This window comes from Pleuronectes platessa, chromosome 13, assembly GCF_947347685.1.
Source record: "Pleuronectes platessa chromosome 13, fPlePla1.1, whole genome shotgun sequence".
Taxonomy (NCBI): Eukaryota; Metazoa; Chordata; class Actinopteri; order Pleuronectiformes; family Pleuronectidae; genus Pleuronectes; species Pleuronectes platessa.
The window spans coordinates 10,561,669-10,850,026 of NC_070638.1; the positions used below are offsets into that span (position 1 = coordinate 10,561,669).

The window sequence follows — 288,358 nt, forward strand, 5'->3', positions numbered from 1 at the left end:
CGACCGAGCTGCACAGCCGACTTGAGCTGATCAATTTCTCTGTAAGATGCAGGGAAAACAGACATCTTCTTACACACACACACACTCGAAGGATGGGAAAAAATGCCTAACCGGCAGTATTGGTGCTGATATGCTGAGGAGCAATTTGTTTGTTTGCATTCTTGAACTCCTGTTGAAGAGTTTTAAGAGTGTGTGTGTGTGTGTGTGTGTGTGTGTTCGAGAGGGAGGATGTGAGCGAGGAAGCGAGCCAGGGAGGGAGGTGGTGCGGACAGGAGAGATAAGTAGTGTTTGGAGCAGCCCGAGTGGAGGAGAGCCCCCCCCGTCCCTCCCATCCATCCCACCCTGGCTCCCCCCCCTGTGGAGGCAATGCCAGTGTCTGTGTGATTGATTCACCCTGCGAGGAGGAGAGAGAGAGGGAGGGAGGCTCCTGGAGCCCTGGGTCATCCTCTCCCTCAGCCGTAGGAGGTGGAGGGAGGAAGAGGAGGAGAAACAGGGCTGGGGGGAGAACTTCTTCAGACACCTCCGTTCGCCTCAACTTCCCACGCACAAAGGGAGAAAAGACGAGAGTTGATTTTTCAACCATGTCTGTCCTCATAGCCACCCAGCTGAAGATAGACACCAGCACGCCTTCCAGAAGGGTAAGGGGGCCCCCTGTTTAGCATGCGTGGCACACTTTGGTGTGGGTGTGTGTGTGTGTGTGTCTGTGTTTATGGGTGAGTCTCCTGCTCCTGACAGAAAAGGCTGCTGGCTGTGTCCGATAGCAGCTGGACAGGCAGGAAGGGAGCGGCGGGTCCCGATGTCCCCTCCGAGGATCTTGATGGACAAACGCTTTTCCGTTTAATTTCCTCTCTCAAGTGCTGACTTCCGATGCATGGATGGTAACATATGCTGCGGAGAATGCTCAGTGGCTCATTGTAATTCTTTGTAGTATGTGCCGTCTAACGACTTGGCCGTTTCGGGGGGGAAAAAGTTGGAAGGGCGTGTGTGTCCTTGCGTGCAGATATGAGAGGATTCTTTTGGAATTCTTGGTTTATTTTGTAGTTGACTCAGATGTAAAGAATCATTATGTGTCTTTGAGGTCAGCTCATTGCTCTGGTTGGACTAAACGCTGACTTTGCGCTGATTGCACGCCCACCATCAAAGGGAGAGAGTCGACTAGCAGAAGTTGAGGATAACTTTTTCTTGTTCACGAGCAATTAAAGTGATGAAAAATATATCCACAGGGTAATTATTGGAGATTTGTGGTTTTATAAAAGAATGACTGAATCCACTTTACAGAAGGAAAACACAAGGTATGCAAACTATTTGACATTTCTGTAGGACTGGGATGGTCGATGCTGCATTTGACTTCACTGTGTATGCAGAGCAGTCAGGAATATCAAATTCCAAAAGGGTGGAATAGTTCATATTCTGTCTACAATAATAAAAGAGCGGGAGAGGCATAGTTGGTTTAGAATACTGTGATAAACTCCCTCATTTCATTTACTGCAACCACTTTTACAGCCCTCATTTCTCCACACACACACTTTCCATTTCCACACATCCGACACTACATTTTTGGGGACATGCTCCCCTGTTCGGTATCTCCCCTCCTTCCTTCCCTCCTTCTCCTCGTCATCTGCTGCAACCGCAATTGTATTGTGCAGCCCACAGTCTTTTCTTCCACATCAGCCTGCATTAAACTCCATTTCCTCAGTGACTTATCCGCTGCCATTTCAATTTCAGCTCACCACATAACTTGCCGTCATCCGTCATGTAGTAGAAGATTCTGCATTTACTCTCTGTAGAAGAAGCTGGCTTCAATCAAGGGGGGCAGTTAAAACACTTGGATTTTACTTTTATTTCAAAGTGAGATACAATAGGGGGATTTTGTTTATACAACAATAATGCACAGAATGGTTCATCTACAGGAGACATGGTGTGTTTATGCGTTTTGCATTAGCATATTATCATTTCAATAGGACCTGAACTGAATGCGTCTGCCTTGGTGATTTGTGCATCGGGCTACAATTGTAATAAAGCTGCACACGGTAATTGAATTCACCTCTGTTACAGGGCTTCAAAAGGAGCCAAGTGTTGTAAGGCAGTGGAGGTGTAAGTCCGTGATAAGGAAGGTATTCCTCTGCAGACTCCTATTGACTCGGGGCCACAGTGAAGAATAATTAAATTTAGATTTTACACTGACTGAAGAACATATTTCCTCTCTCTGCGAGCAGCTAGTGGTTTATCTAGATGTGTTCAGCCTACTACTGTGTTCCCCTGATGGAGAGGAGTCGGGTAACACACACAATCACACAGCCTGTCTGTCTATCTGTCTGTCACATTATGGGGACAAAGATCTAGTCCCTATAATGTCAATCATTAAATATGTTTCAAGGTTATGGTTAGGTAATTAGATTATGGTCAGGTTATGGTTTGGTTTGGTTATGTTTAAGTAAGTAGCAACCATGATTGTAATGTTTGCTGAACTCATGAAGACTCTTTCTCAGTCACTTTTTGGGTTACATGCAAAGAGCCTATTTTTCTTCTATGATTGTTAAGCACATTTCTTCGCACAGTGGGAGATGTCACATTGCCAGACAGTGGGAGTCACGCCGAATGTGAAGTGTGTGTGTATCATTATCGTGCTTTCAGATTTGACCGAGCTACGACAGAGAGGAAGTAAGAGTTTGACACAAAGCGTGGGGAGTCAGACGCTGGTGCTTTGAACCAACGCCTCCATGAGGTGTGTGTCACAGCCGCTGCCGCTGGTGATTGAACTGGTATATGGGACAAATCCAACTAAACCAGCCAACTTCCTGCTGTGCATCGCTTTCCCATCATGCAGTATCCTTGCCTCACAACTCTCCCTCCATGTCCCCAGCTCAACCCCTTCAACCTCTGTCCTCTGGGGAGCAGAACTTCACAGTTTGAAAACCTTCTGATCTACATTGAGTAATTATGTTATTCCTGCTGAAAGACCAGATCTCATAATTGGACAAATTTAATGTAAACAGCAAATTCTAAGGGGATTTACGACGATTTTTATTCAATATGAGAGGAAACTACTTACAGCCCGGCAATGAACCGTCTTGAGCTCTGAGATAAAATACACGTGTCCAGTCGGCAGCAAAGCCGGGCGCGTAATCCGACACAGGCAGCGGGTTGATAAAGAAACTTGTTGCCGTGGTCGGCTTGGCACAGCATCAGGGGAAATCATTAGTGCCGGGCTAATACCAAATAGAAAATGGTGCGGAAATGGGATTATGATGGTCTGTAACTAAACCCTTTCAGTTACATGCATGTAGAGAGGCGCAGTCATCGCCTTGTTCTGCTGACTGATGTTTGGAGGAGATCTCTGTGCTCCCACTACACATTGATTGATCTGTTTGCTCTTCCATCCAATTAATTTGTGTGTCCTTTGGTTGTGGTGTGTGTAGCGTGTTAATGGAAACAAATTGGCCCGTGGTGGAGTTTGACATATTTTCGGCATTTGCACTATACATCTAAGTTCATGAATCATGCACAGGTACGCATGTGGCGTGACACTGATCTGCACCTCAAGCTATTCACCCCACTTAACCCTTTTACATACTTTTAAACAACAATAAAAACCTCAATATGTGTTGTTGCTAAAAAAATATATATTAACATTAAGCTGCCTAATCTTTCTACACAGTGACGGGATCTTATCTGCAGGCATTCTCAGCGCGCCTCACACTCATTTCCGTTTTCAGCATGGCGAAGGAAATGTTTATGTGGTCCCACTGGCCTTTATATAATGAAAACACATCTGTGCATTGTTGGGTTGTAACTCTTCCAGCAACTTGTGTGTGCAAACCTAAAGTAAACTCACCCGAGGGGATCACGTCATTCAGATTAAAATGCATATGTTATTATGGCAGTGTCCAATATTACACCTGAGGTACGTTTTAGCTTGTATTTGCTCCAGCTCTTCCATTAGCCACCCGCAGAGTTATTATGTATGCTCCAAGTACCATCATCAGTATAGCTGCTATTACAGCCTTCAATTTCTTACCACCTATAATGCGGAGCTCGACTGCTGCGGCGTCTGAGAGAGGCGTAGCTCCACTCGCCTGGTGTGTCTGTTAGGAGGCGATATGGGGAGTCGAGCTGAGCCCAGGCTCCCCGGCACGGTCCTGAGGGGAGCGTTAAAGCAGCCAGGCAGTTCACAATGGCTCCCCAACAAGGTGAGGGAGATTGCAAGACATATATCAGGGACACCGGGATGGATGTCAAGAGACTCAGACCTATTTCCCCAAGGGTAGGCAGACCCAGGAAGAGTTACATGAATTACAGAAACAAATGATGACAGGGACCGGAGTGAACCACTGTGGAAGAGGAGGACGCTGGAAGCCCAGATGTTCAGCCCCGAACATCAATCTCTGCTGAGACTCCAATTAAAAAACATGCGAAGGCATCAAACTAAGTTGTGATTCAATTCATTTATGAGTGATATTCGCAGTCAAAGGAAAATTGATTTTAAAATGAAGAGGAAGGGAGGAATGGGGGAATAACTTTAATTAATGGCAGTAATGTCCTATCTCCTTGTTTTTGAATAGAAGGCCAAACCTTTGATATCAATGTTCTGTATTCCAGATACATATCCCATTATAAAGCTTACATTCATAATTCAAGCCGTAAATCAATGAGCCTTTAGGGGTTCTTTCAGATTTGGAGACGACTAACTCTATTTGAATCAAAAAATAAATGAAACTTGCTCTTTGCTCAGAATTGCATTAAGAAATATTTTTCATTTATTTCGTGGTGGTCTTTGTGTTGTGATTACTCGTTGCAGCTCATTGTGAAATGGACTTGATTTCACTAAATGGGCGGTGCAGAGCGGCAGCACTCAGAAAATCTCGGGGCTGATCTGAGCCGAGCTTTGGCGCCGCTGCTTTGAAGTTGTTCCCCTGTGAAGATGACCTATTTCCCAGAAATACTGCTCGGGCCCGCTGGAGTGATAGTTTGAGCTGACACGGTGTGAGGCTGAGGGCTGTTCGCCTGTGGCAGTCGTGACAGGGGGATGGCAGAAATTTGAACACTTTGACTCAAGACCCTTACCCCCACTCTCCACCCCACATAAGCCTATATTCTGCATTTACCAGGGAGCTGCATGGCACTGGCCTTTATGAGCACTTCAACCATGAAATCACTTGCAATGTAGTGCATGAGCTGAATGCCAACTGAAAGTATAAGGTGAGGGATAGTGCCCGAATTTAGGAGAGTAACAGACACAGGGTTGGCTTGAATTATAACTGTTAGATGAGGTTTAAAGAAAAAGTATTTATAAGTCATGGTTTATGCAGGAGAGAGGTTTGCACGAACATTAAAAAAAAGTTTTTTATCCTGCTGCAGGGGCGGATCCAGGGGGGCGGGGGGGGGGGGGGGGGGGGGGCGGTACTTGCCCCAGCCGAAAACTGATGGGCATCGGAGGTGCTGCTGTCCTGTCCAGAAAAAAAAGAAAAAAGCCATTTTCAGACATGAACTCTGGAGACAATTGGGTCGGACTTCATTTGGAGTTTTCCTAGAGAAAGTCTCTCACTGTCATATTCAGCCCCTCTGGCATGAGGTATGAGGAGATTATAAGGAGTTCAGTAGGGTCTGAAAGCAGCTTAACTAAAAATACTAACACATTTGTGACAATTTGTTGAACATTTTTATTTTCTATATTTGGAAGTACACAATGTGCTTGAACAAGGCACAAAGCCACAGAGTCAACAGTAAAAAAGTTATGACTTAATGTGCACCACACTGAATTAGGAGCTGTGCATGTGTGTTGGACATATAATTGGCACCTATGATTAAATTGCATGTGACCCCTTAAAACGTAGATACTTCGTTTTGCTGTAATTGTCTCTGGGTGTTTACGAAATATAGAAAGAATTGAATATGTACTTTTGTGTTTGAGGTCGTTTATTTGGTTTGTGAAAGATTTGTTTTCCTTGATAAACAATAATGTTTGTTGTTTCACACGATCGAGGGTAGATTTCTCTGGAGACCGTGTGGTCAGCCTGCTCTAATGCAGTGCGCCACAGAGAGGCACTCGAGATCCGTCCTGGGACCATGTGCAATGATTTTTGGAGAAAGAATAATGACTCCATTCATGAAATCATAAAAGGGAGTGACTTCGTGTAATTAGAGGTTTTTAAATGAAGGTGAATCGGGGTGAAACGCGTGTGGTTGAGGCGCGTGAATGTGCGTGAGAGCGGCATAAGACAGCGGTGCTCCAGGAGAAGCTGCTCAGTGCTGGTCACTTCTCATGCACAGCGCGTGTGCGGAGAGCAGCGCCGGGATCTCTGCGTCGTTCACACTCCTCGTGCGTGAGGGCTGTGCGCCCCCCCCCCCCAAAAAAAACAGAGCCGAAAGTGTGGCAACATTATCTTTTTGCTCTTTCTTCTGGTTTGCGGACCAGCAGCGGGAGTCCGGCGGGGGATCGAATATCTGGCCGGAAACTCGGCGCATCCGCCCGCTGTTCTCGCTGTGAGGAGGCATCGGGAAACTGAAGAGGGGGAGGCAACGTGTTGTGAATACAGAAGAGAGCAACTATTGACACCTCCAGCACACCAGCCTGCCGCGCGCCTGGATAAAGCGAAAAGGACATCGGATACAGGATTCGGCTTCACATCCAGCAGTGACTCAGCCACAATCCGCAGATGCGTATTTGACAGCTGAGTATCTTCTCCTTATCTTTTTTATTGGGGGCTCCATCCCTGAGGTTGAAATCTGGCTGTCTGCCATCGGGTCTCCTCGAAGCGCACTGTAAACAAATAGAGCTGCCCAAATAATAAAACAAACTAAGAAAGAAAGAAACCACACAGAGATCCGTCTGTGGCTCTGATATGCTCTAAGTGGTTTTTTTTTTCATATTGGACTGGACCTGTATCATGGCTTCGCTGTACCAGAGATTCACCGGAAAGATCAATACCGCCAATTCCTTCCCGCACCCACCTGAGGCCAGCCGGCTCCTCGGCGGACAGGTCGCAGACGAGGAGAACGCGGTGAAGAGCCCGCAGCAGCAGGTCGTCGACGGCAGGGCTCACGTGCCGTACCGCAAGAAATGCGTGCGGGAGGATGAGGCTGTAAGACACTTCTGTTTTATTTGCCAACATAACCCCCCTCCCATCACACACGAGATGTCTTTAAGATCATTCATTTTCAAAGACACAAGCACACACACTCAACAACCGCAAACCTCTGGCCGCATGTAAGGGCCCACACATGGAGATATAGAAGCTCTCTCAGTGGTTTCACTTTTCACAGGCTGTCCAAGAAAGTTTTAACAGCATAGTTAATATCCTGTAGCGGCTTGTTGTTGGAACTGGTGTCGTGTTGCACTGTTTTGCTTTTCCTCTTCGAATACTTGTGGAAAACCCAAATGTCTGTGTCCCTGGAGCTGTCTGTGGTGCTGAAATGTTCTCGGTCGCACACGGGTGGCAGAAACACTGACAGGGCTTCTGCCACATCTCTTCACAAAGGGGTCTTTGGCAGCACTGACGTGGGTTTGATGCCGGTCACCATCTTGGCTGTTACCATGCCGGAGCCAGACGATTTGGTTGAAAAGCCATTAGTGCAGATTAGATGTGTGAACATCTTTAAGAATAAGTTTAAACTGTTTGTCTAGATACTTACTGCTAGTTGTCTGGTGAGTTTTATTATTGAGAATTATTTAATCAGCTGGATGGTTATGTTTGGCTTTGGTCAGTAGTGTATGAGAACTTGTTGTTACTGTTATTCACAAATTTAGTTGCATGTAGTTATATCCTCATACTGTATGAGGCAAATTAGTCTATTTTATTCTCCAGAGATTTCGATTTCATACAAAGGTGCTACATTGGGATAAAAGACAAAAGCCCTGTAGAAAGCATCAAAGTACAGAGCTGAAGGGTTGGTAATCCTGGAGAAGGTAGCAAGAGCAGGCTACCCACTGCCTTCTGCCTTTTCATCAAAGCTACGCACCCAAAACACATGAACGTGCACTGCCTGACAACTGCTAGAAGCAGACTTTGCCGTTTGCTAATCGTTGACTTCTGGCTCCCGTCTCTGCTTCAGACGTGTATGTCTCTATGGCTGAAGATTCAGTTTAATGCGAAATGAGAGCATGGGCAGGGTGTGCAGACGCATGCAGGTCAGTTAGTAACAGACGGTTACGCCTGCCAATTGGTCATGAGTCCTGGTAGGACCACAGACACGACTTACTGATCGGATTTCAACAAAGAGGATCAAGTTTTACCTACCCTACCTTTAAGTATAGTTCCAAATTAAACAGATCAGAGAACTCTCATCCCTGCATTGCTTTTTTGCTCAACATTTTTGGTTTCCGTCCTCATCATCATAATGAAGTTGTTCCTGGTTTCTTTCCTCTGCTGCAGATTTAATCACCTGATCCAAATAGGCCTGTTCTTAGGCCTGTTTTAAACTAGACCAACAGAAAAAAGAGACTTCTACCTGAAAGACTAAGAGACCAGACTACTCCATGTGCGTCTCACTTCCCTTTCACCTTCTCCAACAAATAACCAACAAGTGAAGTCAGTCTCTTTTGGGGTTTTGGGTTTCACTCTTCAAGCTTCAGCCTCCTGCCACCTTGCTGACTCGCTGCTCAGACTTGTTAATACGTGTGTTGCTTGTTGCAGCCGACAACGGTTCAAACCTACAGCAAACACAAACACACTTTACTGGCCTCTCATCTGTAAATGGCTGCCAACACTGGGATGTTCCCCTGAATTATTGATGCCTGTCACAGTGAGCACCCACGGATAAGGTTGGAAACAGGCTGAACGCTGACAGCGCACTAGCTGTCAACAGCAGCAGCACCAGGGTAAACAGAAGCTTCTCCGTAATCTCTGCTCCCCCTTATTTCATTTAAAAGTCTCTGTGTTGGCTATATGACTTACTTACAGTATATGAAGTACTTCTAAGAGGGCAATTCCAATAAGTGACGATTAAACCTTGGGAGTGTGTTTCAGGAGTGGGACCAGGAGCTGTTTTGTTCACCCGGGTTTCCAACATGTGTATTAGGTTTGCACCGTTAACCTTGAAGTCACCTTTAGTCCTGATGTCCCCCTGAGCCGTGCTGAAGCATGAAATTGCCTTTGCCTCAGAAGAAGGGGCGGACCATTTCAAGGAGCTATTTCCAACCGCGCCGCCTCCAGCGAAAGTTTGAATGAGCTGTTGTTGTTTCCATTTACTTTGCAGAGGGAGAGGGTGAGAACTGACTGAAAATGCTATGAATTTATATCCCTTATCCAGATATTTGCTTATGTTTTGCCTGTTTAAAAAAAATAACAACCCTGCAGGTTGGATTGTGCGAGAAAGCATTTTTTGCTCAAAGCTGGTAGAAAAAATGCAGAAATCCGATTTTAGTTTGTTTACCGCGGCGTTCCTCTAAGTGCCTGAGCTGACACAATGCAGCCCCTGCATCTTTGTAGGAGAGATGTGTGTGTCGTAGGATTGATTAATTGTTGCTGTGCTCTGTGTGCGAGCATCTGTGTTCTGGGCGAGAGTTTGAGTCACCTAGGGAGATATCAGCAGTCGTTCTTTCTCCTCGTTCCAAATAGAAACTCCAGTGTCCTAAATGAATTGTTGTTTTTGTGTAAAGGTGAAATATGGTGACATTTTACCTTCAGCCTGGCGCCTGGGGGCCCCTGCATGACCTCCCCTCCATTGACTGTTTCTTTATTCCATTTTGTTTGTGTTTCTCATTGTAATAATGAAAGATAACACAGCTCTGCAGGGATCACAGTCAACCCACTGTGCCATATGTCGAGTGGCAAAATAACATGACAAACATGGCAGCTTCCTCCTGAATTAATGCCAATTTACCACTGGAGGAGTTTGATTCATTACCTCTACTAATTAAGGAGGTTATGCTATCAGCAGCGTTTGTTAATTGGCTCGACTACCAGAAAACTACTGGGCAGATTTCTACTGAGCTTGGTGGAAGAATACGGTATGGATCCGTGAAGCCTCCATTCAATTCTGGTGCAGATCTGGATTAGGTGTTGAATCCACGAATTTTTGGATGTTGATGAAAAAACTTGGCATGTTCATAGGACTGCTATCTGAGTATTTGGTGCATATCAAATGAAAAAATCGGAATCTAGTGGATTTAAACATGGTTTCACAAGGGGTGTGGGCTTTTCACAGCGGCTGTATGGTAACATATGGTTAGAAAGTGTTACCTACCACCAATGTGTCGCTGAGAAATGTAAAATGGCATTAAGGCTTGTTTTAATTTATGAGGACTGTTGGCTCTTGGCAGAGATAATATGCACTATGGTAATATGAATTTAAGAATATTCCAGTGGCGGAGAACAATAAAGAAAGTCATGTTCAACTACAAATAATATTTCTATAGTCTCAAAGTAAAATTCCTCATTATCTTCCAGTGAGTCCTGTGTTGTTTCCGACTGATAAACAGTGAGTGGCTCATTTCACTAATTATAACTCAGGGAAATCACAGATTTCTCCCTCAAGCCATCGAAGGTTTTTAAAATCTTCTACACTGTTATTAAACAAATGTGACGTGTAGCTGTGAATTCATAATAAACGTATAGTCACCAGTGATAAACTCATTCTCCACAAGCCCCCCCTAATCTAAGACATGCTTGCTATGCTATAATACATTCGTAATTTCCCCCCCCCCTCCCAGGCTAAAGATTTGTGATTAAAGTGCGGTGCAAAAGTGTCCTAATTTCACCTGGGATCAGCTGCTCCTGTATAAAAAAAACAACTGCCTGTACAACAAAGCTCTTATAACATAAAGACAGTTTGATATTCTCCCTGAGGAGGCAGGTGGCAAAGTAGGGGTTTTTCAAATAGCGAGGTTACACTGCAGGCTTTGTCTCTTGGGAGGAACGAGAGCTACGAGCTCTGTGATTTCTTTTTTGAGATAAATGCAGTGTTTTTTTAATACTTCAAAGATTGTATTTCAGGGTTTATGTCCAGCCTGTAAAGTGCCATCTATTGATTACCTTAATATTCGTGTTAGATAACCTGCCCATGTCCTTGTCCCGCTTTGGATCACAGGGAATTGGATTTTAAAAGCAGTAATTCATAATCACCTTGGCAGAAGCGTACAATTCAATTCGTATTGTTCATAGTCTTGCCCAGGGCTGGCACACACACACACACACACACACACACACACACACACACACACACACACACACACACACACACACACACACACACACACACACACACTGCCTGTCCTCATATGCACTTAACTGTGCCTTCAACTTAGAGATACTTCAGATATGAGTGAGACAGTTTGGCCTTTCGTCTTACTTTAGCTCTGAGTTTCCTAGCTCAGATGAATCAGGCACACAGAGCTCCGCCATTAAAGAGGAAGAGAGCAGTGAGATGTGAGAGGCTGTCCTCACTCTCTCTGCTGCTGCGCTAACTGAATGCTTCTGGTGACGACTGCTCACTGAGGACTCTGTCACCTGCTGCATCCACCGTCTTACACAACACAGGTGGTGTTACAAAAAGCCAGATGTGTTTTTTCCATGTGTGTGTGTATGTGTGTGTGTGTGTGTGTGTGTGTGTGTGTGACTGCTCAGTTATCTGGCTGTGTTATTATTAGTATTAGAGTTAGCAGTGGAAAGATTACAGGAAACGAGGGGAGATGGAGAAAGATGAAAAATGAACTTGGTTTGTTTGTAATGATAATGCAAAAACTACTGGACAGATTACCTCAAAACTAAGTAGAAGGATACTTAGTACATGAGGGAAGAACCCAGTACATTTCGGTTTAGATCCTGATGAGGGGCTGGATCCACGATTTATTTTTTCAGTTGGTTTAACTTTGCAAGATGGTGTTTTTTCACTATTTTCACTGATTTGTCAAAATTCAGTCACATCTTTGAAGGTTCAGTGTGTAGACATTAGTGACATCTAGATCAGATAATTACTCTTTTAACTCTGAGAGAAGTATTGGACTCTCTAGCTTCTAAAGGCTGCACCTGTTCATCAGCTCATCACTACCTGTCTGTGTGCTGACACTAGATACATTGGTAGATACCATCCTGTTTCTGTGCAGGCCGCGTGTAGCAGCCTGCTTCAGCTCATGACTTCTGAGACTGGAGCAAAACAGTAAAACTGAGGGATGGCGACATGCTCCATTGAGCCACAGGGGACTGCTGAGTCAAGAGATCATTCTCTGTGGTTTCCACCAGGGATTCATTTCCCATAGTCGTCTGATCCTTAAACAAATTGAACCTGGATCACAAAGCTAATCCTAAAATGTAACGAGTTGGCCCGAAATACAAGACACAATCGATCCAGGTGCTTAACACAAGGCAAAGCAACAAAAAAAACCACATAATAAAAGCTATTTAAAGTCATATAAAAGACAACTGGATTACACTGAGCAAAGAATCAGCTCAAAACAAAGTATGATACAATTTGTTAAACAAGAAATGCAGGCAGTTTAACGTTGCTGACCATTCAGACCAGTCTGCAGCAAAAGGCACACAAGGCAAATGTGCTGTCACCAAGTGCCCCCCCCCCCCCCCCCCCCCCCCCCCTCAGGACAGCACAGCATCCTCAGCAGGACCTCTTGCTCAGCGTTGCCATGGTTGCAAAGGTGGAGAGGGTGAGGCTGCAAGCTCTGGAAACACACACACACACACAGACACACACACACACACACACACACACACACACACACACACACACACACACACACACACACACACACACACACTGTTGCTCGTTGGGGGCTCTGACAGCCATCTGGAGATGACGCAGGCCTCACATTGACCACTGTGTGTCCCTCCCCTTGTGTCATGAAACACGTTCCGTCCACCATAACCATTTTGTTTCGTTTTTCAATCTTCAACCTGAAAGCAGTCGTTCCCTCTCTGAACCCTAATGGACACGAGTCTCTCCTCCTGATGCAGCGTCTTGGTCTCTGCTGACTGACGTGTTCACTATCGACAAGTGTTTTTTTTCCAATTTGTTCCTCTGTTCCCGGCGGGCATCTCAACAGGTCATTCACCCACCCGGCATCTCCCTCCTCTGTTCCACGCCATCGATCATCCAGCCTCTCACCACCTCCCCGCCCCCGACAGACCTGTCAACAGCACGTCTGCAGGCCGCCCTGCCTCCGCCGCCTCGCTGTGAGACTGTCCCTCTTCCTCTCGGTGATTTACTGTATTATTACACAAGCTGACAGGGCTATCAGTCAGCGTTTAAATACAGACGGCCCTTATTACTCCGTGATGAGACAAGACCAGGATCCTGACCAACGGTTGATTCTTGGCCTCGGCCGCTTACGGTAGATTCTAGATCACGAGAAGAAATAAACCCATTATCAGCTGTCATTAAAACTTCCTTTTTGGTATTTTTCGATATCGGTTATTTTTTGGGCTGGGCAATTATTATCATTATTATTAAATCAATAGCAATATAACAAAGGTTAAATACATATCGATGTATTGCTTATGCATTTTGCAAGCACAGTGAGAAGGTAAAAAAAAAAAATCTACGACCTTCAGTCTTGAGCAAAAATCTGTCTTTGCACTTAAAAGAAATGATAATGTGACAGAAAAGATAATTGTGGATATCGACTGATATAATGATCTGTATCTTGATATAATTGTTTACCTTACCATCCAGTCCTGCTTTTAGTCAAATTGATCTTTTAATCCTTTTCATTTTTCAGTTTAACAAATTCATCAAAATGAAGTCAATAACATGCAGCATAAAAAGGAAAATCCACTCAGTCATCAGCCTTATTGTTGATCTACTACTAACTTCACTGTCGATATATAAAAGGTTTCTGCTGCTTTTAAGCGTGAGCAGCTAAATATAACTGTCTTTGAACGCGGCTCGTCCCCATTTCCTTTTCTCCTCTTGTTCTCGTCTCGTGTTTTTTCACTCCGGGTATTGTTTTCAGTGTTTTCCTCTTCCGAGGATTAGCTTCTGTAGTCGGGTGGTTAATAATGAGTGCCGCTCCTTTTAAGAGTGGAGGAAAAAGCAAAGAGTTGACTTCACTGTCTTCTCTTTGTCAAAATGGCAGTTTTTATTTATTACACGGTGCCATCCCATTGAAATAACAAACAAACAGGAAGATCTTTTTTTAATAGCTTTTCCATGCACTGTGTCTATTTAGCCACTAGAGACTGATGTCTAACAATCATTGCATCAACTCTGTACACTGTACTGTACAGATGGATATGCAGTTCTGTAGGTGAGGCTTTGGTTCTTGTGAACACAGACTAAGACACAGTATTTTCAATCAAACAATAAATCAAACAATCACTCAAACAAACAAACAAACTAGCAAACAAACAAACTAACACATTTTATTTGTGCAGCCCATATTCACGAATTTTTCTCATGCAACTCACTGAAAACGCTCGAAAAACTCCAAAACTAACTTTTAGAAGGGGAAAAAACATAGAAACCTCAAGAGACTGAGAGATGCCTCTCCCAGGCAGACAGAAGAGCCACAGATGTCATGTGTAGCAGAGCACATGAACAGAATAATGATATTTACAACATACATGAGTAAAGACGGTGTCTAATATATTTGAAGAGGCGTATCGATGCTTAAAGTATTTATTCAAAAGAAATTGTCTGACAGAGATGAAGGGCAATCTAGTTACTGCAATACCTTTATAACATCAGATCATATTATGTTAATATTGCAGTAACTAATAAGGTCAAAAATGCATCAAATATACAGAGAAATCAAGATTCTTTCCTTCACTGCTTCGAGCCAATCAGCTCGCTCGGCTAATGTCTCTTCCAGGTCGAAGAAGAGGATAATGTCACCTCTCATTAGGACTGGAAAGGTTACACGGTCACTAAGCAACCTCAGCTACACCGAGACACCGCTCTGACACAAAGACCTTTCACTGACAGAGACGTCGCTTGATTGTGATTTTGCTCAAGAAGGGTGACAGATCAAATTCTCATTGGAGGATGCATTACAGCTGTTTGCATCTGCAGCCTGTCCCTTATAAGCGTCTGTGGGTTAAGGCGCTGCTGGATCTTTAAGCTCTCATCTATGCAGCAACACCTCATGCTCACAAATGTTAGTTTTTCTTATCAAATAAGATAAGTACTCGAAATAGATCATCAATAATGGAGACAGAGCTTTAAAGGCAGTATTGGATATTTCTCCTACAACGTTTCTGTCTGCTGGAGTTAGAGCAGCCGAGTGAAGATCTGTTTCTCCCGAGTCCTCTCACCGTCGATTCCCGGGCTGAGATCAGGCAGCAGTAATCTGTTGTGTCACGCGGGCAGATTCTCTTATCGACCCCGCCATGATACAGCAGCGACACACGCACGCAGACACACAAGTGCACCATTTAAAAGGGTACACAAACACATGCACACATGCAGAATTAGGCAAAAAAGTTGGCACGGCACAGTCAACAGGGTGATTTTACAGCGGAGCAAATCCTGTAGGAAACAGAAAGTTCACCTTTGTTCAGTTGTTGCGACAGAGTCAGCGCAGAGACAAAGAGTGATGATCCTCCTGATGCTGAAATCAAAAGTCTTGAGGCTGTGACTCAGCTTATCGCTCATATCACATTGTGTTTTTCTAACAGTCCCCAGATGTGGCCCTTTTTTATCAGATGACGAGAACAACTCAGAATATTCGTCACCTCACAGCAAGAAGGTTTTATTGACTGTAGTTGTGAATATAAGAGTGAAGGGTTGTTTGTCTCTATATGTTGACCCTGTGTTATGCTGGCAACTTGAAAGTAAAAAATACATTCCTGGGTCCGTCCATTTATCGTGCGCGATAAGTAGTGTTGGTGCCGCAGCTCTGAGGTCCTGGAGATACATGTGCTCGACCAATCAATCAAGCTCAGTTGTCAATCATGATGATTCACCCTGTTTTTATAGCATCAAATAATTAACCCAAAAATGGCAGAAACCATCTTTGAGAAACAATTATTTAATTTGTATTGTTACTTTTTATTTCGTCCCATTTCCCATTCACGAACCTGGAGGATGTTACAACCTTTACTGAAGCCAGACACCAGGTGGAGATGAAGATACTTTCAGGGAGCAGTCATGTCGGCCGTATACATCTATGACACTCTGACTTTACACTGGATGAAGAGCAGAGGTGGAGCTTAAAGGTTCAGTGTGTACACATGCTGACCCCCCCCAGATGTAAATATAAAGTTTTTAAATATAAAGGACCCTTTCTTGGGTAAAGAAAACAACAATTCGTACAATTTAGATTAAACACAGTAGTGAAAACATCACTAGAACTATTTTATATTCAATTACAGCCAATAGATCCCTTCCACCTGAATCCTGCACACTGGACCTTTAATAACATCTGGGAGGGCCACGTTACATTCGATTGTGGCTGTCATCTGTGCCATTAAGACAATAAAACCAAAGGCAGCCATTGCAAATTGAGTTTGTTGCACCTGCGTTGAAAAAGCCAAAGGGTCTGTGCTGTATCAAAGCTCTGCTGGCGTTGGTTCACTCCCAAAATGATGCCAGGGCTAAGCAGGCCCAGTCCTGCCTCTGGGCTCTGGTGTAGTCTTCAGATGAATAACACATGAGGAAGGTTTTCATGTTGCATCCTCTCCAGAGCTCTTGTGTGCATTCCGGTCTGCACACCTGTGACAGGAGAGAAAAGTTTGGTCCCTGCAGCCATGAAGGTGGGATTGAAGCTTGTTACTTCTCGTATAGGAATAAGCTCAGCATGAGTAATAAGAGTAATAAGCTGTTTCGCTGCATCGTATCTCTGGATTTGTGGTGTGTTGTGTGCGCTAGTGTGTATATCTGCTAACTCACCTCTTGTGTGCAGGTGCATGTGGGTCATTGTCACTGTAGAGGGCTTTTTTCTGTCGGGCACATTCGATTTGTATGTACTCTACCATCTCCAGTCGATATTTCTCTCCTCTTCCTCCGAGTCTGAATGAGACCCAGAGCTCTGGAGATGGGGGAGGACGAAGAGGTATAGTCTGCGTTTCCCTGAGCTGGGAGTCGAGCGCCGACTTTTGAGATGATGTTTAGTGTGGCACTCGCATGGAGCATGGGGGGGGGGGGTAATGATTGTGTGGTGTAGCAGAGTTGGAGAGAACCGGGAGCGCTATTGAGTGATTCGCTATTCTGGAGCTGGCAGCCTGTCGAATCGTACCCCCACCAAAGATAGGAAAGCCAAACAGTGATGATTGATGTTGCTCTGCTCACTGCATTGGCTGATGCATCATGGGAATACAGGGGCTTTACGGCTGGTGGTGAATGGGAAGGCATCTTGCTGTGCTTATAATTATGGTTTATTTGCTGAGACAAACATACAAACGTTGTTAGTTTCAACCTGACGCTTTTCCATCCAGAACTGATTCGGTCCCGGATGTGAAAATGCCGTTATATGTCTCTTCTAAGAATTTTTTAACTAACATGGGGGCTTTCTTCCATGCAGGTCTTACAGGTATCTTTTTTACAGTTAAGCGATTTGTTGTCTAAATGATTGAGAACTGAGCTTTTGTCCACCTGGTGGCAGCAGCAAAGGTTATGAATACAAGTGTTTCTGGCCACCTAACGACTGTGAGTTCATCCATTTAGCTCAATTTTGGTCTCCACCAGATCCTGGGGGTAATTGGCAATCATTCCTATAAGGTCTTGAATCTTGTTTTCTTCGAGATATCATTTTGATAAATGTATTTTTTTTTTGTGTCCATTGCATGAAAGAAATGTCGTCACATTTCCCTGCTGTATTCTTTACCAGTGATCTGTCCAGAAAAGTTTGAGAATTGCATTTTCACAAACAGCCTCTCCAGATGCTCTCTGAAGGCATCTTATGAGTGACATCTTTCACGTTACACAAATTAAATATTTCTACTATATATGACAATACTTAAGTGCTGCTTTAAGTTATAACCCTGACATCTGTAAGTATTTGTTTATCGAGAGTCTCCTGCATTGCTTTTCTGAGCCTTCACCAGTGAAAGAAGCTCAGCACGGTGGTGAATGCAGCAGCTGTCACACCTGACACTTCATTCAGTATTCCTGCAAAGCCTCGAGGGCACAGATACAATGTGCACTTACCGACGCCCTTACAGGTATTAGCTTCACTGGGTCACCGCCTTTGTCCACCCGACCTCCCGAGACTTAAAAGAAAAAATTCCAGCCTGTGTCGGCCAGTAGCTTCGTGAGCAGCACTTTTATCAGCCCAGAAACTCAGTGTTGTGTGGGTAAATTGCTCCGGGGAGAGAAAAAGTAGAGGAGAGACAGGATAAACAACCCTGGTTAAAAAGCACCATAAAGTGGGCCAGCTCTGCGTGTGGTGTGTAATGCTGATCTGTGCTGAACAGCCAGACGCAGCTAATGGCCCAGGTAAGTGGTTCAGTGCTGATTGTTGTGTGAGGGGCCCGATCGCTCCGGCCTCATCCCTCCTCAATCTCCTCCAGGCTTGTTGTGTTTCAGAGATAAGCTGAAGTCAGACCCCGAGTTCTGCATGATTCTCTCTCAAGGTGAACACTGGTGTGATGTAATCATTTACTTGCTTAAGTTTATTTATTTTCAGGTACTTTTCACTTTTACTCTACTGCATAAAAAAGCCAATATCTGTACTTTCTACTCCAAACTCCAAACTCAAGTACTTACTTACTTTTACTCAAATAGAAAAGTTAATCTGGTACTTTAACTTTTGATACTTTATTTATATTTAAAGGCAAGCACTTATTTACTTTTAAACTAACAGAAAAGTTGATGTAGTACCTATACTAAAGTGTACTTTAAGTATACTAAAATGCATACTTTTATTGAATTGAATGTGGTAGTTTTACATTCTTACATTTTTGTCTATTTATTTGTACCTTTACTCTGACCTCCTTCAGTTTATCCACAGTGGATATTCTCGCGTCTCCTTGCTGACCTGTTTTTTTCCTGAGACAAAAACAGACACACACATACACACACACGCACACACACACGCACCACAGACCCACACTTTGTCTTAATGCTTAGAACTTAGTGCTGAGATGCTGACAACGGGATTATTCTTACTGAGAGCTGAGGTGTGTCTCTGTGTATATGACAGGGTCATCATTCTCTCCGTCTCTCTCTCTCTCTCTCTCTGAGTCCACATCACTCCTCGCTCACTCTCCAACACGGACACTCACGAGCAGTTGCTCCGTCCGTCACAATGAGAACACACAAGTTGTCCCGGCTGGAGAGACTGTGGAGGGTGAGTATGTGAGATCTTCTCAGGGGGACACGTGCGGCTCTTCTTTATTAAATGTGCCACATGAAGCATGTTGGCCTCTCTCTCTCTCCTCTGTCTTAATTATGACTTTTAATCAGCAGGTTACTGAGCTCTTGAAAACAAGCTTATTTAGTCTTGAGGAAGTGTCAGCGTCGGTTTTTTATTTATTTAGCTCTCAAACTGTCAGATGAGTGTTTCAGCTGACAGCCACCGTTGTAAATTGTTTTTTAGTTCACTGCAAAACTAACAGTCGTTGTATATATAAAGTTCACATCTTGTAAACTTCATCACCAGGTCTAGGGACACACGCTGAAGGGCAGTTTGGTGTCATCAACGTATATTACACAGCTCTGTGTCACAATTTTATAGAGTGAATAGAGGGATTCAGTATAACCATCTTTTACTCCACCTGCACCTCAACCTACATATGAATAAAATGTCACATGTTTTTGATATGACATGTTTAAATCTAAAAGCAGACAAGCAGGATCCAGCAGAGAAAAACTTGAATGCACTCGACTCGGAGGCATTAACTGTGGTTAAGCAAAGGTTGCAGTTTAATGCACAGAGTGCTTCCTCATCCCTATCATGCATTATCAGCTCTTTTTTTTATATTAAGATACATATTTAATATACGGCCCATTAGACAAAGGTGGAGCTCCACAGTACAAACATTTAGTCTGGACCCAACCGCTGATAGGATTCCATAATTAGTCTCTTCGTAGTTTCTATTAATAAATTAACTTTCCTCACTCATTTTGTTGAGTATTAAAGCATCTGTTTTTTACTCTGTCCTTTGCTGCTTGTTTAAAGACATTTAGTGAATCCTGCTTTACATGAAGTTAACTATAGCTAGTTAGCAGAGGGACGCCTTAACCACACCTCCGAATGCCCTGTCAACCAATCGGCTCTGTTTGCTCCAGACTTCTCAACCCGACCTTTCCCTTCATCCATTCACCCATCTACCTCATCCCTCGCTCTGCTAGTCCATATCTGCATCCGTTCATCCTCCTTCCCTCATCCCTTCATTCTTCTTTTCCTTATCTCATCTCCCCTCTTCCTCCTTCCCTCATTCCCACCTGCATCCCTTTATCTTCCTTTCCTCATCCCTACCCACGTCCATTCAACCTTCTACCCTCATCCCTTCCCCGCCCGCCTCTCATCCTATCCTCATCCCTTCATCCTTCTTTCATCCCTACCCGCATCTCTTTATCCTCTTTCTCTCACCTCACCCTGTAATCCTCATTTCCTCTTCCCTACCTATATCCCTTCATCCTCTCTTTCCTCCCTCCCTCATTCCTTCTTATTCAGTTTGGTTCATACCCTTTGCCCATCTCATTATTAGCTCAGAGGGGATGATGCCTGAGTTGAAACCCCCCACACGGAGTCTTCTTTCGCCGGGTTACCAGTTCATCCTCTGTGACCAGCACACGAGACGCATATGTGACTCAGCATTCATTCATTTTAACTCAACATCCAACATATCAATTTCCATTCAAACCTTTAATCACATATTGTAGGTTTGGCCCTTGGCTGTGACGCTGATCTGTATTCACAATGATGCTGGTTTGGACATTTGTTCCTCTTTCTTGTCGTTTACTGACACCACTATTCCCTCACCACCGCCACTAAAAGCAACTCGATAAAAAATGTCAACTTACTTTAAGCTGTTTCTTACGCAGTGTATTTGTGCATTTGTGGAGCATTGAGCAATCTCATCGAGGACATCGTAATTCGTTTTTCCTCGGTGTGTGTACACACACTCAGGAGCTCAGCAGGGCAAGATGTTTTCACTTGATGCTATCGGCGTCACACGCGGAGCGGGAGGCGATGAAACAGTGTCTGGCTTCGATGGACTCGGGCAACAGCTTAGCGGCTGACACTGATCTCGCTCGGTGTCCTGGGATTTTGTCCTTGTGGCTGCCGTGATGCCTGAAATATGCATTTGCTTTGACGTGACGCAAGTTTGACACGAGCGTCTCAAAACCGGATCCTGGAGAAGCTGTGGCAGAGACCTGACAGTGTACAAGCTGTCACAATGTTTTCATATTTTATGTTTCAATGTTTCACATAGAAGTGTATTTAAAAAAAACAGCGTCTTTAGCAACTTTCAGGTATAAACTCCACTCCGGACATTTTACGTTAATTATCCAGAGGGGCTGTTTGTGAGAACATAAATATTCGAGTCAGTTGCTCTGAGTATTTTGTGGAAATGTTCCTGCCGGCCCTCTGTGAGATGTCCGTAAAATGTCATAGTGACCTGGACTAACAAGATAATTTCAAAACTATCTGGATGGGTAGAATCCTTCAGAGATAAAAGAGAGTGTGTTTATTTTTTAGCCCCTTCAAGCAGAGCTGATGACAGTTGAATGACAGTAACAACAATAGAGAACCTTGTTTATTGCTTATTCTGAGTGGGAAGCTTATTACATTTCTGTCTTTGTCTCTGTACTTACATGTGTTTGCGTGGGAGAGCGATACAGGTTTGTGTGTGTGTGTGTGTGTGTGTGTGTGTGTGTTTGTTTGTGTAAAATGCCTCATTTAAAGCCTGAAGTCATAATAAAGACAGACAGAGATAAATAATTAAATGTAACGTTGATTGGAAATGTTGGTCCTTGGGGAAAAGGCTGCACCCTGATGATGAAACCTTTTCTAAACGTGCAGTGAATGATGCACTTTTCACTCCGATGCTTCTAATTTGCCTTTAATTACTCCCCTCAGTATATCTACTGCATTTTTAAATAGAAAATATGAACTGCAGTGAGTTATGAATGATCCTGGTGAGAGTCAGTGAATGACCCTGTTTTTTAACGTTGTGATGATTAATATCTCCCTGATCTGAATGTGCAGCACGCGTCGCTGTTAATTCCTCATTTATTGCCCTTGCGACCGAGCTTTATTCTCCAACAAATATTACAGAACTACTGTACTTGCCAAACAGCAGTGTTGACTTTTTTCCATTTTATAACCCTCTTGTAATTCCTCGATGAGCACACATAAAGTTCATGAGGCTCGTAAGTCTGCTTTACGGGGACTGGATCAGCAGATGGGTTAATGCCCTGTGAATGCACTGCTGACTCACCCCGCTCAAGTCTCCGTCTACACGCCAGCTGCCCATGTGCCGCACTTAATGAACAACTTCACCGTCTCCTTGTTGACATAAACTTTTGCCGCTGTTATGTTTTTATCGTCTGATTTCGAAAAGCTGCTCTGAATTTCTGTTTGCTCGCTTCTCTTTCAGCTCAGATTCCATAAAGGTGCCCTCTGGGTGTTTTTGGTAAATTACTGCGATCTTCAAAGTTTGCTTTGATGAAATGAACTCGTGAAAAACACTGAGAGTGTTGTGTGGAGTGTTGTTAACTCTCCACACATTGCTTTTATGATTTGCAGATTAGGATGCTGGAGGGCTGTTGTTTTACATCCATTTGCTGAAGTTTGTCTCTGCTAATCTTAAATCTAACACCTACATAAGATCAGGATTATACGACATCAAAATCAGTCATGGTCTGATATACAAACTAGAATTGCATTCACTACGTAGAGTTCATACCTTCACCAAGGCCAAATATTATCCTGATGAAACCACATTAATATTCACCAGATCCATTTTTTTTGGATCTTCACCAAATTTCATGCAATCATAAATATCAGCCTCTTAAATTTGCCAAGGGAATTAACGGGAATTAACGGGAATTAACTGGAAATTGTGGGGGTAATTTATACTAACTGTATTTACATTTTGTTTTGTCATAGGCTGATTTGAGCCCTGAGGAAACTTTGGGCACTTGACTATATGCTTCTGCATCTTTGTGTCTTAGTTCTTAGCATATGTCTTTGCACAGTATTTGCAAATGTACACAGCCTTTCCTTCTACATTGGCTGGGGTGAAATATCTAGTGCACATGGCAATGTTCTGTAGAATAAGATGAGAAAAAAGCTTGTAAAAAAAACACTAAAGCAATGCCAGAGATATAAATAGTTGGCCAATTGGAATCGTCTTTAAAAATATTTTACAATTGATGGATAAATGAATAGAAATAGGCTAGATGAACAGATGAACAATCCTCAATCAGCATGCTTATATATTTTCCCCAGTAATATCATTGAAACTTACCTGACTAGTCCTACACACTACAGCAGGCCTATAGACAATAGCCCTGCTGTAGTGTGCAGGATGCTGGGAATTATCTGTGCATGTGATGGAGAAATGCACAGTGGAGGGTTTAAATTCAACGTGCAGCGTGTGCTGCATTCCATACATCTTTAAAATAGAGTTTTGAATGATGCTTTTAGTGTTCAGCGTTTAATTTGTGTAATTTTTTTATTTTCAAAATTCCCCAAATACCCGAGCTGAATATTCCCATGGAAAGTTTCCGGAAAGATTCAGAAAATTTTCCGGAAATTTTCCGACCCTTTGCAACCCTACTTAGAAATCAAGGAAAACATTTTAAAATGCCCTAATGTTATAAAAACAAACGAAAATCTTTGAGAAAAATATCCTTCCTCTGCCCTGGTACTGATCTGCACCAAAATGTGTTGTTTTCTCTCCTGACACATATCACAAGTTTCATGGTAATCACTGTAATATTTTTGCATAATTATGCTAAATAATGGACAGAATTGCACCTGTGTGGTGTGGAATTGTTTAAATTTATTCATGTCATTCCAGCCATATTTGTAAAACACACAGTAGAACAAAATTGGGTGTCTTAGGCCTTGTCTGCACGCACAATCAAGCCAAAGCAGCAGTTTCAGACACAGTGCAATACTCATTAGATGCAGTCAATTGCCTGACTTAAAATTATGCTTAAATGATTTAAAAAACATAATAATAAGCATAATAAATACAATGGTTTATAAGTATTCAAGATACTTCAGAGTTTGTAATGAATCCAAATATTTTCGTGTGTGGAAAACACGAAAAAAAAATTGTCTTCAGAGCATTATGGATAATGAATACAAGCAAGATCAGATGTGTGAAAGCAGTGATGATGTGTGAGCACTGGCTTCTTTGAGAACATCATCAAAAGTGTGGCTCTAGTAAAAAATCTATATATATTTCAAAAAGAGTATTTCACGAGCTTTCCCCTCTGAGCCCAAAGACAAATAATTGGTTACCGCACGCGTCCCCGTGGTCTCTCGCTCTGAGCTCAGAGGCTCCTTCAGTCCTCGTCTGTCTTCTTTGTTTGATGTTCCTGAGCAGACTCTTATTCCCCGGAGATATCGAAGTCTGCAGTTTGAAAGGAGCCTGCTTTTGTGTCTGGTAAATTAAAATTGGAGCAGATGAGCTTTAAGTGCGCAGGAACCTAATCTTGCAGTAAATGAAAGGTTTGTAGATCTGGTCGGGACTGCTGAGATCTACGAGGCCCAACTGGGATCACAGTGTAAGCTCCCATTATCTGCAGCTGTTATACTGTTTCCCACTTATTTTCTCCAGGGGTATATATATTCCCCCTGCTGCTTTTGTCAGTCACTGACCTGTGTGGGTCTTTTATTTCTGCTTGAGTGCAGTGGCAGTCACTGAAAAGCTGCCGAGGCGCTCGATGGCGTGCCGTGGAGACGAGCTGCATCTCAGTGACATTTTGTTCAGGTGATAGAGACTGGTGCGATCTGATGTTTAGGGATCACAGGAGAAAAATAGATTAGGTGACTTTATATAGATTATGGAAAATAATCAAAAACAGGAATCCCCTCACCTGCCATGTACAGTAACTCCCTGTAGCCTTACAAGAGTTGGATGTTAACTTTAGTTTGATTAATCAGGGAGGTGGTGGGAGGATGAAATTCAAACTAAATAGAATTCAGTATAAATGTCGGTAATGAACTGGGGAAGAGGAACATGTGTAAGCCTGTGGAGGAAAACAAGAGTTGGAGGCGAAAAACAAATAAACAACAAAGGGAAATAAATCTCATTAACACATTTAACAGGGCAATTCATGGCAGGATTCAAGCATTTTCAGTGCCAATAAAAATATCGATTTGGTGCTTGTGAACTTGAAATTTGACTAAACGGATTTACAGTAATGTAATATAAACACCCACATTGACTAATGTGAACCAACTGGTGCTGTTGGTATTACTTAACGAGTAGGTCGACGAGCCTTCCCAGAAAAACAGTTAAGTATTGATGAGGGTCAAGGAGGCAGGCTCAGAGGTCAAGCAGTGATAGAAAGTTAATTACATTTTTTATCGCGTGTGTGTTTGTGTGTTTCTGTACTTGTATCATAGTTGGGACCATATTAGGCACAGACCCTACAGAATGAAGACATTGCTTCAAATGGCTGTTTGAGGGTTAAACCTGGTTTTCGGGTTAGGGTTAGGGTTAGGCATTTAGTTTGGATGGTTAGGGTGAGGGGCTAGGGAATGCATTATACCAACGAGTGTCCTCACTAAGACACTAGTACAAACGTGTGTGTGTGTACGTGTGTCAATCGAGAGAATGGTTGATTAATTGTTTCCCCTGAAAAGTCCTCTCTCGGTAAAAGACCAATAATGAGTCTGATTAAAGTTTGGTGGACTTGTTAATTACCGCTGTGTAACCTCCAGACAGTGAAGAAGTGCCTCCGCCTGCTGCAGTCTGGAAAACGTCTCTGCCGCTCATCAGGCCGATTCTTTTCCTCCGGGCCACATTGATGACCTTTAAGTACAGTAATGATCGGTGAGGAACCGTGGAGTGCGCGGCAGCCTCCATACTTCGACCCTTCGTGGGATTTACGGCTGCAGCTCAGCCCGGGGAGTGGAGCTGCAAACAACAGTATTTACAGTGGGCGAGGAAGGTGTGCTTTCCAAGTGGGGGGTGTGAAGGAGCCGCGGCAGGGCGGAGGGCGAAGGGGACATGACTGATGATGGAGTTGGCCCCCGACTGACAGCTGGTAGCACGGCCGAGTGGAAACAGCTTGTTCCTAAATCAGCAGCTTTTGTTGATTGATGGGATTGTATTGGCATTGGAGAACAGTTTGAATTTACAGCCATTCTTCTCTCCTTTGTTGATTCGAACTAATGACGAGGGTCACCCTGCTTGTGTCAGAGAGCCGGTGACCCTCAAAAGAGAGTCATTACTTCATTGGTCCAAACAGGTCTAGAGTATATTACCTTGATTTCTCCTCTAACGTGTTTGTGTTACACTCCTCGCTCCGACCTCAGCCACAAGTCAACTGCTGCAGCTCGGCTTTTAACAAACTCAGATTCTTGCACCTTTACACCGACTCCCTGTGAGTTTTAGATCTTTTCATCGTCCGGCTCCTTGTTATATTCCTGATTTGTCTATAAATAATCAAGCAGAGTTCAATCTGATCCCCGGGCAGGGGTCTACTGGCTTCGTTAACTGAGATAAACTGGCCATGTGCCTCCCTTTCTGTGTCTCTTAGGCCCAAACCTCTGTTGACCTTTTACGTCACTTGTTGACAGTTGACATTTTTCTCCTAAAATGCAGTGTTTTATTTTTGTATCCTCCTCATTGTTTTACTGTTTTATTAGCTCAGCCAAGGAGGTTATGTTTTGTGGGCAATTTGTTGTGGATTCAAATAAAAATCTAGATCTAGTAAATTTAAATGTAGTTTCATAAAGGGACTTTTATGGGCCTTGTGTGTCATTGTAGTTCTGTTTTACTAATTAATTCTTCATTTAATCGAATTATCTTGACATTTTTACTGTTTAATCAGTTTGTTTTACCATACATACATATACATACGTAGGTGTTGATATTCTTATATGAATGCCCTATTCACCATAGCAGTATTGTGCTGTATGTTTGTCAGAAACCATAAATAGCCTTTCATTAATGCTGTAGAAAGAAAAACTTGGTGGATCAGGGTTTGCTGCCTGGCATTGTTTGTTTTAAGTGGTTGAGGCTGTTTGAGGCTTTCTGCTTTCGGCTGATAATGATCGGTCATCAAACAAACATCTCTCCTGGCCTTTGTCAGGTGTTCTCTTCTTCCTCCCTCTCTCTTTCCTTCGGCTTTCTCCTCTGTCTGAAATGAGTGATGAACATGAGCGCAGGCTGTGAGCATCAACCTCTTATAATTTGCTTCTATAGCCCTGTCAATCTGTAAGTCAATGTCTTTATATTAAAACCTTCTTTATATTTCTGTATATTTATTTATTCCTGACCAACAAACAGAAGTCTGACAACTAGTGATCACTGGGGGGAGCTAGCATTCAGTTCAAGACTTCCACACTGTTTATTGACAGATAAATAAATGGCTAAATAAATAAGTTTGTTGGTCCCCTAGACACACAGAAAACAAGGAAAAAAACTCTTCCAATAACTTCAACATCACTCCACGTTTATTGCTCGGTGCAAAGTACTTGTTCAAGAACTCTGGAAGCCGGGATTTATTTGACAGCTGCCGTCTAGAGATGCTGTCTCAGGCAGCACATAAACCATTGAATGATTAAACGGCATATAAATGAAAATTACTGTCAATTAGCTGATAAAAGTGGGGTTTGAAGGAGAGCCTGTGTTGTAAACACGAAGCCCCTGCTGGCACGCTCTGACACACCGCTTCGTTTTCTTGTGCTTCTCCAATTAAGCCAGATTGTTCTGCGGAAGGTGTCCGTTGCCAGAACCTACGTGTAATGTGTAGCGATAATCAGCCGTTGTGCTCCTCGCTGTGTTTGGGCCTCTCTATGTTTGCTTTCTGTTTGATGCAGTTTTCATCTTGTAAATCCTATCCTGTTGGCTTTCCCCTCTCTTAGGAAACTCATAGTTCTCTGCAGCTCATTGTCAGGAGCTTTCATCCTCAAATCTTTTGTGAGCATCAGTGGAAAGCACACGAGTACGAGTGAAAACAGTTAAAAAGATGAGGAGAGAGAGGCAGTCACACATTCTGTGTGACTGCCTTTCTGACCTGAAGCTGAGTCAAGCATTTAAAAAATCTTCACTTGTGAAAATGCAGATTTCTGACACAGTTACACTCGCTTCATGTCTGAATGAGAGGATGTGAATGTGAGTTTTTTGGGCTGTGAGGTAACAAAGGTTCTTTGTTCCCGTCTTAGTGGAGCTGTCCACAGTCGTGGTGCTGAAATCAGTCCTGGCAGTGAGCTGGACATGCTGCTCCCTCAGGCCACATGTGGAACTGCACCCTGACGGCAAATGCTATGTTTACAATGCTACGTTTGGTTTGACGCGTGACCTTTTACACTTGACAGCCTGAATCGAGCTGCCGACATCGACATTTGATATTTATGAAACTTTGTCCAAGTTCAGTCTGACTGCTTAATATTTATTCTCTACTACTGAGATTTTGCTCATCTGCTGGCCTGTATGCTTCGGTTTTTGTTATTGCAGACTTTTTTCATAATTTGTGAATCACATACATTTAGTAATACAATGATCTGACTTTATTTTTCCTAATTCTGATTTTGATATCTGGACTCTGACTACAGATCCCAGAGACCCCCACTCCCTTTTCCATAAACTCTACATATGTACACCTCACTGCAGTGACAGCTGACTGGTATGAGTTTCATGCAACATACCTTATTGTTGGATCAAGTTTGCAGCGATTTTTTCTTCCAATTCAGTGCTTTATTGTTTTCCACAATTTTGTTGTATTTTTTACAATAAGGTAAAAATAGAGGCATAATTTCTCATCTATTCTGATAACATGAGGACAGAGGTTGTTAATGTTTAAACATTTATACAGGAAGCTGATAGTGGAAACTAAATTTTATTTAAAACATGAGGCAGAAACTTTATTTATCTTAGATCATCCACAGTAATTCCAGATTAATTTAATGAGACAGAACTGGTCCGATAAATGTAGCCAAGGTCACATAAGTCTCTGTAGTTGTGTTTCACAAATATGAATTTCATTGGAAATCGGAACACTTTACTTTATGTAAGATTTAAGAGTTATACAGCCAGAGGATTATTAATCCTCACGCGAGGTTCACAGTATGACCCTTACTTTGAGGATGATGATGATGATGAACCTTTGACGATTTTCACTTTCTCACAGTCATTGTCCAAACAAAAAACTTTAATAAACATTTAAGTGTGAACTCAGGTGATGACAGTTACTGGCAGGGCCTCGTATCCTCATGTTGAAAGTAATGAACAATGATGTAATCGCAGGAAAAGCTAGATTGCACTGTTTAATTTCCTGGAGCAATCAAAACATGTCATGACTCAGTCTACCGTAACCCTACCATACATTAGTATTGCTGGGCACACAATTTCCTTTTACCTTTATAATTTGCTCTATTTATTTCCATAAATTGATATAATTCCACAAACCCCACATTTCTGTCTGTAATAAACAATAATCACCTACTAAAGATGATAATATAGACACTGAAGACATTATTGCAACAAGACCATCCTCCCTTCACCTTTGCATACCAATCATATCCTCCTCTCTGCCTGTGACTCACATCACTGGCTCTCTGTCTTTCTATCTTTACTCGAGATTCTTCTTTTGCTTTCCCTCTAACAGATGATCGGTTCAAAAGGCCAGAAGTTGTGAAGAAACTGTGCACGGCATGTGCGTGTGTTGTGTGTGTGTGTGTGTGTGTGTGTGTGTGTGTGTGTGTGTGTGTGTGTGTGTGTGTGTGTGTGTGTGTGTGTGTGTGTGCGTGCGTGCGTGCGTGCGTGCGTGCGCGCGCGCGCGCGCGTGTGTGTGTGTGTGTGTCTGTGTGTGTGTGTGTGTGTGTGTGTGTGCAGCACAAATAGGCAGACAAGCTGTGCTAACAAGAATGTGGATCGTGAGCGCACAGAGATGTGACACGCGGCAAGAGAGGAGCAGCACAAACAATGTTTTGTTTGGAGCTGGAACTATTTCTGCTCCATGTGGGAGGACGGTAGCGCTGCCTCTCAACAGCCAGGCCAGCAGAAAGCTTTTGTTGTGTTGGCAGACAATGCAGCCATACTGGCAGACGAGTGCAATGAATGTGATTTTTATGGATATAGACACACCATGCAATATTTTTCTTCCCCATACTGCTTACCTGCGGTGCACAGAACATTGTCAGTCGTGATATTTTACATTGATTCCTGTTTCCATTTCCTGTTTAATGGACTTGCCAGTAATGAGCACCCACAGTGATCTGATCTGAGCTGACAGGTCTCCATATTATCAGCTGCTGCTGCTGCTGCTGCTGTGAGTTGAGTGGTGATGTTAACTAAATATGGGTCGAGGTGGAAGGACAAAAGCTTGAGCTGTCGTTATGGGGAAAAGGGGAAACGTGTGGAAATGAAATAATGAAGCCTTGCAGTTTCAGACTGGACTGAAAGACTTAAAGACTAAATGGAGTGGCTGATTTGTGTTGCCCCTGCTAAGGAGGTTATGTTTTCTGTCTGTATGTTAGTGAGCAAGATATCACAAAAACAACTTAACATATGGAGTATGGGTCAGGGAGGAACTACTTCATTTTTTGTGTGGACCAGGATCAGGGTGTGTACCTATAGGACAATTTGCTGAGGCTTGATTGAATATAGGGGGACTGTCGGGCCTTGACAGCGGAATGAGGTCTCCTGCGTGCCATTCTAATTTATTTAGATTATAATTTTTTTTTGGGAGACATAATTTTAAAGCAGCCTGATACACTTGCCTCTGACTTAAATTGTTCCATCTTAAGGATATTTCCATTACTCCAATTCCCAATTTCTCTGAATAATTGTGTCTGGGTCAGAAATGATGTAGGGGCTGATCCGGGGGTGGGGGAAGGGGGCACTGGCCCCAGTCTTAATGTGTTCTGGCTTTGAAGTAACCCTTTCCTGTCAGTCAATTAATAACAATAAATATGACTGAATAAAATGACTCTATCAGGAATTGTACATTGATGTCGTATATATAATTGGCCCCTCTGTGCAAATTGGGATCCCTTAATGGCCCACTATGCAAAACAATCCTAGATCAGCCTCTGGTGTGCATGGAGTCACTGATGCTGAGAAAAATAACTTAATAGCAGCCTGACAGTTATGCTACAGTTTCCTCTGACATTTATTTTTTTCCGCTCAAAAGATATCTCCATTACTCTAAAACACAACTTCTCTGAATAAATGTGCATAAATAATGCAAATTGAGACTAAATCCTGAGAAGGAATCAGTTCAGGTACAGAGTTGAGGAGTGGGAGCTGGGAGGACTGTGTCCGCATGTGAAAGATGATCTGAACTTCCCACATCTCTCCTGCGCGGCAGCTGCTGAACTGAACTCTGCGCTGTCTGGTCTGACTGCGCCCACGGTCTCTTCTTCATTTCTGCAAATAACCGGATACTCTTCAACACTCTGTATCTCTCTCTCTCTCTCTCTCTCTCTCTCTCTTTCCCTCTCTGTGCACCTCTCTCTCTCCCTCTCCCTCTCCCTCTCTCTGTCCCTCTCTGTCTCTCTCTCTCCCTCTCTCTCTCTCTCACTCACTCCCTCTCCCTCTCTCTGTGCACTTCTTTCGCTCTCTATCTCCCTCCGCCTCGCTATTATTGTGCACCTGTCAGCAGCAGCGAACACCCGGTGCATGCTCTATCTCTCTCTCCCTCTCTCCTCTCTTCTTCCTCCTCTCCTCTTCCTCCTCCTCATCATTCACCATCATGACTTCTGCTAAAGACGTAAATGGGCCGGGGAAAACGGCACAGCAGCAGGAGCAGGTAGGAACTCAACGTTACGTTGTCTCTCATAGTAACAGTGACTGTGCCAGGATGCTCGGCTGCTGTACAGCCGGTACCGGGTGGATCATCCAGATGCATAGTGTTTTCCAGAATGTTTCACTTTAGGGGCCACAGGGTGCAGGAGGATGAGCTATACAAATCAACAGGCTGGTAACTAATGAAAAGAAGTCATGTTATATCATGTTCTATTAAGCATGCATGCAATGACGCTACTTGTATTTTTCCTGCAGCCCAAAGCTATACCAATCTTTATTTTTAACTCTGCCAAAGACCCCCAACATAGAAAAATATTCTAGGGATCCTCTCATGTATGTCCCTTGAAATAATTTAACCAAATCACTTTTACTAAATTATATGAAAGAACAAAACAAGACAAGTCTCTTGTAAACTTTCATTTTATGTTGTGTTGTTTGGTTAGAGTATAAATGTCTATGTTACATGTCAACACAGATATTAACATGACTCTTTTCAACGGATGAATCTGGAAACTTTCCAAGGAAACCCATGTGAGAAGCACTGGGCTATAGCAGGAATTATTAGCAATGTAATAAACACTTAAAGCTAATTAAAGCAGCAGTAAACAGAAGCAATCTATCCACAGTTTAACAGAAGCAGAGTCGATAGTCCACCCTGTTGACTGTATAGACTCCCTCTCTCTATAGAGCCTATAGTGGATATACAGACTGGCTCTGAGACACAGAGGAGTCCAGCCCTGAAGCTCCCTGTCGCTCTCATTGGCACAGCTCAGCATACAGACCTTCAGGTCCTGTGTGTGCACAGTGGACGTGTTGTGTGAAGTGAGTGTGTATCTGCTGGTATCAGCTGAGTCCAGGTTGAAAGGGTTTGGAGAATGGAGACTTTCAGCAGCTACGTTAAACCTCGAGGGGAGAACGTGTCAGTCAACACCTGCGCTGCTTACAGGAAGCTCCAACATGTCTCACAGCACTGAGCTGTCAGTTCAACACGGCTTGAGGTCGTAATTCTTTCGTTTATACAGGGGGCTGTTTGGTGACATATAGAAGTGGAGAAGGCGAGAGTTGGTGGTCAGTGTGTGACTGTATATAAAGGTGGACGACCTGATAGCTGCCCCAAAAAAAGTTGTGAATGTGTTACTATTCCCAATATTGGAAATGATCAGGTACTATTTAGCTGCGTGTCCAACATCTCCCACACGTCACAGAGACGGAGCTCAACATGTGATTGGTCCACTTGGTAACATTTCAAATCCATGTCTCCCAGGGCTGAACACCCTCCTTCTGCCTCCAACCAGTTCCCTGGGCATTCACATCATACTCAGCTGCTCATTCTTGGCCAGAACTTATCTCTCATAAACAACCCTGTGTAGGAGCAGTGGCATAAACAGTTGATTTAATGTAATAAACCAAAATACTGGCCTCAACTGTTTTTTTTCTTTCTATTTGAGCATTTAATTGCTTTCTAATGGCTTTTGAATCTTTCTGGCTGGAAATGGTGTTGAGTGCTGCTGATGTGAATGTGTGCACAACAACAAACAACAGGGCATCAACTTCGACGCCTCCGCCTTAATGTTTAATGAGCTCCCACTGTAACCTCAGCCCACAGGTGAAGCCTCTATGCTGTAACAGCTGCTGCGGTGTCCTGTTTTCATCAACAACTCCACTTGACTCTTGGTTGGGAACCAAAGTCAGAAGTTGGCAGAGACGTGGGCTCTAATAAGTTGTACTGTCCCGATAAAAGATATTTTAAATTGTGAAAAGGACTGGGTGGGTCACAGTCAGGGGCATGAGGTACACAAATGCAGTCATAAGGTCAACTGCAAGGAAATAATTGTAATGTAATATATTGTGGTCTACCTTTCAAATAATAAAAAAAGGATCATAGACATAAGCTACCAAACACAAACACATTAACACAGAAACAATAGTACTGCTAATTATCAAGTAGTCTATGTCATGCACTGTAAACTGCAAACACTTCTTATAAAAGCAGCTCCATCCATCCATCCATCCATCCATCCATCCATCCATCCATCCATCCATCATGTATATCCATTAACCTCTGATATGATGCAAGAGTCCAGGCTCAGCCCATTCCATCACAGGGACATACAGACACAAACAACCTGACCTATTTCACCTTTGGTAAATTTAGAGTCAGCTCTTCCTCTAACCCCAGCAATAGAGCTTTAAGAGGCTGTAAAATCACTTTTTGATGAAAGGTTAATGTGTGTGTGTGTGTGTGCGTGCGTGTGTGTGTGCGTCTGTGCGTGTGTAGAGTGGATGTTAATTGCTCTGCACTTTTCTGCCATTGTGCTCAGTATGAGGCCGCAGCGAACACTGTCAGGTGATGTAACGACAGAGAAACCCAGTCCACTCCTGCGTATACGTAACTGGGCTCCATGGCACTGATATCATCATGTGAATTGAAATGTGCTCCAAGGAAATAAACTCCTGTCGAAAGGACATTTAGTTCCATAACAACTGTTGTTTGTTGAGCACTTGGCTCTTGAGCCTTTTCAGAGGCTGTGCTGTACATGTTAGCAGACAAAAAAGGTTCCAGTAGTCGAGGTGAAGGCCGTCTGCTGAACATAATCGATGCACTGGTAGGAAAATGATTAACTTTTAATATTTATCAAAGTTGGAGAGTTTTAGCTGTAAAACCTGAAGAACCTCTTTTGCATTTTTACTGATTCTCATCGGCCCTGTGAAGATCTCTTTCTCAGGTCTTGAAAGCAGCCAGAACCTTTGAATATTTTAAGTGTTAAGTGTTTATTATTTGGGTCCTGTTCATAGATTCATGAAAGCAGGAGTGCAGCGCCGACAGCAGCACAGCGGATCTTTAACCGAGTTCAGATCAAGAAGAAGGGGGGGGGGGGGGGGGGCTGTTGAGCTCTTGGGAGGAAATGGGATGTCAGACTTGAGACAGGGGGGGGGGATCTGCGCTTCGGTGCGACACAACACACATTTGTCATTATGAACATGCACCTTTCGTTTCATCTCTGTCGATGAACAACAAGCTACATTTTTTATTTTTCGCTCCGAGGGATTTTCAGTCTCGAACGACCTCGACTTCCTTTTCGCTCAGTTTGCACAGACAACACAGTTTCCTGCCGGATGAGGAGCGAGGGAAATATATGCGACCCCGTCTCCGACACTGTAGCTTCGGCGATGACCTCGCTCGCTTCTAATATCAGTTTCGGATGCATACGCAGGCCCGTGCTTTCATTCTCTACTGATGCAGAGAGAGAGAGAGAGAGAAATGAAGATATCATAGCAACGGAAAACATTGTGTGGCTGAGAAGCACATCTGAGATTTGAACTCCAGCAGCATCACCACTGCTGCTGCTGCTGCTGGAGGCTTTTAATGCGCTCGGCCGCAGTCATGCAGTTTCAGTATCGAGCTTTAATCTCAACCGAAAGTAAATAAGTGGGTGGAAAATTCCAGCTGTCTTATCTTCTTTTCCATTTGGAACGCGGTTGTCTTCATTAGTGAAGTCGTTACAGGCTCAGGAAATGCATCTCCATAGTCTTTATCTGCTTCGCCGTGTCAAGCAGCCCTCGCACTGTTTACTGATCGCGATGCTTTCACGCACCACACGGTGCTGTGTTGATCTCAGTTTGCTGTTTGTCATCGGAACTTCAACATCGCTGCACCCGCTGCTTTTCTGCTTCTTGTTTGAAATCCAGTTTGTTTTTACTTTATCCCGTTTCCAGCAGCAGGTCGGCTGCAGCGCTGTCGTTAGAAATGAAATCCAGATGGAGGCAAACAAAGGTGACTAATGCAGTAAAGTTAGAAAATGGGATGAGTCCACCTACAGCTGTGATTAAACTCAGTGTAAATGTTTTGGGGGATTTTTTCTTGCAGTGAACTTTCATCATGCTGGATCTGTTTGGTCTGTATGTCATTATTCTGTTAGGATAATAGCTCTCTTATCTTTTCTCTCAGAATGGATTTCATTTTCAGGGCCATTTTGATGGAGACAAAAAGAAAGCAGAGAGTGCTACTTTGAAACTAATTCATTCTTCAGAGATTCAACTTCAGTCCCGTTGTTGTTGCGCTTCGGTTCCTCCGATGATTAAAAGATAGTTTTCATGCCAGTTTTGTCCCAAGGCAGCCGGTGATACATGTCCTCCGAGAAAACGGTCTGTTCCACAGTTCTTTCCCTTTTCCTGTCAATAGTCAGCAGGAGTTAACACCAACTCGTTTCTTCTTCTCCTCATTTTCCATCCCAGCTTCACACGCTCAGTACGATGTCTAATTTTCACCAAGATGAATGAAAAGCCAAACCCAGAGAATATCTGCTCACATTATTTTTCCCCGTCACAAAAACTCACATTTCTCACTTTCATGGATCTCCTCCTGGATCTTCTCGTCTCTAATCTCTGAAGCCTTTGTGCCAATATTTATTCCCCTTTTATTGGGTTTGGCTTCTCTCCCCGTCTGTTGGGTGGATTCTCTCTAACAATTAACTTCACGAAGGGTCACAGAGGAAATCTACACACTTTCAATTATAGCAAAACCGCTTAGCCTCTGTATAGTTACTCTTCAGCAAATACACTTTGTCATGGTTTTCTTCGTTTAACACAGATGGAGAATGTGAAGAATGTGTGTGTGCGTGTGTGTGTGTGTGTGTGTTAAGGGATAATATTTTGAACAGATATAATTCAAGAGAAAGGCTAACATTACAACCCTTCCACATAATATCTTTTGTTAGGAGTTAAAAAATAAAGATTTAGGAACTCATTTTCCAACGTACGTACACCAGTTCTTAGATCACCGCCTTTTAAGGTTTTAAAACTGGAAAAACAATGTGCTGCAGGTTTACGAAATATAAACTAAAATAGCAAATAAAATTTGCAAAGATTTTAAATGTTTTCTTCAGCCTTTTAAAACATTATGCAAGGCTTCAAAACTTCATTTCAATCATGCAAAAACTTTTTTAATTGGATTTTAAGCTTTCAAACGCCTACTCTCAACCACTCACCATATTTTCAGTTTAAGAACATGCCACGATATATATATCCTGATAATAATGACTTTCTCACTGCTGCTTGCTCTGTATGTTTCACTGTACATTGTTATACACACACGCACATACACAGATAGAGACACTACATAGATCCCCGGAGTGCCACCCACTCCGGGTTATCGGGTGCTGCACTTATGCTATTTTTAAATGAGACACAGTGACGGGGTGTAATTTAATGTAAGATTGTCATTATAGAGAATGCTGAAGCTGACTGGAAGAATGTAAGTGTCCGAGCCAAGGAAGAGACGAAAGCACCTCATGAGATGTTGAATAATTTATTCCCAGGTGAAATCGGATAACGGCATAAAAGGCAGAGGTCTAAATCATTTAAAATTATTTTTGGACTCGTTATGAATGAACAACACAATGCACTTGTCTTCTTCTCACTTCCCTCACGGGTATATTAATTGGTGCCAGTAGCATAGCTTCCACAACCACCATTACAACCACTAGAAACAATTTTAAAATAACCACGTCCATCAGTAGGAGAATAAGTATCTGACTTTTAATGGTATTTGTTGCCCCTACATTTTCAGCTTTATTTATACCTATAGAGAAATGGCTAAAATAACTAAAATAGTTTAGGTTATATGTGTCTGATGCTTGGCTGTGGTTTCAGGGTCATATTTCTCACAGCAACATTAGGAATCCATAACTTTCCAGTTCCTGTTTTCCACCATGTATGTTGTGTTTGTGTATGATGGATTATCTCAAAACTAGATGGAAGGTAGTGATACAGGTTAGGAAAGATCCCATTATATTTTGCAGTAGATCTGGATCAGTGGCCGTTTTTCCTTTTTGCGAAACAGGGACATTTTTTGATATTTTTACTTATTTAAATGTCTACATCTTGATGAAAATAGCACATGTATTTAGGGATCTGATTTTAATGAGTGCGTGAAATTTGGTGCAATTGAATTTTAAGGGGGCTGTTGGGCCTTCATTCAAATCTTTTCACTGAATCTTCCTTTAGTTTTTCACAAGTCTGTCTGTCATGTAATATCTGGTAAGGAAGAGGACACAGCTCAGTGCCTTTGTGCTGAACTATCTAAAACCATGTTAAAGCTGCATTAGGAATGTGGCCTAACTGTTTTGTATCGCAGATTCACTCATATTCAGATTCCAGCTTGGCAGGAGGATTTTATGATTCAATTCTTAGAGTTTCGAGTAACATCTTTTCTGTAGCTTTATTTGTTAATTCTCAACTCAGACCCAATGTGAGAAAAAGTGACAACACTCTGTCTCCTCTCTTCTTAGTCACTTTCCTCAGTTTCACCATCACGACAACAGACACACACTCCACAATCCTATTTCCAATGTACTGCTCTACAGCTCTCTCCCTCTGATTTTGAGATTCGGTCTCCTCATCAGAGCTCATCCCACACCAGCCAACTTGCCTGCAGGTTAGAATATCTCATCTGAAGCACATGTTGTGTTTTCTACCTCAGCTGAGAGTCGCCCACACACTCCACATTTTCACCAGTGGACACAAACAGGCTGGATGGAGGGAGACAGGCGGAAGCCCTGTTATCTATGAACCACAAGCTAGTTGGCATGAATTCTTAATCTCACTCATGAATGCCCATGATTTATTGATGCCGTTCCAGAGGAAAAGTTTAACCCCCCCCCCCCCCGTCCCAGGCTGCTGCTTCACTCTCCAGTTTGACTGCTCTCGGACGGCGACTACATTACAGTTGAGTGAAATATCGTATGTCGAGTGTCCGGTGTCATTAGCGCAGATGAAGTTTGCTCTCGGTTCGTGTGTCTTGTTTTTTGCCGCCCTGAGTTAATATCCCTGGACTCCCACGTGGCAGGAGGCAGTGATGACCGTCCCTGCTGCTCTACTGTACTGAAACGTTTCCACTGCAAATCTAACTCAAACAGCACTCGTGGTTCCCTTGGAAACCAGGTGCTCAGAGATCAGCAAAGATCCATTTCACACTTCAGCAGCGAGCGGAGAGACAAAGGGAAAGTGGGAGGAAGAGCAGATTAGAGACAGGCAGTTGGAGGGGGGGGGAGAATTGTGTGTACAGGAAGCTTGATCTTAAAAGATGCTTCATTTCCTAAAACCCCTTTGACGGGAAACAGAATGAAAATTGAATCGAATGGATTGGAAAGAAACACGTTGGACTTCCCCTCATGGGATTTTCGACCTTTGAGTTGGTTTGGATGTGGCGAGGGGGAAAATGGCAGCAATTCTCATTTATGGATGCAGCTTTCTCGCGTGTGGCATGCAGGCCTGCTCTCCACACACAGACAGGCAGAGGGCAGCTTATTACACGACACCCGGCAAAGTCTCTCAACCTGCTTGAAAACGCGGCTTGAGGTCAAGATTTCCTCCCACGCTTCTTTGCCGCGTCGAGAGCTCCTCAGGAGGGTCAACAGCTGCACAGAAACACTCTAAACCTCAAGGAAACCCAACCAGGAGTTAGGTTATGTGCATATATGTCTCTTCTGGGTTTTCATTTGCCGGAAAATAAGCAGGTCCTGATTATTCTCACACACAACGGTTGAGGCGTTTCACATTTCACACAGGGATAAATCAAACAGAACAAAGTCCCTTTAATAACACTGGATTGCATGAGAGAGCAGTTTTGAATGAATTATTTTATCTTAACCAAGACCCTGAATTAGTTAGTAAGCCTCAACATAAACCTTTTTTATTAATTATATAAGAAGAAGATATAACCAGTGGAGTTTCCATCTTACTGCACGTTCATCCCTAAAACCTAAAATGAGTGTTTTATATTCTGCTGTGGCCAAAATCTAAAAAATGTGTGAATAAAGAAAGCTCCCTGATTTGATTTAATGTGTTAAGACTTTAGTCTTTGACAGATGGGGGAAAAAAGGTGGAAGAACCACTGGCATAGGCAGCCAGCGCTGTGACAGGTGGAGCTAAGCTGTGTCTGAGGAGAGTGGTGATCTGGAGCCGTTTCACCCACTGGTACTGGTACAGTGAGGGGTAGGAGAGGATGGTCGGATGTATCTTAATGGTGGACGATGCGGTGGTTTAATTTCAGCATAGATTTGAAAATGAGCGCTGGTGGCAGGAGGCCGTCCGCCTTTGATTAGAGGGTGTTCAGCTTTTCAAATTTATAAAAACGTTATGACGTAGAGACGTCCCAAATGATCAACCCTATGTAAGCAAGACGGTTGGAAACATTGGATGGCGTTATGAGCCAAGTTTAACCAATAAATAATGATTTGTTTTTATGTAATTGCAAATAAATGTGATATAAAAACCACCATTAACATATTCTATCAAAGAACAGTGATACAGCTCAATAACACTCTTAAATGGGTTGAATGTCTTTAAGCTGCAGTAGCTTTTGGTTTGAACTGCGCTCTCATGCTCAGAAGTTCTTCAGGTCTGTTCACCGCAGCTTGGTTTGTCACAGGAAGCACGAGGAACATCGATCACGTCTTTCTCAAGTCGGTGTTTTGTATCCGGACATGTTGGCGGTGAAGGTGAATAGTCGTATCCATTTCAAACTGATGCTGTTCGGTTGAGGACTTTGCAGCAAGAAAAGTCAAACGTCCGACAGTATTTGACCGTCTATTGATTTGAATTGTGGAAAACGCTCCCTGACCTCTGATTGAATAATTGGGTGTCTGTTTACAGAAATGCCAAATGCAGCAGGGGAAGCGTGTTGTGTTGTCAACACAACACAACAATATTTCCTCATCCTGAATTAACCCACGAGATTTTAAAAAAGGAGGCTGTCGGAAATAACTTTTCCCTTCTGCATCCGGAGCTTCCTGTTACAATCCTGGATTTGTCACGGGTGGAGAAGAAAATAAAAGACTAGAACTAAATATTTACTGTCTTGCCTCCCAGGCTGGCATCAAAGTGCGGAGAGACACTTTCCCTCTGTTATGTTGCACGGATCACATTTATAGATCTGTATCTCTTAAGCCAGATACAGGCTGCACTGAGCCGGATGCTGGACAGGGAAGCATTTATCCAGCACTAAATGGTTCACCTTTTCCAGCCCAGATATACAAAGGAAAAAAGAACCAGGCTGTTATCTGCATCCCTGTCACAGCATCTGATTATTTTATTTCTGCCTCGGTCAGAGGTCTGAAGGTATCGCTGATAGCACAGGCATCTCCATCATGTCTTTCCTACTAGAGTCTGATAACAGCCAGTGATGAATATCTTATGAATCCAGAACACGGGTCTGTACACCTTTTTCGTGAGAATCCTTACCTCTGCAGCAATACATCAGCTTATCGATGTGCCTGTTGTTTTTCTGTGTGTACTCACTGCCTGCAGTATTGATCTGCTTTGTTGTGAGACAAGCTGCACAGACACTAAGTGCACAGGTAACAGAAATATGCACACACAGGCTCCCTCAGAACATTTAGATGGAAAGTGACTCATGACGTGGGCATTCAAAGTCTTATGCTCGTGTAAAAAGGCTTCATCCGTGAGGAAGATTTGAGTCGTCCATTTGGCTCTCACATGGACACACACACACACACACACACACACACACACACACACACACACACACACGCCCTCATTAACTTGTGGATGGTTCACTGAGCTGCTGCCTACTGTGTAGTCCAGGTCTAATTGGTAACAAGGATATCAACAGCTGGACTGATACGGGTGGTTGGAGTTGCTCACTCTCCTCACTGACTGTGACCAGAGAGATGAATGTGGATGCAGCTGTGTGTGTGCGTGTGTGTGTGTGTGTGTGTGTGTTTGTGTGTGTTCGTCAGTGCTGTACACACACAGCTTGAGTTGATTAATTAGATAGGAATGACATCGGACACGTAAACACTGAAATTTGCCCTCAACCCCATCAAGCCTCATCCAGAGTTTTCCCATAGTGCAGCGATTCCTGTCCAGTGGTACACAGTGGTACACAGTAGTACACAGTAGTACACAGTAGTACACAGTAGTACACAGTGGTACATAAGGGGGACACAGTGGTACATAGGGGGTAGAGATATATATATATATTTTCTAGGATTAGTTATATAAAGTATTGATAAAAAAAGGAATAAAATTATCAACAATAGTGGCTAAACACTTAGAACCGGTAGCGTGAGGTGGAGTCGTTACTTCCCGATAGGAGCGATCGTTTTCATCTGCGTTTGTTTCTTTGTTTATTTTCCTTGTTAGCAGTTTTAGACAAAAACTACTCGACCAATATCCGTGTCTCTGGTGCCACTCACATGCCAAGTGAAGGCATTTCTGAACAGAGCTGATCTGTCCTCAAGGTGTTTCAACCTCCATCTACGTTTCCTAGTTTACTCTTGCACAACAAAACATCTGAAAAGGGCTTTTAGATAAAAAGACACACAAGTGGTGTTTCCCAGGAGGAGCACCTGATTGCTGCCTCCCATACGCCTGTCTCCTGGGTCCCGTGGGTTTTTTGTTTTGTTGCAGTGTGTGTTTCCGAATAGTGCAGATTAACCATCTACCATCTGCTGGGCTGTGTGTGTGAAGACCTCATTATTCTGCCTGTTGTATCTGCATTGAAGCCGTCCCTCCACTCCGGCTATCAGACGGAGCTGCGGGGACTCTTCGTACTCGAGCAGCGGGGCGCAGCCAGAGGACGCAGCGCCGCTCACACACAAGAGGCTGAGATGTCGACATCTGCCCGACAGAGAACGAGCTGTCCTGCGGCCAATCTCTGCCTCCGACTGCTATAGCACATAATACATATACTGAGGTGTAATGAGAGGAATTGTGAAAAAGGCTGTGCATCCATTTTAAGATCAAGTCTGCAGGAGAAGAAATTATTGAATCTGTTACTGCCTCAGACATGAAACCTTTGGCCTGTGTGTGTTTGTGTGTCTGTGTGTATATGTGTGTGCATCAGGGGTAATGTATGTAATGTGTTTGCTCCTCAGGACCTTGTGGGCAGCGCGCCGCCTCAGAGGAACTGGAAGGGGATCGCCATCGCCCTGCTCGTCATCCTCATCATCTGTTCCCTGATCGTCACCTCCGTCATCCTGCTGACGCCTCGTATGTACAGCACACACACACACACACACACACACACACACACACACACACACACACACACACACACACACACACACACACACACAAACAGACACACGCATGCGAGCAGTCGAGTGTACTTACCAGGTCTGGACTCTGGTGAAAGGTACATTGAGTAATTCAAGGCGGTACATAGGCATCAGATGCAGGCTTGTGACTTGAATGACACCGAGGCCAAACAAACCTTTTATAAAACCACAAATCAGCTCGACCTTAAACTGCAAACATTCCCCCGAACATGCCTGATGTTTTTTATTAAGATCCGTCTCGCAACGTTAAAGAAACACTTGTCCAGATTCATGCCAAGTTCTTTTTCGGGTCCGTGCTTTATTCCTTCTCCAAGTTTTATAGGGATCCATGTTGTAGCTTTTGTGTAATCCTCCTGACAAACAAACCAACAGACGGGTTAAAACATTTATTACCCGTTCGGTAAAAGTAATTAATGTTCAGCATCATATTTAACTAGTTCACTAGCTGTTTTAAACCTGCCTATCTGGAATGGTCTCTTTACTTGGTCGGTAATGCTGTAATGCTTGTGGCAGTTTTTTCTTAAGACCTTAAAAGTGACCAGCAGTAATTGAGCAGCGGTGAGTAAAGACTGACTGCTGCTGACTGAAAATCTGGATCAAGTGTATTCCAATGCGGTTTCATAAGTGGACTCCATGGAGAGTCCTTTTTTTTACAGAGTGAACTAGAGTGAACTCCCTGCTCTGTGTTTTTGATCTCGTCTTTTACTCAGCACTCTGGTTCTGTTTTTCTCGTGGTGATTTCTGATGTTCGGAGCCCAGTTTTTTGTCTCCGCTGTGATTTGGAGTCCTCTCCTTTTAGTTTTCAGACTTGTTTATGTGATTATGCACTGATAGCTGCAGCCATGTGTCAGGTTGGAACAGCATCAGAGATACCATTTGCCTCAGGTGGGAAATTATCCTTTTCTCTCCCCCCCACACTCTGCTGCTTCGTGGCTGACAAGTAAATTTCTGCGATTTTTCATGTCGATAAACACTTCTCGATGTCTGACATGGTATTTACCTGCTCAGATCCCTCCACTCAGTCACAGTGTGAAGCCGCCAGAAAAAAACCTGTCAATGCACTGTTTTGTAGAGTAAGACCCGGGCTGTCAGCCGCCGTGACAACTTGTGTGTAACGGTTGTTTACCGAGCACTGCTGCGGTAGATCACACACTCGCTGCGTCATCTCAATCCTCACGTGCACACACACACACACTCACACGCACACGCACACACACACTAACTCATTTGTGTTCCCCTGTTGTCTACTCCACCCGCGGTTCAGCTGTCAGCTTCAGATCTCATCTTGTCTTTTTGGTGATGGAAGGGGCCGCCTGCTGCTGAAAAACTATAGGGAGGTAGTTGTGATCGGCTGCTCTCAGATCAATAGAGCAGCGCCAGAGGTCTCTTTCTTGTTAGTGCCCTGCTCCAAATTCCTCTACCTATGGGGGGGCACTCTGAGGTATTAGGCTCCAGCCTCCTGAGCAACTTACTGACGAAAGGTCAACAGAAAGGTCAAATGATTTTCTTCACTTTCTTTTTCTCAGAACTTTTCTTCTTGAAGACTGAAGGACAGCTTCTCAAAGTTTTCTGCAAATAGACAGATGTGAGTCTCTGGTCAATCATAACCAGGGTTTTGTGTGTGTGTGTGTGTGTGTGTGTGTTTGTGTTTGTGTGTGTGTGTGTGCACTCGACAGGTGAAGATGACAGCCTTGCCCTTAAAAAGAAAGTGACGATCGAGGATGTCTTTGGTCCGGACCTTCACATCCATGACCCCGACGCCAAGTGGCTCAGCGGTGAGTGAGCAGTTTGCTGTTGTCAGAAACTCAAAATGTACAGTGTGTGTCACTTCCATATTGTGTTGATTCATGAGGTGAAACGAAGGAAACACAACCCCTGCCGTGAACAGGGCACAGACAGAAAAGTGAGATTTCATTAAAATGTTAATGCTGTTGTCAAGAGCGTGGACGGTGATGGCGGCCATCAGCCTTGACCGGTTGGGATGAGCGGAGAAGAATGAAAGTGTAGCTGGATGATAACGTCTGTGCCTCTAAACACATCATGGCAACACTCAACCCTCTCTCAGCAACTGACTCAGGATCTCAAGTGAAGCCAATTGATTCCAGCTTGAAATGTCCACTCTCGGAAAATGAAGAAAAATAGCAGGTCAGGGTGATTGTGTGAAAATTGAGTTGAGATCTGGGAGAAAACTTTCAGATAAAACTCTGACTCGTCACGGCAGAGGAAGGAGCTGTATGGATGTTTAGCTGAAACCCAGTTAAAGGTGGTGCACAGTCCAACAGGGATTACATGGAACCATGTGTGCAAAAACAAAAAAATCAACATCTGAAGTATGCAAAGCAACATCCGGACGACTTGTTAATAATGTGGCTCTTTGGCCCCAGTCAGCAGAGGCTTGTGTTAGATTTGATGAAAACAACATGTTGGCAGTTGACGCATGCGGCTGGTTATTGCACCTTCCTTTTTCTACAGCTAATGATGATGCTACGCCCGGACTGATGATTGAATGTAACCTCTAATCTCCATCTCTCCTCATAGAAAACCTAACAGCTGAAAAAGAAGCATCACAACTCTATAGGGATTAAAAACACAGTTGCTATGCAGCGTGATGTAGAAACACATTGTTGAGTTGTAGCTATTTTAATAAACTTTAGAAAATCCTGCTCATTAGGTTTGTTGAGTATATTCGTCCTGCTGTGTCTCTTGGTGTACAGAGTAAGATGGTCTAAGTTTAACAGATGTGCAGAGAAATGAATTAATGTGGCCTCTAGCTTCGACATGGACCTTAGTGAGGAAGCTCCTTTCAGCTCAGTCAGCGCCCTCTGGTGTTCCACAGGAGAACTACTTCAAAATCTTTTTTTTCAGCTTCTGCATGAGGAACTCTTTCATTAGTTGAATAATGAGATTTTACTTTGAATTGTTACTAGTACAACTACGAGCAATACACATTAAATAGTCAATGTTTATGATGTATTATATTTAGGGGAGGTGTTCTGTTTGCTTTTGAAATACTAAGGTTGCTTTAAATCAGCTGAATCATTGTATCTGGTCGTCACAGGGTCCAGAGCTGAGCAGTGAAGCGTTTGTGTCCATATTTCTCTCAAGTCAATAAACCAACAGTGTGGAAAATGGCGTATAAAACTCTTAACGTCCAGGTTTGACCTTTTCACAGCAGTCATGATTTACCAAGTACTTTTTATGGCTCCTTCTGGAAATGTAAGAAAACCTTGACTAAAGAATTAGTTTTTATGTTTCCAAGGTTAAAAATGAAATTCACTGCTCAGTATGTTTTAGGACCAATTTGTTTTTCTTATTTACAACATTAACAACCTGGAAACGTAGTAGGGAAAAAATTGAATATAGTCAAACAACGAGGAAGGATTGAGACAATGTGACAAATATTAATTGATTTGAATAATTCAGTCCCCTCCACAGGAACAAGATTAGGTGTCAAGATTATTAGTTAAATTAGGTTGATTAAAGTTATTTCTTCACATTTATAGCAACTGATTTTATAGTTTCTTTCATGCTGTAAAACTAAAATATGATGTGGTATCACTTATATCTCGGAGGAGAAAAGTGCCAAGACATCCATAGATATGTGAGTGTGTAGTTATTATGATAATCAATGCATTATAAAAAGATCTGATATATATTTATAAAAGTAGAAGAAGATACTTACTGTTGGTTCAACACAGAGACTCATTCAAATACAAAATGCACTTTCACACCTGCTGTCTTGAATTTATACTGATCCAGGGTTAATCCGTGAGAAGGTCATCGTAAGTATTCATGAGCCAAGGTCCTGAACATCACAATGTCAGACGAGCGTTATGATTGAGTGCAAAGCATACTGAAGTATTATACAATTTGAATAGAGCTGGAATACGATATAATTCATATAATACAATATGCCCTCCACATTTTGAAAACTCATCTCCTGCCTGCGCTGACAGACACATGCCGACCTCACATCCGTCCTTTTTGTTCACGGGACCGACTGCTCCCCTGGTTAGTTACATCACCTGCTTGTTAATGAACGATTAGTGAAACTTCCTGTGAGTCTGCGCCCGTCAGTGACGGCCATGATGAAACCGTCTGACGAAACCCCGGCAATCAATCATGTGACATTGCACCTCGTCAGTTAAGTTAATGCAATCAACTCCCATTTGGTGCTAATGACCTTCTGATAAGGCGCCCGGTGGGACGACTTCACACTTCACTGGTGCTCATCAATATTTCGTGGGCTTCGTTTCCCGGCGCTGTGTAATTGATCCCTGCTGCTCTCTGATCACCGCTCGCCTCGGCAGTCTTTGGACTCACCTCTCACGCGCTTTCCCCTCGGGTCCAAAGACAAAGGAGTCGACCTTCAGACTAATCTGCCACATTCATATTACAAAATATAATATTAACTCTAATAGGGAAAACAAGCCATCAACTGGGAACCTCTGAGGCTGGATCTACTCATGAAGCTAGAATGTCACTCAGTAGAGTTTATACCTCCGCCAAGGCCCGGCAGTGAAACCCTAAGAAACCACATTTAATTCACTACAACTGGATTTCAATATGGATCTGCACCAAATTGCAAACACACATACATATCAGGCCCCTAAACATCTGGATCTGCCCCCTGAAACGGATTCATTCCAAAATGTAATGGGTGCTTCCTTGACCCATGTTAAAAACCTGTACCAAGTTTTGTGTTAATCCGTCCAGGTTTGTTGTGCATAATCCTGCTAAGAAACCCATCAATAAATGCAGATGAAAACATAACCTCCTTGGTGAAGGAAACCAGAATCACTCTCACTTCTCTTTATCCGGCGCCGATCTCCTCATGAAATAGATTCATTGAAACTGTTCTCATGGTGGTACAGTAATTGGAGACTTTAATTTGACCAAAGGTGTGATTGTAAATGTTTGTCTAAGTCGGTGGGTCCTGTCATGGCGATCTGTTCAGGATGGACCCTGCCTCGGACCCAATGTCTGCTAGGATTGGCTGAAGCTCCCCCTTTGACCTTTTTGGGGGAAAAAATTGTGGGTGTTTGTGTTTCGTCACAAGGCAACAAACTTTATTTTTTTCAAAAGCAGAATCGTGTTCCAGAAAGTTTAGTATAAACTCCCTTGAGACAACTTTTTTAATTACTGCAAAAATTTGAATTTCAAAAACAGTCTTTCTGGTGCTAAGGAAACCAGAGAAAGGAAATCAAGTATCTAACACATAAAAGAAATCTCCAGTCTACACTATACCAGCACAGCACAAAGCAGCAGACAAGTGTGGCAGGTCAACACAGAGATGCATTTCAGACAAATTTGAGCTAAGAGGAGAGTGAATATCAACATAGATTCATCAGGTTCCAGAAACTTGGCTCTAAATGAATGATAATATCTCTGTGTGGGTTAGGGTTATATGTCTGGGTTGCTTTTGCAGCTTGTTCCCAAAGTAGACCCCAAAAAAACTGTATTTGCAGCGGAAGAGCAACCTGGCTTATTGAAAATGTTGTCATAGGTGGAGGAGGAGGAGGAGGAGGAGGAGGAGGAGGAGGAGGAGTAGAGACTGTAAAAAGTAATGTGGGAGTAGAAACTCACCGGGATTTTTTCCATCTAAATCTCTGGTGGGGGGGGGGTTTTGTTTACTATTTTCAGACAATGAGCTGCTGTATCGTACGAGGGACGGGAACGTTATCAAGCTCAACGCTGACACAAAGGAGGGAATCGTCGTCGTGCCCAACCAGTTGTTTGTGAGTATCATGTCATCACAGGAAGAAACCAAGTACAAATAAATATAATATTACAAATATAAATACTACACATTTTCAAGATTGATAGACGTAACACGAGAGAGAGGCGTATTCATGACAAGGAGCAACAAAATGAACAAAAGTGAAGAGTCTGCCACCATCACTGATAAAGTCGGGATGAAGAGGAGCAACAAAACATTCCCCTACTTATTTAAATCAAGAATAGTAAATTAAAGGACAATTTGTCATGCTCAGAAATGTTTTCCTGCTTTAACGTCTTTGAAGTTTAATTAATCTTCTAATTATATCAACGTGACATGTGTCACAGCAGACCGGCCTCCAGTCGGGTACTTTTTACTTTTCTACTTTGTGTACATATCAGAGCCTGTACTTATACATATATAATCTTATACCTTCACTCAAAGTCGAATCAGTTCTTATACTTTCACTTGAGTTGTTTCTAGCACAAGTATGTGTACTTCTATTTAAGTAAAGAACATTTAGCCACCTCCGCACCTTGTCCACCAGTGTTATTTCTGCTGCTCGTGTCCTGGGTGTGTTACGACTTTGAGTGTGTGTGTTTGTGTGTTTTATTTGATCTCATTCAGGACAGATCCAAGGCCGACAAGTACCAAGTATCTCCAGACATGCTCCACGTGTTGTTCGCCTTTGACGTGAAACCGGTGAGAAAACTCGGTGTGCTGGCTTGCACCAAATCCTTTTTTTCAGACTCCGTCCTAATTTGAGGCTTTTTGTTTTATTGCCACAGATCTACCAACACTCCTACGTGGCCAAGTACATTATTTACAGCCTGGTGACGCAGTAAGAACCATTTCCTGTGTCTTCATTCATTGTGTGGTTTTGGGCCAGATCTCTGACCCTCAGCCTGACCTCATGTCCACAGTCCACTGACGTCAGCCCCCAGTTTCCTGCTTTCTCTGCTTCACTTTTGGGGGGTGCACTTAAGTTCATTTGCTGTGCTGCGTTCAGCACGGCCTGTTTTTAGCCTTCCATCCATATATGTCTGCTTATTTCCCCCACTGTTCGGTGTTTGTGCCGAGCCAGAGCAAAGTCGGGCTGGGCTAAAAAAGTATGCGTGTGATTGATGAAGCGTTCGGTGAGGGAGCAAGCAGGAAGAAACGTCTTTGCTGTTACTCTGCATTTGTATTCAGTCACACTGTATCCATCGTGCATGCAGGGTACATACTGACTAATGCTGAATTAATTATTATAACGCTGTCGTCTCCACAGGGAAACTTGGCCCCTGAATCCTCCTGAGGTGAATGAGGCCGGCCTGCAGTACGCCGGATGGGGACCCCGGGGCCAGCAGCTGGTAAGGAGGCCACGCCCTTGAGGTTACACTCAGTGAATACTGGATCACTGGTGGAAGCAGCTCTGTGTGGCGGAGGAAGCTCACTGGTGACTTATTGTTTGTCACAGTGCAGCAGACGACTGTTGTGTGCAATGTGTTGATAACTGCATTAAGGGGCTGTGGGGGAACTTTCTTTGCTTCGACCTCTGTTAAGGTCAATGAAGCTAAAACTTTTGGGGATTTCACAACTTCATGACAACACAGGAGCTGGTGAGCGTCTCAGTGGCAGATGGTGTCTTAGTGGCATAAGCTGTGGCCTACGACAGTCTGGGGTTTCTGCAGGGGAGCAAGCACAAGGCCCTTTTCACGTGTGTTTGTGTGTGTGTGTGTGTGTGTGTGTGTGCGCTCTTGTACAGATATCTTTGTGACCAGTTTGAGCCTACAACCTACAAAGTGAGGACATTTTGGGAAAGTGGTCCTCACTTTGTATGGTTAGGGTTAGGGTAAGGAGCCAGGGAACGCATTATGCCAATGAGTGTCCTCACTAAGCTGTACAAAGATGTGTGTGTGTGTGTGTGTGCCTTCAAGCTTTGACCAGTTGGATTGGAGTCACAGATGATACTGATTTGACTGCTGTGGTGGAAAGCCAAATGTCAAGATGATCTCATGTTACTGTGAATGCAGCAGGTCAGCTCCTCTGGTTGGCAGAGGTGTTGGTGGTGATTCTAGTTTACAAATAACAACATGCAATCGTTTTTTTAAGAGTTATGTCCTCAGTAGGTGTTGGTGGGTTTTGGGGCTTTGAGTATTCAGCGAGAGCAGAATTATGAGATGACTGACGCGTGGTTGGTTTTGGTCTTTTCACGGGATCTGCTGACAGGAAGATAATCTTAACAAGCCTCATCCCTTAATGAGCTTAAAGGGGCCATTGATTGAAACCCCCGATAATCTTTTGGTTTATTCTCTCGCATCAATCCAAACTGCTGCTTCTCTATCTACCTCGTTGAATTCATTTCTGGTTTGATTGCAGATCTGTTTGTGTGTTTCATCAGCTATTAATTAAAATCTTTCTCCACCTCCATATTTGCTCTAATCGTATCATTTAGTTCAATTACCGATGCTTTGCTGTGAGAAAATATGAACATTTCAATTGGCTGACGGGAGGAAAGGATACAGATAAATGGGCACATGGTAATACGCTACCACATAGTTGCTTCTGTTGCTGTGGCTCCACTTTTGATCTGGTGGAAAGCAGAAGTTAAAATGAAACCAGCTCTCGTGTTTTGAGTCGACTGACCTGCTGATGTTGGACCCGCCTTTTCCCTCCCCCCACATGATTTGTGAAAACAATAATTTCCCATTGAGATTATCTGAATTAGTATGATTTATCATCAAGCGTTTCATTGGTGTGTAAAAATGAGAGGTGTTTGTGAGTGTGTGTGGCAGTGTGGCCTGTGAGCAGCCAAGCATCAGGTGTATATTCAGAGGAGCAGGGAGATGAAACCTGCTCCGCGCCCCTCATTAAAACACAAGCAATTACTCTACTATGACAGAGCAATCAGTGAGGCTGGGTCAACACACACACACACACACACACACACACACACACACACACACACACACACACACACACACACCTGAGAAGGAGGTGACAGACACACGAAGGAGGAGGGAAGATGAGGAAGGTAATTTTGAAACAAAAATGACACCAAATTAAAGTGTTGTTGAACAAAATAGTTTGGCATTGTTTGGCTTGGCAAATTTAGAAAATATTCAACAACCAAACACGCGTACACAACTACACACACACACACACTTGAGTACAGTTCTGAAACCCTGCTATAGGCGCTCCACAGATATCTACTTTCATCTCACCACACTTTTGAAATAGTTCTTTTTTTTCCCACATTTAGCTCATCCTCTGTTTTCTCTCATCAACATCACTTGAATTCAGTTTAGACTTCAGGAGAGTTTCACCTTCTCTACAGATGATTCCCCTTTTCACGACCCTGCAGGGTCACTCACGACTAACTGATGGTTTCCTGTGCCGGCGGTGAGCGTTTGAGCCTCGAGACTTTCCGTAGCTTTTCATCGTTTGGTGTTGATGTTGTGAAGCTGAATCCAGGTTCTTAAGGTTGAGTTGTGAGGCAACTTTTTTCTGAGGTATGAGTGAACATAATTAAAAAAACTGAGAGATCAGTTTGTTTTATGAATCTCTTTGAAAGCTGCCTGTGAATTTCTTTAAGTCCCACGGTGATTTCGCAGCCTTCGCCAACCACCACCGGCTCCCTCTGCTGCACGCACACTGCCCTGCATTGATCTGCTTTCCTCAGATGTGGATCCCATAATATACAACTTTGATTTTCACCAACAGCAGCCATACATCAGAGCGAAGGGAGCCATGTTGTTCTCTCTCTTTTTTATTCTTTGGTGGCGATTGGAGGTTTTAGTTTTATCTGAAGAGGTTTCAGCCGACAGCTCAGTCACACCAAACACAGCGGGAGCGTCGGATTACCAATCAACACACATCCATCTCCTGTGAGCTGGCACCAGCGCAAAACACTGGAGTGGATTGACAGAGGGTTTTAAGTGTCACATCTGCCAGTGGTTGGTCTTCATTCCTTCAGGCGACGCCATCGTTGGTGCTGACAGCCTTAATCAGCAGTGTGACTCGCCGTTTAACTCAGCCATTGTCCACAACACAAGACGACTTAATGTTTCAACAAATACTGGAGGAAAAAAGTGTGTCTGTGTGTGTGTGTGTGTGCCTGCAGGGCCCCAGTCAGCTCCAGTGCCTTGATTAACAACAGAAATGTTTTCATATGCTTTGGAGAGGAATTCAGTCGGAACCGTAATGAGACAAATACCCGTTAATACAGTGCTCAAGGCTGATGTCGACTGAGACCATTTTAATTTGTAATTGTTATCGGGTTGGTCGCTGTTCTGAAGATTCAGTCGTGTTGCAGGAAAGACGGATCGGGTTCGTGTACAACAGATGAAGAAAAGCAAGATGCAGAAAACAGACGATGCTGTGCTCTGCAGGAAATTAAAGTTTAGGTGCAAATCAATGCGTCAATACACATGAGCATGTTTGGATTATTAAATCCCAGTCAACGCTCTGCACTTGTCCTTGCAGATCTTCATATTTGAAAACAACATCTACTACAAGACGACAATCGAGAGCCGAGCGCTCCGCCTGGTTTCCACCGGTCAAGAGGGACTCGTCTTCAACGGCCTCGCTGACTGGCTGTACGAGGGTAAGACGACAACTTACAGTTACACAACAAACACGACAAAGCCCAGGTTGAGGTTTGGACCAGTCATGTTTTTACACACTGGGGAAACTATTTGGAGTGGAGTAATATCAGCTTGACACAGAAAAGGGTCATCTTCGAGTTATTGCCACAAAGCTGGAATAAAACAGACGATGTAAAACACTGTAGCATTAAAGTTGTAAACACTTTTTAAAAACTACTTTTGGACGTGTCAGTGTTAAAGTGCCTCCTCCCTGAGGCGGGCGGGGGTGTTTCCGTTAACGCTTCCGTTTGAGAGAGCACATCTGGCTGCGTTTCAGTGCCCCGCCCACACCCGACTTCCATAGCTCATCTTCGTGTTCATGCACTTTTAATAATTCATGTCTGCACTGCTGCCTCTCACCATCAGCAGATGTTCAAAATACGCTCATAACTTAACGTGAGACACTTTCCGATGAAGTGATTATGTCCCACTTGCAGATGGCTCTGTTTATGGATGCACCGCCATATTCCAGACCAGAATTTCCACCGTGCATGATTATGATAAAGTTTATAGGTGTCTTGTTTATTAAGTGGAGACTTCTTTATCTGGCGTTGTTGTTTTTTTAGTTCTGGATTCATGCCGAGGGCGGTTGGGGGACAATAAGTGCGGAGTAAGTGAATAACACAATTGTGTAATGCGAGTTATTATGAGAGACATTCTGAGCAGCTTCAGGGTCACTTCTAAGAGCTTTTTCATTAATTCTTTGGATTACTTCTTCGTTGTAGGCACAGGACATGATGACACGAGAAATCCATTTTCAATTTCATTCTCGCTATATTTCAACAGACTGTCTCCCGCACACAAAGCCCATGTAGCTTCATGCTGTATTCACACACGCGGGTTGAGGGAATATAAACTTGAGTGTGAGCGGCGGGCGTCTCCATCACTGGGTTATCGGCTGTTTTAAAGAGGTAGAACAGGTGATTTCAGGGGACGTGTAACACATGCATGCACCGGTTGTTTCTTAAAACTCAATAGAGTGCACACCTCCCCCAATTTCTTCTTTGAGAAATCAATAAATGAATGTGATCCTGCTGACAAATGTACAGCACAGAAAAACACAACCTCAAATGATTTATCTCATCATTTTCTGTCTTCTATTTCTGTTTCTGTCAAATTTCCACTGGAAAAGCATTTGGAGAAATAACGCTTCAAACTAATCACATTTTAATTGCATCACCATCGTCTCATTGGATGATTCATATTTTTCCCGAAATAATTTTGCAAATGCTTTGAAGATGATCAGAGTTGATAATTACTCCTCAGTTGTCAGAATAAACGCATCAACAACTTTGATGTAGAGATTAAAGATGGCAGAGACGTTCAAAAGGTTAGATCCCAGAAGAAGTGAGAGCTCTGACAACAATAGGTGGAGCTCCGTGGTCTCAGACGTGAGGCTGTCTGGAGCTCTGTCGGTTGTCTATGCATGGGGCCCCTCGCCTGCTGAGGCTGTGTGTTCGCCTCTGACAGCACAGGAGACAGCATCTCCCGCACTTTGGATTGTCAGAGAGGATGTGGGAAGACGAGGAACACAAGGAACACGAGGAACACGGAAAAAAAGCACCTCGTCTTGCTGGAGTGCGCTTTAGTTTGGTAGGAACAACAGATTCAGTGTGTATCCTATGGTTACAATGTGCTATTTAAAATAATTAACATCCCAAAAGTCCTATTAAACCCTCTGACCTTATTATGAACAAAATAATTGAAAAGAAGACATACTGAAGGACTTTTGTGTTCTGTGAACAAAGGCCTTGAACATCCTGCAGCAAACTAGTTACAGCTTTTACCTGAAAGCTCCTCGTCTCATCTGCCCACTCTGACACTCTAATAACAAACTCCCCCGTCTGAATTCACCTTGAAGTCAAAAAAGGAAATAATTGAAGCCTTGCATCATCAATGATAACAAAATCGCAACGTCCTTATCAAGGTTGTGCTGATGGTTTCCTCACTGGAAGCTGCAGTGAAGGGGAACTCACAAGTGCTTCTCGATAGAGCTCTTCTGCCCCCTGCTGGAAGAATAACACTCATCAGGAAACCAAAGGAAAAAGAAAACTCACCAGGGAATGTTTTTGCAATGAAAGACGAAACCGTTTTGAGATAATCTAATCTGTTCCTACGTCTCCGTGCCAGCGACAGCAAATGGAACACCATCAAGAACACCTCGAGGGAGTTTCCTCAAAGTTGGTACAAACATTCATTTCAACTCACAGAGGGTCAGAGGGTCTAAAAAAGAAACAGGAAGAAAAGAAAAATCTATTACAATCGAATCAGTTTCATACATTATCTGGTGGTCGTTTTGTATTTCAGAGGAGATCCTGCAGACCCACATCGCCCACTGGTGGTCTCCAGACGGGCTGCGGCTGGCCTACATGACCATCAATGACTCACTGGTGCCGAAGATGGAAGTCCCATTTTTCACAGGAATGCCGTACCCTGCCAACCTGGAGTATCACTACCCAAAGGCAAGTTGAGACCAACCACAGGGAAGTGGTGGGAGATGTACTGAGATATGCAAATTTAAATAAAAGTCGTAATGCCACAAAGGAAACAGATTACTCAGTTACAAGGGAATGTTCAAAAGTAATGGCAGAAGAATCAGGGGTGGATCAAAGAGCAGGGCCTGGGGGGGCCCGGGCCCCAACTGAAATCTGGTATTTCTCTTTAAATGAAATAATTTGCATAGTTTATATTTAGAGTGTTATATTTATATTATATGTATGATAATATTCCAAAAATTACAGATTTTTTCAACAATATTTATATGCTGCTGGATGATTACTTCAGATCCGTACTTACTTACTTGACTCGGGTACTTACATCCCACCACCGCACACACAGGACTTTTCTTGAGCATGTTTTATTCTGAAAGACAGAAAGACGATTCTTCACTGTCTTAAACTATCGAACGTCCTCTTGGCCCCCTGCAGGCCGGGGAAGAAAACCCTGTAGTGCACCTGTCTGTGGTGAGCCTCAACGGACCCCTGCACACGGTGGTGATGAAGAAACCTGACGACCCCCGGATAGGGTGAGGAGCCCAAAACAGCTCCTGAGCATGTTCTCAAGATAGTTGAGCCCGAGGTCATGGAGTCAAGCTATGATTGGTGCATTTTTCCCACTGTCTGATTTTTTCCAGGAGGGAATATTACATCACCATGGTGAAATGGGCCACCAGCACCAAACTGGCCGTCAACTGGCTGAACAGAGCGCAGAACAACTCGATCCTGACGCTGTGCGAGGCCACAACTGGAGTCTGCATCAAGGTGAACATGAGGCACCTTCGCCCAAAGTTTTGATATAAATACGTCAGAAATGACATGAGTAAAAATAAGAAAAAACTACCAGATTTATTGTTTTATTTATGTGATCTATGAGACTCAGAGAAGCTTTGAACTCAATCCTCTCTTCTTTGTTTCAGAAACATGAGGATGAGAGTGAGAGCTGGTTGCACAGACAGGTAGGTGATCCAAACACAAGCTGTCCTGTTGCTGTGCAGCAGTCGCTTTCCTCTGTGTGTCTGAGCCTGAACAAATAAATAACAGAAGATGGAAAAAGCCCCGCAGGCCTGACGTGGACTCACACTTCAGATGCACAGGCAGCTGTTATTGTTCCCTCTCTCCTCACTGCAGAATGAAGCGCCGCTCTTTTCCCACGGCGGACACAAGTTCTTCTTCACCCGAGCGATACCTCAGGGTGGGAGAGGAAAGTTTTTCCACATCTCCATGTCTACTTCATTGGTGGGTAACCGCAAAGTTATCAAGTTAGTTTTATTTGAATAGTACGACGGAGTACTTTGAGCCCTTTAACCGTATTAGGGCCTCAACTTTTAACTTTAATAACTACATTAATGATTTTATTCTCGTCATAATTACTACTTTAATATAATTTTACATATTGAGTCGTAAAATTACGACGTAAAAATCTTTTTTTCATCATTAGAACTTTTTGTAGGAAGCCTTAAAATTACTTTCAGCACACAGCCAAAATTACAACTTTACTATTTTTTTAATATTCATCCTTCATTTTCATAAAATTATAACTTTCTTCTTGTAAAATTGTATGACTATTTTAATATTATGACCATTCTCATCAAAATGTATTTAGTTTTTTTTATATATTTTATATATTGTAATAAATACTGTAGTATTTAGTTTTTATTATTACTGTGATCTTGTAAAATTACAGCTTTTCTGTAATATAACAACTTTATTCTCGTAAAAGTAAAAATAATTTAATTATTATTGTAATGTCCTGTGAGGCCTGGTACAGAGTATTTACTGGTCCCCTGTGTTATTGCTGTGCAGCCGAACACGAGCACAGACATCCTCCAGTCCCTGACCTCTGGAGACTGGGACATCACCAGCATCTTGGCCTACAATCATGAAAGAAACCTCATGTGAGATGTTTTTCATCATTTCTACCACATCTGTAACAGCCAGTGCTGCAGAGTTTATTATCTAAGGATGATGTTTCGGATTCATATTTTTTCCCCCAGATACTTTCTAAGCACGGAGGATGACCCCAAGCGACGGCACCTTTACAGGTAGGATATCACTGGAACTTTAAAGTGCCTCTTTCGTGTTGTGCTGTTTAAAAGTGATGACACTCACTCGTTGTCATCCCACAGCGCCGACACAATCCCCCCCTTCAACCGCTGCTGCCTGTCTTGTGAGTTCAAGTGCGGCTACATGGACGTTTCGTTCAGCCACAACATGCAGTACTTCCTACTCAACTGTAAAGGTGAGCGACCCGGAGTCAAGGCTCCTTTTGTCTTCATGAGAGTGAAAGGATCTAAATGTCCGGTGGAAAGTCAAACTGAATTAGTGCTTCGAGTCCGGCTGAGAGCTAATATGATTCACATCGAACTGGATATTAGCAGATAACCTCAAACCCCGGCTGGATTCGCCACAGGAATACATGTCTGGTCCCGAGCTGCTGGCTGTGGCTTCTCTGATGTTACTGTTAAGAGACGGAGCCCAGTGGTTTGCGTTGTGTTGTTGTTTAGCTGATGTTTTCCTTCTGTCCCTCAGAGACAGCTCTCTTCTATTTTTCTTCCCACACTGGGCCACAACAGTGGAGTTATTGGGGAAGTTGATTTGTTTAGGGGGCTCACTCCGGGGATGAAAAGTGCCGCTGGCTTTCTTCATTAATTGGATCTTTGGAGAGTAACTCCATTGTGAAATGATAAGCTTCTTCCTCATGTGACCGAAGGGGATTATTAACTGTGGCGCTGGCTGAGAGGCCTGTTTCTAAAAATGTGTTTGAGATGAGACACTGGCGACTCTTTTGCAGAGACTAGCTTTAGTTTCAGGCTTCTTACAGGACGTTTTATCAAGTTTATCACGTTAACTTCTTATCAGGACATTCTTAATTATTTCTCCCTGAATTGTTCTTTGCAGGCCCAGATATACCGAGTGTGGCAATCTACAGCACAGAGGACAAACAGAGTGAGTGTCGTCCCTCTGGTCTCGTCCTGGATCCACAGAAAACACATTTTCATTGATTGATTCTAACATGGGAGCTTATTTCCCTCCTTGCTGCAGAGGTGATCGACGTGGAGACAAACGCCAGAGTGAACCACACGTACAGCAACATGCAGATGCCCAAGGTGGAGTACAAGACCCTCACCATAGAAGACTACAGTACGTGTCCACTTTCATGTCGATCGGCCGAAAAAACAAGTTACACCTTCAAGCTTCCCTCTCGAATTGTACGATGTAACATTGAGGCCGTCCTGTGTGTTGCAGCGCTGACGATGCAGATCCTGAAACCAGCTGGATTCGTAGATACCGCCCACTATCCATTACTGTTGCTGGTGTACGTATGAACACACATGACAGAAAGTAAAGGCTGAGATACAAATCAGCTCAAATGATGTCACTTAAACTATTGTATAGTACAGAGGTCTTCAACAGGGGGTCCGCGACCCCTAGGGAATCCGCGGAGGTACTGCAGGGGGGTCGCTAAATGTTTGGTTAATTCGAATTTTTGTAATAATTTTTGTAATATTTGATTTATTTTCTAACCAATTTTTTTCTCAAAATTTAAATGTCTTTGAATACACATTAACATGCATCCAACATATTGAGAGGCTGATTTGACCCTCTGCCTGACAACCTCCATACATCAAAGGTTAGATAAGTTGTGTGCTACCCATCAGGGTCCGACATCTCACTGATGTGGGAGTATGTGTGCCATCCACAGATGGCTTGAGGATTCACTGTCTCTTCTACGTGTATGTTTAAAATAAAAAAATAAATGAATCTGTGAATTACTTTAATAGCTCAGTGTTGTATGCAAGATGTATGTTTATAAATGGCAGTGGCATGGCCAACCTGTACCTAGCACATGTTTAAATTAAAAACATGAATATATGAACCCGTGTTATATTTGAATTAGTATTGAATGGACAATAACAGGGTAGTTTTGTTTATATATGGCACTAGGCCCAGTTTAATATAAAACACAATTTTATACAATATATATAGTAGGGGGTCCCTGCTCCATCTCTCCACCAGTTTGGGGGTCCCCGGCTTGAAAAACGTTGAAGACCTCTGGTATAGTATATACTGTTTTGAGTATTTAAAGTCTGTTTATAAAGATGGACAACATAACAGCTCCCTAAAGTGAAGCCAATGTATCTGGATGGCCACCTGGTGGCTGGCTGCAGTATAGTTCATAAATCCCACCTCCTCAATGTTAGTGGATTGGACTTGGGCCAAAATATAAAGTCAAAGTAGGTGTCAAAGAAATGTTCTCAAAATGGTTTCTGTCATTTGAGGTAGTTTCTTATCACACTGATGTGTGTTCAAAGCTCTCTTTACTGGTGAGTTTGGTTCTGATGTGTAGTTTGGTGCTGGAAAAATGGGCTGAAACATCATGATTGACAGCTGAGACTCACGATTGGCGGAGCGGGTGTCGGGGGGGGTCCTCACTACTGCGATGAGGGGGTGGATGCACAAGATGGTGGCGTTTGTATCCAGGATAATTTGGCTTCATTTCTGGATAGTGGAACGAGCTGGAGATTTTCCTCAAAGTTGAACATCCTGCCAATATTTCCCACAGGGACGGTACGCCCGGGGGACAGATGGTGACGGAGCGGTTCCAGGTGGACTGGGACACGGTTCTGGTCAGCAGCTTCAGCACCATCGTCATCCGCTTTGACGGCCACGGCAGCGGCTTCCAGGGCACCAACCTCCTCCACAAAGTGCGGGGGAGGCTGGGGAAGTTAGAGGAGAGGGACCAGCTGGAGGCCCTCAGGTCGGAACCACCACCAGAACCGTGAGCACGGCTGTGAGCGTGGGTTCGAAGTCTGACTGATTTTCTGTCATTCTCAGGGTCATTTCAGAAGAAGCCTACATCGATAAGAACCGAATTGGAGTTTACGGAAAGGTACGAGCACTTGTTCAAAGAGGATCCTGTCTTTTTGACTTCGGTGACCTGCAAGGCTTCATAGACAGATTTCCACTGTGTAATTCACTTCATGATGTCTGTGTCTTCCTCCAGGCGTATGGAGGATATTTAGCCACGATGCTCTTGAGCTCTGAAGATCCTACCCAACTCAAATGTGGAACTGCAGTCTCGCCCATCACGGATTTTGAGCTTTACGGTATATTCTTCTTCTCTAGACATCTTGAAGAGATATTGGGACAGTGTGTGTGAAGACAACTGATCTTTCTAAACCTGTTTTTCTTTTCTTTCCCAAATCGCAGCATCTGCCTTTTCTGAACGATACCTCGGCTTAAAGACAGATTCCCGGGTGTACACGGTAACGTCCTACCTCCTGTGTCTCTTTATCCAAATCGTGCAACAAGATGTTTTGCTGAATTAGACGGAGGCTGGAGCAGAGGGTCATTATTCTGCTTCCTCTTTTCTTCAGAATGCAAATTTAGCACAAAGGGCGGTTCAGCTTCTGGAAAAACAGTACCTGATAATTCACCCGACTGCCGACGGTAACAGAGACAATCTCTTACACGTTTAAATTTTCTCAGCACTGAGAGTGAAACACTAAGTATGTGACTGTTAATGGTGTCTCACGTGTCCCTCCGATCTTGTCCTCACAGAAAAGGTTCACTTTCAGCACACGGCCAAATTCATCAACCATCTTATCAGCGAGAAAGCCAACTACACTCTACAGGTGAGCAGCCGATTCTGAAGTCACTGTCCAATGATCATTATTCTAGATTCTGTGACAGGGTTTTCTCAGGCTCTAAAGAAATCAGAATTTTAGGCTATACAAATTCTGAAACATGTTAAAATAATTTGTACTAGGTCCTGAATTCGTTTAGATAGGTCCTTTTTATGTTAACCTTCATTTAACGCCACAACTGTCAGGATTTGCAATTAGATGCTTGAGAGAAATCTTTATTTTTAAGAGAAATCTTATGGTCAAAACTACAAACAACAAGGAACTGGCCACTCTCTACAAACCCTTGAGGAGGAAGCTTTAACAGTAGCTGTAATCCCACTAAGACTGAACCAATAAGACGAGGGTTATTCCGTTATAGTCATGACCACACAGTTGCACCAGCTGGTCTTTAATAAACCAATTGATCGTGAAAGAATCCATTTGTGCAGATCTACCCAGACGAAGGACACTTTCTGAACAGCGACGGGACGCAGCAGCACCTGAGCCAGTCTCTGGTCAACTTCTTCGAGGAGTGTTTCCGGGTGCCGGAGGTGCTGAAGGACGACCAGCAGGAGGAGGAGGACGACAGTTAAGCCTGCTCCCCCTGAGCACCCCCCCCCCTGGCCCCTTCACACCGACCCCCACCGTCCGACCCCCACCCGGGCCAGTTGCTCAAGCACAATATGCAACAGATCTCTCTCTCTTGACCCAGTCGACCCACAACCCCCCGTCCAATCTGACTTTAGCTCTGAAACGCAGACACGAGCATGTGCTACCCGGGGGGGTGCTCTCCTTTCCTGAGCTGGAAACCAGTCAGACATTGAAATGAATCTCAGATGTGGAAACAAAGATTTGAATAAAGGGACTAGTGCTCCCTCTAGTGGACAAATAGAGGATCAACATGATGCCCATTTTTTGACATTGACCTGTCTTCAAGTGAGCACTTTGCAGCACAAACTACCCCCCCCCCCCCGAAAATCCATTTATTACCATGAGATTTAACTTTTGAGAGGCTGACACTTTCCCATAACCTTTGCAAACTGACTTCCTGATTGTTGGTATGATAACTGCTACTTGTTTCTCCGAATTCCTGCTCGATGTCTCACAGTAGTACCGTTGATGTCCGGCTGCATCAGGTCCTTCAGTTGCTTCATAAAACGAGGGCACATTTAAACGTCTCCCTCGCCCTGTACATGTGGATCGAACTCTTCTTTTAGTCACTGTGCCTTAATGTGGGTGAAATGTTCATGTTAGGAGCCCACACGATGCTGAGGAGGAGTGATCATGGGCAGGCCTTCGTCCGAGCTGCGCCTCCTGTCGACGACTCGAACACAGATCGTCATGATTTCATTTTCTGGGAATGTAAAACTGGTTGGAAAATGTTAAGTATGAATCATTTTTATCTTAGACCATGGTGAAAAAGGTCAATATGAACTACCGTGTCTGCTTGAAAGACTACTTGAAGAGTTATACCCAAACAAATGTTTAATGTTTCGTTTGCAGATCTTTACCTCCCAAACTTGCATACTAGGAGTCAACTATGCTGAACCTTCATTATTTTGTGATTTTCTTTGCCTTGTGTGTTAAATGGCTTGACTCTCCTCCCACTCCCCTCCCATGTCTCTTCTGTCAGTATTGTCAGTGGTTTCTAGTCAGCTGATGTACAAAGTGTATAAATCTTATATTGTTTAAGTCTTTATGTTGTATGTGCAACTTGTATATAAAGCATTTTGAAATGTTTGCCGACATCACTCTTGTGTTTCAACAGTTTATCTTAAAGTTTTTTTCGAGGAAACAAAAACGCTTGAACCTTTGCCATTGACAAATTTTATTTCCAGTGTCTCAGGACCTCTCGCAGTCAGAGGAACACAGCATCGGTACAAATGGTCCAGCTCAATCCAATGTTTCCTCTCGCTCTCTCTCATAGAGAAGTACCAAACTGCCCGCAACACACTCTCAGGCCACGTGAGCGTCGTCTCTCAATACTGTACTTAATCCTGCCATCTGATGGAAATGTCAAGTAAAGCAGCTAGAACATGGCATTTATATGTACATTTAAGTTACTTATTTTACAAGGAATTATTTAAAATTCAAGTTCTGTTAAAATCAAAAAATGAAAAAACAGGAGGAGAAGGAAAAGAAGAAAAAAAAAAGTACAAAACATGTTAAGACCAGAGTGGAATGCCTAAGGAATGGAAGCTCGGCATATTGGTTCCTAACCTGTAGAATGACAGTCGACAATAAAAATGTCATTCACAGTAACATCTTCGTGTTTCTCAACAAAGACAGTATGGCACCCTTAACATTTCATTGTGAGGCACTTCCTATTGTGAAGATACATGATTTTCTTTTCTGATTCCTTCACCCAGATTCTTTTGCTTCCTCTTTGCGATCTCCTGCCAGTCACCGGCAGATGTGTGAACCACAGACACTAGTACACGGCAGAACATTTGCATCAGAGGGACGTTGTTCACTGCTCTTAAAAACCTCATAACCGGGGGGGAAGGGGGAGGGGGGGGAGAAACATCTGGCTCCATTTGCATAACTCCAGTGTCTCCTCGTGACCTTTGTACCTTTGGAAAAGCCCCTTTGACAGCAGAGAGCTTGTAAGCAGTCCACGCACAGGCTGTACCAAAAACAATTCAAGTACACAGAAAAATAGGGATATGTACACTTTTAGAATGAAACACAAGCATCTAAAGCTTTTAGTCAGTATTACAGCAAGCATGTCTGTACATTCTTCATTTGGTTACTGAGACTCACCGACTTTACACATCATAACTTTCTTTACACAAAAATAGCTCCTCTGCAATACTAAAAATCTTTTTTTTCACTACTTCCTATTCATCCTAGAAGTCAGGTCATCCTTAAAGCCACTTAGCTAAAACCTTTTAAACAATCTTAACTCTCGAGTGTTCACACTTACTCGCACATGCTTCACAGGCTCGTCGTCGAGCAACAGGTCCTCTCGATCTTCAGCATAACAGGGATTTGAATTAGGAGGGAGGGGATCCTCCTGCTGACCCATCCCAGAGTCATTTGTCATTAAAAAATAAAAGAAATGAAAAAGGTAAAAACAATATTTTGTTCCATGCCTTATATACGAGCAAGATCAACGATCCCTGTGTACAGTAATTCTCTTTTCACGAGCACACACATCACTTACAGACACACACTCCTGACAAGTTTTGTACAACATGCTCGTTCACAAACATTGGTCATACAGACATTATATCGACAGACTCCCAGGTAAGTACACATCTCACAGACAAAGAACATACACAGTCACACGTGTCCGTCACATCACAGGTACTGATAGAATCGTGAATGAACCACCTGGGAACTGGCGAGTTTATGCGGGTGAGCGGTGGCCGAGAGGCTCAGGTTTTTACTCTGTGGAACGTCCCCGTTCACCACCTCAGCTGGACGATGTGGGAGTTCAGAAGAGGAAGAGGCTCTGCGGTTTTGGCAGTTTGAGCTGCACAGACCCCCCTGATGTTCAGGGAAGTCGAGGCTGACCTCGGGATTGCTGGTGCGGTGGCGCTCTCTGGCAATCCAGTCGCCGATGGAGAAGTCTTGAGAGGTGCACTTGGGCTTGAGCCGGTCCACGGCTGACAGCTCCGACCGAGAGCCCGAGCAAATGTGCTGCGGCCAGTCACCCAGAACGGACAGCTCTGCAAAGTCCCTCTGACCGCCCATGGTGTGTCTGCGTCGGATGTTCTTCTTCTTACTGCGACCCTCCGGGGACCGGCTCCTCTGACTGCCCACGCCAAACATGTCATCCACAGACGTCCGCAAGCGCACCTTCAGTCGGTCGGTGATCTTCAGCTTCCACGCAGGCTCCGTCTTATCCAGCTCACTACGAGACGAGGAGCTGAGGCTGCCGGTTGAAATGCCTTTAGCTGAACCCAAAACACGGGAGAGTCTGTTGGAATCCTTATCGCTCCGAGCTCCTTCCAGCGACGACTCACTGTCTGTTTTCTGTTTGGCGGCTTTCTTTCTGGAGAGCGTGTCACATTCGATGAGTCTGTGGGAGGCGAGAGGTCGCGGAGCTTCTTGCAGTTCTCTCTGGTCGGACTTCCCAACAGTGAACACAGACAGGTCGCTCTCGCTGTCAGTCTCCATTGGCCTTCCCTCACTGATGAGCTCGCTTCTCTCATCATCTGCATCATCTCCACCCCGGCTCTCGGCCACAGACTGCACTTCAGGACTGAGGGTGCTGATCTCGGCTCCAGTCAGGAACGTCATGGAGGAGGTGGTGGAGTAGTCGGAGGTGATGGAGCAAACCTCCGCCCCCAGCCCGCTGGGGCCCACTTCTTGACCCAGTGCCACCGTCCTGCCGCGTCTCACTCTGGGCACCGAGGCCTGAGAGCTGGTGCTGTTCATCGTACCAAGGTCGGACACGGTGTCATCGTAGTTGGAGGGCGGGTCGGACAGAGAGGACTGGTGAGCCATCGGCATCCGGTAGCTGAGGTTTGGGGAATGAGGGGGGGAGGTGTAGGGGGAGCCAGAGCGAAGCGTGGAGGAAATGTGCTCTGGGTGGAGAGAGAGGGAGGTTTGCGACATCAGGCTGCTGGAGAGAGACTCTTTCCTGCTGCTTTTGTCCAGCTGTTCCTCTGAGCTGTGTCTCTCCTTCTCGCTGGTTTCATCCGTCTCCCCCTCCTCCTCCTTGGTCCGTCTGTCTGGGGACCACAGAGGCTGCTGCTGGCTCTCCTCTGGGAGCTCCTTCTTGATGAACACCCCATCCAGGTCGTCGTCGGAGCTGCTAGGATGAATTTTGTCCTTGGGCTTCTTACGTTTACGGCTGGCGAAGAAGGAGGAGCGAAGCATCTCTTTGCTACACTGATCCTTCCCTGACCCCCACAAACCCTGCTGAGACAGAACCAAAACAGATTTTAAACGCTTGTCAATGCACAGATACAGTCAAGACAAAGACAACAAAATGTGGACTTTATGTGAGAATACACATGAGGACATTACCTTAGCTTTGGAGGAGTCACTACATGCTGAATCTGCATTAAAGAGAAGAGAGTCATTAGTAAAAGTCTGGGACCTCTGTGGCTTGCTCTAAACAGCCAACGACACAACAGAAGAGAAGAGGCAGGTTAAACGTTTGTTCAGAGTGACACTAACAGACACGATGAGGATAATGAGAGCAGCTCCATGAAAGCAGATGAATTTTTGTTTTGGTCAGAGAGAGAAAAGAGACAAGTGTCCACACTAAGCAGAATATGGAAGAGTGGACAAAACAGCAAGAGGCCTGAGATGAAGGATGAGAGGAAAAGGAGGTGAACCCCGGCAGTAGACCAAGACACGAACAGCAGCTCATGCTTATGTATCAATGGGACGACGGCACATCACGGACAAACACGCCAGTCACAGAGCATCACATGTAGCCACCAACCAGCTGTGGGCATTCTTTCCCAACTCAAAGACGTCACAGAGGAGAGGGAGTGAGGACTGACTGAGAGGGGCCTGAGCTGAACAGATCAGTAAGTGTGTCGCGGTCGATACAGCTGGCGCAGGCAAGCTTTAGCATAACAGAGATTGCTCTTACTCTGAGCTAGATTAACTCCTCCTTTAACAGGGAGCCCTACATTTTCAGCAACAAAAAAAAGGCAAAACAAGGAGTTCACAAAACGTTCTTTACTCACTGCTCAAAAGAAGAAAACACGCAAGTAACATGCTAATAAAAAAATAAGAAAATTGTTCCAGGAATTATGAAATCACAGGAACTAAAGTCAGGAACTCAAATTTGTATCAATCTATGGGACTAAAGCAAGTGTAAGCACGAACAAGATTTAGAGTGACAGGTACACAGACTCTAGATGAAATACAAGTTTTCACAGGTGAGAGAGAACTGTATTGTATGCTACTTGTGGGAATACACACAAGTTCGGTTGAAACTATGAGGCCTGGTTGCCTGTGTGGACATTACCCAGGCTCCTCTGGTTTACTCGCAGGTAAAATCCCTGCAGTTCCAAAAATAGTTCCTGAAATAGTTCCTGCCTTGGAAATTATCTACTGTAGGTTTAAAATGTGTACATCGGTGCACAGGCGCGGACTGGAGAGAGACTGTGAATGTCGGTGATGGATGTAGGTGTTTTACATTATGTAACAGTATGAGATGAGGAGGTACCCTATGTGTTTGTGTGTCGATGTCTTAAACGCTGAATAATAGTTGAAATAAGGACATTACAGTGAACAAAAGACACAATAGGAGGACGTTGAAATGAAAAAAAGACAAAACGACCTGTCCCAGTAAATACTAGCACCCCGTTCTCTGCTATGCTGTGTGCATCTGCGTCAGTCACTACAGATTTATCGGCCTGAGACGTGGTTGCATGTGTGGCTTTGCTATTGTGTAAACACACGTGGGGGGCAAACATCCAGCTCAGTCCCACCACTACGACCCCACCCTCAGACATCATGACACAATATGCCACATGGCCGAGAGAGAACCTGAGGTTGACCGTACCATGCTACTTGTCCTTGCGATCAGCTTAAGAAACAACAAGAGACAGCAGAAGGGCTTTCAGAGAGAGAACAGCAGCATCGCTCTGTATCCCCTCAATTTAGGGTATTTGTTTAAATATGAGACGTGCACACCACAGGAAAAATGACAAACATCGACTTCTCTTTCTTTCTTTTTTATCTTTCTTCCTCCTTTCGCCCAAATTTAATAGAGCTGCGGGTTTCTGCAGACTAGGCAGCTACACTGGGCACAACACTCGTCCTTCTTCCTACAGTCCCAGCTGTCCACCACTGACATAACAGAGTCCATCAGTGACATCATCGAGTGATAGACGCCGCCCACTTGGCCTGTGTCAAGATTGGGTAATGTGTGAGTGCTGGACAAGGATAAGGGAGAAAAACAGGACACTACAGACAGAAGGGCAGAGGTCAGAAGGGTTAAAACTTCCATCGTTTCTTTTTGTTTGTTAGGTTTTCTTTGGGAAACATGCCAGGGATTATGTGAGAGACGAGGAGGAGGGGAAGAAAAGAACTGAAAGAAAAGGAGTCGTCGTCTCAACACAGGTAAAGCACAGGGAGAAAAAAATGACTTGTGCAAGAGAAAACATAAAAAAGAGTAAAGCAAAGAAATTGACAAAGTAAAGTTGAAGAATTTTATCTTTTGGGGGGAAAAACGCAAACAACAAAACAAAACAGACTTTTATCTGGAAATAAATGAATTAATAGAAAAGGCTAAGCAAATTGCAAAGTATTTTTCAACAATTTTCCAATAGTCAAAAGTGTACCAATTGAAAAATATTGAAAAAGCTGGTTTTAAAAGAAGCACAAATGAAACTTTGCATTTAAAATTAAGGAAAACAGTCACGATGCTCCTCATTTAAGCATAAATTACACAGCTTACATTCTAACATTCAATCTTATCGGTAAACAAGTCTATACAACACATTTTTCACACTGTAATCTACTTTAAGATTATTAATGATATACAGAATTTTCTATCATGGTAATATATATTTGCTGTGGTGACTGAGGAGTAGTGAGTCCTGAGAAAAAGAGTCCCGGTGGGTTACCTGAGACTTCGCCCGGTGATGCTGTGGTTCGTCCAATGTTGGAGAGCAGGTGGTCGATGTTGGGCACAGGCTGAGACTGCACTGTGCTCTCCTGCTCTGCTGTAGTCTGGAGCCACACATGGAGGGAATTAGCAGATAGAAGAGAAATTACACAATAGCACAATAAATACATGAGGGGAAAGACTGATAATAGCCAAAAGTTGCCTTTTATCTAAGCGATCAAATAAATTTGGTATCTTTGTTATGAGGGAAACATCAGCCAGTTCAGGTTTAGATGCTAAAGCAATGTGCTGTGTTGCTCAAATGCTCTGGACAGTCTGAAGAGATGGTGACAGTTCTCTGTGAGTTCATAAATACGACCGGGTCTCTTGCAGGTTTTACATTTTTTAATATAAGACTATGTCAGACCTATTAAGGATGATATTTTATTTTCCTTATTCATGTCAATTATAACATATGACGGACTACTGAAGTCCCACAACTACTAAGACTAGAGAATAATCCTCAAAATGTTCTTTCCTAATCCTCAAAATGTTCTCTCCATAAACTCAACTGTTGAGTTTATGGAGGTAGATGCTCAACGAGGTGATTTATAGACCATCAGTCATCAGTTCTATGCTGTTGTTTGAAAAGTATGAAAAATAATTTTTAAAGCTTTATAAAAAGCATAATTCAGTTAAGACCAAATAAACTAAAAGCAACTAAGTCAGAGTATTGAAACATATTTAACATCTTTAAAGCCCTAAAATTCAGACCTTTTAAGACCCTGCAGAATCCCTGTATTAGCATAATTTAAGCCATTGTTTCTACAAAAATATTTATTAGTGCAGCTTATAATTATGTTTATATTTCAAACAGGCAATGATAGTTTTGTATGTTAAGCATAATAAAAGATAATGAACTGCCACATACAACAGGGTCCTCGTCACCGTCTTCAGTGAAGAACCAGTCATACTGCTGGATAAGGTTCTCCACTATCTTGCACTGGTCCGGCATGTGATTGACCATGTTGGTCATGTTGTCCTCAGAGGTTCGCACCAGCGTTGGACCAAACACTATGGCCAAATTACGAGGCTCCATCTGAACAGATTAAGTTCAAGTTAATCAGGTGTAATGAAATAATCCTCAAAGGACTCCTGGATTCACACGGAGGGGAAGGTGTTGTGTAATGACATTAACGCTGCCAGCTCCAGTTAACCATCTTACCTTGTTCTTTTCACAGTTGTCAGAAACCTTCTTGAGGTGAGCACAGAGGAATCTCAGAGTTTCCAAATGATGATCGGGTAATTCCTGGATCTGCAAGAGTTGAGAATAACAACCAGTGTTTCAGAGTTAATGCCTAATTGTAAAAACGGGGGATCGGGAATCTCTAGGCACCTGGCGTTTTGTTTCTGGTTCAGAGGGCTACTCTATTCAGACAGCTACGATTCCATGATATAAAACGATTCTTGATGCATCAGAAAATTTTATTTCTATACATGATTTTTTTTTTTTTATCATTGTATGATTTGAGGGCTGCATCTTCACTCATGATCTGTAAAAAAAAAGTATTCTAGACAGTAACTGCTATTACAAGTGTGCTGTAAATTACAAAATAAGGTTTTCAATTCAAAAATCTGTCAGTGTACAACAGTGGTCAGTGATCTCCACATTGATTTGACATTCATTTAGTTTAGACCTGTGTGGTGCATCTTTAGTCTTTACTGTATCAGGATGGCCCCGCCAGCATCGAGGCACATTACTCCGATTACACTATGCTTTTCTGATCACTCACACCTAGAGCTGATCTTTATATGAACTAACAAAAGTTGCATCTAAGAATCTTGAAATTCCCCCACTTCTAATTGTAATACTATTCAAATAAATACCAGATTAGATTTTCACCTACCAGCCTCTTGAGCTCTTTTAACCTCTCCACCGTGTCTTCTGCTCTGTTGGCTTCGATAAAATCACCATATTTCTCTGTCGAACAGAACAGATCATAAGAAGTCAATATCCAGGGGTTTGTTGGAGATTTTGTTGTTATAAACTTCAGAAAGGTTACAATTACATCCTACCATTTGTAAACAGAGGGTCTGGAAGTTTTCGGAAAAAGGACTTCAGCAAACTACTGATGACATTGAGGTCCCGCCATTTCTGTTGAGATACAAAAGAAGGAGATGCTGTTATGTTGAAGCAGTCCTTACAGCACAAATCAATCCCTGCTAAGAGGTCGTTGTCAGTCAAGAAAGTGGAACTCTGTGCTTAACAGCCAGACTGTCGGTCACTCACATCTTCCTGGACGTCGATGTCATTCATGCCTTTGCTGTTGAGCTCCTCCTGCATGCTGGAGATGGCAGCGTTGTTCCCGGGGACTCTGTAGATCCCTGTGTACTCCAGACCTCGCTCCTCCACCACGTTGCAGCACACCTCCACGATCAGAGGAACAAACTGTACACAGCACAGCAGGAGTTACACAACTTGTTCGCACGTATTTGTTGTGAAGAGCGCAAAGAAGTGCAATGTTAAAATTGCAGTGATTTGGACATTTATTTGTAATGTGTGCGTTTGTGTGTGTAGTAGCAGTGTCTGGGACTCGTCAGCTTAAGTGACGTTGTCGATCACCACAACAGCATGCTCACGGCAATGACTACCGGAACTCCAGTTCAGAGGTCTGCATACCGAGTCAATCTTTATGGAACTTTAAATTAACAGGTTCAGTTCAGCAGCAGGTTTCTTGCTGCGGCTGAATTACTGCAGGTCCTTTTTAGAGTTACGGAAAGCTGCAACCGGCAATAACACAGGACAAGCCAATTCAGAACAGGCCCTGCACTGGTAAATAGATTGGGGGACTCACCCTGTTAGTCAGTGCAGCTGGACAGTCATCAAGCCGCACCCCGAATGTGACCCCAGCAGGAGTCTTTTTTTCAAACGGCTTCCTCATCATTCCTGCAATACCGATTTTCCAAGCAGCTCTGTCCCTCGGTGGACTGGAGTCATCTACACATTTATACATCATATCAATTAGCCCGATGAGATTAGAAATTCTCTCTTACTACACCAAAAGGAGCCGTTGTTTACCTTTCAGCGCCCTTCGCTCCTCTCCTGTTTTGGGTGAATGTGGGCTGTGGCTCTTGCCTTCATTTTTCCCTCCCATGAAAGCTGATTTGATGCTGAGGGACTGGCGGGAGCTTTTGGGGGAAGGTTCAGATCTGCTGCTGGGCGCACTGATCAACACAAATGGCAAAGAAAAATATACAGACAAATGTTAACATTCAGGTTGGCATAGAAATATCTATGAGCCAATGGGGGGAAATGTGGAGACCTGATTACCTCATCAAGTTGTATTCTTTGATCTTTCGACTGATCAAGTCCTGGCTTGTGACAGCAGCATTCTGTAATATCATAGAAATACAGTTGTGAAAGTCGGAGAAAAGAGACCACGATGAATTTGGTCGCTTAAATCTTGGGTTAGGGTTAGGGTTTGTCATACCATTTCATTAGTACTATCACAGCAATGCCTGATGTTAAGTCTCATATTCTTCCATATAACGGGCATACAGATATCCTGCCAGGTGCCTTTTATAACCTCTGCCAAGGAGGCTATGTTTTAATCTGCATACATCTGTTAGTCTGTCATAGAGGGATTAAGCAAAAACTACTTAAACCCACTTTAAATGTTGCTGCAGATCTGGATCCGGGGGCAGATCCAGGAATTTCTTTCACAACTCACTTTTATTTCAAATTTTTCGATTTCTCAAAATAATTCATAGATCTTGGGAAACACATATTTTAGGGACTGATATTTGTGAGTGTTGCAATTTGGAGGAGATCCAAATAAGGAGATTGCAGGGCCTTGGTGGAGGTATGCACTCTACTGAGTTCAAGTCTAGTTTAAATAGACTCCAGCTTTATGGATTTAATGCTCTTAAAATCAGCCAACATGGTTTATGTTGGCTGATCAGTCGCATACAGTAAATCAACTACATCTATCTTCATATTTTTTTCAAAACATTTCTGATCCTCCCTGAACATGTGCTGCCAGGCCTCCATCTCGGAAACCAGAATACATTTTTGCCAGATGATGTCAGTTAATGGGGTCTGGCTGAAATGAAGCTTTCCGATTGGCTCTCTTATTAACACACCAATAAGCACCACCTGGTTTTTGTTCTCCTGGAGTAGAACAAGTTCCCAGGTATTTCATAAATAAAGGCTGTAATCCTCTCCACCTCACTCCCACATTCATTGTATTTCATTCCCTTTGTTGTTAACCTGATGGGTGTGCCTGTCGTTTTCTTTCAAATCTAAATTGGAGTCTTGTTTAAAGTTGCTGGTTTTTCCTGTAAAGTGATCTAGGCTCGGCCCTGATGACAGTTTACTTTTTGGAATGATGGAAGAATTTAGGACTGTTGTGCAGCGTGCCCATCTTTTCTTGGCTGAACGGCACTCAAAATTAGGCCAAGTAGAACTCACCTCTTCATCCGGGTTGCTATTTTCCTGAATGACTCTGATCCACGACAGCATAGCGTCCCTCCCTTCAGCCTGGAACAAGTACTCGCAGTCTGAGGTGGTTAGTCGCAGCACGTTCTTACGTCTCGTGTCGCTATAGGAGATGTCAATTAGACAGGCCTTGATGCTGATTCGTAGCGGGTCCTCTTCAGATTGTGTCGACACATGAGAGAGCGCATCTTTCCTGTCTTTGTAGAGGGTCAAGTTGTGACCTTGCAGCACACCATACATCTGCTTCCATGATCTCATTCCTCCGCTGACACGCTACAGAGACAAGAGACGGGGGAATATAAATACTTACACATCAAAAGAGTTGTGATATGCGTGGCTGCTAAATGAAGGTGTGACTGTAAATGCGCACCTTGTTTTTATCAGTACTAAACTGCCTTAAGTTAAGCAACCCTTCTTTGGAGGAATCAGCAAAGATATCTGATGAGGAATCCCTTCGAGATCCTGAATCCCCAGATGATTTATGTCCGTCCAGAGCCTGTAAATATGAATACATCTCATTAGTTGCCAGAAGAAAGTGTTACGGAAAGTGGGGAGGAGAAACAAAGCCGAGTGTCACCTAGTCATGTCATGGTTACATGGGCATCAAGACATCACAGTATCTATTTATATTTGTGTCTCAGAACGCTTCCCAAGGAGTGAAGGTAAATGAGAAAGGTTAAATTAAATTCAGATTGTTTGTAAATTATGAAGGCTTCCATATTTACTGAGGCTGCTGCAGAAATCACATTTCAATGACATTTGCACTCGTGAAGAGATTGTTATTTAGTCAACATAGATACATTTCAATGCCATGTAAAATAGAATCACCATCATTGATTACAAAAAAATTAAACAAAAAAGGCTAAATATACATGAATACAAAACTCAATAACTGAATAAGAAAAGTTGGCATGTTGTTTATAATCTGTTAGTGTCTTACCTTTCTCAAGCCCTTGAAACTGGGCATGTGCTTACTGGAAGATCTCCTTAAGATGTGGAAGAACAAAAGAGACAAGTTATTTCAAGTCAGAGACAAGGCCAGAAAGATTCATAGGCAAATAAAACGAGGGAGGGAGCAGTGATTTAAAAGTGGTATGCACTCACCCTCTACCCTCCTCTTGGTAGTTATCTAGACCCTCATCGTAGGATTTGGACCGCTCCGTTTTACTGGCTGTGTCAGATTCTTCTAAAGCACTTCTCAGGGACTCTGTAAAGCGAGGGGAAAAAAACACATCAATAAAATGTATAACCCAAGTTATGAGGGTAAATGGGGGTCACCATGACATATGGTCTACAGGAAAGTTTTAGAACAATATTTCAAGAACACCATATGATGAGTTAAGATGATTCACCTGCATTTACTGAGCTTGTGAAGGTGGCTAAGCCCCAATAAATACATTTCAAAATTTCATAAGTGATGTAAGCTAGTCAAAAAACATTTTTTTTTTTTTTTTTTTTACAACCTTCTGTGATTTATCCTTTGTTTTCCCTATGCCAAACCTTTACTCACATAGCTTTCACACAGCCAAACCAACACTTATTTTCACCTTGGTCATGTGATAGTTGCCGTCGAATGGTAAGACAAGGCGAGCCTGGACTGGAGGGACCTGTAGTCATGGACTGTGCAACAGATATCACAGCGGAGGGTGGGATCGGAGTGGCCTCTCGATCGACACTGGGGCTGACTGGCTCATCTGATGAAAAGAAAACATTCAGTGTGAGCACAGAGATGATCTCCAGCTTTTGTCAAAGATGTAACTGTAACTAAAGCTGCTTTCCGACATGAAATGAACTCCAGTGATCTCCTGGACATTCTCCAGAGGGGCTATATATGTGAACGCAAATGTCTGAGTGAGAGCCTCTAGATATTCTGAAACCATTCTACAGCCAGTTCCTGGGTATATTAATCCCTGGTAAGGAATCACTACGATGTTTCTAACTAGCGACAGATGGAAAAAATTTTAAAAAAACAAGAAAACTAACATGTCAGAATGAAAAAAGCAGTGCCATATACGTAGAAGACACTGACAGGTCAAGAGGGCTTTTGGTGATTAGAGCCGACGCCTGCATCTATGTTATAAATTAAAACGTGATCTCCGTAGCAGAGTTTATACGTTATAGCCTCTGGATGCTGCGCCGCCCCTCACCTAAACTCTCTACAGATTTCAGCCAAAGTCTGGACCCAAATCTCTAGACTTCATCCAGAGGTCATGTCTCAAAACGGCTTAGATCACATTTGCATAAGGTGCCTTTTGGGTATGCTGTTTTTAGACTTCCTCCTCTATCGACAATGGGAGACTTTTAAAAACTGCATTTCTGTGACTCCCATGGAAAAATACAGCTCAGAATGGGATCAGATCTTCTTCTGACATGATTTATTTTTTTTAGCGAGAAGGAAGTTTTTCACTCTTGAGTACCGCCCACTCCTGGCACTTCCAATTCTGAAAGAACTGAGCGTACAAAGCTGCTCTCTGCAGCCAAGGGGCTTGTGGAGCTAAATTTAAAAGTAACTGTCCTAGATGCAGTCTGTACCCAACTTTGAAACAGGGCAAAGGAAAAGGATGTCACCACATCCCTAAAAGGCCTGATGATACTAAGTTCTGCTTTTCAACTGTTACTAAACATTACTTAGTTTTAATATCTTCTATCGTTATCTATTCTCACCAAAATATAATATGCTCTTTGAATGGAGTCTTTATACATCCCAGGTCAGTATCACACTCAAAGGGATCTGAACTCAAATACATGAAGTGAACTTCTGCATAAATGGAAAAAATAGATAAATAAAATATCTACAATCAGATATGATCATCTGACAGTGTAACATTTAATATTCTCCTCAAGACCTAATATATGGTTTCACAAAACGGAGCTGAAATTAGTTTGAATAGCTATAAAAGTCTGGTCTAACTAACGAAAGGCCAAATTCAAGGTGCAGAGTGAAAAATATAAATCAATGCCATCTAACTAAGATGCAAGATAAACGATGTTTGTAGATTAGCTAAATAAAATTATAATTTGGTTTGTATGACCAAATGACCTCACTCGACTCTCACAGCGGTGGCCTTTCAAACAGGTCATTGATGGAGGTCCAGCAAACTGCTCAATCAGGGCACTGTTCTCCTGAGCCAGGGCACCAGTCCCAGAATGGTGGTGTTGTGTAGCTGCCACTGTCACTGCCTGCTTTGTCTGCACCTGGACTGTCTTCTACATAGCAACATTACACAGACCGCTAACAAACAGTGGAAACACTGTCGGTCACCTCAATGATACTTGAAAAACTGTCCCTTCAATTTGAAACGTGCCATGGTTCAAAATGTAAGACCACAAACTTGATCACAAATTTAGGTGTGTTGGCATCTTGATATGATTTATATTCTCATTGTGGTGTTGTCTTCTAGAAACTATGAGTACTGCAGTTACTACAGCTAAAACGAAAACTCGCAAGTATCTCGGAACTCGTGAGTATCTCAGATGAATTCCGGGGCTAATGAACACTTGGATGACAACATCGGGAGCCTAATGGAGGCAGGTTTTTTTTTTACATTTGAAGAAGGAGTACCCATTTACATCAATTGTATTGGATTTGGCAAACACTAACCAAGAACAACATGATTATCCATTTTTACAGAGCCTTAGCTTTATGACTGACAGACAGATTTAAGAGCTTTAAGAAATCTAAAAGCCCCCTTTGCTTGACAGTCGCGCCTACAGCAATGTTACTTTAGCAATGTTCTCATCAAAGCACACCAGTAAACACACTGAGTAACTATACATTTTAAATATTTTCTCACTGCTGATCTGATTACAACAGATTCTCTAAAACAAGAGTAAATACCCATTAAAAATTCCAACCACAATAAGAAATGTGTTTGTTGACACTTACAAGACCTGATACCGAAACTTTCTGAAACCCTCTCGAAGTCCAAAAGTTAACGCTTACTTTGAAACACATGTTAACACATGTAAATGGTAAAACAGTTGTTGTTGAGAACGGTTTAATCTTACAGGACTGCTGAAGTATAATGCAAAAAGGAAAGAACATACAAGAAAACAAAGTATGGGGAAGAGAAATTAAATTATTCCAAAAGGCTTAAGCCATTCTCTCCATCCCACTTCAGCCAAATATCCTGCAAACCCTCTCTGAATGCAACAAAAACCTGATTAATATCATCTTCCCAGGAAGATTAATTAATTTGTGAACATCTCCACAGCTCCACATACACAGAACAATGATATGCTAAATCAGATTATCAATTCAACGACAAAGGTCTGGAGGCTCCACACTCAGTCTCTCATCGTTGTTTTTTAAACTGATTTCTATTAGCATCAATGGTTAAAGACCTTTAATTGGCTACAGTATCTGCTCTGCCAGCCGTCCTCATGTTACTACTGCCTGTGGTAGTCGCCATGACAACGTGGGCTGTCGAGGCTTACAACTGACAATTCTCTTACCGATGAATGGAATGGAGTCCAGAGACTCATCCAGGTTGCTAGAACAGGAGGTGTTACATTGTTCCCCAAGGCGGCGTATGTGTATTTCTCGACGTGCATCGTTGGGAAGCCAGCATGCCGCCACATCTGCTGTGGGATCTGCTCCATCATCGTTAACAGCCAGAATGTAGGAAGGGTGTCGAAGAGGACTGGGGTTCTTTCCAGGGGTGGGCTTCTCCCTCAGAACCACTTCGGACGCTGTTGGGCTTCGTCCGTTCACCTGACTCTGGGGGTCTAGGTGGGGAGGTTTGAGGATGCTAGGCCTCTGAGGCATCTGTTTTGGGGTAGAAGAAGACCTGTGTCCTACCAATGTTGTGTCTCTGCCTGCCTCAACAGGCTGCATGCTTTCACCCCGTATCCTGCTCGGCCCTTTAGTAGTGCGGCCTGAATGGTTTCCTTTGACTGGGACTCTTTGCTCAGCAAAAGAATGTTCAGCACTTGTGCTCTTTCCAAAATGTGAGGATCTGTCTGAGAGCATGGGTGAGGAGCGGGTCTGAAGAGAGTCTGGTCCTTTAGAGTAGAGAACAGGGTTGGGTGCCCCCCTCATGCCACCACTGTATCCAACAGAAGGCCTGTGGAGCATGGCTTGTCTAGGGATAGACTGCCTACTGGGCCTCGTACCTTGTTCTGCCCTTACATACCCTCCTCTCCTCTCATTGAGTCGAACCAGCTCTGCAGGGTCAACATAGTCTGTGGAGTGTGCCCGAGCTTTGTGCACAAGTCCATCTTGGGATACGCTTCGAGGGGGCCAGTTCCTGGCATGGCCCATCCTTTCTGCACTGCTAACACGGTCCTGCGAGGCACTGCGTGGGGCAATCTGAAAGTGGGGTGGAGGTCCTTGGTATGACCGTTCATGGGAGGTACTCCTACGTCGTATCCCCTTAGGGGCCCAGTCTCCTCTTGGAATGTGATGAGTAGCACCAAAGCTGGTCTGATTGGCAGTTCGCAAACTGTCAAGCCTCTCCTGGATAGTCCGGCTACCATGGGAATGGATTCCTTTGTTGTCAATGTACTCCCTGTATGTCTGGTAAGTGCGCCAATCAATGTTTTGATGGTTGCCTGGGTAGTGAGGTACCTGACCTCCATATGGCACCATTCCTGGACCACTGGGATAGACATCAGCCTTTCGGTGGTGGGGATACTGAGCCAGTGATCCGGGCCTCCCTCTGGCAAAGACAGGATCCATGAAATCCATCCTGTGAGCTGGACCTTTGCGCACCATGTGGGCTGCATCAGGAGGAACCACCACAGTCCTCACACTGTCGTTGCGCATGCAAACTGCCATCTGGCTTTTTGGATAAGATTGGGGAGGAGGAGATGGGGGCACGGTGATCTCCTTGCGGTATCCATGGTCAGGAGGTGCTGTTGGCCCTCTGCAGACCTGCCCCGCTGTGTCTGTCGCCTGGGCCATGCCCGTAGGCTTACAGTCTACTCTTGGGTAGCATACTGGGGGTGGGTCAGGAATGTGACAGGCATTTCCGCTGTAGTTGCTTTGGCCGCGGATGTAGGCATCCTGGGAGTAGGCCTAAAGACAGAGCAACAAAGCAGTGTTAGAACAGATATAGTACAAACTGCATTTGCAAGTGCGTTTAAAATTCAACATTGTGCTACTAGATTTGTACAGAGAAGTCAGGCAAGATATTACAAATGTTACTGGATGCATGTGTGTGGGCAGTGTGTGTTGCAGTATGAGTGTGTGGAGGCGTTAGCGGTTCAGGGGTGTCAGTGGACTTCATCTGCTCCTTTTTTAGTGTTCGTATGGTAATGTTCACGGCTGCATGGCAGATGACAGTACACTATATAACCAAAGCAAAACATATTTTTCACTCAGAGACTTAAGATGGTGCTTCATACAAGATGTTTAGGGTAAAGCAGTTTCTATTATATTGCTATATTGGATCTCCAAAAAATAATCTGTTGCAAGGCAACAATGGTGATTTTCAATATGAAGTAATAAAAACAACTCTACACAATTTAGATGAGGTAATCAACTAGCCAGCAATATACATATTTTAAGAAACGTGATTAAATAAAACTGTAAATGGACAAATGTGGACTGATAATTTAACCACCTCAGGCCTAATGAAGCCTAATGTTGATTAAGTACAAAACTAGTTTCTTCGGACAAATAACAGATGTGTTTGTAAGACACATTACATTAATCTGCTTTAACCAAAACATATTGTGCCTACTATAAAGCATGGGCCGTGTAAAGGTATGAGGACTTTGAACCTACTACAAGCTGGTGTCCAATTATGATCTTACATAAAACTATGTGTACACCAGCAATCAGTACCAGTCGCTGTTCCTCCCTTTGTAAGCATGAGTGTACAGGAGAGTTCAGAGGTCACTGGCCTTTATCACACTAATGAAATATGGCATGGAGGATAAAGGCGGCGAGGTTTCACTGAGATGCCAGCTGGATGCCAGCTCGAGTGCTCAATCAAACAGGTACTGCAGGCACGGCACATCGGCCATTTCTGTGTGCACATTTGATTCAGCAACACAGAGATGACCATTTAACAATCATCCAGGTAAACTACAAAGCAATAATGCAAAACCTGAAGACTACATCCTATAATGACGTTGCTGTCATGCATCACATATGGAAAATGAGATGGCAAGGCATGACGTGTCAACGTGAAGTGGCAGCTCAGTCTGCTGTGTGCTTACCAGATTAGTAGAATCCCAAGAAAAAGGCTACCGATACAGCATGTGAAAACAAGAGCATTAAGAAATCAAGGGAAAGAGGGTGGATGAGAAAAAGATGCCAACAGAGCAAAATGCACTCAATACAAAAGACATGACAGATTTGGAGAGAAGAGAGCGTTTACCAGCCATAGCAATGCCTGTGCTTGACATGCTAAAAATACACTAGAGCTGCAGCAGCAGCGGAGGGATGAAGAAGCAAAGATGTAACAGGGGTTGCCACGTTACGACCTGCCTGTGCCAGTCAGTCCTGGGTGAGGTGGCAGGAGCAGAAGCTCGCCCTTCCTTCTGCTGTTATATCTCCATGGTGCAATCCATCTTCAACCAGAATATTACGCTTACTGAACAAGGTGCCTCCAGTCTATGTCTCTCTCCCTCCCTCTGCTATTGCTCACATGACAGAAGCAGCAGCTGCTGATTATACATTCAGCTGTGATGGTACAGCTCCCCCTCCCACTCCTTCCTCCTCTCTCTTTTTTTTTTCCCGGCAGCATCAACCTGTTCAAAACACAGGGCGGTCAGCTAATTTTATCTACTGGTTTTATTTCATCCTTCATACTGTTCCCTCCTCTTCCCCTGCTCAGTATTTCTCCGCTTTCCTCATGTACAGTTACCTCCCTTTTCTGCTCCTTGAATGCACACGCTCCGTCTCTTTGCTAAGCAACTGCAGCCTGTCTCCAAGCACCCAGTGTTTGCTGCCTCCTACAGTGAAAGTCATCTTGCTTGCGTCTCTGATAATCCCGTTGTTCCTCTAGCCTTCATTTTTCTGCCTGCCTACATTAATAGATATTTTTGTGCAGCCTCTGGCCATTTACTGTATCACAATACTATTGTAAGATAAAAATGGTTTTGCTACGAAGGGGGAAAACTGAGTCACAGAGAAGGTGGAGCTAATGGGGGGGAGAGGTGGAGCGATAGTCAATTGGTTGTGAGAAGATTATCTCATAACAGATGTAGAAGTGGATCTTACATTTTTTTTCTTTTTCTGTTTAATTAAGTTCCTCATTTAAATTGGTGCATGGTAGAAGGATATATCTTGATAGTGTATAACAATCATTGACACCATGTTTTAAATAAAAGACATGCTTGCATATTTTAGATGGATATACTGCTAAAACTAAGACATATGAAATTACAATTCTGCAGGCCATACTGAATGTTTAAATGAAAAACCTATCTAGTTAATTATGAGGAATCAGTGCAGCAATAAAGAGTCCACAAGGGAATGTTTCAGGTGAAGCAAACATCTCGGCTCTTTCATTATACCATTCATAAACAGCCTGTCAGATAACAAGAAGCCCATGGGAGCATCATGACAAAGCACTTACTGTGATTTACTATAGATATGGAAACAGATGAGTGCACCTTCACTTAGTCCTGAATGTGCTGCCAGCTGTCAAAACCTGCCTGCAGCATACATTAATGGTTAATGATGAGCTCTACACTGACGTCCGGTACGAAGACTTATATGAAATAGTTTTTGGGACATGTATTATTCACAATATTTTTTAGAAGAGGTTTTGACAAGAAAAGACTACACTAATATATTAAGCCAATTTAGAATAGGGATACCTGAAGTTTCATTAGTAGGGATAAACCTTGCTATTTTTAACTTAGCATTAAACTTTAATTAAGGTATATAATAAAAGTCTAAATCATAGGAAATGTTTACCGTTACACAACTACACAAAAATATTTACTTACATTTATCTTATTTATTTTTCTGATGAATAATCTACAACCCATATCTTAATTATTTAACCTCATGTATTATATGTGCATATCTTAAGCTATTTAAAAAAAATCTGGGATTTCTATTAAACCATGTACTCAGGTCTTACTCAATAAATGGATTACCCAACTGCTTCCTTGAAAGCAGTCATAGATTAGCCTGGATGCCAGACGAACTTAGCCCCGCCCACAACATTTTTGGTCGGGCAGTTCGGTCTGGAGTCGCTCCATTGGGAAAAAATTATGGGGCGTGTTTAAACTGACCAGGAAGTAAAATTCCTCTTCGCTCAATTGGATAGACCTACAACCAATCAGAGCAACGTAGTATGTGACGTATGCTAAGCAACGCATTGTGAGTTATTTACTAACGCCGGGTTCACACCGGACGCTTCAGCGCAGCGCCAAGCCTTAAATAACAGCTGGCTCCCATCCACTCCCATGTTAAAACTTTGTGCCGGTCACACCGGAGGCTGAAGCACCGCGAGGCAGCCTTGGCGCAGCGCGGTGCTTCATCCTCCGGTGTGACTGGCACAAAGCCGTGCAGCGATCTACTGGATCAACGGGTGATATTATTAGCGCTGCCCGGCGGTTCAGCGTCGCTTCAGTGTCCGTTGTGAACAGCCAAGCGCCGGGGCGATAGGGATTAGCGTGGTGCTTTGGCGTTGCCTCCACGTTCTGTGTTCCTCTTTCAAAATGAATGCGCTGTCGATGTCTTCTAAAACAGACTCAATGGCAGCATCTACACATCTCAGCTCGCCGGCGGCAGGCATGTTTGTTGAAAACGAATTCAACCCAAGGACACTGTGATGACGTGGTTGATTACGTTACCGTTGATCATCTGTCAATCATCGTATAAAGCCCGCCCTGACAATCTGATTGGCCCGGTCGGGCCATAATTTTTTCCCAAAGGAGCGACTCCAGACCGAACTGCCCGACCAAAAATGTTGTGGGCGGGGCTAAATTCGTCTGGCATCCAGGCTAGTCATAGATGCCATAAAGCCATAGAATGTCATTCTTGGGATATTTGCAACGCGATTTGATTGGTTGGTGCCTTTGCCCTGGCTTTAGAAGTCAGACTTGCTGCAACAGGAAATGAAGCATTACTACACAATGTCAAACATTTCCGAAGAAGAAAATAAATCTCTCATCCACTTAATTTCCTGGTTGAGTTTTTCATTGTTTAAACTTTGGGGGTTTTCCCCTTTCCTTTAGTCTGTCATATGAATTTTTGCTCAATCTCTTCATTTCCTGGTTGAGTTTCCCCTTTCTTTTCCCTTTTGGGGATTTTCCCTTTCCTTTAGTGAGTCATATATATTAGAGTCCTCAGCAGTCAGAGTCAATCTCTCCCACAGAAAACAGTGTTCCTGAAATGCCCAAAACATATTGTCTGCATTCCTGGATTTGTTTGTGTGTTAAAGGAGGCTGTTTGTTCAACCAAACTTATTGTGCATACCTGAAAAACACACCCAAAAATCAAACGCATGCAAATGTTAATTAGTTCCTTCTAACCGTTTTGATTGTGGTAATCTGCTGCAGGTAAAAACCACAGAGCCTATCACATGTTCATCAGCACGTAAGGCAGTGATCCATGTTCCCTCAAATGTCGTTAAGGACTTGAAAGCATAGCCAAAATAAAGAGCCAAAAAACTTTCTTATATTCAGCTATAAAATGTAGGTCTATTCCACACAGACTTGACTTAGGGAAAGTTTAATTTTTTTTGCATAATACAATAACTTTGTCCCTTTTGCTCGTCAAAACATATAACCTTTAAGGATGTGGTTGTGTATATTACATTATGATAATATGTCTGTATAATGAAATACAAGAAGCTCTTTCTCTACGACTGCATATAGTCCATTTCAGCAGCAGTGTCAGTATCAGTTCTGGAGGACAGCAACACTTCTCTGGCCTGATTAAGAGGCCTAGATAGTGAGCTCTAATGGGATAGGAAAACTGCCTGCATCATATGACTACTGTCCTAATATGAACACCTTAAAGTAGAGCAGCTCTCTGAGATACCACAATTTGGGGCTTGACAAACAGATCAATTTCAGTTATTTGGACAAAGGACAAACATTCAAAAATGTGGAATAAAAGACTAATTTAATCCCATTTATAAAAATTGAATGGTAAAGAAAAACTTACCAGCTGAAGTATGTCCTCATCTTTTGGCATCACACAAAGTTCAAGAAAGTCACCACTGTTGGGGAATAAAAGAATAAGCTTACCCTCTGGAAAATACATTAACTAACCAAAATTAAAATACAAAAATGTATATTATATCTCACCTGTCTTGGATTAAGGATATAACCTCACAATATGCTCTCCCAATAATGCTTGCCACATTCACCTTCACTAAGCGATCACCTAACAAGCAATGAAAACAAGCGGAATGAAAACAGTGGTAATAAAAGACCATAAAGCAAAAAGAGCTGATTGAAACGTTCAGGATTGTAGAAGGAGATGAGTTATCACACTTATCATTACATGCATGTGTAAAAACACATGTTTTATGTATAGATTTCTATATATAGAGAGATTCTACATAATTAATTGTAAGCTAAATTGTAAACTATAATTAATTAATATAAGTCCCCTGCTATGTTTATCCATTAGAGGATTTACAGGGCCTTTATTTTTTAAATGTCATGACCAAGTAATTGCACTACCAATCAATGTCTAGGACGTCTCGGTGAGTAGAGGAGACTGATTATATCAACCATTGATTATTACCTGTGCAAAGCCCGGCTCCGTGAGCAGGACCACCTTCTTTGACTTGCTTGACGAAGATGGTGTCCATCGGTTCCAGCCTGTTCCGCTGTCTCCCTGCTGATACCAGAGAGAAAGGTAGAAATGAGTGGACACATAACAGCATGTAAAATGTAATGTAGGTCAGCTTTATTGTGCTTTTCTTTTTTTTTAAATATGCTTTTTCATCAGATTTTGCTACTGAGATACAAGCAGTGCTCTACTCTAGGTTCGTTAACAACCTCTCACTTGAAAGACTGAACTTGAAAGAACAACTCCCAGACCTACCACTGAGTAACAGACTGGGCAGTAAACTGCTTCATGACATTTAGGTGACAGAGGAGAATGACTGTGTATGAGAATGAGACGGAAAGTGGGTGGCTTGTCCTAAAATTTGGAGGCATGTGAATCCACATTATGAGAGCACAACAGGCTGTGTTCTGACCAACGTATGCCAACAGTTCAACCGCTTTCAATAGCCGTGATCATTAATTGGTTCAGTGAAAAAACAAATCTCTATGGGGGACTTGCATGGTTTTAGAGAAGTGGATAAAAGCAGCTTAATAGAGGAAAACCTGTTTGCTCATGCTGCTCCAGTCTCCTAGCAGCTGCGAGGCTGCAGAAGAGAAGGAGGAGAGAAAAGAAAGAGGGAGGGTGTGAGAGAAAGAGAGGCTAAGAGAAGGTAAAGTGACAGTGTGCTCAGCTGCACAACTCCTACTCTTTCCTTATAAAGTGAGAAATAGCTCTGGGTGCAGCCAAAGAGCAGCTGAACTTCTTCCCTGTGTAGTTAACATTCTGCCAGTGAGTCAGTGCACGATGGCTTACACACTACAGTGGCCAGAAACATATTGTACAAGTTCCTTTAAAAAATACCAGCCTTGCCACTAAAGAGGTTAAATGTTCTTAACATGTTTCTTATGCCATGCATAACAACATTACAAGATCATTTCTAAAAGTGTTGTGTTATTAATGTGATTGGACAATAGAAACTGGAATGCAGGCCAATTTAATTAATCAAAAATGAAAATAATCTCTCCAACCAATTAACTGATTTAATTTAACTCACAAATACTTTGGCTTCCATTTTTCTCTCTTCCACATTTGAGATTACTCATGCAGATCCCCAAGACAGACTCCCTCTGGTGGTATACAGTGGGGCTACATCTCCATTTAGACAATGGAACGATTTTTAGTTTGAGCCACCATATATGTTGGTATAAGTATGGTAGAGTAATTGTTGGGCAATTATCTCTTTATAGATTTCATCAATAGCAAATAACACATAATTAATTGATTGTTAACACCCATCAATATAGACTATTAACCTAACAGGCAATAACTGTATATCACATACAAAGGTGCTTTGTTTTTACAGTAGTCTAAATATCTATGTGCTCTACATAACTGCTTAAGGCAATACAAATATTTTAACCACATGGGGAAATAGCAGTAAAAGCAACCTGAAGTCAATCATTTGACTAAAAAGACTATTTGAGAAAGAAAAAGCAGAAGTAATTTAATAGAGAATATTTTAGTCAAAACTACACTTTGGTGTAAACAATGAGCACTGAACCACAAAATGAAAGCTGTGATTGAGGTACAAGAAAAGGGAACATTAGATCATAATTGGATCCAAACTTGACCCCAGACTTGTGACAGAGGAGCTTTGTCTCAAGAAGCAGAAAACTGTAATGGAATAAGGGAAATGATTGTGGTGTGGCACTATGGAGGGAGAAGAGCAGCACACCCATTGCTGTGATGCAATGTTCAATACTTTAACTTGTGTTATGGCACATATTGTTTACTTCAAATAAAACCACACCTCACCTGTACGTTTAGCTGTGTCAGTGAGCAATCAACATAGTGACGTCATTGATCTTTCCAGCAATCAATGGTCCAAGATGCAAGTCTAATTTTGTTCCAATGACTAAGACTAAAGGTTGTAAAATACAGATAGAGCTTTCCAAGGTTAAACCGTTGAGTGGATACCTTTTTTTATTATGTATTTTATATTTTAAATCTTCAATTTATGTGTCTAAACTCATTTAGCTCCTACATAGTCACATTCTTTCTTTGATATGGTAGTTTTCAAAATATCTCCATACCTATACTGATACACTAACCAAGAACGTTGGGTAAAGCAATGAAATAACAATGACAGAACATGGAATGTAAAACAATTCTAGTTTGACTCAAAAGAAAACGAGAAAATGCACTCAGCAGAGCATGGACCTTTGTCAAGTAGGTGTATCAAGTCATTTGTCTGCAGTTTGCGTAAGTGCAAAAAACTGTTGGCTGTAAAATAAGGTGTGGTAGGTTCATTGTTGGCATAAAGAGATTGAGCTTTTGACCACTAAGCTTGATACATAATCTAATGATTTGTTCATGCATAACGTGAAACCAAATAGTTTTCTCTTTCTATGAGACAGATCTGAAAATATAACAGGAACCTGTCGAGGTGCAGGAACACCTGGCTTTCATAGCGACCGGAAGACGTCACTCTTGATTAGTTTACTACATGTCATGGACAACCCTTTGGAACCACTTACTTGGCACGGCAACATTCTTTTGCCTCTGTTGAACTGGCATAAGTGGATTTGGACACACCCTAAATGCACCTGCTGATCATTAAAATTAATCTAACACTTGTTTTCATGTTCAATAAAAGTGGATTGTTGAAAATATCGTGGTGTTATTAAACCTTTTACATGTTGTGCAGTATTCCCAGTCTCCTATAGCTGAGGTTTTTTGAATGTGTAAACTCCCTCAGTCTAAATAGATTAGCACTGTTGTGTCTGTGGATTTGCTGCGACTGTTCTGGAAGTGAAGTAATGCCACATTTTACTTGAGGTAATATTTTTTCGAACAAGACATAGACGGTTGTCATTAGCACTTGTGTTTGCAGCCATTGTTCTGTCATCATGAGAGCTAAAGATGGTTGGCAAGCCACTAATACCTGCAAGTAGTAAAAGTAGAGATCTGTGCACAGACACTGCACACATCTATGCAACTCATAGGAACAACACTGATAAAATGTGGTGTCACTCAGCATTAGACAGAAGGGTATTACAATACTCCTTTACGTACCAATATATTGTGCAGAACTGTTCATGCAAATCCCACAATTCTTGAATATTCTCTTTGCCAACTCAGTCCAAAGCTCCACACTAAAAGCTTGAGGTCTGCTACAGTGTTTCTTGCTTGGTGCATAAATCCTGACTGGGAGCTGGCTCCTCTATAATTTAATTTGAAGTCTGAACATTAACAAGGAGCAACGCCTGAGTATGCTTTCCAGAATTTCCCTGTTGGTGCAAACATCGCAAAGGGGTTCATAGAAACTGTTCCAATCCAGAAAAGAGACTTGATAATATCATTTCATTCTGTGGTTAATAACTAATGACAAGAAAAAGTCCTCTGATCTTTGAAGAAGTCTCTATACGGAAAAACAGCTATGTTTAGGCAGTGATTGTTAACTGCCTGTTTGTGTGTGTCTGTGCAGGTCTACATGATTCATTGTGTAAATACATCACATACAGGCCATTCAGGATTTTAATTTGATGAGAGCAACAATTATCATTAGTGCAGGACTGCAAGCTAATTCATGCGCGTGTCGGGGGTATGTGCAGATGACCATGTGACCGTGCATTCTGCTCTCTAATGAATGTCGTCACCACATCATAATAAATGATCAGCTGCACAAAACAATTCATGAACACATATATAAATATACATGTTTATATAACACCAATACTGTGCAATATCATGAAATAAATCTAAAACTTTTAGTTAATGCAATTTTGCTACATCATTTTTGTTGAAAAGGATAGGTTCAGTTATATATTTTTGCCACAAAAAACTAAAACCACAGACTATAGACTCTGTCTCCTATTAAAATAAATTGATGCCAAATAAAAAATGGATATCAATGAAGAGATGGGATTATTATAGGTGGCAAATATTGTTTTAATCTTTATACGGGAAAATGACAAACTCAAAAATGTGGGCCTATGCTTCAAAATGTGTCTTACAGTTAATAGTTATAAAGACTTGAGCTAGGCCGACTGTTGTGTTGTCTTTTGTGGGAACATCAACTGGTGTACGGACTTTTACTCTCTTCTGGTTTTCGTCGGTCCGGCAACTAATGTTTATCAAGTTTGGATCATGCTTTTGTATATTTTCTAGTTAAAGGCAAGGCTATTTTCTAGCCTTGCAAACAAAAACAGTCAAATTATGATGTTTTGGCATGAGACATGTCACTAGACTACAGAGCAGCTCTCTCTGTCAAGTGAAAGGCTGTCTGAGGTTCACTCTTGTTTTACCTTGGTTTCTCACGCTCCGTCTTAACCTACTTTGCCTACTCCAACAAAGGGGCCTTTTTCTTTTGCCAAATAGTTTCCAAACTTTCTTTGGTTGTTCCATCGTCCACCATATCCACTGGCTTGCGGAAGCTACTGAGTTACTGGGGGAAACAAAAGCACAAGCCTCTTTCTGTTTTGGCTGTGCAGTGGTGGACGCACATCCTTTATGCTGTAAATCGAAAAATTTAATCAAGCTATTTTCTGCAAATTGAATGCCCTGTGGCAGATCAGAATTGCCTATTGAAATCAATGTTATCATTATTCATAGGCCATCACAGTGTGCACTCAACATCTACCTAATAATGATAAATCAACTAACTTTACTTCTACCCACAGGATCTTTAAAAGATTTTAAGAAACACAGCTTTGCCTGTGTTTTTATTTAAAAAAAAAATTAAAAGAGCTGATGACAAAAAATGTACTTAAGTCAAAAGGGATACAATACTAACCAATACATTACCATCACTTTGTATTTAAACAAATCAGCATTCATTTGATGTGGTGTCTACCTTATGAAGTGAGAAAAACAGGACAGCCAGCATTGAGGCTAACAAGGGGAACTAGGGTCAGACCCACAAAACCCTAAAACGTTGAGGCCATCTCTTTCTGAAAGCCTTTCTATGATGAGACTGAAAACCAGCATGAGCAACAAAGTGAAACAATATGGAGAGGAGGGTCAGTGCAGGACAGAAACAGGTGGTGCTAACCAAACCTTTCATGCCTCCACAAAGGTCAGTGACACACAGGCGCTACATTGTTTTCATTGCATAAGGAAGCAAAAAGAACCAAAAGAGTGGATGGATTAAGAGTAATTAGAAGTCAGAGGCACTGCTCTGACGGGCAGGCAGAAAGAAGAAAAGCAAAAAATGTCTGCTTACCTTTGGGGCCATAATCTTCTTCCTGTAAAAAAAATAACACAAACACGCATGTGACTTTGCTGCTTGTGGACACAGAATTTAGGCATCAGGCTTTTTGTTGACTCAGTGTTATCTTACGCGGCCAGCAAACAATATTCAGGTGTATGAAACTCAAATGAAATTTACCGGGAAGCAGTGCATGGTCGACTCCGGAGGGTAAACGATGAAGTGCCGCAAGGTGAAGCCGAAGCCTTGGGAAGTGCGACGTAATCGCACAGTTTTAGGTCTCGGCCATGAAAATGGCTCTTCCTCGGTTGGGTTTGGTGCTGCGGGAGAATCTGCCATGTTTCTCCAGTCCTGAGAGTCATTCTGCAACAAAAAAAAAAGAAAGATAGAGAAGGGCTTTTAATTTAAGTGGTCTGTATTTGACTTTGATACACAGCACAACAACGTCAAGCTGGAGCGTGACCTTTGACGATGTCATCAGTGACATCATCTGTGCTGTGCCGTCAGTGTATGAGTGGGATATATGAGTCATACACAAACACTATATATAACAAAGTATAAAAACACTGTATAAATGCGATGTGGAGGAATGGTTTAATTTGACTCAGTGTAAAAGACTGAGTGGTCATTATGGTCAGAAAAGAGCTAAATAAATTGCGCAATAAAAAAAGTCCACTGACCATGAGTTTATCGGATGAATTGATGTCAAGAAAATCGAAAAATTGACACAGAGAGATTTGTCCATTTAAAGATGAAGCATGGAATAAAAAAAATATTGAAATACAGATGATACACCTAAAAAAGTCACTAAAAACTACACCAATTATAAATACCACAAATTCCTTTATTTTATAGGAGTAACTGCAAATGAAAAATGTTAATGACAAATGTTAATTACCTTTAAAAAAATATATATATATTGGCTATCCACTGTTTACATTTGAGTTGTGGTATCTCATTTTCACAGCTGGTGAGTAGAGCATGTCAGGCTACAGGGCTTTGGAAACCCACTCTTGTGTTTACAGTCTATTTATAGCCTCACACCTTTGTGTTGTCATGTGTGCAGCCCCCCCTCCCCCCCTCCGTTTACTCAGATCTCACCGTATAGTATTCCCTGTTCCGGTACAAACTTCAGGAAGAACTCTTTAATACAGTCTTGTATTTCCACACAAAAAAGTGTTTTTCCTTCCCGTGTCTCAAACAACCACCCCCAACCTCCGGCCCCTCCCCCCAAGCATAGACTTTCCCCCCACAATGTGAGGAATTTGATGATCATGCATTTGCGCTATCTCTGCCTGGACACATATATTGAGTAAAATGTCAGAAAATCGGAGTTAATTAACTGCACCATGTCACAACCACTAAAAGACAACGATAACAAGGTTTTTCCAGTCGAGGGAGTGAAGAAACTTCAGCCCGCTCACTCAATCCAGCTGTTGCAGGGAGTTGTGAATGAGCCAAATCATATTTAAAAAAAATATATATCCTGAGCAGCATTTTGGTCAGACTTTAAAACCACCATTCGATTGTTCAGAGCATTTCACAGTATGAACATTCAGCTTTTTAGTCACTTCCTTTTTGAAATACATTGTGTGCCCTGGGGGTATGTACCAAGTTAAAGCATGTTTCACTGGGTGTTTGCTGAATATTCTGCTGCTTTTTAGCAACCTAGTTTCTCCTAACGTTTTTGAGATAAGCAATAACATAAACAACTTGAATCTTAGCATATATTAAGTGAAAACCTAAGCTGAGTAACACATAATGAGTTTTTGTGGGCTTAGTAGAGAATAAGGACCCACAGTCCTACTTTGGCTGGCTGGGAAACTGAGCTGCAGGTGCAGCTGACACGCATGTATTTTGATGAAACTAGTAAAACAGGTTTAAGTGTGTATAACCAAGCTCTGGCTGTTCTCTGATAGCAGCACTTCCATGTTGCGGTCTACATCAGTATGAGCCCTCTGTGCCTTCAAGTCAACATGCAAAATCTTTACCCAGAAAAGCGCTTGTGGTGATATGACAATAGATGAACTGGATGTTTGAAATGCCTGCATTGCTCTCATCATGGCTCCAGGGAAAGCCAATCCCAGTCTGCTGGATCTGATTTAGCAGCCAGTGCACGGAGCAGTTTCCCAGCTTCTGATCTTTCGATCTGGACAACAGACGGGGTGTGGACCTCCTGACACACACATGCCGCGAAGTGTTATCATTGCCACATGCATAGTTAATACTTCTGTGACATACCAGGACAATAAATTCCAGACCCACATTTGCCCTCCTGTTTTTTTTTCTCTGAATAAAATAGCTTCCGAGATCAGACAAAATCGGTTGTGCTCAGGTTGGCTCACGGCCATACCATACATACTGAGCCCAAGTGTTGAAATGTCTCTTAATCATGATGAACAGATGCATCGTAATGTATTTTAGGAACTTCCCACACACATCATCCTGCTTCCATAAATAACCACAAGAGCACCAAATGTGTCTGAATCCACCGCAGAAAATAGTCCCAAAACATTTACAGTTTATTCCCACCAGTTGTTAATATAATCCCGAAGGAAGGGAAATTACATATTCAAGAACCATTTTGTCTTATGTTTTAGTCTTTTCCTGGGATCTATATGGTTTGCCCTTTCAGTAAATTACTAAATAATTATTATTAAATAATAAATGAATGAACAATTACTGGCACTAGTAAAACTCTAACATGGGTGGAGTTCAAATAAATGTGTATTATGCATGAGGATAAAACAAGCATAGAAAGTGGTTTAGTTTTGTTCCTTAACAAATGAAACATTGTTTGTATCGGTGAACATGTGGTCCTTTTCAGAGACATTGTGAGGTAAAGCTTAATTTTTCCATGACCACAGAGATTAGAGGGGAGGTCAAACATTGCCACCCACTAACATCAGACATTTTAGGGGCAGCACTCTACGTGCACAGCTGTTTACACACCACAAAGCCTGGTGTCTGCAGTTTTGCAAAACACCGAAAAAGAAACTGGGATTTCCTACGTGCTCTTTTTTTAACAACTACTATGAAACCACACTGCATGGTCTGTACGTTTAAAAACTCTGGTGACATCACCAAATGACATATTACAAGCACCACATGACATCAGCTCTGAGAACGTCAGACAAGTACACAACCTGAAAATGTGAAGAAACCTAATTCTCTGTGGGCTGCCAAATTCTACACCACATCCCATACAAACCAAGCACTTAACTGTGAAAAGCCTGAGTTAATTATACAGATGGCCACTGGTGAGCGATGGGCGTTTCAGCCTTGTAGTGCATGACAAGGTTAGGATTATCATTATTCTATGTAGACACACTGTGTTTTGTGCAAGCCACACTTCTGAGTAGTAACACACACATGGGACACAATAGTCTTTTGTAGGGCCGGATGCATCGACACATTTCGGTGTGTGGAATTCCTTGCATTGTTTGTGTTCATAACCAATTATGACGGCTCCCACTCATACTGAAGACAAGACTTCATCCTAGAAAATCCAAACCATCAAATGTGTGGGAATACTTTAAACAGAGACCTAATAAAGACACTAGTGTTCATTTCTCCACAGAACTCGTCTTTCTCTCCCTGGGAGTGGGGGCAGGGAGTTTGTAGAAACAGGTGTGTCATGGGTTGCAGCGCTCTATCGTTCTCTCTTTTTAAGGAAAAAAAGGCTAAGACATCAAAATATTAGTTCTGCTATCTCCTCTATGCACCAATGAGTATAGGGGATACAAACATTAAACTAACACTATAATGTTAATATAACCTTAACTTTATGAATTAATTGTAAAACAAAACAAATATTGTTTTGGTATTGAGTTATTGTTATTTGCTCTGACCATCTTCGCTCACTGAGATCATCGACTATCAGCACAACCCTATTCTGAAAATTGGGTGAGGACATTTTCCCCATGTTCAGGATTAGACACAGCTACAAAAGGAAAATGTCTGGAACATTCAGGTGAGGGGTTAGACACATCAACACGCGGCCCACCCCTTTGATGTGAATTTGACATTTTACTAGGGGGCTGGCCGGAAAAGTTCAGGAAAATGTCAGGAGCAACATTTGCAGCCCCTTCGGAAAATTTTAGGAAAATGTCCAAAGTTCAGTGTATACCAGAAAGAGTGGTTAGTCATGGTTAGTATGGAAACACAGCTTTCCAATGCATTTGCAAGTTTTTAACCATTTGTTTATGTGCATACAGACATTAAATAATGCAGATTTCCATTGATGTGTCTATTGAATGATGAAAAGTTTTGCTCACTTTCTGTGCCAGTCCAGTCAATAACTGGAAAATATATGTATATATAAATATGCCTTCTTAAAGCATTAGTGTCAGCTGTTATTCAGCAACATTCAGCAATGAGGCTGGACTGCTGATACATCCAACAACTATAGGATGAAACCACTGATACCTTTGGTTTATTAAGTTATTTCTCTCACAAAGCTTTGCCAAAGATCGTCATACTTTGTCCATATACGGTAAATAAGTTAATAGATTTCCTTGAAATTATAATATTCAAATGTTTAAGGCTAAAAACAATGAGACTGTTGTTTTTGCCTGTACCATTTGTAACATATCAGTTGCCAGTAATGTTTGCAGTTGTTCGGACAAAAGAACAGCTACCCACTCAGTAATGTATCTCATTCAACTTCATTCATCTTCAGTGATTCTGTGTTCAAGCTGATAGGTGCAGCAAAAGACGTACAAAATGTCACAGGCTTCTCCACCTTGGGTGACATGGATCTCTCCACTAAGTACTGCACAGAAACAAGGGCAAACTGAATCACATCTCTCTCCCATCTTGAGTTCTGCCATGACTAACTGCAGACAAGACCATAAGGCAATAGGAAGTAGCATGCTTCTTCTATCCAATTGAAGGTCAATTTTCCCTTCCGATTGCCATCAGTTAGCCATATGATGCCTGCGCGTATGGTTCTGTAAAAGACAGCCAGTCTAAATGAGATAAACGCTGAGCATTAATGAGGATTGTGGGAACATGGGGGGGGATCTGTTTGTCAATAGCCCCCCTACATTGCCATGTATGGGTCCTGCTTCTTCTTCAATAATACAATAACGTTACTCTCATTTCTGTTGTTCTACTGGAGTATAAAAAGATAAATAAAATTTAAATAAGGAGTACTCACAGTTTGATACAATTAAGACCCTAGGTTTTACAAAGATCCTACCACAAACAAAGTCTTAAATCTCTGTGCTCTGAACTAAGTATTTAACCAGAGGATCCTAGTAGAGGAGGGAAACATAAGCCAAGTCCGCTATTGGGATTCAGCTGCATTTTTTGGATACCATGCTCTATTCAGTTGACGAAGCAGACAAACACTGCAGTGTGCAAAACCCAAAGACCAAAATCGTGATGGAGGAAAAATCTATTATTTAAATTGGGTTATCACCAGCACAACATAAACAAGCATGATCTACTGGACCGTCTGAATAATCAGAAGACAGATAAGAACCATATTCAAAGATACAATTTTCTGTGACACAGCAAAAGTTCTGATTATTTTAAGATCTCTTAAGGGTCTCTTAAAGTACTTCACAATGCCTGACTGGGGCAGTAATCCGTCCTCTTTTTATAATCCCTACTGATTGTTTACAGCAACAGGGGCCACACAATCTCTGAATAACAAAAAAGGCACACCCATTTACCATCCCCGTAGTTTGACCAATCTGCATCTACCGAGAGCATTCCAAGTTGTCTTTGTGCACAAGACACGTTGCAAAGAGATTTTGTAACATCTGATAAGGGAAAAATTCTTAAATCATTAAATCTACATTGTCATCCCTTCCAGAGAATCCAAAGAACAGAGACTCCGGGGGGGGGGGGTTTCCGGCTCAAAATTAGCACATGAATTGGTTTGTGTGGTAGCCTTGTGAGGAGAGCTGCCTAAAGAAGGACTTCCACTGACTGCACTTAACCGAGGTTTTCACTCACCCCATACTAACACTTTTATCACAATTCTTTAAACATGTTCCTAACGCATTATATTAAAAGATTTTTCCTTTTTGTGTCATATGATGCAAACTCAAGTCTTTTAGCAACATTTAACAATAAATACTGAGAGCTGTTGAGTTTATTAACAACAATGAAATCCTGCTACACTATAATTTAAACATGTGTAGACAGTGTCTCCATCTGGTTTTAATGGGAAACCATCGTTCTTTTTTCGATATTTAGCCGTGACAGTGAAAAGGGCAGGAATGCAAACATGCTGCCTCTGCAGTACATCTCCTAAATGAGCTCTAGTGTGCATTGTTTGTAGAATTAACTGTTACATATTTAAATAAAATTGTGCTTGTTTTCTTTCTATGAAAAGGTTATGCTTGTTTCATGCGCTGGACCATGACAAAAAAATCACTCAAATTAGATTAATGAGAAATCATATAAAACTGTGCCTGTTATGGGTTAACTGCTCTAATATCTTGTTGATTTCCAAGGGGTCCTTTACTGCCCAGTGCTTTGTCTTATGATCTAAAATGGAATGAACTTCTGTACATGCAGCCTGCGAGAGGTGACAGCTTAAGGAGCTTTACAGTCCTCATTCAAAGAGTATTCACACAGAGGCAGGGAAGCTTGAGTGAGGAATGATTATTACATTGAAGATCACGGAGGAAATGAAAGGAGAAATTACACATTCTATACATGACTGCACCTCAATTTCAAAGAGTACAACAATATGAAGGTTTCCATTCAGGCTACATCCACACTAATATTTTTTAGTTTTAAGATACATCACTATTGCTACATTTACTTCTGCCGTCCGTTGCACTTTGAAAACTCAAGCAGAAACTGATTAGAGATTTACGGAAAGTATGATACAGACTGCTATGTTTACTTCCAGATTGAGTCATATCAGTCATGACTCCACTACGGGAGATGAACTCAACATGGGAAACAATACAGAGTGTTGCAAACCCTTACTTTCAGTAACAGTTCTACCTCATTGTCAGTCCAAAACAGAAACCCTGCTCTTTGTTTTTTCCCATTGCTGTTCCTTTGTAGAATTTCCTGCAACTAAGCAACCAACTGCACAGTAGACGGTCCGCTCCGTGTTTACATCAGCATGTGCATGACCAGTGTACACAAATGGTCATGTGATGTGTGTTTTGAGCTGTGTTAGTTTGGATGGAGACCATTTCTGATACACAGACAAGAGACTGTTTTGGATTAGATTGAAACTGAAACATATTAGTGTGGATGCTACCTCAGGCTCAGAGCAGATGGTGTCCTGTCTGGTATTACAGGGGTCACAGCTTAAAAACTAAAAGACTGATCTTGAATGAACTACTTAAATATCATTGTCTTCTCCCACTTCCACCAGTGATGAGTTTGATTAAAATTTCAAATTTAATTAAATGCTCAGCTGCGATCATCTTTTGATCTGCAATATTCCACCCTAGCCCTTACAAGAAATAGTAACCCTCTCAGGTAAACTTGTGACATAAATCTGATGGTGGTAATTATCAAAACAACCAAAATAATTAAGCACTAAGGCCAAAAACAATTCAACGAGAGCTGTTACAAGCGCAAACAGCTGGGTCAAGGTGTCAAACACATTACTCCCCCGACACCAAACTGTAAAAAGGGAGATACTGAAACCAATTGCCAAAGTCTGGAGTTTTAAGGAGTTGTGTATACCTCACAGAAAGAAGCTCTTGCATGTTGTCTCTCATCTTCTTCAAAAGAATTAACCCAACGTGATGCCATCATTCAACTTCACTTAAAATCCTGTTGTCCGTGGGCGACCACATCGGGAAAAAAATGCAGCTCCAGCAGGATGCGAAAAAGTGTATTAATGTTCCTCCACGTCCAATTTATATCTCCATTTCTGCTGGTCGTCTTACTCCATCTGTTCAAGAGAAGAGGGGGAGACGTAAATACAACATGTTGCTTTGTTTAATTACAGTCCCATTTGTGAATGAACAGCTCCGATCTGACATCTCCAAACTGCTCAAAGGTCAGCCAAAAAGACTCAATACTTCAGTTGTTGAGGCCTCATAATGGTGGACCATCTGTGTTTAATTTTCTACAGCATTATGCAACAAGTCTCAATCTAATGCTATTTTCTACCTGGTGTTGTTGTGCCTCGTCGTGGCCAAACTCACAGGCTGGAAAAAAAACCCAGCTAATTCTGAGTAGTAGTACAAGTTAGTAAACAAAGTTTCTATAAGATCATCATAGTAACCATTTCAGAATTAGAATGTTCTACCTTGTGTCCTTCTGAAATAGCAATGCGTTCCAAATCAATTTAGATTCTCAATAAGAAATAATTTGGTGTTCCCACGAGGGTCTATGGTTTAAAAAAAGAAGGGATCACAATCGTTACCTGTAATCCGTGCGCACCTCACTGTAGATCGCTAATGTGTACACACGGCCGAGTAGGTTTCAGGACACGTTGGTGTGACACGCCGCATCATCACCGCATTATTCACGCAACAACTATTTGGGCTTGTTGTCATCAGCTCGGAGCACAACATCGTGGCGGGTCAACAACACACTGCATAATGAATGACCGGGCAACAAGTGGGGAGGCAGGGCGACATTAATGCCCGTCACATTTGAAATTAGAGTTCCAAGGACCCCGTAGAACCTGTGTGGTTAAGTTGGGGTCACTTAAGTGAGATTCTGGGGTTGTGTTTGAACCACAACGCGCTGGTTGCGTGGGGTCGGAGGGGGTGAATTTAAATGCCCCTTGTTTGAGATCGATGGTTCGAACGGAGGCTGGGACCGAGCGTGTCGAGCTGTTGTTCTCCAGCCGACCGACAAAAGTGCCTTTCCCCGTTGTTATCCCAAATACAAAAGGTGTCAAAATGGCGATGTGGAACACTTCGGCCGTGTGTACTTCGCGAAAGCCGCGTGTGAAGCCCGCAAAGTGGGCAAAGGCTGCGACCGAACTGCGGCAACAGGCTGCTAGCGCCGCGGTTAGCATCCATGCTAGCGGAGTTGAAACAAAGTTACCTGTGTAGTTGAGAAGCGTCACTTCGGGCGAGCGGCGGCGGCGGAGACGTTCGTCCGTAAAAGTTAAAAGTGAGGACGTGAAACGGGAGCTTCGATGGACCGGGCCGGTGTCATGTTTGAAAAGGGTCCGCAGCAGTTCCCGGTGGCGGCTCCACTCACTCACGGTTGGCGCATGGTGCAGTTTGGTAGCCTGGAATTTTTTTTTTTTTGCTTCCAGAGTCCCGACTCTCTCTGGGAGTCCACCTTCGGAAAACAGGCGCCGCGAAAGCCAATCAGAAGCGGCGTTGTATTGGACGGGGCCAATCAGGTGCGTGTTTACAAAAGAAAACCCTCCGCGCTGATAAAAGGTGGCGTTGTTTAAACCGTTCCAGCGGAGTTTAAAAAAAAAAGCAGGGAGTTTTTCAACACTCAGATGAACCAGGTGGGATTTGAAACCGTGGTTCTGCACTGGTTTTACGCACTTTGGTTTTACGCACACACACACATGCACACATACACACAGAGGGCTGAACGGGGCGTCACATGTCCCTGGTTCAAATGGAGGTCGAGTAGAGCTGGCATGTGGATGGCAGCGGAGGAGGAATGTGAGTTCACACATACCACACAGCATCTAATCTCTGCCCTCATCGGGCTGCCATCCTCAGAGGCTCGTCCGAATGAAGACACGTTAAAGCAACTAAAGACTAAAATACATTCATATTCTCAGCCCCCCCCTCTCTCCGCCACATGTCCCCTTTATTCCTCCCCAACATAAGGGGCCACCTGTTCTTGGGATCGGCGGCTTTTTGTTGCAGAGGTCAGTTCAGGGAGGAGACTTTCACAAAGCTTGTCCCGTCCAGCCAGTTCTACTTCCAGGGACTCCACTGGGGCTATAAAACACAAGGTACATTTAACCACTGTACTACCTCAGATACTTGTACATCATTTGTTTGTGTTACTTGGTGCTACTTTACAGCTTAAAATAACATTGTTGTTATGAAAATAACACAAATGACACAAAACACACGATCAGCATGTAAAATAGGATGAAATGTTTCAAATCGAACCACCCAATATTGTTAAAAGTAACTTAAATGAATTAGTATTATTAGTAATATCAGACAGACTTTACTTCTCCAAAACTGGAACATTTCAGCAGCATGGTCTCAAGCACATAACACACTAATCAAGATGTAAATATAGAAGATAAATACTATACAATATTTAAAGAATGAAAACATAAAAACTGTACATAATATATACACACGACAGTGTATGTACATAATATGTATAACAGATTATATGGAATTCACCGTTTATAGGCCACATATTGATTCTTTACTTCTTTACTATACCTTAAGTGAGATTTTGAAGGCAGAATTTCTTTACAATGTAAATGTAGTAAAAGCATACAACTATTTACCTAAGTATCAGATTTGATAAGTCACATTTTGACCCAAATGCTAATCCAACAATCCTTTCAGAGGACTTCATCAAAACATTATTCTGTGAGCTAACTTCTGTCAATAGGTCACAGTCAAGTCACTGTGATCCCAAGCAGATCCCTGAGCCAAGAGAAAAAAAATGCTTTTCTTGCTTTTGTTGAGCAAATGACACACAGTCATGTGTCAGGTGTTTACTAAGAGCTCAAGACAGCAAACTTCCCATTGTTTATTTTACCGTTTCATTTTCAGTCACCTAGATTTCTTTCTTTCAACCAGACCCTGTTAAACTGATGTTTCAGGGTTTGACTTCAAAATCTGAAAGATACGATGACAAACCAGGAAACAAAAAGTTACAGGTCTGAGGGGCAATGAACGTTCTGATTATGATTATGATTCGGAATGTATAAATAAGCCAGTGTTCCGTAACAACATGATCATCAATTTAAAATCCAAACAGCACAATACAATAAAATAAAATACATTACTTTGATAAGACCACCACTTTAATTAAAAAAAATGTGAAAATGATTGTGAGTGGATGGAGGATGCAAGAGAGAAAAAATCAGGCAAGCACTTATAGAACCCCAAATGTTTTTTTTTTTATTTTATGTTAAACCTCAAATACTGAAAAAAAGAGGTGGTTGACAAACGTAATGTACAAGTGAATAACACTGTAAATTCTACCATTGATTTCCTGTAAAAAGACAACTCCCTTTTGTTTTGAAGGAAAGCTACACACAGTTTTACCTCATCACTGACTGACCTAAAAAGCTTTCACATTAATACTCACCAAGATTATCAAACCCTTAAGATTGCATCCAAAAGAAGTAATACTAACATGGCATTTGCATTGAAAACACCGAGCTATACAGTCACAGTGCTGCAGAAATATACATTTCCCATGTGAATCAGGGTTGTAAACAAAAAAGATGTTAACAATAAATCTAGTTGTCTATGTTAAAACTGTTTAACATTAGAGAGAAGGAATGTTGTATTAAAAAAACAACAAACAGGGTTGTTCAAGATCAGATGTCACAATAGCAGCTGCCAGTGCATGGCATCCCAAGAAAAATGTTCCGGCTTGCTGTGAGATGACATCTGTGTAACAGTCGCCTCCTTTACGGTCCCTGCTTCAAATCTTATATTTCGTCTTCCCACTTTCGCTGATCACGCAGATATGCTACAAGTTGAGTGGAAAGAAACATACAAAATGGAGAATAAGATCAAATTCTACAACATTCAATACAAAACACATAATAATTTGGTGCACGGAATGACATTCAGTGTTCTCAGAAACTCATTTTGAGTTCTTCCTCTAAAAAGCTGCTTTCAGACATGCAATTTCCTGACATTTTTTGGAGGGTCTGTATGTGAGAAAACAAATGTCCCAGCCAGTTGCTGCAGATATTTTTCAAGAACCTTTCCCATTAGCCCCCTGGTAAAATGGCCCTGATAACTCCTAAAGAACGAGTGGACGTGTTGAACACGTTTTTAACATGCAACAGACATAAAAAAAAGAAAGAAAGAAGAATCTCCTGCTGCGTTCTTCATATGTGAAAGACAACCCCCCCGAAAATGTCTGGACCCAATTTGCACTGGTTCATATCTGAAAGCAGCTTCACAGAGTCACTGTTGTCTCGAATTAAAAAGGCACCGACTTACATTGAGGTCTCTAAAGTACTCATTGTAGTCTAAGGCATAACCGACCACGAAACGATTGGGAATCTCGAAGCCGACATCTGAAATCATAGACAAAGACTTACATTAATTGCAAGTACTTGCACAGCCGACTGACTCATTGACTGACAAGCTGCAACAATTGCTTTTAAATGTGAAAAAGGAACTGACTCATAAACACATGAAAGGGTTGGTAAAGTACATACAGTCAGGGAGACATGCTGAGTTGAAGGGCATTCTCTTCACAAGCAATCTGGGGGAAATAAAAGCAGACATTATCATATGATAACCTCTCCTACCTGTTGTGCTTTGTGACAACAGGCCGTATTCATTTTAAAGCAGCAGGCACCTAAGACCTGCATGGTTTCTCCTCTCTTTGTCTGTCTAGACCAGAGGGCGGATTCAAGTGATTCACAAAGCAAGAAACTAGGCTGCCTTTTTTTTTCTGATGTCTTCCCGGCCACAGCCTTACCCTGCTACTTTGATCAATTTGGGCCTGAAGCCTTCAACGTGCTCCAGGAGAGTTTTCATTGTCTTTCCGGTGCCTACAATGGCCTGTGGGGGACAGAGAGAGAAACTGGATTGAGAAAGCAGCACATGTTGACAAGAAACGGAATCATCTCACGCTGAACTGCAAAAAAGGAGGAAGTTGATCACACTGTACTTATTATACCACCATTTATGAGAATTCTAAATATAAAAATAAAAAAAGCTTAGCCTCTGACGAAAAAAGGGAATTTAAAACCAACATTTGATGATTGACACAAAGCGCCTCTGACTTCTTGCACTGGTGAGGAGTGAATGTTGTGGTGGAATGAAACCACAGAAGTATGCTTTGTCAGCCTTTGATGTGTGGATGTAGGTCAACTTGCCCTACATGGAGAGTGGATACTCCTTAACATTTTTCAATAGTGAATGGATACAGCGTAAAATTTGGTTTTATTTTAGTTTAGTTTTAGAATTTATTTGACTTATGTAAGAAGCTTACACATTTAAATACAGATATGCTCGAAACAAAATGTGGTCTGATGTGTCCGGACTGTGTTTTGAGTGAGCAGATCTCACATGATTAAATCAATGAAGAGGGATGTAAATTAATAAGCTCCACCAATGACGTTATGTTTAAATAGCTATTTGTCTGTTAGCAGAGTAACTGCTTTTATTGAACCTCGGTGGGAGGGCCAAGGAAGAACGCGCCCTGACTGATTCCACTTCTCCTCAGTGCAACTCTTCCCACGACAGGACTAAATGATAACGCTAACAAGGAAGGTTCATGATACTGTTACAAAAAAAACCAGCGCTACCATTTCCCAAATATAGGTCAGCCAATTAAAAAGTTTCCTCATGTTGAACTCCGATCGAGACGAGGAAGACGAATAAACAACTAACTTTAAATTGCTCCCCTTGACCTGGATAAGCAACCACGCCATGAAATACAATAGGCCCATTTGTTTGAAGAGGATAAATAGAGAAGCAACAAAACATGTTTGACTCACCTCCACAATCAGTACGTTCTTATGAGAGTGTGTTGGGGGGGGGGGGGGGGGGGGGGGGGGGGGGGGGGAGGGGGAGAGGAGAAGAAAGCCGTTATTCTTGGTTAGAAACAAATAACAAAGCGTCAGTATCGTCGGTAGACTTCCAATACACATATTATAGATAACAAGCACAGGTGAATGTAAAAAAAAAAAATCTTTCTTTAAGTAAAGATTGCAAAAGAGTGCAAACTATTTTTTGAAATACAGATCAACATATCCTGCGATAATTTTTGGAAATATGTAAACGGAGGAAGAGGAAACATGTGCTATCCACTGAGCCAGATTTATTACAGCAAGACTTTTATCAGTAATGCTTTTATTACATTATGTAATATCAGTTTTTACCAGGGAAGTGAACAAAGCACATAAAAACATCAGCCTCCTCCAGACGAGGAATCCCGTGTTCCTTCAGTCCTGCGTCGAATGTCACACCGGAATAGCTGAGATTCTGCAAATGTTTGTCTAATCAACGGGAGACAACTGGGCACTATTTATACGAGGAGTGGTAATCTGCGCTCCACTTCGGGGGAGACGGGTGGTGATAAACTCACTTGTATGTAACTGTAGGGAGTTTACTCTACTTTTCAAACAATGGATTCATCCAGGCGTGCGGTCATGCTTTTGTTAATCTCAATTATTCACACAGATTTATTAAGAGGGCAGGAAACACTGTGAAGCTCTGTCTGTCTGTGTTTTTATTTCCTTGACAACCACTCAACTTCAAACTTCCTGGATGTTTTTCCAAGGACCCAAGGAAGTGCCGTTTTTTCGGGGGGGGGGGGGGGGCTTTCGAGAAACTAAACCGACACAGATTCCTCCACCTAATTACCTCATCCAACGAGGATTCGTTTTCACTCCTTTGTTTGTTTATACGAATAGCTCCACTAATTTCCACAAAATAGATGGAAGGATACCGTGTGGGTCAGAGAAGGCCTGATTCAATTTTGGTGCGGATTTGGATCCAGGAATGTACTCTCTCTACTAAGTGGTATTCTAGTTCAAACTGTAAACTTGCTGTTACCATGGTAGAGATACGTTTTTTTAAATTGAGATACAGCCCTGGGACAAAGTTGCTGGTGATGTCAAAGACTGTTCTCGAGCCTGACAGGGGTTGTACTGGTAAATTAAAGTCCTAGAAAGATAAAACCACTGTCTATCGGCTACACAGCAGCGAGGTAAATGCCTAACATGAACTTAATATATTCCATGTCACACAATAAATATAATTCTTCCAGAAAAACACTGCAGCATTAGATTTCTAACAGGCGGCTAAATTTAGTTGTACATCACAGGGAGCTCGGGGATTTCACACGAACACGTCAAATACTGAGTGGAAAATGACTCAAGCTCCCTGCCTCATATCCTATTCATGTTTCAGGCATTTATGCCACGCCTGGCTGTAGGGCGTATTACTGTGTGAATGTGAGTGTGTGTTTGACTAAGCACTTTGTGTGTGCGTGTGTGTGTGTGTGAATCTTCTGCTGATTTATATTACCTAGAAATACACTCACTGACTTATGGCTCCTGTAGTAGTAATTCATTCCAGTGCGCACACATATACACAAACATAAATGCACGTACACACAAATGTGTGGAGAGGGAAAAACTGCACACTTGGCAAACGAGCTGCAAATACACACACTCTCACTGATGCAGTTTTGCATAATATTCTGATGTATTCATTTGATGAAGAGACACGGGACAAATCTCATCTCATGTGAAAACTGCTAGCCCAGTTGTATGTGACAGTCATGCTTAGAAGAGCATGTACTATATGCAAAGGGTGTTGTTGTTTACACAATGTGCAAATAAACAACCTCCTATTGTAACACTTTTTCAAGCCAAGGAGGTTATGTTTTAGTCGTTTATTTATTATATTATTGCTTGGTTCTTTGCTTGGGGTATAATTTTAGGGAGGGGCAGGAAATGACCCAAGGAAGAACCCCATTACATTTTTGGTGCAGATCTGAGGGGCGGAGCCAGGATTTCTTATTTCCAATTTCTTTAACATTGCGACAATGTTTTTCTACAGGAACTTATAAGATCCATCATCATTATCGGGAATAATTCATAGACCTTGATAAATTTATAAAAGCAAGCATGTTAAGGTGAATAATATTTACAGGTGTGTGCAATTTGGTGCATATAAAATACAATTTTACACAGTGTACATGTCAGACAGCTCTATCAGAGGTAATATCCAGCTCATATGCGCAAACATTTCAGTTCAGTGCAGCACTGATTTTGATTTGATGATATCAAGACAAGTAGTGTAGCAGTGAGCCTGTAACAACTACAGTAACTCAGTACATCCTACCATTTACACTGATTTTTACAATTTTCCTCCACTGAGCTAAAGTTATAAAGAAGTTATAAACAATTATATGAGATGTTTGGTATGTGATCACCGCTGGGTTCGTCAGGAACTGTCTTTGCGCTCCTCGGAGGAAGCACAGAACCATGTCATCAGTGTTAAGAGGGGGGCTGGCAGATCAGAGGGAAGGCTGCCCTCTTGAGGTCGCCATCTATCTGTACCCTCCATCTCTGAGCCATTTATGTGTGTGTGTTTGTTTTAATGATAAGAAGCTCATGTTGATTTTTTATTGGACTAAGTGTTGTTTATTTAAGGAGCGGGTTCCAGTGATGCAGATAAGAAGATTATTACCTTTCCAGCTAAAAAAGACAAGTCTTCTGCTCCAACTATGTGAAGATCCTCTGTCGACTGGTCGTTCTGTGAAAACAAGGATCCAAGAGAAACATGTTCATTTTCTCCTTAATGTCTAAATGTGTTTGACACAGTTGCAGTAGTTCAAATCACAGAAAGATGTAGACACATTCCAGATTTAAGTCTTTCCAACTTAAAAACATAATCTCGTATGATACAGGCACATGATAATCAGATACTATTGATAGGGTGAACATTTCAATGTCTGTGGTACTTTTCTCCTTCGCTGTGGCTGCGTTGGCCACATCATGACTGCCAATGTGGGGCAAAGTAACACAAAGAAAGCACTATCATTATGTTGTATAAAATATACGCCGCACATCTTCTGACCAAGTCATGGGACTTATAAGCCCTTTTCAGACGTGAACTTTTTGAGAATGTCTGGAGCTACTGACGCAGACGTTAAAGTTCTCACATAAAGCCACTCCAGAGAATTCCAGGAGATTGTGCAGAGTTGAGTGCATGTATGAAAGCAGCTAGAGGGACTGAGTGCTCACCAGGTAGCTCTTGAGTCGGATGAAGTGGACCCTCATTGGGATTGATCGATTGGAGTTGCGGCTGAGGGCCGTGATCCTGTCCACCAGGTCAGCACAGAACTGGTAGCCTCCTTTGAGCACACACAGCACCACGGTGTCATGGTCTCCCAGGTCGTCCATGATGTTTCGAGCGAGGCGTTCTGTCCTGTGAACAAGGAGAAAGAAGAAATGTCATTTAACTGTGCTCGGTGCGTCCAGGACAATCAATGTTGTCACTCCTGTGTGTTGTTGTCTGATTATATTATATATTACACATTGCATCTCAAAAATACTCACATACACACATTTCATTGAGGTTTGGTGAACAATGCTGGTTTACATTATTTTTATTTTCATTTTTACTTTACTAAAAATAGCTGAGGAATTACTTATTACCACTGTTGCATGGAAAAATTCCACTTGCAATAGATTCATATTATTGGAATATTCTGTGTTGTTTTAAATAGTAACTTAAGCCTAGGGAATGATTCTGAGTAGACCTGCAAAATAAGTCAAATCAGCAACTTTTCTGACTGAATCATTATGTGTGCAGTAATGCAATGGATTGCACATATATTATTATTCTCCATAATTCTTCTTCTTATTTTTATTAGTATTATTCTTAGTTCTTCTTCCTCCAAAATTTCAACGGTTCTATTTTGTAAGACTTTTGCCAAACGGTTCTCTCGTAAATTCCGAATAACTGTGGGATTTTTTTTAATGGGAGTCAGAAGGAACGAGTGACAGTAGTCATAGATCAAAAGGAATATTTGATGAGACAGTTCCAGAGATGAAAGAATTCACCTTTTTCACGCGGGCCAGTAGACCCGCTCAGTATCTCTTTCTCTATTCTCTCTCTCTCTCAAACTGAAACAGTCTCTGGACCCGGCAGGGAGCACGCTGCATACATTCAATATTTCTAGGGAGGAATTTTCTCGTTATTACTGTTATTTCATCAATAGCGATATAACAAAGGTTAAATTTATATTGATACAATTCTTGTATATTGTGTAAGCAGAGTGAGGAGGTATTACACAATACATTTTTTAAATGTTTTGCTGTTTATCAAGTTTTTAATCATTATTTTCTCACAAAGTAGAGTTTAAAATCCCAATCTTCTGTGATGTGACATTTATCATGACACTTATCAATATGAACTGATAAGAAAATTGTAGTTTTTGGCCGTATTACCCAGCCTTCTAATGGATTTCAGGAACTCAGCTCAGTCTATTGGATGTGATTTTACAAACATCTGTCAGATCCTGACAGGTCACTATAGTATGAATATTAACAGTATTGTATATTCCAGTGTTGACACCAAGCCCTGTACTGCACTTGATTAAATTTCAATATTGTCTTTCACCGAGTAATTTGATAGAGATCATGATTGAATCTGATTTACACGATAATTTCTATAAATGTTCTACTATCATAATTACATTCATTACATGGGACAGTGTGTCAGAGCACTCATAATGTTTTATAATCATCTGTGTGTGAGAGCTGTTGTCTGTAGTGTGGGGTTGATGAAGTTTTGCAGTGATGGTTTTCTTTAATAGTTTTACAGAGGAAAACCACAGTTATGAGGGTTTAAACCACACCATCAAGTCTGGAACACTTTACATCCCATAAATCTGCTCACAACCTCTCAGATCCAAAAGCAGAAACATCTGGAAAGCAGAGGCAGGGTTTGGTTTGGTTAGTAAAGATTCTTTTTCAGTGTAGCGTGGCTTGTACCTGTCCATAATGACGCCATGTGGAATGATGACACAGTCTAAATCTCCGGAGTAGTGAGCCGGGTAGCTGAAGAGGTCTAAACTGTAGCCTGGCCAGTCATCGCTGATCTGAGAGGAGAACAGATGCAGACATCACATTAAACTCAGTTCTATCATTGCGCAAAAGTGGCTAAACAGCAGGTTTACTGGCTGCACCGCAGGCACGAGACTCCAAATCCAGAGCATCCACACGCTGCGTAAAGTTGTGCAGCCCAAAAGAAAAACCCTTGCGCCTCCCTACCAACAAGTAAACTTCTGTCTGCGCAGTTGGACACATGTGCACCAAATTGTCTCCGCCTAATGAATTGAATTACCACGATCCCGCCGCTTCCACCCTCGGATTGGACAGGGAGGTCTGCCATGTTGTTTTCCGCCGACACAACAAAAAGGCTCTTGTCACGGGAAAAGCGGTGGAAGGAGAAGAAAGAGCTGCCACAGTTTGGTGAAAGAGGAGGAGCATCGTGTTCTCATGAAGAACACGCTTGTGGCGTTCAGTTCAACTTCTGCGTCCACTGGGGGCGCTCTAACACAGCACTACACCATCCCTTTGCGCATAGATTTATTTTAAACCAACTACAAATGTGCCATACACAATAAAGGCCCAACATTCCTCTTATGAAACCACATTTAAATTCACCGGATCCAGGTTATTATTTGGATCTACACCAACAAGCATACTGTGTCAGGGTGAAAATTAAAATGAATTACACTGCATACAGTACAAACGACACAAAAGTTGTGTACTAACAGGAGAAAACTTCCTTCAAAGTCGTACACAACACAATATGGATGATGGTTACACAGTTGTAGCGATGGTGGATACTTGTGTATTCAAAACAAATGAGCTGTTAAAAGACCTACCTCGTACATAACTAACCGTCAAGTAGATAAACTACAGGTCTATTAGAAGAATGTAGATAAACCATTAATATTAGAAGAAGAGAATTTCCTTTTCAAAAAGAGAAACTGCATCTGTTTAATCCTAATATAGCTTCAAAACCCAAAGCAAAAATTAAATCATTTCAACAGGCATCAGTTAACATTCAATTATCTGAAATAGTTTTAATAAAACATGCACTTGTCAAAGTGTGGGTGTGCTATGTCTTGAAAAACAGCTTCTGATTCCTATCACTTGTCTGTGCACATGTACCAACTTTCTGGAGGCCAAGTATTTTACAGACATCATTCAGTCATCCGGTTCAGCTATGTTTTTGAAAGACAGGAGCTTATAAGATCCATCATCATTATCGTGAACTCAAACTCAAAAGCACAGCAGGAAACAGTGAAGTAAAGCAGACGATGGTGACGTCACACCGGGGGATCTAAACAAATGTTTTTAGAGTTTCTATTATGCTATGATTGAAAAATCAGAACACAACCGCACTACTTTCCCTTATGTGCAAATTAATGTTTGCTTTTCTACAATCGCAAAATTCCCTGTAGGCAACCATTTCCTCTTTAATTTAAATGCCACCTTTGTCATGTGGTTGATCTGAAGGCTTTTAACAAATATGTTAACATCGCCATCTAGTGGAGAGAAGCAAACACTTCTGGCCCTCCTTGTGCACAGATTTTGTTCTTGTGAAATCATTTAGCTCACTTTGATGTTTTCTGTTTTTTTGACTCCCTTGTCAAACGTTGTGCTGCTTTTCAAAACCTCAGAGACTTGCGGGCCTTTCATTCACGAGATGCCACACCCAGTCTCACTTGCACGTTAAAATCTGTGTTTGTGTGACAGTGTGTGAACAAGTGAATTCTGGATGAGCCACCCAGGGCCTGGTGTGGTCAGTCCGTTCGTCTGGCAGCAGCAGCAGCAGGGTCCGGGCTGTCGTGTCACTGCACATTAGAGCAGTCTGCCGGGCTCTGTTGAGAGGGGGAGACAAGGTGTCGGGGCCTCCCACCCGTGCTCCTCCACGGCAGCTGTAATTACAAACAGTGGTACAATGACAGCTGGGGAGGCAGATGTCAACAGCAACATTAGATTTCAATAAGCCTGCTCAGTGCCATCACCTCAGAGGAACGAGGAGGTGTTATGACCACACTCTGTGATTTTTTTTGTCTTTCTCGTTGAAAGCAGCTATCACAGCCATCATTCCCCCGTACAACTTATTTCAAAAGCTGTTTTTTTTTTTGTATGCTAGTGCAGCAGGCTCGATGATCACCGAGCAGTGCTGCATAGGCCAGGAGACGCTTTCAGATGAAGTCCTGTCAGATTGTTTTTGATGCCGTCTCTGCTGGCGAGGGCCGACTGGCTCTTTTCGCTGCCCTCAGGGTGCAGGGGGAAGCAGTCTGGCGTTGGCATTTCACACTCGCTCAACAGTCAAGGCCTGTGACCGTCCACAGACTTTACCGCCAACTGCCGCCTTACACCCTCGTCCCTGTTGTTTGGCCAATTATGAATATTCCGTTGCCGTGAAAGTAATTCTGTCAGACATGCAACTGTCTGGCCAGATAATGTCAGCGGTGTTGTTTGCGGTGTTTGAAGGGAGAGACGCACAAGGACACTCGTCTCCTTCTCTATCAGATTGGGATCTTTGGAAGGAAAAATGCTAACAAAATATGGGCAAGTCCAAATAAATACAAATAAAATTGTTATATCTTTCTTTCTTTTCTCCTCTTTGTAATAAGAATTATTCCTCTGTGTCGAATGGACCTCCACTGTTGATCAAAAACTAAAAACACACCACTGAGCCACACTGACACACTGGGTGACATGTTCCTTCATTACCAAGAATATGCACCATCTTGCTGCCACCAGTACTCACAGGTGAATGATGCGGTTCCAGTCGGGAAAGAACCCATTACATTTTGGTACAGCCGGGATTTAGTTTTATTTTACATTTTCTTTCACATTCAGAGATAACGTAACCAACATTTTCAACAATTTCCTTTATGAGGAAAACAAATCAGGAATATTTACGCCTCTAATATCTATGAATGTGTTTAGATTGGTGTAGTTTTATTTAATTTAAGCTGTTGGGCCTTGGATGACTTTGCTGACTATCATTCTAGTTGAAATTATTAAGTGTGGGTATTTTGTAAAACTGGTCATGTGTTGCAGAATTTTTTACTTAATAAAAGTATTCAGAATATGTAAAGAAACAGCCTCCATTGCAGACAGAGGTGATTTAGGTAGATAATGTAGATTAATTTGGTTGAAAAATGTAATACTAAAGAAACAATAAATCATAAATTTATAAATCTGTTTTTGTCTTTATTTTTCTTTAAGTGACGGCGATGTTGTTGAAAAGCCATGTCCTTAATGTTTCCTAAACCTGATTTTAACAATGGGTACATCAGGGGCGGATCCATATTTGGGGCCAGGGGGCAATGGCCCCAACTGTCATTAGACTTAGAAAAGCTAGACACTTACTAATAATACTGACAAGCTTTTTAAAGTACAGGATGTGCTTGGACAAGGAACGATTTTCAAAATCTATTTAACGATGTGTGGCGTTGCTCAAAGCTACAGACCTAACAGTAAACAAGTAATGACTTAAATGTGCACCTTATTAAATCACGAGTTGTGCATGGATGTTTGACATATAATTGGCCCCTCTACTGTGGCCCTTTTATGGCCCAAGAGCTTGAAAAATCCTAGATCCACCACTGGTGTGCATGGACGTGTCCTTGTCTGAGTACATATACACTACTTTGCTGGACAAGAGCCAGTATGTGAGGGACGAACATGTTAAAGAGGGGATGTCTGTTGGCAGCCACTGACCTTGGTTGACCTTTAGTTATCACTACAGTGACCGTGATCGCCGTCACGCCACCGGTTGAGTTTACGTAACGCTGAGTCTTTGCTCTCTCGTAAACCCCGACAATAAAGAACTGCTGATGTGCGGTCTCGCTGTATGACATATCGTTTTTAATGTGTTGAAAACCCTTTCCAACAAAGCAAGTCAAGCACAATGGTGCACATAAACACATGTTGAAAGTTCATGAGCTAATTCACGAGAGTAGGAAAGCAAAAAGTAATAGCCAACATTAAGCATAACAATAAAAAAAAAAAACAGAATACAAAAACAAGTAGGCCACACAACATAAAAAAGTGTCTATAAACAATGTTAGACTGCTCAGAAAACACATCGTCCCACATAATGACTCGCCCCTTCTTTAGTGCTAAATGGTTAACATTTACAATCTCCATAAATGTCTGACACTGAAAAAAAATCAGCCTGATAGTAATGAGACAAGCAACGTGTCTACATTGGTTTTGGCGTCAGACCTCGGGTGACTAAAGCAGTACCGGCAGAGTAATATACTGATTCATGTGTAAGTTAGCGCTAGGAAGAGGACACAATTCAACAAAGAAAAGGGTGAAACACAACATTATCTTTTCATCTGCATGTCCTCAGCGGAACAGGTGTGTCCAGATGTTGTCTTGCACGGCGGTGATCAGCGGCTGCATCGCTCTGAGCATCTCCGGACCTGCGCTGCAGATTCAGGAGCGAGGATCCACCGAGCAAAGCGTGCAAAACTCTCTCAACATAATGACTTCCTGGGCTGAACCACAAACTCAGTTACAGACGTCCGTGACAGACTGTCTTCAGTGCAGAAGGTGATACTTCTCTCAGCGGGACGCCATTGTTCACTTGATCGTAGCACCAAAGGGTTAAATTGAAGAAGATGGCGATTTGAATGAAAAGATGAAGAGATGAAGAGATGCCGGTGTGTACATGTGAGGAAATTATATATTCACACTGACTTTACGTTGACAAACTTCTCTTGACGGTTTCGTTTTGGTTACGTCAGCAGTTTGGCATCGTCAGAGACTTCTCTACTGCAGCGGTGACGGTGGAAAACAATGATGGATTCAAGTGAAAAATAAAAAGTCCTGCTTTTCTCATTGCGATCGCCACTCTACCAAGATGCTGCAGAGCCAAAACCAACAGCGTGTAAAGTAATTCGTTTTAAGCTGATATATCCTCCGTCTTAATGAATGATGTCAAGCTTGTCCGATTGATGACAAGTATTTCTTTATTGTTTTACAGATAACATACTTCACAGGGTTACCTTAGAGGTAAGATGTCTGCTTTGACTCGTCGGAGACAGAGGGGAAGATGAACATACTTTTTTTTAATCAAGCACACATTGTAAACAACTGAGCAATATTTAAGTCTAAATGGCGTACCATAGAATAGGTGAGAGACAACAAAATGTAAGTAAGAAGATGTGCCTCTTGCTTGCAAAGACAAAAGTTTCATTTTTACAAAACAAATAATGGTCACTGACAATTTTTTCTCCTTTTTTTTTTTTTTTTTTTTTTTAAGTGGCTGAGAGGTAGAATGAAGTATTTTCAGTTAAAATCAATGATTCGATTTTCATTACTTAATCATATCATTTCATCATAATGAAAACATTACGAGTGAAGACGTAACCCCAGCCCTCTGAATATAATGTGAAATCTGTACAAATGTCTCCGTTGTCTGCGGCATTGTTTTCGTTTTTATTGTGAAACTTTTTTTGTTTGTATCCCAAATGTCCAACGTTCTAAGCAGAGGAAATATTATTTGTTTTGTTTCAGGTTTTCACAGCAACTCTCCAAACATTGAGATGTGAATTCCTTTGTTTAACACTGTGAATAGCAAGGTCAGTCCATGTTTGTTGTTTTTTTTCTCGTGGATGAGCTGTGGAGATGGATATATTCAGTTGGAAGTATCCGAATGAACGCTCCCGGGTCCTTCTGTGGGCGATGTCACTGACGAAGGAGTCGGAGCATCTTGCCAGCCGCCGTTTGTCTGTGGAAATAAGACGGGAAATAGATCATTCAATAGAAATACAGTGCTCATATCTTCAATGATAACACACAGCAAATTATATGAAAAGAACGAATAATCAATTCAAGTGTTGCTTGTACAACCAAAGTCTAATATAACATTTTCCCCCCAAAAACACAAAAATATAGAGTCCCTATAGTCCTTCATCATGATGAACGTGGTCGTCTTCCTCCCACTATCCAGAAATGAAGCTGAAATGCTGTGAATAGGAACGCCACCATCTTGTGCATTTAGAGCCAGTCCGTGCAGTAGCGATCGGGGGATGGATACAGGGTCCAAACCCTTTTCTTCAGTCTCAGCTGTCAATCATTCTGAGGATTCTGCCCATTTTTATAATATCAAATAAAAACCTAACGTACTGGAGAAAATAGTATTCTACTTGGACGTACATCAGTGTGAGAAGGGCTATGTAAAATGACAGAATCCATCTTTGAGAAAAATGGATTCGACGTGCACTTTGACGTTTTTTAGTTTGGCCCATCTCCCACACAGTAGCACGGAGGAGGTTATGACATACACTGCAGCCAGTATGTGCATCTAGAGTCTGTGCATGAACGCAGACATACATACACATATAAAATGTATATATACTGTACATTTTTATAAATCAAGATAACGTGAGTCCTAATTAGAAATGGATGCAGTGATGTCCAACAGCTAATCTAAAAGTCAACTGTAAAAACTGGCAACTCTTTTCTCTGAGACTCTTCATAAAAAAAAAAAAAAAAATAGTGCTTGCTTCATTTCTCCCTCCAAACAGCCGAAATAATAATAATGTGAGATAAAAAGGAGAGATGAGGCACAGACTACAGGGACCTTTCATATATCTCAGAATATACCCCTGAGATGCTTGACAAAAGAATAAATTATCACAATAAAAAGTAGCTCTTTAAAATGGAAGCTCTCTCAAATCATGATAAAAGCTCGACTAAAGACCATTACGGACATTAATTGCAATTTCCACGCTATTAGTGAGAGCTGGGAATGTGCTCTGGCAGCCCCTTATTTCCAAACCCTGTTATTTTGCGTAAAGACTGTCTGTCATCTTATTCTTATTCAAACATTCTCTCGTCTCAGGGAGAGGCAACACCCACCAGCAATTTGAGGGGTGTAATTGCTGTTCGGTGATCAAGAACGAGAGGTGAGCGACGAGAGTTCCGTCAGTAGTTCTTAGAAGGAAACAAATATCATCTGCGCTCAATGAATGCAACACTAAATGCAGCTCCTTGCAATTTGTGCTTTAAGTGTGCTATTATTATAAAAGCACTAAAAGAACCTCACATCATCATACTACAATATCCTCTATACTATATATTTCTATTGTGTATATCAAATTGAATCTGAAATGAAATGAAATCTATTTCACAATAAGCTGTCAAACTCAGTAGGAGAACTATAAGTTTAAGTATATTTAGCACACATCACAGACTGATATTTTAATTTCTGATATTTTTAACTGGACTGTGAGTTTCTGGTTGTACATTATTGCTTGTTGTGGCCGTAGCTATTTTCAGTTTAATTATAAAACTCAGACAATTTATTAAGATTTATGTTTAAACTGATTTGTGGGAAATTCATTAGCCTCATTACCATTTGCTTGATCCTCAAGGAGTCATAAAAAACCACGAGAATGAAAACAGCTTTATATCGAGTTTGTTTGAAAAAAATTATATTTGCCCAGCTTCACAGGTTGGAGCTCTGCGGTCTAATGTAAGAATATGGAAATAACACCTAGTGTGTAATTTTGAATGTGTACGTGTTTGTTAGTAAGCAGGATGACGCAAAAACAACTGAACCTATTTCAATATAATTTTGTGGGAGGGTGAGGCCTGACACAAAGAAGAAGGACGGCAGATCCGGGAATAATAATTAAAATGTGGTTTCATAAAGAGAGTGTTGGGCCTTTGCGGAGGCATCTGCTCTACCGAGTGACATTCTAGCTCTGGTTGTGTTCAAATTTTGTGAGAAGATACCGTAATTGAAAATATTTTGAAAAAGAGGCACAACAGGAAGAGAAAGAAAGGGGTTAAAAGTCTGTATGATGAACTCTGGAGCAATAGTTTTGCCAAACGACCACAGGGTGTATTTTTTGTCTGGAAATCAAATCCTTTGTTCTGTGACTCCAATGTAAAATAAATACATGAAGGGAAACTGGTGCTCGAAATTCGTAATTGATTCATAATGTTGTTAATTCAATACATAAACACCTATGCTGCTCTTGTTTGCTCACTGGTCATTTTCTATCTGTTTCCCCAATGTCCAACCCAGCGACACAAAGCCTCCCACAGCTATCTCCAGTGGAGCCTGTTGCATGTTTTTAACTGGCTTGGTGCGTCCGTTCTTATTTTAGCACAGGGGGTGTTGCAGGCTTGGCTGTCAGTGTCGCTGTTCCTGTGGAGGAATGATCTGACCAATGTGCATGGACTGTTAGCCCAGAGCCGCGCTCTTTCTGTCCCTGTGACTGTCGTATTGATTCTGTGAAGCCCGGCGCGGCCTGTCGCTGTGGATCTGCATGCGAGCACACCGCCTCCAGTGTCGCTGTCCCGCCCTGCCCAGCCCGGCCTTTGACAAGCTAAAGAGTTATTTTAAGTATTAGACACTGGGAACTTTTTCTTTCTTGTGAAGCCATTTTTTTGTTTTTTTGTCAGAGGGGTTTGAGAGGTATGACCCCGTCCTATGGTGCCAATGTGAGAGCAGCATCGGAGGGGGGGAGGATGACACCTGTGTCCTTGTTCCTGTCGACTGCAGGTGCCTCGCAAACACTAATGTCCTCCTAACAGACTCGGAGCGAGTCCAGCTCCTCAGCCTGGTAGCTGCCTCGTTGCTTGCCCCCTAGGGCAACGCCGGGGCACACGGAGGGGGAGACAACTGGACAACAGCCCACACCCGACAAACTCTGCTAAGTGGCATCCCAGGGTACACACACAGAGTGACACAATATTATACACATCCGGCAACCGGGGAATCATCGCAAAGAAGAAGAAGGAGAAGACAGAATGAGATTGTTTACAGGTCTTACGTTGATGCCCTGTGGACTGTACATCTGGCTGGCTGCGAGGCTGTCACTGTATCCGCCGGTCTGGCTGATAACATGGCGAAGGGTATCCACCTGGAACAGCGGGGACACACAGACAAAAGGCCCGGTCAGACAAAAAGCTCTGGATAACAAAGACAGCCATGCACAAAGGAAAGGTCAGTCTGATAGTGAAAGGGTACCATAAACAAGAAAAGGTTACACACGGTGAATCAGAAGGGTTTGGCTGCTACTACAAGCACGATAACAGACATCACAAAAGGACACAAATACGAGAAAGATGACAAGAACTAACAACTGGGAATATGCACTGGAGCAAACGCTTTACATAGAAACACATATGTTACATACAAATGTTACCAAACATGGCTGCCAATCAAATTTCTAGGACTGATCAATCAATCTATCTATCTATCTATCTATCTATCTATCTATAGATCAATCTACTCATCTAAATATCTATCCATCTATCCATCTGTCTATCTGTCTATCTATCTGTCTATCTATCTATCTGTCTATCTATCTATCTATCAAACAATATGAATAATTTCATAATAAAAGTCCTTTAATTGGAATGCACAGCCACACGGATGTTCACTGTGAAGGAAGCTGGAGGAGCAGGATGAAATCAAACTGCACTGCTGTACATTACCACCAATCAGACGACTCTACTCGCGAGGCTAATTTAGTCAAAGATGTACTTTCTCTTTTCTTTTTCCCCTTCTCTTAATTGTCCTCCTCTGGGAGTGCGGCCATGATTGGAAAAATAATCCTTTTAAACTAACATGAGATTCAATAATTTGAAGTCAACCCCGAAGACCTCTTTACCCCCTGTAGTCTTCCTCATTGTTTTTCTTGCATATTCATGAGCGACCTAAAGCATTGCGAGAGCTGATCTGAATAGAAAAGGGGGGATGGCGGGATAAAAGAAAGGATGCCGGCAGCACTAAAACTAAATGAAAACATAACTTCGGGTGGTGATTCCTTCATCTACGACGAGAGTTATAACGCTCAGGAACGCTGGATTTGGTCATCGCTGTCCACTGGGGCAAGGTCAGGGAGCGACAGTGCACCAGTGGCTATGTGAACTCTTGTCAGGAGCATTGATGAGTGTTGCACCGTTTCCAAAACTGTCTGCAGTCGTCTGTGGGTTGACAATGGCGTTCGACATTAATGCAAAGCTCCGGGCTATGAGTAACCTCTGTCTGACTGCGTAGGGCAAGTTAGTGCGTGCGTCCACACTTACAGACCGGTCAGCGGTGGAAGGAAATAAGAAGTGAGCTTTCAGTCACTGGGCTCATAGAGGCGCCTACCTGGGATTGTATGTTGGCCCCAACCTGCCCCCCTTGGTACGAGTCCCCATTGAGGGACTGCACACTCATGAACAAGTCTCCGGAGTTTGACATGTTAAAAGAGCCAGCAGAACCTGAGAATAGACAGAGGCAGAGGAGGACGAGAAAGAGGGCAGAGGAGAGGAGAGGAAGGAGAGGAGAGAAGCAGGGAAGAAAAATAGAGGGACAGAAAATAGAGGGAAGGAAAAGGAGTTAAAATGATCATGCATCAGCAAAAAGTGCATTAAGTGGGTTAGTTTGGGAGGGCGGCAGGCATCATGGAACAGGTTTGTCCCTGCAAAACCTGCTTGCTACAAATGCAGCGGGTGCACATTCAAATATCACTGACCCATAACTCAAAAGAAAAAAAACAGCCAACAAGAACCACGAGACAGAAAATCATCATAAAACTGTTTAGGTCCGGTTCAAACAAGGCTTATTGATTACATGGTTGTTAAATGTCCATGCTGCGAGTGTTTCATTAAGGAAGTAATAATTGATCTGCAGGAAGACCCAAAGAATAGTCGTCGTCCTTTAATGGACCCCAGCTCCCCAGATGTAAAGAGACCATCGCGTAACTTGATTTCAACACCCGGTCCTAATCCAATACAGTTGCGAAAGTCGCTATATGACAAAAGACTGCGCTTGCCCTCCGAGCAGCTTAATGGCATGCACGAGGTCAACCGGACAAGAGGCAGGAAAAATTAGCGTCCGCAAGAACGAGAGGTCAATAACAGAGGGAGGGAGACAAGGGAAGAAAGAGAGAGAGATAGATACAGGCAGACAGCAAAGGCGGAGAAAACATGGAATAAGAAGAAGCGAGAGAGCCGTATCATATTACTGGGTTAGTAAAGGAGGAGAGGGGCCCTCTGTTAGTCTGACAGCACCAGAGACTGAATTCTTGAGATGTGTGCCTCAAAATATAAGAAGATTGTCCTTTGATTCTAAAAATAAATCTTCACTGACTGAGTGATGTAGCAGATTGTTTGACGCTCACCTGCTGAGTTGGGAGTTGATGGCGAGTTTGCCTGGCTGCCCTGGGCAGACACACTGGTGGCGCTGACCGCGGTCCTGGCTGCGTACATGTTGGCCTCTTCCTGGAATTTGCCGATGTTTTTCTTGTATCGGATTCTCTTGTTCCCGAACCAGTTCGACACCTGTAGAGATATCAGGGACAAGATGCAGCAGCTGAGTGAGAATAAAGTTACGCTTTTATCTGTGCAATGGAAACCAACAAAAGACAGGCCGAGGGCAGGTATTTGAGTTTTCTTAGGGTAATAAACACAAAACAGCCAGCATCCGGAAAACTTTGGCTTTTTTAAAATGCATTAGAGGACCTGTTGCATAATTCCCCTGTCGTATGTTGTATGTTGTTTATATGTGGACGATACCAACAGATATCTAAAAGATATTTCAAGTTGAACTAGGCTTTTCTTTTACCCTTTCAAATGAAATGATGAATGTAGGACTTTTCCCCCCGATACATATTGTGACAGAAAGTGTTTATCTCTAAATGGTCATCAGTCTATCTGGAGGTCACTCTCAGGAGCCTTTTGTCTGTTTTTATCAGATTATCTGGTTTTCTGATCATACACGCAAAAAAAAAGGTTTGGTATCAAGCTAGTTGTTTATATAATGTATAATTGTTCATTACTAATTACACTTATTGTCAGCTGACTCCCACAAGATACTGTAGAGCACAGTGGCCAGATCACCACAACCACAGCATTACTTAGCTATTATATTTATGAAGATGGATTAACAAGCTCATTGCATGTTCTTTTAATACACAATATCAAGCGCTAGAGAAAAGAACAAAGATTTGTAAAAGTCCAACTCCCAAGACAGTTTCAGACACAAATACACAGAGAGATACTGACACTATACAAACCTGCTCATACACAGGGTAGACACTTTAACAAAGAAACCGTTTAACTTCAGTGACTCGGCTTCTGTCAGGCTTTTAATTAATTTAATATTTTACGAGGAAGTAATGCAGAAAAGATCCAAACCCTCTTCCTGGAAATACAGTGTGATTGTATTTTTACAGCATGTTAGTTACAGCCCCATTCCAGTGTAAAACCACAGCCAAAGTTAGAAAGCTTTCGATTGATGTTAAACGATTAAGTCAATTCAACCACTATTTATCATTCGGTATTTCTCCACTTGGTTGTAGGGTGTAAGGCTGGTGATATATATTTTCTACCTGAACTGGATATCATCTCATTATGTTCATAAGAGAAACAAATGCGTGTCTCGGGAGGAAATATAACCAAAAACCCATATTAAATCAAATGTAAGATCCTGCTGGCCTCGGTTCAGTGAGATAGCTTCCTATTCATTTTAATTATATGATTCAGTTAAATGCGGTTACCTGTGACACTGTGATGCTGCATTTCTTTGCCAGTTCCTCTTTGGCCTCCTCGCTGGGGTAGGGGTTACTGAGATGGGAGTAGAAGTACTCATTCAGGACCTCTGTGGCCTGTTTGTTGAAGTTCCTCCTCTTTCGTCTGGAAAAGGAACAAATGGATATCATTGAATTAGACTTCAAAATCAAATAGATATAACTAAACTGCATTTCAAACAAGATGGCTTCACAGTGCTAAATCTGAAATAAGAACAAAAACTCAAAGGCAGGGACACATCTGTACCTGGTCGTCCAATATAAGGAACAATTGAAAACTAACAGAACAAAGCAGAATGCATTAAAGCAGAGAACACACAGACCTGGCATCGAGGAAGCGTGAGCGCAGGATCATGACAGCCTCGCAGGTGCTCTGCTTCAGCTGCATCTGGATGGAGCTGAACTTGCGGTGGATGATGCTGACCATGCGCTCGATCTCTTTGGGCGAGATGGGTCGTGTTCGAGACTGCTCCCTCAGCAGGTTCATCACATGGGTGGTGAACTCATTGCACGCCTGGATGCACAGACAGACAGGATTCATAAAAAGAATAACTATCACCACCGACGCTCAGCGGCTTCAGACAGGACAAAAGGGTGAAATTGGATTTCTGGAGAGGCTGCAACTTTGCCGCTATATTGGGCCCTGGTAGGAGCTGACAGTACAGCGTCGGTGTCAGGGGTAATAAGAGCAGCCGGGATTAAAGCAGCACACGCCACACGCTGCTTCACGTCAGACAAACGTGGCGGCGCAGTGGTACAGCGGCGGCGGCAGGGACTCGCAGCACTGTGAATATTAAAAAGGCTTCTCTTCAATGGGAGAGAAAATGTGACAAGTGAAGAGGAAATTTAAAATGACAGCAGGCTTTCAGTCTCGTTCACATTCAAGAGGTTTAAACTGTCTCGCCCTCTGTTCACTCCATCTTTCAGTCTACCTAGTCCCCCCCCCCCCATCTGAATCAGTCACTGGATATGACTGCATTCAGAGTCAAGGTGTCTGTTGCTTGTCAACACCGGGGTTACGTCAGTCAGAGTGATGCACCGCGCCGCCGTTCTGCCCGCGCACACACGCCAGACACCACTCACTCACACGTTGCGCGAGGTGTACGTAGCGCGGTGACACACAAACGCTCAGGTGTATATTGACTGTGACAGTTAGCGATGACTCGCCTTCCTCGGAGAAGATGACAAAACCCGCCGCGCTTTGACTTCCGAGGGAATGACAAGGAGCTACAGTCTTTGGAAGAGAGCTGGCGTGTGACTGATACAACGGCTGCTCGGCTGCTGAAGATAACATCTCTGGAAGCTCGGCTTGTCATGAGTTGGCCTGTGAGAGCTGATTGCGAGAGCATTATACTTATATCTCATCCATCCTTTATGCCAGCGTGCTCCTATTAATGGGCACGAAACGCAGATTATCTCAGGATGAATTGACCAAAAGATGGAAAGAGAAGAGGTGCTGAACAAGAGGCCAAAAACACAACATTCACTCTCACACTTTCTTCAATTCACTTCAGTTTAACTCTTCTATTCTGGCAATGAACCCGACCCACTGGCGCTTTCAGACAGAATTAAATCTTGTGTTTAAAGGACAGTGAGGATAATCAGTGCTTTCATCTGCTTTGACCCCGTAAACAAACCGACAGAAACAAACTAGGTACAATTTTCTCGATTGGGCACCTGACCAGACTCAGCGAGAGGCCGAGGAGCAGTGAGAACACTGATAAGAATATTCTGTAGGTCAATACAGATTGACCCCCCCACTGTTCAGAACCCAATGTGAAGAAGTTTACATATAGGTGTAAGATTTACTCTGTGTACACTTCAATCCAGAGATGCAGTTCAATCAGAGCAGTTGTCTTGTCAACTGCTAAATGTTTAAAGTATCTATAAGCATTGTGCCACAAGAAACACATGTCACGATGGCAATGCAGAAACACCATCATTCGTCTGTGGAGGAACCGGCACACAGACACAAAAAACCAAAGCTACTTTTTATTGACTGATGTTCATGCTGCACTTCAATCTAACACGTAAATATATAATACTTTAGTTTAAAACTTTTTTTGGAACACCTGGAATTTTTGTAGTTTATGTGGTTTCCATCTGGCACAAGACCTTTGTTGCACAATTTAGATTGTACCTGTTAGCTTTGAAATAAAGAGCTTTTCACCTTGGTGACCAAAATGTGCGGCAGGCTGAAATTTTACCATAAAATAAATATATTTATGATATGAATGTATACAAAAAATATATACATATTATTTATTTATCTAGGTGGAGCTGAAAAGATGTTGTTCGAAAGCAAATCTTCATGGACCCACCTGTTCGTACTTCTCCAGCTCTGTGTGGTAAATTTGTCGGATCTGCGACAGCTTGGCCCGATAGTCGGAGTGTTCTGCTGAGTTGTCGGCGCCGACGCCCCCAGCGGCCGCGGCGGCTGCTGCTGCGGCTGCCGCCCCGCCCCCTTTCTCCGGGCCGGCCACGCCCTCCGCCAGCAGCATGTTGTCCAGTCGCATCAGCTGTGGATCTGGAGGCTCCTCCTCCTGGGCGCCTCGGATACTGAGCACTGTGGAGGACAAGAAGGGGATGACGTCAACACCACGCCACCGAAAAGTCTAATTTGTGTTTTTTTGAAGATTTACATTTAAGGTGAACCAAGTGACTGAATAACAAGGCAGATGAATTTTTACGGGGACTGAAACGCAGGAGTGTTCTTTTCCTCTGGTCCAGCCGACCAAAGTGAACTCCCTGAAATATGGACGTCGTTTTATAGTTCAAGTCTGTGCAATAAAAACCTGCAGCCTCACACAGGCTGGCAGCTAAGGAAGGTCGTAAAACTATCATTCCATCGATTCTGACTATCATTTCATGTAAAAAATTAACACAGCCTTCCACCACAGTTCATCTTTCATTGCCCTCCTTATGCTCAGACTATGTTCAGTTTCTGGCTTTATTTTATATTGGCCTGATGGCTTTATTATCTCGTCAGATGTTGCCTACAAAGCAAAAAAACAAACTAATGACACAAGTGTGACACAGAGTATTAATGTCTCAAATAAATCAGTTCCGAAAATTAGCTGGAGCTAAATCAAGTCACACAAAGATGACGATGCAGAAATTAGAAATATAAACGTACTTAGATAGAAATAGCAAAGAATAGAAAAGGTTAAACTTTCATAATTTACTACCACGTGATTTGAACTCGTGATAATTCAGTAATTCAGCACATTCTGACAGAAATAAAACACAGAATTGACATAAAGGAGGTCATGTTTTCATCCCTCTCTGATGGTTGGTGGTTGTTTACACCAAAAATATTCGACAAATTTCCACAAACATTGTTGGAAGGATGGTTCGAGGAAGAATTTGGTGCAGATCCAAATAAAAATCTGGATCTAATTAATTCAAAAGTGTTTTTTATAAGGGGACTGCTGGGACTTGGCGGGGCGGGGGTGTGCGCTCTGAGTGCCATTCTAGTTGACAAATTAATTACACACAATATAAAACACATAGATAATTCTGAGGTGTGAAGCAGGAAACGGACATAATTTAAGGCCCTAGATTAAATGATATCACTATTTATCTTTTAAATATCAGAGTTATCATTAATGCCTGCAGTGACAACCCTCACATTGTAACCGCCACAATTGACTGTTTCACAACTGATACTTGGGTCTGTTTGTACATTAGTTTGGGGATTTGAACCTTCAGACACCTATGGGTCATCGCTTCTCAGCAGCTTGACCGCAGTGAAGACAGGTCTGCTGAGAAGGACACGCAAAAACAACACACACGTACAAATCAGACTCATTCTTGCACACAAGATATTTTGAGAGCCATAGACACAGACTCCACTCACGCAAAAATAAAAAGCCTTTATACTGCTGACTCCATAACACTATTTTGACTCCATGCTGGAGATTAACACACAGGTGTTTGAGCATGTTGTTATGTTTGGGCCCGGATGGACTGCCCTGCCTCTCTCTGCCACTAGAAGGCTCCCTCGGTAAAGCAGCAGAGTGGCCTGCTTTTCTCGGAGGTGCTGAAAACAGCCGACCAGGTGCAACCCTCCATTCCATCCACTGTCTTCAAGGACAAAGACAAAGCCGCCACCACATTTTTCATACGACAAATTTAATCCACGCGTCTATCAAAACCTTTCAGGAGGACGACCCAGCGCGACTGTCTCCTCCATGACGACTGTAGACAGTGACGCTAAATGACAGGTTGTGTGACAGAGCAGTAAGAGCCATATTGCAGCCCCGCGCACTGTCTCCAGTCACAGCGACGGCTCCTTTGTAATGAGGATGTAAGGTTGAGTCGCCCTGTGACCTTTCTGGTGAGCGGGGGGTCCAGATGGATTCCTGGGGAAGCTTGGGAAGCTCGTCGTCTATCCTCTTGTTTTCAACCCCCCTGCCGCCCTTCCCTTCTTGCCTTCCCTTTCTTCTTCTCCTCCAGCAATAACATCATCCATTCCCATCAGCTCCAACACGTGAGCAAGCTCAGCTCAAGAGGCAAATGTCAATGGCTATCAGACGGCTGGAAAAGGTCAAGAGTTCAGGTGGGGAGCAGATGCATGTGTGTCTGTGTGTGTGTGTGTGTGTGTGTGTGTGTGTGTGTGTGTGTGTGGGCGGCGGTGCACATGTGCAGGTAGATGAATCTGTGGATATTTTTCATGTGAATCACACCGGCGGGAAATTACAACACTCGCCAATTTGATTCTGACAAAATAGTGGCACATCCCAACCAGAGGGGGAATCTAATGAGCCTGAGAGTGATTTATTCATTCGCTCCAAGTCCCCGAGTGCACAACTAAAAGCATGAAATGGATTAAATAAATACAATTAATAAGGAAAATCAAACAATTCACTGTGCTGTGGCATAATTGCCCTAACCACAGCCATCAGCTTTATTTATTTCTGTTCAGTAATAGCAATGAAATCGATTAGACCTCAATGCCAGTCAGGCTGCTTGTTGTGAACTCTGCAGCCCTGGACCATGCATTAACATAATCACCTGACAGAGGGAATTGCCCTCCATTACAATACATCACATGCTCCCAACACTTGAACACCGAGATCCTCTTATACACACGTTGAAGTCTATCGTAGCAACAAAGGTATGGAGCCTGTACCCGCTCTTCCATTCTCTCATTCCACGGACGGCCTCAGATTAGTATCTATAAAAAGAAGATGGCCATCATCTCATCTTGATCATTACCGACAGACTTAATTGAACAATGAGAGGACACAATTCCTCCTCTCCGTCGCCTCCTCCCTTCCTCCCTCCCTCCCACCCTCCTCTCCTCTTCTTTCCTTCCCTTTGTGCACACTCTTGTATAATTCCCTCCCTGAGATGTGGGCCACTAAACCCAAAAAGGCAAGGCATAAAAAATGAATACGTATCATAAACAATTCTCGAGCCGCTTCCTGAATAATAAATGGGACTCTAAGAATAAGCCTTTGTTTTGGTTATTGACAAAATTAATTTCTGCTGCTTTACTTCCTTAAGAGCTGGCTCATGCCCATCGCCAAACTGCCTGCTGTTTGCAGACAACTGCAGTGTAAATAAACATGACGATTAAGCCACCCACTCATACGGGCAGGATAAAGGTGCACACATGCAAACACACACACACACACACACACACACACACACACACACACACACACACACACACACACACACACACACACACACACACACACACACACACACAGGCTAAATACACAGCCGTGCACATTGGCAGTCTACCCTGAGCGCCCAGCCTGGCGCCCTGCGAGTGCTTTTAAATGAAAACATGTTTAATTAATGATGTTGAAGTATTCTGTCACAATTAGGGAGATTTACGGTCAAACAAGGCAGCAGTGATGTCCCTGACAGCCATGATGAAAGTTTACCCTGCTTGCCTCTGACTGGCAGCAAGCAGCCAGCTATGGACTGGATCCATTTCCCATCAATACAGTAATGCAATACACTCCGCAGCACTGTGGCGTATATATGTGTGTGTGTGTGTGTGTGTCTGTGTGGGTGTGTGTACGTGTGCGTCTTAGCTCCTTTCCACATCACATGACCCCAGAGAGAGGCAGGCAGTGGCTGCTCCGTCTATCGATCGTGTGGGCACACGTCATCTAGGGTTTCAGCAGTTAATAAATCAGGCCTGCTCGTGACACAACATTGTGTGTGTGGGTGCTTGTGTGTGTGTGTGTGTGTGTGTGTGTGTGTGTGTGTGTGTGTGGCCCTGTCACAGACCAGTCAGCAGGAGTGAAAGCGACAGCCACATGATAATGTAACATCACCACCATTCATCCCTGCCACACAGCATTCTGAGACAAAACAACAACAACCAGGAACCTGGCAAAAAAGAAGCAGCGTGATTTACAGCAGACATGACAAGTATCACTAATACACCCCCCCCCCCCCCCCCCCCCTTGCTGCTCCTTCAAGGAGTTCAGCGTCTCGTCTGGGTTTGATACGAGTCCAATAAAGCCGTCTCCATAGGACCCGGCTCTGTTCCATATTTCACACTGACCCACACTGCAGGGGTAAACTACACTGCTATAAGCAATGCTATTATCATTACTGGGAACACGGAAGGAAGCATTGCATTATACGCAATTCAGTCAGTATGTGGTCATTTGTACCCAACTGTGTCGGGGCTTTAATAAAGAAAGCACCATCATACTAAGATCGCTAATTCGAGTCTTGTCCATGAAAACAAATGCAAAAGTCTCCATTTTGTATTATTTAAAATAGTCTTGAAATAGTCTTTACTGTCTCTGTACATAATTGTACCTCAAATTGAAATCCTTGAACTCTACGAGGCCAAAAACCCTAATGAGAGTCTATTAAAGTGTGAGAGCACTACATTACCCACAATGCAACTTGACCAACGACACAGGCAGAGGTCCGGTGAGGTCTCTTCTTTCTTACTCTAGAACCTGGAGATTTGTCTTCATACAAAACTGAGAGTTTCCGAAACTCAGAGACTCTCTGATCAATGAAAAAAAACAAGGCTTCAGTTAATCATTATTTCCGTTCCATTGACTAATCAGCTCATGGCCGTGGCCCAACAGTCCCGCTATGAAACCACAGATTTGTATTTGGATCTGCACCAAATTACACACACTCATAAATATCAGTCCCCTTAACATCTCAGATTTTCATCATCACGTGACATGAATTACAAAATTGGTGAAAATAACAAAAGCTGCAATTAAAAATAAAGAAAGTAATAACAAATTCCATGATCTGGCCCCTGATTCATATTCAGTCCAAGAATTCATGGATTCTTCCCTGACTCATGCAACATTGTTACACCAAGTTGTGTGGAAATACATCCAGTAGTTTTTGTGTAGTCCTGCGAGACAACAGACTAACAAACTTAGACGATCATTGTCAGGGTCCAACAGTCCCCGTGAATTCAATCAGGCTGCACCGAGTCACACACACACACACCTACGTACATACCAATCCTCTAAATATTCATGATTCTTTCATCAAGACCCATGAATTATTCCCTGGGAAATTGTTGAAAGTGTCTGCCCCCTAATCCAGATCCGCACAGAAACATAATGAGGTCTCCACTGACTAATACTGCCTCCTTCCTCCAACTGTCCTGGTAATCCATCCCGTCGGACAAACAAACAAACACAGACGACAACACAACCTCCTATGTTGAGGAAACCAGTCAGATCTCCATGTTTTCTGTGTTCGCAGCCATGATTAGTATTTTAGGTTCAGGCCTAAATTACCAATGAAGCGATCCTCATTATGCAGCACTGTGCCATACTTAATGCTGACCCACACAGTAGGGATAAACTACACTGCTAAACAACACTATTATCATTACTGAGAACTCCAAATGGGCATTATGCTGCGTTATATCCAATTTACAGTATATACCGCCATTTCTACTGAATTGAATCCGGGCTTTATTAAAGAAAGCACAATAATTATGAGATTGCTAATCATAGCTCACGATGAAATCTATGCCGCGGAAACAATTATTATTCTTTCAACATGGCGATGTTTAAATTGTCCAGAAAGCGCTCTGCGCCGCGAGGCCGAGGCGTAGATTTGTGGTCTCGTCGTGAACTCATGGGAAACTTTCTCAGGCCCAAAATGTTCTCTCCATCACCAGATAATGGGAAGCTGTACAGCCTCAGTACACAAGGGCATAGTCATAAAGTAGCTCTAAAACAGCTTTATGTTTTATCAGCCATCTCAAGTATCATGTGCAGAAAAGGGGGCAAGAGCTGGAGTGTTGTATCTGACACTGGGCGGGGGGGGGGGAGTGGGGTGGGGTATGCCAAGGACAAGGAAAAACACCAAAGAAACACTGGAGGGACAGGCAGAGACGAGGAGATGTGGATCGCACCGCCGAGGAGGGAAGAGAGTGATGGAGGGAGAATGAAAGGCGAAAAATAGAAATGGAATAGGAAAGCGAGGTGTCAATTAAAAAAATGAACCCAAGTGCATTTGGGAGGTGACAGCTGGTGGGAGACGAGCTGACAGGCGTCACATTAGGCGGATTTGGTGGCCGCTCCCCTCATCCCCTCCTCTTTTTTTTTTCCTCTTCTCCCTCTGTCTCTCTCTCTCTCCCTCTCTGGCTTTCTCCACCGGCGATCGGTAGTTTCTCATGCGGCAGCGGCGGCGGCAGAAAGCGAGGCAGGAACTCAGCTTGGTGTTTTCCAGTACAAGTTCCCCCTGCAGCTACTCCTAATAACGGTAATTATCGTCATCATCGGAGGCTTAAGCAGGCCAGTTTGAGGCCTGAGGGGCTGGCCTGATAATGAGGCAGCGAGCGCCGGAGGAGAAGACCATTCAGAGCACCGCCCCGCCACCAAGGCAGAGCACTCCCATTTAAAAACCCTTCATTAAAATAATTCATTATTCAAAATAGACAATACAGTGGCCCCCGCGGCTGTCAGTCTTTCTCAAGGTGTCTTAAAATATATATATATCCTCTTGACTGAATCAAACTCGTGCTCAGTCCGTGCTGCTCTAACAGCTCCAGGCTGCAGCGGCTGAGTAGCTGAGGAGAAGTCACAAGCTTGTGGAGCAGAGAGCTGCACAGTCAGCCTGTCTGCAAGGAGACAAAGACGTCTCTATTGGGAGAACACTAGGTAAACAAATCCCGGATCACAACAACTTATAGATGGAGTTTGAGCAAAATACATGAAGGAAACTGTGTCTCTGTGTCTTTTCTTTTGCCTGACAACGTCCCTTCAGTTCAGGTTCAACTGTGAGGAAGCCTCGGACATCGCTTTACTATAACTGTTACTTGATGTGATGAAAAAATGAACACAGGCCATAAATAACAATGTCATAAACTGTCACATAAACTGAAATGTAAATACAACTCATAACTCCACTACCTACAGGGACATGTTTGAACAGGCACCAGGTGCTTTATTGTTCTAAAGTGATATTTAGCATTTTAACCTTTCTTTAGTAGTGTGCAGGTGATCAGAGAGCTGCCTGGGATTTGAACCGGGGACATGCATTCACATGGTCAGCGTCTTCAGCTGCTTGTATTCCTCAACACGACATCGGTGGAAGAGGGGCAGCATCCGACAATGTCAGCAACTGTCTGACCCACTTCCTCACCCACTTTATGCAGCAATTAGTGATGGCACAGCTCGTCTTACAAGTGAGTGCATCGCTCCACCACGACACCAGAGCACTCTTATGAAACCATATTTAAACTCCGCACATCCTGATTTCATCTTATCTGCACCAACTTGCACTAACTCAACGATACCAACCTCCTCAATATGTCAGAATCTTTTATCAAGATCCGTGAATTCTTTTCTGAGAAAACAATTCACATGTGGATGCCTTCCCAACCGATCTGGCAATGTTAAAGACTGAAAAATCAATCGGATCCACACCATAATGTATTGGTTAAAGGGCATGCTATAGAATTTAGTTACAGGATATAATATATATTATTGATGACAATTTTCAGACTGACTTCCTTATTGTGTCAAAATTGTCTTCCACTTTCCCACAAGTAAATCCCAGCCTCTAATGAAATAACAGTGTGGTGGCAGCCGTAGATGAGGAGATGCCGTGTAAGGCCCCCGGAGTCAGGGAGGAGATGGTGCGTGACAGTTAGCGTCCTGCCCCAAACTGTTAACCTACAAGCGCTCCCCACGCACCAGGACAACACACCAAACAAGAGGTCCAGCAACACAATCCTCCTCCCGTCCCCGCGGTGTGCATTCCCGTGCATGGCACATTTCATAAGGCGCCGCTCTTTGACTGGTGATGAGTTTATGCGAAGGTAATTAACAGTAATTAATCCTTAATTACAGCAATTAGCAGAGTCGCAGTAAATTAAGCCACATCTGGAGGCAGGGAGCACGGCTCGACAAGTAGGGGTGGGCTCTTTGACGGGGGGGGGGACGGGACGCAGAGGACGTGTAATTGTTTAGGTCTACCTGGGTTGTCCACGGGGTCTGTTGGGAACTGTGCAATCTCAGAGGTCGGTGATGGGGCAGGGTCTGACAAACGCACACACCGGAGAGAGAGAGAGAGGACGTTTGCATCGAAACAGAACTGTCTCCTCTCTGGGAGAAAGAGTCCCTTAAGCTACCGCACAAGGACACCCACCATATGGCCTCTCTTAGACAATAGCGCTCGTGGTTCTGCTTCGCTGTGCTCGGCTTTCACTTGACAACATGTGAACATGCATTTTACGCAGCGCTGCTATGAGGAGAGCCCGGCGTGTGTAGGTTGCCTCTCTGGAAGAATAAACCTCCCACCCACATCATCCAGAGAACAGAAACACACACACGATTATTATCCTGCACAGACTCACATGGTTGGGTCTGCACTATCGCCCTCTACCTTTCAAAAAAGATCCTGAGTGCTTACTTAGATGATCCTGTGATGCATTTCATCTCCACCGGGACCGATATCAGCCTTGATGACAATCCTCCTCTTCATAAAGCACAAGTGGTCACTTTGAATGGCATGATAATAATGTTAGCCATATGCCTGTGCCTCCTCAGTAAAAAGATATGATCCCATTGTCTTGTCTATGTTTAGACACGATGCAAACTGAGCATCTCAGGTCAGGGGAAAGGTTGCATCGGAAAGTACAAACGAGGAATCAACAGGCGACGTGAGCCCTGAGAAACGCTGATCCTGGAACAGCTTTATGGGTTAAATCGTCATCAGCTTTTAGATCTTCTCTGCCGTCTACGTTTTTGTGCAGCAGAAGCCCTGAAGCTCTGCACAAGCTCAGATCACACTCTCATAAGACTACAGAGGACACTACTGTTGTCCCATGACAAACCATGGCTAAACTATAAAGACCATCTAGAACATTGTCAGTGCGGCGGGTCCCGAGAATGACATTACAGGCCAATATGACGGCTGCAAATGCTGACAACTTGAATTATTGATTTGTCCAGGACGGCGTCTCTCAGATATGCCCATTATCCATCAAGCGACAGATTATTTCCTCAATTGAATAATTGTTATGTCGACCTGTGTCTGTTTGCTTGTGAGTTAACAGGATGACACAGAGACTAGCAGACAGATTCCCCTGAAAATCTGGATCTTGTTTATTTAAATGCTTTTTCCAGCTGGTGTAGGGTAACAAATAGAGGTAGAAACCTGCAACTACCACCAATGTGAAGCTGAGGAGCGTAATGTGGCCTTAGCTCTACGGCTTGTTTTAATTTAAGTTGACTGTCGGGCCTTGACAGAGAGATATGCAGTCTACAATCCTCTGGGAAATTGTAACCAGCGAATATTCGTCACTTACCCCTTGACAAATCACCAAAACAATGGATTCATCATTTATTCAAATATATGCAGATTCATTTCTATTCCAAAAACTCAATGATGAATTGATTCCAGTTTTATGTCCCGGAAAGTGAGAAAATGGAAACAAAAAGCCACCACTATTTCTCAAAGCTCAGAACATGTGTAAATTGAATGTTTAGTCCAGACAGCAGCCAAAAGCCCAACGATATTAAGTTTATAATTAAACATGAATATACATTTATAGATTAATACAAAGTAGCAAAAAGCTAATACCACATTTGTGTTTTTATTTGATTAAAAACCAAAACTACAAAACTCCACACCCAGTTCTTAACAAGTGATTCTCTATAGTCATTAAAACACAGCTCCAGCACAAAGTTGCATTTTAGAATCTGGATCGGCTTCAAGGTGCAATTAACATTTCAACACAGGAAAGAAATATACATTCGTCTCCTGCTGCATTTCTCAGGGAGCTTCCCATCAAGGCAGCATAAGTCAAAGCGACTTTGTTTTGCTGCGTGTGCACTTTGTTTGTGCCCTGTCATAACTATGGAAATCCCTGGGAGGTTTACTGTTTGGCCAGGCACGGTGTTCAAAAGACTAGTGATGCTCGGCCTGCCCCCGGCTGTCAGGAGAGAAAAACAATGTGAGGGATCACTGTCCATTAGAGAGTCAGAGAGCAGCTGCGTCTCAAACAGAGATATTTCTCTTCATATCTTTGTTAACATCCAATAACAACCTGCTTGTAGCTTCACATATGGGACGTAGCAATGCCAGAAACAAACAACATAAAAACAATCAAGCTGTTTTTAATGCATGACATCAGAAGTGTTCTAATGCAGAAATAATGCAAATATAAATTTGACTAATGTTGGTGTTGAAAAGCTGCAGCTTCTTGCTCAGAGAGGGCACCAGCAAAAGCATGTGAGTTCGTGGTGATGCTGTAAGTGTGTGTGTGTGTGTGTGTGTGTGTGTGTGTGTGTGTGTGTGTGTGTGTGTGTGTGTGTGTGTGTCTGTGTGTCGGAGGGGGTCAACTTAGGACAAAGGTTTAGAGCTGTAACAATGATTATTACGATGCAATGCCTGAAGGCAGAAAAGCGAGAGAGTAAGATGGAGAGAGAGAGAGAGAGAGAGAGTGAGAGAGAGAGAGAGAGAGAGAGAGAGAGAGAGAAAGCAAAGTGAATGTGTGTATCTGTGTGTGTGTGTGTGTGTGTGTGTGTATCTGTGTGAGTGTGTGTGTGTGTGTGTTTGTGTGTGTGTGTGTGTGTGTGTGTGTTTACAGCAGAGGTAGTGGTCCAGGCAGTCTAAGTGGCCTGGCAGCCAGGACTACCACACCACCAGCGTATAAGTCCTGGTCATTAATCACAAGCCTGTGGGACTGTCCCACTGTAGCAGAATAGTGGGTCAATGGGAGCTCCAGCTGTCAATCAGCACTGAAACGTGGAGTGGGACTGCGAGCGGGGGAGTGTGTGTTTGATGAGAATGTGTCATTTTGCCTCCAGCTACAAAAAGCGAATAGCACTGAGGAATTAATGCATTAATGCAAACAGCGGCGTGTGAGTGCTAGACGTCGTTTACATGAAAAGCAAATCGAGTCGCCCGTCGGGAATGAGAGCAACGTATTCTTCCCCAAAAATCCGAGGCTTGATTTAAAAACATAAAGACAACACTGCTCCCTGTGAAAGGAGCAACGAGATGTAAAATGCAGACAGCCCTGTGGCGTCAGCAGCACGCACCATTCAAATGAGAGACACGTGTATGACATGGGTCTACTGCTGGATGCATGCTGACCCAGTTCTTTCCGTGCTGTTGTGGCAGGTTCTGGTATCGACGTCACTGTTCACAAACGCCTTGGACTGCTGGTCACCGTTCTACTGACTTACCTTCACATGTTTGAGCCAAGCAGATCAGAAACTACAGTGGGTTTAATCTGGGTCACTGTGTCAGTGGGAAATCTCCTCTGCCAAAGCAAACTACACAAACTACAGCAAATCTTGGGTCGGGATCAGCTGAAAACACATTACATGACCACTACTACCATGAGCCTGCATGTGCTGGTTTGAACAGTCAGCAGCGTTTCCTAACTTCTCAGTTTTTGTATGCATCTCTAAACTCTGGAGTAATGTGGACGCCAGGAGTATCTGCAGCAGTGTTATTGCGATTTCCATTGAATATATATATATATTTGTTGTGTTGTATTTTCACAATTACCCATATTTTCCAAACCGTTGCACATTGATGTGAATACAGACTTTAGAGTAGCTCTCAATGAGCTCATACCTCCACCAAGGACAAACCATTCTACACACCTATAATAGAAATACAAAGGAAACAGGAGGTTGTCCGATAATCTCCTCCTTGCACCTATAGAGCAAGAGATGATCAGGAGCGGTGGTTGAATGGGTTGTCCACTAACAAGAAGGTTGGTGGTTCAATCCCTGACTCCTCCAATCTGCATACCTACAGTAAGTGTCCTCGGGCAAGATAGTAAACCTGGAATGGCCCCTGACGGCTGTACACTGTGGGAATGCTGTGTGATAGAAAACAGCTTGGTAGCACTGTATGACTAGAAAAACTTTAACTTGAATACTTGTCTGTGGCCCACATAAAAAAGCCTGGCCCATGTCCCACCCTGTCAGCATCTTTGGAGCAAATTGGTTCTGTGCCTTCATTTTTTTGGTTGTAATCCTGCTGACAAATGAACAAGCTCAAAACAAACAGACAAAGTCTGGTGAAAACATGGCCTCCTTGGCAGAGGTAAAGATTTGGAACATTTTCATTTAATTCGAGCTGAAACTCTGAATGATGCCTTCAGTATCTCTGTGCTATGGCACAGAGATACTGAAGAGAAGGAGAAGGACTGTTTACTGTCGGAGCCACAGTCAGCGGCTCAGCATCCAACAGTCAGACAGCTGTAACCATGGAAACAGCATCAAACTTTATCCCTGTTACCCGCTCAGTTCATTCAAGACAGCTCATCCTGCTTCGAACAAAACTAAAGACTGGATTGTTATCATCAAAAATATTAAATGTCCCTCTTTCCTATGTGTGTTTTATTTTTTTAGATTTTTAAATGGGAGCCTACAGAGACAAGAAATGCTACTGTTCATTTTAAAAACAGTGTATTTGATGCAACATGTTTTCTTTTTCATCTACATGTTGTTAGATCCAGATCTTTTAACATCTATGTAAAAAAAGAAAAAAAAATATTCCTTTTTTTTTTCCAGTTCTCCGCTGTGCCTCATTACAAAAAGATCACCTATAAATAGTTGTCAAGCCCTAACTCAACCGTTCCGCTAACTGAGATGACAATAGAGTTAATCCTTTCATATATTTACACATCGCAACACACTATTGTTTTTTATCTGTTCGTCTCTTTCTGGTTTTTCAGTATTGTCACACAAACACTAAATGAATTTAACTTGATAATACAGTACATTGCAGTTCTCCACTTGTCTGCCTCCAGCTGCAGTCTCCTGCCTCCGGGCCCCCTGGGTAAGACGGCACTCATATTCTGGCGGTCAGCCTCCACACACCTGCATCCCCAGCTGGACCTCTAATCCAACCCCCCCTCGTCCTCTTCCTCCCCCCCGCTGCCTCCCCCCTGCTTTACAATGCTCTCCTCCCAGCTGCCCCGCTCTATTTATAGGCCCCGTTTCATTTCCACACCTGCAGGGAGGCAGAGTTGTCACAGTGGACCCACCGAGCCTCTCTGGAATACTGCACGGGAATGAAAATGCACCTTGCTGATGCAGGAACTTATTCTTGTCACTCAATCCCCGCGGACCCGCATGATACTGTTTTGTTCTGAATGTGCGGTGTGGTGCAAAGATAACGCAGGGAGAAAGGAGTGTAGGTTTCCTGTATGACAATGTGAGCTGTACTGACATGGATGACACTTTGTGATTAACCATGAACACTCACACCAGCTGGATATGACGCATTTCCTCACAACAGACCACGCGGACATTGTTCCTCTATAAATGTCATTAACTGGAGCTGGAGAGGTAACGCTAAGTAAGTGCAACAACACATAAAAGTTCCTATTTTTCCTCCTACATTCTCCCTTTTTTCCTGTCATGCTTTTCTCTCTGGATTTAGTGGGCTGAGGATCCAGTCAGCGGATTACATTATCAGTCTGACCTAGTTGCCAGCTATCTCCTGAGACCTGAGGAGCCAGGCTTTCTGCACAGCCTTCCGCTGCTACAACACGCACACTGTGTAACTTTAATTTATCAGGGGGAAGAGGAGGGAGAAATGTGACAGGTTGACAGTTCTCTTTGCCTGCCACTCCGAGCACTCCCTCTCCCCGCAGTGTGCCGGTTAAGGGTCCTCACTATAGAACAGTGCATTACCGAGAGTGACTTTTATTCAGCGCGCTGGAAACTCATCAGCGGAGGTTGCAACCATCTTATTAACGTGAGCGTTTAAGGCAGCGGATTGCAGAGAACTGTGTGATTCAGGATGTGGGAGAGGATGTCTTCCCTCCTCCTCTGATTTATATGCTACATAAAGCGTTGTCATACACAGTCGTCTCCAGTGATGGAAGAAGTATTCATATATTTTTTATAAGTGGCAATACCACAATTGCAAGCAGGCATTCAGAATTGAACTTGAGTAAGAGTACATAAATGTTAGCAACTCACTCTTAGGTTGCTTGGAATATCATAAGGCTCTTACTTGAAATTAAATTATTGCATATTTATAATCGATACATTACAATGTAAATGTTTTTTGCAGATATTTTGATAGCCTTTTTAATCTAAAACATAATTCTAGTGGAAACATCATAAGTAATGGCATAAAAAGTATAATATTTCTGTTTAAAATATGAAGTAGAATAAAAAGGAGGTAAAACGGTTCGTACATTTCCACCACTGGCAATCTCACATTGAAAAAGGCTTCAAAAGCCGATGTCATATTTATCCTAGATATACAACAGCGGGAGTTTTTTCATAATTCCCTTAGAATGCCACGTCTAACCTGCGCAACTAGTGTTCAATTAGTTCATAAAATCAATCATGAAGCAATTAGCAAGGCAAAAGCATAATGTAGGCCTTCAAGAGGAACAATTGGGAGCTGCTATTGGGAAAAAAAATCACAAAGGACTTAAAATCACAAAGCAGTTTTCAGGGGCAGAATTCAAATGAAAGGCAGAACAGTGGCAATAGACTCAGAGAACAAAGGAGCGAACTAATCAGCCCACTGATAAAAAAAAATTATTAAATGGAGTTCACAACAGAGACGGAGCACTGACGCCCAGAAAAGAAAACGTGAAAAAGTGTCGCACTTATTCGGTACAAGTGGAAAAAAAAAAAAAAAAATGGACGGGAAAATGGTGATCAGCCAAACTGAGCTAAACGACACCTGTTGACACCCACAACCTCAACTACACCTTCAATCTGATGTTTTAGGTTCGATTCCAACATTTCACACAACACTCGTCCACGTGAACGCGAGATGCAGGTGAAGCACTGAAGTCTTTCTGGGTCAAAAAAGAAAAAGCCAATGTGGGTTTTTTTTCTGTGAAAATTTCGGGAGGTGGTGGTGGGTGATGGTGGGATGGGGGGGAGGGGGGGGGGTAGAGATGTGCCGCTGCCAGATTAGGCCCCAGCCTGTGCCAAGGTTATAAACAGGCTGTTATCAGGCTTCCAAACAGAATAATCCTCCCTGTATCAGTGCCCAAACATATGGGGCCACACAAAGCAGCAGCAGCCCCTGACAGACACCCCCTTTTAATTACACAGAGGAGGGGGGCAGGACCTTTCTCCCTGCGCCGGTTCCCCCCTTTCCCTGCCGTGGCTTCGCCGCGTCTGCCTCCGTCAAGGAAACACGTTTATTTCCTGAGAAGGAAGCTCATCTGTCACGACACATAAAGCTTAGAGACGAAACCTCATAGCGACCTTGTACCGCATTAATATTTCAGATGGTGTAGATCAGAGCTGGGACGACAGGTTAATTCATCTATCGGCTGATTGACAGGAAATATCTGAAGCACAAATGGTCAAATTTATGTAATTCCAGCTCCTCAAACATGGAGATCTGTTTTTTTGGGGGGGAATAAATATAACATTTCAAGATAAAAGTTTTGGCTTAAGGAAATTGTGATTCAGTAAAATATTTACTGACATTTGGTGTTTTCCTTTTCCCTTTTATGGCCTCGATCAACAAATCTAAATGTTCGAGCAAAATCATTTATAGTGTACAATGACATGCTATTAACATTTCACTGCATACAGAAAGTGTTTTTACATCCTAACTCTGCTCGTGTTTAAAATTCTCAACATTCAAACAAACACTACATTAATCAGCAATAAAATAATTGATCCACTGCGGCTCTAACTTTAATCCTGGGATGTCATAATGTAAAACACATTAAACTGACAGTATTGAGGTGAACTTCATTGAAAATTATGATGCACACTTTTAACCATTTTACACATTTTACTGCCCAAACTGAAAATAATTAAAACGTTAATCAAAAATTTTAAATTATTACTATTTCCAGAAATTAAATCTGCAATACAAAGTTTTTCATTTGACATTCTTTTTTCTCTTTTTTATCGAAAAAAATAAAAAGTGTCACTTTGGTCCAATCAGGTCTCAACTGCTGGGGGACTCTCCTCCCATCTGAAAGAACTAAATTCCTCAATCTTTTATATACTGCCTACAGATTTTAAAGTCTTGTCCAATAAAGTTTAAATGTCACAGAGGTGTAATAACAGGGATCATATAAACGCCGGGCTTGGAAAAGCTATGCAAAAACGACGCCGTCCCTTTCCGCTCGTGCCATAAAGTTTTATTTGGCTGAATCGGCCAATAAAAGTGGGCTTTGAAGGTTGTCAATGGGGAGTAATTGGTCCATTTTACTGAAGCGATCATATTTCTCCGAAGCGCCTTTTTTTCCCCTACGCCGAGAACGAGCCCTGACAGCAGCACGAGGAGAATCCTCTTGTTAGAGATGTGACTTCCACACCAACCTTCAGCTGAGACACAAGGGCAAGTGAAGACTGAAAGAAGAGAGAAAAAACACATCTGGAAAAAGCAAATACAGAGCGGGTAAACAACGCGACAAGATGAATATGCAGCTGTGGTCTCATGTGCCGCAAACCCCTCTTTGAGGCTTCACATGAGCGATGGAGATACACAATAACAGGCCGCGCTGTTGGCAGCAGCCGAGCCCATTTCACAGACCCTCAGACAGCGGAAAGAGTGTGGAGCTTAATGACGTCCAATCTTCTCTGTCACGCCGGGCTGGAGGCTCACCGGGGCAAAAATCGACCGACAGCTCAAAGTGCTGTTAACCGGTTTTGAGGACTTCTCTCTGATGCACAAAGCGCACCTTTGTTTCAGGTGGCAAAAAAAGCATGTCATCACTGTCTTTCCCCACAATTAAAGTTTAGACATTCATGCAGCCACGTAGAGAAGCAAACACACGTTCCCCAAATATTCCTGTGGCGTGAAGATTGAAACAATGGCCTTTTCAAAATAAGATGGCTCGTCTGAAGTCACTTTCGCCCTTTTGATAAAAGCTCGCAGTTGTAATTCGCTGCTGAAAGACGAACATGCAAGGATTTGCAAACAGAGACCAAACACAACGGTAACCTCGAGGAAAAGATGAAAGGAGGTATCTTCATTTCACTATAGACGTTTGCTTTGAGAACTGAAGGCCGTTTTGTCGACACGCTTTTCAAACTGTGCTTCTGAAGAGAGTTTCTCTTTTGATTAAGATTTGAGTTATGAACTATAAAGATATGTGCTGCGCTGTAGCTGGTAACACAAGCAATTTATGACGACTACTGTGATCTTCCCTAATTGATCAAAGTCAGACATCGCCTTGATGAAACAAAGCAGCAGTCACTTTCAATCGCGTTAAGATCAGAACGGTTTTAAGTAATTATTTCTTAAAAGGAGAAAAACACTTTTGTGCCCAGTAACTGGATTGCTTGTAGCGAGAACATCTAGATTCACCTGATCCTGATGTTTATTTGGAACTGCACCAAATTTCCAACACTCTTTGTTATCAGTTCCCAAAACATCTCAGATTTTTCAAGAATCCCGAATTATTCTCGAAAAAAATCAATTAAATGTTGAAAACATCCAATCTCACTATGGTAAAGAAAATGAAAAACAATTCCTGCAACTGCCCCCTGACGTGGATCAGCACCAAATCCAATGGGTTCTTTCCTGAGCGGAAGTTTTGTAGAAATCAATCAAACATGACCTTTTTGGCAGAGGTAATAATCAGATGTTCAAAGCAAAGACGATGAATGAGTTTTGTTTTTGTCACCAGGTCTTGTTCTTTGACTTGATTTCACAGTTGGAGCAGTATTTAGTGAGGAGATATCAGAGTGCAGCTGTACACCACAGTGCCAGCGTCCATCCATCCCAATAAGAAGGGCCCAGGAATAATCCAACTCTCTCGCCTCTTTGGAGCAAAGGAACTCCGAGGAACAACAGACAGACAAACACAATGAGCGTCTCCATATCTATATCCCAGAGTCGGGGTAAACGGACGGCGCGCTGCGGCACGACGCGGCACGACGGCCCCTAATGATCTCCCCTCTGTTTCAGTGGACTGAGAAAAGCCATTACCTCCTGCCACATTACCCTGCCATCCCTCACATGGTGGATGGCCCCCTCTCTCCCATGAGCACCTTGCTCCAGTCATGGCTGCAAGTGCTCACCTCTTTACCGCCTCCTCCTCAACCCTGTCCACCCTCCTCCCTCGGAAACCCACAGCTCTATACATCACATTTAACACTTTGACACTAACAGTCTATAATGTTTCTATTCTACAAAATCACTCTGCCAAGTCTGGGATCGCAGAGGAGAGTCTGAGGAAAATAAATACCACTCTCAGCCACTGGCAGTAAATTCTAAAAGGTAAAAAAGAAAAGTACCAAAAAGCAGCCTCTTATATGGTCCGCCTCTTCGCCCGGCATCTGAGAGCTCCTCTGGCCGCAGCCGATGCGGGGGGGATAATTTCAATCGATACACATTACGGCTCCCACTGACAGCACCGGCTCACACTGTACACCGAGGATTGTCCGAGCCGCACACACGACCATATTTCCGCCGACGCTCCTCGTGAGCACTCTACAGTCGTATGAAAGAAACATTTCACTGCGTTAAATTATTAAAATCAAAAAGTGGCATGAATAAATAAGAGCAGCCTGAATAAGTGATGTGACAAGACAGACTTGAGTCCTGACCTTTGAAAGTGTCTCAATGTGTCAGCGGACGAAAAGGGAGGGACGCACTTTGAAGAAGGGAAGGAGGTGTGAAATCCTAGAAAAAGAGGAGGAGGAGAATCCCCCCCCCCCCCCCCAAAAAAAACAACCTTAAATGAAAGATGTCAGGGCAGATTAGTGGACTCAAAAACAAAGAGGGAACAATAACCACGGAGAGCGCCCTCATTGCATTACAATTTGTTTCTTTTTGTCTCTCTCTTTAATATACGTGTTTACTTGGGCAAAATCCAATCATTTCATTCCCTCGCAGTGTTTTCTCGTGTATATAAACAAACATTTGCTCGACCTCGCTGGAGTATTAGCTTTAATGTATCGTCAGCAAGCCTGGCTTTGAGAGGGCATTAATTTCAATTCGCCGATTTAAACACTCCAGTTTGTCGCAATCCTTCATCGCAGTACGCCACCAAGTCAACACACACAATGGGCCTATTTTTCAATCTAATGGCGGAGCTTACTTGCCATTAGTGGAGGGGGAGAAAAAGAGCTGCTTTTGCCTCAGAACAAGCCACTCAAAATGTAACCCTGCATTTCAAAATGAATTTGAATAATTAATTGCAAGTTAAAACAGACGTGAACCCCAGGAAAGAAACTGGGGCTGGGGACGGGGAGATGGGAATTTTCTTCTTTTTTTTTTTTTTGCCCCAGGCCAGAAGATCTCTCATCTTAGAAAGCTGGAAAATCTAGTCTTTGAGGATGGAGTGTGTAATCTCCAGTGAATCTAATGAAACAAAGTAAAAGATAACGCCACATTTCATCACATCCGAGACGGAGCACTTCCTCCTGGCTCGCCCTTGAGGTGGCAGGAATCCATAATCTGAAGAAATCAGTCTTTTTATGTAGTTGAGGTATCACGAGCCCCTGTTTGACCCGACTCTCAAGACAACTGATTTATGAGCGGATCTGAGACTTGAAGCCAAAAAGTCTTCACCTCTCCCTCAAATGATTTATTTTTAAAAACAGGGCTTTCTGGGAAAAATAAAAATATTACTGTCAGGAAGCAATTTAAATGGAATATGGCTGTTCTTTTAATAGATAGTATAAAAATAGTGACACAACAAACCGCATATACATAGTATGTTAACCACTGATGTATATTTGATCACAGAATAGACATTTTGGTCGTCAAATTTTACTGCAATACTGCAAGTTTACGGCCCGGCTTTCTCATATAAGTCAATATGAGACATTTAGAGAAGCTACCTCTCCTCCCGACTTGTCCTTGGACCCATTCCTTTGCAGTGAGCTTGTCTTTATTATTTAATTAAGCCACTACGGCCGTTACATTAATAATTGAGTGTGAGAGGAGACCCGGGGCAGCCGCGGGCTCTGGTGCATTGGGCTTCCTGGTGAGGAGTGTATTAAAAATATGTGTGTTTATGTCTCCAGGGCGTCTGTCCTGGCTGCATAAAATTGAATTGGTTATATCTAATATATCATCCCCTAAGGGTGGCTGGGTGGGTGGGGAGGAGCAGGGGAGGGGGGGGGGGCTGAGATGGTTGCATCCTGCCAGCAGGGAATGAGTCCAGTCTTAGAGATTCAGAGGGAGACGCATGAGGCTGTGACGTTAATGTCCCTCAGAATCAAATCGATGGCTGTCCGAATCCTCAATGTGCATGGCCTTAAGCTACGAGCACAAGACAAGCCCAGAACCAGATTAAACCCACTCGTTACTGCAGTCTTTGTTCACTTCTGGTGTCTGCTGATGCATTCAGTGCATCAGTGAGGAAGGGTGGAGGATTTCTTATGAAAACGGATTACAACCAGATACCAAACACAGGGAGGAAAAAAGCTTATGGCATTCATATAGATACTAAGAGGATGAATGTTGGTGACAATGTGAGTGTCTGAATGTAGAAGCAGCAAAAAACATCACTCATGATCCCTCCTTTCACAGACCGAGGGGCTGACTGCAAAATACACTCTCCCTCTCTCTGTCTTTCTCCACCTCTCCTCTTATCTGCTTCTCCCACCATCCCCCACTCCACCTCCACATCCGAGCCGTGGCTTTATCCACCCCTGCACCTTTAAGGCCTCCAGACTCCAGAGGAATGAGCGTTTTAACACCACCATTAAGGTCAGGGCCTAAATTATTGATCTGCCACCTCTATCAGCATAACGGTCACGTAGCCAGTATCACAATCTAACCCTGCCGCCCTCGGCCAGCTCGCTGCAGCTCCCTCAATTAGAGAGAGATTCTCATTACAAAGAGAGACAGCGAGAGCGGGAGCGGGAGAGAGAGCAAGGTGGAGGGAAAGAGAGAGAGAGAGAGAGAGAGAGAGAGAGAGAGAGAGGTCCGTTTCAGATGGGAAAATAGGGGGACAGCAGGCATTCTTTGCACCCTCCCTCCCCCCTCCCGTCCACCTCCTCCTCCCCCATTGAAGTCTCCCCTCATCTCTCCAGACAAGACCCAAAGATGACAGGTCTTATCCTCACCAAAATGCGGGTGATAAGGCAGCTGTAAGAGAATAATAAAAGAATAATGCATGGAGGATGAAAGAGGGAGGCAGACAGGGAGCGAGGCGGGGAGAGAGGGGCAGGCCAGGGAGGGGGCAGCAACATAAATAAAGATGCGGCACAGTTGGGCTGGATCTCCTAATGAATTCGGAAGGTCCTGGATCAATAACATCAGCACACTGACGACACATCACAAATGCCAAAGGAGCCCTCCGCCTTGAGCCCGAGCAACCCGGAGGGAAAAAAACAGATTCCTGCTCGACGAAAAATGACCGAAAAATAAATGGATGCTTTTAAAAAAAATCGCCTTTGCGGGTGATGGGGAAAACGACGAGGAGTGTGCTTGTGTGTGATGCTGCAGCGAGGAGCATCAGGAAGCAGGAAGCGGCCTTTATCCTTGGTAATAGGGATGATTTCCACCTAGGAGATGCCGTGATAGTGGCCGTGCTATCAGTGCCATTAGCGATGCTGATGACAGATGGCTTCTTTGTCTCTATTCAGATTTATTTTCACAGCTGTCAGAGAGAAAAAAAACACACTGAGTACATCATTACCCCGTGCAAACAGCCTGAAACGATACAACCCCTGACATGATGGTCAAACTGTTTACTGTGCTGAAGATCCACGGGTGAGAAAACTGGAGCCTGCGTTTTTTGGCGAGGAGACTCCGAGAGGTGGATCAAAACAGACGCTGACTTGGGTCTCTGCAAAACGTGCCCTCTCTCCCCACTCGCTCATACACAATCATGGCCTAATGGCATTCCATTAGCATAATTGCCAACATAACTAGTGTTCCGTGTCTGAGAGCCATTCCCTAACTACACGTAAAAAAACAGAGGCGATGAGAGGAGATGAAATTGAGCCAAACTGGGACCATCCCCAAAAACATATTGTGGGTGTTCGAGCTGGATCCCCCCCCCCCCCCCCCCCCCCCCTCCTCCTCCTCCTCCTCCTTGCATGCTTTTCAAAGCTACAGCGCTTTGTGGAGACCCCCTGGGAAGGCTCTGGCATCTCAAGGAATGTGATGCCAGAGTGTGTGGGTCGTCGTGTGTGTGTGTTTGTGTCTGTGTGTGTGTGTGCGCTCGTGTGAGGGGGCATGTTTGTATGCAGCACAGATAGCGGATGGAAGAGCAGAGCTTCCTTCACATGTTGGTCGCCGCCTCGCCGCTCAAAGACTGGGCCTCGACGCACGCTTCACACCAAACACAACCTGCCAGGCAAAATGAAATTCCCATTATTTTTAATTAATCCCTAATTAAAATATATTACTGCGCAGATTCCACAAATCTCTCTTAATATGCAAATGTGGCCAATTCAAGGATATTTACATATCATTAATTAAGGCAGCCACATTCTCTTACTCTAATGAGCTGTGGCCCGGGTCTGCCAGGGAAAACTAAACGCCGGGCTCAGGAGTGAGTAAGCACAGCCACGGGGGGGGGGGGGGGATGCCGGCTCTCTGTTGAGTCAGGACTGTCAAGCGTTGACGTCGGGGTGAAGCAGACAAAAACAGCTCCGCTGGGATCACAGCGAAGATCCACCCTGAAACACTTAAACCTTTAAAAAAAAAACAGTCACCAGATCTGGCATTTTTTTGCTTATTATGGTGTGTTGTTCTAATTCCTGAGGATGTGACCTCATGCAGAAGTGTTTCCTGCAGAGCTCTGGAGGAGTCAGATACGTTATCACTGTCACTGTTACTATCACTCTGTATGGATGCATGCAGGGAATGCAACAAGTTCATGGCCCCCCTCTCCGCAGCCTGTCACCAGGGTTTGTGGGGACAGACAGAGCACAAACAAAGTTAGACCAGGTGAGCTGAGGTTAAGTCCTTTCATTTCCCCATGAGCACATTCAAATTTGAAAAGTCATATAATTCACATAATGTTTTACTAATAAGACAAAAAGCTGAATGTTTTCTATGACCGCATCACACCATCAAATTGAAATATTCAACTTTTCCTCTTATTTTTCCTTTTCCTTTCTCCAAACACTTCCCCTGACACATTTACTCTCTTTGGAAAGTTTAGGCTCTCCGCTGAAATTTAAAATGAAGTTCTCTGGGTTTGAACAATGTCTGCCTTTTTTTTCTTGCTCAAGCTGTTTAGACAAGGAAGTAACTCACAACTCATTAAAATATGCGGCACACGCGAAATGTGTTACAGGGATAAACTCAGCTCCCCAAAAGGGAAGCCAGAGCGACCTGGTGGCTGGCTGCGGTATCGCTCATAAATCCTGCCTCCTCCATGTTACTGGATGGAACATGAGCCAACATAAAGACTTACATGTCGTAAACATTTTCCTCAAAGATGGTTTCTATCTTTTAAAGTAGTTCTTATCACACTGACGCTATAAAACCGGGTAAAATGTTGTGATTTACAGCTGAAACTGGCTCGCAATTGGTCCACGGCCCCTGATTGCTACAGCGCTGAGTCTGGCTCCAAAAGTGCAAGATGGTGGCGTTCGCATCCATTATATTTTGGCTTCATTTCTGATGGAGGAAGACGTGTCGTCCATCTTTATGTACAGTCTATAATATAACCTTAAGTTGCATTTTCAGCGTGCCCTGTACGAGTTATTAACTGCAATCCCCCCCCTCCTTAATCATTAAAGTGGACACATGAAGTGCATCCAATTTTTGGCATGGATGTAACATGGATACTATTCATGAATATCTTGTTGTAATAGGTTATTTGAAGGAGAGTGGAGAAATGAGGTGGGGTGAGATGTACCTTGCCCACCTCCTTGTTCTCCCCTTTTCCAGCTGCTCTAATTTGACACCTTGAGCATTGGAGTGGGGGGTGGGTGGGGGTGGGGGTGGGAGTGGGGGGGGGGGGGGGGGGTAGGGTTAACTAGGTGGGGGACTGCAAAGACACAGTGGAATTCATTAAGAATAGCAGCCCCTCTCTCCCTTCAACCTCCCTCCAACGCTAATGACATCAGAGGTTAGCAGAGAGCAGACTTTAGCTGAGAGATGGGAGGAGAGGAGCGGTAGGGAGAAACCAAGAGAGAGGGGAGATGCATGAAATTATAAATATTTAAAAATAACTACATTTTCAGTGGAAGTTAGGAGAGAATGACGAGGTGCAGGTTAATACGGGAGCCGCTCTGACTGAACAAACTCGCCGAGGCCTTGTTTGCCCCGGCTCAGTCCGAGTGTATTTCTACATCCTTTTACCATTCACACAAAATGAAAATGGTTTTCGAAAACTGCCATTTTGCCTTTGACAGTCTTAATGCACTATGATGACATGCCAACAACCAGCTGCATACCTTCAAAGAACCCATTTGTGGCACACTTTGTAGGTTGGATGGACTGCAATCAGACCTTTTTCAACGTTGTGATTACCACGTACCGGCACAGTAATCTGTGGCTGAGGAATTGGCCGCCTAATGGCAGTTTCACATCAGCGATCTATAGGGACCCTGCAGACAAGTAAAGTGGTAGTTGCAAGATATTGAAATGGCCAGTGCCGCGTGGGATGAAAGGTCTTTAAAAAAAAAAAAAGTATTAAGAACTTTTTTTCTCCAGCAGCAGCAGCAGCAGCAGCAGCAGCCCTGTGTGTACGCTGAGCAGCTTTATCTTTGCAGTCACTTAAAGCATCAAACACTTCGCTTTCCTTCACAGCCACTTGGAAGATGCCACTTGATTTTAAAGCTAGAGGGAAAAACGATGGAGGGACGAGGGGAAGAAATGTTTTTCCAGCTGAGCTGAAATCCTCGCTGAAGCTGTGTCCCGAGACCTTTCAAATGCTCGTTTCCATTCATCTGCCGCTGACACTTTTCATGACGTACTCTCTCTGGCAAACTGTCTGACTCATAAATCCAATCCAAGCCTATTATTGAAGAACCTTTAAAGCTATCCTTCATTAATGTTAATGAGTTTTTTTAGTGGAGGCCAGTGGTGGTTAGGACTACATGGCTGCTTTCCCAAGCTTGTTTAACAGGCCACAGACAGAGATGGATGCTCCTCGCAGTCCGATAGGCTCCCGGAGCCATCTATCACCCGCAGGACCCACCCACAGAGCTCGGGCTCCATAACAAAGGCCAGCGAGGAAAGCTCCTGATTGACAGCTTTATGTGTGTGGTGGCTAGTCCGACAGCGGAGAGGAGACTCGGTATCTGTTTGTGTCCTCCGTGCTGGCCTGCTCTCTGAAAATGAGTTGTGAAGAACAGAACAAAATAATGAGAGAGCGGGGGAATCAATCAATATGCCGACACACAAGATAAATGAGAGAATCAAACACACACAAAAAAACGACTCTAATGCTGCTGAGTAGGTACAAAACTAATCAGGCAAATGAAGCTGCCCGGGCAACGTAAACCGTGCTGAGCGGTGTTAAGCATAAACAGTTATTATCATAAAGATTATTACCCTTACACCTCCAGACTTACTAATTAGTGCAATAAACAGCCATATTCCAAAATGTATGGCGGGAGCACGCAATAAAACGCGCTGCAACATGTAAATACAGATACCGCTCTGCGCAGAGGCGCTAATAAAGGGATAACACACTGCTCTGCAGGCACTACATTCCAAAACATTAAAAAACATTAAAATCTATAATGATATAAAACACGTGCAAGCATAAACTGCTTTGCTGCTGCCACGGCTGTAATCATTTTACGAGAGGCCACAGTTCCTCTCAGGGCCCGTATATATTCCTGAAATGCAGACAAAAAGGAAGGAAGGGGGGGGGGGGGGGGGCTGTGTTTCAGAAGAGACACACTAAATTTGGACAGTAAGTAGTATCACCCCGTCGGCGCGGTACACCGCACATTCGCAACGCCCCATTTAACCGCACACGGCGCTTCCCTCTACTGCCTTCATTTGCATACTTCAGCGAGGCCCTGACAGATGAAGACGGATGGGGCAAAATCAGCCTCACTGAAACAACTGTTTTATCAAGGTTAAACTATCCAAGAAGCTCTTAACCCCCGCGCCTTTATCACACTACAGCTCTCCCAATATCAATCTATCAATATGATCTTATCGGGAGGGACAGTGGGGGGGGGGGGGGGGTGAAGACGCTCTTCATAAACTCAAGTAATAGGAACATAAAGGAATTTTATGTGTTTAGGGGAGGAGACTGCTAAACATGGTGCTGAAGGACATGCCTAATAAAAACTGGCTACAAGGTGGTGCCAGCATGCCAAATAAAATATAATAGAAGAAGAGTCGCTCGCCTCGAGGCACGAGGGGCACACGGAGGATCGACGATTCAAATGTTGTGAGCGACTGGTGAGAGCGTGAATAAACACTAACACCTCAGTTTAACCAACATGGTGAACTTGAACATGGTCCTGACACAAACTAAGGAGGCATGTGAAGTATCTCGTTATCAGGTCACGTGGAGCTTGAGGCTCCTAAATTCTTATAGATAGATAATAAAGTTTTGATACGGGAAGATATAAATGTGTGTGTGTGGTTTTACATCTCTTACACTTCTCTCTGGAGCTATAGCAAAAACAGTGCGTAAGAGCAGAGCCAATCAGAAGAGAGGGGGCTCTGAGTCTCTCTTCTGATTGGGTGTCTTACTGACTGACATACGGCAAAGCCAACCACAGGTGACAGATTGTAGCCCACTACTCTCGCTCTGTAAAACTCACCTGTAAATGGAATCCTGACGTCTTGTTTATAGACACACTCTCTATAGACGCTCCGTGTCCATTTCTCTGTGGATTCAGCTTGTTGATACTTTCACATTATTCATAAAATATAACCTAAAACTTTCAAATTCAATTCTTGTCTTACTCCGGAAAAATGCTCTTGTCTCCTTATGGCAAATACGGTAAAATGCAGCAGTTTAAAAGATGATCAAGAGTGCAGAGTGCAGACAGCCACATAGTGTAGCACATGTGTGTAATCCCAGTATGTGCTTGTGTGTTGTTGCTCTATGCATACATGTGTGTGTGTGTGTGTGTGTGTGTGTGTGTGTGAGTGTGTGTGTGTGTCTGTGTGTGTGTGTGTGTGTGTGTGTGTGTGTGTGCGTGTGTGTGTGTGTGTGTCGATCATTTACAGGTGTCCAAAATCCCTCAAACAGATTTTAATAATAAATTGGACAATTTCACTTTCATACCTCTCACTTGTTTCTGTTAGTTACGGTCTATTAACACACATACACACGATACACACACACATACACTTAAGATGTATTTCGTCATCATACTCTGCAATGCAGCTTATTGAGAACAAGATAAAAACAACATTTTTAAAATGTAAAAGTCACTTGATTCTCATTCAGTATCTATAAGAACTCATAAATGTTATTATTTTTACAGGTAAAACAGTAACTTTTAAGTGTTAATATCATTAACTCCAGACTTAAACCCTTTTTGGAGCTGAAAAATGTGTAAAGAATATTATTATAATTGCCATATAAGCACAATATTAAAATCACAAGAGCTGGCGTTTTTTGGTGCAGGTAAAACATCCGATTATAAATGAGGCGTCAGAAATGACCCAGCCTACAAATCATAGTATCTAGACATACAGGGAATCTACTTGTTTGGTAAAGACCTCAGCTAAAATCTCCTCAGCATCATTTTTTATATTTCTTTCTGTGAACATTAAATGTCAAAATTACCATACCCTCTGAAACACCTAAACTCGTAAATGCAATATCTATCAGTGTGGGTTTTCTTTTTGGAAAGGTATAATCGCCGTGGTTTTTATGTGTTGTAACATTAACACTAAACATGCATCTGCCCAACACTTCCGAAACTTGATATGACACACTCACACAAAACAACAAACTGCTCACCCCACACATAAACCCTCATGTACGCACAAATCATTAGAGCAAACTACCTCCTAAACTTTTGGTCTTTGAAGGGTAAAAGCTCCGTTAGAAGAAGTAGCTGGGTAATAAATGAACAGAAGTATATAATTTGCTGATAATGCTCGAGTAGAAAAAAAAGAGAAAATGACAGCAATTAACATAATTTCAGCAGGAGTTAACTGTCCAGAACTAACACCGCCAAAGGCAAGCTGGCAGACAGACGGCACGGTGGAGACCCACAGCTTTCCCTCTTTGAGTTGGAATATGGATATCTACAGTACAGCGAAGCAGCAAGGAGGCAGCGCTGTCTTATCAATCCTCATCGCTGCTACTCAGGATAACATTGTTTACACTTAGTTGAGGGTAGACATTTTAAGGTTTCGGCTTTTTTTCCGAAATGAATAATTAATACATTGGGTACACTCTTCATAACAACAAGTTAAACCAGCTGCTTGAGAAAATCTTCATTGTCTCCGATGCAATTTCGGATTAATGAGATTTCTTCACTTTCCTCAATTTAATCTGCATTTGGAATAACTGAAAGGATCTCTTCCTAGTGGCAGTTTTGACTTATTAATCATTATACTCACTATAAATTTTGTTGAAATTTGAAACCAGATCCAACTTGTATTTCTCTCTCTACATGCATGTGCCACTTATATAATTTTTTTAATATAATTTACTTAATTCACTGTTTTCTTAATCTAAGCTTTTACTGTTGATTCCATTTTTTTTTACATTATACTCTCAATGTGTGTCTTTACCAATTCGTCATCGACAGGCTTCACACACGATTTCATTGTAATTATCCAATGACAACAAAGATTTCTTGAATCTCTTGAATATTTCCCCCACATGCAGCTTTCTTCCCCTTTTTTGTGCCTGAAAGAGCTGACACTATTCCAGCAGCGGATTGTGAGTGCCCTTATCTGCCTCACTGAGACGGCCTTTCCCCTGCCAGGCGGCCGGGCCGAGGGCTGACCTCTGCTAACACTCATGCTCTCGCCCACTGTGCTAAATGCTACCTGTGGTGTCACATCTGCCCCGGGAAGTGATCCAGAACTGCAGCACCCCGTGTCTCTTTTAGGTCCCACGGAATTAGCAGCAACGATCCCAGGAGACTGCCTGCCTGCCTGCTTCCCTGCCTATTTCTGCCCTCCCAACACACATACTCACTCACACACACGACACACACAAACACACACACACACTCACACAGCAGATACCACACACCGCACTGAAGATTGCCAGCATGAGGCTGTTTGATTTTGCAGCCACAGAAAACAACTCTTTGTGTGGCTAAATTTATCATCGCTCCTCGCGACAGTATTTGTGTCTTTCTCTACAGTTCAATATCTCTTCTCTCTTTTTCTCTCCCAGTGTGTGTGTGTGTGTGTGTGTAGTGTGTGTGTGTGTGTGTGTGTGTGTGTGTCGGCATTGTTCTTTGTCTGTGCCTCTTCCTTCCTTCCAGTGAAGGTGCCGAGGTTACCAAGGCTCATCTGTGGCCCCTTTGTCTCTCACAGAAACGGCAAGGTTTATTAACATAAATTAGAATAGCTCACCAAGAGAATACCTTGTCGCTACGCGTTACCCACAGCAACCTCTCCTCCACTCTAAATCCACCTGATCGTGTGTGTGTGTGTGTGTGTGTGAAATAAAGAAAAGAGATAGAGTAAAAGGGTGAGAGAGAGTGAGTGAGTGTGTGAGTGAGTGAGGGGGAGACAGAGGGAGAGAGAGAGAGAGAGCACTCCCTTGCATCTAAATGTGAAACTACTCTGAGACGGGGGAGACACATCCACACCCATCTCTCCCCTGTCCTGATTAAAATAAATGGTGCTATCTGCACTGCATGACTCACTACACCATGGCATTACTATCAGTAATTGAAACATCCAATCACTACCGAGCCATCAGCCTCGCTGCTCTTCCCCATCTGACTTTGTGGCACCTGATTGAACATCCCACTGTATGGGAAGTAATACAGGATGTGGCTCCGAGTTTGTACGGAGGAGATGAGAAGATGAAGAACTACTGCGTCAACCAGGCTGCAATTTCGTGACAATGTCTGAACATGTACAGTATATACAGTGTGTGTTCCTGTGTCTGTGCGTGTGTGTGTCGGCGGATGTGTGTGTGTGTGTGTGTGTGTGTGTGTGTGTGTGTGTGTGTGTGTGTGTGTGTGTGTGTGTGTGTTCCACCACCATCTCCAGGGAGAAAGAGGCAGCCTCATTGATTGGTGTTGATTCCATCTGGGCAGCGAGCAGCGACTGACAGTGGATCTAAGCTGCTGCGAAAGGCAACCATTAATCTTGGTCCTGTTTAAGCAGCATGTATTAATTTATGTCATTTTTACTAAGTCAGCCAGGGAAGAGCGCTTGCCATTTTATGTTTGACTGTTCATCGAAGTCAGAGGTTGAAGTGGTGGTGGTGGTGTGTGTGTGTGTGTGTGTGTGTGTGTGGTGGTGTGTGTGTGTGTGTGTGTGTGTGTGTGTGGTGGTGGGGGGGGTCCTTTTGTACAACCCCAGCACGCTGCCAACACGCCACTTACATCATAGTGGCGGGGTGCCAGAGAAACGAGATCCCACACCTCGAATTAAAGGCGATCAGCTGTCAGGGCAACCATCGCCATCATGGACCAAAACAAAGTCTGAATGTATATGTCTCTGACATAATAAAGGAAGGAGGGGAGATTTAACACCATGAAAAACTAGAATGGCATCAATATACCTCCGCCAAGGCCAAACACTTCCACATTTAAATTCACTAAATCCAGATTTTTATTTGGATCTGCGTCAAATTAACCACATCCATAAATATCAGTTCACTAAACATGTCCGATTTGTTTTCATCAAGATCCTTGAATTATTCTCGGAGGAATAAACAGAAATATTTGAAAAACATTCTGTCTCAGAATTTCCTAAAGCTGCCCCCTGATCCGGATCCACACCAAAATGAGATGTGTTCATGGAAATCCCCCCAAAATTGCATAATCCTGCTAATTTACAAACAAACACAAAGGCAGACGGACACATAACCTGCTTGGGTGGGGGGGGGGGGGGGGGTGATGATGATACACTAGAACTAAACAGCAGTAATATTCCGACGTATATACAGTCGGAGCCCCGTGAACGATTCAGTAATAAGATCTGCAGGTGTTTCAATCCAACAATATGAGGATATACGCGTCCGCCGCTCCACACTGCGTGAGGCAATTCCACAAGACTGTGGAGAATCCAATCAAATCCAAACTGCACCAATAAGAAAAACAATGGCCGGGGCAATTGCAACAGCAATAATGTCACCGGAGCTGTTTTGTAGACAGTAAAAGCTGCTCCAGAGACAAACATCTGATAAAAAAGAAACTCCACTCTGCCATAGAGCAAATTTCCTCTCTAAAGCAATTTTATATTTGATAAGTGGGAAGGCATTCTTAGCGTAATGGATCTGAATATGATCTCTGTCAGAAAACTAAGAACACAGCCTCGTATAAAAGCCCCGTGTGCAGAATGGCCAGAGCTGCTGCATCAGATAACTAAATTGAGACGTGCAGGAGAGAAACTATAGATAGAGACACAATGCATTCATGTTTCATTTGAATAGGTGAACTGATAGATCGCTGATTCTCCATCCTTTTTTTTTTTTTTTTATCTGTTGTTTTCGTGCAGCTTCCATGAAGGTGTTACCTTTCACCTTCACGGAAATGTGAAAATGTGTTTATGTGCATTTCATTTCATTAAAGGCAGTAAACAGACACACCTAGCGACCTATCTGTGTTCTCAAAAACACACACACACACACACACTGGCACGCACACACACACACACTCCCTCGCCATACGTCGACACACAGATTATGACCATTCCACAGCCAGATATGTTATCACGGCTAATTACTACTCCCACCTCAGATATACAGGGCTGTAATTAGCCTCTTAAAACATGATTAACATGTCTCAATTAAGCCAGTCAACATTTGCATAATATATTAGCTGTCCTAATTGCAAGTGAGTTTATATCAGAGGACAGGGAACAGCAAAAAAATACTCGCTGTTGCTTCTGAAGTACGCTGATAATGCAACAAATATAAATATGAGTCGAGAGGAAACGTCAGTGGATAAAAAGGGAACCTGGTATATTTATGTAAGATGTAACTCACTTGACAAGCAAAGATCAGAACATGCCCGACCAGACTAAAATATATATCATGTTTATTATTTTTATTATTCACTTAGATGAACATTTCTGGTCAGTGGGGGAACGGCCTCCCATAAACTCGGAAATCAAAGCCTGGCGGCGTCTTCTCGGGAAAAACTTCTGCGCTCATTTCAAAGTTATTTATCTGAAGTTATTTATGAGGGAACAGACAGAGTCCTGTTCAGCCTTATTTCCGTGGAAACTAAAACATGGGGGGGGATAAACTGCTGCTTCGGCACTTCCAAGCCGGGGACAGATATACAGTCTCCCAGCTAGCGCGGGGAAAACCAAGGACATAGCCATTAGTTTCAGGACAGCGCCACATTGGAGACTAATGCCTCCATCTGTCACCGGAGATGAGAGGAGGGTAACAAAGAGAGGCAACACTAACCCCTGAACTCATCATGGACAGCCATGTCAATTAAATACTGAAAAACAGCAGCACTGGGAGCCATTGGGACCAGTCTATCCACTGCTTCATGGGAACTCGACCAGTACCTACATCAACGTTTAATGGTAATGGTACGGGAAATAAAACACACCCTTACATTTACTTCGAGCGCACTCACTAGACGTGGAATTATTATTTGATCATTCTGATAGTATATTAATGTTTTCAGACATTTTTATATAAAAATGCTAATATTTCTTCTCTGCTTCTCATAGTCTTCGTTGCTTTTCTATGTTTCGTATGATTGAAAATTAAATATATATTTGGCTTTGGAGCGTTCGTGGGAGACAAAAAAAGGCATTTGAAGAAACACATTTTTTCTCATACTATACTATACAATTAAGTTAGTTAATTGTATAGTATTAGTTGCGTAGTACTGCTTTGTGCCAATGTACACTATACTTCACGAGTCCTGACAGGAACCTTGAAAGTGACCAGAACAATGTGAACATGTAAAATATGTGTACATGTCTAATTAGCAGCAGGCGGGAGGTGTTTGCTGTGTGTGTGTGTGTGTGTGTGTGTGTGTGTGTGTGTGTGTGTGTGTGTGTGTGTGTGTGTGTGTTTGTGTTTGTGTGTGTGTGCGTGTGCGTGGCCGTGTGTGCGTGTGTGTGTGTGCGAGGTTGGTGCAGATAGGAGGACCAACTGATTCAGCAGGTCTCCGGCTTTGATGAAGTTCAATACATTATCCGTCTGATCACATTAGTCATGCAGGAGCTCTCCATCTGACCCGAGCCTGTATGGGGGTAATGTGAGGCTGTTGACACAGAGTGGCCTGATGAAAAAACAGTCCCAGGCCCCGCCGAGAGAGAGAGAGAGAGAGAGAGAGAGAGAGAGAGAGAGAGAGAGAGAGAGAGAGAGAGAGAGAGAGAGAGAGGAGGCCTGAAATTTGACACCCAGAAACACTGACTTGGTGTCTGGCTTCTCTTACTTAGTCAACCGGTACGTGCCAGCTTCCCTCGCCGTAATGGTTCCACACAAACAAAGACAGCGTCCAGCTCTCTTCACAGGATGTGAAGCCCCGCACAGGAAAACAAATTCTAAGTGCTCTCAGGAACTGTAGAAACAATGATGACAGTTTTTTTTTTAGTAGCGAGGGGGGGCCTGTAGACAGAGAGACACTGGCGGCCAAAAGGAACGTCTGCAAGTGGTAACACAAGCCTGTCCCTGGTTTTCCGTAAGCCGGCGTGCGAACCTGAGCTTGTTTAAGCTTGCTAAATACTCTCCCGCCATGACATGAGCCCGACCCCCGGCACAGATAGGGAGTGGGGTGGGGTGGGGTCATCAGTTAAGGCCTGCTCTCTCCGCTATTGGCATGCGCTCCTGCCTTGTTTGTCGGCTGCTTATCAAATGGACACCTCGGCGTCCCATATTGCCGCTGTCAACACTCACACGCCAGCGACCTACCGCGAGGGGGAGGCACATGCACAACACACATGAACAGCCACGTGCAACAAATGATATACAATGTAAAGGTATGTTTCCTCTGCTCAGTGAGAGGTGGAGGAGAGTCTGAACCGCCGTGCTGATCTCCCCCTGCTCCTCGCTCTTCCTCTCAAAGACACTCTGCAACAATGTCGGAAAAACAGGGAGAAGCTGACTCTTTGTAAAGAATATAAAAAAAGACCTGACAAATTACAGGCTGTACTCCACTCGCATACACTGCACTCAGCACATTTGGCTGTAAATGCCATGGTGAAGGTTTGAGTCATTTTCTCTGTCACTGCAGTGAAAGGATTTTCAGTTTCGTCTGCACAAACCTCCGATGGGCGAGGATGAGCCGCGGCTCAGCTCTTCAGACACAGACAGGGAGGACACAGCCATTAAGTCCTCTCTCGCAAATTGTGTTATTCTTAACTTTTAAAAGCTTCTCTTGTCTTCATAGCCTTCCAGCTATGCTTTTCACTTAAAAAAAACACTGATTTGATTCATTACAAAGAGAAACTGTGTTGAAATATGTTGGTTTCCCAACTTGGTCCTGAGCAGAGAGGAGGAGAGTTTGCAGGCTGAGGGGAGGCTCTCTCTCGCCAGACGCACTCTGAAACCCTGGTTGCCAAGAGCGGTGGGAAGAGAGGAGAGGCAGGGGGAAAAGCCAGGAAAAGGTCCAAGTCACTTTGTTCTTCCTTTTGGAAACGAACTCCAGCTGAACCCAGGGAGACGTCAGACAGTTTACAAAGAGCCAGGCATTACTCTCCCACTTTTCACTTTCCAAGCCTTGCAATTTAGAAACAGGGCCCCAACCTACTATACAGCTTCCTCCTCTCAGAAAAAAACTCTTTAACCTTTATGAATCCGGTGAAAATCCCAAAGTATCTGTTTACTCCTGCTCTCCCTTTTTTCTCGTCTTTTTTTATTCAGGAAAATCCTGTGCCAATATCTGACTCACGAGAGCGAAATGTCAAAGAAAAACATTTCACGTTGCATTAAGGAAAATGGTGTTGCCTCGATACAAGCCCTGTGTTTATTTCCAACTGTCTGCACGGCTGCAACACGAGCAGACAAAGTGACAAGGCTCTCTCGCTAATCTCAGCCCCCTGCTTCAAAGTTGTGTTCACAGATAAGGTTATATTGGATGTTTTGTTTTATTTCCTCCCTTCAAAAAGCGGCGCCCTGCCACATCCCTCAGAGAACATCCGCGGGCTTTCATCATGTGAGCCGCTGTTCTTTTAATCTGCTGTTAAGTGAGTAATAATTCACACATTCCTTTTCACGACTTTGACCCTCGTTGCAAACATAAACAGAAAATCCCTCTGACCTGCCTCTGCATGTAAAACAGCTCACTTAGCAAACACCATCCAACTCGGCCAAGGAAAACAGACTGAGAGGAGTGTGTTGGGGGTGTGTGGGGGGGTGGGGGGTTGGACAGCCCCAGCCCTGCGAAAGGCCCAAATGTCGGCAGGAAAACACTCCTGTCCAATGACAGCAGCTCGTCTGGGGTCCGAGCTGCTCACATGCAAGCTGTGTGACTTGTTTTCAGGAAAAACATGTCGTAAATCAAATGGGAAAAAAATAAAATTTATATTTCCAGTGGCTCGGGAAAGGAAGGTCTAGATGGCCATGACCTGCTTTGGCTTTGTACATTTTTTTTTTTTTCCATAAATCCCATCAATCATTAAATGAAGCTTTTATATTTTCTCATCAGGATCAGTACTAAGTGTAAAAAGAAAAACCAGCGAATACTGAGAAATGATAAAAACACCACGTACCTGTTTTCTCCTTGATTTCACACAAGACGTTGAAGAGGGCAGGTTTCATTCTGTGGCAGTTCAGTGCATGTTTCCTACGGAGAGGACAGGAGACCACTTTCCACATCAATACTCACACAAGTGGCAACGGCAATAATAAACAAAAGGGGCATCGGGAAATCACACAAATCACAAAAATAAATTAATTTCCCAGATTTCCCCATGCTGTCGGAGGCAGGTTATCTCTCCAAGAGCCAAGACACAGAAAATGGATCTTAATGTCCAGCTTGAATCTTTTAATTCTGTGATTCTGCCTCATTAATACACAATGTGAGACTTCAAACCAAGATTTGTCTGACAACAAAATCCCCCCACGTGCCTCTAATGAACTTTGCATCATATTCTGGGTTATTATTAATAGTGCAGAGGGATACAACTATACGGAAGAGGATCTGCAACATGTTCCTATGGTATAAGATTACAATATAAGCTCCTCTGTGAGAGGGGGGGAAACCGAGGTGCCAACTGCCCCAAAGAAAACCTCTACATGGATCTGCTTCAATTTTCAATCAGCCTGCAATAATTATTAGTTTTGATTTAACATGTTAAAGTTGTTTCTTATAATGAAATCTGAAGTTTGTATTAATTTTCACTTTCATCTGGAGGCAGTCTGTGTTTTTATCTCCCCTCTCTTTCTCCATCCCCAACAACACTACCCAACATTTCCTCTCTTATTGACAAGTGTTTGTTTTTTATATGTCTGTGTGTGAGTGTGTGTGTGTGTGTGTGTGTGTGTGTGATGTGTGTGTAGCCTCACCTCGCCTGCGCTTCGTCTAAGCTTTGGTCTGTGATAGTCATGATTTGCTGTAATATGTCTCCGATGTCCTGCTTCCTTCCGTCCCCGTCCGTCCCCGCCGTGCCATCCTGCATATGCTGCGCCAGGCCGGGGTGTCCGGCCATGCCTACCCCGTGGGAGTGCATCAACCGCGGCTGCTCGTCCATCCTCGATCGCGGTCCCCGCTGCCTTCGCCTCCAACTTTTTTTATTATTGTTATTATTTAATTTAAATATCAAGAAGCGTAAAAAAAATGAAAAATATCCTCGGAAATTCCTCTGGATTCCTCTGCGTCTCTCTCAGCCCCGGCACTCCTCCTTCCTCCTTGGTAAGCTTTTCTGGATTTGGGAGGGAGGGAGACTGACAAACCCTCTCCCAGCTCTCTCTCTCTCTCTCTCTCTCTGTCTCTCTCTCTCTCTCTCTCTCTCTCTCTCTCTCTCTCCGTCTCTCTCTCTCTCTCTCTCTCTCTCTCTCTCCCCCTCTCTCTCTCTCTCTCTCTCTCTCTCCCCCTCTCTCTCTCTCTCCGTGTCTCTCCCAGCTGGTTGAGGTGAAATCTGATCTGAATCGCTGCTTTTGGCTGGGGCCACTCCTGCGCCGCTACTGTAGGCAACACAAGCGCAAGAAAAAGCAGGGTTGGAAATTAAAGGCTTCTAATCTGATTAAAAGTGCAGCGCGTTGTTCTTCCCCGCCCGATGTACGCGGAACGCTTTTTACGCGCTACAGATACGCGCCCGGAGGCTCAAGTTGCCGGCGAAGGTTTCGGATAGAAAGTCACCAGCAACTGTTATTGTTTCGCTTATGTCTGGTAACTGACTCATAATCAGAGTATGGATGGTGAAAAAGCCTCCGCCCCTCGAGCCACGATTGGAGAAGAAGGAGCTTCGCAAGTCCCACCTCGGTCCTCTCCGCACACGTCAATCATCCTGCTCGGGAAGGTGGGACACTATAATAAACATAAAGAGATGGTGACCGGGCCGGGTGGCAATGCAGTGATGGATAGAGAGTGAATATGTAGCCTAATAAATAATTGTGAGTGGCAGCGGAACTCTAACCCTACAGGACAGCGTGGTGGTGCTTGGAGAAAGACACTCTGTCACCCACACCATATATTTCCCTGCTGAATATTTACATCTATGTAATCAGTCAAAGGAATAAATAAATCAAGATGAATTTATTAGAACATGCAGCAGTTTGTGAGGTGATATATTTTTTTTTACAAGGCTAATGTTGTTAAACACAACCACAGGAGTTGTCATAAATGCACTAGTACCTCAGCCTTGTGTTTAAATCACTATTTCGCTATGAGGCTTTGATTGATTAAAGGGGAATCCCACCAATTTGACACCCGTCTGGTCACAGGCTCTGTGGAGCACGAGTGGAAACATGACAACATGTTGGGTAAAGCCTTTTTTTGTGCCAGAGGAGCCAAGGGTTAGCTGGGTGTTGGTACCCTAGCTGAGCCCATCGGCACCCACTGGTTTGGGACAAAATGTTCAAATATTCATGTCCAGGTCAGTTTCATTCACGTTGGCTGGGCTATATTTTATCCTTTTAAACTGCACCCCCCTTAAAATCTGGGGAAATTCAGGGGGGCTTGCGCAACTGCTTCAAATTTGCGTTTGTGTGACAGAGCCCTTAGAAATAAGTGTTTATTAGATCACTGTAGCCTGATCCTCATATTCGCTGCAGGCACAGAATGTATCTTTATATGTTGCATGGATTTTGATTCTTTTTTTAACATAATTATCTTATAATTGGGGGAAATAATCGATTATCTTTCCATTGTTGAGTAATTCTTAAAGCAAAAAGCTAAGATGTGCCTGTTGTAGCACTTAAAGACTGAATGTTTGTAGGTTTTTAGGTCTTTAAAGGGATTAGAATGATTATCTAAGTATGTCACTTGGGCTTTGGGGAATTGCGATGTGTATTTTAGTTTAATATTTTCTATCATTGGGAACAAACGACTAATCACTTAATCAAAAACTAACCAGCAGATTAATTGATAGTGAAAACGCAGCACTTTATTGCAGTAATCATAATCACTATCTCCCATTTAACACCATAAGAAAAAACCTAAGTAACATTATGGATGTGCTGCAGTTCTGTCTCTTTGAGTCTGCCCTGTGCTACATCCAAATGCTTCCTTGCCTCCTTTTACTGGCCGGACAGAAATCGATCAGTCAGTTTTCTCATTACGTGCTGAATAGGGAGGTAGGGCAGTAATTGTCACGAGGGGCAGGGTGAGGTTGAGGGTAGTGGCGGTGATAATGTCTGAAACTCAGGAGCTGCAAGACTGCACAGCACAGCTCTGAAATGAAAGTCTGCAGTCCGGCAGCCATCATGTTTTATTGTATTCCCCTTTTAACCGGGTGATAATGACGGAGGATTCTCTTCGTGTTGTAGACCGGACAAAGACGGTGGCGGTTCAGCTGTAAACATGACATTTCCCCTTTTATTTTTGTTATCCAATCGTTTGTCTCCTTAACAGTGAGAATAAAACTACAGTCTGATTAGACGTTGACTCTTCTAGATCTATACCTCTATACCATCTGTCTTCTTATTGTCTGATTTCCACAGAGCTTGTCCTATTTGCTCCAAGTTCAAATGTATTCCACTGTTAACCAATATACAGGAATGACCTTATTGTTTGGGTATTTTAGGGGAAAGCAGCATGTGCAGCCTTAATGGAAGAGAGGGGGAAATAATCCAAAATCATATTTTCCCTCTTCTTAAACCAAATGAGTTGTTGCAGAATAAATCAACCCACCAAAAGAATGAGTGGGATTTGATTATAATTGCAAATTAAAGAATATTCTTATAAATAGCACATGTTTTTCTCCCCCGAAGTTGCAGAGTTGTTTTTCAGAGACTTGAAATGTTAATGCCAAACGCGTCAGTATATTCCCAACAGAAATGTGAACTAGTTGAATTTGTTGAGTTGAGATGTGTTTACCATCTTCCAGTGAGGCTGCTCTGATAAATATGGAAGGAGACTTGAATCGCGGCAACGTCAGCTCTCATGTAAGGTGAGAACGACTGTAACAGACTGTAAACTTAATATTACAAGGAGTATATACACATTTGATAAATGGTTTATAAGACACTATAAGATTCTTTAATGAAGCTGTGAGAAAATAAGGATGTTTTAAAGATAATGCTGTTAAATGTACCCACACATAAACACGAGAATTTAGAGTATTAATGTATAAATCATTTACAGGGGGGTTGTTCATATTTTTTATTATTACAACTACGTAACACTATCAAAAACGGTTTAACCTATACCCCAATTATAAAGTGTTTCAAATAATTAATTAAAGGCCACATGAATCAGATGTCACATATGTTAATCGGTATATTTACGTGGTTCTGCTAAAAACACGCAGCTATGCAGGCTATTCTCGCGGTTATTGATTGGCGTTCACAACTGCCAAGTGGCCCCGCATGTGCGTCACACGCCCACACCAGAGTTGACAGTCACTAGCAGCTCAACAGAGAAAGTCATGCTGTCTGTTGTCGCCGACTTCTCACCACCGCCACCCCCGCCTACGCCTGCGGACTCGTCTGTGAATCGGTCAGCGCAACTGGCAGAATTTATGGTCGTGCCTTGGTTGAGAAAGCATTATCGCTGGTAGCAAAATTAGTTAATGCTCCCAAGTGCAGGATGAGTCATCGAACATTTGAAAGTGTTGTACAGGGTTAGACAAAGACGGGGATTATTCTGTAAATTCACTAAGATGGTTGCTTAGAATAAAAGTGTGACCAGATATCTTATAAACTAAACCATGCAAGAAAAAGAAAAAAACTCAGTATTTCAAGCTTCATAACATGCTGACTCCACAGTATATGTTCTTCTGTCTGGACCAGGGTCAAACAAGTCCTCCCAGCGAGAGCAGCAGGTCAGAGCAGGGTAAGTTATGTATGAGCTAGGAACACACCGAGGGAGAGAGCGGTAGCGGCATGGCACATCTCTCCAGGAAGTAACCTTGATGAAAAATTCAGCTGTTTGCAGCTCCTGGCGTCCCTCAGGCATGAATAAAGTGAGGCCCAGACTGAGAGAAAAGACCTGGGCTCAGCTTGAAACTACTCACTGACCCACTGCTGAGGAGCACACACACACACACACACACACACACTGACACACACTCACACACACAGACAGACACTAGCATTAGGAGATGGGCACGAATTAAACTTTAATCACGCCTCAAATAGATTAAGCGACAGGAGCCGAGTCAGCATTTCCAAGCCCTTGCTCTGCCTCAGTTGACCATCCTCCTTTAAACTCCTGCTAAATTAAATACCCACAAGTTACAGTTTCCTTGCGACTTTGGATTAGCTCGTAGGCAAGAGAGGTACTTTGAGTAAACCTGAGTTAGAAAACAACACCTGCACAGGATCTCAGTCAAGATATTACACATAAATCATCTCATCATGCTCCAGTGGTTTGTTATTGCATTATCATAAAGCTGAGAAACTGAGGAGAGAGATATATTTTTAAAAGAATTGTCCAAATCAGTGGTATTATCTGGTAAAATGACTTTTTTTAACCCCACAAGCTATAATGTGACTATTGCTTAGATCACTACAAAATGAGCGTTAGACCATTACACAGACTCCAACAGCGTTTCTGTATCAAACCTCGTGATTGAATCTGAAGTTTTATCTTTTTTGGTCTCGTTTTAGCTCCGATTTGTTATATTATAGTTCCCTTTAAACACAATCTGTTTTCATTTGCCTTCCAGCACAGACTAGGTGAACCATCACAGCCCAGCAAATACACAAAATAACAATGGCAACACCAACTGAGTCTTGAGCGAGATAAATAATTGAGCTGGTGTGGCAGTCCGACCACAAACCTTCCTGATCATGTCATACATTGACAGCTAGGCCAAATAAAGTTTTCTTTAAATGAAAGTTTAGCCTCCTAGCTGAGGTGATAATGTCGGTTTAAAAATAGTTGGTTCCCTCACAAGCGACGTGACAAACCTAATTTAGTCAGTCCTCATTTTCCAAAGGTAAACCATTCAGGTGGGAACTGTGGTTATCATTAGATGGTCCATCAGCAACCAAGTCATGAAGATTTACTCAGCCAGTTTGAGTAGTATGTCATTTTTATTTCTTATTCGGTCGTAGGTATCTAATCTGAAGCTCATTTTGGTTTGAGACATTCGAGTGGTTGGAACGTTCAAATGCCAATAACATGATAAGTCTGATCCAAATCCTCCCTTCTTCTTCACATTTCTAAACAAAATGCAGGAAGATAGAGATGATGTACCATGTTTAAAAAGTCTTCAGTGGAGAAGAATTCAGGCCCAGCCCCATGGTTAACAATCCAGCCAACGCCCCTGTGTAATGCTCCTTTAATTTAGAGCTGGCAGTGAGCGTGATGACAGTTGTCATACTAAACACTTGTTCCCAGCACATTTTCCCTTGTTCCCGTCTCCTTTTTAGTTTTTGAAAATGACAGTCAACTCAGGATGAGGTTCATTGCTTTTATCTTTTCTGAAACTTGATTCCCAAAATCTTGGTTAGATTTCTATTCGGTGCCTTTGTTTCAGAAAATAAGGCTTTAGGGCTTTAGAATAGGGTTGGGGATGGAGATTTTGTTCAGAGTTTCCTTGTTACTTGGAATTAACAGATCCACGTCTTTTACATGGCAGGGTTTAGCTGTATCTTGTGGCTAATGATCATTTAGTGTGGAGGAGCTGGATGGGTCTCTGTGCGGCACAGAGACTGGGTCAGGGTGAAGGATGACTGATATGGAGGGGTTGACCTGTCACATAGCATTTGACTTACTATCTTTGGAACAGGATAAAAGGGGAGCCAAATGTCAAGTGATACAAGTGACGCATCCTCACACACGCATATCCACACAGAGAAGCAAAGGGGAGATTAATGTTTTATAATAAAAGCTCAAACCCACCAGCTATTCTGTGGATGGCAGGTAAAAACAGTAAGCTTATCATTTTCATAGAAATAATAGTCACCGGTGGCACTCGTGGTGCGTGTCAGCCACAGGATTTCCGTGCCCTTTTCCATGAGTGTGTCTGTTCTTGCTGTAGGGGCCCTGTAAGCCCTTAGACCTCTTGGCAAAGCGTGGGCTGCGCCTGGTAGGGGGAGATGTGACGGATGCCTCGAAGCCCGCTCGCTGCTCTGTGAATTTTCCCAGACTCATTTGCATTCATAAAGAGCCTACTCCTTGTCACAGAGTGTTTTCTTTTTTAGTCTGCCTCCAAAAATCCTGTGCGACTCCTGGTGGGAGTGCGCCGGGAAAATCCAACTGTCAAAGACGACAAGATGAATGAATCCCTGTGTCAGACGCGTGTGGCTTCAACGATGACAGATGGAGGAGAGCTGTCCCTCCGTCGATCGGCAGGCTTCATTTTGGAATAAATAAATCAGAATTTCACCCCCTCCCATAATTACAAGTGGTGCTTTATTTGACAGCTCTCTCTGTTTGTTGATGGGAGTGTGTTTGTTTGGTGGGTGGCGGCGCTGACCAGGTAACAGCTTGATTTAATTCGACATGGACACGACTGCAATGTGGTGCAGTGGTTTTCACTTCTAACTTTGATTTACAGCTTTTTAATGAAGCACCAGTGTCCACCTGGAATAGCAAGTGGAAGTAAACCTGCAATTAAACACAATTAATTTCCAGCCTGTCCGATCTACTCACTCATCTGCTCTGCTGACGTGTCCTCGAGCAAATTACTGCCTTCCCCTCAGCATTGGGGATGTTGTTCTGTATGTAACCCTGAACTATGACTTCTGGTGGAAGACGGACAGGGACGTCGCAGAGAATTCTGGGGCCCCTGAAGGAATATTACTTTAGGTTCCAACTTCCTCATTAAATTCCTTCTCATTGAATTGTGCTTTTTCATCTGTGGTTCCCTGCCTGTTTCAATTCACTAGCAACAACCGCTCAAGATGGAGCCAAGTGAAGACTGAATCTCAAATCAGGGAAATACAACATGATTCACTCTATCGTCATCTTAGCTTTGTGTTGGTCTATCACTAAAAATTGCATTACACACATTATATAAAAAGATTATGTATTTACATATCCAGCAATTAACAGGGAACATTAATATTCATTTATAGTAAAAATGTATGACAATTATTTCGAAAGGCAGCTGCATGAGCTCTCCTTGCCACTACTAGAGCTCATGCCTCCAAAATCAAACCTATGTCGGTCCTAATCCAGAGGGCACACTCAGCTGGATGCCATCAATCCTGATGCGTGAACAGCAGTGTTCGATTAGGCTATATCAATTTAAAATGTCGCTGAAGCGTTAATGCCTTCACGTGTAGTTCTAAGCATGTAAGGACCAACTCAGGTAAAGTCGAGTAAGTCTACCTGTGCGAGTCCAACGAGTAAAGCCACTGACAAGGTAAACAACCTAATTTGCCCTATGCAATTAAAACTGTAGTTATGTGTCTCCAGTCTAGTCCAGCTGTCTCTGGTGACTGCAAAAAAAGAACACTATGCCAAAAGGCAAAGAATTCTGGCTAACTTCCAGTACTTGCAACATTCCTAATCTACAAATGCCTTCTTCTCCTGTTGAAGTTGAATCAACTCCTTTCTGTGCTAATCAGTCATTCATTGAGCCTCTGGCACTCACTGAGACTTGGATCACACTGGAAAACACTGTTACCCCTGCTGCGCACTACCACATTCTCCCTAACCTAATTTCTGGATGGCCCATGTCCTCTTTTCACTAAATCTACTTATTTTAACTGCCTCGCCAGTGGCTGACCAACGCCATCCAAGATCTGTGTGCTGATCTTAGATCTGTAGGGAGAAAATTGCATAAACCCAGTGACCCTGTTGGTCTTAAGGATTATCATTTGCTTCAGAGTGCTGCCAAAACTGCTTTTACCCTGATAAGGTCAGCAGTATCGAAGACACATGGAACTAATTTTCCACCTTTAAAACATTACTCAATCCTCCACCAGCTCCACCAGACACTAACCTCACAGCTGACGTCCTTGCCTCCTAATTTACAGAAAAGTTTGCAGCCATCAGTAGCCATTTCTCTGAACTCAAAGACAACCAATCATCATCACCAGGGTTAGCACACCAGCGAGCTAAACTTGTAGCAATCTTGCTCTGCTCTCATGCCTTTGCCTCCTCCCGTCATTAGCATACAACCTCCCTCACTCAGCCATGTAGGAAAGTGCGCTCCTAAAGCCTAATATAGAGCAGTCCTACGTACTATTGTGTTTCCACAGCACAATGGAATATATTCCATTCCATTCTCATTACAATACACACTACTACTGTTTACCTATTTATCCAACACTTGCCTCCTCATCTCACTGCTATGCAGACAACACCCAACTATACCTGTCATTCCCTCCAGATGATTCCACTGTCCCAGTTTAGATCTCTCACCCCAAGTACAGTTGAAATGTTCGATGACCCTTTTCTGAACATCTGTCTGCCAGTTTTGCTGCTTTGTGCTATGAGACACAAGACAATATTACACCCATCTTCTAGCACAGGCCATGCATTTTGCTCACCATGACCACTGCAGTGCCCTACTTGCAAGCATTCCTTTGTTCACAGTGAAACACCTCTGATAATTCAGAATACAGGGAAGTCTCTAGTCTTTAACCAGCCTAAAGGGCAGATGTTGCTCATCGCCATTCACTGTGTACCCATTGCTGGCTTATGCTCCTTCTCAGCCTCAAGAAACATTATCTGGCATTGCCTTCACTGCACACAAGGCAATCGCAGTCCAGACGGTGGTGTCCCTTTCTATTTCCAGATCCTCTTGAAGACTCCTCTCTTCCGAGAGCACCTCCTCTCCTAATACCTTCAACACCCTGTAGTAGCACTTGCCATGGACTTTTGGTGCACGTCTTAATCTGATCGCCTGAATTTTGTCTTTTTAAACAGATTTTACATTATACTCCCTTCAAGGCTTTAGGGTCGTTTCTCAGGTGTGGGGGAATTTTTCTTTGCCAAATTCATAAATGCCAAAGAAAATATTGCTTAAATGGGAGCAGATCATTTGTCGATTTTATCCCAAGAAGAGTAATTGCTGCAATGACACCGATCACTGCAAGACTACAGGTATGACTGTTTTGCAATTTTGTAACTAACAAAATACCCCAAAATTCTAAAGGTTTCTTAATTCTCCTTTCCAACCAATGGTAAAAAAAAAAGCTGCTGCTCCTGTTTGACCTGATACATTAATTTCCCTGATTTGTTGTGTAACATTCTTTTTTTTTATCGTGACATTTTCTGACAAAACAGTAGAAAACAACAAGGTAAGGCCAATGTGAGCGACACAGATTCCGTAAACCTCAAAGAACAGGGTGCAAGTGTTTGGATGATAAAAAAGGAGAACATCTGGTGAGCTGAGCTCGGTGCCAGAACAAGACAAAGCCATGTGTCTGGCAAACACTTACCTACACACGTACCTAACCACACACACACACACACACACACACACATACATATTTATTCATGCATGCACACTCAAACCTGCCTGCCCCCCAACTTGCAAACAAGCAAAAAAAATCCCCCCTACACACACACTTAAAATCATACATGTACATCACATTCATTGTGCCCACACTCACACACAGCAGGGTGCAGTTAGAGTGAGAAAGAAAATGCAAAAGTAGGATGTGATTGGAGAGTCCACTGTGCAGACAAGACTAATCTGCATACACGGAGGCTTAGAAGTGAATATGCATGAGGGAATAAAGCGATATGCCTTGAAGCAGACCACCCGCTCCTTTTGGATTACTGTACCCACCTCCGAGCCTTTTATCTTCTTGCTGGCATGCAATCAAGCTGATTTTGGGTGTGCTGGCTGATGGTTTCACACATTCAATTGGACTTAAGAGATGCTAACCTGTTGAGATTTAAACCCAAAAAAAACACCATCACTAAAGGTAAAGCTGGAAAAGGTTGGTTTATGTTGAAAAATTCACCAAAATATCTAACCGAATTCCCATAGACAAAGTTTTCTTGAAATTTTTTTTAAACTGATTTGAAGATGGAGAAAACAGAGAGAATGGATATTTGGAAGTGCAGTGTTAGACACATGAGCTCTGATGACCCATCAAATATTGAAGAAATGTCTGCTGGATCCATGAATTCACATTTCAGACAGACTTCCTCCAAGTCCGTCCTCACCAACGAATGAATATTTCATTTCTGAAAATAGAGTGGCCCTGAAAGGCACCATTACCAAACCCTAATGTCAGGAAGAAAACATTCTCCACATTCAGGTGAAAGTTAGGGTGGAATGATAACAGCCGCCCATGCGTAGCAGTGTCTGATGGGGTGATTAGTATGACTGTATTTAACTGTATGTTGGTGGGGGGGGGGGGGGGGGGGTGGAGCACAAAGGTTAACAATTCATCATCTTGCCCATCTTGTGAGAATAAACAAAAATCAACGACCTCCATTTATTAATCCCTGGAAAAGGAAGTTCATACCAACCATTTTTAAATTTTAATCTGCACAGCACAATCTAAAATGTCGGTGTCCATCTTACATTTATTAAAACTGGGGTTTTATTTCAGACTTGTTGGACACACAACCTTTTTCAAGATGGTTCCTGTGTTTTTGTCAGAGCACACGGTGGCTGCCAAGAGCTTCAGCCGTCATTGTGTTTTACAAGACAAGAGGTTAAAGTGCGCCCTGTGAGAAGTGTTAATTCTTCAGGGCAGACCGGATGCTACAGTGTTTTTCGAAAAGTTTTGAGTTGGGTGAGCCAGGCCGCGGCTAACTGGTTAGCATCCTGACCTCAGTGAAAGAAAAGATGTGATAGAAACAGGAGCAAAACGAGAGCAACAACATTGGCAATGATTTCCACCACTGAAGACAGTTTTTGGCAAGTAACGAGGCTGGATACTGAATTTCCAGCGTTTCTGTGAGATTGGCAAGTAAACCAATCTCACAGAAACGAAAGTTTGCTACGTAGCTTTAACACAATTTACATATACCACAGCACAACAGCCACTGACTCACATGTCACACTGCACAGACTATACCAAGGTGAGTCTATGAGGTCATCACTGAGTCACAGCACCTGCAACAAACCTCTGCTTCTCTTCCACCCTTGTGTTTTCTCTGCAAAGGAGGAAAGACAAAGAAAGAGCACGAGCCGAAGACAGAGATGTCCGCGGTGTGGAAATAGTTAAAGCCATAAAGACGTACAGTACCTCAGCCCTGACCCCGTGCCCCCCCTAGGTATCCCCCTGCGCAGAATTCTTATTCCCTACCAAACTGACAAAGTGTTTTTAATCTTTTCTTTCCCTCTCTCCTGGAGATTGGGGAAACAAAAATCAATAGCTCCTGGCAGGCGATCTAGCAGGCCGGTGAATTACAGGGTCTGCACTGCAACCGGAGCGCTGCATCACAGGGGCCTTGGAATGAGAGACCTTGGAAAAGGCATCAGAGACGCGGAGGTTGCAGGGTCACTCTGGGTCCGCAGTCTGAGGAGCGGGGTATTTACTGCCTCGGCCAGCTCGACGCGATGAGAAATAACTGCCACACGGCACACGGAGAGGGATGGCCGCGGCGAGAGAGATGGTGGCGAGAGAGGCCGACGGTGAGATAAGACAGACGCACGAGGCAGAGAGGGAGACAGCCAGGTTGGGGGGGGGGGGGGGTGGAGGAGCCGATGAAGTCTTGGGAGAGTTTGTTGTGATTTGTGTGTCCTCCCGCCATGTGCTATGTGCAGTACAGGTATGATGTCAGGCAGAAGACTAATGTTTTTTCCCCCCCTCCTCACTCCCAAATGGGAAATGATTCATTAGCGTTTGGTGATTTAGAACGTGGCAGCGCTGACCGATCAATATGCATGGGCCCATCTGTCAATACGTGATTTCTGCTGGTAATTAGCTGATGTGGGCCAGTGGTTGTGAATATTGCCTGGCAACTGACAGCCTGGTTGTTTCTGTCATCACTGGGGGGGGGGGGGGGAGGGAGGGGGGGTGCACAGGTGGTAGTAGCTCACTGCTGATCGATAGAACACTGCGCTTCAAGGCCCAAACCAGGTTCAGGAAGACATTCTCCGTGATAGAATATGACGTAAAGAGGCACTTCTCAATTTTCATTCATTTGCATTTGTGAAAGGTTCAGATTTATGCCGAATGAAGAAAATCATTTCATCATGAATCATAAGCGATAACAATGAAACCGGCATTTCTGTGAACATACATTTGCTTTGCCGAGGTGGAGGCTGCCTGCGTCTCAGGCACCTTTGAGAAAATGTGTCAGATCACTCAATTATAAATCTGGAGACAGCTGGCAGTGAGACAATTAGGAGTGTGAAAATGATAATGATCATTAGGACGAGCAAAATGTTTTAATTGCTTTGTTTTCAAAGCAAGCAGATATTTTGTTTGCAACCTCTAAGGCTAACGCAAATGTCTGCGATGTTTTAATGTTGTATCTGTCTAGGTACTAAATCCAGAAGTCCCTGTCTGTATGTAAGTGGAAGGCACATGGAGGAAACCATTCATCTCATCGGCTTCACACTTGTCATGTATATGTTTTGTGTATTCGCGGTTTTGTACTGAAGATACGTTCAGTATTAAGAATGATTTAAATATCAGGTGACCAGTGCTCTGCAGCGGCGGGGGCTCGGACTTATCAACGCAAGTGTCGTTGTTGATCATTACAACAGTGCATCCACGACAACGGTTGGGTTCACAATGATGGTCAAGTTCACGACAACGACAACTGATTCTCCCCAAGAGACTTAAGCAAAAAGGTCGTAAACATAGATGTAAAATGACGACAAAAAGACACCGAATCACAACAAGGAGAAACGGAACAGAGGAGTGGGAGCCTTCAACACAGCTGTCTTAAAAACCATCCATGATTTTCACAAAGCTTAAAAAACAGTGTAGTTTTTCTTCACTCTGCAGGTATGTGGCTTTAACAGGACAGTGGTCATGTGGAGTTTGCAGCAAATACAAAATTTACCAAAATAATACGCGCTTTTATTTCAGAAACTACAGAAACCACAAATAGCTCCCCCCTCAACTAAATCCTGCTGCCAGTTTATACGTATTGACTTTGTTTTGGCTTCTGTTTGCTAGAAGCAGCACTGTGAGGAGTTTTCTGAACTGCACTGTTTCGTGTCAATAAAACATTGCTGTTCATTGATCTGTTGACATTAAATCTGGTAGCCTTACTCCGAAAATATATGTCTTCAGTGATACATCTGAGCTGTTTATTATATATACGCATGTGTCTTGATATATATTCATCAACATTATCCTCACTATATATGTTTCTAGTTCATAAGTTCACTCAGAGAGAGAAGCCAGCGAGCAGAGGTGGTGTACACCGCTGCAGAAGGATGCCTCACTGTCTCTCATTGGCATTTGCATATTAGAGTGTTTTCTGGGGAAAATGAGCTGTAGAAATTAATTCAGGATTAATTGGTGCCTTTATCTCGTTAGGACAATCTAATTTAGGGGATGATGGAATTGTTTAGACTCCCTTTTGCATAATTGGATTGCGGTGAATGGCTGTCATTACCGTCTTTTTAGCATCGTCTGTGGGCCCCCTCTCTCTCACGCAGGCCCCAGCCTCATAAAGAGCGATCATGTGTTACGCCAGTGTTTTGCTAACCCCTGGAACACACCAGCCAGGCTGCAAGAGGCGAGCATGTGGCTAACCGCACAGCAGTGATTAACTCTCTTTTCAGAGCCATTAGCATTAGAGCGAGCAGCACGCCGTTGAGGAGATTTCACATGAACACATAAGCACGCGGCTAACAACACGGCAATCATCGACGGGCAGAGACAGCCATTCGTTTTTTAGTCTGTCATGCTTTGTGGCTTGTGGTTCCGGGAGCATTACCTGACCCCCTAGAGGGGCTGGACATGACATCTCAAAACCTCTCTGCTCTGTTCCGAGACGCTTCTCTTTTCTTGTCCAGCACATTTCATACAAATTTCGCCCCTTTTATTATTTTCCACAATGTCTCTGAGATGGGCTGTTTTTTTTGTTGTTGTTGTTTTTTCACCGTGGGATAAAAAATCAATAGAAGAGAAGCAAAGCTCATGTTAAAGATCACTCACTGGAATACCTGATCTTCGCACTTCAACAACATTGATGTAACTATGGAAACAAGTTCCCAGGATGAGCAGGGATGTGCCCATCTCCTGACAAAAGGCTTCTTTATATCTCTTGCAGCCAGTTACCCAACACCACCGCACAGGAGAGGCTTATATCTGCTGCTCCCTCCTCTGATACCATCATCATTTTTCTGAAAGCACAAATTGTATAGATATTATTCTGTGGGCCGCTCTCTGGTAAACAAGGCAGAGTGAAATCTAATCTATGGTGCTGATACTCAGGCTGTGCCAGGCTAATTGAGTTGATGCAGTCTGTCCCTGGAGGAGCTGGACATACAGTAAAGACAGACTCTATCAAGTCATATAGCCCGTGCACTGTACTTAATGGAAGTGACTCGTGTTTATGGTATCACAGTTGTCAACAATTGCCATGCACATGAAACTGCTGCTTTTCTATTGAACTACAATCCGATTATTTGCATGATGTTATGGTGAATAAACTGCAGGAAAGAAACAACAAGCTACCCTGTCTTTCCTTATGTCGGCCCCAACCCCCCCACCCCACCCCACCCTCCTCCTCCCCGGTGTTAGCGATGCGTACTGTGTCATGCTTTTGATGCATCTTAGCCCCCCTCTTCTCGTCTAGTGCCATTTCCATTCTTTGCATAAATGCAGTCTAACAGTATTAAGTATTCATGCATGTTGGGGAAGGTGGTGCCTGTCCTTCAGGGTAAGTGTCAGGCCTGCGTGCGGCACAAGAAAAGCCCCGGGGAGAGGAGAACATTAGGATCCATCAGCCTGACAGACAAATCATTCTCTCATGTAAACATAAATATGAGGGTATGTTTCCACTGCCATCCCACTATCTGTTGCTAGGCTACCTTGCATTAAGCAGTGTAGCTGTCCCTGTTCATTTTGCTCCAGGGATTCCGGCAATACCATCATATAACCTGCTGAGTCTTAATGAGAAGGCCTGCTCATATGAGTGGATATGAACATGGTGAGATGTGAAATTTATTCAAGACAGAAACTCAGCTGTCCGTCAGCGCGGGAGCAGCACGGGAATGTTTATGAATTTGAAGTGTTTTGGAAAAAGAAGCTTTGAGAGGAATATTTCTCTGCACAAACACACCTGAGACAGGAAAAGGTCACGATGGATCAAAATGTGCATGCCTGCACGGATGCAACACACACACACACACACACACACACACAGTAAACAATATGTGATGCTGAGCTCCATAAAGGTCATTTGTTGTTGAGAAATCACTGATCCCCAAATGCATTAACAAAGTCAATTAACCATTCTCCGACAAAGAAGAAAGGAACCCATCTCCAATAAAAATAGAGCGCTGAGCAGCGTCCAAGCACCCCCACAATTACAACCACTACGCGTCCCCAGATAATTATGTGAGCCATACATGGGGAGAGAAAGACAGTGGAAGGCAATGGTCACTGAGAAGAAAGAGCGGGGAGATGAGGGAAAGGAGCGCCAACAGCTGGTTTGAATAGATTGTGGTGTGGGATGAATTAAAAAGTTGAACCTTTCCCTGGCCGTATTCAGATGTCTGCCTCTGGGTGATTAATCATGGCCGTCAGAACCTGTAATCCTTTTCAATGGGAAACAAATGCAGCCACTGTCCTCTCTCCTCCAAAGCGCCCAGGGCCCAGGGCCACCAGCCCGGCTGCCTGGTCACAATACCTGAACCATAGAGGAGGCACCCTGGGGAGCGAGGGTGTGTGGACACACTGTAATCTGCTCCAAACATGATGGGATGAACAAAAAAAGCTGGATTTCAACAAAATTGTATGGCACCCTTTATTGGTTTTGTGCATCCTTTTTGTATTCTGCAGTCAATAGTTGAGGCAAGTGGCCCAGCTGCAGGTCCAACACACACACACACGCACACACACGCACACACACACACGCACTGAGACTGTATTTCAGATGAGTTTCAGGGACTTGTTCTCTCTGGCTGCTATCCGTCCTTTATGCTCGCAGCCACTTTAGTCAGTGAACTTCATGTCACGTTCCTACATGGTGGTAAACAGCTGATCTAGTTTGGAGAAGACAGTGAGAAAGTCAAGAGCCAGCAACATTCAGAGCCCGGGAGAAGAAAGTGTGTCATCAGCATGAAAATAGAAGCCTGCTAACGAATTCCTAATCATATCCCCCATTTCCTCGAGGGGCCGCGCTAAAGAGGTTAAAACACCAGTCGGTAGATGAGAATATGTGGCGCATTAGCTCTGGAGATGATTTGTTGGCATTCCAAAGGATTCCAGTGTTACTGATTGTTAAATTTGCTGCCGTCTCCCGAGAACTACGGCACATGACGGCTCTCTGTGCAGCCGTGTATCCTTTCTGCAAATGTTAAGAGCTCAACAGAGAGTCATTCCTCCTCAATGTCTCCCTCTAGATCAGGGCTCCTTAGCACCTACTTTGTCAGTCAATCAAGTGAAATATCTTAAAAAGCAAAATGCACCACTTACACATCAAAACCATCAATCTTGACTTAAGCGTGACTGGATCAAGTACATGTCTGTGTTGCGTTGGGAATGTCCTTGAGAAGAGTGCCTCCATTCTGGTTCTAATGGTGTATATGACCTCAGACTAATCATCTAAAAAAAGGCTCGGTATTAAAAAAATCCTCGGTATCCAACAGAAGACAAATGTCAGTGTTCCCGCTGAGTGAAAGAGCGTAAACGTGTGAAAGGTTATGAGGGTAGTAATTCAGCGGGGCTGCAGGAGGAGGTTGGTGTGTGTTGGCAGCATGGCAGACTGTGGAGAATGGGCCACGTCCAGCCGTTTCCAGAGCCTTTGTGTGTCTCTGTTTGACCAGGCGTCTCCCGGTCCACAGGAGCACAGCTTCGACACATATAGCCAAAGGAACAAAGCGGCCATTATCAGCCCTATCTCATCTCCACCCTCGACTCCCTGACACGCCGGGACAAACAGTGGCCGGGCCCAGCCGCTGCGCTTTGCTGGGGGACTCTGAAGCGGACACTGAAGCGGACTGGGAGGTCCATTAAACACATAGGCGACACCTTAGCTGTGGACAAACATCAACACAATGGCATGCGGCGCTGGTTGCCACGGAGATGGGGGAAAACAGAGTACGCCGCCAGCGGTGACAAAGAAAGGGAGGGGTCAGGCATCATGGGCCACTGGCAACTGAAAAGCCTCCGCAAACTGCCCTGAGACACACAACACCCTCTGCGTCACACACACACACACACTGTATACTCATCCAGTCAGTGACATGGAGAGAATAACATTAGAAGCAAGTCATGCACAGGATCTTAATTATTCTCCAGTAATGTGAGCTGTTAGCTAATAAGAGCAGAGTTTTTTTCTTTTTTTTCAAAGGAAAATAAAAGGCATATTTGCAGTTCATAAAAAAATCATCACAGGGAGGTGAAATAAAAGCCAAAGATTTAAATTGTAAAAAATTTCCTCAGTGTGTTGAAGTCACGCAGACCTGCTGTAAATCATTGTTCAAATAATAAATCATTCACGTTAGCTGCAAAACACTAGATGTATATTCATTTATCCCTTTATATTGTGTTAGGTTATTTTTCAGTTTTCAAATAAAAAACAAACTGCTGTCAGATGGAAAGAAAACACAGCAAATTAATGAAATTGTCGGCTTTCATCAGACCTTGACGGAGAAACTAAGACACCAAAGTAAGTTTTTAAACATTTAGATGCTTTGATTATTTTCTCCTTTGTGTGTTGATCAAATTCTCCTTCTCTCCAGGCTGTGAGATCTTTTCTATCGATGTAATGTTATCGTAAAGCGTGAAACAAGTTTTTTGTATATGAAAAACTGGCATTCTGGAAATACACAGAACCATAATGTGTTGGCACAAAATAAAGACTGTATATAGATGGTTGACACATCTCCACTTCCTCCCACTATTCAGAAATGAAGCCAAAATATCCCTGACACGAAAGCCATCTTGCGTATTGGGGGCCGGAGTCTGTGCAGTAGCATTCGGGGGATGGAGCTGCAGTTGCTAGGCACTCGAACCAATCATGAGTCCGTCACAGCTGTCAATCACAATGTTTCCCCTAATTTTTATGGCATCAGATAATGAATTAAACCAAACTTACAGAGCAAATAAGCACTTGAACAGACATCAGTGTAATAAAATGGTCCATGTCCCATCTGCTAACATGGAGGAGATGGCAATCAAGGCGCTTTGCCTTCACTTTTCATCTTGTCTGTTTTTAACATGTGTACCATCAGCTTTTCGGTTTGTTGGACCCATTTGGAGGAGCCTATGGAAGGGGACAGGCAAGCTAGGCCACTGGTGCTGTAGTTGTGCTATCAATCTGTTAACAAGAGTTGGTTTTATTTGTTACTGATGAATGTCTCACTTTGACCCCATCGCAAATGCTCTTCAGTCTGTGACAGTGTTTGTGATTTTATGCATAAACTGTGACGGTACAAATGAGTGCAGTGGTGAGAGGGAGGTGAGTGAGAAGGTCAAAGTGTGTACGTTCACACACATTTTCACAGATTTTGATAGTAAAGAGTTCACATCTCTCCAGTTTGAATTCGGGCAGTGGTGGATCTGGGGTTTTTGACATCAGGGGCCATAAAGGGGCCACAGTTTACACAGAGGGGCCAAATATATGTCCGACATCCAGGAACAGACTCCTGATTCAGTAAAGTTCACGTTGAAGTCTTTCTTTGTTTACTGTTTGCTCTATAGCTACACTTAATTTAATATATATAATTGATATATTTTTGAAATTTGTATTGTTATTTCAACAAATGTACAATTTATTGTTGGTGTTGTAAGTAAATGAGTTGTTTATTAAGGTGGAAAAAAGACCACAAGGGCAATTCAGGGGCCAATCAGATTTCAGCCCCTGGATCCGCCCCTGACTCGGGGTATCTCGTGTCCCATTTCAAATGAATGAAGTTTGCCTTTTGCCTTTAGATGATGATTCAGAGTGTAAATCCAGTTCAAACCAGCCTGTGCCAAATTCACTTGGACATATTAGCTGAGAGCACAAATAAACTTGAATTTATTGAGGGGATTATGGAAATCAGCCGCACATTCAACAGCTCTTCTTGCTTTGATTCAGTTTTCATTTGGCACAAAACAGCAAGTGGTGATTTATGGCTTTTTTCTGCATCACGAGCCTTCGCTGCTCAAGCCTGCTTTCTGTCTCTTTCTCAGTTATGATTGGCGAATAAAACCTGTCGATACAATCATCCCCTCTGACCTCTGAATCTGACAGCACGTCTGCTAAACACTTCAAATATGAGACTCGGAGAACCAAGTCAGTTTTACCCTCCCTCCCTCTTTCTCTTTCTCTTTCTCTCTGTCTCCTCTCCTCTTGTAGAGCTTGTGTGCACGACTCTTCCTTTTCTCCACCTGCCTGAGCTGCTGTGGCCTTGTCTGAATCCTCTGAATTCCCAGTCCACTGCAGTGTATCCGCCTGGAAACACCACAGATGCCAGCACGTGGTAAGTTGCAGACAAAACAAGGAAAGTGATGGGATGAAGATGTCAGTTATGGCAAATAGAACTCTGTCACACTCCCATAACATCTCTGTCACTGATTATCAGACCGGAGAGTCAACACACACACACACACACACACACACACACACACACACACACACACACACACACACACACACACACACACACACACACACACACACACACACACACACACACACACACACACACACACACACGTACACAAACAATGTCCGTGCGATAGAGGGAAGCACGAGAAGAGCTGAAGGCCCCACAAAACACTGATATGGAAATTAAAGGGAAGGTTTTATTGAAGAGACAAGGGTTATGTTGTGAAAGAGAACTGAGGAGATAAGTATCAGACAGCCACAATTAAATGTCTGTGTTTTTAAATTCAAAAACATAAGTAGATATATGCATCCATATGTGGCCTGGGAGACAGTTTGATCCAGACACCGAGGAAATTCATGAGCAGTAAATCGGCTCGGCATTAGGACAAAGAAATCCAGCGACAGCAATTCCCATTTTCCACAATAAAAGAAGAGTAGCATTCAATAGTAGACCAACATCCTTCAGGGTGGTTCCTTCCTTGGTTGTATGGTCAGGGTGAACATAACACGCCCATTCCTGCCATGTATCATGGCGACTGTCAAGAAACTCGCAGCTTCCCTAGATGAGCCCCACAGATGTGCTTGGATAAAGTTAACGCTCTTCGTCACAGTCTGAGTGTCCGACATGCAGGAGAGTCAACAGCTATGAATCCTAACAGTCATTCAGAAGGAGAATTTGTTGCTCACACAAACAAGGTAGAATTATTCACTCTCCATTGCAGATTGAAATCCCTGATATGACAAATGTAAAAAAAACAAAAACACGACACACAAACATCTTATTTCTCCTCCGGACTACGACTGTGACAAACCTGATAAAAACAGCTGCTAGTAGCATCATCATCATTACCATCTGACATCAGGAATTAGGAGAAAGGAAGATGGTGACTCGAGTAGAAAACTAAACAATACAAAACAACTTAATTATTCTGAAGGCAATTTAGTTTAGGGTAATTAAGTAACATCATTTGAGTTTTTTGCGCAGTACTCCAAGACCTGGGATATCTGTTAGCATATTATTTTTCCACACGATGACTTCGAACTTTAAAGTCAACAAAATGTTTTATTACATTGTCAAAAATTGTTTGACCTTATTTCCAAATGTTTACAAAAGGTCTGATTTCACGCTGCTTAATCACTGTGGCTTTCATTGCACTGTTAATAACTTCATTTAAACATGATTCAGTGGCTTTAAATGTGTGGCTGAAATGTGTTAGCAAACAAAGACCCAGCACTGATTTCATTTCTAATTTATTTCGGCCCAGACAGCCGTCGGAGAAGAGGGAGGGTCTCGAGCACTTGGGTTGTTTTTCTTGAGTCCTTTGGGGTGGGAGAGAAGGATCACGGGGTGAGGAGTCAAGGGGAGGACAAGGTGACGGATGGAGCCGAGGCATTAGGTCAGCGTCAGGCAGCTGAATCAAGCTGCACCGAGACCCTTCTCCCAACTAACTATGATCAAATACATCATCCGGCTCTGTCAACATGTGTCCAGCCGGACGCTATATCACTTCCACATGTGCACTCGGTCCCGGCTATAGAGCAACACACATTAACGGGCTTATCAGCACGCAGCTCATAGAGGGACGCTGACAAAAGCAGCATTACAGCGGAAAAAAATTGATGCATGAAATCAATCTGTGAGTTTCAAAAGGTCATCATGCGTAAAGGAAAAGCATATCATGTGCAGAAGGGTCCACAAAGAGATATCCAACAAGAGGGCATTAATTGAAAACGGGTGAACACGGGTTAAGTTGTTTTAAAATTCAAAACATGTGTGCTTTACACATTACCCAGATAATTAATGCGGCAATCATCACTAGTCGCCATTGGGTCGAGAATTAATCTACAGCCATTTCAAAGAAATATATCGCAAAGTACAAGATTCTTTTCAGTATTCACCATACATTCATCCGCAGCATTTTCAATACAGAATTCAATTATGCAGAACACCTGAACAAACAATATCTCACAGCCAATTATTCAGCGCCTTGGAAACCAATGGCAAACAAATTAGCAATGTTAATGTGAGAGAGTCTTGATATTTTTGGGCTTTGTGTGCTAACAAAGGCAGCAACCCCCCACCCCCCCCACCCCCCTCCCCCTCCATTCCCCACTCTTTAACAGATTGGACTTGATTAGAGAATAACAAAAAGGAACATGTTAGGTGTTCGAGACGAGAGGCGTCTTCAGACTGCAGTTTAAAAAATGATGTTTTTCAGCTTCCGTTTGATCGGCGCCATTCTGGAGGACATTTCAGCTTCCACGCAGAACAATGAAAAGCAACCACGAGATCTCTTGGCAAGGCTACTGCCCTGTGTATTGATTGGGCAAAGGCCCAACATCCCCTCACTAAAAAGAGATTAAAATATCAGACTTGTCTAAGACATTTATGGAGTCTGTGACCTCAGCCAATGCTAAAGTGGAGTACATACATCATAGTCCATCTCTGTGAGCTGCACTGAGTGTTGAGCAGCACTGACAGAGGGAGGAAAGAGGCTGAACATGCGACTGCACCTTCACAGGCGGATGCAGAAGGGATTCAGCTACAAGTCGTGGGTGTAAATCAACTTAGTCGCTGTTTCATTAAAAATTCACACCACGTTGTTGCATGTGAATGTTTAACACTGTGAGTGTTGTCTGGGATGCTTCTCTCACACCTTCCTTTATTTTTTTGTTCAAATGGATGAGGTGGATTCTGTGGGAACGGCAGGGAGACAAAAGCGTGAAAGATGTGTGTATCCATTCACAGCTCCAGAGGACCTTCATTACAGAGCGAGCAGGTCCTGTCAACATCTTTTCATTACATGGTCCCATATATCCACCCCTGGTGTCCAAATGGTCCGCTCTGTCGCCTGTCAAGAAAAGGCACTCTCGGGGAAAGTCCTCCTATCTCCCCGATCCCCCTCACCACGCCTGATTCCAGACTGCGAGGCGGGAGAGGCCAGGCAGAAAGGGAGGAATCGTGTTTGCCATCAACAGCTCAAGAGAGTAGCATGGCAGCAAGATTGATGACACTCTCCCTGAAAGTAACAAAAGAACTCCTGTGCACGAGGGCCCGCTTATGGGGCTTGATAGAGTTGTCATCCTCTTAATAAACAGCTCTGATATGTCAGTGGCAGTGGCAGCAGGGACTGCACCACACTCACCCACCAAGCCATGGGCAGGACCACCTGCTGGCACCACGTGGGAGATCTCTCCACATACGCATGCAGGGTTAGTACAGGAGAAGGATAAATAAATGAAAAAAAATATTCCTTTATTGTTGTTCGAGAGAGTGTAAAGGTAAATTATGCAGCGACATTGGTGAAAAATTCATCCTGGTTTTGTTGTGGTGGAGTTTATATCCGGGCAGTTTATGATTTAAAGCTTTACTGAGGAGTAATATGTTTTCATTTAAGGGCTGATGTGTGCTGACAATAAAAAACCACAAAGTTCAGGTTCATGTAAGACTGCAAGTAATTCACACCTGACAAGAGCAAACTAGAAACTAGAGCAGCGCAGTAGAGCACAAACCTCCACCCGAAACCAGAAGTCCCCTTAGATTTGAATCCCCTAAATATGCATGATTAGTTTTTTCTTAAGATCCGTGAATCCTTTTCTGAGTAACTTTCCAAAAAAATCTCATAATGAAAAAAAATACTGCATCAGCCCCTGAAATGGATCTTCACCAAACTGAATGGGTTCTTCACTTACCCATACCACATCCTTCCTCTAAGGTTCACATAAATCTGTCTAGCAATTCTTGCATAATCTTGCTCACAAACCCACAAATCAACCACCAGACAAACTGCTGCATGTCCGTTGCAGTTGAAACACTTCCAGGAGACCATGACGTATGCTCTGTTGAAATGTTTGTGCTAAAGAAACAGCCATAGTTCATTTGGGGGATTAATTCCACAATAAAATATCATTATGGAGATGGTTAGCTTTAGTGTGGTTAGCTTAGTTTAGAATAAAGATCAACAAGCACAGGTGGAATCAAACAAATCCTGTCAGTTACTGCTGCAAACAAAAACAACTTCAGTATATCTACATATTAAACAAACAAAGATACAAACGCTAAAATAACATCTCCTGACAATTTGTTTTCTTCTTCAGTTTTAACCAGCTCATTACGGTGGCAATGTTGAGGGATAAATATGTAGGATATTTCAAGGATGAAGTCCTAGCATTACGAGGATACAGTCGTAATTGAGAAGAAACTCACAATATTATAAGAATATTATGAGAGAAAAAAAATAATGTAATAAAATCCTTCATATGTGAAAACAAAAGCATGTTTTGTTTCAATTCTTTTCAACATGTTAAGTTAAAAACTATGATAAACCTAAAAGAGTAATATGGAGAATATCCACTATTGTAAAAAAAAAAAAAAAAGTAGCATGAATTCTGTGTTCACTGTTTAATTTAAAAACTGAAATACGAAACAAAGACAGCCATATGTTATCAGGTGCAAACAGCCCACATGAACTGGAGGGACCTGGATGACAAACGCACAAATTCATCCCCAGAAAATGGAGCAAAAAGAAAAAAAATCATTTTATATAGTCTGCCACTTACAATATTCACTTATATTTCACCAGAAACGTTGTTGTCTCTGTCACGATTCAATCTGCAGCCCACTCCCCGCACGCTGTATAATACCTAGTTAAAGCCAGCAGGGTGTGAAATGGTATTTGGAAATAAATGAAACTGACTATGAAACACTGGAGTTGGGAGATATTGCCATGTCAAGATGACAGACAAGTCCTGGAATGAAGCAAAAAAGTTATTATCCCAAAGAAGAGCATGGCTGGATTAAATATAACCCATGATGCCTCACGCTGCTCTGCCTTCATCCTCTACGGAGAGAGATAGAGAGAATGAGAGAGAGAGACAGAGAGAGAGAGAGAGGATGTAGACAAAAATCACACAGAGGCCTCAGTCCCAGCAGCAGCAGCTCGGGCTCCTGCTGATTTTCATCTGAACAATCAATAGTATTTCATACCGCTGTGCCAATAAGTGTTATTGCAAAGTGTTTGGTTATTGATGCTCCATATAAAGTGTTTTGAAGGAGCTTTAGAGGAAGCCGCTCCCTCGGGGCTGCTACTGGCCTGATTTACAGCTGAGCTGATGAGTCACAGAGGACACGCTGGGCATCGAAACAGCGACGAGTATGTTGTCAGCCTTATTAATTTTTAAGGTAGTGTGTTGTCCTGTGGTTTTGCAGAGGACATGGTGATATATGACGGACGAGGGATGGTGGAGGTTATGGGGCCTAATTGTTAAAAAGGTTGCACGGGGTGAAGGCGTAGGATGTGCGGAGGGTTATTCACCAACCTGGATCTGCAAAACCAGGAGGTGGGGTTTAAAGTTTTAAGCTGCAATTTACGCAAAAAGCTCTTTTTGAAAATATACGCTTTTAGAATGCAGAGGCGCATATTTCAAAAATATCTTTAATTTGTGTGTGTGAGTTGAAATAAATGTCTCAAATCACTATGGTGAAATCGTTAAAAATAATAAATAGCCCCAATGATCCCTGTCTCTTCAATCTTCTCTACCGAGGCCTCCATCGATTATATTCTGACAAGTAGCTCACATTACATCATGTGAGATCTAATTTCCATCAAGGTAAACGTTGGATATTTGTTTTTAAATGAATCTGCGTTAAATTGTAAAGATTGTTTTTGTATTTAGTTTCACTGTGTAATGTTGTCCAGTACAGAAGTATCTACAGGTTCAGGTTAAAACACAGCTCGTGTTGCTCTGTGACTCAAACTCGAAACGACAGTTCTGCTGGATGAGGTCCTGTGTTGGTAGATGCTGCCCTCTGCTGGAAAATCAAAGACGTCTCAGCACTTGCGGCCCCTATACATATTTATTGAGTGTTATTTGCATGTTCTCTGTATAGACAATTCTGTAAAGACTCATTGTGACATATGTTGTGTTGATTACTGTTCCTCTGTTTAATGAGTAGATTATACTACTCGTTTCAACTGCTCTTCGTTCAATTGCCTTATCTTTATGTTAAGCAATTTCCAACTAAGGGAAAGTAAAACTAAAACTAATATTCGTTATTATTACTACTATTTGTCTGTATGTATGTGTGTATATGTATATATGCTATGCTCATGAGCAATAATAATCTTGCAAAGTAATAGGGTACCTCGTAAAATCCATTTCTAGTAGCCATGAGTAGCCCAGAGGACGGCTGTAGATCATTCCACCCAGAAGGTCAGCGGTTTAGTCCCAGTCTTTTCCATGTGCATGCCGAAGTGTCCTGCTAGTCTACACATTGTTTATCATATTAAGTTTCATGTGCTTTTTTTATTAAAAAATACTGATATTTTAATTTAGAAATCTAAATATAATTTTGCTGATGTTTGTTGCTTGAATTCTGCTCTTATAGGTTTAGACTCCATTTGTCTCTGGACTTAAACACACCTCTGTTTACAGATGTGTGTTGCACTCATCATGCTTGGTTATAAAAAGGAGAACTCCGTGCTCTCTGTCTCTGGTAGAGTTGCTCACCTGTTTGATCTGTAGGAAAATAATCAGTTTGATAAAGTCAGACGAGGACGTGAAATAATAAAGCAGGAAAACATCCAAGTCACTTCAGTTCTATATTGAAATGAGTGACACTTAATCAAAGTCTGTGATAATACTCTGGCTGACACTATTGCTTCATCCAGTCGCTGCACTGATGTATTCTTGTTCCAGAATATATAAAATAAAGAGTGATGAATTTAGAGCTTGGTTATTCTTTATAATTTATCCGGTTGATTTCATTTTTTCGTACAAAACCATTCAGCGTTACAACTGAAGAATACATCCGTTTAAAGGAGGCTCAAGAAAGAGTCAAAATACATCTAATGAATCCACAAACAATTAAAATTAAAATGGTGTAAGATTGTAAGATTTCTGGGACTTTCAGGATTCCGTCTGAGGTGTTTGCTTCTCGAAAAATAGACTTTCATGTAGCTTAACTAGTACATGTGGTAATTTGCCCACGTTTTGTATAAATGTACAATATGATGATAGTGGAGAGATATTCTAGTCAAATCAATATATTTAAATTACTCTGCCTTAAACAGAATATATATATCGATTTATTTATTTTTAAACCCCTCTCAGGTCATCCTGACGTAAGCAAATCCAGGTCTCTCAGGGGATTCAGGGTTAATATAACTGAATTAGCAATTATTATATAAACATATTCTCCCTCTTCATCCTCAAGTCCATCAGATGTTGCACTACAATCACTAAACAGCAAAACTGCAAAGAAAGACACAGCATTGATAATTATGTGATGGAGAAAATATGAACTATTGAGGCCAAAACCTGTTCGAGCAAAGAACAGAAAATGTAAGGACATCGGAAATTCACAGTGAGAGTTAAAGGAAGTAAATATAATCCATGTCGACATATATTTGTACATGAAAGAGCTTGTTAATATTAATACTGTTTGTTTCTAAATTCAGTTGACACGCATCATGCTCACCAGTTTGAATCCAGGGCATCGTTTTGCCGGAGGACCACAGGCTGGGAATATGCATGATTATGGACGAGGAGCATTTCTGCATGAGCTTCGCTGGGGACGTCTGCTCACCGCGTTTAGGAGGCGGTTCGAAGAAGAATCCAGCTGCCGCCACAGTACCAGGTGGTGCAGCGGGGTATTTTCACCCCCGGGCCCACAACTCTTAATGACCACCTTGAGCCACTGTGTGCAGAGACTGCAGCCTGGAGGAGTCGTGTCCATCATGTGCCTGACAAAGTCTGGTCTCGGGAAAAGGGTTGAAGAAGGGGAAAAGCAATAATTGACAAAAGATGATTCTGTCTGTAAAGTAAACAAGGATTTCTTCTGCGTCATCAAGGCTGCATGGGCAAACTGAGACGTAAAGAGAGAGGATCGGCTCTCTGAGATGACATTCAGCAACATGTGTGAGAGCAGGGCGGTGTTTTTAAAATACATTCAATTCATGGGATATTCAGGCCAGTTTGAGTATGTTCCTATTCAGAGCTGCTCTTGGAATTGGGAGTTTACTTTTTACAACTGTGTTTGTTTTGTCCATCCTCTGGACTGTGAGGGAAACGTAATCTTTGATCATGCACAATGTATTCATGTTCACTTCCCCTATTGATCATGAGGCATTGTCGCCCACTTTGATGTCACCAGAAGATCCTGATTTGGCTTAAGAAACAACCTCAACCAGAGAGAGGAGAATGACCCATGTGTATAAAGAGAAAAAACTGAAAATGTAGGTGTGACCATACTCTAAGAGCTTTGTGTCTCGCTCCTCGTGTCAGACTGGAACAGATTAGGCCGATACACTCATATTATGGCGGAAAATAACTATGCACATTTGCTAAAGAGCTGTATTTTCCCTTTAGGCTACATTGAGGTGCAAAATACTGCACTTTTTACTCTACTACATCATTAGCCAGTTACTATTTTGATAACAATTTTACATAAAAAGCATATCCTCTCATAATATACCTACAACAATAAAGCCTTGTCTGAGGCCTCTTCTCGTGTCTCAGATTTGTAGGAGTTCTCATCAGCTCCACCAAAGGAAATATTTCCCTCTAACCTCCTCCTGGTTTTATTGAGACATCTGTTTTAGGCTGTAACATTCACATCCCCGTGCGAATACTTTGTGCTCCAACTTGATTATTTCCTGTTTTACTTTGAAAGTCCTGCCTGATGTGTCCTAACACTTCGTTTGGTAGTTTTACTTCCTGTCTGTCTTTCTCTGCCTCTGCTCCCTGGTGTGTTTCATCTGTTCCTAATCACTCCCGTCTCCTGTGTATTTAAGTCTCTGTTTTCCCGTCACTGACGTCAGTTTGTTTCCAGTCTTCTCTCAGTGTGTGTTTTTCTTCTTTCTCAGTTCATGTTCTTGATTTTGTTTTTACCTTGTTTTCCCTTATTCCAACTACTAAATTTAGTACCTGCTGTCCTGCCTGCTTGAAATCCAACCTGCCAGTGAGTCTGTTTTTTCATTCATCAAAAACCACATCGCTGCTACAAACATGTTTTTGTGTCTGCATTTGGGTCCAAAAACCCTCCAAACCTCAACAACGTAAACATGGACTCAACAGACATCATCCCCCCATTATGATTTGTAGGAATCTCTTGAGTGGGTCTACAGGTCGTGGAAGAAAAAAAGACAAGATCCGAAATGAGGCTGATCTCAGGGTGGCACACAAGGTGGTGTTGAAGAGATTCTGGCTGAAGAACCTTTGTAATACCCTGGATTCCCAGCCAGACTTCTAGTCACCTAACTTCCAGCTTGTCTAACTCGGGTCTTGCCTTCGGCCTGCTAGCCTCAGTGTTAGCCTCTCGTTTGGAGCGTCCCAGCTGCTCCACCTTTCTGGGTGTCAGTCCTCACCTGTGGCCTCCTGCTCGACCTCTTCAGCAGTCCAGCATTTGCTGAAACCCTCCAGAGCTGCTACGCCTCTCTTCTTGACCTCTTGGTTGTCGCCTGAGATCTTCAGCTCCGTCCATGTTTTTCTCCTGGGACGTCTGCCCCAGGGTCTCCTGCTCTGCCCCTCACCCAGCACCCTGACCCTCTTGAATATTTTTTGAAGATCCCCATTTCAACCTGTTTGTGTTTAGGTTAAAAAATACCAACCACCACACCAATTTATAAAACTCCTGACATTTAGTTGCAGCAAAGATTGGAGAAAAGGCTGTTTTTTTTCTTTTTCTTTTTCCAAATGTATTAAATAGAAAACAATATCTTTGTTCCTACCTCACCATTCATTTCACACCATGAATATTAAATATTAAGATCAGAAACTCACTCCATAAGAACAGTTTCCCTCTGCAGCCTTCCAACTGACCCCAACATGGACATTATGTGTCACACACACACCATCACTACCAGCATTTACCTATGAACATATTTTCATGTTGTTTGTGTGTGTGTATATTTTTAGATTTTCTTTGGAGGGAGGTCATGTTTTAACCCCTTGTCCGTTTGTTAGTTGGTTTGTATGTTTGCTTGTCAGCACGATTACGCAAAAAACAACCAAACTGATTTCCATGAAACTTGGTGAAAGAATGTGGGTCAGGGATGACCCTGGTAAATTCTGGTGCTCATCAGGATCAAGAGTGCGGATGCAGGATTTACATTTCTTTCACTTGCATTAACATTGCAAGAGAGAATTTTTCAGATGAACCATTGATGGATTTTAGTGAAAAAACTGTCACAATTAGGGAACTGAGATCTATGTGTGTGTGTGTGTGTGTGTGTGAACTTTGATGCAGCTTTATTGAATGCAAAGGGACTGTTGGGCCTTGGCAGACGTATGTGTGCTATCGGGTCCTAATTTAGTTTATTGCACAGCTCTCTACTCCCTGACTTGCCTGCTAATTTGCTGTGTTATGCACCAAAGCAAATTCCTTCTGCGTTGAAAACACACTTGGCAATTAATCTGATTACAAAGTTAACATGTGATTTTTCGAAATGCATCACTATGAATGCATTTTACACACAATTTTCTCTCGTGGGCATCCAGTGCAAAACCAGATTGAACCAACCCCAGAGGATTGTGGGGATTACGTAATTCCCTTCATTTCAAACCCTGCACCGTCTTGCAGTGACTGATCGCACCACGAGGTGGCGTCGCGGACAAACAATTTACACGTGGGCAGAGTTCTTGCCCCACGTTGCTGGATCACGGAGGCACATTTATTTTCATATGTATATTCCCAGAAGCTCTGCATCTGAGGCTTGTTCTCACTTTTTTAATTCCTCATCATCGTGGATTGCTGTGAGGATGAGGAGTACGCACGCGCTCAGAGGAAGGGGGTCACGCCACACATCGTAGCAGCCACGCGGCTGAGTTCCTGCTTGGGGGGGCGTTGCGGCTACGAGCTTGTACAACGACTCCGACCAATCAACGAGTAGCTCCTGCTCTTATAAAGAGGCCGGACCCGGAGCATCGGTACCGGAGAATGATAGGAACACTAGCGAGCCATCACACGACGAGACACTGGACCTGTCTGTCCTTTAGTTTTTATTTCGACTTCCTCGTTTCTCCAGGTAACTCGTCACTTTCTCCCTCTTCCTCATTTTTTGTCTCTGTCTTTTAGAGACTTTCAGACTCTGAAATGTGTCTCTAGAGTGTGTTTGTGTTGTTTGTGTGTTTTCTCACGTTGATCCAGATGTTAATTGGGCTATGTTGTGTGTTGTGTGGATTGATTACAACCAGGAAGCTTGTTATGCAATGTTGGATCATCGGTCGTTACCGTGACGACAACAATAAGCAGGATGTTGGTGTAGTGATCTCGTCACTTTGTTTCCTCCTGTCTATTATCCGAGCTAGTGTGGGTGTTTCATTCAGTCTAAATATTCAGGCACGAGAGGTGTTTAAGTGTCTCTTTGTTTTCTAAGTGGAGAGTGAGGATGATGCTGGAACTGTGATCCCCCCCCCCCCCACACCCCCCCTTCTCGTTTCTGGAAGAAGGAGACAATGGTGTTTACGCAACGTGCGATCCAGAGCGAAGCGCGGGTCCCATGCTCCTCTCGTTGACCTGTGTCCCTCCTCCTTCTCTTCTTCTCCTCAGGTGTGTTGTAGCAGAGAGAAGATGGCCACGTCCGAGAGCGCCAGCTTGAGTAAAGCTGTCAAACAGCAGTACATGGACCTGCCTCAGGGGGACAGAGTCCAGGCCATGTACATTTGGGTGGATGGGACCGGAGAGGGGCTCCGCTGCAAAACCAGGACCCTGGATTTTGAGCCCAAGAGCGTTGAAGGTATGAAACCTCCAGAGTCTTATAAACTCATAAAGGGGGTGCCTTGGATTCATTGTTGTTAAATTGCCTCCATCCTCTTCCTCCTCCTGCTGCTGCAGATCTCCCTGAGTGGAACTTTGATGGCTCAAGCACCAACCAGAGCGAGGGCTCCAACAGCGACATGTACCTGGCTCCCGCTGCCATTTTCCGTGACCCATTTCGTAAAGACCCCAACAAGCTTGTCCTGTGTGAAGTGCTGAAGTACAACCGCAAACCTGCAGGTAACTAACAAGCCCAGAGCGTGTGAAGGTGGTAGGGCGGCTGCTCTCCACTGAATAACGTGACTAATATATAGTAACTGAAATAGTAGTGGACATGAAGCAATGACTCGAGTAATTCGACCGTGTTTTGTGTATGTGGTCATATGTGGCATTACTTTATAAGAAGAATAATGATGTCCAGCACGTCTCATTATTTTTACACACGTTATCTTGGATGAACATGTAATGAGAGCCAATCTCTCCAACTGTTCATAATTTGTAAAATTTGAGTCCTGCTATGTTGCATTCAAATGACCCACCCATAGTAAGAGTGCACACACTCATTTCATTGATCTAACACATATGCACACATGTGCACTTCCAGACACCCATTCATTCTCATGCATGAGAGCCCTTCAATGCAGATTTTGGCAAAAATGAGAAACTGGAATTATTTTATAAATTACTTTTTCTCTCGGGTACAGAGTACATTCGTAACCCTTACACCCAATAGCAATTTTATTGTTTCCTTATTTCCACGATGAAGGTCACTGTCCCTAGAAATTACAGGTTGTGTGTACTTTATACTTTGGTATTTTAAACATTGGTTTCCCAAACTTGCCCATGTAACTGGACTTGACGCTGCTGGTGTTTGTTCTCTAAACGGAGCGTTTTTCTTTCTGCAGAAACCAACCTTAGAATCACATGTAAGAAGGTGATGGAGATGGTGGGCGATCAGCATCCTTGGTTCGGCATGGAGCAGGAGTACACCATCCTGGGCACAGACGGACACCCATTTGGCTGGCCATCTAACGGGTTCCCCGGACCACAAGGTCAGAAGCAAGTTCCAAGTGTTTCTGTGTGTTTCTTCTTTCGGAGTGTGTAGTGTTGGTTTAACAATCGTCATATTTGCAGGTCCCTATTACTGCGGCGTGGGAGCTGACAAAGCCTATGGTAGAGATATAGTGGAGGCCCATTATAGAGCTTGTCTCTATGCTGGAGTTGACATTTGTGGTACAAATGCAGAAGTGATGCCTGCTCAGGTAATGACAATACATTTTGCTTTAATGGTTTAAACTGTCAATGTGATTTATAATTTATCAGGACTTATGATGTGTGTGTGTGTTTTTAGTGGGAGTTCCAGGTTGGCCCTTGCGAAGGTATCAACATGGGTGATCATCTGTGGGCGGCACGTTTCATCCTGCACCGTGTCTGTGAAGATTTTGGTGTTGTTGCCTCATTTGACCCCAAGCCAATCACTGGTAACTGGAACGGTGCTGGCTGCCATACCAACTTCAGCACTAAGGAGATGAGGGAAGAAGGCGGATTAAAGTGAGTGTCCAAAGCTTTTTTAGATCTTGCAAATTTTGCATAAATTATTTATATAAATGTCGGATTGGGGAACCTTGTCATTTCTCCTTTCAGAGCCATTGAAGAGTCCATCGAGAAGCTTGGCAAGAGGCACCGCTATCACATCCGGGCATATGACCCCAAAGGGGGGCTCGACAATGCCCGGCGTCTCACCGGCCACCATGAAACCTCAAACATCGACGAATTCTCTGCAGGTGTGGCTAACCGTGGCGCCAGCATCCGCATTCCTCGTATGGTGGGCCAGGAGAAGAAGGGCTACTTCGAGGACCGCCGTCCATCGGCCAACTGCGACCCGTACGGCGTGACCGAGGCCCTCATCCGCACCTGTTTGCTGAACGAGGAGGGGGAGGAACCCGCGGAATACTAAATCATCTCATTGACTGACTCCCACCGCCCTCCCGACTTTATCTTTTAAGCTAGTACTGTATTTTTTATTTTTCTCTCTCCCTCTGAGATGATTTTAACCTGCATTTTAATGGCTTAAAGTTGGCTGGTCAACTTAAAAGATATGGGAAGGTAATGGCAGGGTATGTCTCTCCCCTCCACTTTCGAAGGGATTGGCTTTTGTAACACTGTTTTATAACCCATGTCATCTCCCCCCTTTGTCTGTAACTGAAAGAACTAAAGCACATGGACACTGAAGAGTAGAGCTGCTAAGGCTGGACAGCATGTCGAACTTAATAAATCTGACTAGTTCATGTACTGTTAGTATATGTTGACCTGCCTTTTCGAGTATCCAGTCTTTCGATGTTACTAATTCTTTAATTTTTATGAAGTGTCTATTTTTTAAATGGCAACGTTCGATGTCGTCAGATTTTTGGCACACACTTGATTTGACAACTTGTAGGTACACTTTGTAGATGTCTATACCCAGACGTATGTTGTTGAACTGTGGTGGATCTGTCCATAATGCCATTTGTAGATTTCCTTAAGGAGTTTTATCCTTCTGTTAACTGCGATATTGTAATGCACCTGATTTTGGTAAAACATCATGTTTACTGAAGCTGGTGTTTTTTATTGATACATTTAAAACTTTTATTTTTATCACAACATGGCTGTGTGACTCATGACTTAAAAAAAAAAAGATTAAAAGAATAGGTCAACACTTTGGGAAATATGCTTTTTTGTTTCTTACCAAGATTTCAATGAGAATATTAATGCAACTCTCATATATATTGATAAGCTAATGCTTCTTGGCTTAACTTTGTTAAATCTGAATCCAGACCTTCTAGCTGTCTACGCAAACTCTAAGGCTACAGCTAGCAACCGGATTAAAAGGCAAACCTGGATCTGTGCAATGGCCTTTAAAGCTCAATAATACTTTGAAAAGAGCCTGGCTAGCAGTTGCTCTTCTACGCAAATGATAACCGTTTACTTAGGCAGGCCTGGGTCGTCTACAGCTCACTTATCAATTCTCATGCAGATTAATCTTGTCATCATTGCATCGAGCTCAGCTAGCTGATTTTCTGCTAAGCTAATAGACTGCAGCCAGTGATGGTATTGATCTTCTCATGTAACTCTTTAACATAAGAAAGGTTATTTCTCAAATGAAGACAAACATTAGCTTTCCATTGTTTTAGTTTACTGCAGATTGGATCATTCATGCAACTCAAACCAACATTCGACTGATTAAGTACTGCTCTCTTGAACTTGTTCTGAAAGTTTGATCAACTTGCGAATATGATTTAATTCAAAACATCCTTACAAATCCAAGTTGGCTGAAGGAGCCGCTGAAGCCGGGCACCGACCAGAAATGTAAGTGTCTCACTTTCAAAAGCTGTTTAAGCAGGTGGGGACACAGCAATTTTTACAGAAGCAGTTAACTGGAAAAAGTAAAGCGACGTGGACTTAAAGGTAACACTAATAAAAAGCTCCACGGCCGCTGTTCCTTGTGCCAAATGTTGTGATGTTTCAGTCCGGCTGGTGTCTTGGCAGGAGCTCAAAAGCTGCTTTGTTCTGGACGCTGTTGTTTGGGGGTCGTGTGGGAAGTAACTGGAGACCGGTTCACTCACAAGACAGTTATTAAACTCCTTCACAGCTACAGCCCGAGGCCAGTACTCCCAGAAGTGCTGAGTCATAAACAATACGGCAGCACCACAGATTGTTGCGGTTGAGACCTAGACTTGCTTTGTCTTGATCCTGTTGTTGACATGAAAACACGAACCGGACGAGCATCAGGTCGGAGCCTGCTGGTAGAAGGCACCAAACATAAGTTGATCTCAATATTTATTTAATACTCCAGCATAATTAAAGTTCCTGCATATGCAACTCATAAAGATCATACTGGCATCTTTGAAGTTTCTACGATTTTGGAGACAGAACACAGATGTAAACAGAGTGAAGGAATTCTTTGTTTCCCTGCCGTCAGAATCAGGACGCATTTCCACCACTTCTCTATTTCACGGGGCATAAACATTTACTCCTGGTGTCCTCTCCCTGCTAAGGGGGGGAAGGGCAACAGAGTTTGCTTGGAGACCTTTCCCCTACATCCCAGCTGCCCCCACAACAGAACATTAGTCAGCTCATTGATTGGCTTCGCCAAGGACAAGTTGACCAATCGTAAAAGCTGAGGGCAGGTTCAATCCTGCTTCAGAGGGTGTCGTTTGGTCCGAAGCCAACGGGTGCACGCTAACACTGATTTGGTCAGTTGATCTGAAACCTCTCTGTCCTTCACTCTCCCCCCCCCCCTTTTATAGGTGGTTGAGAGTCACAGATTTGGGGAGAAATGCCTACAAGGTGTCCTGAGACATCAACACTATCCCAATTGTTGTGGTACGAACACAACTGGGGATAATCTGGCACAAAAAGTACATCTGCTTTTGTCTGCATTCATGTTGTAGCTGCTGAGCAGAGCAGCTAGAGAACGGTGGAGCAATAACATAACACACATGTGCTGTCATTTCTGCCAGGATGACCTCGACCATAAAAAATCTCATCCACTAACAGCCACACAATTACAGGGCAACTAAACTGCATCAAAGCCGAGTATTCCCAGTAACGCCTCGTATTCCCAGTAAAACCTCCATTCCCAGACACAAACAGGAACACTGTGTTCTTTTCCCCAGCACATCCCCTCACCCCACCTGTTCCAATATTATTATATCCCTGTAGAAGCATGGCTGGTCAGAACATGGGGGAAAAAAGCATATGTAGTCACACAAAAATCTAGGGATCTTTTGAATCCAGCTCGTCACTGTGTGTCCACCTCCTCTCGTTTAACACTTGAAATGTATTGTGCTGTCTTAGGATGTTTACCACCTCGCTACAACCTGTCAAAGCCGTCTCCCGCTTTTGTCACATCGGGGTTCAATTGCGGGGGGGGGGGGGGGGTGACAACGCCGGACAAAAGATGGAGAGGGATGCTGCCCTGTTGCTATGACAACCACCAGAATGCACAGGCTGGATCGCGGTGGTTCTTGTGTAGAGCGAGGGGGATGGGGGGGGGGGGGGGGGGGGGGGGGCATCCATGTTATGTAAGGAGGGGGAAAAACAACATGAAATGGGGTCTCATAAATGGGGCCACACGATAGCCCCCTGGCCAAACACGGCTTTAAGATGCCAGTCAGTTATGAGCTCTCACACAATCAGAGAGAGAGCGAACACACGCGAAGTCGTCGCACCATTTTTACATATTAATGAAACTGTGGCTGACAATTTGGTGGTCTAACATTTAATAGCACATGTATGTACACTAAACTGTGCACTGTGCATCAATCCCTTTTAATGGTCGCAGTTCTGCTGTCAGTGCGTGTTCCGTGTGATTGTCCTCACTGGTGCTGGGTTGTTGTGTAACACATCATACTAGCTCAAACCAGTATGAGCTCTTCCTTCCACAGTGTGCAACAAAAGAAGGGAAGTCTGCATCGATGCCACGACTTAGGACCAGAGAGAACGGTGACATTTGCAAAACAACTTGGGAATGAACTGTGGTTGTGTGGTTTTCTTGTTTTTCTGCAGAAGACATCTGCAACAGATGAAGAGGAAATTTCAGGGAAGGACCATATCGGCTCATGGCTCTTTTCTTGGCCTGCAGAAAAAAGAAAGAGGAAAAAGAAGCAATGTGTTGCGTATCAGAGCATCTGAAGGGGTTTTGTGTTTTTGGTTTACATAGAAACACTGACTATCTATCTATACTGACTAAAATATAGGTGTTTGCATCAACGTGGTTTCACCAGGAGCTAAATCTAGTTTTCTGAGAATAGCTTTAGCCTTTCTTGCAGATCCCTCTCTCCTACACATGCACACACATTACTCCCCCTCCAGTGCATCTGCACAACGTGCTCACGTGAATCCATGAACACATATGCGAACTCTGGCCTGTCTGAAGGGGCGGAGAATAACAAGCCGTGGCATGTTTGCTTCCAGGGCACAGGGACACACATTCACATGGTTTGGTATTTTCACACAGACAGATGCAACGTTTGAGACTAGAGGCATCCTGACTGGCTGAGTGCTGCCGTGTTATTGGGCAGTCGCTAGATCCGATGCAGCCACTCTAGCTTACCTGCACCCTGATTGGTCACGCCGTTATGTATGACACAGTGACACAATTTTGTACTGCTGCAGCACAGACACACAGGTCAGTGTGCCTTTGTTTATTTGAAGGAGATACTGTGAAGGAGATATCAGCTTTCAGAAAGTGTTGTTGACGTGCAGTGGGGTTCATCCAGGTGAAATGCTGTGGAAAACTGGATCGGAAAGTTTCAGTGTGTTAAATCTATTTCCAAGCGAGTAACTATGCTGTCAATGTGGAATAAAGTGCAGATGTCTGCTCATTGTCATGATCCAAAGTATCTTCCCCTTTTAAAGCATTTAAGATTTCAACTCCCTATAAATGTATACTTTGTACGTGGATGGGAACTATTTGGACATATGGGCAAAAAACACATTTTAATTATTTGCACTAGAGCCATTTTCACCACAACAATCCCGCTGCAATGCTTTAAAAGGCCCCTTTTGTTCCAGTCCTGCTACTTGTGCGAGGACAAACAAGTTACAATTAACCAAATGTGGCTTTTGGTTCACAGACCTTCATGCAGTTGTACTCGGTGTCCCTATGGTTCTAACAGTCCAGCCTCTCCTGACTGGATAGCTGGCCAGACTTCCAGTGCTTTTCCGTCCCCAAATTCACATGAAGTTCCCCCCTCCCACGAAAAGTCTCCAACAGATGTATCTGCAGGGGTTGACCCCTCTTTAACAAACACACAATGGCCGACCCGCACACCCCCCTATGAGTTTGCACTCTGTGATTTTCCACAGCGTCATGAGAGGTCAAGGAAAAACACAGACGTTCCAACAGACGTGATAGAATCATAGGATAGTAATTCAAAATGTACAATTTCTTTACGTTTTCCAGAAAATTACGTCATCTTTAAAAACTGACATAGCAGCAAATTCTATTGGTTTATGAGGGAGACTCCTCAAATGCAGCAGCTGACAATGACGTAATGAAGTAAAATAAGGGAAGTGAAGGATACTAAAAGCTGCAAGTTATGAAAATGACACATTAAGACAATTGTGAAAATATACTAAGAAAGGCAGTTGGTAAAGCTCCGCATTGCAATAGTTAAATTAAAAGAAATGCGAGGTAGAAAGAGCTTACTGTCAAAACAGGCAAATAAAATACAATACAAAACTGAAACCATATAGATTCAAAGATGCAGTTGGACATTTGTTGCAAATTAAGTAAAAACTTTAACAGTATAGAGTGTGTGTGAAAAGTTATTGCAAACATTTAATATTTTCCAGCTTACTTTTCAAGTAGAAAGTGGGGTGCCTGCATGTGTCATATTTCATAATCTGAATACAGATAAACAATCTAGTTTCTCTGTTTTCCATGTATTTGTCCCATCTATCAATGCTGCCATATGAAATGTATTCACATGAGGCAAGCTCCTTGCATAACTGGCTCCCTGGTGTTTTCCACCCCCTCTTCAAAACCTGTCTTTCCAGCACGATGCTATGGTCAAAATCCAGTCACATGCACCACAGTGGGTCACTTGTAGAGCCCCCCCCCCCCCAGAAGGGACCTTGAAAATCTGTACGGTGTTTTTTTTTACTCTGAAGTTGCTCTGTTGGAAGATACAATAAAGAAAATCACATGATACCCACACTTTGGACCCTAAGAAGCCTCATGTGGTTTTCAACTCTGTCCCACGTCCATATTTTGGGCCTGTGTACAGATAACTATCTGATTGAATGTGATGGGAAGCCAAAGGAACAAACCAGACATTTGCTTTACCGCTCCCTTGTTTGTGCTCTGCTGTCCGGCGCATCCTGTCTGTCAGCTGCTGAGCAAGTAATAAAAACCACCAGGTCCTGACTTATATACTGAAGAGGAAGATCATCAAGGAGAGAGTGAAGCTTGTTTTGTAGGATGAAGAAATACTAAGTGAATTATGTGGAATTCCGTACAAGTTGTTCTGAATGAAGTTAAAGATGGCAAACATGGTCCATTTCATTGTTAGCAGATGTTATTTTCCAGGCCCCCGAATCACAAATGTGGCTTTTGTTTGTATATTACTGACTCACTGTATCTAATTTTCACATCTCTTATTTCTCCAGCTATGTTTGGCGACTTTCGCAGAATGACCCAACACATGCGTGCTCAGCCGCAGACGTGTCTCTCTTCGAGTTTAAAGGCAGCCTCATAGACAAGAGGTGTCTGAACACACAGAGCAATCTAATCTACATCTTAGCATTTGTTAATAAGTTGCTAATAACTGTCTCTGGCTCTCTTCGGGTTAGAAGACGTTTACCGCTCCACTATTTTCCGTTTTAATTCATTCAAAACCATAGCATTGGAAAGAAAGAAGAAATTGGGTCATTGCAGCAATTAAGAGCAAGATTTAAATAACAGAGAGCACATGCACACGTACACGCACGCACACTCACACACACACACACACACACACACACACACACACACACACACACACAGGTTTGCACAGCTTATTAGGGCTTGACTCCATTGACTCTATTCATTGTGGACAGCCTGTTAAAAAACCTTCAGAGACGTTGTGCTTTATTTAGACTTGGGTTTTGGCAGACCGGGGAATATTTATGCTGAATAAGGTCTTACTAATTTGTAGTTTATTGCAATGCTAATGTTCATTGCTAATTTCAATGTTAACCCTAACCCAGGATGGCGACACTGATAGAACAGGACATGCAGAGAGGGATTTCAGTCTGTGGTCAATACAAAATGTAGATAATATCACACAGTCATGCTGTTGTAGTGGCCAGAAACTGAGTTAACTACATGCAGAGAGCAACGGAGCTTCAAAGACACTTCCTGAAATGTGATTGTTCTGCTCTTGGCTCATACTCGTGTGACCCCAGTTCTTCCTCAGGACTTCAACTGACGCCGACTGAATCTTTATGAGGACATAAAAAGATAGTGTCATTGAAAGAAAATGGGTACACTTTCTTTCTTTCTTTCTTTCTTTCTTTCTTTCTTTCTTTCTTTCTTTCTTTCTTTCTTTCTTTCTTTCTTTCTTTCATTCTTTCTTTCATACTTTCTTTCTTTCTTTCTTTCCTCTTTTAGTATTGTTTGCCTATTCCATATTTTGTTTAAAGCAAATGATTTAGGGGCTAATAACCCATATTAAACTAATTTCAGACACAAGGTCAATGTAAGAGAACAAACCAACAGACTGTTTATCAAGTCCCATATGTTAAAAGATTTAGTGAAGTTATTACATTAATAGCTACATGAAACAGAAGCTATATCCACATACACTTAAAATTATGAGTGTGAGAGGAAGTGTAATTTCAAAAGTCTGTCTGCACACACGACATGAAAGCAGATGTGTTTTTTCTGTTGATTGAGAAACTGTGGAAATCTCTGCAGCATGATTTCAAACTTTTGTTACTCAAATATTATTCAGTTCAAGAACGTTTATAAAGAAACACCAATGTAACAGTAAGCAATCTCCATGTATATGAATGTGTTAAATGTAATTCATTTAAATATATGTGTACGAAAACTGTTTTAAATTACACTGGAAAGGATGAAATCAACTAAATTAAACTGTTAAACCAAACTAGACTATTGTTTCTTTCTTTCTGCTCTTTCTGTCTTTCTTCATTACTGCTGAAGAAGCTATTACAATCACTTTTGATCTGATAATCCTCATCGATTCAGCGTGTAAACTTAAACTTGTCTTTCTTGCCTGGTCAGCACTTCTCTTCTGCAGCTTTACAGCATCCTCTCCACACCGCACTACACAAACAGCCGCCCACTGTCCTGAGGATATTAAGACAGGCCTGAACTCAGAATTGGGCAAACCACCTGGGTAAAGTCCATTGTTGGTGGTGGTGAGCAGGCACTTCCTAAGGTCCAGAGAATGGCGCTGGTGGGAGAGAGAGTTAAAAAACACCCCTGCTTTGTCTTTCTTTGTTCCTACATCCACGTGGTTCTAGTCCTGACCAGCTAAGACAGGAGAAGCCTGTCTGTCACTCTCCCTATTGAACACCTCTCACTGTTGTTTACAGGCATAACAAAGGGAATGCTTATTCTTCCAGGATTCCTGTTGACCTGTTTTTCACCCCCACCCCCCCCTTTCAGCGCACGCACAACCATAAACTGCTGCTTCAGTGCTCCCACTTGTCTCTGTGTTTATGAAGTCAGCTCATGGGAACTGCAGGGAAACGCCACAATGTCAAACTGCTTCTTCATCGTTAAGATAACAAGTAGCGTTATCCAACACGTCAGACCTGTGTCTGGATAAGGCGCACAGCAGATATTACACAATGAATCAGTTTAATCTTGACCCTGTTTGTTCTGGCTTTGAGACTTAGAAATGACTAAGCGATGACGAGGCGACTGGGTGAGGCAGAGGATTGAGTGACGTCCATGTATATCGTCAGAGGATTAAATCTACCTCTCCTGTTTGCATTGTTTACTCGTAATAGCTTGTGAATATTCATTGAATACATAACCTCATCCAATCAGGTCTTTTGTTATTGGTTTGAGTGAGAGACCACCAATGGACAAAGTTACAGTGTACACACACTGGAAGAATGTGGGCATGAGTGGCCTGAGTGAATCGGATCTCGGTGAGCCCCAGTGCATCTTGGGTGCATCACAACTGTCGTGCCAGGGTCAAGGCCTCAGGACGAATTAATACCCCAGTTCAAGTACCTCAAACTACGTACTTAAATACCACACTTGATTGTGATAGTACATCTGCTCCAGATGAATGAGAGACTCATCTCTGAGGTAAGTATTTTTCTGTGTAATAGACACCTCCCTCAACTTCATACTTAAGGGACGACTGATACTAATTCAATGTGGTTAGTCATGAGGGGGTGGAAGTCCTGAGTCACTTCAACCGGCTCAACAAGTTCAACCACCTCGGCTGTCCTGAGAACAGCTCTTCCCTCAGGTGACCCTGTGGTTTAAACAGGTGATAAAACGATATGTGTAAGATAAGCGATGATTAAAGAATATAACAGAGCTATTTTGAAACCTGTTCTGCTTTGCTCCTGCGTTTACTTATCGTTGCCCTCCAACAGGGATGTGACCTACGCTGGGGTGACGCGAGCTCCAGGATGTGTGCACATGTTTGGACTTGTAAAACACCCTGACTCTGTGTGTAAAGCCTCTGTGTAAATACATCATGATGTATGATTACATAACAATTACGATGTGTCATAATTAGTTCCTTAGCTACCTTCAGTGTATTAAGCTTTTGAAAAAAAGTTAACAATTCACGAAACAAAGACTCAACCTGAGACACTTTAAAGCGTCACCTTTAAAGAGCCATCCCATAAATGTTAACACGTGAGCTATTTTCAGTTGAAGCAAAGTCAGACGTGTTCACAACAACAGCAAAATATCCAGACCATTCAGGCGAGGGGGGGGGGGGGGTGTCGTGAGCATGTGTGTCTGCAGGACCTCGCTACCACGGTTCCATCCCCCGATCTCTTCTCTGCGGACTCTGGCTCCACATGCGCAAAATGGCGGCATTTGATTTCAGGATGTTTTGTTTTGTTATTACTGAAATGCTTATTTTTGCTTATCTTCATTTTGTTATTTGTCTTTATTCTACGTACATTCTTATTCTGCATTGTAGTTGGTGTGAAGAAAGACCAGGCTCAGGCTCTAATCTATCAGATCACAGAAACAGACTGCTGTTGCATAATTGCCAACAGCGTGTCAGGTTCAGCAAGCCACCAAAGACAGACAGAATCTCTCCACACACACACACACACACACACACACACGTGCGCGCTGTGTCATGCACGTCTCTACATCTCTTGTTGGTTTCTTGTAATCTGGAAAAATTCAATACCGTCTGAAAATGTAAGGATGACGACAACAGCGGCAGATAAATCGCCCGCTGAACAGTTAAGGCCTCCTTCTAACCCAGAGATTTAAAAAAAACAATCACACAAAAGCAGTTCCCTTTCCACCCCCCACACCCCTTTGAGCTCCAGTCAGATTAAAGGCTGATCATGTATCTGATGGTGCCACAGCAAGTTTCTTACTGCCATTAGTCTGCTGCGAAGGCCTAATCCCAGCAAATCCGTTATTTTCCTCAATACTTCCAACACACACACACACACACACTACGGCAAGCCTTAACGGAGCCTCAACAACAAGTCAAGTAAATGAGTGAAGGGCCAAAGAATAAAGAACTGCTGCAATGCTACTGAAAGGTCTGTCATCACTGCGCATCAGTCTTCTCCTAATCCATGGCCAGTAATCACAATACAGGAATGACCCATTTTCCCATAAGGCAGATTTCTTGGTGTCTGTCTGCAGCCTGAACAGGATCACTGCAGCAGAGGGCCAGAGGTTTGACGGGGGTCATGAAGCAGTGGGGGTGCAACAGGCCGCTGGGACACTACAGTGATTGGACGGATGCACGGCCGGTCCACTTCGAAAACAAGAAAACACACGTCCAAGCACACGTGTAAAGAACGGTGGGGAGAAGGCCACATTCGGACAAGGCTGCTTTTTTCGCACAGACTCGTTTTCTGTAATCAACCGAAGTGGCAATAATAAACCAAAGTATTGAACCTATTCCTCGTTTGTGTGGGCAAGGTCAGTAATATTGACAAAATTAGACATGAGCTTTTCTATAGGTAATGATTAGGAGAGCCCAACCACATGTGGAAACTCATTTTAAAACATTTGGCACTTTCAGAGAATATGTGCAGCAGTTAAAAATTGGACAATTCATAATAAATAAATACATAAAATATAAAACTAGAGGTTAAAACCTTTCACGTGGATGACGAGTCTCTACTTCCTCCCCTTGTGCCGTGAACATCATTTGGAGCTAAAATCTCTGCAGGGGATGGAGCCGCATCGACCAATCATGAGTCAGTCTCAGTCCCAAAGTTAGCATCAAATAATTTCTTAAAACCAAACTTAAACACAGGAAACATCATTGTGGCAGTCTGTGTACCTACGAGGACAGACACTATCGATTGAAAAAAATTGGTTTGATAATTAATTTTTTTGAGAAGAAATTGCAGGCAGACACCAGGGGGCAATATACATGCAATATACCAATGTCGTTCTGCCACTGTAAAACTAGGCAAACATCTATTAAACAGGTTTTAATAGCTTTGATACATATTTTGAGCATAACTGTGTCTTTGTGTCTGTCAGTTAAATAAACATCTGTAAAGAGTCGTAATCCTCTTCCTCGTTAGGGCTGTCTTCTTTCCTCTTCTTCACGCCGCTCGCTTTGCCTTCGGGTAACGCACCGACCTTGAAGGCTCCTCTGGTCGTGTTCTCTTTACAAACTAAATAAAGAACATTGATATCACATTGATAAACAGGCTCATGGAAAGCCAGGCGGTGCAGCTGTCTCTGTGACACAACTTACATCAGCACCAAGGTGAAACAGAGATTACAGGCTGCACAGGCGGACCCTAATCTTTCCCACAGATATTTGACTTTTACCCGCTCAAACAGACGCTGACATGCAACTCCAACTTTCAGATTAAAGATATTGTGTTAGCTGTGATGTGCTCTGTAGTGATTCTTTGTTAAACACAAAATAGAAGTGCTCATTTACAATCAGGACGGACCAAAATGAAATGTGAGGACTTGAATTTTCCTCTTTCTTCCCCAGAGTGGTTTTTGTTTTTGCACCTGTTACTTTGTTGCTCTGTCACCATGTCCCTCAAAAACTTTCCACAACATTAGCAGGACAGATGCTCGTGGTTCTGGGAAACAAGGGCTCATATTTGGAAGTGATTTGCATTTCCAATATCACTAAAGAAATATATATTTCCCCGGTGATTGATGTAACTACGTAATGCAGGAGCATATATGGACATTTTTCATTGGCTAATACAGAAACCTGTCAAATTACTTCCTGTTGCATTTCAGCAAAAAAAAAAAAGAGCTTGTTTCAATTTCTTTCCTGGATGATGGTTGAGTTCCCATACTGCACCTCCAGACTGGCTTCATTCAAATGAATGAGTGAGCATTGGCTACTCGCTCACTTGCTGGATATATTTTCCTGCTGTATTCTCACGTGAACTCACTATGACATTTTACGGATATTTTACTGGAGGCTGGTAGGAGTTCCGGTAAAGAAATTGAATCAAACATTTACATTTTCACCGACAGACCCTCTGGACCTTTCCAGCAGAATGTCAGTGCATGACTGAGTTTTGGATTAAATGTCTGGCTTCATTTTACAGCATAATCTGCGGAATTAAATGTGCTTCAACTAATTTTAGGTCAGAAATGGTAATGCATCTTTTTGAATGAGTTGTTACTAGTTGGTCAGGAGACAAAAGTTTGGTGAAAATCTATCTCATGGAAATAATATTAGTGACAACTGCATCGGAGCAGCAGCTTTATTGTACTGTGTGATGCTGTAAACAGCTGTTTGCCACAAAATGCATGAAGAAGCCTCCTTGGTATGCTTTTTAAATAAATTATGTCATTTTAGTAAAGACTTGGTTAAAACATAAGCCAATAAATAATTTCATTTCTTACAGTTATTGTCCTGATCAGCCGTCATTGTCACGCAGCAGCTTGAGGTCTAAACGCTAAAAACCCTGTGAAAACCCTGTAAACTGTACAGACAGGGATTGCCCTCCAGTGGCCAGAGGAAAAGGGAATATACAGAAAGTGTGGGTGACCCCTAAGGCGACAGGTCTCAGGAATATTATTCATACAGCCCTGCGTAATGGGACTTTCATATGGCAGCGTAATCGATTACATAAGTTCTTACAATAGCAACAGTTGCAGATATGTAAAGCATCATCAAGAGAGTGATGTACAGTAGATGTTCTGAACAATATTAGAAATGCACATATAGTGCAGCTCTGAAAGAAGACTGACGGACAAGGCTTGGAAGTGTGCGAGTGTTTTTTTTTTGTCATATAAGAAAACAGCAGTTGTTTGTAAAACGTACACATCGGCATCGTCTATGTGTAAATTCTCCTAACATCCCCTCTATGTTCATGCAACTGCGTCATGAACCTATTATTTAATCAAATGAGTTGTTGTTGTTTTTAAAACTCTGGATAAACAAGTCCAGCCTTGATGAACAATGATGAAATGAAACAAGAGACGTTTTCAAAATTCTTTCCAAAATTAAATTGTGTTTTTTAAATGCTAAATGTTTAGAAGCCTGTTACATGTGTGGAGAAACACACCTTCTCTCCTTTTTTCTGGTCTGGGTCAACTTCCTCTGTAGCACTTTCACATAATCTGCTCTTTTTACTTCCCCTGAGAAAGTCTTCACTAGAGCAGGCCAACAGGTCCATTCATTCCTTCCATTAAACCTGCACCTGTCTTTTGAGCTCTGACATTTATAAACAAAAAGGCTGTATTGTCTCCTCTTCTCTTTTATACCGTTTCCACCTTTCTAGGCTGCAAAACAGACACTCAGTGGTTCTCCCTTACACCACTCCCCACACAGCCCTGTCCCAGGTTGCTCACTGCAGCGTGGGAACCGTTTCCGTGGAGAGCGGTGCATTGTGGCACAGGAGCCGTCATCAGGGACAGCGGGATACAACAGGGATTGTCCATCGGCAGGGACCCAATTCATCCGGTTTGGCACACAGCAGAATGTTCGTGTAACAGTGTAACATCACCCGGCTCGACCCGTTCCGAGTCAGGTCAGAGGCATCCGATTGTTCCTCTCTGGGGTGCGACCGAGAGCACAGAGTAAAGGCCTTGTTATCCAACGTGCCCTGCTCCATGTGCAGCGCAAGGACCGAGACATTTAGCTGAGCCGTTTCGAGGAGGTGCCTATCTTATCTGTCCGTTTGTTTGTCTGTAAGGAAGCAGCATTACACAAAAAACGACTGCACAGTTTACCACAGACATGAGACCACAGACCTGAGATCCAGGATTATTTTTTGACTTTCTCCTGACATGGTGAGATAGGACAGGCAGGGTTTAAACGGCCTGTTTAACTTTAAACAGGCCTGGTTTAAACTTAAACCCAAAGAAAACAAATAACAGGAACCCAAGAAAAAGCACACTGCAGATGTATGCCTCCACCCCCCAGTGCACTTTCATTTTACATTAAAAAAATTCCCAGACTCATCGGAGGTCACTGTGACCTTTGACCTTTGACCATGGAAAGATAATCAGTATATCTTGGAGTTCAGGTGACAACTGCATAAACTGTGGAGAAATATTGATGGGTTTCGCTGAAATGTCTCAAGATAATTAGCTCATTGTGCCTTTGACCTTTGACCACCAAATTCCAATGAGTTCATCTTTGAGTCTGACTAAACTTTTGAGGCAAAGGCAAAGGAGCTCTCTGAAGGCGTTCCTGAGACATTGTGTTCAAACATAATGCTTCTAGCCACCGGCAGAACAAATGTTTTCAGAGAGATGCCTGAAGTGTTTTTCAATACTAAGAATTAAACTGCAGTCCCCACAGAATAAAGCATTTGATAATAGGTCAGTGCTGCATTTATGTTGATGGAAGCAGGAATATTTTATAGTGACCCTAACTTTTCTCTCCACGTTATGGTGATGATAAGATTTATTGAAAATGACTTTGAACTTTACACCAGAGAGATCAGTTACTCAATGTCAGCTTAACCCAGACGTGCAATGAGTTCATTCTGAATCAGTGATGGGTTTGTTACAGAGCGGGATAAACCATACACATGTTTAAACATTAGAAGAGATAAAACAACTTTAATCAATCAATTTAAATTATTAGAATTATTTTAAACGGTTGCACATTATTTATACATATATATATATAAATATCCTTAGATTTCAGACTATTGATATGCCATTGTGGATTCCCCCTAAAATTCTTCTTGTAAAACCTTTGACTTTTATAAACAAACGTTCACTTATAAGAATAGCTTATATTAATATTAATAAAGTGACTTGGATCCTTCCTACGTGTTATTTTGCATTTATTGTTGCAGGTAGTGATTATGATTGATTAAAATGTTGTTGTATAAAAATGTTCTCTGATAAGCTTTATGTTGATAAACTGATCTACGGCCTTTGGTCTAATTCATATAATTTTTGTTTTTGTTTTCTTTGCACAATCCAAGTGTTTGAACAGACATGTTTAATATCTGTGTGAAATACCTCAACCTTTGGCTGTGGTCTAACACTGGAACTACCTTTGTCCTTGTTGATGGAGGGCACACTCCTTGGTGCGTGACGAGGTCAATGAGAGGTCGGGGCTCCCATTTTAAAGAAACCTGATCAATAACCTCTCTCTGGGACTTCGGGCCTCGGTGCTACCTGCAGGTGGAACGACCACGGATGACCGGCTGCTCGAAGCGGGATGAATAACAGCCAGGGAGGAGCATGGACGTGCCGTAAAAACCCTGCAGAAATCGGTGGTGCTTTGAAATCAGATCAATACTTCATAATCCTACTACATTTGCTTTTTAACACCGAGTGAAGGAGTGTGCATTCGTCCTTAAGGAGCGACTAGATTTCCAACTGTGATGCCTTGATTTGTATCACGCTGCAATGAAAGCAGGGGAGATGTCCCAAAATGTCCAAACCCATCATAAGACAAAGTCCAAACCAATTCCGACACCATGAAATTTAACTCGGAAGCCTATTGTTCGTAGCTGTATGATAATTGGAGCTGGCCCGGCCGGCTGTTTATGTAAGAGGGGCTTGTTTATTCATAGCGAGTTCAGTTTGTGCGAAAGCCCGTTCGGATCTCAATGGCTCCATTATTAGGAGAGTGGCTAAAGCCTCTTTCAAACTTCAAACGTAAGAAGCCTCCCTCTCAGTGCTCCCTGGCTCGGTGATCGGCAAGAACTGAAAGGTAATCACTGTGCACACGCAGCGATGTGCAGAGGGGGGGAGAGAATCTGAATATGTGAAGCCTCTGTTATCTTGTCCACAAATGTTACGCAAGGTCTCCTCTGAGCGGGCCTGGGAAACACCTGAGACCGGCTTGTCCCCGACGGTAAACAGCTGAGGACGCAGCACATTTCCACTGACCTGTTAACAAGAGCTACTTTCTATATGTTCCGCGGCACCAAAGCGGGAGAAAGGCTCACACACAGCTGGGTCATTGTTCTTTACAGTGGGTCTGGAGTTTGCAAAGCCTCATTAGGAGCGGATGGCCGTAAGCCTCTTTGACTGTACTCTCTGCACCGGCAGACACTGAACCAGGTAGAGTCCACGCAGCAAGCACGAGCTGCACTGTAGAATAAGAAAATTACGAGTTCAAATCCCGGTTTAAGGGGGAAATAACAGCTCCGCAAGGACACGGCGGAAATCTGTGTACAGTTTGAGCTTATGCGAACGGAGAGGTCAACACCTATAGACGTCATTCACTGCAGTGAAAGCTGGTGGGGCATTGGCTCGCTGAGGGAGTTTGGAAATAGAACAAGTGCTCCTCTTCTACCTCAGCTCCTTGTACTGTACATCCCTCACTCCCATCCTGCTTCCCTGTGCACTGCTGGTTCCCAGTACAGTCAACCACACACCAAAACAGGGCATAATCCTCAAACACTGATCCGCTCAAAAAAATCTGTTTGATTTATTTTGCACAGAACAAAAGGATAAAGCTTTGTAGTAGCAGATGTATTAACATCTTTGTCATCATGGCTGGCGGAGGTGGGATGTAACAAAGTACATTTACTTCGTTACTCAGCCTAAGTACATTTTTCATGTATCGGTACATTACATGAGTAGTTTTAATTTCTGGTACTTTTCACTTTTAATGCCCTACAGATATCTGCAAATATCTGTACTTTCTGCGTTACATGTTCACATTGTTTTTTAATATTTTCAAATGTAATCAGTGATGAGAGGGGAATCGATCCACTGATCCAATCAGAGTGGGCTGGTCTCATCAGACACCTCCCCCTTCATCGATGACAAGGAAGCACCTACAACTTTAAAATTCTAAAAGTATATTTAAATGCAAGTACTTCCTTACTTTTACTCAAGTAGAAAACTTAACATGGTACTTCTATGTCTATGTATATGTAATTTAACTTAAGTAACCATTGATGCCTGGTGTTGTAAAATCAAATGATATCGTTGTTTGTCGGATCTGGAGATGCAGTAGGAGCAGCCACTCATTGGCTGGCCTGTGTGAAAGCATGTGTCTCCAGACGGCATCTTGATTACGCTGATCTCACCGTCATGCTGCCGGCGTCACATGGCAAACCGTATGTCAACCATCGGGCGAGTGACACTGACACCGAGCACAGTTATCCAAGCCTCTCACAAAGCCTCTGTGCTCAGCAGGGAGGGAACCTTGACCCGAAAGGACAACATTATAGGTGCAGATGAGATTATTTATTTTATTTTATTGAAATTTGCTTTTCAAACACCATTTGATCATTTACTAACTGCTGTGCTTTTAGTGTGAGTCTTCGTATTAATCATTTGCCAGATGTGAAACTTCCTCGTAGTCATTGTTTCAATTGCGATAAGCTCTCTCTATAACACATAATCCAACATTTTATTAAATAATACTTTCATTTTGAAGCAGTTTAATATTTTGATCAATCTATACCGTGGTGTGGATTAAAAGCTTTTGGTATATATGCAAGTAACTCAGGTCATATTCATGTCACAATTTAATTCCAGTTACTTGAATCCCACAACTAAACCCACAATAGTTTTAACTTGTTAATTTGAAAACTTGTTATTGCAAATGTACATAAAACAAATGTGTAATTTTGATCTGATTGGAAAATGTTACATTTCTTGTGCACACCAAACATTTCCAAACTCATCTTCCCCTTTCTGTCTCCTCCTCCTTCATTTACGTCTGCACTTCTCTGACATCCACACACACGTATGGGTAGAAACCACCTCCTGCAGCGTCTACACCCTGTCAGACTTCTGAGTAAGCAGTATTATGTATTTGCTCTTCATGAGTCAGCTTGTGTCGAGCCTTGTGTCAGTAAAAGTTGAGGAAGCAGCTGCTTCCTTGTGACGCCTGACACTTTTTATGTTCCACGTTGAGCTAGTAAACCTGATTGCATTTTAGTGTGGTTGCAAAACTGAGCAATTCTTCCCCATTACAGGTGTGCCATATACTCATTTACCAATAAACCACGCATCTTATACTACATAACCATTTGGAGGCAGTTGGATCAACCCGGTGTTACGACGACCTTTAATCCTCAGTCTGGTATTCACTCGTTTTCTTTTGCCATTTGTCTGGTTTTTAGTTTCATGTGATTCTTTCTTTCCTTTTTTCTTTCTTTCCTTTTTTCTCTCAGTCTTTCTACTGCTACCAACCACCTGTTGGTGTCTGATACATGTAATCAGATCTCTAGAAGAGGAGGGGCTGTTCAGTTTCAGGTCGGTTACTGCTCGCTGCAAACACCCATTCAACACAAATCTGAAAAAGAATGGGAGAATATCTGGTCTGGCCAGGGACTTGGTTTCACAGCCTGTTGTTCCAGGATAAACATATGAACTCTCAAGTTCATTGCTTCCTTTAGTCTCTATTGTTTGTGCTTCCTTCGCCCGTTGATGATGATGACATAACAATACCTGTCGTAGTAAATGATTAAAAAGCACATTTGATTGAGCTAATGAGACAAATGTCTTTGCACTCAAACAGAAAAAGTAGTTTTTCTCCTTCAATATTTAATATTAATGTAATGATGAAACGCAACAAAAAGCCAAAGCATACGTTGCAGGTGCTTTATGTATAACTCAATCATGGAAGAACCTTATAATATTGTAATAATGACATTATATTGTGACATTATAATGTGGCAGGAGGTTGTCATTAGCTTTAGGTTGTTTTTGAACTGTGCATGAGGTAATACTTGACCTCTTTGTGACCTCTTCATGACGTCACTTATCATATGAAATAATTGATGGGGAATTATTTTTCTATAACTAACTAAACTTGAGATTGTCTCTCTAGCCCTATTATGTATCCACACACAGCTGTGTATCATGCTCACAATAACAATTCTACCATAATGATGTTTTGTCAGTGTCGTGTTTACCATTGTTTACATCTGGATTTGATGTGTAAGCTTCAAACACAGGTACATTTGATGACTTTCAGTAGAGTTAGAAGGTTCTGCAGCTACTTAATCATATATGTCTAACTGCAGTATACAGCAGTGAGGTCATTAATAGCAGATAACAGGGTGGTGCTACTTGAGAGATTTAAAAGATTTGTGGTGAAATTACTGAGCCACAATAACAGTATGATACGGATGATTTATATATATATGATCATTATTGTTTCAAAGCAAAGTGAACACATAATTAAACACACTCCCATGACTGGTTATACACACGCACACACACACACACACAGACACACACAGCCACACACAACAGGCCTTGTTTGCTGACACACTGCAGACAGGATGTACAACACTATTCACTCAGTCATGGCCAAAATTACCATTGATATCAATGACAATGTGAATTTCCATACTGAATCCCCACATGAGCAATTGGAGGAACTGTCAAATCTCAACCAGGATTTTGACTCAGGCAAAGTAAATGCACAAAATAGACCATTTAATTCAATGGATACAATTGAATGAAAACACTGAATAAAGTAGTTTCACTTGAAAGATCTGTGCTTCTCCAACACAAGATGTCTCGAGGGGCCCTGTCATACGAGGCTGATTTCATTTTTCTGGTAAGTTTAGTTTTAATTAGTTATTTCATGCTATTAAACTGAGATAAAACTGACTGACTCATGATTGGTCGATCCAAACCTCTGGAAAAACGTCCTGATGACATTTTATGATAAAGCCGTTGCCTTAAGCTTTGAAGAATGAGTAAATGCTTCCATATAATGAATGAATGGAGGAATGAACGAGCTTAGGGTTACCCTAGCGTAACCCTAACCATAATATGTAAAGGTTACATATCTTTGAATAAAGATCACTGACAACAGGCTGCAACATGATAATTGTTTTTCATAAAGTCTCAGGAGATTAAAGTTGGAGAAAGAAACCAACCATGCACAGCTCTCCACTTCAAACATCTCACTGGTTACATAACTGGCTTTAATCAACATTTCCCTTGCAGAGCCAACATGGAGACGTTTGTGTTTGCGTTTCGTATAAAGGCACTTGACATATGAGGGTTTTTCGCAGCATTACACTGACAGAGTTAGACTGTGGTGAAACATTTCATCAAAAGAAAATAAACCACTTGTTGTGCACTTTTATAAACCTGTCAACAGAAGATCTAGACAAGAACGAGTACCTGGAAAAGATTGTTATTGAACCGCATGTGACAGAGCACATTGCCTCATCTGTTTGCTTTAAACTGGATCCCAACTGGTTGCTGGGTCAGAGTCTGCTGGGGGAAGTAGATGCACAAGCCCCCTCATTTGGGTTGTGGGGTTGTCTCAACGTGACCATGTGTTGGATGCTGAGGAACAATCAAACCACCGGGGTAAGGGTGGGGGTGGGGGGGGGGGGGGGGTGATGGTGTGGAGACAATACAGAGGCTGTCCGCTGTAGGCCCCACGCCACATAAAGACCTGTTTATTCCCCCCCCCCCCCCCCCCCCCCCCCCCCCCTGTTGGCTGGCCTTGCAGAGTGGACAGACAGTGGACTCAGTATTTCCCTCTCCTCTGTTGAGCAGTGGGGACTCTCCTCCAGCCTCGGCCAAGGCAAAGCAATTTGAGGGGAGCTGTTGTTTTAGAGAGGCACTGTGGGAAAGTCATTAAAGTGTAAAGCATCGTTCGAAAGGGACTCCTGGAAGAGGCCTCCACTCAGTCGGAGGATGGTAATGAGCGCTGACACAGGCCGGCCACCCCCGTAGTGGGGTGCTCAGATCGCCGCTGCCATGGCAAACTGGTTGTCGGCTTTAAAAAACGGCTTGTTGGACGTACAGGGAGTAGAGCTTCCTCTCTCCCACAGGTGGCCCGTGTCTACAAGCAAACTACTCAATCAGGTCTTTTCTCTCTGCAGGAAAGGGACTTTAACTCACTTTGAAGACTCACTGGTGTCCAGTCATGTGCTCTAAACATCGTCATGATTTATGCAAAGGAGACCTGGTGAATGCCTGACATGCAACACATGGCTCTTAGGGATGTCATTCCTCCACTGTCTCCTCTGACTGATCATATCATTATTATTCCATGCACTGTATATTTAAGTGGTGAACTGCACAGTGCACAGGTGAGTACAGACTACCTATCATTCTTTCTCCCCTCACATGAGCCAAACGGCAAGCTGTTATTATGGCATTACAAACCCACAAAAGACAGACATAACAGCAGCCTGGGTTAAAGGTACAATAAGTGGCAATCTGCTCTGCATTGTAATGACTGAAGATTGCCTTTTCTGCAAAAACACATCATGGGAGTTCCCTTTATGTGAGTGAACGACACAAGTTCCAAAGCAATCTGTAAGTCATTCGCTTGCAAGTGCATCAATGATCAGCAGTGCCCACATCAGTAAGATCATGGCAAACACAGAAACAGCTGACATCGCTGTAATGTTGGTTTCCAGAGCGTGACAACCTCCCTCAAATGTGGAACACCCAAACCAGTCTGAGGCAGCCCGCTGTGGAGAAGTGCTTCTCATCTATTGTCACAGAGCTTTGTCTGGGTCGGGGGGGGCCTCTGCTGGAATCCAGTGGTACCACACGTTGTTTACCAAGCCTTATGCACCCCGGGACATTTCAATACAGTATTCGTTTTGTTTTGTAAGCATGGCGTGAGCTTAGCATACAGCTGTCTCATCGAACATAATCTTTAAAAAACACTGACTGTACATAATGTTCTGGTGTGACTCCAGGGCCACACATGGTTCACAGTGAATATTACATCCCTGAATTCAAGTTCTCTGGAGAGGGTTCACCAGTTATTCCTGTCAAAACGAGATGTTTACTTGCTGGACTTAAATATTTGACCAGTAGTCATCCTTAAATATTAGCACACCGCCGTTCTATTTTGGGCCCAGGTATTGATAAGTGGGCATGTGCTTGTGGGGCCACATGCAACAGGATAATACTCCCCGAGCAGGTCAACGTGCACTCAGTCGAGATGGAGAGAAACAAGTGTGACTGTAAACACTGTGAGCTTCGCAGCGTCACTGAAGCAACCGAAGGCCACATCGATCGGCTTGGTTAATGGCTGGATATGGGAAAGAGGGATTGATTTGACCGCCACTGATTTGAAGCAATTCAAACTATGCTGGGCCCCGGTCTTTGCAAAGTTTTCCCAGTTTACATTTTCCAGGAACTGCACAGGGATTCTCTTTCTGTGCACGACTGTGTATGTTTCCTCCTCTCATGGGCGCACATATGGACTTGTGAAAGGCAAGGTTATGCAACAGCTCCGGCCAGTTGAATAAAACTGCCATTTACTGTTTGTGAATGGTGGAGTTGAGAATGGCGAGGCTCCCATTGTCGGCGCTCATTGGTATGCAGCCAGGGAATCGCAACCAGGGCCGATGTATCTTCACCCCTGGTCAGTGAGGAGCTTGCTTCTCTGTGTCGCCCTCAGACCTGCTGCTGTTACAGAAACAGCCCGGCGATAACAGGTCCCAGCCGTGCATGGCACATGGAGGATGAAAACACCGCCATCAACACTTTGGTCAAAGCCAACTTTGATATGTTTCCTGATAGTGAAAAAGCATGTGTTCAAAGCTACTCAGAGGTCAATCTTGTGCAAACGCTTCACTTGCAGGGCTTTCAGATCGGGGACTGAAGAATTCTCACTGTGGCGCAACAACCAGAGGTGATCAGAAACAAGCAAGTCTCGAGCTTGTTCTCCTGCACTAGATATGTCAGTGCTTTTACTCTGAGAAAACCATCTGCAACCTTCTTGTTAACCTGGAGAAACGGTGTTTGAATGGGAATCTGACTCCTATTGTCATCTGGACCATCAGTGCACCCAGATAACCAATGGCCTGGTTCATTTCCGTCTAAACACAAGGATTCACCCCAGTTCAGAAAATCCTCCTCCTTCCCCTCCTTCCCAGTCTGTCTTTGTGAGCGGAGGGAAGTGGGTTAGGGTTATATAACCAGTGCCCGCTCTCATAGATCCTCAGCAGCTCGTCTTCCCCTAATCTTTTCAGCTTGATTATACCCTCCATCCCCCTCCTCCTCTGCCGACTCATTCAACTGAGAGCGTTCTCACACACAAACACATCCAGCACAGGAGCACACGAGCCCAGCGTCCAGATCCGCCATGCACCGGTTTGGAGCGGCTGGAATGTTTGCAAGTGTGTGTGTTTGTGTGCATAGCTGCAGCAGTGATTCGTCAGTGTGTATGTGTGTGTGTGTGGCGTCTTGACATTGCCGCACACTGCATTCGATGGTTAGCTGTGCACGTTACGCCTGATATTTCCAGACCATTCCAGTGGATCACGGCACGTCTCAGCATCGGGAGCAATCAGTCTCAGTGGGTGCTGCAGCCTGGTAATCTGTGCGACTGACGTGAGAGAGTGCAAAGTAACAATCTGCTCGAAGATGTCAACAGAAAGAGACGGTACTCTGATAATATTTGACGTATCGACTGCCTTGTCAGTGGCTGGGTAACACACGGTGATGCTGCGAAGGGTAGACTGCTGATACTGGTGTCTGTACAAGTGTTCCTGCAATTCATCAATGTGGATGCAAAAGAGTGTCAGCATTTGCCGCCGCTTGTTTACAGTGTGTGTCTGAGCGTCTTTGAGTGGTTTTCTTGTCGTTTGCTGCACAGCATTCTGCCGTCACAGGGTAGATTTGATTGGTGTCGGGGAAAAGAAAAAAACCCAAATCAGGTCAAAGGATGAGACAGTGTTGCTGAAAGCGTTTATCGTTACTCACCATCTGGTATGAAACAGTCACATCACCAAGAATTTGGATTCAGGCCACGTCCATGTGCAGATACTTTACAGACACACCTGATGTCCAAGCTACGGACTAAATGCTGTCGGCCCCGTTTCAGTTTGAAAACTGGGGCTGCGTTTCAGTGTGGACGTGCAGAAACGGAAATGAGAGGAAACAATGACGTTGATTCGTCAGCCTCCGAATTACCCGAGCCCCTTTTCGGAAGAAATCAACCGCCAATTAACCCTGGCTACCTATAGACGCAACGTGGATAATCCATTATAATTGTTGCTGACGCTGTTGTCTGTGTTAACAGCTGTTGTGCAGTTAAGATCTGCATTCTACAACAACACAACGACTTAGTAGAAATCAAGCAATACACAATTTACAATTCCTGTTTCCAGCATCCTTAAACAGCAAGTGCAATCCCAGTGTACGTGAGTAGTCACCGTTTTCAGGCGTGTAAGTATGGACGAGGATTAAAAGAGGTCAAGGACAGAGTATGTCGCCAACTAAGCCCTGTGAGACAAATTTGCTCCAAAGGTAACGGAAAGGCCATGAGGAGGTATTTTTTTAACAGTTACAGTGCTCATAAAATTTGATTTTAAAGCTGCGTAAGGACACGCAGAGAGACGCAGGTTCAAAGGTCCAGAGCTTGATTTCCATTTTGTCCTTATTTTTGTCACCAGTAAGCGGAATTGCAGCGGTAAAAACCATGACACGTCTCGTTTTACCTTTGCTCACCGAAGAGCATAAACATGGAAATCTTCTCCTTGGGTTGCAGCTAACCTACGAACCTGCTTACCTCCGTCAGGCAGTAAATATCGCAGCCTCCAGCTGGCTCAACGTTTAATGTGTTTTATGACCCTCTTCACACGAGGCCAACAGGCAGAGGAGACAGGAAGTCGGCATGTTTGACTGCAGCCCCATGGGAAATGTATCATGGACCTGGAAGCAGTTGCAGTATGGTTTTTGTGTTGTTTCCCCACAATACTAACTGTTCTGGTACAGGCTTGATCACAGAAAATCCCATTATATGGTGCAGATATATGACAGCGTCAGAGTCTTGGCTGAGTATCTTCTCTTATCCTTATCCAGGCACAATGACAACCCACCATCTGCTGCTTCAGACTCTGACTGATGGTTTTTTAAACCTTGATTACTGTAAACCTGTGTAAAAATCCACCAGGAACCAGGTCAGACACAATCTTGTTGATTTTTTACATAATAATAGGGTGGTGAGTGAAGGGGGTTCGCAAATAAATTAAATAATGTAAATTCTTGCAGCGACTCTTTTTTTCTATACCGTTCAACCAAGACTTGGTGGATGTAAAACTCATAGTGTGAAACCAAACTTAATCTTTTATAAAAAATGAAACCGTTTTTGTTGCCAATAGAAAAGCGAAGTTCCTGAGTTCATTTTGTCATCTGTGAGCCGTCTCCGAAAGTAGGACACCCCGGATCTGTGCCTTCATCATTTCACGAGCACAGCGGACACACAAGGGGGTGCTTCATGAGCACTGTGCACAGAGAATGATTTTCTCATAACATGGATGCAATTAGCACCATCAGCTGAGCTTGCCAAACACAACTGAGTGTCATGTTTTCACCCGGTGATAAGAAATCTCTCAGATGTAGGCTATTAACACTTCTATCCTGCAGCTTTGTGACAGGAGCCGACAACGCCAAATATGGTTCTAATTCACGCCAACACTTTTCTATGCAGTTGCAATGTCATCCGAGGCACTTGAGTAAAATCTACTTCAACATGCGTCTCTCTGACAGGCTGAAAAATAGCCAAGAGAGAACTTGTTATGATCGACTGACATCTACTGGTTTGATGTGAAAGGACACATTATGTAACTTTATTTTAAGGTCGTACATGAGGCTCTAGGGCCCTCCAGTGGCAGCAGCTTTAAACTTAAGTAGAACCAGAGCACAGGGCCAGATGGGGCTCATCCTTACACATGGCCATCATGATAAGATGGGACAATATTTTCTGTTCTTCACACTGGCCTTTAAAAACAGTTCAGCAGACAGTTTAACCGGAGATCCACTGTAACGGAGGCTGAAGCAATCTGTTCAAAAATAATCAGCATTTTTGTAATGGGGGGGGGGGGGGGGGGGGGGGGTGTTGGGAATATTTGTCAAGCCAAAGTGAAAACTGTTGCTAGTTCTTTTCCACCTCTCATCTCTCCCCCGTTTTTCTCAGCTCATCCCGACAAGTCAAGGCAGACGTCCGCCTGCACCGCGTTTGGCTCTCAAGGGAACTTTGGGGTTTTCTCTATGATATTGTTTGGTCGCAATATAGACAACCTTGATATACTGTATGTCGTGATTTGGCTCAATACAAGTCAAATAAATTAGATTTTTTATTTAGCTTCTTTTGTGTTTTAGAAATTGAAATCACATTATTTGCATCATTATGTGGTTTCGAAGGAGTTTTTCAACATGTGTCCACGCTGGTATGGCAATAAAGGATATTAGACTTTAATGCCATACTAGCTTATGGCTTTGACATAAACAATTGTTTATCCATCATCTATCTGACATGTGGGATATCATTGACTATGTCTTTTTACTGCAAACTGCTTCATAGACCAAAGAAATGGATCTAAAGACTATTATACCCCAGGGAAATCCGACAAGATCACACTGAACCTGCTTGATATTATAATATGCTACAAATCCAGTCAGACATTTTTTATTCATTTCACTTCATGGTGACACAAAATGCAATGTAGCAAAGTACATGGTGTCATGCCACACATACATAATGAGAAAGGTTCACGTTTTACTGAAAGAGCTTCTTTATTTCTTTATATATAGATATTCTGAAGGATTCACATTTGGATTGGATACTTTCAAAATCAAGAAAAATGATATTCTTCACAAAATACATTTTGTTCAAATTTTTGTATTGAGTGCTACACAGGCTTCAACACACATAAAACACAAATAGTTCGCAACAGGCTGTTTGCGATTTCCATTATTCAGATCTCTGTACATGCAAATATTAAGCTCAGCCCTCTGGTTTGGCTTTGACAGAGAAACGGCTCCTTCTTATGGAGCCTTGTCACAAGAGATGGAGGACACAGTTTATGTTCAGGTCAGTGGCTGCCTGTCCAAATAGATATTTCTGAGTTGGAACACCTAGGAGCCATTTGCATGCATTTAATACATCCACAAAAACAAGCTGTTGAGGCTTTTCCACACAACATGGAATAGAAATCCAGAGCCAAATAAAGGCTTTTCTGAAGAAAACTGCTATTGTGCATTTTTATTTAGCCCTCATTGGTTTGATCCTGATGTGTCAGTCTAAGGCAACTTTCCTTTCATAGGAAATCAGGGTTTGAATGTCTTCTTTTTTTTCTTTTTTTTTATCGGTCAGGTCTATAACTGACAAAGACATCACAGTGATGGGGAACAAATACTTTTTATGCAAGCTGAATATTCAAACTCGCTCTTGGCTTTACCATATCTGCTCTCTATACTAGGTCCAGTGGAAGTAAATGTTACACGTGGGAAAATGAAAATTATCATCTTCTAATTTGGGCTAAAATGTCACATTATGATCTTTTGTGTACAATCACACTGTAAATTCACTTACTTAATAACTATATAGTTCACATGAGACATTATGTAAGTCTCTGTTCCACATGGCTCAAGATCCAAACTGCATTACACTGTATCGAAATCACTGAAAAAATGATGATGATATCAAACATTATCAATAGAATTTTCATCAATAGCATTATAACAAAACAAAAAAAGAAAATTCTTGTTATAAGAGGTTAATCCGGAGATGAATGTAAATTGTGACCATAATACATTTAATTTAGAGGAAAAAATAATCTTGTAAAAGGGGGAAAAGGCAAATGTACAAGACTGTGTACATAATTATTTTTAAGGGTAAAAAAACACTACACGTCCCATAAACCAAAATCCTGGTTAATCTGTGTCGAATATAATGTAACGCAGAACCATCCAATCATAGCCGACAAGATTTTTGCAGATGTGATAAGCACTTCCCTGGTAACAGTGGGCTCCACTAATTACACACATCCCTGTTTTACCGAAGGATTGTGGGTTGCCATGTTTTTCTTACCCAATACTTCATATCACACGGATACTTGTGGCTTCTACAGGAGCATATACCATTGTTTCACAATCTCCTAGCCTGTGGTATGTCTACCTTGAATAGGTAAAATATTTTGGCTTATCATGAAATTCTCTTTTCAGAAAATCAATGGGATTTTGACTTTTGGAAAACCACTGTTGAGGTCTGTTGATCTCCATCAGCTATGTTCGAGTTACAACCACAAGATTCTCAGAGGGGTAAAAAATCTCTTTAGATTGACAATAAATAATAATGTGAGATTTATCGTGATGGTTATCCATATCCATGGAACAATTTAATCTTGATTATTTTATAATAATTTTGGGCCTTGTCGCCCAGCCTTACCTTGAAACTGAGATGTAAGTTACAGTAACCGTCAATAAAAATGTGAAATCAGAGTCTGCAAAGATTTTGGTGCGAAACATTATAATCACAGTGTTTTTGTTTGTCAAACTACAAGAATGATGCGTCCACAAGCACAACATTGCACACACTTACATAAAAACACGTAAAAACACTATATGCACTATTGTCCATTTCAAATGTGTTGGTTGTGTTGTATAATCACTCCCCCTGTGAGATGCAATACCATATGCCCCCAAAACAAGCTCAGCAATGAGAATGGCATATAAAAATGTCAAATGTCATCGCATACCTGCACAGTACAACCCTACGGCCTTCACTACCGACCTTTCACATAAAATCATTAAAGTTTCGGAGCAAATCCACTATCATTTTTTTTTTTCAGGAGAGCCTCTCGAACACTTGAGGTTTTAACTAGTAAAAGTATTGTTTCAGACACAACTGTTCATAATGCCCCACGTTAAAAAACAGAAACAAAGACTTGGAGGAAAACAGCACAGGAGAGGTAGGAATTTAAATTCCAAAACCTCTATTCCACAAATACTTGAGTGTTAATCAACTTTGCATGCTAATCACCAGTGGGCTGCACAGCCATAGAAATCAAAAGCATACTTTTAAGAAGTTGTCACAATCAGAAATATGGCACGACGTAGACTAGAGGTCACACAATCTCACTCAGCGAGCCCTCGACCCAGAAGGATATTTACACTGCCAGCACTCTGGCCTTGGAACAGTGTCTTCTCTGCTAGGCGACCACTTCTTCACGCGGCAGGTTGAGCTTCACCTCCCCTCCTGGCACTGTGGAGGCCGAGTAGACTGCAGTGGCGGAATTAGAAGAAGGTCCGTTGGCCTCCATGGTGAAGACCTTGCAGAAGCTTGGTGGGGCTGCATCGGGAGGCTCCCTGTCTGGGCTGGACGCCCGGGATGACCCAGGGGAAGATTCGGGGCTGAGCTGCACAGCTGTAGTGTCCTGCAGCGTGTGCTCGCTGGTCTCAATTTCAAATGCTGCCCCGCCAGTCAGCCCGCCGTGTCCCATCAGTCCCGTGCCTCTGCCTCCCACCTTTGACCTCGAGCTGACGGGAGGCGGGAGGCGGCTGCAGACGCAACAGGCCCCGAAAAAGGAAAAGGCCACCAGCAGTAGGATAGGTCCGATGATGATCGGGGGGTTGGCAGAAGGCACCAGTGTGCTGAAGGCAAACGCTCCCACCAGAGTGATGTTGAGTCCAGCCAGCATGATGCATAGGCCACAGGCACAGCAGAGAGCCGGAGAGGGAAGGCCATGAGGGCGAGACTTCCTCCTCTTCTTCTTCTGGGGCTCCTTTTTAGGTACAGGGGTGCCGTTGGTTCTATCGGTGATGACCATGATTTCTCCCCCGCTCTCTCTTTCTTTCCCTCTTCCTTGATGTTACTCTATCTCCCAGGGTTTCAGTCCAAACTCCTCCCCATGGCGATGTCTAAATGAACTCTGAATCTTTGTCTGTAAAGCACAGCACATGATCAATTAGAGCTGTTTCTTTATTAGATGCAAACAGACACCCCCACCGCTGTTGTTCTCAGTATCAGTGGAGCACTACCTTATGAGCATTGTGGGCGGTGAAGTGTTTATGTGACCATCAATGAGCTCTGAACATTCATAATGGTGCCATGTTACTCTTAATCTGGAGAGGTTGGAGCCTGACATATGACAAATAACTGATACTTTTACATGTGATAATAGCATACTGGATACTAATGTGAAATCGTATCTCTCTATATATACTGTATATATATATTCACAAATTTGTATATTCCTATCATATTTTAACCATACTCAGTCATACATAGATATATTTTACATTTGTGTCTCATTATACAAATGCACAAACACAGTATTCATCCTTGTGCAATTATCCTGTGCCACTGCACTTTGCTCAAGTACTTTTCTCTACCCATAAAATTATGTCTGAATGGGGGATATTGTACATACAAACACACTCTATGTTTTTCATTTTTTTTCTTTATTTCATTGCCTATGTTTATAACATTTTATGCTTTCAAATGCTCACTAGTCAACCTCGTCTTGACTATCTGCTGCGGTAACAAGTGAACCTCTTCATTGTGGGACAGAGCTATATCTTCACTTATCTTATCTTATCTTATCTTATATTATCTTATCTAATTCAATTGTAGAAACACCAGAGTTGGCCTCTATAGTCCGGTGACACCTGAAACCTGCCTCACGTGATCTGATGAAACCACTGCTGGGTATAAAAGCTTCAATGTTGACATTATTTACTGGTGCTGACATGTACACCTGAAAAGTAAAGAGAGCCTATTCTTACTGTAGAATACAAAAGGAAAGTAAAGATGGACATAATTGAGCAACAGGTTAGAGACATGTTTGGAGCATCACTGCTCACATCTAATCATGATAGCTAAGCCTCAGTATTAATAAGAAAAAACAAATTTTACTGTAAATATATGTGCAACCGCTGCAGCTGTTTCAATGTCAGCACTGGGGAATCATTATTTATCTTTACTATTAGTATTATTGTGATATACAATCACATCTGCATTTTCAGTGCAGCTCATTCAAGTGAAAATGACGAGAGAGGATGAGGAGGTAGAAGAGGCTTTTTCTGTAACTGTATAAATCTGTGACCCTGGTACGAATGAAAACACATTTAGAGGCTCTCTGCACTGACGTGTTGCATTCATGTAAAAAAAAAAATCAAAAGCATCTTACCCTGTGCGTCGACACGCTGAAGGTCTTCTCATCGCCTAATCAATAGATCGATCGGCCTGATCGCCGCGCGTAATTACGGAGAGGTTGAAAGGACGCGCACGCACCAAATCGAGGGCTTCTCATCCTGACGCTTCCGTGGCTTCACGCTCCTGAGGGCACAAGTCATGACGTGACAATCACACGGCGGCGATGGGACCTGCGGGGGAAGGTGGGAGAAAAAACAACAATAATCCGAGCGGAGGCTGAAGATCACCCAGGTGATTTCTTCCGAGAGGACACCGCTCAGACGCGACAGAACCAGGCTGTGCCGCTGCTGCCGCTGTGGAGCGAGACGCAGCACGCAGCACCTGACAGGTCATCATCCCGCTGCGGACCTACGTGGAGGGGGAGCCGCTCATGAAGCCTGCTGCCCGGGAGGAGCGACTGTCCACCGGCCGGAGAGTGGAGTCTGCACGTCCCGTTTATTCCGTCCTCCATCAGCCACGTAGATCATCTGGATGTGACTCTACTGCCTCCTCCTCCTCCTTTTCCTCCTCACTGATCCATCCTGTAACCACTGTCTACAACCTGCTGTGCGTGTGTGTGTGTGTGTGTGTGCGCATATTATGAGGGCCGTTATCGGTTCAATAGCATCATTTTGAGGACATTTTGACGTTGTGAGGACATTTTGGCTGGTCCCCACAACGTCAACGGCTGGTTTGACGGTTTAGGCTTGGTTTTAGGGTTATGGGCTATGGAATGCATTATGTCAATGAGTGTCCTCACAATTAAAGAGAGTCGTGTGTGTGTGTGGGTAGGTTATTAAAGTTAAGTTTAGTTAAGGGTAGGTTTAGATTTAGGTTATGTTTTAGTTTATGTTAAGGTTAGCTTTAAGTTAAGGTTAATTTTAGGTTAAGATTAGCTTTAAGTTTGAACTCCAAAATATATGAAAGTCAATGCAAAGTCCTAATACAGAGATTAACCTACTCTTAGATTAGTAGGTTCCGTTAATTAATTTGTATTTATTTCAAAATTTCTGATATGAGATTTTTGTGAACTGACCCTTTAAATGTCAATAAACAGGCTCTTAAAGCTCCTTTTTACAAGTGCATGCTGGGAAAGGTTCATGTTGGAATGCTTGAAATATTAAAATGGCTTATTCCCTCTTGTTCTGACTCTGGCTTTGATTCAGGTAATTTCATAGAAATATTATGTAGAGGCCTATTAATCTGCGTCTTATTACGTCAACCCATGCTGGCTGGTGTTCAGTTAATCATTAATTAGGTGTCCCTCCAGTATTTAACGCCATGCAGGCACAGATGGGTTGTGGTGGGACATTGTGATTTAAGGCCTGACAATCAAACTGATTGTCGTCATCAAGACACAACAGACTCATCGTGCTCCTGTTGCTGAGGCCCGTCGCTATTATTCAGCCTCACAGCGCTTCGCTCTTTTTGTCGGAGCACAGCGTTGTTCCCCATGCAGCAGCCATTCTGCCTGTGCTCTCCTGAATATCAATGCATTATGTTTCACTGCAGGGGTGCAGCTCACTGTGTGCGTGCAACAGACGTATGCTGTTAATGTATATGTGTGTGTGTGTGTGTGTGTGTGTGTGTGTGTGTGTGTGTGTGTGTGTGTGTGTGTGTGTGTGTGTATACGCACATTAGTTTCTCCCCATTTGTTTTGCTCATGTCAAGTACAAGCCAGGGAACTTGAGCCAAATTGTGTACGAGTCTCATCATCACATAACGACCATAATAATTTTATAATTGGGGGCTGAGAACATTGTGTGATGATGAGATGAGCTGCAAGCAAGTGGGACTAATTTGCTTCCCTGGGTCTCAGGAGTGATGGAAATGCTTCAACAACAGTCACTTTTTACTCTTTTAATGTGTTTATCAGACCACGTCAGGACAACACCATGAGGTGATCTTAACAAACAGGACAGTTGATGCGTCAATTCTATGGAAAAATAATGAATCCAAAATATTTGCTCTACATTTCTTTTATTACACTTGGAAGAAATTAAGAAGATGAACAGGGAAGCAGAATAATAAAGGTCAGTGAGAATATGTGAGGACATCACGGCAGGTCTTGATCAGAGGGGGATTGTTTCTGTTTCCGCCGAGACAAGACGTCTGGCATCTCTGTCGACGTCCTGCAACAGAAAACACAAAAGTAATGTCTCTTCCTTTCATTTGAAACAACTTTTATTAACCTATTCCCCCAAATCAAAAAAAAGTTAATGATGTGTGTTAAAAACAACTTAACTCTGCATCAGTTATTTAACAGAGCAATGAAAAGACTCAGACGGACAGACTTGAACTATCAGATGAATGCAGTCTCTGAATAGTTTGGATAGTGTGGAAGACAGGCTTTACTGGCATATAAAGGTGGAAGACAGAGCCAAAATATCCTGGGTACGAACGCCGCCATCTTGCACATTTGGAGCCAGAGTCTGCGGCGTGGAGGTCAGGATGTTGATGCACAAGCAGTTTCATTTACAGACTCAAAAAAAAGGAAAAATGTGAAGCCTTTTCCTGCCACACCACATTCTGACTAATGCTGATCTGATGACAAATCACTTTTTGGATCAACAACAAATGCCTAGCGTGTTGGAGTGATCTGTACTGTACCAGCATCCACCTCCCCATCCTGCTCATCTAAACCCTTTTTGTTCTATATAAGTGTCTGTATGTAAATCACTAATCCACAACTGCACATGAGCATGATTCAACAGAGAAAGAGGAGGTTGGTTTCATCTCATACCCCTCTTCTGGGCTGGTCTCGGCCATCGGTCCGCCCTCTACAAAGGTTCCCATACGACTCTTACAACGTTCCAGATTCAGTTGACTCTGCGTCACTGCAAGACCAAAAGGGAACTCGTTGGCAAGACACATCAACTGTCAATGTGACGTTAGGGCAGTTTGTCAGCAGAACTACACAAAAACTGCTCAAAAGAAGCTTGGTGGAAGGATGAGACGGGGAAATTCCCTTTCATTTTATTGTGTTGAATGGGCTAAAGGTGCAGATCGAAGATATCATTATCCACTCACCACTATGAAGGGGTGGGCAAAGTCTTTGAGTCCACAAAACACTTTTGGAGTTTCGGGGGTGAACAGCGTTGCAGCCAAATCCAATCAAATTAAAGTCACTGGTGACCGATTCTTCAAACGTAAAAAAAATTCAGAAAAAAAAACTAAAATGCCTCCATACTGCTCCTGTGTTTTTTTATACGTCTGAAGAAGTGGTCCCCCAAATACTTTAATTGTATTAGATATGGCTGCAACTCTGTTTACTGCCGAACCTCCAAAACGCATGTTGTGGACTCAAACACTTCACCCACACCTCCATCGGCAGAGTGGAGGGCAGATAATGAGTGAATTTTCATTTTTCGGTGAACTATCCCTTTCAGATTGTGAAATAGGGCCCTTGCTGGATCTATGAGGATTCGGAGGATTGGACGGCACATAGGCCAAGAAACAAAACACGAGGGGAATCCAATAATTCTTTCACCCTTTCTTCAACATTGTGAGTTTTTTTACTTTCACACCAACCAGGGACAAAATACATGGATCTTGATTTAATAAATATCATTCTTCTGCTATGGAGATTACATTTTCAGGAGCTGCAGATCTTTGTTGGTTTAGGTTGAATTAAGGGACTGTTTGGCCGGGGGGAGCACTCTGTTTTTCCTTTTCATTAGAGCCTAAGCATGTAAGTCCTATGGCTGGCAGATCCGATTTTTATTACATTGCATTGCAGTATGATGATAACACACAGAATGCTGGTCCTTGAATTTTCCGATGGGAATTTCGTACAAAATGTACACCAGCACTGTGGCTCGTCTCTTTCATGCATCTTTGCTTGATCTCGTAATGTTTCCTGTCTTGGTCAAGCTAAAGTAATTATTAGAAGAAAAAATTTCTTTGCTATTCAACTTCCCTCCATGAGTTGAGAGTTGCCTGATGCTCTGCAATAACCACCGAGATACAACATGGCTCTCACTGGTGTTACCTATCAGCTCTCTCATGTACAGACCAGTGTTGGATTTTAATATTAACCAATATCGGACACGGACTTGATGGCTCAGTATCAAGCACATGAACACTATCCCCTTTAGATGTTATGTGATAGCTGTGTCAATCAATGGCTATTTCGGTTTAGACGTCTCCGACACTCACCTTCTCGTCTGAGCGTTTCTATCGGTTGTGCCGGGGCAGGATTGGCAGCCGTGGGATGAACTCTGAAGTTTCCTGAGAATAAAAGAGAATGCTCTGAACCTAAATTGTTTCTTGGATATGACAAATGTAATTCTGTAATTTGTGCCGTGAACAAATATAGGCAATCCTAGCTCGTGTAATGAAACCAGGTTAAAATTTCTTGGAATTGAATTTTCCAATAACGAATATAAATATGAAAACTTACCAAAGGATGGGAGAATATTGTTGAGGTTCAGCCAGGCTTTTACGAAGGGGTATATCGATATGAGCAGGCCTGGAAAGCAGACGCCATTTAATAAAGTAACCGTGGTTGTATTATAGTGCTCTCATAATGCTTAGTAACAGAATGATTGCCATATTCAAATTATGATTTCACATTGACGTTGTCTTCGTTCCAGAGAAATAATAATGAATCATAATTGATTTGTTAATGTGCTTTTTACTAGACTGTGACCAGGGATGGAAGAAGATATTGTGTACTGCAGGCTGAGCAAAAGAAAAATAATATAAAATGCCCACTGTCATATCATAGCATAAATCTAATCACGAGTAAATTGATAATTATGGAAATTTAATATGTGAAATTTTAAGACCTGTGAGCCATACCTGGGGTTTACGAGAAATAAACTCTTTCAACCTGCTCCAATTAAACACAGATATTGATTTTCCCCAAAAGCCAGAAGAGCTGTCATTAAACCCTGGCGGGCCCTGAGGGTGGCTGTGATGCATGTCTGTGTCTAAAATGTCATGAAAGTGCAGAAGGAGTGAAAAGAATCTGCCAGGAACACTCTGTTCGTGCTCATTAGTCGGCCCATGTGTTGGAGGAGGCATCATGGCGCATGAGCCCCAAAACACATAATTAGATGCTACTTAGCTGCACAAGTGCTGCCGCGGCCAACCTCTCCGTCGAGCTGCCGGACACAGCTATAATTTGCCCAATTCTTACACTCATTACGAAAATAAATGAATTATTGAGCGCTGATCGAATCATCGGCAAGAGTGTGTTTCACATTAACTATGCATGTTGATGTTGTCTCGGATCAAAAGCCTCGTCTTTTACTCTCTCTCTCTTTCTCTCCAGGAAGGCCAGTCCTCCGGCCATCAGCTGGTTCCAGTTACACAGGCCACAGATCTTTGTTTTTAACATTGGTTTGAAATACTAAATATTTTGTGTGGGAACAAGAACATCTTCACTTTTCTGTTGTAAGCTATCTCACCGATCCTGGAGCTAAAAGCATAAATACCAAATTTTCGTGAAATCAACCATCTTTTTTCTTCAAATATTCAGTTTAAAAGCCAAATATGTAGAAAAGACATTAAAATGTAGCCTCTTCTTCTGTGAGGCTCTGAGGGGGCAAATTTGATGAAGACACAATTTGGAAATAAGCATTGTTATTGCAACAAATCAGGAAATAATTCCTATTTTTCTTTGTTGTATGGTCTGTGCATTAAAATACATTGTGTTTAACCACAGTTCACAGCTGGGGTCTCGGCAAACGAAACCAATCATAGTTTCTATAACAGCTTCCTGAAACAAGTCACCGATCCCAAATCCTGTATATAAGCAAGTATCAAGAAGGGAAAATCGTGAATTATAAAGGGGATAAGACAATGCTAAACATGTTTTCTAAGCTGCAAAAAGGATGTGGGGCCTCCAGAAGTCCAGACCTTCAGTTAATAATGAGTTAGAATTATGACAGAAAAATGGGATTAAAACCTGTACTTTAAGCTTAAATGCATTTTCCAGTATCAAGAGTCTTGAAAACACCTACTCACCGAGGCCCCCTGCTCCCAGGAAGATGCCTCCCACAGCATCGGCGTCACACTCCCTGGACACCCCAATGATGATGCAGCCTGCCACAATGCCCAGCAGGCCTGAGCCCACCCGTAGCCCATGGTACTGCCCAACGCTAACAGGGTTCATTCAGCAGGCGGAGGGCCCCCAATCTGCCCCCCACACACACACACAGACACACACACACACACACACAGTCCTTACTCTGCCTCAACTCGGGGCCCCTCACTGCCACTGACAAACTCTCCTGTGATGTGCATGAGCCGCGCCCCTCTCTTGTTCCGCTGTCACTGACAGAGAAACTTTCTCTGGCTGAGCTTCCACCTCTACTCTCTGCTGCTCAAGACGTCTCATGCATCTTTGAAGACGGAGCTCTGGTTTCGACTGCCACTGATAATTAGAAAAGCTCAGGGAGCGGATTCTAATGACAGCGATACGTGTGCTACAAATCTGATCACAGCTTTCTCCCTAAAAGCACTGGCATCCAGTATCAGTACGTGCCTAGAGGGAAATGCTTCCCCCCCCCAAAGAAAAAAGAAAAATCCTGGCAGGACGAACAGTTGTTTGAATGCGCAGCAGGTCAAAAGTGAGACAATGGTAGGGCTACTAACATGGAGGAGAGGGAGGGGACGACAGACAGAGTCGGAATATGTGCTACTTGTGGGATTTGTCTGCGAGCTTGAAGGGAATGTATAATGAAAGGTTCAGAGAGTCCTGTACGGGGGGGGGGGGGCGAGGCCATCCGTAAAGGCCTGCAGTTGCCATAGGAATAGCATATCCATGGCAACAAGGGGAAAAAGTGGGTTAGCAGGATCAACACCGGTGAAAAGGATAACCCATGAACTTACTGCAAGGAGGAGAAACACTGACATATGTTCCGCTCAACTGTGAACTCCCATCTTCTTTCTCCAGAGGCACATGTCTCAATCTATTATTTATAAGTGCTGGTCATGATGGGCGTGTGTGTTTGTGTATGTGTCACATACAGTATGCAGCTGACTTCAATTGACTTGTAGCCTTTGTGGCTTGCGAAGCAAAGTTAACACACATGCCACAGGTTTGATATTTGTATGTGTGTCTACATGTTGAATTGGCAGGTTGTGTAAACTCGTCTGTAGATAGGTAGATAGATAGATAGATAGATAGATAGATAGATAGATAGATAGAAAATTAGATAGAGGTAGATAGATACATGGATAGATAAATAAATAGAAAAATAAAGATAGATAGATAGATAGATAGATAGATAGATAGATAGATAAATAGATAGATAAATAGACAGATAGACAGACAGACAGATAGATAGATAGATAGATAGATAGATAGATAGATAGATAGATAGATAGATAGATAGATAGATTGATAGATAGATAGATAGAAAAATAGAGAGAGATAGATAGATAGATAGATAGATAGATAGATAGATAGATAGATAGACAAATAGACAGATAGACAGATAGATAAATAGACAGATAGACAGATAGACAGATAGACAGATAGATAGATAGATAGATAGATAGATAGATAGATAGATAGATAGATAGGTAGATAGATAGATAGATTTATAACTGAAGCTATCAGACTAACATACCCTGTACAATTATGGTACAGCAGATTTTAAGTGTATTTTTAACAAAAACTGAAAACAGTGCCAGAAAAAAAAAATATAACACATTAAAGATTGATATTAAGTGTGATAAATGTTGCACAACAAAGAAATTTTGACCACAAGAATAAAAAATCTGCGTTGGCCGGGAATCGAACCCGGGTCAACTGCTTGGAAGGCAGCTATGCTCACCACTATACCACCAACGCTCGATATTGCTATGTGTGACGCCAATGTAAATGATTTCTGGAGGACGATACATATGGAGACGATACATAACTTAAGTATAAATACATATATGTATAAATAAATACAAAAATAAATACAGAAATAAATACAAAAATGTATAAATAAATGTCGTAAATATATTTCCACATTTATTTATTTCCACATTTATGTCTTCTCTGATTATTTATTTAAGCCTCTTTTACAATGGTGCCGAGGGTACAATGAACAGTTAATACAATGAGAAAATAAATAAATAAATAATAATGAAATAAATATGCCTATATACATACAGAAACACAAGGGATAAGGTCACAAACAATCAACCCTGACGATTCATAAAATACTATGGTTAAGCCTAACCCAACTAACAGTTACAATCACTGCAGGAGAAGCCAGCCGTACATGAAACAAGACTCGAGAATTTATTTAATGAAATAAATGAAGCCAACTTTAAAGATTTTGGACCTCATTCCACATGAAGGGTTTTTTTGGCATACGGACACATAAATGTGTCCGTATGCCAATAAGAAAGGCGGGCCTAACCGCAGTTTCTATGCAGGATTGGTCACAGGAGTGTAATGAGATGAATATATATTTAAATACTTTAGCTGCAACATGCAACTTCACCACTAGATGTCACTAGATTCTACACACTGAGGCTTCAACTCATTGTAATAATAAAAACAAAACAAAAAAGATGTGTGGCCAGTACGGGGATCGAACCCGCGACCTTGGCGTTATTAGCACCACGCTCTAACCAACTGAGCTAACCGGCCGTGTAACGCTTCTCGAAATCTGCTACATGAACAGTGGAAACACAGAGTTTCTCTGGTCACATCTGCTCAGAGATCAGCTGCTTCATGATCAGAGCAGAGGCTGCAGGTGGTTTGTTATGGAGGACCATACATGACTTAAGTCCTACGTCTGCCTCTCAATGCTGACTGGTGTCCAGTAGCTGTTTGCAGCGTTGAGCCAGTTCACACTTAAAATTAACTAGTTCAAGTTCAGAGGGTTAGTTAAGGTTATTTTTTATTGGGATGATTTAGCTGTCAGTAGTCCTGACTGTGAGCGTCACGTGTTCTACTGAGCACAAGGAGCGAGCCGAGAGGAGGAGGAGGAAACAGAAACTCCAGCTCGTTACAAACTATGGAGGACCATACATGACTTAAGTAAAAATAAATAAATAAATAAATGTATAAATAAATACAGAAATAAATAAAAAAGGAAATAAATAAATTAATACAGAAAAAAAAAAAAAAATATGTTAATACCAAAAGAAATGTCAAAATAAATGTCTTAAATATATTTGCACATTTATTTATTCCCTGATACATTTCCTTTTCATTTGCAGTGTCCTTATGCTAATGAGAAAGGCGGGCCTAACCGCAGTCTCATGCAGGATTGGTCACAGGAGTGTAATGATCCAGCCCTACTACTTCTGCCTCTCAATGCTGGTGTCCAGTAGCTGTTTGCAGCGTTGAGCCAGTTCACACTTAAAATGAACTAGTTCAAGTTCAGAGGGTTAGTTAAGGTTATTTTTTATTGGGATGATTTAGCTGTCAGTAGTCCTGACTGTGAGCGTCACGTCTCGTGTTGTACTGAGCACAAGGAGCGAGCCGAGAGGAGAAGGAGGAAACAGAAACTCCAGCTCGTTACAAACCACCTGCAGCTTCTGCTCTGATCATGAAGCCGCTGATCTCTGATCAGATGTGACCAGAGAAGCTCTGTGTTTCCACTGTTCTACAAAGTCACTGACCGGCTGTTTCACGGTGAAGAGCTCAAGTCTCAGTCACTGCCCGTGTCTCTGAGCGAGTGTGTGACGGAGCGCAGGGGCTGTGTGTGTGTAGCTCAGTTGACCAATCCTGCTCGAGACTGAGGTTAGGCCCGCCTTTCTCATTAGCATAAGGACACTGAAATCGAAAAATAAAAGTTGGAATAAATGTGGAAATAAATAAATAAATGTGGAAATAAATGCAGAATTAAATAAATCAATGTCTTAAACTTATTTCCACATTTATTTATTTATTTCCACTTTTATTCCAACTTTTATTTATTTCCACATTTATTTATTTCCACATTTCAGTGTCCTTATGCTAATGAGAAAGGCGGGCCTAACCTCAGTCTCGAGCAGGATTGGTCAACTGAGCTACACACACACAGCCCCTGCGCTGCTCCACACACTCGCTCAGAGACACGGATAGTGACTGAGACTTGAGCTCTTCACCGTGAAACAGCCAGTTAGTGACTTTGTAGAACAGTGGAAACAGTGAAAACACAGAGTTTCTCTGGTCACATCTGCTCAGAGATCAGCGGCTTCATGATCAGAGCATAAGCTGCAGGTGGTTTGTACCGAGCTGGAGTTTCTGTTTCCTCCTTCTCCTCTCGGCTCGCTCCTTGTGCTCAGTACAACACGAGACGTGACGCTCACAGTCAGGACTACTGACAGCTAAATCATCCCAATAAAAAATAACCTTAACTAACCCTCTGAACTTGAACTAGTTCATTTTAAGTGTGAACTGGCTAAACGCTGCAAACAGCTACTGGACACCAGCATTGAGAGGCAGAAGTAGTAGGGCTGGATCATTACACTCCTGTGACCAATCCTGCATGAGACTGCGGCTAGGCCCGCCTTTCTCATTAGCATAAGGACACTGCAAATGAAAAGGAAACGTATCAGGGAATAAATAAATGTGCAAATATATTTAAGACATTTATTTTGACATTTCTCTTGGTATTAACATATTTATTTATTTATTTCTGTATTTATTTATTTATTTCCATTTTTATTTATTCATTTATTTATTTATTTCTGTATTTATTTATACATTTATTTATTTATTTATTTTTACTTAAGTCATGTATGGTCCTCCATACATACATGACAAGTAAAAATAAATAAATAAATAAATGTATAAATAAAAACAGAAATAAATAAATAAATAAATAAATAAAAATGGAAATAAATAAATAAATACAGAAATAAATAAATAACTATGTTAATACCAAGAGAAATGTCAAAATAAATGTCTTAAATATATTTGCACATTTATTTATTCCCTGATACATTTCCTTTTCATTTGCAGTGTCCTTATGCTAATGAGAAAGGCGGGCCTAACCGCAGTCTCATGCAGGATTGGTCACAGGAGTGTAATGATCCAGCCCTACTACTTCTGCCTCTCAATGCTGACTGGTGTCCAGTAGCTGTTTGCAGCGTTGAGCCAGTTCACACTTAAAATGAACTAGTTCAAGTTCAGAGGGTTAGTTAAGGTTATTTTTTATTGGGATGATTTAGCTGTCAGTAGTCCTGACTGTGAGCGTCACGTGTTCTACTGAGCACAAGGAGCGAGCCGAGAGGAGAAGGAGGAAACCGAAAGTCCAGCTCGGTACAAACCACCTGCAGCTTCTGCTCTGATCATGAAGCCGCTGATCTCTGAGCAGAAGTGACCAGAGAAACTCTGTGTTTCCACTGTTCTACAAAGTCACTGACCGGCTGTTTCACGGTGAAGAGCTCAAGTCTCAGTCACTGCCAGTGTCTCTGAGCGAGTGTGTGACGGAGCGCAGGGGCTGTGTGTGTGTGTAGCTCAGTTGACCAATCCTGCTCGAGACTGAGGTTAGGCCCGCCTTTCTCATTAGCATAAGGACACTGAAATGTGGAAATAAATAAATGTGGAAATAAATAAAAGTTGGAATAAAAGTGGAAATAAATAAATAAATGTGGAAATAAGTTTAAGACATTGATTTATTTAATTCTGCATTTATTTCCACATTTATTTATTTATTTCCACATTTATTCCAACTTTTATTTTTCGATTTCAGTGTCCTTATGCTAATGAGAAAGGCGGGCCTAACCTCAGTCTCGAGCAGGATTGGTCAACTGAGCTACACACACAGCCCCTGCGCTGCTCCACACACTCGCTCAGAGACACGGGCAGTGACTGAGACTTGAGCTCTTCAACGTGAAACAGCCGGTTAGTGACTTTGTAGAACAGTGGAAACAGTGGAAACACAGAGTTTATCTGGTCACATCTGCTCAGAGATCAGCGGCTTCATGATCAGAGCAGAAGCTGCAGGTGGTTTGTAACGAGCTGGAGTTTCTGTTTCCTCCTTCTCCTCTCGGCTCGCTCCTTGTGCTCAGTACAACACGAGACGTGACGCTCACAGTCAGGACTACCGACACCTAAATCATCCCAATAAAAAATAACCTTAACTAACCCTCTGAACTTGAACTAGTTAATTTTAAGTGTGAACTGGCTCAACGCTGCAAACAGCTACTGGACACCAGTCAGCATTGAGAGGCAGAAGTAGTAGGGCTGGATCATTACACTCCTGTGACCAATCCTGCATGAGACTGCGGTTAGGCCCGCCTTTCTCATTAGCATAAGGACACTGCAAATGAAAAGGAAATGTATCAGGGAATAAATAAATGTGCAAATATATTTAAGACATTTATTTTGACATTTCTCTTGGTATTAACATATTTATTTATTTATTTCTGTATTTATTTATTTATTTCCATTTTTATTTATTCATTTATTTATTTATTTCTGTATTTATTTATACATTTATTTATTTATTTATTTTTACTTAAGTCATGTATGGTCCTCCATACCTCCATACATAAGCGGTCCAACAGCGGATCATCTTGTTTCCAGTCTTCTACCATTTTACTGGTCACATTATCACGTATTGTATATAAATTGTAAGCTTTCCTGTGCCTGGACAGACCTCGTGGCGCAACGGTAGCGCGTCTGACTCCAGATCAGAAGGTTGCGTGTTCAAATCACGTCGGGGTCAATCAGTTTTTTTTTTTTAACGTCCCGCTGTTTACAAATGTATTGAACACACGATGCAATAGAGAGAATAACAATTAATTTATTTCTTTCAGTAAATTATATATTTATACATCTGTTATAAGAATATATTTCCATTGTATTCATATCGTAGGCTCAGATTAACAGTGCACACATTTTTATAATAACAGCAGTAACTACAATCCTATCATCAAATAAATTGATCATCAGGTCATCAAGTTAAATTATCAAGTACATTTCATTATATCAAATAAAAATGTTGTAATTAAAAATAAAAAATAATCCCAGGAGTTTTTATCTTTTTGAGGAATTGAGATATTTGTATAATAATACTCCTTCAGTTGTACTTCTACTCGCAGGTGAGCTGAGAAGACAAAAAGTAAGTGGCTCATTACACGAAGGGAAAAAAAAATCTAAGGGCTCGTCCGGGATTTGAACCCGGGACCTCTCGCACCCTAAGCGAGAATCATACCCCTAGACCAACGAGCCGTTGAGCACTCAAGGAAATATAGTGCATTATAGACCTGATAGTTATCGGGGATTGAAAACTGTATTCATAATATTGTTTGTTTAGGAGAGTACAGGAGCACAATGCAAATCGAAATGGACTGTGATACGGGACCCCACACATTTGCTAACAATGCAGGGACGACTCTGATTTCTACTGGGAAGTCCCTGACAAAACTGATAATAAGAACACTAGTGAACAGCATTTGTTTCGGTTGCAGTTTCCCTCTTGGACCCTGTTCAAACCTGGAATAAAGCTCCATCCTGAGGGATCTGATCACAAGTGGACAGCTCATATTGCATTAAAGAGCATCCTGGATGCATCTCCTGTGATCTGTGATCAGATCTCACTTTAATGACCAACTGTACATGCAAAAATAACACACACCAACGTTTCTGTTCACAAAGACCAAATGACAGTCGTACGACAACATAGAATATTATATGGATCTTAATAGAAAGAAGTCAGGCATGTTAAGGGGCCTGATCTTTATGAGTTTGTACAACTTGATGCAGATCCAAATAAAAGTCAAGATCTAGTGAATTTCAATGTGGAAACCCCATTCCTAGGGCCTCTGGGACTGTCAGGCCTTGGCAGAGCTGTATGCTCTACTGGGTGTCATTTTGCTTAGACTGTGACACAGGGTTTTTTGTTGACATATACACCTATTTGCTTCTCTGAATGTTAATGATCAAATCTGGCATATTTAGGGGACTGATATTTATGAGTTTGTGCAACTTGGTGCAGATGCAAATCTTGTGAATGTAAATATGGTGTTATAAAGGGGGCTGTTGGGCCTTGGCGGAGGTATGCGGCCTACTGACTGCCATTTTATTTCCTATATGACTACACATTGCAATAAAGAAAACCCAAAAGAGTCTCAAAGTCCTACAGTTCACAAATATTAAGAAAAACTAACAGGTATAAACACAAAAAAATAGTGTGGAAATGTAGTTCTCTAAGGAAATGTGTTGTTTATATGGGTGTATTTTATTCCTTTTATTATGCTGAGAGGCAGATTCACGGTTTGCACATGTGTATTAGAAGCGCACTGTGTACAGTGCAAGATCAGACTTTTTTCAAATGTTTTCATCAATTCTCATAGAATATTTTCTGGATCTTGGTAAGACAAATGAATGAGACATGTGTAAGGGACTCATATTTATGAGAGTGTACAATTCTGTGCAGATTCAAATAAAAATCCATATGTAGTGAACTAATATATATTTGTACATTGTGTTTTTAGTGGGCGGGGGGGGGGGGGGGGGGAGTTCTTTAAAAACAAAGTTCACTCTTGCTTCATTTAGAAAACAGTTTGTGTGACGTGTCCGACATGTCTGGCTGCACTGTGCACGGCAGATTGACGGAAAATGACAACGATACAGTTCTCACACGCACCTCGTTCTCTGCGAACACGCACCAGTCAGCAAATCCCACCACGGCAAACGGGTTTTATCAGGAGTCATGTGACCCGCGCTCAGCCATCTTGTGGAAAACGGTGAGAGAGAGGAAGAGCGAGCGAGCGAGTGAGTGATAGAGCTAGAGAGAGAGAGAGAGAGAGAGAGAGCGAGCCACACAACTCGAATACAAACCTTGTGCTGTCAGAACAAGCAGAGGTAAGACAGCCAAAGTTTAATACACTATAATAGGACGGATCGTACAGTTAATTAAAGTGTCATGTCAGAGAGCCATACTCGGCTGCTTAGGACTGTTGTTGCACCACCATGTTTACGTGGCCTCGCAGCACCGGGCTCCAGTAGCCGTGTGTGCTTGTCCGGGTCGTTTGAAGTGTGGGACGGCCCGACGAGGAAATTGTGTTGTGGATCCAGGCTGCGCGGAAGGCCGCGTGTAGCTAGGTAGCTAACCCACTAGCGTGCTAGTTGCAAGTGTTGGTGGGGGAGATACGATTTACTCTCGGAGGGCAGCGTTTGGTTTGTTTGGTAGAATACGTGACGAGACCATTTCTTTCGTGGGAAACTTGATTATTGTCAACACGCGTGTGGACATTTTCGTTCCACGGCGATACATTGGGAGGAAAGCGCTGCTAGCTAGCACGCTAGTTAGCCAGCGAGCTAATGCGCTGGCAGACCCACACAGTTGGCTGATCGTTTTGCTGGTTGGCGATAATACCCCTGCTGTGGCACCCGCATGTTGCCAGTAGCTCTTTAACTACACGTCCGTCGCCACCTTTTCAACACAACCGCACCGCTGCTGTCAACTTTTAACCATTAGGAGACAAGTTGGCCAGTGTCAGTGACACACGTCTTGTACATGATTCATGTTTATTTGACGTGCTAGCTTGCTGCGCTAGCTTAACGTAACGCTGCTAACCGTGAATCATTTCCACCTTAACCTTCCCGAGTGATCATCGTGGATCCCAGGCAGCGCTGTGAGCAGCGGTTTAGCATGTTTCAGTTATGTAGCCGACGTTAGCTCGGGTCGGCCTGGTCACCGTGGGTTTGCTGAGTGCTCCTCAACTCCCCGGTCTACTTTTTACTGAAGCTAACAATCCGGGCAACTTCACGAGAATTTAGCGGTCAGTCATTTTTTTCCTGCCGACCTTTACTGTAAACCCACTATCGCGGCTTCCTGTTGACATAGGTAAACAGAGGCAAGTTGACCTGAACACGTTGTACAGCAGACAACTCATAACGTTATGTAAACTCCACCGGCCCTTGGGCTTCCACTGTACTTTAAAACGTGCCCAGTGAGCAGCAGTGGTGTCAGTCCTGTTGCTCTGTCTACCTACACGTGGCCTACTGACTTCCATATGGTCAGTGCTACTGCGAGTCTGCTATGCCCGATATGTGATCAAGTATCCCTGTTTGCCTAGATCTTTGCCTTTTTGGCCTAAATTTTAGTAAAGCCTTGGCAGTGGGGGGCATGTAAACAAACGACGGATTTTGTTGACATCCTATTATTATTTTTGATGACTTATTTGCTTCTGTAAATACCACCAGGTGTCTGACAAACCCACCCTGCAGGCAGCGGGACTTCCTAAAATAGCCATAGCACATTGAAACTGTACACTGGTCGTGTGTCCTAGTGGGAAGGGTTATATATCCTGAGAGGTTTGACCACATTGAAGCCAGTAACAAAAACTTAAGAGTTTTACAAAACTGTGAAGTGTTAGATGTTGTCTCTGTAAAACTGTAATTAAATCTATATGGTATGGTATGTAACTACCTGTCCTGATATGAGTTGATTTCCGATGATGTGGATTTCAGTATATTTGAATGGGTACATTGAACGCGACTGTTTTGTCAACTCTATGTGACTTGGAGTTGAAATAACGTGTCAAATAAAGAGGGAGACCACTCACAGAAAACTAATCTGCAACAGTTTTGATGTCTTTTTTTTTTTTAAATACTTGCCGTCGTTGAAAAATAAAAATAATGTATGTGTCCAGCTTCTTTACTGCTATGATTTCCTGTTTCTCTTTGTATCATATTATTTTAAGTTTAATTGTCTTTATATCATGATGCTTTAATAATATCTAAAAGGTGTCTAAATTGTTCTAATCCCCTTCCTCCTTTTTCATAATTGCAGAACCTTAAAGGAAGTATGGGCGAAACCCAGACACTCAACTTTGGACCAGAATGGTAATTGAACAATTATGAATTCATGATCAATCTGATGATTTAATCTGGGGGGAGTAGGTTGTGAAACTGGTTTCCCTTAGATTACTTCTTCCAGCTTGTCCTCACCTGTTGAGACGTGCCAGTCTCCCCTTTGTCTGTCCTTTCTATATTAACAACCCTTCCTCTGTCTCCAGGCTCCGTGCCCTGTCTGGAGGTAGTGGCAACAGCAGCGGTGGTGGTGGTGGAAGCAGCAACCCTGTTGCCTCTCCACCCCTCTCCCCTGTGTTGCCAACGTATAAACTTGCAGACTATCGCTACGGGAGAGAAGAGATGTTAGCACTTTATGTAAAGGATAACAAGGTGGGTAAAACCTCTTTGCTGTTATCTTGCAATCGACATGATATGCATACAAATTATGGAACTGCTGAGATTAGATTCACATCTCCCTTAATTGTTGTTTCATAACAATTCTGTCAAAGCCTTTCATTGCCTGTGATTGTTTCTCTCCTCCAGATCCCTATAGACCTACACGATAAGGAGTTCCTGCCCATATTGCAAGAGGAGCCCCTGCCGCCTCTGGCACTCGTGTCTTTTACAGAGGAGGAACAGGTAGGAGAACATGTCATATTGTCAGGCTAGAGAGAAATGCTAAAAACTGTTTCTGACTTATGAGGCCAGTTGGCTTCCTTCTCTTCACATTTCTTGGAATATACATTACTGTTGGTAATTAGGGCTAGCAATTAATGAATGGGTGCCAAGAAGAGTGCTGAGTTGGCTGTCCGCCCCCCTGCTCCCCTCCCCCTGTTTGTATTTGCAGAGAAATTTTTCCATGTCTGTAAACAGTGCAGCAGTACTTCGGCTGGCAGGCCGGGGAAATGGTCCAATAGTGGGGGCACCAAGAGGCCGAAGTACCTCAAGGGGTAGAGGTAAGAAATATTACATGGATTTGTCAGGTTTCCCTGCTCATTTCAAGTAGCTGCAGGCATAATTTACCCTCTAGGAGTGTTTTTTTCAAATGAGTTGCTTTTAGCTATTTATATATTCTTTCGGTGCAATTTAAGACTTGCAACAACTGTAGATAGTTAAGGTGCCTTTGGAGAGTCCCACCAGTTTGGGCACAGCTTGAGACAAGGAATGTAAAATTAGCTCATTCTAGGTGTCGTGCTTACTCAGCATACTTTGACAGCTGTTTGTATGAACACACTCGCACCTATATACAGCTTCTACAATGTATTTGTGATTTTTAAAGTGCTTAGATTATTGATTAGTCAGCCCTAAATGTTAACCAGGCTATCTATAAAAGCATACAGCTTAACAACATATAAAGAGAGAATCTGAAATGTACTTTAGCTCAGCATTTACACTGAATTTTCTTCTCCACTATAGGTCCTATACTTTCAACTGTTTGCCCTTTACTATTTGAATCACACAGCCTAAGTACACACACCCAGCTTTAGGACCAGGAAGTGGGTAGAGTTCAAATTTAATGCAGGTTTCTGTTTGCTATAAATGAACAGACTTATCGTCAGAGCATTTGGGACAGCCTGGGGCTTTCATTTAACTTTTTTCAAAATTCCTTTGTTGAGACATCTTGTATAAGAGAAGGATGTTTTAAAAAGTGTTGTAGGTACAAGAAATCAAATGTTTAAAATAGCGCTCAAACATGATAAATAGAATTAAAAAAACAACCACTTGTTTGTGTCACATCTACCAGATGAAAAGAAAAGGTACACTACAGCATTATGATTCACAATTTTTTGCAGTGGGTGCTGGAAGTGTGTTCATTAAAAAGTGCTAAGCATTTAAGCTGCTTAATGTTAATGAGTCATATTGGGTTCCTTCTACCTGCCATTGCTTTCAGGCCGAGGAAGAGGAGATGGAGGGTTTTACCAAAGAAGTTTTGATGATGTGGAAGGTTTTGGTCGCGGAGCGAGGGAGATGCATCGCTCCCAGAGCTGGGAGGAGAGGTATGAAAGACAGTTTTCTTTGCAAGAATGTATGAGGTTTTGACCCTGTACAGATATTCAATATAAGCTTTTTCTACATAGCAGTCAAACATTTGACTTTATGTCATGTTTTTTTTCCGTCACTAGGGGAGATAGGAGGTTTGAAAAGCCAGTTCGAAAAGAGCCAGGTTGGTTGTAAATCTTGTTGCGTAAGTAATCAATACATGACGTACTCGTTTACATATGCAGCAGCTTACCTTCTGCCCCTTGTTCCTCCCTGTGACCCTGACAGATGCTGCTCCGGGACATTTTCAATTGAACCACAGTAAGTTTTAATTATTGATTGTTAAGTGAGTTTACTAATCTTGACTCAAACACCACTTTTACTAATGTAATGATGATGGATGCACTTTTAATAATACCCCTACCCACTTCTCTTTTTCAGTCCGAGCAAACTACGAGGACGTTGTGCCAGGCCTACCAAGGAAGCATGACTTGTTCCGTGCAGAGAGTGGGAACTGGCGTTCTTCTCGTGATGATCAGAATGGCGAGGAAGATGAGTGGGCCCGTCGACTCGCAGCTTCTCAACGGGACGGTGACCGGTGGTGCCCCCCCAGCCCAGGTGGGCCCGGCACTGACCAGCTCACAAGTATATTTTCCTTTGTGAACTACCATGTTTGCTGTGTGGCCTGTTCTTTAGATAAGCAATATTTGTTTGTTATAGCCTGTATATGGTTGTGGTGGTGATACGTTGGGCAACAGAATTTTACCATACAGTCAACTTGAATGTGGAGTTACATCTGTGAAGTTTCCCAGTCACCGAGGTCATGGTATCTTACCATTAACATCGGCAACAAGATTAGCTTGTTTGAAATAATTTTAGAGGGACAATTTACTGATGACTTCATTTCTTAACTTTACTGTGTTTTTGACTTGCACATGCCCAAATGTCATTGGCATCTATGGATGAACTTTGTGCAGTTGTGGCCAAAAGATGAATGTCCATATTAATGAAGCTAAGTTATATCATGAGTTTAAGTTTAGTTATTAGTCAGTTAATCCTAACTATTTCCACTTTTTGTTCAGATGCCCCTCGGTCTGCAGGGTGGCGGGAATACCCAGAGCAGCGTCGGCGTTTCCCGTTCGATGCGAGAGAAGAGGAGCGCGGCTACAGGAGGCCACGGTCAGGCAGCGGCAGCCTGGAAGACGAGAGAGACAGTCTGCCGGAGTGGTGTCTGGAGGACGCAGAAGAGGAGGCAGGCACCTTCGACTCTTCAGGCGCCTTTCTCTCGCTCAAGGTAAGACGAGACCTCAGGAGAGTTTTGAATAAATCAATGTAATGAAGTATCGGTCTGCCATTTATTTGTAAAAATGGCTTGATTTCATTAAATAAGGAGCAGATAATTCCTTTGACTGGAAACCTTCATAAGATAGGATCATTGTCAACTTTTCTGTAAATCTGTTATCAGAAAGCATCAAAGGAACCGATCCTGGAAGAGGCAGAGCTCGACTTCAAGCCCCTGGAAGAGTGTGAAGAGGGCTTGGAGGAGGAGGACGGTCAGCACAAGGAGACCAAAGAGACAGAATCGGCGGCTGATCGAAAAGGTCAGTTAGTTCAAGTGACATTGGTAACAATTTTTTTTTTATTTAACCAGGAACACAAAACGTGCTTAGCGCTTCCTCTGAATCATCAACATCTTATGTTCAGCCACAGAAAAGCACCAGTGTGGCTTGCGACTTCTTCAGGGAAAGCTTTTTAAATATGTAATCCTACGTCATGCCGTCAATATTGTGTTTTGTTTTTCCAGAGTTTTCCAGAGTGTCAGAAGAGCCTCCACCTGTTGCACCTCCTGTCTCGGATCCTCAAATCTCTGGCCAGTCTTTTCCCCCAGGCCAGCCGAGTAGGACAGAGGAGGCTGAGAGGCTAGTTGAACGGCAGCCACCCCTGGAGCTCCCTCCAGAGACCTGCAAAGTCCCCCTGCACATCCCGATGTCCAACAGCAGGCTGAAGTCCCTACCCATGACCCACATTTCTACCACCCTTACAGGTGGGCTTTGATTCTTGACTAACCCTGGTACTTAACTTTACCTACCAGGAAATCCTTCTGACATCTGTTTTTTCAATTTCCTGTTGAATGCAGATGTATCTGCTCCATCGCCAAGTGTCAAGCTACCGCAGCAAAAGCCCATGGAGGTTCCTGTGTCCTTGAACAACCCTTTACCCTTCCCTTCGAATATAATGGCACATATAGGCCGGCCTACTGCTGTGACACACGACACAGATGAAGATGAGGGACTAAAACACTTTGAACAGGTGAGTTATTTCACCTGTAACAGGAAGCTCTGTCAGTAGAATGTAAGGCTGCTGTCCTCGACCACAATTCGTCAAACACTTCTTAGAGGCAAAATCTTTTTCTCAATGAAGAGAATAGCACATTGTGAATAGTATGATTCCAGGGAAATTACTTCCCTCTTCCTCAAAGGTCATGATGTCAGAGGATATCTGTCCACTATCGTTCTCGGAGTCCATCAGCTATCACCTGATGATTAATCAGCCTCTGGGCGCAACTGCCAAAGGTTTTGGGTTCTGGTGTAGACAGCAGATATCCAGGCCAGGACTTTGTCTTCTGTTCACTCTACTCTTTTTATAGTCCAACTAGTTTCTTTGATAACAAGAGTTGATGTTTCTCCACACAAAACACAAACAGTGTTTGAAGGTGTTCTAGGTCCAGGCGACATTTTGCCTAATCCTCTATCGACAGCTATCTGCGTATGATTTCGATGAAGCAGATTAATTTTAATCAATGTGTTCCTCCTCCTTTTCTCTCCACACGGACTGTTTACCTGCAGGTTACCAAAGCCTGCTCAAAATGTGATTTGGTCAATATAGAAAGAGAAACCAGGAGTTTATTGAATTTCCTCCTTAAACACCAACAATCTGTTGACTATTCAAACATGTTATGTTGGGTCATATTGATTTAAAATACGGCAGAAATGCATAACATTACAAAATTCCTCCCAGGAGGCAGAAAAGATGGTTGCGTACCTACAAGATGGCGTGGTGGATGATGACAGACTAGCAGCAAAGACTTCAGAGAAGCCCAAGCCTGCAAGTATGCCGCTCACCCATGAAGCTGCTCTCAAGTGGTTCTACAAAGATCCCCAGGGGGAGATACAGGGTGAGACTTCAGGAGCTTTTATGTGCTCAAAATGTGACTTAAAACATACAAAAATGCTTAAACCGTTCCTGTTTCCAATGCTTGTTTTGTGCTTGCTCAGGTCCATTCAATAACCACGAGATGACTGAGTGGTTTCAAGCTGGTTACTTCACAGTGTCTCTATTGGTCAAAAGAGGATGTGATGACGTATTTCAGGCACTTGGAGAGATCATGAAGATTTGGGGGAGGGTACCGTTCACTCCAGGCGCTGCTCCTCCACCTTTACAGGCATGTGTTTGCAAAATGTGCCATTTTCTTTCATTTCTTAAAGTCAAGACTTTTCTTTTTAACAATCTGACATCAGAGCAGAGGCCCAGAAGTACCCGCTTTGCTTGATGTCACATGTTTTTACCGTTTGTTTGAACGTTATTTATTGGAACTGTGTATCTCTGGATGTGCTGCAGGGTGATGGTGACCAAGAGAGGTTGAAGAGGCAGCAGGAGGTCACTGCTCTCAATCTCTACCAGTTACAGCAGCTCCAATATCAATACCTTCTCAGGTATGGCATTATCCTCAGAGGCTGTGAAGTTGGTTATTCTGTCAGGCCTTCAGAAAACCCTCATTGTTTTTTGGTTTTCAAGCAATGGTTTGGGTTTCAATTACATGTTTGTGTGATACATGATCTATTCATTCAACCCTAACTTTCCCTTTCCTCTTTTTCTCTTGTTTCTCTTACCCACGTGTCTTCTAACTTTCAGGCAGCAGTATGCTCAGGCCCTGGCCCAGCAGAAGGCTGCAGCTCTTAGCTCTGCTCCTCTTCAACAACAGCAGCAACACCAACAGCAGATCAACCTGCTACTACAGCAATACCAGGCACTCAAGATAAGGTCGATAACGCTTGCATCCTTCTACAGACACGTCAGCTCTACCTCAAGATAACGCTGTATTTATGATTCGTTTATTTGCTTTTTGTCATTGTAGAGCGTCTGAAAGCCCCCTACCTCCTGTGACCCGGTCCTTGTCTGTACCAGACTCTGGTTCTGTGTGGGAAATGCAGAACTCGTCCTCTCAGGCTTCCTGCACACCAAAACTCCAACAAGCTGCTCCGAGTAGTGAGTGTCAAATTTCAGTTCAGAAAGAAATTAGGTAATATTATAGTATGTGTAATTCATTATATTCCATCATTCTCGACAGCATGGGATGGCACCAGTGTTTGGGATTTACCCATAGACTCCATGGCACAGGCTCCAACCATCGAGCAGATGCAACAGTTAGAAAAGTCAAAGGCTTCAAAGGTAAACATTGTTTCTACCTATTTTTCTGTTTTCTTTGTCTTAATGAGACTTCTCCCAACTTATTATATTTTATTATAACAAAGTGATTTACCATGAATTGGTATTAATGTCAGAAAACATTAAAAAGTAAATTGCCAACTTTCAAAACCTGACTGAACTGTCAAAAGGTTGGCCACAACTCATATGCACAATGAGGAAAGCAAGAGAGATGTAAAAAAAAAAAAGTTTCAGAAATGTGCCAAGATTTCTTTCCATCGCTACAGATACAAGAGTGTTTTTTTATATGCTTATTATCCACCAGTTGGAGCTAGAGCGGCGTGAGGCAGAGATGAGAGCCAAAAGGGAGGAAGAGGAGAGGAAACGACTGGAGGAGGCCCTGAGGGCTCGACAGGAGGAGGAACGCAAACGATTAGCAGAAGAGGAGCTGGCTCTGCAGAAACAGGTCAAACATCCGGACTTTACAATCTGAAGCACTTACAGGCCGTTATGACACTGAAACTCACCCAGTGTCATAAATCTTTAGGAGGAGGCTTTGAGGCGGCAGCGAGAGCAAGAAGAGGCACAGCGCCGGCAAAAAGAAGACGAGGAGAGACTGGCACAGGAGGAGGCTCTAAGAAGACTAGAGGAGAGGCGGAGGGAAGAAGAGGAGCGGAAAAAACGAGAAGAGCTCCTTCGCAAACAGGCGAGTTTCCTTAGTTAACATGTTCTATACCTTAAAGCAACAATCTGAACCTAAAATATCGTCTTCAAAATCATTTTAATGGCACACTGGCTTGTAATTGGTAGATTGGTGCTGCTTTCACCTGCACTCACCCAGAACACCTGCTCTTGCACTATCTTGGGTATCTGCTGTGAAAAGTAATAATCAAATTCTTCCAGAATCAGGCCCCAGTTGGGGGATAATGCTGAACTGTAGTAAAAACCAGTGGACCAAGGAAAAGAACATCAATGGTTCAAAATGGAGTTTGATGTGTTGTTAAGCATTGTGGGGAGAAGGGGGCTGCGGGGAGGAAGCTCTGGTCAAGTAATTTAGTTATTTTGGGGGTGGGGGGGTTGTACATGAAAACCACTTCCTTCAGAATTAATCTCCCCTTTTGGCTGCAGAGGGCGCCATTGCTCAGCAAAAGTAAAAAAAAAAGTGTTTAAACATCCCTTCTGAACTTCTCTCCTTAATTTGCAATGTCCACCAGGAAGAGGAGCGCAGAAAGCAGGAGGAACTTGAAGCATTGCGAAGGCGTGAGGATGAGAAGCGAGCTGAGGAGGAGGCGGTGGCTGCTGCTGCGGCGGCTGCTCTCGCACAGCAGCAACAGGAGGAGCAGAAAAAAAGAGAGCAGGAGGCGCAAAGACAGCAGGAGCTGCAGAGACAGAGGCAGCAGCAACAAGAGGCCCTCAGGAGACTTCAACAACAGCAGCAACAACAGCAGCTCGCACAAATGAAGGTCAGGAGAAGGACTAATGTGGCCATGAGAATGATCATTATTTAAAGAAAGTTGAAAATCGAATTATCTAAGAATATATAAATGGTGATAATAATGATGCTATAAGTTAATTTGATCTTTAGGTTCATTGTGTTTTCTTGTTTTATTTTGTTTGGTAAATGAATTGAAATTCATAATAATAATGCCTTGTTCAGAGGGGATGAGTGTCCTTAAACCCTGAATCTAACTCAATGAAAAACCTATGAAAAAGATGAAGAGCCATGCAAACAGACGTTTTTAGGATGTACCCAAGAATTAATAACTAATACCTACAATGTTGGTATGTGAACCATATTTTTACTGCATCACGATGGAAACAAACCAAGATGATGTAAGAGGAACTGGTTAATTTACAGGATTTTATCACATCGATTCCATTGATATTTTATCGTCAGGTCCTTTATTGCAACACCTCATAGGCAGGACACAGTAATAGTCAGCAAAAATCAACAATATATCTATACATCTGAAACTGACCGTACGCTTCACCCTGGTTTGTAGCTTCCATCCTCTTCGAAGTGGGGCCACCAGTCAGCCAATGCCATAAACCAGACTCAGAACACCCTGTCACTGGCCGAGATCCAGAAAGGTGAAGAGGAGCGAGAGCGACAGGCCCTGGAGGAGGTAAGGACAAACGGGGTGCCCAAATGGCTCCACACCGATTAAATTCCCTTCATGCCCTCACTATCCTTGTCTCTCCTCGACCCGCAGCAGCGACGTCAGCAACAAGAGCTCCTGAAGCTACAGCAGCACCAAGCCCTGCACCAGGCTCAGCAGCCTCAGGCCAAGCTGTCCGGTTGGGGAACTGTGGCCAAACAGCCAGTTGCTACCAAGTCCTTGCTGGAAATTCAGAGGGAGGAGGCCCAGCAGATGAAACAGCGAAAGGAGCAGCAGCAGCAGCAGAAACAACAACAGCAGCAGCAACAGAAGCAGCAGCAGCAGCAGCAACAACAACAACAACAACAGCAGCAGCAGCAGCAACAACAACAACAACAGCAGCAGCAGCCGTCTCCGCCACCACAGCAGCAGCAGCCACCACAACCACAACCCGTTGTCCCCCAGCAGAGCCGCACACAAAACAGAACCGTAAGTGAAATATACAATGCCAAGTTTCTTACTGGCTGAAAGCTGCTGCGCAGTCGGACATGGATTAAAGCGTTTCAGTTCTCAATCATTGTGAGCAGTTTAAGAAAAGCTGCGTGAAGATTTTAGGGAACAGGGTCTGTTTTCTTCACAAATCTCAGAACTTCCAACCGTAAAATGTCAACTTGGCCAGATTGTTTTGCCTTATTTTTATCACATTGGACACAAAGATGAACTGAAACGAAAATTACATAATAGAAGTAGTCATTAAAAGGAAATGAATCAGGAACTGTGTAGACAATCAATTTTAAGTGCAAAAGCAAAATAGGATTTTCTCTGTATAAAGTGATAATTAACTGATCATCTTTAGGTTTTGAACGGTTCCCTTGGGCTAGAGTTGGGTTGTGGTAAATAGTATCAAGCATTTCTCTTTATTTCCTGACGTTTAATCCACCAAACATCTTGCTATGTCAACAAAATTATAGCTAGTTTAATAAATCCTGATGAATCCCATGTCGCTCTCTTCCCAGACATCTCTGAGTAACTCGGTGTGGGGCTCTGTCAGCACCAGCCCCTGCACTAACTGGGGCTCGGACTCCAGCAGCATCTGGGGAGACACCCACAACTCTAACATGGGCTTCTGGGACGAGGCCGTGAAGGAGGCTGTTCAGCAACCTCCTCCAACCAAGAAAGGAAGCACGCAGAAGAATAACAAAGGGAACGCCAACCTCAGGTATTTATTAAAAACATCTTTATCCTCATGACGGATGTGAGTAATTCACAGCTTTTAATGACTTTTGTCTTCCTCCTGCGTTTTGTTTGTGCTCATACAGTAACTCCGGGAGTGGGCGAGTCAACAAGAAGGTAGAAGAGGAGGAGAAGCTGCTAAAGTTGTTCCAAGGGGTCAACAAGAGCCAGCAGGACACCTTCATGCAATGGTGTGAGCAAACCCTGCACACCCTCAACGCAGCCAACAATCTGGATGGTACGTCTTTTAAAAATAATGTTGTGCTCAGGTGCTGCACCCACAACTATTGATGGAGCATATCTGGATGCCAAAACTCAAAAATACTCTCCATCTGTCTCCCTGCCAGTTCCTACGTTTGCTTCCTTCCTGAAAGAAGTGGATTCTCCATATGAGGTGCACGACTACGTCAGGGCCTACCTGGGGGACACTCCAGAGGCCAAGGACTTTGCCAAGCAGTTCCTGGAACGTCGTGCCAAACAGAACGCAAATCAACAGAAGCAGGCGCCGCAAAACCAACAGCAGGCCAACAAACAGCAGCCGGTGAGCGAGCCCGGCGGGCTGGTTATTTAAAGGATCAGCATATGGATGCTTAATGCTTTGCTCCCACGTTGCCTTGTGATACGATCAAGAAGAGAGACAGCTGTCCGCTCTTGGTGAAAATATCTTTCACTGAGGTATTTCTGCCTGGCATGAGAGAACATGGCCATTAAGCTAATTCCCACATCAGTTGGGAATCTATCCTGCATCACTCGTTTGTATCATAGCAATGCAAGAGGATGAAGACCAAATCTGCCCGTGAAAGCTTCACATCACAAATGTTTAAATCAGTCTGCTTGGAGGATAGATAGTATTTAGATTTTCCACACCTAACTTTTGAAGCCGGCATTGTCTACATCCATACTAATATGAGTAATACAAAGTCCCCAAATACTCAGAATCTGATTTTGATTATCAGTAGATTTTTAAATTCTCTTTCCCACATTCTCTGTCTCGAGCTACTCAACTTTAAGGAAATTAAATTTTAGGTTTTGGATTTACGGTTCAACAAATAAATTTGAATGCATCTTCTCGGTCTCTTGGAACTTGTGACTTTTCTGTGTTGACCTGCCCCGTTGTAACAGACTCAAATATTCAGTGAAGAAATCCCCACAAGAGTAATCGATAATGAAAATGATCATGATCTCTGCCCAAATTGTGTAAATATGTTTTTCATCTGCTAACATGTTGTTCACACCTCATCAAACCAGAAAATCCCAGCTGGTAAACGTGAACGGAGCTGCAGATGTGTGTTTGTAAAATATGTTTCATCCACATTTCTCTCTCACCAAGGATTCTGTATGGGGCGGATCAGGATCGCCGTCGCTCTACCAGTCGTCCAACCATTCGAGTGGCCAGCAGCAGCAGCGCTTTGAGACCGTCACCTCAGGGAAGAAGAAAAAGAAACAGAAGATGGTCCGCGCAGACCCCAGCCTTCTAGGTAAGAGCAAACACCCGTCAGCCACAACGCCTCCCTGCTTCTTCACACCTCATCCACTAATTTCGTATCTTTGTGCCTTTTTCAATTTTCAGGTTTTTCTGTGAACGCGGCCTCTGAGAGATTGAATATGGGAGAGATAGAGACTTTGGAGGAGTTGTAAGGGACTGCCGCCAACCAACGCCACTGACTGTATCCCATTTTGAACAGCAGCTGTTTCACCCCAAACTCCTCCCCCGGACTCGGACTGCTGCCACCACTTTCACCTTTTTTTTATTTACAGTTTCCCACTTATCAGACATTCTCTGGTTGTTTTTGTCCCCATAGTTTCTAAATTGTGAACAAACGGGGGATCTCTGAGGCCCAGTGTGTGTTTTCCCGTTACTAGCGGACGTGTAATCTTACTAAAAGGAGAGAACTGGTCTGGAGCAGACTGACCAGTGGAACATCCCCGTCACCTGACGAACTCGAGTTTGTGGAGAAGGAGTCTGTTTGGCTGCTCCACCTCAAAGCATGTACCCGTTTTAGAAATCCACTGCGATGACACATTTCAAATTTGGCCTCGAACGTACGGGATCGTTTCTTTTAAAAGTGGGGACATATGGATGGGGTTGTGGGGATATTCTGCAAAGGTTAGAGAGATTATATCCATAGTTTTGTTTTATTTATTGACATTTTTTCCCCTTACAATTTAAACCCCCCTTCCTCCTCCTTTCCCCTCCCCGTTTTCTGCTGGGTGTTCATGGATAAGTGTGGCACAGTAGAGCCCAAGGATTCGTACCCACTTATGTCCTGTTTTAAGGGCATGTTCAAAAGTTCCAAGTAGTTATCTATTTCTTGTAAAATACTAGGCTGTTTAAAGAATAAACTTTCAACTCTGCATCTGTATTATAATATATGAAATGATCTGCTGGACTCATACTTTTTTTTTATTGCAGTATGGAATAATAAAACAATCTGATGTGTGGGGCTGTTCACACCTGTGTCTGAACCGTTCACGAAAACAAATGAATTGGATCCACATTCAGTCGAGCAGCAGTACGGCTGTAATTCACTAAGAGTTTTACAAAATGTAAATAGTAAAGTAGTGTTTCCTGGTGTTAAAGAGAACATAAGATAAAAATCAGGATTTTTTTTTTAATCTAAATAAACTAAATGAATATTTGTTATTATTATGCATTATCCAGATAAACAAAAAACCACTGATTTCATGACTTCTTTCTTGTAAGGTTGCAAGTTTCCTCTCTCGAGAAGTAATTCTGGAAGTGTTTTTTTCAACATAGTTTTGAAAAAGCCGTCTCACCTGGGAAGTCAGTAAAAATGTCAAACACTTTCGGGAATCTGCCCCCTGACCTGGATCCACTTTATTATCACAACATTTTAATTGATTTCTCAGAATCAGGGATCTCGATTTTTTTTTTTTTTTTTTTTTTTTTTAATTTATTTATTTTTTTTTTTTTAGGGGACTGATATTAATATAACTTTTCTTAGTATGTGGCAAATATATCTGATGCTACACGTTTATCTGCAGTATTGGGATGAAGTGGCCAATCATCCCTGGTTGAGATTCAGCTTTTTGTGCCCCTCTAGTAAATTTTTGTGATCACAGGATTACGCCAAAACTACCTGATTGAGCGTTTCAAGGCTTCCTTTTTTCTCTTTTAACAGTTTTCCAAATTTTCTGTCATTTCAAGATAATTGATGGACCTTGATAAAAGAAATCCGGCACATTTATGGGACCGATATTTACGAGTGTTTGGTGAAGATCTTAATCAGAATCTAGTGAATTTAAATGTGGTTTCATAAGAGGGACTGTTGCTCCCTGGTGGTTTGTGCTCTAGATGGGCTTTTCCCTCACTCAAAAATGACTACTCCTCCACCAATGTCATTGTGAAAGTCAAACTTTCTACCGTTAGATCTTTCCTTCAGGAGTAAAATACCCTGCAGGGACTTTGTGATGCAACCCACTGATTGTTTACCCCTCACACCGACTATTGCTGGAGGAATCTGGAGAGGGGTGGTCCCTGCGATGAGGTTCTCACAAAGTCCACAGTGTCCAGACCATCCTGTGCACACACCTACAGTCCCACCCCTTCCCTCCCCCCAGCGCTCCCCTATACTCCTCTCCTGCTCCTCTGCCGGGCGATTCACTCGTTTGAAGTCACTGCTCGAGGAGTTTTCGGAGACGCTTTTAATTTTCCCTGTCGGACAGTCAGCCCCACAGACACCATGGTTCACAGCATCAGCATGTGCAGGGTGCTCCTGCTGATGCTCCTCGGCCTCCTGGTCGTCTTCGTTCACACAGGTAAACCTCTGGAGGCTCACTGATGTGGTTTGTTTTAATATTTCATTTGTGTGTCTGGGGGACAGTTGTGCATCTTTGCCTGCGTGTGCTACAGGGGAAATGTAACAGACGATTTAAAACCACAGGCTGGTTTTTATAAAAAAAATCCGTAACTCTTAAAATCTAAAACTGTGGAGAGCTTCTGAATCTAGTTTCTAACCTCTTAGGAAAAATAACTGATTTTAATTATTGTGTTAGTTTTCATTTTAGTTTACTTCAATTTGTGGATCATTTAGGTTTAGCTACTATTTTCCAAGAGCTTATAGTTCTAGCTGCAGATAATCAGGCAGCTGTTGAGTAAAGGTATCAAATCAAAGGTGTGTGTGTATACGTGTCATTTTCTCACACACACACACACACAGGCTTGGATGTGTGCAGCGTGATGTAAATGATGCAGTTGTTGCAGCTCAGGGGGCCGTGAAAGCTGCTCATTGACCAACAGGATGACTCAGTTGCTTTCATGATGTCCTTCTGAAAACCCGCAGCCCCTTGGACTCTGAGCTGAATGATTCTGTGTCGTCTCGGTTGTTGGATTTGAGGCAGTGGACCCGTCCACATGTGCTGGGTATATTTTGTGCATGTGAAGAGAGAGTGTTGGTGCAGGTGGTGGTGTAGGAGGGGGAGGATGAGATGATAACGACCAAGAAAGGCAACAAACTCACTGGTCCTTCTTTTACTTTAGATTACTTCTATCTGCGTTTCTCGGTTCCTCTTCTTCACCCTCTTAAATCATCTCAGATCACAGCAGCGCAGCTCCAGAGCTGAGGTCCAGAGGAGCTGTTGAGCTCATAGTTACAAACACATTGTTGCTCTGGTTTCCTTAATGTCCCTTTCTTCCTCTTTTTGCTCTGGATGGTACAATTCTAAAGAGGAACGTTTTTTTCTGTGCTTTATATTTAGATTTACGGCTTCCAGAAGAGAAACAGAAACTCTGAAGTTGTACAGAACCTCCAACCTGGAAAAAAGAAAATACATTTAGAGAAAAGAAGAAGCGAACACATACAAATACGTGACTGATTTATACATTGAGTAGTGGTGTCGAAGATATATAAACATTGTGCATTGTCAGATCCGAGTATTCACCAAAGGCCATGGTTTTAATATAGTTTATAGAATAGGCCTTCATTGTCATTGTAAAATGTACTTTGAAATGTGCTGAGCATCTCCGAGACGTTCACAGGATAAGTGATGGCCGCAAAGAAACAAATTTAGATGAAAGATATAGATTATATTTATACATTAAAAGTAAAAGCTGATAAAATAGTGCATGGTCCTTAAGTATTTCATAGTAAATGAGATAAAAACAGTATTGTACCTTAAAATTGTCTTACAAGTCAATCCAGATGTGTAGACAGAAGACAGTCAGTGATGGCTCTGTCATAAAAACTGTTTTTGAGTTTGGATCTGGTGAGATTGTGTCTCAGCTTCTCATCAAGAGCTCGACCTCAACTCAGAGCTTCAATGAGGGAGAGTTCTCTGACGTCCACTGCAGAAGAATTTACCTCCGGGGCCGAGGACACATATTTATAAGTCCTCACAACACTCCGGGATAAACTTTTTTATTTGATTTGACTTGTGGAACTATCTTCATGGATCCCAGAGGAGGTATTTTGATGATTTGAGTAAATTTGACATATTTCTTTAAACGAGACAAACGTTGATAGACCTGATTGGTCACCATGTACAGTACATGATGTTTAATCAGACTCCCACCGACCCAGTGACCGACGCAGCGTGACATGCAGCACCGATATGTGATTCATCATGGGGAAACAAACTGAGATTTGGCCAAATAAGAAGATTTAAGCAATAGCATTGTGACAATTACTCACATTTGATCTTCTTCAAAATGACCGATCCGACTGTGTGGGAGACTCAGTCATAATCTGCAATACACAAAAGGGATTCATCACAGCTATTTTATCACAAGACCAATTATCCAACTGTAAAAAAGTTTTCTCCTCTGGCAAATGTGGTCACGACCTGTGGACTGAGGGTGAAGCGAGGGAAGGACGATACCAGCGATGTCATGTTAGTGCTGCATCAATTCGTGCTTCTCTGTGTCTGGCCTGGTTGTTTTTCACACGCACCCGTCTACGCGCTTTGTCATCTCTCTGGCTGGTGTGAAATCCTGACCCACAAGGTCCGAGGAACAAATAAATGGCCGTCTGTGTTTTTCCGCGTCTGCCAGGCTTCTATGAATCTGGACTTGTTTGGTGTCAAAGAAGGAGAGGCCTTGATTGACGTCTGGTGCAAAGATGACCAACCAGGGGCACATGCTTAGAAGAGAGATATAAATGAAACATGTGTTTGGGATAATGAACACTCCAGCAGGATTAAAAATCAGTGTAATGCTTTTAACACAAATGAGTTGAAATTTTGAACTGAAAACAAGGTAAGAATAGTTTGAAATACAGGGGTGGATGTATGATTTTTCTGAATCGGGGGCCACAGAGGGGCAAATTATTTGTCTAACATCCAAGAACAATTCCTGATTCAGTGCACGTTGAAGTCATTCCTTGTTTACTGTAAAATGTCTAGCTTTCAGCAAAGCTACATATTTTTAACAAATCGGCAAAGTTATTATTAGTATTGTTATATTCAGCTTGGGTCAGTGTCCCCCAAGGCCCTGTCCCTGGATCTACCCCTGTCAATGAAATAGTAAAGCAAAAGCCGTTGAAATATTTGACTTTTCATCAAAATTAAGGAACTAAATTAAAAGTAGTGGATAAAAGTGGTCAATCGGGAATAAACAATGAAAAAATGATAAAAAAAAACAAAAGTTTTTAGGAATTTTACACCAAACTTAACTTAAACTACCTAAAGAATGACAAGTCAGCTGTCTGAAAAACGACATGTTTCTATTATTAGCATTGTTAAAACAGAATCCAGACTATAACCCATTCCCATAAGAACTTATGTGTGTGGTGGTGCTGACGGAGGAGGACACCTGAGCTCCCATCAAAGGCTTATGGAGCTGCATCACTCACAAGAGGCTTCAGTCACATTAGTTCCATTTAACACGAATTACAAGCCTGAGTAAACCCCTCGTGTGGAAACAAACACCATCGGAAAACATGCTGTTATTATTTTTTGCCCTCTTATTAAATCAAGCTGTCCGTGGAGGCACAGCCCTTCACACACAGCGACGATTAAATAAACATGTTTGTTTGACATCCAGTGCCCGGGCCGGTGCCTGGTTTGGGCCTGGCCGGCTGCTACTGGTTGCAGCCCGCCGCCCATCATGACCGCACAGGCTGCCTTTTGTGCCCTGGGCTGAAGGCCTCATTGATGGCTGAGCTGGCCGCAGGCCCGGGCCTCCAGACCTTGTTCGGACTGCGGGACAGGAAGCAGAGAGTCAACGCAGCAGCATCAGAATCCATCAGCAGCACAAAGACTTGAAATGATATCACACACACTTGTTTATTAGTGATCTTGTTTTCTACTTGATTTGAGACGGTTAATTGAGGCTTATTTGGTCAGAGACGGGGTGAAGGAGTTCACTGAGGGCGTCACAGGCTACAAAGTAAATATGTTGCATTAAATATGCAGAGTGTAAATATGTTTGGATTACGGTTTTGTTGGTATGAGCAGAGTCGAGGGCAGGAGAAGTGAATCACTGAGCGTGTGAATGGGTGGGCTTGTTTTATTTCAAGGGGGAAGTAGGAGTTCAAATCTCCCCCCCCCCCCCCCCCCCCCCCCGTTCCTCTGGATTTCAAACGCAGTGGCAGAGGCATTTTCTATGGTTTCAACCGAGCGTTTTCCAAAGGTTCGTGTCAGGAGACGGAATTGTGGCTTTGAGGAGAGACTCCTGTTCTTCTGGCTCCTGCAGAGGTGTGAAAAGTCTCAGGGGAACTTCGTGCTCAGATGGGAGGAATGTCTGAGGACAATTTGGGAAGGTGGGAGAACAGACGACAGACCAGAGTGCAAAGAGTTGTACAGAAACTGTAAACACTCAACAAATCGCTGCCTCCCCTAAAGCTGTTTGTACTGCACTGGATTAATCAACCAACCCCGGGTTGAAGGAGGTCATTTTTTCGGTTGAACCCATGTGGAAAGGAAAAGCACGTAGAGAGGCTACCTGTAGCTCAAACGGACAAAATGTCCATCCTCCACAAAGACATCCTTATGCCTCGCTCTGAGCCGTTAGCCTGGTGAGACAAGAGCCAGGCTGTTGGAGTCACTACAGACAGAACCATGTGTACAGCCATGCACTGCAGAGCCATTAGCAAGGTCATGCACCTCCATCAGTGAAATTATTGCTTAAGACAGAGGTCTTCAACAGGGGGTCCGTGACCACTAGGGGGTCCGCGGAGGTACTGCAGGGGGGTCGCGAAATGTTTGGTTGATTAGAATTTTTTTAATGTAAAAAAAAAAAAAGATTTATTTTCTAACCAATTTTTTTTCACAAATTTAAATGTCTTTGAATACACATTAACATGCATCCGACATATTGAGAGGCTGATTTGACCCTCTGCCTGACAGCCTCCATCCGTCCAAGATTAGATAAGTTGTGTGCTACCCATCAGGGTCCGACATCTCACTGATGTGGGAGTATGTGTGTCATCCAGAGATGGCTTGAGGATTCACTGTCTCTTCTACATGTATGTTTAAAATTAAAACATGAATCTGTGAATTACTTTAATAGCTCAGTGTTGTATGCAAGATGTATGTTTATAAATGGCAGTGGCATGGCCACCCTGTACCTAGCACATGTTTAAATTAAAAACATGACTATATGAGCCTGTGTTATATTTGAATAGCTTAGTATTGAATGCACAATAACAAGGGTAGCTATGTTTATATATGGCACTAGGCCCAGCTTAATATAAAAGACAATTTTATACAATGTATATAGTAGGGGGTCCCTGCTCCATCTCTCCACCAGTTTTGGGGTCCTTGGCCTGAAAAGCGTTGAAGACCTCTGGCTTAAGGAAAACATACAGGGAAGTCCGTACTGCCCAACAGCCAATCATCGTCAGTGCAGGGATGAATGGTTTTATCCACGTTAATCAAAAGTACAAGTGGTGAGCTTTTTTTCTCCTTCTTCTTCTGCAGAGACAGTCGCAGACCCGGCCTCAACGACCAGGGACAACCAGGACACCATGTCAGGGGAGCCACCCAGTGACGTCACCACCCGAGACCCCTTCCAGGACATGACAGAGCAGTCCTTCACCAACGACTACGAGGACGCCACACACTCCCAGGCCGTGGACGAGGAGGAAGGTAAAACTGACGCAAACCATAGAACACGCACAACCACTTAACGTTTTCAAGTATTTATATGTGTGTATTCATGTGTGTGTGTGTGTGTGCGTCCGTGTGTGTGTGCAGGGGTGCTGGGGCCGGGCGCCATCACAGCCATCGTCATTGCAGTCTTCCTCGGAGCATCTGTCCTCCTCGCCCTCATCGTCATCACACTGAGGAAGTTCACCGCATCCTAGAGTGAACGTGTCCCATCTTGTGTGTGTGTTTGTGTATGCCTGTGTGTGTGTGTGTGTGTGTTTGTTAGTGCGTGTGTGTGTTAGGACGTGTGGGTGTTTTTGTGTCTTCTGCCTCTCATTTCAATCTTTAACCTCCTATCTCTCCTCTGAGCTGCGTCTTTCGCTTCCCTGTAGATGCTGAACATGGTGGCAGGTCCCTCGACTGACGATTTTACAGATTTACTCCTGTAAACACACCCTCACACACACACACACACACAAACACACACAAATACACACTCTCAATAACTGTTGCTCAACATGTTCACTTGTTCCTGAAGGTATGATGTTAGAAACTGGCTGGCTCTTCCAGTGGAAACTGTAGCTCGTCCATGTCATTTTTATTTTTTTTACGTGCATGCTCTAGAGGCCTTTTAATGTTTGTGAGCATTTAGTGTGTCTTTAGAGTTTGCTTCTCTTTGTACATGAAATGCATGTGTGTGTGTGTTTGTGTGTGTGTGTTTGTGTGTGTGTGAGTGTTGCTGGGGTTAATAGTCTTTTATAGAGTTTACCTTTCGCTAAATATCATTTCTGAAATATTCCCCTTGGCGTCAGCCCTGTACACGTTTTGAAGTTTGTATTGAACCATGTGCAAACATTTGAGTCAGAATAAGAAGAGAGCAGTTTTTTAAAAGGCTCCTTCACTGGATGTGAACAGGGTCGTTTGTTTTACCTGCAGAGCAAACAGGAAGTCACAGTGTGGGCGAATGTGTGTTGCGCTCTCAAGTGACTGTAGTTTTTTTCTGTTGTTGTTTTAGCAAAATATTTTTGTCTTTTTCCGTTCCCCTCTGAGCCCTCGATGAAGTTTTGTGTTTATTTTATTTTTGAGATTTTAAACTGAAAGGGAATCCAATAAACCACGTGCCAAATGTCTGTGACTGCTGTGTGCTTTCCTCATCCCTGACATCACTGAGTCAACACAGCAAACTATATTTATGTATGTTTTCTTGATTATTATAACAATGTCTTTATTAGTCAATCAGTTAATCAATCAATTGGTTCAAAGTGCTCCACAATTGACCTGTAAGCAGAGAATAAGAATTGAAAATAAAAATACTGGCAATGAAATACCATAACATAGATTTTAAAAGCTATAATAACAATAAAACGATGCAATTTTTCTTAAAAGAGCACCGCCCAAATCAAATAAATCAACAAATGAATGTAAGAGGATCAATGTATCTTAAATAACTACACAAATGAAACTGCAACCAAACTCATTTGCAGAGGAAAATCTTAAATGCAAAAAAGGGTGTCATTTATCCACAAGGGACAGATTGGCCTGTACTTCACTGTTCAGCAGTAGGTGGCGCTGTGGCTACCAACTTTACTTACCTGCATGAAAAGGCTCCTTTGGTAACGTTACATTATTCTACACTGAACCCTCTGGTTTATTCCAGCTCAGCTGTGCACACGGACGGTTTGTTAAAATGTTAAAACGTTATCATTAACACATCTCGCAATGTTGCGTCTGAGTAAAAGACGACAGAAGCATCTTCTCACGCTTAAAATACATCTTTGTTATCTGAAACCAGGAAACCACCAACTATCATATCTTTGAAAATCTCTCAGCAGCCTCAGACAGAACTGAAAGAACCAAAACTTCCATCGCATCTGTTTTATGTCTCTGGGACAGGAAGAGCGATTTCCATTATCACTGATCACAGGACCAACCACTGTTACAGAACCGAAATACCAGTCATCGGCTTCATCAGCACATTTATACTTTGGAGAAGAACTCTCCGGACTTTGATATAAAGTTTGTTTTGTTTTTACCAAGGAATTTAATGATGAACACAGTCGTGGAATAGCCCCAACATTTCAACACTAACTTTTGTAAAAACCTACATACACCTGATGCCGTGAAGACGCAAACCTGCGTGACTTCATTTGTTTTTCTATGGAAATTCCAGTTAGAGGAAACATAAACCACAATCTAACAAAAACCCTCACGAGAGACTTGTGGTGTTTGCCAACACGTCAGTTTCCTCAATCGTACGTCATCTTGCCCTTGTGATTTAGTATGTGTTTAGTCTTTCAAGGGTTCATTTGTTTTCTGTTGCCATGTTCGCTGCATGGCGCCACACGTTGGTCAGTCAGTCGATGAGTCGGTTTCACTCTCCTCACTCAGGCATGAGATGATTTATGTTGTTTTAGAAGAAAGGTCTGATTACCGGCTAACAGGGATCCCTCCATTTCTAATCAAGTGTCATCAGTAGGCCTTTCGCTATTTGCATTTCAATACTGCAGTACTTTGGTTTATGACAAAATACCTGACGCCTCTGCTGTAGTTTTTTGTTACATAAAATATTAAACAAAAATTATGAACATAGGAAACATTGCACCTGCTAATAAGCGTGTTAGCATGTAGCTTAAAGCACTGTGCTGTACTTGACTTGAACCCATAGTTGCTACTATGGTGGTAAAACCTTAAACGTTATTTGTCACATAGTTCTTGATTGAATGGACTTTGTGAGTTTTTTTTAATCTTTGTTTGTTTTGTTAAAAATCCATAAATCTCCATTTACAACAATATAAGAGGAAAGGAGCAAATTATTTCATTTTAGAAGTATAAGTTACTCAGTAGCGCGCAGATACCTCCGCCAAGCACGAAATATCCTACACATCACTTTCTTGTGTCATATTGGAAATATAATAACAGGGAGTGGTTTGATAACATCAATTATACATTTTTCATAAAACAGACTTAATGACGGAGGACATAAGAAAAAATCCTGAATCTTATTTTTGAGTATTGGATACATTTGCTTTTTAATTTTTTGCAGCGACCGCCCATTTGATTATCTTTAGAAGGCACATAAGATGGATGACAGTTAATCTGCCAGGACAGTTTTACCTCTGCCCTGATTTCAAATGGCTGTGATGCACATCTGAGTTCACATGCATGATGTGTGGCAGGACTCAGGAAGTGGTGATGAAACAAAGGTAGAGAAAGCAGAAGTGTGTCTGGCGCAGAGACTCTGCCAGACACCCTGCGCTCACTGGAGAGTCTGGCATCCGAGAGGTAAGCACGTAAATTCATATTTATATTTTCCCCTTCACAGGATTCCTGATATTACACAGCACCAGGTTAGACTATTAAAGTGTTCAGTGGGATGTTGGTAACAAGGGGAACATCAGTGTAGAATATTTGTTACAAGCAAATATTTAGAAAAGATTTAAAACTTTTACATTTTAATGGATGTGTAGGGAGTTACCTCTATAGCCAGCATGATATATTGTCAGTATGTAATTTGCAAATTTGTAAAAGCAGTGGATTTAATTTTGAGCATGCAGTATAATCTGGAGCCTGATCTAATAATGTAGATCACAGCTGCTCCCCTCGGAGATATACTAGATTATTATTTGACTCTTATCCTTGTGGGACTGTTTTGCAGTTTTAAATCAGATAAAGCTGCATTAATATCATGTTAAAAATCCTTACAAGTTTTTTAACATGTGGCTGCAGGTGCCAAATCTGACAGATCAAGATTCAAGATCATGCTACTTCCTTTAAAATCTTATTAAATCTTATCAAATTGAAGTCAGAATCATTTATCAAGTTACACAAACCAATACCTGATTACTTACTTCTAATTCAAACATGCATTGAGTATACAGAGCTCGTCATTGTTGTCTTTTTAGCTCTGACTTGTCCCCACGCCACTCAGAGGTTTCTTATCCTGCATGACTTTCTGTGTGTGAGCAACAAATAATGACACGTTCATTTCACAGACAATTTCACAACCATCAAACTCCAACTTCCTGCAGTGACACCATGACATTCAACTGCACATTTGACGCAGTGGACGAGCTGATGAAATATTTGGAGCTGGCCATCTACATACCCATATTCATCTTTGGTCTGTTCCTGAATGTCGTCGCGCTGGTGGTGTTCTGCATCTTTATGCGAAAATGGACCGAGACCACGATCTACATGACCAGCTTGGCTCTCATGGACATGCTGCTCCTCTTCCCTCTTCCCTTCAAAATGCATGCGACCAATAACAACTGGGCGGCCTCCCTCCACCCTTTCTGCTCAGTCTTGGAGAGCCTGTACTTTGTCGGGATATATGGCAGTATCTACACCATCATGTGTATAGCCCTGGACCGGTGGGTGGCTATCTGTCACCCATATAAAGCCAAGTGGCGGCGCTCGCCCAAAGCAGCTCTAGGGACCTGTGTGGGGGTGTGGTTGCTGGTGCTGGCAGTTCTCTTTCCAACCGTCCATGGCTTCAGGGAGCCCGCGAAGGTGGACTTCCAGTGCTTCCACGAGTTTTCAAACAAAGGTTGGAGCCCCCCTGTGATCATCTGCCTGCAGCTGTTTGGGTTCCTGCTGCCGGCCCTGGTGGTGGTCTGCTGCTCAGTGCAGACCATCCGGGCTCTTCGGCAGTCTGGTGAGCACAGCCCTCAGAGCCGGGCCTGTGTGAGGGTCATCTACAGCAGCCTCGCCGCCTTCCTGTTACCCTTCACCCCGAGCCACCTCGGCATCCTCCTGCAGTTCCTGGTGAGAGAACCTACAAGTAAACTGAACCCTGAAATGAAGGGAGAAACAAGTTAAAGCAGGGAACGAACAAAGATGATAAAACAATCTCATTTAAAGGCCCATTTAGAAGCTTGTTCAGGAGCTTTTTGTTCCGCCCTCGTATCTTATCATATTGTACAGTAAATCATAGCAGATAAGGTTTTTGTACAGATCTTGCAATATTGTGGATGTTTAAATGTCCATATTCTCTCACTACTATAAAACTGTTGGCTCAGCAAATGAATGGTTTCATACAAAATATACATAATTATAATATTCATTTTCTGAGGGCACATGCACAGTTGGTGCACTTGTAATGATGGACTCCTATTGATGATAAAAGTAACGTCACATAGATCCTTTGTGTACTCGAAACACTTATGCCTATCTTGCAATGTTGAAGAGAGAGTGATACAAAAAAAGTCTTGGATCTTCCCCATGATCCAGATCCACTCCAAACTTGAATGGGTTCTACCCTGACCCATAAGGGTCCATCGTTCCTTCCATTAAGTTTCATGTTTCCAGTAATGTTGGTGTAATCCTGCTAACAAACAAATAATGACAGAGGTGAAAACATAACATCTCCTCATACGTGTAAAGAGCAGAGTTTCCTAAATGCTCCTCTCACCCTTCACTAATCGCAGGTGCACCAAGGAGTCATTCAGGATTGTGACAACAAGACCAGGATCAGCGTGTTCATACAGGTAGCCATGTGTCTGTCCAACATCACCTGCTGCCTGGACGCTTTCTGCTACTACTTCATCGCCCACGAGGTGAGGAGCTCCAAAGACAACTTCAGGATGTCGATCAGCCAGAGAAGAGCCACGTTCAGCACATCAGAGGTCTGAGGAAGGACAGTTTGAGTTAGAGCATGATGGGGTCCTCAGGAGGACCAGTTGACACAAGATCTGGCTTCTTGAGATTTAGCAGGGCTATGAAAGGACGGAAGAGCCTGTGTTTCAAGGGGCTGAAGAAATGGCTTGCAGAGAGTGCGACCTCGATTGAAAACAGAGCAGAGAATAACTTTGAGGCTGTCGTGTTTAGGAATTTTTTTTTGTGATTAGGTCCAATGACAGGAAGAAAGGAGGCACCTCCTGAAACCTCAAAGAGAAATACCACAGCATGAGACTTGTCTCAAAGAACTATCAGGTCGTACACACTGACAGCGAGACACTGATGTGGGATGTGATTCATTTGAAAGCAGCAGGATATTAAAGAGCACAGTCATTTTATTTTCTCAAGAAGTGAAGTCAAACATACTGGACTAAAGATCGGGGACGATAAACTCTGGATTAATCTGGTTCGATAGATACCAAAACATTTTTATTAGAGACGGGTTAAAATATTAATTTATTTGTGATTTATTTATAGACTTATCGCGCATCTCTATAAAATGCAGATATACATAAAAATCAACTTCAAGCCAGTATATAAATTAGACCTAAGCAATTAAATAAATTTTTATTAATTTCCATATTCATGCAAAAGTGAATTTCAATACTCATTTATCTAGTATATGAATAACCGCATTTTAGTTGTGATCTTGAAACATGTGAATTTAATGCAAATGAAAATAACAAACGATTTTTATCAAACTTTAATTATAATTTCTTAACTTCTTCTTCAGCACATTTTTTATTGTAACGCAAATAACAATATCTATCACCGATTTATAAGTAACTGTAAATATAGCATCAGAATAGTATTTACATTAAAGTACCCATAATCTATTATCATTATCCATAAATAAATCCGGTGGCATTATGATAAATAATTTTGCCATGTTTAAATTATTTAAATTATATTTTTGGATGAATATACTTTATCAATAATCCCAATCTGAATGATGAGGCTAATAATTGAAAATAAAGTAATCTGACGTTTTATGAGTAGAAACTGAAACTGAAACTGTTTGGTGTGTTTTTACATTTCAACTGACAAAATATGCAAAATGTAAATATCATTTCACTATGTACTTTTTATTAGGATTTTTATTTAAAACATGCAGCTTCACGAATATGCATTTTCTTAATGTTAAAAGGCTATGATGCTGTGGTGGTTACTGTACATGAATGCTTTTTTATCATGGTGTATAATCTGTAAAATATTGTTTTTGTCTTGATGGTTTTAGTTTTACACCTTCCTCCTCTCTGCTCCAGTTTTCTTTAATTTCTTTGCTTTTTAAGACTGAAGTGATCCAGCTTGAGCTGCAGTTTTATCTGTGGGCTCTGTAAAATTAAACATGTGAGCATAAATTTGTATTTATTAGAGCTTGACAGGAAGATGGTGTTGACGGTTTGTTTTCTTACACAATTAGATTCAATTGAATGACTTTACAATTATGTTGAGACATGAACGTTGGATCTGTTTGGCCATTGAAGACAAAGAAAAATGCACTTTTATATTCTCATGGCATTAATGTGGAAACCACAGAGCCTGTTACTTGTGAGTGTGTGTTTTTTTACCACGATGACGCTGCAGATTTCTCTTCTGTAAAAACAGAAGACGAAAGCATGTGAACTGAATAAAACTGACAGAAGCTGCGAGGAAGTTCAAAAAGGAAAGGAAGTTCTTGTCCCTTTATGAACAAGAACTTCCTTTCATATTATTATTCATGATGTGTGTTATGGAAAGTTTTAGGCCTAGTTTGTCAATTCAGTTTCAGACAATACATCTGTTAACTACTTAAATTCCCCCGTGGCTCACCAGCCTGGTCTCCCTGATGGATTTAGAATAAATCATCCGTCTTTGGAAAAAACATCATTCTTTTCCCCGCCCAGATTTTCTTCACATTGTGTATGTTTGAATGAGTCGGTTGCAGATAAAAACGTGAAAGACAAAATTCAAGTTTGATTATTTATTCTTAAAGCAGGAAGATATTACAAGAAAAAAAAACTGTACAGGGAAATCCAGGTCGATGACACGTGAGCACTTTATCATAGGTCTCAACAGAGACTGATTGGCTCCATGATGCACATTAGAAAGACACCCCAAATCTTTTATTTTTTGTTAACTTGGGACAAATCTTAATTGTGTTGTAAATAATGGCAAAGTAAGAAGAATTCTGAGCTGGCAAGAGCTGAAAACAAGGTACAAATCCAAGTGAAGAGGAGGAAGAGAGTTTTAGCCTTAGATATCATCTACAGTAAGTGATCTAGACTATAAAGCATTCTCTCTAAATGTCCTGTATAGAACACGAAGCATAGGATCGCTGACTGCCGACTTTGGTTCCTTTTGTCCCTCTAAAGCACTGCTACTAATTACAGTCTGAAGCTTGTATCCCAGGAGTAGGACGGTGTGACACCAAAGGAAATACAGAGACAAACCATAAAGAAATGAACCTTCACAAAACAATCTCAGATAAAAATCTATGCATATGCAACAATATGAAATCCAGAAGAAAAGTGAATTTACAGTAGATATTGCTTAGGAACAATCAAAATTATATACACCATTCATTAATGACAAAAACCAGCAAAGAAACGTATTAACTACATGAGGTATGTTTTGTCATTTTTCTGACATTCAAACAAAATAAAACAACAACAACAGGAAACAGATATTCACAGGAGTGCACAGGGCAAACAGCATCGTTACCATTACCCACAGTGCACTGGGTTACTAATAATGGACGAGTCGAAAATGAAAATTTAAATCAATGTGACAACACATGAACTTGTTTTGCACAACATGACGAGCTACAGATATATCCAAACACATTTATATCGTCAAATATACAGACTAAACTGACTGAATAAAATAAAAAAGACTTAAACATTGAACATGAACAGTTAGAGTATTCCATGTTCAGACAATAGAACAAACATTGGAATTAAAACTGAAACTGCTGGACAAACACTCGCTTTTAAAGTGCAGGTAAAAGACTAACTTATTCAAGAGGTATGATTTGAAATTGCCTTCAGTGTTGGATGGCTCTGATTTCTGCCTCAGATTCAGAACCTGCTGCAGATGACTGTCTCGACCACAAACGTGTTCTCGAAGTGACGGATGCTGTGGCAGTTCTTTGCCTCACGCCTCTCGATACCTGGAAGACAAGAAGCGTGGAGAAAATCAGTTCAGTGCCAAGAATCGGAGTACACATCTCACTTGTACAACCTCCGTGCCCACGTTGTCCATTTTTGCGTCAGCAGAAGTGATTCCCTCAAATCCCATCCATATAGGGGAAGTTTGTTACATCCCTTCTAAAGCTGTCACGCCAATCAAAGGCGGCAGCCAAAGAGATATCGCTCGCACGCATCACTACCACCTCCACAGTGTGTGGATGTGTCCACGGCGAATACGAGTGAGTCACAGAGCAGGAAGTTCCCAGGCTGTGCCCACACACACACACACACACAAACACACACACACACGCACACACACAGACATGATAACCAGGCGCCAAGACCGTTAGAGGACAGTTTGACACTGATGAAGTATGACCAGGAAGTCCCTATTTGGTCATGGTTGTATTTTTCTGCATTATCACTAATTCTCACTTCACTCCTACACGCGAAAACTGAACGCTGGATTCCCTGCATACGTCACAAGAGTCCACATCTCACACGAGTGGTGTGTGAACGAGGGTGATAAATTAGCAGTAGTTGACTCGTTTTTTAGCGTCTCATGTCGCCAGAATAGGAAAAAGGAAATGAATGTGTGTACTCACGTCGGTGCTGGCTGCGGCGCTTGAGGCGGTAGGTTTCTTTGCCATAGCAGAGTCTGTGGATGAAGGGGCCCAGCTGCCTCATGCTCCTCACCCTCCCCGTCACCACCATCTCCTCCTGGATGATGTAAGTCTGCGGTAGGTACGTCCCCCTCTGTGGCAAAGAGAAACACATGAATCACTCAATCGATTTGTCTGTGGGAGAAACGCTGTTCTCTCTCTCTCTCTCTCTCTCTCTCTCTCTCTCTCTCTCTCTCTGTCTCTCTCTGTCTCTCTCTCTCTCTCTCTTTCTCTCTCTCTCTCTCTCTCTCTCTCTCGCTCAAGAGCTGCACCACTAACAGCGAATGAGGCGGGTCAAGGTCCTCACCTTCATGTTGACAAGCAGCTCCCACAGGTTACGTGGAGGCATCACCAAGGTTGTGTTCAGCTCGGTGATGTAGCATTTGTCCAAAGCAATGTCGTGATAAGCTGTGAGGCCCTGGAACGGATAAAAAAAGAAAAGAGGGTTAAAATCGGACATATTTTTAAACACGTAAACAAGAACATGTAAAGAGGGGAAAACCAGTAACAACATAAAGATGCCTGAACCTACCCTCTGAAAATCGTGGATGATATCGGCGGGATCGCTGCCTCCAAAGTGTGGCACGGGCACGCTGATCTGTTCATAGTTGTCGTCGAGGTAGATGCCAACGTTCTCCTCGAGCTCCTGCCGGCCCCTCTGAGGAGCGTACACCGAGTCCTCGTAGACCACCCGACAGTGGAACAAGCTGTCCTCTGGGATCTGCTAATGGGATGCGACAGTGATGAGTTAGTGTGGGTACCAAGCTATTTATATATATCCTGGACTGTCGGTGAGAAATAAAGAGGAGAGGGAGGCAGAGCGAACTGACCTGAGGTATGAAGTAGTAGCGATAGACGTAGACGGAGGCCAGCACCAGTCCTGACATGAAAACCACCAGGCCGAAGGTGAGGCAGCATAGGCCGGTCGGAAACGGCTTCTTGGACCGGACAGGAAGAACCAGCTGCTCCTGTTAAAAAGAATGAAAAATACTGGTTAGAGGACAGGTAAATGTGAAGTCAGAGGGTTATCCGGGAATGTGGATCTTTTATCGTTGTTATTTTCAATTCTTGAGACGACTAAAAAATAAAGCCAGGAAAAATATGTGGCATCGATTTTTGTGCCATATCTTAGTGTAAGTGTGATTTAAGCTTTCTCATCCAACTCTATTTCTACTTGGGAACATTTCGGAGAAATATCGACAGCGTGAAATGAATCATCGCCACTTCTATGATGGAGCGTCAGCAGAGTTTCACGTCCAGCCGTGCTTTCCTGTACGAGGTCCAAAATCGTAACAGAGTTAATTCCGACGACAGGCGGTTGCCAGGTTGTTAGTCAAGTTGTTAGACGTAGGAAGGAGTTGAATGAGACATGCCAGATGCTCACCCACAGTCTCTCAGTCAATCTGCTTGCCTCTCCCTACTACTGTTGCTATGGAGAGCGGAAGCGGGGAGAGCAGATTGTGCCAGGCTCTGACGAAAAGATGCTGGCACGTGTTCGTCTGGGTCTATTCTTAGAGGCCGATACTTCCACGCTCCATATTTGCAGTTATTTCTCAGCTACCCACAGACAAAGTTGAAATGGGAGCATCTACGTGGAGCGGGAGTCCCTCAGCAGAGGCGGACGTATTAATAGAGCGACACACACTGGCTCTGACGCCGGCCCTCTACTGTCGCAGCCAATCAGAACACACGCAGCCCTTGACATCATGCGTTGTATCAATGTGGACGTAAGAGGTTAGGAAACGGGTTCGCAGATGTGATGGATGCATCATCAAGTGATCTTTACTCACAGGAAGAGGCTTAGACAGGCGTCCATTATGTGACAGATATCTAATTATGTATGATTTCTGGGAGGTAGCCCAGAGGGGAGGATACCAAAGGTTGAAAAGGTTTCCTGACTTGCTCTGATCTATCTATCTATCTATCTATCTATCTATCTATCTATTTATCACTGATCTTGAACTAAGGACCTTGAAATGGCCATATTGCAGATTATGCTCTGTTTCTCTGATTACAGATCTACTCTATTTTTTTTGTGTAGTAAATGAGGAATTGGTAACAGCTAGTCAAACTGATGCATGTGTCCATTTTTTTTAACGCGGACTTCTGTCTTTCTATGAATGCCAATCCAGACACAGAATTAAAAGCCTATCTGTCTTTAGACCGTGTTTACATACAACAGACAGTACAGACAGTAATCCTGGATTACCATTCTCTCTCATTGGCCCTGGCCTCTCCAGCGAGACCTGCAGGATTCACGTGATATAACACCCCGTGACGTCACCTGAATGCTGCTGCAGTGCCATCTGACAGCTCTGTTGTGTTCTCGTTCCAACAAAGGACAGAGGGGATAAACACTGAGGCTGTTCCCACACATGAGCTTCTTCCTGTCTCTGTAAAAACTGTATAACCCCATTAAAACGAGGGTGTGCCTTTGTGCTGAGGGCACACACAGGACTGCACATCTGCTGGGTGCACCTTCCAGAGGCAAACAGGGTGACGTAATGTCAACATCCCCAGGCTGAGATGACCCCTGTTATTATGATATCACTGCACAGTGGGATTTGAAAGATGCACCGAGAGAAAACAGGATAACAAAACATCAGCTTTGATTTCCATCTGTTTCCATGTCTGCAGCTGCATCTTTTGTTTTAAATGAAATATGTCAACGGTGTTTTTGCACAGATAAAAAAGACGTCAAGTGATAATCGGTGCAAATACAAATCAAACATCCCAGGAGAGAATAAACAGTTTAGCTTTAGCAGAGGCTGCTTCACAGTCCTGACACACAAACACACAACATAAAGAAAAACTAAATAAAGTGTGCACACTCACGTGAGCCAGAGGCACAATGATCTTGTCCCCGTCCGTCTCTTTGTCGGGCTTCTGCGCCGCAACTGTCTGGAAAGTGATCTTCACCATGTTGGATTGCTCGGTGTGTGAGTGTAAGTGTTCGATTCTTTTCTTTTTGCTTTGTCTCGTTTGTGGTTCGCTGCGCTGCTTCCTTCTGCACCGGGCCGGGCTGGTTCTTATAGCGGCAGAGCAGCGTCGCCCCCGGGACTCAGTGACCTCAGCAGCGCGTCTCCTCTGACGAACGAGCGCTGTGTGGGCCTGGAGGAAAAGCCGCCTCGCCGCTGTCAAAATAAGAGCCCTCGTCCGGTTAACACGCTTCAATTGAACACGAAACACGGTCTGTGTCCTCTTTGGTAAACACACAAAAAGCCATGTTTAATTTGACGCTGTCTGGAATGAGAAGTTCGCATTTTATTGCCAGTTTTACTTCTGGCAAAATATCACACGCTCTTATTGTGAAGGTTAGTGCCAGATATGGTAGTGCTTTCCGTATTTATTTAAAACTGCATCGCCTTTTTCTCAACCATGTCAGACTTCTCATCACTATCATCACTATCATCCGGAAACGTAGGGATGTTCCAACTCTCAGATAACTGCTGCACTGCAATAAAGTTAGCACCAGGTTACTACTTCTGATACTAGTGGTGGTAATAATTCATGGACTCAGTACTAATAACAATGTGTCTTAGTTTCAGTGATTACTCAGTGATATAGCAGTGCAATGACATTTTGTGTATACTTTAAAGGTAAATATGAAAATTCACTCATTATCTCCTCACCACTATTCCGACGGAGGGGTTGGTGAAGTGTTTGAGTCCACTGAAGGTGTAATGGGCTGTTTTCAGGGGTAAACAACATTGCAGCTAGATCCAATATTTAGTTGTTTTTATACGTTTGAAGAATTTGTCACCATTTACCTCAATTGTATCCGAGTATCGGATTTGGCTGCAAAGCTGTTTACCCCTGAAACTCCGAAAGTGCTTTGAGGACCCAAACATTCCCCCCTCCTCCTCCTCCTTCGGCATAGTGGTGAGAAGATATCGAGTGGTTTTCATTTTTGGGGGAACGATCCCTTTAAGTGGACGTTCAAACTAATTCTCTTAAACGTGTCACTGGCTGTGGTTTGAAAGTGGGGTTTTATTTGTTGAAGAATCGTTCTCCTGCTTGAATGGTCAAATGCAGTAAAAAAAAGTTCTATAACTATACTCAAACTAAAAAAACATCTTCCCTCGGGCCCCACTTCAATAATATAACAGTGGAAATGCCTGCAAACCAGTCTACATGTACTCGTGCACATTCCCCTTCCACATGCAAATTGCACAACACGTGCAAATTTGCACAGGGATACACACACGCGGCCTTCGTCACCATATGAGAAGCGTCATGACAGTCTGTCTGGGTGACTCAGTAGAGATATAGCTCACAGTGTGTTGAATATGGACATTACATGTTATTGGAGTTGATGATAAATCAATAAAAATGGCTGAAAAGGGCTACTCATAAAGATACTGACAGTAGAAATGAGTGAGCGGGGATTACCCGTCTGTTTCTCCACCGCACCAGACTCAGCAATGCTTCAGGCCACTTGTTGGGTTCAGACTCTTTTACACATGTGAGTGAGGTACTTTACAAACAGTTCTCATCTTCCTTACAGAAGTGGGGCATTAGCCTGGTCTTCAGAGGAGGCTTGATGACTCACAATCAAGCATGAAATAGGCCTGGCTGACTAATGATGCAATGTGAGAATTGGCAGATATATGGCCCACAGTGGTGTGTGAGCACTCTGAAAGGCGTAAGGGCCACTTTGCTGTGTTAAACTAGGTTCTCTTCCCACATTACTTTCAAAGCTCTATATTGTTTGTGTTCTATTCCCTTTTGTACTTTCACTTGCTATTTGGTCCACACCACTTTTTGACAAACTGCTGCTGTAACACGTGGTTTTGTATTATAGTACTATAGCTGTCTTTGATTTAAAAATGTTATTGTATTACTTCTTGTCGTCCATAATGTTTTTTTTTCACCTTTTTTTTATTCTGTCCTCTTTGTGAAGTGCTTTGTACTGGCTGTTTTCAAAGGTGTGACATAAACCACGGATATTCAGTTGTGAAAAAGGCAATAGAATACAAATTTTATACAAAATGCTGAGTATGTACATCATTTACACCTTTCGGTGGTTTGCACAGAAATGTTATAAAGTAAAGTGCAGTGGTGCAGGATGATTGCACCAGCGAGTAGGAAAACGGTTGTTACATACATATAAGGTCATATTGTGAAGTGCATGTGACACAAATGTGCAAAAAGTGGGAATGAAGGACCAAGCAGTCCGTCTTGCTCTTGTTTATCTTGTTATTGTTGTGAAGTTTGCATTGTTTGCTGTTGGTGTTTTTTTTATTGTTGAGAGTTTTGTATTGTTTCCAATTGTTGTATCATGTGTGGTCCATTTGTTTATAAATAAAGGCAAGAACAATGAAAGTGACTCGGGGGGGAAAAGGAGTTTTACTACAGCTCCATCTTTGAACCTGTGTGTCTCCGCTGCAGAGGAGCAGCAGACTTTCATGTGCACGTGCGGATCTTCACACCGGGACAAAAGCTAACATGACCACTGGCGGGTACGAGCGTTGCGCGCCCTCGCTGCGTGTCCTTCACGGCCATTCATATGTAAATGAGCGGGGGTATAAACCCGGCTCTCGCCCCCTCGGAGCCGCATTCACGAGCACAGACTCCCCGCAAGCCCACGGCCATCTGTCCCCCACCAACGGGCAGTAACGGCTCTCTGGATTAAACACCCACCTCCGGTCCTCTGCGGGCTCCAGTGCGGCAGCGTCCGGGTCAAACTCCCCAACCAACATGGCCCCCGTTCGGAGCAACACACACGGTGATGACTGCAACACACACGGTGATGACTGCGGCAGGTCCGACAGGAAGGTAAGCACTCCCCGAGGCCGCTTTGTAGTGAACTTCTCTGTGTGAACTATGGCTAAGAGCTCTCTCCTTGTACCGTGCCGGCAGATGAGGAAGCCCCTGGTGGAGAAGAAGAGGAGAGCTCGCATCAATGAAAGTTTGCAGGAACTCCGAGTTCTCGTCGCGGAAACAGACGTAAGGCAACGTGGATGTGTTTCTATCACAATGCGGGGTCCTTTCTGGGCCAGTAGCTCCACCGGTGTGTGCTGGTTTTCGTTAAGCTGGTGTCGCTCACTTTGTTTTTGTCTTTGATTCCCGGCGCAGCTGCAATCAAAGATGGAGAACGCGGAGGTGCTGGAGATGACAGTGAAACGAGTGGAGAACCTCCTGAAGAACAGGGCTCAAGGTAAAGAACTTTTCAAAGGAGTAATCAAAGTCAAATCAAGTTCACATTTCACTTAAACTGGTAACTTTTAATTTCAGCATACTTCTAATATATTATTTATTTCACTTAAAAACTGACTTTTAAATCCACCATACTTGTAATATATGATTCCTGGCCCAAGCATTATAGTTATTTAGTCTGATAAAGTAGTTCATAAAAGCAACGGCGTATTGATATTCTTATCTGTATGAGCCTGAACAAAGATGGAAGTTTGTAAAATACCATTTAATGCTATTTAATCGTATATACAAAAGACCGAGAAATGGAATCACTGGGATGTTGTTTTTTAGTTGTTTGTTTTGTTACTTAATTCTTGTTTTATGTTGTAACTCCTGCTTATCTTTTTCACCTGTTTTTAAATTATACTTTGTTTGTGTTGCTGTCTCGATTTTTCCTGGTTTAAATAAGAAAATAAACAATGGGCCGATGCATCATGGAAACTTGTTTGAATGGTGGATGCTCTGTGTTTACCCAGAAGTGGATGCAGTGAACCGGGAGGCCTGCGAGCGGTTCGCGGCGGGCTACATCCAGTGCATGCAGGATGTGCACGCCTTCGTGTCCAGCTGCCCCGGGATCGACCAGGCGGAGGCCGCAGAGCTGCTGAACCACCTCCTGGAGAGCATGCCCCTGAACGATGAGGACCAGCTCCGGTTGATGCTGCCCGACGGCGGCCTGGCGGACAGCCCCCCCGGCAGCCACAGCACTTGGTCCCTGTCTGAGAGTTGTCTGGTGTCTCCGGCTCCGTCCACCACCTCCACCGACGACCTCTGCTCCGACCTGGATGACACAGACTCGGAGCAAAGCCTTGTCTCTTCGTCAGAGGAGGCTGACGGCCAGGATGTGTCCATAACTTACTCCAAGTCAGTGTGGAGACCCTGGTAGACCATTTTCTAAAAAGGAGCAGCATGTTTCAAAGTGTAGTAGATGTTTTTTTTAATATTGTTTGTGGTAGGATCTGAGTTTAGGTCTCAGTAAATAACGAAACACTGCGGAGTTCGGTGAAACTTGATGGAAGGTATTTTAGAAGCTCTTTGTAAAGTTATTCTGGAACTACAATTATACAAAAATGTATTTAAGGTTCGTTATTAAATGTGTTGTAGAGGTGAGGGTCTTCATTTGGAAATATATAGGCCTAGCCTTCTGTGAAGGGGGTAATTGCATATGTAAATATTTACTTGTTTATGACTGAGCTGTATAGAAGATAGCTGTCCCCCTAGAGATTGATTGTTAGCTGTTTGTAAATTATTTCATATTTAGTATATTTTAAAGGGTTTTTTATTGTGTCTGTTATTAGGTTTACTTCATCTTGATTTTCAGCTTTTCATTAAACATCTTTTTAACAAATCATTTGTTCTGAATCGCATTGATCCAGCAGCTTCTTCCAAGAGAGACACATTTCACACAAAAGGATTCCCACTAACCACCCACCCGCAGCTGTTTACGAGATATTAGTTATTACTCTGCGACTGTTCGCCATTTGTGTGCAGCATCTCTCCGAGATCCCTCAGCACATCGTAGACATTTGTGAGGTGTGAGGTGAGTCATCCACTCGTTCCTTATATAGGCCTCGTTGAGGACTTGACACGTGGGTTTTATATCTTCAGCTTTTCGAGTTTTAAAATAACTGAGCGAAAATAACTTTCTCAGTCATGACTCTGGGCTCTTCAGCAACAAAACAACCACTTTCTTCCAATACAATCTGTAGTATTAGGTCGAATAGCACAGAGCTTATGACTAATTGGTAATTTTTTTCTAATTTTATATATATATATATATAGAAGAATGTGTGTACAACCTTATACTAGCTGGAGAAGGGGGGGGGGGGGGGGGGGGGGTAAGGAAGCCATGCTAATTCACAGAGACACTTTGAAAGCCTGTGTCTGCGGATCCTGAGATGTGACCTGTGTGGATCCTCTGCACCATGAGCTCCTACAGCTACACATGAATAAGAAAAGGCAGCAATCCTGGGCCAATCCGTCTGTAGTGAAATGTCTCTTGTGGTGTTCCTGTGATGTTCACGCCGAGTGTCGTTTCTCTCACTGTCCCCGGGCCTTAAAACACCCGTAGTGAGAGGGAACTGGTGAAAACGACGAGCGAGCAAGAAAAAAGATTAATACAATGAGCTTTGAGGTATTAGTCATGACACGACATGTTTCCAGAGACTAACTAAGTGCTCAAGTGGAGTAATTAAGTATTATTCCTTAGATGGTTGTAGTTAACATTTGTATATTCATTCATTCAACACAAGTATGTAGGAGATCAAGTAAAGAGGCTCAGTATGTTGTGCTGTTACTCTACATGTGTATTTGATGTTTCTTTACACTTAAACCCCACTACAGTATACAGGAATACTTTCTTCTATAATATATTAATCTGCCAGCTACATTTACTACTTCTTTTTTTCAGAGCACGCCTGCTTAACAGCAACTTTACAGAAAGTACCTCAAATGAGATCTGCCTTATTATTTTACTGTTTTTGTGGCCTTTTAATCAACTGCCTTGTTTAACATTGTTAAGAAAAGTGCTATATAAATAGAGTTTAATGTTATTATTACTATATATGATCAGCTACGGCATCCTGATATTTCTATATTACTTGTATATTACCATTTTATGGCACATTACACAAAATATTATACTAGCTTTTAGTACATAGACTGTATCTACAGCTTTCTGACAGCTGTAGTTAGGACAGAGATTGGATACAACACCTCAATCCTACACATCCAATGAAACAGTGTGTGATAATAAAGGTGTAATCATGCAAATAGTGAGTATATGTTTTGCATTGTGGTGATATGATAAATACCACGCCGGGGAAATTCACTTACTGTTGCAGAAGAGAATCAAAATGAGGTGTAAAATAAAAAGGCACTAAAAAAAATAGAAATTAAATTATACAGATAATATGCATAATATAGATAATAAAGCCTACATCTTTCACTATGGAAATATTTTTTCTAAAGAATAAAACAAATATAGGCCACTATCTTTACATGTTTGATACTGCATAGACTAGTTTTTATTCCATTCTTTTTTGTAATTTTTCTGTAATTCCTTACACTTAAGTATTGTATGTTACTTATTCTTTGATGCCTAATTTGACTCTTACTGCTATAATATAGTAAATACCCCCATTGTGGGACTAATAAAACAGGATCTTATATTTTACTCATTACTTCTCCCTTGATACTCCAGCTCACTAAATGATATGTACAATAGTGTTAACAGTTCAATTCCCATATTGGATTATTGATATCATGTTTATTGAATATATCTAAGAAAGATGTTTCACCCGGGATGATGAACTTGTGACTTGAATGTGTGTGTGCGTGTGTGCGGTGGCCATAGACCGGATTTGCGGGGTGTCTGGAGGTGTGAAGGGGCCGCTGCGGGGGGGCAGATTGTAGATGTTCACACTTGGAAGGTGTGAACAGGAGCCGCTTTGATCAGGCCTGCTACTGAGCGTCTGTCTGCCGGGACACATACACACTCATTTACATGGGGAAGGTGAACGTCACGACTTCAGCACGGAGGAGGATAAAAGTCTGCGGTCATTGCAGAGCTCAGAAAACACCGCAGTTTAATTCTTGTTTTTAAATCTCATGATAGAAATGTGCAAAAGCGCATTTGTGCAGACGCAGTTTAAACCAGTTCAAGCCTGTGATCAAGGGATCCCTATTGTCAAGCGTCGATCTGCTGCAAACAGTCAATAGTTGCTTGGGTCGTTGACACTCATTAATCGATCATCAGTTTTGTATTAGTCCGGTTTAACACTTGCGATGTACCTGTCACGTGTCACCAATATGAGCGAAATGAACACATCTACCACCGCACCTTAAAGTAGGCAACATTTTATTTTATTTTCTAAAAAAAAAGGGAAAAACAAATAAGAGGAATGCATTTAACAAAAATAGAAGGTGCATTTGCTGTCAGTGTCTGTTCAAAAAACAGAAAAGACAAATGAATAAGAGAAAAGAGAGAAAAGAATTCGGTTTCTTCTTCTTCTTCTTCTTCTTCTTCCTCCTGGTAGTTTAAAGTGACTCAGCATCAAAGTGAAGAAGTCTCCACAGTTACCTGGCATCTGTCTGAGCTGCTTTACACCCGTGCAATAACCCTAAAGTCGGACTTCTGAGGCCAACACACGTTTGTCCTGGCTCCCAGTGGCTGCCACAGGATGCTCCTCTCCATATTTATGAGGGTGCGACATCGGACCAGCTCTCAAGTGTCATGTGGCACACTTTTAAAACTGGCCAGGGCATCCATATTCCCTCCACTTTACATTCAACACCCACCATAAACTGCTGCGTCCAGACTGGGAAGTGTCCTAATTACACAACTTAGTCTTTACAGCGAATAGTCTATTAGTGACCCGGTCCTCCGCCATAACTTGAAAAACACAGACATTAAACAGAATTTTTTTATGTAAAAATATATATTTATACATATATGAGTCATGGAGTGTTACAAACATTCACATGAGCACTGGAATAACAGTATATAACCTGAATGTCAGAGATAGTAAACGCCTCACAGCTGAACACTGACACGATGCCACATCCGCTGGTGAACTCCTGTTAAAAGAAAGAACTTCTATAGCCGCACTGCAGCTGCTCCAAATACCAGAGAGGGAGAGTTTCAATATTAAATGTTGCATCATTCAATATTAGAAGAAATTATATAACTTACAGAGCTTATAGTATGTGTTGCACGTCCTCCATCAAGACCGGGGCTCCGCAGAACATTACTTAGTTTTATGTCACAAAATAGGACATTGTCATATATAAACAGCTTAAATATATAGAATAAACATCCTACATAAAGATTATCCAATGTAACATCCTGAAAAAGACATTTCTGCACAAATAGTAGTTTTGATACTTAGACTAAATGCTGATAATCCAAGCAAACTTTTTGAATCCAGACTTTTAATAGATTGTCCTTGCATTGTGATTGTACTCCTATCTGAGCGTTTCTCCCACCCCTGCTGAGGATGGAGGTAGAGAAAGTCGTCACAGAGTCTGTTGCTCTCTGTAAGAAAAAGGAACTAACGTGATCACAGCGGCTAGTTCACCCCTGTGCCACTTCCTGGCGTGTGTGCAAAGCAGCCTTTAACTCTGTGTTTGTTTGACCTCTGCACATCGTCTTCTCTCTGCGCATCTTTGCCAAAGTGCTACGCAGAAACAAATGGAAACGAACATGCTCTGTCATCGAGCCAAGCAACCCTCGCTAGCGCCAACAGAATCCTACCTCCTGCAGCTTGTAAGTGTATCAAAATAAAATATCATTTAATGACCACTTCACATTACATTCAACCATATTTGAGCCGGTTTTCTTTGATATTTTAACTGGTACAACTCTTGAAACAGCAAGACAGAGACAGGAATGAAGATTTTTATGGGAATCCATCTTCCAAGTCCATCTTCAAAGTCAATTAATGTCCCTCTGAAAATCTGGAGCAGTTCATTGTCTGGCTGGTGTGCGTCTGTGAGCTGGAGACAAGCGAAGGGCCGTGGCAGGAAGCAATGACCGTGTTTGACAGCTTGTCTCTGGGCCTATGCTGGCAGCCGACCTCCCCCCGTCTCTGTGTCACTGATGTCCAGGGCCGGCTGATAGTCCGCCATCGCTGCTGCTACTGCTGCTGCTGCTGATGCGGTTGATACTGTAGCTGCCTCTGAGGCGCCGTCACAGCAGGAACACACCTGGAAAACACACACAGGTTTACATGAGTTATTAAAGCGAGAGGGTGAGAGGAGCAGAGGAGGAGATACAATGTGCAAAAGTGGGTCTGGACATTTCTCTTTCACATGGGAAGAACACAGCATATCGATACCGGCATCAGTTCTTATCACCAAAAGCTATTGAATCTTGTTGTCTTTCTAAGTTGACAACTTCATCTACATCTGTCTAAGAGTATGGCCCCTCTGTAAAGTCCCATATAGACAACTGACTGGAAAATTCATCGGAAAACGTCAGGTCTATAGAAAAACCTTTTCATATGATGTTTGTCATATGAAAGATAAAATCTGTAAGAGTGACAATCTTAAAATAAGTTATGTTATCCATAAAAATGTAGAGGTCTCCTTCTTAAAAACCTAAGTTATTATTTAACTATATAATGAATTTCACATCTTTTGACAGTGTTTTTTTTGCCATATCTACTTTGGGACAGAAGGATACAGACACATCCAAACTGTAATAGACATATCAACCCATAAATCTATTCATCACATATATAATTCTCATTCCAATAATGGACTATAAATATTATACCTTGATGTCTATGGCCTTGGGTTGACCTCCATTCTTCATCCAGGGGTGGACCTCCATCAGCTCCTTCTTCTGCTCCTCAGAGAAGCATGGCTGGTTCTTGTGCAGCAGCCGCAGCTTCTCCCTGTCCTCTCTGAGCACTTGCTGGATGTCACTGCACACACAAGCAAACACAGGCACTCAGCACACAACCCAACAGTCGTATCTGACAGCGCTTTTTGAGGGTTTGACAAACTCTGAACAATAACAAGATCCCTTCCTCTGACAACAACAGAGAAAAGGATGATTGTTTCGCTCTATTTGTCTCCACCACTTCCTGCAACACTTCAGTAAAAACAGAGACTCTGCTGATAATCATCTGCTGACAGGCCCATTGACTGTCTGGCTTCTATTATCTATCCACTGTGCTAACGTAAGGGTGCCATCTGGTGGTGGAAAATATCACTCCATCCTGATTCTTATTTCTAAATTCAACATATCAGAACATCATTCTTTGCGGCAGGCACAAAGGCACAGGGACAATTCACCTTGAGCGAAATACAAACAATAAAACAAACTGCACGGCTGTTCACCCCTTTTTATCTACAGCAGTAGTCTCCCTGCAAAACTGCAAACTCCCTGCAGTTTTGCAGGGAGAACTTATTGTGTATGTATGCGATGAGATGTGTACTTCCTGCCTCTTGGCTGAACTCACAGTATCCTCCACAGTCTTAAAAGGTAAACCAGTCTATTACCGGGGTACTCTTACCCTTCCACAACAAATACAGAACTTTGATTATCTAACACAACAGTGTCTAGAGAGCCACTACCATAATCCGGATTGGCTGCACCCCCATGCCATGAGCAGCCACAGTGTGTCCTGCAGTACATACCTGATGAACTGTTCGCTCTGCTCCATGTCCACGGGCCTTTCGTCGCTGCCGCTCAGATGACCTTTGACCTTCTGGCTGTTCTGGGATGAGTCCACGCTGCCAAAGTATTTACTGCTGTTGTTGCTTCCTGTAAACAAACAGGACAACGTACAGTGATGAGTTTTACATATTTTTTTTTTACATTAAACCATGTAAATCTTTTTAAGTAAAATGATGATCCATAAAGAACAATATGAGAACAATATGCCTTCTTTAAACAAAGCTGATGTGACTTGTAACTCTGTTCTGCTGAATCCCCCCCCCCCCCCCCCCCCCAGAGGTTTTGTCAGGTTGATTTTATCTAATGCAATCCATGAGATGTAAAAAGTTATGTTCGGACCTGTTCCACTGCCGGAGGTCCCACTCGCCGACACTCCACTGCCTGATGTCCTGCTATTAGATGTACGGCTGTTGGACGTCCCGCTGGCCGAGGTTCCACGTCCGTTGGACCCTGAGCCCATGGACCCCGAGGTGGCCGAGCCTGTGCCTGAACAAGAGTCCTCTTGGAGCAGAATGTCCAACATGCCGCTGGATAAAGAGTTCGCATCACTGGTGTTCCCGCTGCCACGTGAGCTTGCCTGAAAAAAAAACAACATAAAAACAAAAGCATTAAAGAGGAGCCGGACTTCAGAGATGGACTGCAGTGCTCCCTTCGACTAGTGCTTCTTTATGAAACAGGCAGGCGCAGTGTCATGAGTTGTGTTGCGCCTTGCCTCTGCATTTGAAGCCTCCATTTGGATTAAATATCTGTGAGGAGCATGAAAATCAGTCTGCCTCATCGATAACCTGGTGCACCATATCACACCATTAAAGGTTGAGCTCAGTTAGAAACATTACAGTAATCTCGATTCATCTCTTGCTGATTTAAAGGAGAATGTAAAATATAGTGCGAAAGTGAAAAGATCAATATGTAAGCAGTGGATAATTGTAAACATTCTTTGTGTGTTCCTGGTCAAATCTAAATACAAAAGAACACAGAGAAAACAACGGTGCGTCACCAATGATGCTAAAATTGGATTCAACTACTGATGTTATTAATGTGGTTCAAGCCTCAGAGGCCTTTCATGCAAAATCAAAGAGAACATGTGCAACAAGTCATACATACAGTACTAATCAAAGATGTTCTAATACCGATACCAGCAAAGGAAATGCCTCTGATACTGCTGAAAATGTCGGGTCGGGCACCGGTGAGTACGCAAACCTATGTACTGATCCGATACAACTTCTTTAAAGTGTAGTAGTTCCACCCAGATAAAACTGCAATATTCCATTCAAGGAAAACACATATCGATGAGGAAGGGGTTTCCGGTAGTGTCAGTTAGAGCTTCCTAAAATGTCACAGTATTTCATGCAACGTGGCAACATTTACTGTATCCAAGACTTCAGTTTTAAGCTATTTAAAAGGAAGAAATTGTTTGGGTTTCCCTAGATTTATTAGTTTGTTTTCTTTTTCAGTTTTGACTCTCAAACTAGATAATAAAACAAGTTCTATGGCATTTATGCCCAGTATGTATTTGTTTGTTAAAGGGTTTAACCTGAGCCAGACCATACAAAACTAACAGCAGCCATCACTTCCATACAGGGCCGGTAGCCTACAGCTGTTACAACATGTTATATATGTTGTTATATTTTCAAATGTACTGATACTGGGTCAGTACACGATATCAGATGATACACAAAGTCCAGGTATCAGAGTCTGCTTTGTGAAGGTAAATATTGTATTGGAACATCTCTAGCTATGAAGGTTATCCTTATGTTTCTCAGTCTCATGCGTCAAAAATACAACGCAATATATTTTCTTCAACAGATAAGGATAGTGCAAATCATAAGTCATGAAAAGGAATAATAGGAGAAACTGTTACAGACATATGATTTGGGAAGAAATGGGATTGGAGAAGTATAGAGGTTTTCTGTTGAATCGCCTACCTCATTGCTGTAAGCCCTCAGCCTAGAGAACACTTTATCCCAAGACAAACGCTCACAGGCACAGCACGTGCACTCGCAAAACAACGGTCCAGGAGGACCAAGGAGACTGAGAGACGGCTAAAGGGATAATAACATCACGTGTTAATACCCTTGGCCACATTTCATTGGAGTAGTCGAGATGGATTCGACTTCACATATGGCATAGCAATACAACAGTGAAATACTGGCACTTTAACTGAGAAATCACTGCGATGATTCAATTACATCACAGGGGGCTATGAGACAAAAGATTATTGTGGGACCACGCCACAGCCTCCCTATGGGGGTCAACACAAACCTCAATGAAAAAGTTCAGTGAGGCATTGACATTTATCCTGACAGTTTAAGGAGAATATCAGGCACACGCTTTGGAAGATTTGGGGAGGAAAGGAGAGAGAAAGAAGACAGCAACAGAGAGAGGGATATTTCCTTGTTTACTTGCTTCAGCCCCCTCACCTTGGATGGAGTGCCGATTGCTCCTTTCTCCCTTTCAGCGGTGTTCCCTTGTCCTCCAGGGGGCAGCATTGTGTTGTCCAGGAGGTCTGCAGACAGCTCAAGCTCCAGCAGGTTGAGGGGTGAACTGCAGCCAGACTGGAACAGAGGTGGGGATGCTGGACCTCCTCCCAATCCAGACTGGGGCGACGATGGGCGAGACTGGGTCTCTGCCAGGCCCTTTGGGATTTCCGTGGATAGAGGGAGGTGGTACGATGGGGTCATGTACCCGGCCGTGGGGGCAAAAAGGTTCTGGGGGTTGAAGTGATTCTGGACACCGAAGGAGGGTTGAACCATGAAAGTGCCCTGGCCTGGGAAGGCAGCCTGACAAAAAGGATGTGTTGGGGTGGTGAAGCCTCCGGTCTCTGCGTGGTACACTGGCTGTGGTGGTTGAGGCCCGGGGGTCATTGCAGAGTACATGTAGTTTGGCAGCACATAAGCCACCATGGGGGTGACCATGGGGGTGACCATGGGGGTGACCATGGGGGTGTTGAAGGGAACAGGATGGATAGATGGCGGGTAGGAAGGGGCTTGGGCAGTTGGGTTGTCCCCAAAATTTGCTAGAGGGGGATCTGTGTGAGTCGCTATGGAAGCAGGTGTGGGGTAACCCTGGAGAGGGAAGCCTGGGATCATGGCCGGGTAGGTCATGGCGTACGGGGACTGCGAGGTGTCAGAGGAGGACCAGCAGGTGGGGTTAAGGCCATGGTTTATGCGAGGTTGCCGCAGATGCCGATGACTGTAGTGTGACTCCGTGCTGTCCGAGGACTCAACCTGCCTCGCTCGCTTCGACTTGGTCTTCTTGTTGCGTGTTCCTCGCCGTGCGACGGGCTCTGTAACCAGTCCAGCCTGTTTGAAGGGCCGAGCAGCGGGCACAGCTGGAGGGTCGAGAAGAACAAAATGGGTTGAGTGATAAGTGATTTAGACATTTTCCTCAACGAAATAAGTTTGGAAAATCATGTAACTACTTCTGCCTCTTGCCCCATATGACTTCTATTAAGTTACGTTGGCCACAGTTCTTACAAATTACATTGTTAAGCCAAAAACGATTAATGCAATTTGAAGATTAACCCATAAAGTATGATGTATGACAGAGATTATGAGTCAGTGTGGTGTTCAGTGGTACCATCACTGGCGATCTGCTCTCGCTGGCGCTCCAGGTACTCGGAGCAGTTGGCTTGCAGCGTTGTGAGTCTACTGAGCTCTTTGAAGCGATGCAGGAAGGCCTGCTCCTCCTTCTGCGTGTGGGCCGCCAACACCTGCTTGGTCAGTCCCAGTTTCTTGTAGGACTCCCTCTCCTGACTGGGAGGTGAAACAGCGCAATGAGGAGCCCCAGCGTTCAGGCAGGATTCTGTCATCTCCCCCGCTCCTGGTACATCCTCTATGATCTCTGCACAGATGACAGTGGGGAAACTACTTAACACACAGTCCAGTAACAGGTGAAAAGTTTGCAGTGAAAATGACAATAAGCGAAAGGCCGGTAGTGGCCGGTAAAATAATGGCCCATTGGTACTGTAGGTGTAGTATGACATATTATCTACGTCTTTTACTACATCACCAGGTTGTGAGATTGAGTGTAAGTCTGAGTGGCCCCAAATTAAAGAGAGATTTCCTCGAGTTTTTGGACTATCATAGTCATCAGAGTGGCCATTGAGCAATCTCTTTCACTTACATCTTACACACTGAACCTTTAACTCTGGTTCAATTTTTCTTCTGATCTGATATCTTTGTAAAAATATGCAGTAAGAGATGACGTTATTTTGGAGATAAATGTTTTTTCACTGCACTGTACCTGACTCAGGTTGAGGTTTCTTGTCACCAACATGCACTAAGGTGCTACTGTAGCTACACTGGCTGGTGACCGACACCACACTCTCCGGTTTGTTAGGTACAGGCAGGGGCAGCGAAGTGCCAACTACTGCAGTGGCGGCATCACCGGACTTTTTGTCTCGATCATCCATAGCAGAAACTCCAGACTGATCCTTTAACAAAGCTGGTTCTGCCAAAGAGAACAGAGGAGAAGACATACTGACACTGTGTTCTGAATGTAGAGTCTGAGAGAGTTTAAAGAGCAAAGTGTGAAGAGATTAGAAGCTTTATGTGATGATGTGACAATAAGTTTCCTTTCGAGGTGTGAACAGAAGCAGTGCCTTACCTTCAGACAACTGGATGTTGCTGCTCCCTTTCTGTTTGTCCTCATCCGAGTTGGAGGATGTGGTGTTGGAAGAAGACTGACACTTCCTCTTCATGTTGATGGGAACAATACAGTTCTCCAAATACCTGCAGGAAGCACAACACACTGATCAGTTTACCATCTCTTATTGACAATTAGTTATAATATATATAATCTGTCGTTATATTATTTATAGGAAATTTGGGGATCACAGCTTCTATTTATTAAAATCATGTCAATTTTGTACCTGACGACGCTGTCCAAACAGCTGATCTGCTGGTAGGAGTAGACAGTCTGGTCATTGAAGGCCAGCTCCTCCTGAACAGATGTCTGGCTCTCCTCCATAGACCACGGCTCCTTGAGAGGGGTTGGCGATTCTTCGGTCTGCACCACAGCTGGGCTCTTCTGTGAAGACTCTACTGGGGAGAAGCCAGTGGTTAGGGGACGATTGATGCGCTTAGACGAATATATGATTATTTGCATACATTTTACACACAAATATGCGTCTGCAGCTTATCAGCTGGA

The 288,358-nt window shown here is 42.9% G+C and overlaps 13 protein-coding genes and 4 non-coding genes across 26 annotated transcripts in view; 7 read left to right on the plus strand and 10 right to left on the minus strand.

The window, feature by feature from the left end:
* The first annotated feature begins 420 nt into the window (after window positions 1–420).
* On the plus strand, window positions 421–61,924 carry LOC128454626 (dipeptidyl aminopeptidase-like protein 6). The gene is made up of 26 exons (XM_053438069.1): window positions 421–638; window positions 42,677–42,791; window positions 44,536–44,634; window positions 48,503–48,597; window positions 49,206–49,280; window positions 49,367–49,419; window positions 49,849–49,930; window positions 53,046–53,166; window positions 55,514–55,668; window positions 56,134–56,231; window positions 56,340–56,466; window positions 56,622–56,660; window positions 56,833–56,940; window positions 57,508–57,599; window positions 57,699–57,746; window positions 57,831–57,943; window positions 58,603–58,650; window positions 58,747–58,845; window positions 58,951–59,020; window positions 60,269–60,463; window positions 60,541–60,595; window positions 60,710–60,812; window positions 60,916–60,971; window positions 61,083–61,155; window positions 61,267–61,340; window positions 61,781–61,924. The coding sequence occupies exons 1-26, from the start codon at window positions 582–584 to the stop codon at window positions 61,922–61,924; spliced, it is 2,394 nt and encodes a 797-aa protein (XP_053294044.1). The 5' UTR covers window positions 421–581.
* A 1,224-nt stretch (window positions 61,925–63,148) lies between these two features.
* Window positions 63,149–99,456, minus strand: arhgap21b (Rho GTPase activating protein 21b). Of its 4 annotated transcripts, none has more exons than XM_053438362.1 (24): window positions 99,250–99,456; window positions 97,930–98,140; window positions 90,439–90,621; window positions 90,274–90,295; window positions 85,023–85,115; window positions 84,578–84,656; window positions 84,435–84,489; window positions 77,810–79,373; window positions 74,902–75,048; window positions 74,459–74,561; window positions 74,295–74,340; window positions 73,725–73,850; window positions 73,328–73,627; window positions 72,188–72,249; window positions 71,936–72,081; window positions 71,712–71,854; window positions 71,147–71,305; window positions 70,933–71,011; window positions 70,764–70,837; window positions 70,082–70,171; window positions 69,788–69,955; window positions 68,876–68,981; window positions 66,312–66,343; window positions 63,149–66,200 (listed from the first exon to the last, which is right to left on the minus strand). In XM_053438362.1, the coding sequence occupies exons 2-24, from the start codon at window positions 97,999–98,001 to the stop codon at window positions 64,635–64,637; spliced, it is 5,415 nt and encodes a 1,804-aa protein (XP_053294337.1). In that variant the 5' UTR covers window positions 98,002–98,140; window positions 99,250–99,456; the 3' UTR covers window positions 63,149–64,634. The 4 variants fall into 4 exon arrangements, with proteins under 4 accessions (XP_053294337.1, XP_053294336.1, XP_053294334.1 ...); XM_053438361.1 differs by having other exon boundaries at window positions 63,149–66,203; XM_053438359.1 differs by having other exon boundaries at window positions 63,149–66,203; window positions 85,023–85,118.
* A 1,791-nt stretch (window positions 99,457–101,247) lies between these two features.
* On the minus strand, window positions 101,248–109,347 carry prtfdc1b (phosphoribosyl transferase domain containing 1b). Its single transcript, XM_053438663.1, has 9 exons — window positions 109,215–109,347; window positions 108,863–108,969; window positions 107,108–107,291; window positions 106,551–106,616; window positions 103,847–103,864; window positions 102,823–102,905; window positions 102,557–102,603; window positions 102,336–102,412; window positions 101,248–101,853 (listed from the first exon to the last, which is right to left on the minus strand). The coding sequence occupies exons 1-9, from the start codon at window positions 109,260–109,262 to the stop codon at window positions 101,806–101,808; spliced, it is 678 nt and encodes a 225-aa protein (XP_053294638.1). The 5' UTR covers window positions 109,263–109,347; the 3' UTR covers window positions 101,248–101,805.
* A 4,516-nt stretch (window positions 109,348–113,863) lies between these two features.
* On the minus strand, window positions 113,864–161,185 carry pbx1a (pre-B-cell leukemia homeobox 1a). Of its 2 annotated transcripts, XM_053438661.1 has the most exons (9): window positions 160,373–161,185; window positions 159,577–159,650; window positions 123,774–124,018; window positions 121,776–121,966; window positions 121,423–121,558; window positions 120,046–120,205; window positions 119,031–119,143; window positions 117,703–117,792; window positions 113,864–114,644 (listed from the first exon to the last, which is right to left on the minus strand). In XM_053438661.1, the coding sequence occupies exons 1-9, from the start codon at window positions 160,555–160,557 to the stop codon at window positions 114,552–114,554; spliced, it is 1,287 nt and encodes a 428-aa protein (XP_053294636.1). In that variant the 5' UTR covers window positions 160,558–161,185; the 3' UTR covers window positions 113,864–114,551. The 2 variants fall into 2 exon arrangements, with proteins under 2 accessions (XP_053294636.1, XP_053294637.1); XM_053438662.1 differs by lacking the exon at window positions 119,031–119,143.
* Window positions 161,186–190,911: 29,726 nt separating this feature from the next.
* On the plus strand, window positions 190,912–194,518 carry glula (glutamate-ammonia ligase (glutamine synthase) a). The gene is made up of 7 exons (XM_053438510.1): window positions 190,912–191,092; window positions 191,617–191,803; window positions 191,902–192,063; window positions 192,729–192,875; window positions 192,958–193,085; window positions 193,175–193,374; window positions 193,468–194,518. Exons 2-7 carry the CDS (start codon window positions 191,638–191,640, stop codon window positions 193,778–193,780), a joined length of 1,116 nt encoding a protein of 371 aa, XP_053294485.1. The 5' UTR covers window positions 190,912–191,092; window positions 191,617–191,637; the 3' UTR covers window positions 193,781–194,518.
* A 28,337-nt stretch (window positions 194,519–222,855) lies between these two features.
* Window positions 222,856–223,473, minus strand: tmem275a (transmembrane protein 275a). Its single transcript, XM_053437951.1, has one exon. It carries the CDS (start codon window positions 223,471–223,473, stop codon window positions 222,856–222,858), a length of 618 nt encoding a protein of 205 aa, XP_053293926.1.
* A 3,368-nt stretch (window positions 223,474–226,841) lies between these two features.
* kncn (kinocilin) lies at window positions 226,842–239,489 on the minus strand. Of its 2 annotated transcripts, XM_053438094.1 has the most exons (5): window positions 230,814–230,961; window positions 229,243–229,311; window positions 228,999–229,070; window positions 227,584–227,677; window positions 226,842–226,972 (listed from the first exon to the last, which is right to left on the minus strand). In XM_053438094.1, the coding sequence occupies exons 1-5, from the start codon at window positions 230,959–230,961 to the stop codon at window positions 226,897–226,899; spliced, it is 459 nt and encodes a 152-aa protein (XP_053294069.1). In that variant the 3' UTR covers window positions 226,842–226,896. The 2 variants fall into 2 exon arrangements, 1 of the variants encoding a protein (XP_053294069.1); XR_008341635.1 differs by lacking the exons at window positions 226,842–226,972; window positions 227,584–227,677; window positions 230,814–230,961 and adding an exon at window positions 239,384–239,489 and having other exon boundaries at window positions 229,009–229,070.
* On the minus strand, window positions 232,576–232,647 carry trnag-ucc (transfer RNA glycine (anticodon UCC)). The gene has a single exon. It is a non-coding gene; the product is annotated as a tRNA-Gly (tRNA).
* trnai-aau (transfer RNA isoleucine (anticodon AAU)) lies at window positions 233,369–233,442 on the minus strand. The gene has a single exon. It is a non-coding gene; the product is annotated as a tRNA-Ile (tRNA).
* On the plus strand, window positions 237,389–237,460 carry trnaw-cca (transfer RNA tryptophan (anticodon CCA)). The gene has a single exon. It is a non-coding gene; the product is annotated as a tRNA-Trp (tRNA).
* trnap-agg (transfer RNA proline (anticodon AGG)) lies at window positions 237,895–237,966 on the minus strand. The gene has a single exon. It is a non-coding gene; the product is annotated as a tRNA-Pro (tRNA).
* On the plus strand, window positions 239,456–253,725 carry gigyf2 (GRB10 interacting GYF protein 2). Its single transcript, XM_053438095.1, has 29 exons — window positions 239,456–239,601; window positions 241,535–241,587; window positions 241,761–241,926; window positions 242,080–242,175; window positions 242,384–242,492; window positions 243,428–243,533; window positions 243,660–243,700; window positions 243,805–243,837; window positions 243,958–244,134; window positions 244,599–244,810; window positions 244,982–245,117; window positions 245,321–245,560; window positions 245,654–245,826; window positions 246,535–246,691; window positions 246,792–246,958; window positions 247,135–247,229; window positions 247,429–247,557; window positions 247,652–247,782; window positions 247,865–247,965; window positions 248,267–248,407; window positions 248,489–248,647; window positions 249,156–249,404; window positions 249,945–250,067; window positions 250,155–250,529; window positions 251,057–251,259; window positions 251,360–251,511; window positions 251,621–251,814; window positions 252,604–252,751; window positions 252,844–253,725. The coding sequence occupies exons 2-29, from the start codon at window positions 241,550–241,552 to the stop codon at window positions 252,909–252,911; spliced, it is 4,119 nt and encodes a 1,372-aa protein (XP_053294070.1). The 5' UTR covers window positions 239,456–239,601; window positions 241,535–241,549; the 3' UTR covers window positions 252,912–253,725.
* A 1,161-nt stretch (window positions 253,726–254,886) lies between these two features.
* Window positions 254,887–261,446, plus strand: snorc (secondary ossification center associated regulator of chondrocyte maturation). The gene is made up of 3 exons (XM_053437372.1): window positions 254,887–255,053; window positions 260,151–260,318; window positions 260,427–261,446. The coding sequence occupies exons 1-3, from the start codon at window positions 254,978–254,980 to the stop codon at window positions 260,534–260,536; spliced, it is 354 nt and encodes a 117-aa protein (XP_053293347.1). The 5' UTR covers window positions 254,887–254,977; the 3' UTR covers window positions 260,537–261,446.
* A 1,608-nt stretch (window positions 261,447–263,054) lies between these two features.
* LOC128454122 (G-protein coupled receptor 55) lies at window positions 263,055–267,942 on the plus strand. The gene is made up of 3 exons (XM_053437366.1): window positions 263,055–263,600; window positions 264,311–265,082; window positions 265,745–267,942. The coding sequence occupies exons 2-3, from the start codon at window positions 264,354–264,356 to the stop codon at window positions 265,946–265,948; spliced, it is 933 nt and encodes a 310-aa protein (XP_053293341.1). The 5' UTR covers window positions 263,055–263,600; window positions 264,311–264,353; the 3' UTR covers window positions 265,949–267,942.
* itm2cb (integral membrane protein 2Cb) lies at window positions 267,943–272,927 on the minus strand. 2 transcript variants are annotated; one of them, XM_053437368.1, is made up of 6 exons: window positions 272,662–272,927; window positions 270,657–270,794; window positions 270,359–270,547; window positions 270,134–270,244; window positions 269,770–269,920; window positions 267,943–269,145 (listed from the first exon to the last, which is right to left on the minus strand). In XM_053437368.1, the coding sequence occupies exons 1-6, from the start codon at window positions 272,746–272,748 to the stop codon at window positions 269,054–269,056; spliced, it is 768 nt and encodes a 255-aa protein (XP_053293343.1). In that variant the 5' UTR covers window positions 272,749–272,927; the 3' UTR covers window positions 267,943–269,053. The 2 variants fall into 2 exon arrangements, with proteins under 2 accessions (XP_053293343.1, XP_053293342.1); XM_053437367.1 differs by having other exon boundaries at window positions 270,359–270,550; window positions 272,662–272,925.
* A 2,384-nt stretch (window positions 272,928–275,311) lies between these two features.
* hes6 (hes family bHLH transcription factor 6) lies at window positions 275,312–277,369 on the plus strand. The gene is made up of 4 exons (XM_053437369.1): window positions 275,312–275,604; window positions 275,689–275,775; window positions 275,905–275,986; window positions 276,501–277,369. The coding sequence occupies exons 1-4, from the start codon at window positions 275,527–275,529 to the stop codon at window positions 276,905–276,907; spliced, it is 654 nt and encodes a 217-aa protein (XP_053293344.1). The 5' UTR covers window positions 275,312–275,526; the 3' UTR covers window positions 276,908–277,369.
* Window positions 277,370–280,932: 3,563 nt separating this feature from the next.
* Window positions 280,933–288,358, minus strand: part of per2 (period circadian clock 2) — a 15,953-nt gene continuing 8,527 nt past the window's right edge. For 3 of the 4 annotated variants that reach the window (XM_053437362.1, XM_053437363.1, XM_053437365.1), the window contains 9 exons: window positions 288,081–288,252; window positions 287,816–287,940; window positions 287,453–287,659; window positions 286,787–287,050; window positions 285,628–286,538; window positions 283,547–283,784; window positions 283,168–283,294; window positions 282,299–282,449; window positions 280,933–281,727 (listed from right to left, as the gene is read on the minus strand). In XM_053437362.1, the coding sequence (XP_053293337.1) occupies window positions 281,581–281,727; window positions 282,299–282,449; window positions 283,168–283,294; window positions 283,547–283,784; window positions 285,628–286,538; window positions 286,787–287,050; window positions 287,453–287,659; window positions 287,816–287,940; window positions 288,081–288,252 (2,342 nt within the window). In that variant the 3' untranslated portion in view covers window positions 280,933–281,580. The remainder of the gene's footprint in view (window positions 281,728–282,298; window positions 282,450–283,167; window positions 283,295–283,546; window positions 283,785–285,627; window positions 286,539–286,786; window positions 287,051–287,452; window positions 287,660–287,815; window positions 287,941–288,080; window positions 288,253–288,358) is intronic. The other variant, XM_053437364.1, reaches the window with a different exon arrangement.

Bases quoted from the DNA above. Each gene is read 5' to 3' on its own strand.
- glula (XM_053438510.1), top strand. From the start codon at position 191,638: ATGGCCACGTCCGAGAGCGCCAGCTTGAGTAAAGCTGTCAAACAGCAG. The intron at 191,804-191,901 runs GTATGAAACCTC...CTGCTGCTGCAG, and splicing joins TGAGCCCAAGAGCGTTGAAG to ATCTCCCTGAGTGGAACTTT. The intron at 192,876-192,957 runs GTCAGAAGCAAG...TCATATTTGCAG, and splicing joins CGGGTTCCCCGGACCACAAG to GTCCCTATTACTGCGGCGTG.
- hes6 (XM_053437369.1), top strand. From the start codon at position 275,527: ATGGCCCCCGTTCGGAGCAACACACACGGTGATGACTGCAACACACAC. The intron at 275,605-275,688 runs GTAAGCACTCCC...CCGTGCCGGCAG, and splicing joins GCGGCAGGTCCGACAGGAAG to ATGAGGAAGCCCCTGGTGGA. The intron at 275,987-276,500 runs GTAAAGAACTTT...GTGTTTACCCAG, and splicing joins CCTGAAGAACAGGGCTCAAG to AAGTGGATGCAGTGAACCGG.
- snorc (XM_053437372.1), top strand. From the start codon at position 254,978: ATGGTTCACAGCATCAGCATGTGCAGGGTGCTCCTGCTGATGCTCCTC. The intron at 255,054-260,150 runs GTAAACCTCTGG...CTTCTTCTGCAG, and splicing joins GGTCGTCTTCGTTCACACAG to AGACAGTCGCAGACCCGGCC. The intron at 260,319-260,426 runs GTAAAACTGACG...GTGTGTGTGCAG, and splicing joins GGCCGTGGACGAGGAGGAAG to GGGTGCTGGGGCCGGGCGCC.
- arhgap21b (XM_053438359.1), bottom strand. From the start codon at position 98,001: ATGATGGCATCACGTTGGGTTAATTCTTTTGAAGAAGATGAGAGACAA. The intron at 84,657-85,022 runs GTAATAATCAAT...ATTGCTTGTTAG, and splicing joins CGGAGCCGGGCTTTGCACAG to GTGATCGCTTAGTGAAGGTG. The intron at 74,562-74,901 runs GTGAAAATAAGT...CTCGCTTTACAG, and splicing joins GCAACTATCACATGACCAAG to AGTCCCTGAGAAGTGCTTTA.
- tmem275a (XM_053437951.1), bottom strand. From the start codon at position 223,473: ATGGTCATCACCGATAGAACCAACGGCACCCCTGTACCTAAAAAGGAG.
- pbx1a (XM_053438661.1), bottom strand. From the start codon at position 160,557: ATGGACGAGCAGCCGCGGTTGATGCACTCCCACGGGGTAGGCATGGCC. The intron at 119,144-120,045 runs GTGAGCGTCAAA...GTCTATTCTCAG, and splicing joins ATCAACTCCCAACTCAGCAG to GTTCTGCTGGCTCTTTTAAC. The intron at 117,793-119,030 runs GTAGGCGCCTCT...CCGCTGTTCCAG, and splicing joins GGGCCAACATACAATCCCAG to GTGGATACCCTTCGCCATGT.
- itm2cb (XM_053437367.1), bottom strand. From the start codon at position 272,748: ATGGTGAAGATCACTTTCCAGACAGTTGCGGCGCAGAAGCCCGACAAA. The intron at 270,551-270,656 runs GTCAGTTCGCTC...GCATCCCATTAG, and splicing joins GCTACTACTTCATACCTCAG to CAGATCCCAGAGGACAGCTT. The intron at 270,245-270,358 runs GTAGGTTCAGGC...TATCCGTTCCAG, and splicing joins TCATCCACGATTTTCAGAGG to GGCCTCACAGCTTATCACGA.
- kncn (XM_053438094.1), bottom strand. From the start codon at position 230,961: ATGAACCCTGTTAGCGTTGGGCAGTACCATGGGCTACGGGTGGGCTCA. The intron at 227,678-228,998 runs GTGAGTGTCGGA...TTGGTCTTGCAG, and splicing joins AGAAACGCTCAGACGAGAAG to TGACGCAGAGTCAACTGAAT. The intron at 226,973-227,583 runs GTATGAGATGAA...TTTCTGTTGCAG, and splicing joins GAGACCAGCCCAGAAGAGGG to GACGTCGACAGAGATGCCAG.
- gigyf2 (XM_053438095.1), top strand. From the start codon at position 241,550: ATGGGCGAAACCCAGACACTCAACTTTGGACCAGAATG. The intron at 244,811-244,981 runs GTAAGACGAGAC...ATCTGTTATCAG, and splicing joins GCGCCTTTCTCTCGCTCAAG to AAAGCATCAAAGGAACCGAT. The intron at 247,230-247,428 runs GTATGGCATTAT...TCTAACTTTCAG, and splicing joins CAATATCAATACCTTCTCAG to GCAGCAGTATGCTCAGGCCC.
- LOC128454626 (XM_053438069.1), top strand. From the start codon at position 582: ATGTCTGTCCTCATAGCCACCCAGCTGAAGATAGACACCAGCACGCCT. The intron at 49,281-49,366 runs GTGAGAAAACTC...TTATTGCCACAG, and splicing joins TCGCCTTTGACGTGAAACCG to ATCTACCAACACTCCTACGT. The intron at 58,846-58,950 runs GTACGTGTCCAC...TGTGTGTTGCAG, and splicing joins CCTCACCATAGAAGACTACA to CGCTGACGATGCAGATCCTG.
- prtfdc1b (XM_053438663.1), bottom strand. From the start codon at position 109,262: ATGGCAGACCTCCCTGTCCAATCCGAGGGTGGAAGCGGCGGGATCGTG. The intron at 106,617-107,107 runs GTGAGCACTCAG...TTGTTTTCACAG, and splicing joins TCCGACTCAAGAGCTACCTG to AACGACCAGTCGACAGAGGA. The intron at 101,854-102,335 runs GTAAGTCGGTGC...CTCAACTTGTAG, and splicing joins AGTACTTTAGAGACCTCAAT to CATATCTGCGTGATCAGCGA.
- LOC128454122 (XM_053437366.1), top strand. From the start codon at position 264,354: ATGACATTCAACTGCACATTTGACGCAGTGGACGAGCTGATGAAATAT. The intron at 265,083-265,744 runs GTGAGAGAACCT...CACTAATCGCAG, and splicing joins GCATCCTCCTGCAGTTCCTG to GTGCACCAAGGAGTCATTCA.